Source organism: Heloderma suspectum, chromosome 12 (genome assembly GCF_057233095.1).
Source record: "Heloderma suspectum isolate Gila_16-S chromosome 12, 16-S_ref, whole genome shotgun sequence".
NCBI lineage: Eukaryota > Metazoa > Chordata > Lepidosauria > Squamata > Helodermatidae > Heloderma > Heloderma suspectum.
In genome coordinates this window covers 12,718,370-13,006,727 of record NC_139469.1, presented here as the reverse complement: position 1 = coordinate 13,006,727, position 288,358 = coordinate 12,718,370, and the positions used below count along the sequence as shown (strand labels likewise).

Sequence of the window (288,358 nt, the reverse complement as noted above, 5' to 3'; positions counted from 1 at the left end):
TAAATTGACGTTGCAATGGGTCTTGGGAAATGTACATTCTCCTTGGCCCTCTGGGGATGGGCCTTTTCATCCTGGTGAGCTACCAGTACATCAAGTGCTGGAAAAGAGGGAGAGTCTCTATTCTTCCCTCTCCCTGTAGCCAGATCAACACTCCACTGCTCCATCTGGGTGTTTAAAGTGAATGAGGGAGCATGTTTGATAGGGATGGAAGAACCAGCAATTTGCAAGCTCACCAAAATTCTCCAAAATGCAGTTTCACTTGCTCCTGATTTCATTTTTGATCTATTTGGGGGGCTCCTTCAATTTGGAAAAGTGTGCATCTAGAATGGGAAAATCCACATTTTTGTGTCTATTAAAGTGCACACTTGCCCCCACTGACTAAAACATGAAACCCATGACTGTCAACGCTGACTGGCAGCAGCTCTCCAGGGTGTCAGGCAGTTTTTCCAGCCCTACCTGGAGATGCCAGGGATTGAACCTGGGACCTTTTGCATGCAAAGCATGTGCTCTACCACTGAGCTATGGCTTCTCCCATCAGAGTGATGTTTGTACGAATTGCCCTCACTCTGACTTGACTTCATGATGTCATTGCATATCCAAACCTGATTGACCAGGTCTGTGGGTCCGTAGGCTTATACGCAAGATTCACGGCTCTATTTTGCGTATAAGTCTATGGGCACATCCTCCCAATCGCTTTTTTTTTTTTAAGACATGGCAATCGGCAGGAACAGGGAGGAGGCAAATGGCACTGGCTGGCAAGAAGCAGGCGAGTGCCATTCTGTCTCCAGTCCTCCGGGAGCGGAGAGGTAAGTGGTTCCAAAGAATCCGGTTCCAAAGAATCTGGCCTCATTTGAATCCGCAGCGGATTTCTCTGACATCCCTACACTTATCCCCCTTTTTTTTCTTAGCACAGCAGCACATAAGAGGAGGAAAATCCCATATCTAGTTCAGAAAGCACAGGGTTAAACTTGGACCTGAGATCAAATCCCAGCTCAGCCAAGGCATAATTCAGTAGCTGTGAGCAAATTACTGTCACTCAACTTCTTTCTTCTCTTGCCCTTAAAATGGAAATAGGACAAGCATTTACCCTTCTTCTGTACCTTAAGGATAAAGTGGGCTCTACATGAAAAGTGATAAGACTGCATAAAAAGGAAAGCCAGCGAATTGTCAGTGGGTTTGGAAGTGTGGGCTTTATTTGCAAACGGGTAAATCCACATTCTTTCTAGCTGTCTTGGAGACCCTGGGGAGTGCGATGCAGTAAAAAGATAACAATTGAAACTCCTTCAAAATGTGAGCCATTACAGGTGGCTGAGGATCACTAAAGAAGCCAAAAGCCCCACACAAAATTACACAAACATATTACCCATTTTAATTAGAGATCCACAGGTGAAGCTGCTCATTCGGTAATTCTACAAAGGTAATAAAACCCAGCAATTTTCTTTTCAATGATTTCCCGGGCTCTAAACTGTACAAGCAGCAAAGGAATGGGTATGACCTTAGATGGAACAGTAGCACCGATTATTGGAAGGAAATGACCCCGGAGAGCCGAAAGGAATTCTGAATGAATCCGACCTGCATAATTCACCAATTCCAGCAGGTCGTTGAACTGCGCTCCCTTCCACAGCATCTTTCTAGACTGTCAGCTCTCACTTATGCCACAGGGAGAATGCAATTTCCGATGATTGTCAGCACAAAAAGGTCAAGCCTGGCATTAAGGAACATGGCCATCTTCTTTATGGGGTGGTGAGTGCTGTATAAGTGGCATGTGGTTTTTGAAAATGCAAGTGGAAGCACTTACAAGGAGAGATGGCAGAGCCAGCAGGCCAGGCCAAGAGCGATGCTGAACACAGACTCTGGCTAAGGTTGCTGGACTTCAGCCCACGGGCCGGGTTTCCTGTTCACAACCCCAAAGGCGAACGCAAGCAGGAATGCAATTCTTGGGAACATTTTTCCATTCCCCGAACTTGCAATTGCAGCTGCGCAGTTAGGCAGGTACGCACTTCCCAAAATGAACACTTGTGCATGCGTGGACTTCTGCAAATGCCCCCCAAATCTGCATTTTCAGGCTTTAGCCTATGAGAGAAAATGTGCACTTTCAATTGTGAAAATTGTTACTTCTAAAAATGCATTTTTTCCCAGGTCAGGGGGGAGATGCTCGCATACAGGAATGTGAACAAGGTGCACTGAGCTTTTATGAGGCATTCCAAGAACCTAAGTGAGCTCAAGCATCACATGATCACCTATCCATAGTCAGGTTGCATCTACACATGATCCAAGCAGCCACCACCACCACATTTATTTTCATTTGGATATTGTTTGACTGAAAGTGAGAAAACAGAACAGGGGAGGAAGAGATGGAGACTTCACGGGGGGGGGGAATACATATATACATATGTGTGGTGTAGTGGCGAGAGTGTTGGACTGGGAGCTGGGAGATCCGGGTTCTAGTCCCCACTCAGCCATGGAAGCTCACTGGGTGACTTTGGGCCCGTCACAGACTCTCAGACCAGCCTACCTCACAGGGTTGTTGTTGTGAGGATAAAATGGAGAGGAGGAGGATTCTGTACGCCGCCTTGGGTTCCTTGGAGGAAAAAAGGCGGGATAAAAATGCAATCAATACATACATATCAGGGATGCAGAATCCAGCCTGCCTGGGGTTCCTCAAATGGCCACACCCCCTTCCCCTGGGCCCATCCCCTTTTTGTCAATCACCAATTGTCACTGCCCTAGCTTTTGTGAAGTTTGTTTCCCCAGTTCTAAATGGTTATCTCCTAGGGATGTTGGCAATCTGCAACAGAATCAAATGAGTTTGGGTTTCTATGAATCCGACCCATGTATTCCATAGCGGACCATCTATTCCCCAGTTGTGTGGATTCCAAGGACTTGTGGACCATTTTTCTACATTTCTGAAAAATTTAGCAAATTTGGTAATAGGAAAAATATGCATTTTAAAAAAAATGTCTGAAAATGTGCATTTTGCCATAGGCTAAAGTGTGAACATGCTCACTGGGGGGAGGGAATTCGTGCATTTGCGGGGGGGATTTGAGTACTTGTGCAAGTACAAATTTGTGCAAATTTGGAAACGCCAAATCCAATTCCTTGTCATGAATAAATCTGTGCATGTGGAGACGTCTGGCAACTCAGATTCAGACTCAGATTGGGAACAGCCAGAACAGGGGGAGGCACCCTCCCTAATGAGCTCAGATAAAGCAAGGCTGTCTTCCCAAGACCTTGACACACAGATAGCTCACCCCAAATGCCTCCACCTTTCCTCCACCATGGGTTCGGAAGAGGAGGAGGAGGAGGAGAGCAAGGGGCATGACTTGAGAGATTCTATGGTCTGTCACAGAGCAAAGTGGAAAAAGTTAGAGGAGGGGCCCAGATGCTCCACCAGGTTGGCCACACATGGAAGCCAACGTTGGAGGGAGCCACCCTAAGGGAGGGGCATCCCTGTGAAGCTAGGCTGGCTGAGAAGTTCTTGCCCAGAATGCTGGCAACTTCTCTAACTTCCACCTTGGCTCCTCTATCTATATTTGTAGATGTGTGGATTAGCTGTTTCATTGCAGTTTGAGAGTTTCCTAAAATCTGCATTTGCAAAGAAGCCAGTCGTTAACTAATAAAGTAGTGAGCCTGAAGCCTTGTTTCCTGGAGTGTGTCGATGGCTAAGGGGGAGGACGAAGGAATGTGACATCCCATTGATGAGCGGATGATCGAATAAAAGGTGCCTGATAATCTATGAAATGCAGACAGAACAGATTTTACACAATCTGGACATCCCTAGCCTATAAAATATGCTGTTGTGTTCGGTATTTTGTCCCTGCCCATTCTTGTTTCGCTCTACCCTCTTTTACAATCAGGCCCCACCCACCATTGGAATCTGGCCCCTGAAAGTGTCTCCAAAATGAAATTTGGCACTCAGGCTGAAAGGGGTTTTAACCCTTTATATATGGTTAAAAACATGAGAAGTGGATCCTATGTTTCACGCTGGGATTGAAGGTGTGTCCTGGGTCTGAAATGATGGAAGACCAACTGCCTTAGAAGTTGGGATGCTGGAGAATTCCTCTGCAGACTCAAAAGAGGATGGATTCCAAAGAATCCAACCTCCAGAGTCTGAGGTGGAGTGGCTGTATTTACCTCCAGGTCTGGAGGAGTTTCCGCCGGATGACTCTCCAGCCCCTATAAGACATGATACACTAATGGTAGCTGCCATTATTTTGTTTATTTATTACATTTATATCCTACCTCTTTTCCTGCTTAAGGAACTCAAGGCAGTGTATATAATCCTCCTCCTCTCCATTTTAGCCTCACAACAACAACCCTGTGAGGTAGGTTGGGCTGAGAGTCTGTGACTGGCCCAAAGTCACCCAGTGAGCTTCCATGGCCGAGTGGAGACTAGAACTCCCAGTCCAACACTCCAGCCACTATACCACAATGGCTGTCATTAGTTTATAACAGGGAAGTTACAGCTGTGAATGGTGTATCATATGCCATCAGCATCCGTAAAGCACTGACCTTGACCTAAATGCAGCCAGAAACAGCTGCAATTTAGGTCAAAGTCAGTTCTTTACAGCTGCAAATAGTGTACGATATGCCATTTATGGTTGTATTTCTCCCGTGATAAGCTAATGGTGGCTGTCATTAGCGTATCACGTCTTATAGGGAGCCGGAGAGCAGCTCCACCAACTCCAGTGGAGGTGGCTGGGCTCCAGAGGATTCCACAGGGCCCTGAGCAGCCTGAATTGCCCCTCCATGGGCTCCCCTACCGCACCGGACAGTGTGGGGGTTCTAAATCCCTACTTAGAACATGTCCCAGAATACTTTGCCATGTGTACTGGTTCTGGGGCAGAAATGCAAGGCTTCTTAAGCCAGGTCCTGATGGATAATATGCTCCACAGGATAAGGAAGTTAAAAATCCACTGCTCTAATCTAATGAGAGCCAAGCTATCCCTAGTACCGACCTGCGTATTATGATGCACCAATAAAATGTGTGCTTGAACTTAAATAGGTCTAGCTCTAGAGAGCTGAGGTCCCCAGGTATTTGTTAGGGCCCCAGCTAATGTCTCTGTGGCCTGACAGTACTGCCACAAACCCACCTCGAAGCACCGAAGAAGCTGCTCAATATGAAGGTTCTCTTTGATGGTTAGGTCTATAATTCCCTCTGTTTCCAATGCTCAGGATGTGAGTGTCATTAATGTAGCCAAAACAGCACAACCCATACTCATTGACTACTGTGTGGTGGTGGTGGTGGTGGGGACACACCAACAATTGGCTTTTGGAATGGGGAGGAGGAATTGGAAACCTGAACGGCAGCATTCCACACTGCAACATGTTGCTGCAGCCCCCCTCTGATCTACAGCTGGCAGGCACAGGAGTTAAATGGAACTTCAGTGTTCAGAGGCAGTGTGCCACCTAATACTAGTGGTGGGGGTGGGGGGGGGTGGGGGGGGGAGTACAAGAGCATGGCAAGGATTATTGATTGAGTTGATTTGATTTATATTCCGCTGTATCCCATGGGTCCAAAGCCGCTTACAGGATTTTTTATAGACGTTGGTAGTCCTGTCCTGTCCCTACAGCAGGGGTGTTGAACCTCAGGCCTATGTGCCAAATACGGCCCACCTGGGCTTCCCCAGAGAGCCTACAGTCTTTCCCTGGCCCCTCCCCTTTTCCCCTGACTGCCAATCCTTTGGTGGTTCCCCTGCTTTTCACTATTTTTGTTACCCCACCACCACCACCACCACCACCACCACTCTAAAATATTAGAATGCCTCTCCTAAGGCTTAGTTTCTGGCAGTAAGAGCTTCAAGCTAAAATATGGAGGTGTTTGGGGCATTTTGGTCCCACCCCTTTTACCATCCTTCCCATCCATTGCTGCAATGCAGCCCCCGAGAGCTTCTCTGAAATTGAATTCAGCCCTGGGCTGCAGAGAACACTGCCAGAAGCTCACGGTCTCAAGCAGCCTTCCCCAACCAGATCCTTTGAGATGTTTTGGACTACAACTCCCATCAGGCCCAGCCAGCATGGCTAACAATTGTGGATTATGGGGTTGTAGTCTAAAACCTCTGGAGAGTGCCAGTTTGCCTACCCCTCTTCTGGAATATTGCCGTCATGCCCTGACAGTGAGTTTCGGAGAAACAACTGAGTGTCCACTGACTCTGGAATAGATGATCCAGCAGGACCGATCCTCCTTATGGTCCTAAGGTCAGAAGCAGCATAAGAATTCTACTTGCCCATGCCTCAACTCTTCCAGCCAAGTCCAGGAGACTCAGAGGGGGATGCTACGCCTGACCCCATAGCAAGCACCAAGCCTAAAAGTAATAAAGTTAGGGGCGACTGAAGCTGTTGGAATGGTAACATTGGAACGGACTTATCCCCAGCACTGATTTCACTCTGATTAACCACTTGGCTGCATTTCGGAGGACTCTCTTTCTAATCACACGGCTTTGTTTTGCTCCACTAAACCTCTCTCCAGTTGGAATAGATGTTAGTTAGAGAAGAAATTGAAAAATGAGCTTGGTGACCTATCAGAGGTGGATGATTAATTGTTGGGAGATTGCAGTCATGATTACTGAGCTTTACGTCTCAGGTGACGCTAATTAGGTTTCTCACTCTTCTGCATGTCTACGTGATGCCGGAAGCAAGCATCCCCCCCCCCAACAGTTTCGGTTGGGCTGCAGAGAACACTGCCTGTGTTTATTATGAACACCTGAGTGGTGTTTAATTAGCCTCAGTCTTTAAAAGAAGAAGAAGAAAAAGCACCATCAGTAATCAAGCAACACAGAACCGTACATATCCAAACGGCAGTATTAGCTACGGTTCAGATTTGCAGTCAGGGAACCAGAGTGGGTGGATTCGAGGAGCTCTTTGCGTTGCTATGGAGATGTCATTCTACCTGTAACCCAGCCAAATCCAATTACTAATAGGGGTGTTTTTCGGGTCTGCCTGAATCAATACAGGACCGGGATCCTGTTAGGGATGCACAGATTTTGTTAAATCCATTCTGTCTGTGTTTTGCAAATTGTCGGGCATCTTTTGTTCCAATTCTGGTCATTGACGGAATTGGGGGTTTCTTTACAGATGTACAAGAGTTTCATCCCATGTGTGCTGATGCACATTAACGCTGATTCACACTTGTACTGATGTCCATTAGAGGAAGTGAACACTAGCACGAGTGCGAATCTGCGCAAATGTGCCCCCGAAATAAAAATCTGTTGCTACTCAGAAAAAGCCAGTTTACGGCAGAATTGGCAGGTCAGATTCATAGAAATCGGAACTCATTTGAATCTGACATGCCTAGATTCTGTGCATCTGTGATCCTGAGATCCTTTCTCACAGAAGTTTCTGGGAGGTGAACATCCATCCATCAAAGTAATGAGTCTAGAGAGAAGTTAGTAGGCACACAAGGCTGTTAAAGTCTTAAAGCTAAGCAGATTCTAGACTAGTTGGTTCCCTATATCAGGGGCATAGGTCCAACATTTCTGATGCTGGGAAATGTGAAATAAAATTATGATGATAATAATAATGATAACAGTACACCATAATATATAAGGTATTTTTAAATGCTAGCATGCTTAAATGAAGATCTACTCTCTATCGTTGGTTTAATTCTGTTTTAGATTTTATTTTAATGTTGGTGGGGGGGGTTATGTTATGGATTTCATTTTTTACTTGCATGTCTCCCAAATAACTTCTGTTTGGGGGTGATATGTTAATGCTATAAGTGTGTGTGTGTGTGTGTGTGTGTATGTGTGTGTGTGTGTGTTTAAAAGATGTCTTACAGCACAATCCTTTGCATGTTTAGACAGAAAAAAGTCCTACAACTCCCAGCATCCCCCAGCCATCCAAACTGGCTAAGGAATGCTGGGAGTTGTACGACTTTTTTTCTGTCTAAACATGCTTAGGATTGTGCCCTTAAATGATTTAAATTAAATTTCAATCTATGCAAAACCTGAAGGATTCTATGTAATATGGTACCAATTACTGAGGGACCATTCATTCCAGACCCAAGCATCTGTTCCCCCCACCCCCACTCCGCCATGCACCAGATCATTTTAAGAACCCCCTGCCCCTCCTGATTTTTATTTTATTTCTTAAGATATATTTTTAAAAGAAATGACATTTTAAAATTGCTAAGCTGGCTTGCTGCAAAGTGAAGTCTTGCCCTCCGGTGCCATATTTATTTGGGTTCAAAGGAGTCGGTTTGTGTCTGGAGCTCAGAGACCACCTCTGCCTTGTACTTCGGTTCTTCAGCAAGTTACTTTTCTTTTACTCTGACCAATTTGGCTCCTTGTGTTCTGTGACTGGCCATGCCCACCGTGGCAGCCATTTTATGCATGGGCAAGGTGCCCTGACACCAGGCATTTTGTGGCATTGCCCACCACACTCCAAATATGCCCACCAACTCAAAAGGGTTAGGGACCCATGTTGTACCCTATATATCCTAACTTGGTTGTGTTTCATAAACTTTTTTCTTTTCTTCTTTTTTCAGGGAAGTATATTTTGCCTGTTTCCACTGCATACTGAAAAATTCAATATAACAAGTAAAGTTATTAAAAGAATACAGCTGCAGTCCTACAGCCCATCGGACCTCTGGTAGACTGTAGAATGCTGACCTCCAATAGGATGTAGGATGTTGCAGAAATGGTACTGAGAAATACTGAGGATCCCCAAGTAGAAAGCTCTGCTGCCATAGATGTGCTGCCAGGGTTGCTGACAGTGTGTCAGGAGCACCCTAGCTGCCTCTTGTGGTCCCTTCCAATAACCAACTCAGGACACAGATGACGAGGATTCTTTCCAAGGCTTTATTCCTTTTATTACTTTATGACTCTTTCAGATGCTAATCACTAGTGACTAAGCAAGGAACAGCACTGGGGAAAGATAGCAGAGTAGCCTAAGCTCCAGGTAAGGCAGTTGGTCCCCGTTTGAAGGAGAGCCACGGGAAGACCCTGAACTTATGGGCTATGGAGAGATCCTCCCTCTTTCCTTTGGGTCCTCGGGACGCGACCATTGTTTGCATGCCAAATGAACAGAACACCTCCTTTCAGCACCCTCCATCTGTTGTCACTCCCTGCGTCTGCACCGAGCATCTAGCAAGCCCCCCTCCAGCTCTCTCTCACTGCCAGGTTCACTATCTCTCCCAGGAATGCTGGCAGGAGGAATCTCTTCCAGCTGCTGTGCTTGTGAGAGATGAGCGAGCTCCTCTCCCACGGATTGCTGTTCCTCCTCAGAATCAGAACTGCTCTGGGGCTCTATGGGCTCAGTTTCCACCCTGACACAGTGGGGTGGGCAGGGAGAAAGGGGCAGAGAAGGGAAGGCCTCACATACACAGGATCAAAAGACCCCGTGTTACCCTAAGATACCTCCCACAAAGGAAATAAAACAGGACAGCCTTGGAGCTGGTGTAACCTACTGGTATTTATTTATTTATTTATTTATTTATTAAATTTATTAATCGCCCATCTGACTGGTCACCCAGCCACTCTGGGCGATGTACAACCCCCAGAAAACAATTTAAAACAATAAAATTTTACCATAATTTTTTTTTAAAAAAATACCCTAACCCACCCCAAATGCCTGCCTGAACAACCACGTTTTTAATGCACGATGGAAGCTCATTAAAGAGGGGGCATGACGGAGTTCCCTAGGGAAGGAGTTCCACACAGTGGGGGCCACCACAGAGAAGGCCCTCTCCCTCGTCCCCACCAGTCTAGCTGTCCTGGCTGATGGGACAGAGAGAAGGCCATCCGAGGCTGATCTTGTTAAGCCGCCTGTCTGGTGTTGCTGGAGGCGCTCCTTAAGATAGGCTGGGCTGGAACCATATAGGGTTTTAAAGGTCAAAACCAACACCTTGAATTTGGCCCGGAAAACAACTGGTAACCAGTGCAACTCCTTCAGCACTGGAGTGATGTGATCTCGCCGGCGGCTGCCTTTAATCAGGCGAGCCGCCGCGTTCTGTACCAGCTGCAGCTTCCGAACCGTCTTCAAGGGTAACCCCACGTAGAGCGCATTACAGTAGTCTAAACGAGAGGAGACCAGTGCATGTACTACCGATGGGAGCAGATGGTCGGGAAGGAAGGGGCGCAGCCGCCGTATCAGATGGAGTTGATACAGCGCTGTCCGGCTCACAGCTGACACCTGAGCCTCCATGGACAGCTGGGAGTCCAAAATGACCCCCAGGCTGCGGACCTGGTCTTTCAAGGGTAGCCGTACCCCATTCAACACCAGGTCAACATCCCCCAGCCTCCTCTTGTCTCCCACCAAAAGTACCTCGGTCTTGTCAGGGTTGAGCTTCAGCTTATTCCTCCCCATCCAGCCACTCACCATCTCCAGACATTTGGAGACAGGGATTCTACGGCCAACCTTGGTGAAGATTTGAATGAGAGGTAGAGCTGTGTGTCATCCGCATATTGATGACACTGCACCCCAAACCTCCTGATGATAGCCCCCAGTGGCTTCACATAGATGTTAAATAGCATCGGGGAGAGGATGGAACCCTGTGGCACCCCACAAGTAAGTGGCCACGGGTCTGAAACCTCCTCTCCCAGTGCTACCCTCTGGTACCTGCCGGAGAGGTAGGACCGGAACCACCGCAATACAGTGTCTCCAATGCCCAACCCCTCCAGGCGGTCCAGGAGGATACCGTGGTCAACGGTATCAAAAGCCGCTGAGAGGTCGAGGAGAACAAGGAAGGAGCATTCACCTCTATCCAGAGCCCTCCTCATATCATCCACCAAGGCGACCAAGGCCGTTTCTGTCCCATGCCCAGGCCTGAAGCCCGACTGAAATGGGTCTAGATAATCAGTTTCTTCCATGTGTGACTTCAACTGCACCGCCACCACCCGCTCAATCACCTTGCCCAAAAATGGCAGATTTGAGACTGGGCGAAAGTTGTTCAGAACTTGAGGATCCAAGGAGGGCTTCTTTAAGAGCGGTCTTATCACTGCCTCCTTGAGGGCTGATGGCATCACTCCCTCCTCAAGGGAGGCGTTCACCACCACCCTGATCCCTTCACCCAGTCTCTCTCTGCAGCTCATAATGAGCCAAGATGGGCAAGGATCAAGTAAGCAGGTGGTCGACCTTACAGATGAAAGCACCTTGTCCACTTCATCAGGAGGAAGAAGCTGGAACCGATCCCACAAAACCGGTTTGCCACAGGCCGCCTCTTGCTCACTAACTGTATCCACAGTGTGCAGAGTAACACACCTAATCTGATCAATTTTATCTGCATAGTGCCTTGCCAAAGCCTCACAGGAGGCCTTAGAATGCTCCAGTGGTTCCGGAGCCACAGGACCGACCAGGCTCCGGACCACTTGGAACAGCCTCCTGGGGCAGCACTCTGCAGACGCGATGGAGGCAACATGGTATATTTTTCTTGAAGAATTCTGAGGGAATATTCCTGCACATGCTCAATAAAGGAGTGATATAGGGAGTGGCCACCATTTTAGGCAGTTACCAAAATGGCAGCGAAGAAGAAACATGTTTTCTTCTCCCTGTAAGACCTTGAACCTTTGAGACAGGTTGGTAGGGAGGTTTTCTTTTGAATTTTTTAAAAAGAGTTATGATTCTTTTTTCAAACACTATGAGTTCCTTGTTTGTTTATGTTCTTTTATATTGTATAAAGGGTTGTTTAACAAAGTTCCTGTGTTTCTGGATCCTGATCCATATTGAGAAGATTGCTGCAGAGCTGGAGGGAATTGAGTAGAGACTGTTTTCCTTCTTCAGCCAGGAGGAAAAATTAAGCTTCAGAGGGAAGTTTAATTATATTTTTGTCATGGACTCCAGCTGAAAAAAAATAACATTCGGAGGGCTGTGCTCTGTTTTATTGTTTTGATGGGTTATGCATGTAAAATTATGTGTGCATTATTATTGTTTTAATTAAGATATTAAAAATATATGTTAATTATCCCTGTACAAAGCCTTTGTTGTGAGTCCCTTTAGAGACCTTGAAGAAAAGTGTTACACTGGCATACTCAATTCCCCTCCCATTGGTCTCAATATGAACATATTAAAAAACAACAACAACACCTGGAAACAGAGGACGGGTAAAAGGGAGAATCAATCAACACCCAGTTTCTATCCCAGCAGTCATAGTTCAGAGAAATGGAAGCCAGGGCTAAGGTTTGCTTCATACTAAGCAATAAAGTGAAATTAAGGATTAAGGAAAACTGTCACCACCGGTAGCCATTCCTGTAGGCTGTACTGAGGGAGAGGGGAAGTGGAGCCATTCCTCCAGCCCTGCTCAAAGACTCCCCCCCTTCCCTCCTCATTCCTCACCCCCCCTTCTGTGTGGTGTCTTTTTAGACTGTAAACCTGTGTGCAGGGAATGTTTTGTTTTACAGATTATACGTAAACTGCTCTGGGAGGCTTTTTGGCTGGGGAGAAGGATAAAAATACTGGAAATAAATTAAATACATACATCCCAGGACCTTTATTGGTGGTAGGGCATGACTCATGGCTGGTAAACTGTATTCAGGGTGATAAACCACAATCTGAGTTTGAGTAGTCCTGAGTAGGGATGTACGGACTGTGTAAAATCCACTCTGTCTGTGCTTCATGGATTGTCAGGAGCCTTTTGTTCTGTCGTCCACTCACGGACAGACAGATATGATTTTTTTTTTCTGTTATGTGGAAAAATATGCAAGTAAGAGGGTTCACAACAATTTACATAGTTTACTTTAGCACATCACATCTAATGTATTGTCCCCCATTCTGTTCAACTTTTTCTCAGCAGAAATGTGTGCATTTTCCTACAAATAAATGTGTAAATTTCAAGAAAATAAAAAAAACAAAACATCTGAATGTCCACAGACTCTGCACGGCCTGAGGGGGTCGCTCCGCGGTGGATTACACAGGTCGGATTCTTAGAAATCCAAGCTCATTTTAGTCTGTCTCAAATTTCTCCAGCATCCCTAGTCCTGAACTGGGCCAAAATTGGCCTGCTTTGACTAACGTATGCTTAAATAGGGGGGGAAATTAGTCCTTTTTGTGAAAGGCCTCTCAGTTTACTTTCTGCTGGACTGTTTCTACTTAACTCAGGAGAAGGAGTTGGTAGCAGGGAGTGGTGGGAAGACTAAAAAGTTGGCTTCTCTTGCCAAGGAAGTTAAATATCAAGTCACAGTTAGAAAGCAGTACTCAAGACTGAATATCTAGAAAAATTCTGGCAGGCTTGACAAGACTGAAGCGATACAGGGAAATGTCACCAGACACTATCAAGTCTTGTTGGGCCTGATGCTTTTGTGGGGGAACTCTGCCAAAAAAAGTGTAGTAAACAGCTCCAGATTCATAAATGTCACCAAGGCAAGAAGGCTGTAAATGAGTTCTAAAGATGTAATGTAGAAATAGCTGAAAGCTGATTTGGAGACAGTAGGAGGCCCATCGCTACATCTTGTGGTAGTGAATTCCATAGTTTAACTATGCACTGTTAGAACATCATATGGCTTCTTAATTGTATTTTTCCCAGGATAAACATAACCCCAAGTCCTTCAATCTTTCCTCATAGGAATTGGTTTCTTGGCCTCTTGCTGTCTTCATTGCCCTCCTCTGGACATGTTCTGCAGTCTAGAAAAGAATCTTTATGTAGTCATAGTATGAGACCCTCAAGGCAGTTATGGAGGTTTGAGGCCTACAGAAGCAAAGGGGGAAAGGTCACGCTTAGAGGCCTGGAGTTTTCTGTTAGGAGGGGGTAACCTTGAGAGGAGTAGTTTAATTTAACCAGTTTAGTGTCAGAGTATATGAAGAGAGGGGGAGAGCCAGTAAGGTCAGAAAGACCAGGCTGCAGCCAGAACAAGAGCAAGAGTGAAATAGCCAGAGCCTAAAGTGAGGGCAGAGTCTGAAGAGTGAGCAGGAAGAAGCAGCCTAGAAAAGTCTAGAGACAGCTAGGGTAAACAGACTTGCGTTTTGGAAATTTTATTTTCTTTTAATGCCTTTGTATCACTCAGCTCTATTGTGTAAATACCTTTAGTTGTAACTGCTTTGCTTTGGATCTACTAGTAAACTGTTGTGGTTAAACCCTGTGTGTAGAGTATCAGCCACGCCACATCTACAGCCTAAACCCCATGTTACTGGGAAGGGGAAGTTTAAAAGAAGGAAGGTGGGACACATAAGGAGGCAAGAGATCCTTAAGGGGATCCCCGGGAGCTCCAGGTCATAAGTGGAACCTTGACAACAGTGTTTTATCAATTAGCACGGGCATATAAGTAACATAGCAGCAGGAAGCCACCAATGAACTGAAGACTATACATTCATTTATTTTCATTACCCAGCCACTCTGGGCAATGTACAAAGTATATCATAAAACAGTTTAAAACAATAAAATTCTACAGTAAAAATGCCGTATTTCTAAAAATACCCTAACCCACCCCAAATGCCTGCCTGAACAACCACGTTTTTAATGAGCGGCAGAAGCTCATTAAAGAGGGGGCATGGCGGAGTTCCCTAGGGAAGGAGTTCCACAGAGTGGGGGCTACTCTGAGAAGGCCCTCTCCCTCATCCTCATCAGCCTAGCTGTCCTGGCTGATGGGACAGAGAGAAGGCCATCCAAGGCTGATCTTGTTACACAGCCTGTCCGGTGTTGCTGGAGGTGCTCCTTAAGATAGGCTGGGCCGGAACCATATAGGGTTTTAAAGGTCAAAACCAACACCTTGAATTTGGCCCGGAAAACAACTGGTAACCAGTGCAGCTCCTTCAGCATTGGAGTGATGTGATCTCGCCGGTGGCTGCCTTTAATCAGGCGAGCCACCGCGTTCTGTACCAGCTGCAGCTTCTGAACCATATTCAAGGATAACCCCACATAGAGCGCATTACAGTAGTCTAAACAAGAGGAGACCAGGGCATGTGCTACCGATGGAAGCAGATGGTTGGGAAGGTAGGGGCGCAGCTCCCGTATCAGATGAAGCCGGTACAGCACTGTCCAGCTCACAGCTGACACCTGAGCCTCCATGGAGAGCTGGGAGTCCAAAATGACCCCCAGGCTGTGGACCTGGTCTTTCAAGGGTAGCCGTACCCCATTCAACACCAGGTCAACATCCCCCAACCTCCTTTCATCTCCCACCAAAGGTACCTTGGTCTTGTCAGGGTTCAGCTTCAGCTTATTCCTCCCCATCCAGCCACTCACCGTCTCCAGACATTTGGACAGGGATTCTACGGCCAACCTCGGTAAAGATTTGAATGAGAGGTAGAGCTGCATGTCATCCACATATTGATGACACTGCACCCCAAATGTCCTGATAGCCCCCAGTGGCTTCACATAGATGTTAAATAGCATCGGGGAGAGGATGGAACCCTGTGGCACCCCAAAAGTGAGTGGCCAATGGGTCCGAAACCTCCTCTCCCAGTGCTACCTTCCGGTACCTGCCAGAGAGGAAGGACCAGAACCACCGCAATACAGTGTCTCCAATCCCCAACCCCTCCAGGCGGTCCAAGAGGATGCCGTGGTCAATGCTTTCAAAAGCCGCTGAGAGGTCGAGGAGAATGAGGAAGGTGCATTCGCTCCTATCCAGAGCCCTCCTCATATCATTCACCAAGGCGACCAAGGCCGTTTCTGTCCCATGCCCAGGCCTGAAGCCCGACTGAAATGGGTCTAGATAATCGGTTTCTTCCAAGTGTGCCTTCAATCGCATCGCCACCACCCGCTCAATCACCTTGCCCAAAAATGGCAGATTCGAGACTGGGCGAAATTTGTTCAGAACTTGGGGATCCAAGGAGGGCTTCTTTAAGAGTGGTCTTACCACTGCCTCCTTGAAGGCTGATGGCATCACTCCCTTCTCAAGGGAGGTGTTCACCACTGCCTCTCACCTAGGGTTGGCGGAGAATTTCTCCCTGAAACTTCGGGGGGCCGAGCGCCAACGTGTTCGGCCCCCCGAACAAGTTTCAGGGAGAAATTCTCCGCACCCCCCCGACCCCCGCACCTCCCCCGGATGGGAATTACCTTTGGTGAATGTCCCTCCCGGCGGCAGGTCCGGCCAGCGGTTCGTCGGGTCTTCGTCAGGGGCGGGGTCAGCAGCCGATCTTTCGACCGGCTGCTGCCGCCGCCATTCCAATAAAAAGAAAAAAAAAGCCCCCGTGATAGGCTACGTAACAATTAACGTAGCCTATCACGGCTAGATTTGCAAAGTCAGCCGTGATAGGCTACGTAAATCGTCACGTAGCCTATCACGGGGGCGTTTTTTTTTTTTTTAACTGTTTAGTTCACGGCCAGGCGAGGCGCCTCCCCCCCGGCCTGCATTTCGGCCGGCAGAGGCGGGAAGCCTCCCCCCCTGGCCTGAACTTCACGGGGGGAGCAGCGAAGCGCCTCCCCCCCACCGCGAAAAGCTTCGAGGACAGGTAAGGGACTTTCGTGCACCCCTACCCTCACCCAGTCTCTCTCTGCAGCCCATAATGAGCCAAGATGGGCAAGGATCAAGTAAGCAGTTGGTCGGCCTTACAGATGAAAGCACCTTGTCCACTTCATCAGAAGGAAGAAGCTGGAATCGATCCCACAAAAATGGTTTGCCACAGGCCGCCTCTTGCTCACTAACTGTATCCACAGCGCACGGAATAACAGCGGCCTCAGCCAGCCAGGCCTCTGTAATACATGCCAGGTCTGCACCCTCATCCAGGATCATGTCATGGATAAGGGATGTTTTCTGGGTAACAGACCTGGCATTGCGGAGCAGCAAATGAAGGCCCGAAGATGGAGTCACGCCTCCCCCAGCCATCCTTTGCCTCTGGACAGGCCTGGAACAGGGGACAGATATTACACATCTCTCCCTTGTTCCCCTTACCTGGCATGGCCTGCCCCCAGCACTCCACCAGCTCCTGCCGCCCAGCCTTGGTATAGCATAGCCCCCAGCACTCCCCCATTGCCTCCTTCAGGTGGACACATGCCCCCTCACTTCCACCTATCAGGCAGGCTACCCACCCCTAAAAACACAACAGAATCCCCCCAAAATCCAAACAACAACAACAGCAGGGCCTGGCTCTGGCTCTCCCAGGCCTCCTCAGCCAGCCAGCTTATATAGCCCTGCCAGGAAGGGGCAGGTGGAGGCAGTCAGGAAGCTGGCTCAGTACCTGGGGGCCTGGTCCTGCAGGGACTGACGGTCTGCCGGGCAGAAGTCTGCAGGGAAGCACTGGTGTGGTGGCAGCAGCAGCCACAGCAGGCACAGCAGCAGCAGGCACTCCTCTTCCCAGGGTGGTGGCAGTTTCTCCTGCAGGCCCTGGCTCTCCTTTCTCTCTCTTTATGGGGAAACTACTCCTTCAGTAAGCAATCTCACCTATGGATTCCTTTCTCCCCAAGCAAATTGCTTGTATTTCAGGGCCTAAGGAGCTCCCCACCACTATCATCCAGAGTTCTACAAGGTGACCCTTTTCCATTGCCACCAATTCTTTCAGAATATTTCAAAACTTCCTAATAGCTTGGTATAACAGTCTTACTCATGTGACAGGCACTAATACGGTAGACAAGATGAACTATTAAACAAATGGTTTATTACTGTGATTTTTTGTCCATAAGGGAATACTACTATGATATTGGGGGGGGGGGTCCCAAAAGAATGCTTGCTTCTTAAGGACTCAAAAGTCACTTTTGAGCTTATACAAGCCCCTTAATGACTCCTTTTAGCTTCAGGCCAAATCCCCTAAACCTCCACCCCAGCCAAATTCACCGACAACCAGGTCCAGCTCTTGCGTTCTGTTCATCTAGTTTTTAATGCCTACTTGTATAACCTTCTGATAAGAACTTAGGGCTTGTATAGCACAGCCACCTGTTGCCTACACCAGATCTTCACCAGCCATGTAAGATTATAACACAAAGGAATAGCTTAACATTCAGGACTTAGCTATTCACTTTCTCCTCAGTTTTCTCCTAGTCCCTCTATCACACAGCCCACACCAACTGACTTTCTCCCTCGTTGACCACTGACTCTTCTCCTCCCAGATGGAACGGCCAGCCAACCAGAATCTGATGTTTCCCAGACCATTCAAAATTGAATTGACCTGATGCAGGCCTCATCTAGGAATCCTAAAACGAATCATCCCTTTTTTCCCCCCTCCCCTATTCAGAATATGTCATCAAGCAGTAGTCCTACATAGGCTTTTGACAGTAACAAAACTAGGCCTTAGGCCTACACAAATGCATTACAGCCCCACGGAGGCCACACAAAGCATTCAAAAATTCCACATAAACAGGCTGTATACATTGCATTTCTTCACAACATTCCACATGCAGAATTCTGGACCCAAGCTTAGACATTTTCCTAGTTGCACCAGGACGAGAATAGTGCAGGACAGAGCAAACTCATGGAACAATAAATGAATGGAACCAGGGGAATTCAGTTTCTCCCTCCATTTGAGAAGATGGAGCACAGGCCACAGTGACAGGCATGATGCTGCAGGCAATTAGTGTGGCTTAAGCCTGCCACCTCTGCCCTGTTCATGCCATTTGTTTGCCTGGCTGCCTCGGTTGGCCTTTGCAAAGCCAAAGAAAGGGCAAGCTAAGCTGGTGGGGATAATGGTAGCTATGTTTAGATTCCTTTCCTTTGTGCTGAGGAGATGACACTGGCTGTGAGATTTCTACTACCGCCGCCACCCCTCCAGCATCAGCTTGGTGCCTCACTTGGGGCGGGGTGGGGGCCACCACACTGTTTAGAAAAGTGAATCCTAGACTTGAGTCTTCAGCTGAGGCTTCAGTGTGTGCAGGGCCAGCATCAAGGACAGGCAGAGTTGGGCACCTAAGGGCCCACATCCCATCATGGGGCCGTTAACAAGACCCCCTCTGGACTTGCTTTCCCTCTTCACCCTTGCAACCCCTTGTCCACCTGCCTCTAGCTCTGACCCAGATGGCAGCAATGCTGAGAAGGAGGAGGAACAGATGCCATTCCCATCTTGCTCCCTCTCTCTGCCTGTCAAACAAGCAAGGGATGAGAAAAAGGAAGATCAATAGCGGATAGTGACAATGATGGTGAATAAGTAGATCCACTGAGAGCCCATTGAGAGTACCTTGTCCAAGGGAGCTCAAGAACCTGGTGCCGACACTGAGTCTGTGCACGACCACAACCAGCTTAGGGCAAAAGATAGTACCTTGCAGGAAGACCAGCCAAGGACACTTCCCTGCACCCAGTAGCTAAAATGGGCCAGGTGATACTCCCTGAGCCCTATAAAAGCTTCTGGGCCAGGCTGGTTAGGAGACTGGTTGGTAAGGTGGTCAGTTACGTCTCACCAAAAAGAGGGCAGAATGGGGGAGAGATTTGCATAGCATTGGCCTACGCTGGTTTATGGGACCAGCTGCGAATTTAGAAAGAATTGCTACAATTTAAATAGAAACACAGTCTGTCTCACTATGGTGGGGAAGACTCTGAACAGGGACCTGTGTGACTACTCAGCCTGCTGCCCAGATGCTAACTTAGCTGGGCAGCTTCAGGGACCCGTGCTCCCTTCTTCTGGTTCTTTAACTGGACAACCCTTCAAACACCCAGCTATGTTCACCTAACAGCTAGGGATGGTGGAGAATTTCTCCCTGAATCTTCGGGAGGCCGAATGCCAACGCATTCGGCCCCCCGAAATTGGTGGGGAAATTCTCCGCCGCCCCCCCCCCCCCGGGATGGGACTTACCATGGCCGAATGGCTCTCTCGGCGGCGGGTCCCGGCAGCGGTTCGGCGGCGGTTCGGCGGCGGTTCGTTGGGGGCGGGGGCGGCGGCCGCCACCATTGCAAAAAAAAAAAGTAAAGTAAAAGAACACACACACACCCGTGATAGGCTATGTGACGATTTACGTAGCCTATCACAGCTAGATTTCCAAAGTCAGCCGTGATAGGCTACGTAAATCGTAATGTAGCCTATCACGGGTGACTTTGGGGGGGGGAAAAAAAGCGCGTACGCAAATGGCGGCGGCCCATGGGCGCTGCCATTTGCGTTCCTTATTTTGGCACATCTAGTCTACGTAAACATTTACGTAGACTACGGCGAAAATAAGGGAATGCTACTTGCGTTGCCCTTATTTTCGCCGTAGTCTATGTAAATCTTTACGTAGACTAGACATGTCAAAATAAGGAACACAAATGGCGGTCCCCATGGGAGCCGCCATTTGCGTACATGCTTTTTTTTTTTTCAAAGTCACCCGTGATAGGCTACGTGACGATTTACATAGCCTATCACGGCTGACTTTGGAAATCTAGCCGTGATAGGCTACGTAAATCGTTATGTAGCCTATCATGGGTGTGTGTGTGTGTTTTTACTTTTTTTTCGCGGCCGAGTAGACGGGGCGCTTCTACCTGGCCTGAATTTCACCGGCGAGGGATGGGGCGCCTCCCTCCCCAGCCATAATTTCAGCCGGGCAAGGCAGGGCGCCTCCCCCCCTCGCCTGAACTTCGGGGGGAGAACCGAAGTGCCTCCCCCCCACCGCAAAGCAAGCTTCGAGAACAGGTAAGGGACTTTCGTCCATCCCTACTAACAGCTGTGTTAAAAGAACCGTAGACTACGGCAAAAATAAGGGGAACACAAATAGCGTAGACGCTACGCTATTTGCGTTCCCCTTATTTTTGCCATAGTCTACGTAAATGTTTATGTAGACTAAGATGTGCCAAAATAAGGGACGCAAATGCCTATTAGCTACTGCCTATTAGCTACTGAGCTGAGAACAGGGTTATGTTATTGTCATACAAAGCCCTACGCAACTTGGGACCAGAACACCCAGCAGACTGCCTTCCCTTATACATGCCCAGGTGACCTTTAGGATCTTCAGAGGAGGCCTTGCTGGCCATCCCGAAATTAACAGAATGCTGCCTTGCCATATCTCGACGGCGGGCCTCCTAGGTGGCAAGCGCCCACCCTTTGGAAAACCCTCCCTCGTGCATTTCGGGAGGCAGAAAATGTGACACCTTTCAAACGCCTCCTGAAAATGTACTTGTTCACCCAGGCTTTCCCTGGGCTATAATTAAATTAATCATGCTGCTCCATTTTACTGCATCTCATATTGCTTTTAGTGTAATCGGAATTGTTTTTAATGTTGTGTTTTTAATATTGTATTTTAAACGTGATTTGAATATTTATACGTGAGCCACTTAGGGATTTTATTATAGTTAGCGGTATATAAATATTACAAACAAACAAACAGAGGAGACCTTTAAAATAGAGGACTGCCCTTTGTAAAGCAGGCCACATGGACACCCTACCTGTTCATGCTTGCTCAAGCTCACCTTTGCAGGAACCAGGCCTGACACCCACCATCAGTTTCTGATCAACTTTGGAAACTTTTCAGTAACATTAATCTTCTGGCATTATCTTTTTCAAATGGTGATTTTATTTAGTGACTTTTTACTTTGGCTGTTTCAGAAAGAAAGAAAGAAAGAAAGATAGAAAGAAAGAAAGAAAGAAAGAAAGAAAGAAAGAAAGAAAGAAAGAAAGAAAGAAAGAGTTACATGTACTAATGGGTAATCCTGGTTTATTATGCACTGGTATTGCTACCAGGGCCATCTGCTAAAAAGCATCAATGCATTGCTACGCCATGTGATAAGAGAGTCATAATGGAAAACATTTTCTCATGGCAGAAGTGTATACGGTGCCGTGTGTGAGAGAGAGAGTGTGTGCATATTTCTGCAGCTACCTGATACTTCGATGGCAATGCATATTTCCTCCACAAAGTGTGGTTTGTACCGGGGGCAGCAAAAGCTTCAGGCAGCTGTTTTGTTGTCCGTAGCAACTGTGCAAATTCAGAGTTTAATTCAGAAGCCGTCTGAAATCAGTGGAAAATCCCCTGTGGGTCTCGGTCGGGCAAGTCCGTGTTCTGTAAGGTAGCTGCCGCACCTTCAGATATATTCAAATTAGGGATGTCAGAGAATTTTGCCACGAATCTCGGGGAGGCCGAATGCCAGTGCATTCGGCCCCCCGAAATTGGTGGCGAAACGGTCTGCCCCCCCCCCCAGGACAGGACTTACCTTGGGTGAATCCTCCTGGCGGCGGCGGCGGCTGCAGCGGCCGGCCTTCCAACCGGCTGCCGCAGCTGCCATTTCCAAGTTAAAAAAAAAAGAAAAACGTGATAGGCTACGTAAAGATTTACATAGCCTATCACGGCTAAATTTTAAAAAACACCGTGATAGGCTACGTAAATGTTTACGGCAAAAATAAGGGGAACACAAATAGCGTAGACGCTACGCTATTTGCGTTCCCCTTATTTTCGCCATAGTCTACGTAAATGTTTACGTAGACTAAGACGTGCCAAAATAAGGGACGCAAATGGCTGCGCCTATGGGCGCCACCATTTGTGTATGCGCTTTTTTTTTTTTTTACTCAGCCATGATAGGCTACGTAAACATTTACGTAGCCTATCATAGCTGACTGCAGGGACGCAAGCGGCGGCGGTACACTGCCTCGGCAGCGGTACACTGTCCTCGGCTTGTCAGAGGAGGACAGAATACAAATGTGATAGGATGGTTGGATGGATGGATGGATAGATGATAGATAGATAGATAGATAGATAGATAGATAGATAGATGAGGAGAATAATGTTCTAATCTGATACATATATATAACACCAAAAAGCTGACTTTTTGTTGCCTGTGAGTTTCTAGGTCATTGGGTGAGGCATTCTGATGCCATGGAATGTTCACAAACATTCAAATGGCTGGTAAGTAAGAGGTCCGCCCTAGAACTTTGGAAGTTTATGAGGGAAGACGAAGACCAATTCTAGTCTAGTTTAGTCTAGTCTCCTCAGCTTTGGGCTGAGCAACTGGGGTCTCTTAGGACCAATTTCGGGTTGGGTGAGCTCACCATAGTCTGGGTTGTGCATTGCTCACTGGACCCCCACTGGCTGCCTACCCCTACTTGCTGCATGCCATTGACGCCTGTCATTTTGCGTAAGTGGCCGCTTTACAGCCACCATTTGCACACATGTGCATTTACAAAAAAAAAATCAAGGTGCCATTTTTATGCAAAATGGCAGCTCAGTGAGGGATCGGTGATCCCTGCGCTTGCCTGAATCAGCACATGCTGAGCCAGGCAAGAATGGGGGTCCAGAGGCTGGAGTCTGGGGGGCTGAGCAAGGTGATGTTCACCAGACTCCACCCACTTCCCGGACTCCCGCAACTTCCCTAAATGACAATTAGACAATGTGTTTTTATTGGTAGAAAATATGACTCAGAAGCAAGAGAGTTGCTGGCAAGCCACAGCCCATTTAGAGGATACAGCTAGGAATGGGAAAACTGGGGATACTCAGGGTCACTGAAATTTTCCAGACTTCACATCAAAGCTCAGTTATTGTTGCTGTTGTTGCTGCTGTTGTTGTTAAACATATATATTAGTATTATTTATACATTATTATTTACATTACTGCATTTTTATTTCTCTACTGACCCCAGATTGAGCACTGTGTATCAATCCACTGTTTAATTTGTTTCAGTTACAGTTATGAGTTTGTTTTCCTTGTTACTGGTTCAGCTTTACCTGCTGAGCTAATAATGAGGTTGCCATTTTGAAACCAGATTAACAAGGCTGAGACTGTGACTGGCCCAAGGTCGCCCAGTGACGTTCACAGCTAAGTGGAGTTTGAACCCAGGTCTCCCCAGTCCTAGTTTGAGACTCTAAACTAGCCTTGCCCAACCGGTGCCATCCAGATATTTTAGACTACAACTCCCAGCATTCCTGACCATTAACCATGTTATCTCAGGCTGATAGGAGCTGATGTCCAACCCATCCGGAGCGTGCCAGGTTGGGGAAGACCTCTCTAACCACTATACCACACTGGCAAGAAAGTGGACCAAAAAGAGACATTAATGAACTAAGCACATAAAAACAATTGATGAGATCTGTGTTTGCTAGCAATGACATATCCGGTGTTTCACTCAAGCTGTATCACAAACGAGATAGATAAATTAAGAAAAGGAGAGTGCTGTTGTCTCCTCTATGTCCTGCTTATGGGTTTCCTGTGGGCAGCTCACTGGCCACTGTGTGAACAGAATGCCGGATTAGATGGACCTTTAGTCTGATCCAGTATGGCTCTTCTTCTTGCGTTCTGTTCCTAAAAAGGTGGCCATACCAAATTCATCTATGTGGTCTTACACATCCCTAGTTCCTTCCGATCGGGAGTGTGCAAGGTAGCATCCCACTGGATTTTCCTGTCCAATGCATCTGTGTTCACCGTTTCAGGGCTAGCCATACATTATCTTTATGACACTCTAGAGGTGATTAAAAGGATCATCCATAACAATCCCCCCCCCCTTGATGCCTCCAGAAAAATATAAATAATGCATTCATCACAGTTTCCATCACTCTCTCGAGGCATGACCGGCAGAACTACAAACACAAAAGTGGGAGCATGAAGCTTTTTGGAAATTAAGTTACACGATTATCTAATCTTATCACCACCACGAGTCATGATGATAAACTGAACGGTACACATTTCAGTAATTTAATACTAACAAAGTAACTGTGTTTCAAGGTCAGATTCAGAGGGCTTTCTCTTTCTCTTTCTCTCTCTCTCTCTCTCTCTCTCTCACACACACACACACACACACACACACACGGGGGTGGGGGGGGAATGAGAGAGAGAGAGAGAGCTTGGAAGAAATTAAACTCCCTTTATCTAGTAGAAATTGTAGGAAACTCTAATCCTGCTCATTGCTTAGAGGAGTTTTTTTTTTTTTTTTTTTTTTAAACCCTGCTATTCATTTTATGGAACTTCAATCTGGCACATAAAGGGACACATTTCCGTATGTGGGCAACAGTTGGCGTGCATAAATGGGCCTTTGTCTCCATAAAAGAAAGCTGTTGTGGAAGACCCAAGAGTGAGAGCAGCCTGGTTTTGTGGTTAAGGCACACAGCTAGTGATTGGGGCAGATTTGTGTGACGGGGGAATGAAATTTGGCTCTTCCTCCCAACTCTGATTTCCTTGGCGAAGATCTCTTGAGCAACCTTCTGTCGATGGAGGCTGGAAAAAATAATTCCTCTAACTTCCTTTCCACTTTAAACTGTAACTGGGCATGTGATGTTTAAAAAAAAAAAAGAAGTTCCTGAGTCATCGCAGTTTCCTGAAAACATCTGTGAAGTTTTGACATGGAGGTCAAAAATTAACAGCATGTTTAATGACTCACCATGTTCAGAGCAAAAAGAGGGCACAGGCCACCAAGGAAGTCGGTATTATATGTTCCTAGGCTTTCAGCAAATACCCACTAAAAACAGCCATTGGCTCACTACCTTCAAGTCCTCAGCTATGCTCCCTCCCTTCACCCTTTGAGTAGCACAAATTCTCCCAAGTACTATACCAAGAATGACTCCAAGGGGGAAATTACTCTTCCTCAAAATATTTCTCAGTATACCTCTTTCCTTCCCCAGTTTTCAGTCACAGTATACCTATATTTAGTATGTACAAGTTGGCCCTGCAACAAAATGTTGCAGCGTGGAGTGTCCTGTTCACAGCCAGCCATACCCTTTTCCAGGACACTCCATTCCACCTTCCCAAGTTACTGCTTCCCACAAAAAATGCTGCTCACTGGGCAGCATTGTTTGTTTCTTTGTTTGGCTTATATCCTGTTGTTGTTGTTGTTCAGTCGTTCAGTCGTGTCCTACTCTTCGTGACCCCATGGACCATAGCACGCCAGGCCTTCCTGTCCTGCGCTCTCTCCCGGAGCGTGCTCAAGTTCATATTCATTGCATCCGTGATGCTATCTAGCCATCTCATCCTCTGCCGTCCCCTTCTCCTTTGGCCTTCAGTCTTTCCCAGCATCAGGGTCTTTTCCAGGGAGTTTTCTCTTCGCATTAGGTGGCCAAAATATTGGAGCTTCAGCTTCAGTATCTGTCCTTCCAATGAGCACTCAGGGTTGATTTCCTTTAGAATGGACTGATTTGACCTCCTTGCAGTCCAGGGGACTCGTAAGAGTCTTCTCCAGCACCACAGTTCGAAAGCATCAATTCTTCGGCGCTCAGCCTTCCTTATAGTCCAGCTCTCACAGCCATACATTACTACTGGGAAAACCATAGCTTTGATTAGACGGACCTTTGTCGGCAAGGTGATGTCTCTGCTTCTTACTATGCTGTCTAGGTTGGCCATAGCTTTCCTCCCAAGGAGCAAGCGTCTTTTAATTTCATGGCTACAGTCACCGTCTGCGGTGATCTTGGAGCCCAAGAAAGTAAAATCTGTCACTGCTTCCATTTCTTCCCCTTCTATATGCCAGGAAGTGATAGGGCCAGATGCCATGATCTTCGTTTTTTGAATGTTGAGTTTCAAACCAGCTTTTGCACTCTCCTCTTTCACCCTCAACAAGAGGCTCTTGAGATCCTCTTCGCTTTCTGCCATTAGGGTGGTATCGTCTGCATATCGGAGGTTGTTGATAATTCTCCCGGCAATCTTAATTCCGACCTGTGATTCATCCAACCCGGCATTTCTCATGATGTACTCTGCATATAAGTTAAATAAGCAGGGTGACAATATGCAGCCTTGTCGTACTCCTTTCCCAATTTTGAACCAATCGGTTGTTCCATGTCTGGTTCTTACTGTTGCTTCTTGACCCTCGTACAGGTTTCTCAGGAGACGGGTAAGGTGGTCTGGTACTCCCATCACTTTCAGAATTTGCCACAGTTTGTTGTGATCCACACAATCAAAGGTTTTAGCGTAGTCAATGAAGCAGAAATAGACGTTTTTCTGGAATTCTCTTGCTTTCTCCATGATGCAGCGAATGTTGGCGATTTGATCTCTAGTTCCTCTGCCTCTTCTAAACCCAGCTTGTACTTCCGGTAGGTCTCCGTTCGCATACTGCTGAAGCCTAGCTTGTAGGATTTTGAGCATCACCTTGCTGGCATGTGAAATGAGCGCAATTGTGCGGTAGTTTGAACACTCTTTGGCGTTGCCCTTCTTTGGAATTGGAATGTAAACTGACCTTTTCCAGTCTTGTGGCCACTGTTGAGTGTTCCAGATTTGTTGGCATATTGAATGCAGCACTTTAACAGCATCATCTTTTAGGATTTTAATTAGCTCGGCTGGAATACTGTCATCTCCGCTAGCTTTGTTGTTACTAATGCTTCCTAAGGCCCACTTGACTTCACTCTCTAGGATGTCCGGCTCAAGTTCAGTGAGCACACTATCATGGCTATCAGGGACATTCAGATCTTTCCTGTATAGTTCTTCTGTGTATTCTTGCCACCTCTTCTTAATCTCATCTGCTTCTGTTAGGTCCCTGCCTTCTTTGTCCTTTATCATGCCCGTCTTTGCACAAAACGTTCCCTTGAGCTCTCCAATTTTCTCGAAGAGATCTCTAGTCTTTCCCATTCTGTTGTTTTCCTCAATTTCTTTGCATTGTTCATTTAAGAAGGCCTTCTTGTCTCTCCTTGCTATTCTCTGGAACTCTGCATTCAGTTGGGTATATCTTCCCCTTTCTCCCTTGCTTTTCGCTTCCCTTCTTTCGTGAGCTACTTGTAAAGCCTCATCAGACAGCCACTTGGCTTTCTTGCATTTCTTTTTCTTTGGGACGGATTTCGTTGCTGCCTCCTGAACAATGTTACGGACCTCCGTCCATAGTTCCTCAGGCACTCTGTCTATCAGGTCTAATCCCTGAAATCTATTCCTCACCTCCACTGTATATTCAGAAGGGATATGACTGAGGTCATACCTGAATGGTTTAGTGGTTTTCCCGACGTTCTTCAATTTCAGCCGAAATTTTGCAAGAAGCAGCTCATGATCTGAGCCACAGTCAGCTCCAGGTCTTGTTTTTACTGACTGTATGGAGCTTCTCCATCTTTGGCTGCAAAGGACATAATCAATCTGATTTCGATATTGACCATCTGGTGACGTCCATGTGTAGAGTCGCCTCTTGTGCTGTTGGAAAAGAGTGTTTGCTATGATCAGCATGTTCTCTTGGCAAAACTCTATTAGCTTTTGTCCTGCTTCATTTTGTACACCAAGGCCATGCCTGCCTGTTATCCCAGTGATTTCTCGACTTCCTACTTTAGCATTCCAATCCCCTATGATGAAGAGGACATCTTTTTTTGGTGTTAGTTCTAGAAGGTGTTGTAGGTCTTCATAGAACCGATCAACCTCAGCTTCTTCGGCCTCAGTGGTTGGGGCATAGACTTGAATTACTGTGATGTTGAATGGTTTGCCTTGGATTTGTACTGAGATCATTCTATCATTTTTAAGATTGTACCCCAGTACTGCTTTTCCCACCCTTTTGTTGACTATGAGTGCTACTCCATTTCTTCTAAGGGATTCTTGCCCACAATAGTAGATATGATGGTCACCTGAATTAAATTCGCCCATGCCTGTCCATTTTAGTTCGCTGATTCCCAAGATGTCGATGTTCAATCTTGCCATCTCATGTTTGACCACCTCCAGCTTACCTTGATTCATTGATCTGACATTCCAGGTTCCTAAACAATATTGTTCTTTACAGCATCGGATTTTCTTTTCACCGCCAGACACATCCACAGCTGAGTGTCCTTTCGGGTTTGGCCCAGCCGCTTCACTCTTTCTGGCGCTACTTGGAAATACCCTCTGCTCTTCCCCAGTAGCATATTGGACACCTTCCGACCTGAGGGGCTCATCTTCCGGCGTCATATCTTTTAGCCTTGTGATACGTTCCATGGGGTTTTCTTGGCAAGAATACTGGAGTGGGTTGCCATTTCCTTCTCCAGTGGACCACATTTTGTCAGAACCCTCTGTCATGACCTGTCCGTCTTGGGTGGCCCTGCACGTCATAGCTTATGGCTTCACTGAGTTACGCAAGCCCCTTCGCCACAGCAAGGCAGTGATCCATATCCTGCCGTGCCACTAAAAGTGATGCTCAAAGTACCCAGCAATAATAAAATGCAGAAAAGTGTATATAATTAAAACATAAACACATTAAAACTCATCAGTTAAAAGAAATAGCACTCACCTGTTAAAAAAAAACTAGTTCAGCCAAAAAGACAGCTTATTTATTGTTTATTTAATTAAAACATTTCTATCCCACCCTATATCATTAAGATCTCAGGGCAGCATACAGATAAAATCAGTTTAAACTGTATAAAACAATACATAATTTAAACACCTAAAAACATATTGAACTATTAAACAAGCTAATGCCAATTCAAATCTGAAACAATAAAACAATTAAAACTCTGTGCTACTTTAGGGAATGCATTTAGCCATCAAAGGCTTTAATAAAAAGCCATGTTTTTACTTGGTGCCGAAATGAGACCAGTGTCTGTGCCAATCGGGCCTCCAAGGGGAGGGCATTCCACAACTGGGGTGGTACAGCAGAGAAGGCCCTCTCCCATGTCCCACCATAGTGTATGTCTTGCACTGGTGGGACACAGAGGAGAGCCCCTCCAACAGATCTCATTTCTCAGGCAGGCATATATAGGGAGAGGCGCTCCCTCAAATATCGAGGTCCCAAGCTGCTTAGGGCTTTAAATGTCATTACCAAAACCTTGAATTCCAACCAGAAGCAAATTGGCAGCCAGTGCAATCCCTTTAAAATTGGTGTTTTGTGATTTTTATGAGGTATTCCGGTCAGCAGTCTAGCTGCTGCATTTTGCACTAGCTGCAACTTCTGAGTTGTCTTCAGGGGCAGCCCCACATAAAGTGCATTGCAGTAGTCTAATCAGGAAGTTACCTGCGTGTGCTCTACTGTGGCTAGGTTATCCCTGTCCAGGAAAGGCTGGTAGATCAGCCGAAGCTTGCCAACGAAAAGCCTGCTCGAGTTAATGTGCCTTTGCTTTGCCAGTTGAAGGACAATAAAGATTGACTCTCAGCCTAAGCTGCCTTACAGGGTTGTTGTGTGGAGGACCATGTAAGCCACCTTGGGTTCTTTGCAAAAGGAAAAAAGGTGGGATATAAATGTAATAATGCATAAATATTCTGAAAAGACACATTGGAATCTGCTTCATTTCCAAGACTGCTGTCTTTATTTGGTTTCCATCCCTGCTAGTGAATGAGGTAGTTTGGAACATCTCTTTTCTGTTCACTTCTGTGAACATCAGACCAAAGATTTTCCTGGTAATACTGGGCCCAGCTCCTGAGGGTATTCAAGTTTGCTTCTGCTGTGGTTACCTACAGGTCAGCACTGATAGCCCTGAAGAACCAGCTCCCAAAGTAGACCTAATGGTGTGCTTGGGGTTTCTGTTGGTGTAACAGTCAAGCGGAGTGACAAGAAGGCCAAGAGTTACCTAAAAGATTGTCTCCTCCCATATATGCCTATCTGGACCCTAAGATCATCTTCTGTGGGAGCCCCCACCAAAGGAAGGGATGTGGATGGCTACTAAGAAGAGGGCCTTTTCTGTTGTGGCACCCTGTTCGTTTCCAGAGCTTCCCAGAGAGATTCCCCTGGAACCTCTGTTCTGCTCTTTTAGATGCCAGGGGAAGACCTTCTTAATTTCCCAGGCATGTTAGTCTTTCAAGTATCTGTTGTTTTAAATCTGTTACTGTATTTTTAAATCTTTGCACTGCTGCTAGGTTTTATTTGGTTATTATTTTAATTTATATGGCAGTTTTACACTTTTATATTGTATTTTGGGAGCCGTGGTGGCTTAGTGGTTAAGACGCTGAACTGCAGACCAGAAGGTCAGCAGGACAGCAGTTCGAGACCTGAGTGCTGTGTGACAGAGCGAGCTCCCGTCTTCAGTCCCAGCCCCTGCCAACCTAGCAGTTCGAAAGCAAGAACTTGCAAGTAGATAAATAGGTACCACTTTGGCGGGAAAGGTAACAGTGTTCCGTGCACCTCGGTGTTCAGTCATGCCAGCCACATGACCACGAAAGCGTCTTCAGACAGCGCTGGCTCTTTGGCTTAGAAATGGAGATGAGCACCCCCCCCTAGAGTCGGACACGACTGGTTGGGGACACCTTTAACTTTACCTTTTTATTGTATTTTATCATGTTGCATTTTATGGTTTAAATTGTTGTGAACTGCCCAGACTGCTTCAGTTTGGGGGCCATACAGAAATGTAATTAATTAATAAGAAAGAAAGAAAGAAAGAAAGAAAGAAAGAAAGAAAGAAAGAACATGGCCTAAAAATCTTATTCAACTATGGCATCTGACCTGTTCTTATTTCTACTGTGAAAAGTCACAAAATAAGAAATGGGGAAGAAAGGAAGAAAGAAAGAAAGAAAGAAAGAAAGAAAGAAAGAAAGAAAGAAAGAAAGAGAGAGAATTAGGTCATATTTTTCATCTATAGGCCGAACCCAGCACACGCCTGCATTGCTCCCTTCAGGGCTTTTAAAGGACAGCCTAATTTTAGATGAGTGAACTAATGGGCATTGCTTCCACATTCTAAGAGGAATCGCTACTTGAAAACCCCAATGGCTTGAGTTTCCTTTTGCTTGCTCTCAAAACTCTCATTCCTTCCTCCACATCTCTTTCACCTACATAAAAGCCAGTCCCAGGGTTAGTTCTTCCCAGAGTGTTCTTTCTTTCTTGTACCCAAGTGCACTCTCTCTGTCCTCTGTCTCTCTTTCACCAGTGGTGCAGCTAGGGGATTCTAGACCTTGGACGTAACTGTCTTACTCAGGGTGGGGAGGCTTCTTTAGAGGGCCAGTTGTATTACTCCAGTTATGAAGCACACAACTGACCTTTTGCTTCCCCCCTGCAGCGCAACTGCCCATCCATGCTTTAAAACTGCTTCATCATTCCTCATATGTTAGAATGCTCACCAATGCAGGGTTGTTGTTTTGTTTTGTTAAGAAAGATATACTCTGAGCACATGCAGTTTTGCATTCTGGCTGAACTCCCTTGGATCATATCACCATCATGACTACAGGAATAAAATGGAGTTTGCTTCTGCTGCCCTGATGCCCTCATCACTTCTGGGTGCTCATTTGGGAGGCCCCTGGGCTGCAGGTAGAGATGTCAGAGGAATATGTTTTGAAGGTGGAGCTCGGAGGGTTTTTTGCCAGCTCGGCCCCCTGGACGCCAGCTCACAGATCCCTGAGCTGGCCCAGCTCAGTGTCTCTGAGTCAGGCAAGCTCATGATTCCTCCCCCCCTTTTTTTATTTGTGCAGATTGCGATTTTGCGCAAAAGCGCAAGTATACATATTTATGGAAATCACATTTTGCGCAAAATTGCGGCCGTAAATAGTGCAATTTGTGCAGAATTGTAGGTGCAAATGGTCTAATTAGACCATTTACGCCTGCAATGTCATGCAAATTGCTTTATTTACAGCTATGATTTTGCACAAAACACGTTTTTCATGTGATTTTGCACAAAATCACGGCTCGCGGATTTAAAAACTTGCAAGCTGTTGTCGGGTACCCACAAACCATCTGGCGGTTTGCCCTCCATGCATGCCAGGGTCAGGCAACTGGCAGGAGTCCAGAGCATGGATAGGATGTGAGTTTGCCTATCCTTAGCTGCAGGGCCTGGGATTTTGGCCCCAAGGCCCGACCCTAAATGAACTTCTCTCTCTCTCTCTCTCTCACTCACACACACACACACACACACACAGCATTAACTGCAAAAATTACACGCCTGCTTATGTGCATCTTTGTGGTTGCAAATGGGACATGTTTGCACGATTTGCAAGCAGGAACAAAATTCTCGTACATCCCTACAAACTGCCATGAAGTAATTGCTAAACAGGAGCTGTGAACATGCGTTTCATTTCATTTATTATATTTCTAGACTGCCCAATAGCCATTCCTTCCATCCCACCAAAAGAGAATCCCTTCTCCCTTTGCAGTCAATCCACCCCAATCCAGCCCCAACCAATTAAAAAATGGACTATTTTACAAGCCTATCAAATCCCCCAGACCATTCTCTATTCCTTTGGCTTTTGTTCAGAGGGTTGGAGTCATCTATTAAACATGCCTTAATCCATCCCCCACCCCCAATCACAGTACATCCCTCTTCCATTTGCTCAGTGGACACTGTTTGGTTTTTCCATATCCAGCCGCTTTTGCAGAGGGGTGGGAGAGATCTCCTCCATTTTGCATGAACTTCTTTCAATTATATTTTGCCCCTAATGCCTGTGCATTAGTTCCACTTATCTTTGGCTAATAGTTCAGCTCATAGTCAAATACCTATTAACATAAAATCAACACAGCAATTTTGACTGAGTCCTTGTGTCATTAACCCATTTAAAGGGGATCTGCATTCGCACTTCAAATACGCTTAATTATTGACTTAATAACAGCGGAGAGAGTCTGTGGTCTTTGATTCCTCTAGTAAATGAGGCAAGATTTGCTGTTCGTGTATTTCTTCTGGAGCTTTCTTCTTGAAAACCATCCTCTTTTATTCTAGATTAATGACTAGAGCTGTGTGCAAATGCCCTTTCAAAATTCTCCAGAGTATTTGTGGGCAGAGAAATTGAAGAGACAATTTCACCGAATTTATCCAAGGGGAGGAGAAATTCTCCAACAGTTTCTCACAGATTGGGTTCACTATTTGCAGGGGTTGTAGCACAGCTTCTTTCTCTTTTCCTAAGGGTTTCTGGGTTTTTTCTGCTGCCAGTATAAGTGCTGAGGCTTCCACTTTTCTGCATCATCATTCTCAGGGCATTTTATAATTTATTTTGGTGGTGTTTTTGAGCTTATCTAATCTCTGCGATGTGGTGAAAGCTGCTGCATGTGTGTGTTTTCTTTCTATTGCACATCTCCCAATTGCTCTGCACCCTCCCAGGCTGCCTGTGCTTCCTGATCTGAAAAAAAAAAGAAAAAAAGCCCTTTGGGAAGAATGATTTTATTATGTCTCCCCCTGGGCTTTCAGTGAAGTGTGGGAAGCTGAGGAGGCTACAGGCTGCCACAGAGATGATTGTGCAATGAAAGACAGGACACTTGTGCTCACTTCTCGGCCACTCCTAAACAAGGTAAACACAAGAACCCTGAACCCAACCCATGAGAATTTCTCCAAAAAATTTTCTCCCTTGAATTTCTTTTGAAAGTAATTTCTTTTCTATCAAATTGAAAGAGAATGGTGTGTGTGTGTGTATTCATATAGATGGGAAGAAAATTGGCACAGCACTATTAATTACCCTAGCTTTAAAAACAAATACATTAAACAAAAAATTTCTGCACATTTTTCATGTGCCAGCATCGCATGCACCATCTCATTTCAACCCTGAGAATGTTTTAATTGCAATACTTTGTCAGGGTTCCCAGTCATGTGGGGGCTTCTATGATTCAGACCTCAGTGTTTGACACAAGAAGGTTGTGGGGTATGGGGATGCTGGCTGAGGGGCTTTAGTGCATGCCCCTCCCCCTCCTCCTCCTCCTCCTCCTCACTTTTAGCCTTGGTGTGATCAGGCTGAATGCCAGCATAGGGCTTCTCTCTTGGTCCAATCTACACCATTGTCCAGAAGGACAGGTTGAGGTGTGGGAAAACTAGGGGTGTGTGAATCAGCAAAAGTCAAGCTCACTGAAATCCTCCAAATTCCACCTCGAAGCATGTTCTGATTAGTGTCCGTATCAGACTGTGAGTTTTGTGTTGTTTGTAGTTTGTTTTCGCATGGAAATGTATGCATCTTTCCAGGCATCTTGTATGCAATTGCGCGCATTTTTGAAATGTTCATTTTTTCTCTCATTGATGAAAGTGTGTTTGCGCTCATGTTTCAAAAGGATCCATTTTGTCGTGTGCATGTCTCAAATGCATTTTGTTGTTGTTGTTCTGTGAGTCGCATTATAATCTCAGAAATGTGTGAGACTTCACCACAGATTGTGTGCATGCCCGCATTTGGTTTCAGGGTCAAAAATGACAAGCCTATCGCGGGGGAAAATACAGACGTAAATAGCATATTGAACACCACTTGCGGCCGTAAAGCCCTAACTTTGACCTAATTGCAGCCCTTTATGGCTGTATTTCTGTTGAAATCAGTGCTTTACAGCTGCAAGTGATGTACAATATGCCATTTGTGTCTGTATTTTTCCCAGAGATAGGCTAATGACAGCTTGCATTAGCATATCACCGTGTGTAGGGAGCCAGAGAGCCACTCTGCAAACTGCCCCGGACATGGAGCAGCTCTGGAGGATTTCGAGGGGCCCTGAGTGGCACGGATGGCCCTTCTATGACCATTTATGACCCCCCAGACCAGAAAGTGGGGGGTTCGTACATCACTACCTAGAACCAGCCAAAACTCTAAAGGAGCTATCCATGGTTCTGAACCCTATCCCCCAAATGGGTTCAGCACCTTGAATAACTCCTTTAGAGTACTGACTGGTTCTGACTGAAACCCAGAATGGATTGGTAGTGCCACCAAAATCAGAGCCACCAGCCTGCACTTCTACCAACTCCCAATGCCAGGGCTGTTCGAGGAGCCCCCACTTTGGAGCTGGCCCCATGGTTTCCTTACTGGCATTTATGAGTGAGCTGCAAAGATGACTTTGTCCACCCGTCTTGAGAAAACAAACAAAACCAGCTCATTTAACATGTTACATGATGTCTTTCCCGCTCATGGTCTATTTCCACCCCTTTGCTAGCTTTGTCAGAGTATAGTTTTTAGCAAGAGCAGTCATTTCTTTTCTTACAGCTGCCTTTAAAATATTTTTTGCGCCTATCATAAAAATGCAGCAAGACTTCACGCCAGTCTCTCAACTTGATTGGTTATTGCACTTCGTCTAAATCTTATTTTCCCAGTCCTGATTCTGTTCTTGTTTAGTGCAGAGGAAAAACGTCCCCCTTCTTTTTCTCTTTTCTTTATTGGGTCTGTTGAAGAAGCTGCTTATTTTTTATACAGTGGCACTATAATTCTGGCTCTCTTAAAAAAAAGGAAGAAAAGGACTATGCGAAGGCAATAAAAATGACAGGGAAGGAACTTATGTAAGTGTCCTTGAAATTCCTGGAGATATTTCACTGATATTAGACAAAACTACCTCTCAAGCTGCCTGCCTGAATTTTCCACAGATTTTCTGCCACTATCGATTATTAGAAGTTATAAGTGCTGTACATGATCAAGTGGGTTTATTATTATCATTATTATTATTATAAGCATAATGCCAGATTCTGGGATTGGGAAGGAATTCAGAGTGAGAACATAGTTGCCACTCTCTCCGTAAACACTCTCTCTAACAGCAAACTCAGTGCCGCTGTGCCAACAGGACTGGAGCCAAAACAGGGCCACTGAGAAATGAGAATGAGATATCAGCATGCTTAGGCACCCCTGAAGTTTACAGAATTACCCCAAAACTTTTTTTAAAAAATCCTGAGCCACCCCATCCAACTAGGGATGTACGAAAGTCGCTTACCTTTTTGCGGATGTGATTCGCGCTGGGGGGGGAGGTGCTCCGTCCCTCCCCCCAGAATCCTCGACGGGGGGGAGGCAATCCGGTCCTCCCCCCTGGAATCCTGCCTGGCTGGCACCGCTCCACTGCGGCTCTGTGGAGCAGCCGGCCAGGGCCATCCGCAGCCAGAGTTCCGGCCGCAGACGGGCTGCTGCAGACACAAATGGTGGCCACTGTAGCACCCACCATTTGCATCCAGCCAGGCTGCTGTGATAGGCTACATAAGTATTTACATAGCCTATCACAGCAGCCCCCCCCCAAAAAAAACAGTGTATGCAAATGGCGGCACCTACGGCGGCCGCCACTTGCATTCCCTATTTCTCGCCATTTTATCTTACGTAAATATTTACGTAGGCTATTACGGTGAAAAAAAGGGGAATGCAAATAGCGTAGTGGGCGCTATTTGCATTCATTTTTTCCCCCACCGTAATAGCTTATGTAAATATTTACGTAGGCTAAAACGGGGGGGGGGGACAGAAATGATGCCCACTACGCTATTTGCGTTCCCCTTTTTTTTCACCGTAATAGCCTACGTAAATATTTACGTAGGCTAAAATGGCTAAAAATAGGGAACGCAAATGGCGGTGGCCGTAGCCGCCGCCATTTGCATTTGCTGTTTTTTTTGGGGGGGGGCTTGCTGTGATAGGCTACGTAAATACTTACATAGCCTATCACAGCTGCAAGGTCGCAAATGGCGGCTGCAGCAACCTGGCCGTGGCCGGCTAAGAGACCAGCTGTCACCACTGGAGCCGCCGCCGCCACCATATCCGCCACCGCATCCGCCTCAGGTAAGTTCCATCCTGGGGGGATTCCGCGGGGGGGGGGGCAGGAGGCCATTCCTCCACAGATTCCGGGGGATTCACTGGAATCAGTGGCGGAATTCTCTGCCATCCCTACATCCAACCCCAATAGCCCAATGAGGACCAAGCATCATGATGAAGATGATGATGTCGATGATGATTTGAATGTCTATACTGCCCCATAGCCAGAAGTTAAACCATTAAAATACAATATACAAAGTTTAGAAGCACGCAGACAATATACACAAACAACATACAATGAAAAACAACTTTGAACAGTCGTAACTAAAGACACATCCAGGACCAATGAAAACTCATCATGTGCTGCCAAATGCCTGGGAAAAGAGAGAGGTCGGAACCTGGCACCGAAAAGATAACAATGTTGGTGCCAGGTGGTCCTCTTTGGGGAGCTCGTTCCACAGATGGGGGGGGGGCACCATGGAGAAATGTTGACTCAGCCACAAAATGTTGAATGCCTGGGAGGAATGGGCTGGCTGGAAACCTGAAGAAGGGCACTCTTGTTAGGAGGGAGGTCCCGCTGCAACATTTTCTTTCAGATTCGACTTGCATTCTTGGAACAATGCTCAGGCCTGGGTGATATATTTGTCAGGCCAATGGGTTCCAATTTGTGTGGTGGAGAAGCAGGCTCACAGCCCGCCTTTTCCTCAGTTGCACAGTATAGCGTGTAGAGCCCTAACTTGCATGGTCTCCCCCATCCCGTTCTTATTGAAGGGTAAAAAATAATGCAGACCAAGTCCTTGTTTGTACAGGCCGCTGTGTGCAAAGTCCACATCAAATCATACATTTGTTTAGGGGTGAGCAGATCACGTACCCAGTTCCAGTCTGGGGCATTTGCTGGGGGGGGAGGCAATCCATCCCTCCCCCCCCCGGAATCCTCCCTGGCTTGCACCACTCCGCAGCAAAGCCACGGAGCCACCAGCCAAGGCCAACCTCAGCCAGACCTCCAGCCGCTGCTGCCGCGCTGTGGATGTAAATATTTACATAGCCTATCACAGCAAAGAGCAGGGGCGCAAATGGCGCCCATTATGCCATTTGCGCCCCTGCTCTTTGCCGTGATAGGCTACATAAAGATTTAAGTAGCCTATCATGGCCTAAGGCACCAACGCAAATGGCAGCCTCTACGATGACCGCCATTTGCAGCCGCAGCAGCCTGGCAGCGTCCGGAAAACGACCCAGAGCTACCACTGCCACCACCAGGTAGGTCTGTTCCAGTGGTGATTTCGGGGGGTGGCGGGGGGGGTAGTCCATTCCACCATGGACTCCCGGGGGCTGATTCTTTAGAAGAATCACTGGAGTCGGTGGTGAAATTCTCCAACATCCCTACATTTGTTTAGGTGCATGGTGGAAGAGAGACATGTGTGCTTGTTACCTGTGCTGTCGTCACAAGTAGGCACGATTAGGGATGTCAGAGAATTCCGCCACGGATCTTGGTGAGGCCGAATGCCAGTGCATTCGGCCCCCTGAAATCTGTGGCGGAACGGCCTACCCCCCCGCCCCCCCCCGCGGATCTCCCCCGGGATGAGACTTACCTGGGGCGGATCTTCTGGGCGGCGGCAGCTCTGGTGGCGGCTCCGGCGAAGGCGGCAGCAGCGGCTCGTCTTCCAACCGGCTGCCACAGCCGCCATTTCCAGGCTTCTGGGGAAAAAAAAAAAGACGTGATAGGCTACATAAATCTTTACATAGCCTATCATGGTTGGGGGTTGGTTTAAAAAAAAAACGCGTACGCAAATGGCGGCGGCTACGGCCGCCGCCTTTTGCATTCCTTCTTTTTGACCGTCTTAATCTACGTAAATATTTACGTAGACTATGACGGCGAAAATCAAGGGGAATGTAAATAGCGTAGTGGGCGCTATTTGCATCCCTTTTCGATTCACCATTTTAGCCTACATAAATCTTTACGTAGGCTAAAACGCGGAATCAAAAGGGGACACAAATGGCCCACTACGCTATTTGCGTTCTCCTTGATTTTCGCCTTCATAGTCTACGTAAATATTTACGTAGATTAAGATAGTAAAAAGAAGGAATGCAAATGGCGGCGGCGGCCGCCGCCGCCATTTGCATACACGTTGTTGTTGTTGTTGTTGTTTTTACCCAGAGCCCTCCGCGGCCGGAAATCCGGCTGCAGACGGCTCTGGCCTGGCCGGGCCGGGCCTGGCCGGCTGCTCCGTGGAGCTGCCGCAGAGCACAGCTGGCGGTTTGAGGATTCTGGGGGAAAGAACGGAGAGCCTCCCCCCCTGGCCAGGATTCCGGGGGGAGGGACAGAACGCTCCCCCCCCATCAACATAATCCGCGAAAGGTAAGTCACTTTCGTACATCCCTAGGCATGATTGAGCACCTTCTGAGGGCCAGCACCTCAGTGGGAGTACACTGAGAAGACTCCTCTGGAGTTAGTCCTCCTCTTCACCCTTGCAGTCAGCTTGTTCTCTTGCCTCTTGCTCTGGTCCAGGCAATGGTGGTGGTGAGAAAATGGGGCTGTAGATGCAGCGGCATATTTCCTCCCTGGCTCTCTGCCTCTCAAGCAAGCAAGTGGTCGCAAGGATGATGAAGAGGAGAAATAGCAGCTGATGAAAATGGTGGTGAGGATGTAGCAGCTGTACTTCTAATATTCTTTGTAAGATGTTATGAAAAGCCAAGCCCATCAAATGGACCCCCCCACACACACACACACAAACAATAGGGAAAGCCCAAACAATGGAGACACGGTCTTTCTTCACATAGAGCTTTTATCCTGTGGTTGAGATTGCTCCTTCACAGAAGTTTGCAGGGTCTTTCCATGATGCTGTTAACCTCCAAGGCATCTCCTGCACTAAATGGCCTTTGTTCCATTTTTAAATAGATTGCAGATAATGAGCTATCAAATCACCCCCTTGTGTTCTGCTTGAGTTCCCTCCATGACAACAGGAAAAGCGGCAAGAAGAGGAGATCAATGAAAGATCATGGAAGACTCAGATACGGGGAGAAGGGGGGGAAGGGGAGGGGGGGAAGGAAGCAGGTGAAAAGGGGAGTCATGATCCTGCATTTAAAACAGAAGCAGAAAGCCCCATTTTAAACACAGGATTTTAGGCTGATGTAGAGATGCCCTCAAACAAAAATTGTGCCATTTGCAATTGACACTTCCACCCCTTCCACAATAAATAAATAATACAATTAAAAGATATGTTTTAATCTTTGTGCTTTTTTTCTGAACGTAAATGGTACATTTGCAGAATTTTACCAGTCACATTCTGGAATCAGAATTTCTGATTGGAATTAAATGAAGACAGAACTAACTGGGTGTCCAAATCCTGGAACTGTTGTGAACCACCCCAGAGTAGGGATCTACGAATCCCTTACCTAGCTCTGTTGAGGGGCATCCGTGGTGGGGGGGCGGTGATCCGTCCCTCCCCCTGGAATCCTGCCCAGCTGGCTCCACTCCACGGTGAGTACACAGAGCTGCCGGCCAGGCCCATCCACAGCTGGACTGCCGTCCGCTGCCGGGCTGCTGCGACTGCAAATGGCAGCTGGCGTAGCAACCGCCATTTGAGTCCCTACGTTAGGCCATGATAGGCTATGTATATATTATCGTAGCCTATCACAGCAAAGAGCAGGGATGCAAATGGCATAGCAGCCACCATTTGTGTCCCTGCTCTTTGCCATCATAGGCTATGTAAATACTTACGTAGCCTATCGCAGCTAATGTAGCAAGGGAAATGGCATCCGCAGACCAGGGCTGCCATTCACACCTGCAGACCAGGGCAGCGGACGGCTGACACAAGGTAGGGTCCGTTCTGGGGAGGTTTCACAGGGTGGCTGGGGGGATTGCTCCATTCTGCCACAGACTCTGGGGGTCCAGATTCTAAAGAATCTGGCCTCACTGGAGTCCGTGGCAGAATTCTCTAACATCCCTACCCCAGATAGCTTAAGCAGAGATGAAATTTCTAGGGATGTATGAAAATCCCCTTACCTGGCTTCGCCGGGTTCCGCTGGGGGGGGAGGCACTCCGTCCCTCCCCCCGGAACCCTGGCCGGGGGGGGAGGTGCTCTGCGCCTTCCCCCCGGAATCCTGGCCGGCCGGCTCCGCTCCGCGGGGATTCCGCAGAGCCGCCGGCCGGCTCCGCCAGCAGCCAGATATCCGGCTGCTGCCTAGCAGGGACTCAAATGGTGGTGGCCGTAGCCACCGCCGTTTGCATCCCTGTAGTCAGCCATGATAGGCTACGTAAAGACTTACATAGCCTATCACGTCTGGCTTAAAAAAAAAAAACAACGCGCATATGGAAACGGCGGCGGCTACGGCCGCTGCCATTTGCATTCCTTATTTTGGGCCGTCTTAGTCTAGGTAAATATTTACGTAGACTCAGACGGCGAAAATAAGGGGAACGCAAATAGCGTCCGCTACTACGTAAATATTTACATAGACTAAGACGGCCCAAAATAAGGAACGCAAATGGCAGCGGCCGTAGCCACTGCCATTTGCGTATGCCTTTTTTTTTTTACCCAGTCGTTTTAGGCTACGTAAAAACTTATGTAGCCTATCACGTCTGGGTAAAAAAAAAAAAAATTGTATGCAAATGGCAGCAGCCGTAGCTGCCGCCATTTGCATACGCCTTCTTTTTTTACCCAGATGTTTTAGGCTATGTAAAAACTTATGTAGCCTATCACGTCTCTGTAAAAAAAAAAAACCAATTGCAAATGGCGGCGGCAGCAGCCGGTCGGAAGACCAGCCGCCAAAGCTGCCGCTGCTGAAGCCGCCGCCGGAGCCGCCGCCGCCTGGAAGATCCACCCCAGGTAAGTCTCATCCCGGGGGGGATCCACAGGAGGGTGGGGGGTGGCAGGCCGTTCCGCCACAGATTTTGGGGGGCCGAATGCGCTGGCATTCGGCCTCACCAAGATCCGTGGCAGAATTCTCTGCCATCCCTAGAAATTTCTCAGAAGTCTTTTTCCTGAGAATTCTTCCTGAGATTTATTTTCTTTTTTCTCACTGCCCCCTTACCCCTAGAAGTAGGTTACTTTGCAGAATTTCCTCTGGATATTCTCCACTGGATTTTATTTATTTTATTTTGTTTGGGTGGTGTTTGCTGTTTTCTCCCCCACAATGACAACAGTGCTAGGTGCCTTCCTGATGTTTTGGACTACAACTCATGTCAGCCCCAGGCAGTGTTGTCAATAGTCAGGGCTGAGAGGAGTTGTAGTCCAAAACGTCTGGAGGGTGCCAGGTTGGGGATGGCTGCTATAGCTATTTATCTGGGAGGAAGCTCCATTGAACACAGTGGGACATACATACATCCCAGTAAACACGCATAAGATTGTGCTGTAAAAAGAAATAAATGCATAAGGCACAAGAATGTTGTAGTACAAAGTATTTTGTCTTTTACAGATGACTCGTTTTGCCAGCACACAAACACACACAAATATTGCCTAGGCAATGGTTTTTCTATTATTGCATTTGTAGGAACAGCATAATCCTCATATTATCTACCCTGAAAGGAAGTGAAATAGCTGTTCATGTGAAGAAAAGAAAAAGAAAAAAAGCTTGAGCGAGGGGAAACCGTTTGGAGGCGGTGTATACCACCAGCAAAACCTGCTTTCCAAAGTGATGTTAAAAATACTGCTTCAACTCTAATGTGTAGTTTATTTATTTCTATATTGTAATTTGCAAATATGCTTCAGTCAGCATCAGTTTCGCCACCATGCTTCAGGCAGCTGCACAGACATATGAGCAGAAATGTGAATCCTGCCATGACTGCCTGGGACCAAAACTGGATGAAGTTCAGGGAAACCCTAGTGTGAGCCAGAGTTGAGGTGAAGACGTCTGTCCAGAAGGGTGTTATAGTTATATATCACCCCAGCTGTGGGATGAGCTCCCTAGAGAGGTTCGCCTGTCACCTACATTGTACTCCTTCCGGCACCAAGGAAGACCTTTTTTTATTCTCCCAGTATTTTAGCATTTTAGCTTCCTGATCTTTTAGCTCTGGTGTTTTAAATCTGTATTTTAAATCTCTGCATTGCTGCTAGGTTTTATTCTGGTTGTACTGTTATGTTGTGGTTTTAAGCTTTCATGTTTTACATTGTTTTATGGTGCACTTTGTGTTTTTAATTTTTGTGAACCGTCCAGAGAGCTTCGGCTATGGGGCGGTATAGAAATGAAATGAATGAATGAATGAATGAATGAGCAGCATGGGGAAAATCCAGGCAAAGAGATAGGGGAGCTAGCAAACTGGAATGGGAGCGGGTAGGGAGGAGAAAGGGGGAAATGCAAGAAGAGGCATACCTGTCCTTCCCTAAGGTTTTACAAATGAGAACAGGGCCAATCTTATTAAAGAACAGAGCCAAGATTCATTCCACTTATATAAATCTATGGTGCAACCACACTTCAGATACTGTGTACAGTTCTGGTCACCACACTTAAAAAAAATGATATTGTAGAGTTGGGAAAAGGGCAACTAAAATGATCAAAGGGCTGGAGTATCTCCCCTTTGAGGGAAGGTTACAACAGCTTGGATTGTTTAGCTTGGGGAAAAGGCAAGTAAGGGGAGACATGATAGAGGTGTACAAAATTATGCATGGTGCAGAGAAAGTGGATAGGAGACATTTCTCATCTCTCATCCTAGAACCCAATGGGGTCATCCCATGAAACTGATGGGTGGGAGATTCAGGACAGATAAAAGGAAGTACTTCTTCACACAGCACATAGTGGAGAGCCAGTGTGGCGTAGTGGCTAGAGTGTTGGACTGGGAGCCGGGAGATCCGGGTTCTAGTCCCCACTCGGCTGTGGAAGCTTGCTGGGTGACTTTGGGCCAGTCACAGAAACTCAGCCCAACCCACCTCACAGGGTTGTTGTTGTGAGGATAAACTGGAGGAGGAGGATTATGTACGCTGCCTTGGGTTCCTTAAGGAGGAAAAAAGGCAGAATACAAATGTAATAAATAAATAAATAAATAAATAAATAAAAACAAACGATAGTTAAACTGTGAAATTTGCTACCACAAGCCATAGTGGTGGCTACCAATTTGGATAGCTTTAAAGGGGGGTTAGACAAATTCCTGGCAGAGAAGGCTGTCAATGGCTACTAGTCCTGATGGCTACATGCTACCTCCAGGATCAGAGGCAGTCTGCCTATGTACACCATTTTCTGGGGAATTTGGGTGGGAGGGTTCTCTTGCATTCGTATCCCATTTGTAGGTTTCCAGTGGGCAGCTGGTTGGCCACTGTGTGAACTTTATGCTTGACTAGATGGAGCCTTGGTCTGAAACAGCATGGCTCTTCTTATGTTCTTATGTGTTGTGCCAAAAATTTCTCCCACGTTTTTTTCGACCATTCTCATTCAGTTTGATAGAAAAGAAATTGCTTTCGAAAAGAAATTCAGTGGTGAAGAAATATTAGACAATTCCTCATGGGTTGGGTTTGCATTTCTTGATCTTATCTCTCTTAGGAGGTGGCTAAAGTGTCCTGTCTTTCACTGTACAATCATATCTCTGGCAGCCGGTAGCCTCCTCTGCTTCCTACACATGAGTTAAAGCCCAGGGGAAGACATCATGAGGTAATTCCTCCCACGGGGCCTTTTCAGATCCAGAAGCACAGCCAGCCTGGGGGGCTAGCAGTGATTAGGCATGCTCAGAAACACCGCAACAATAAATTGCAAAACACCCTGAGGATGAGGTAGAACAATGGGGGGAGAAATCTCACAAGGAATTAGAGGGCAGATGTGGGCTCAGCACTACCTCCACCTCTTCCCTGGAGCTAGACACAACAGTGCCCCCCTCACACCTATATTGTGGTGAATGCAAAATTCTGACCTACCGACACAGTTGATGTTGTTTCAGCACAAATACAAAAACCAAAAACCCCTTATGGAAAAAGAAAGGAGCTGCGCTACAATCCCTGCCAATGGTGAACCCTACTTGTGAGGAAGTGTTGGAGAATTTCTCCTTCCCCTGGAGAAATGTGGTGAAATTGTTCACCCAGTTTGTCTGCCCACCAATGGGGTGAAGGACTTTGAGAAGCCACTTGTGCAGAGCTCTAGGTCTTCTACAGTGGCGGGTGGGCCCAGCAACCCAACAGGCCAATGATGGGCTCAACACAGTCTAGACTAGCACTGGGGGAACCCACAGCTCTGCCCCCTCAATTAGGGATTTGCAAACTCCCCTGTGTCCTCCTCACAAGCCGCTCACCGAACCCTGCTGGCATGTGATGATCTGTGGGTGCCTAGCAAGAGCTCGCAGTTTCACCCTTTTCCACAAGCTGCCATTTTGTGCAAGATCACGGGCAAGCTATTTATGGAAGTTGTGCTTTTGAGCAAAATGGCAGCTGTAAATAGTGTGATTTGTGCAAAATTGTGGGTGTAAATTAGACCATTTACACCTGCAATTCTGTGCAAAATCACAATTTCTGTAAATAGCTTACCCACAATTTTGTGCTAAATTGCAGCTTGTGGGAAACTGGGAAACCATGAGCTTGCATGACTTGGTGCGCATCGAGTCGGGCAAGCTCACAGATCTGCAAGCTGGGGTTCCGGTGGACCAAGCTGGCAAAAAGTCACTGGCCCCCAAACCAGATTCCTCCAGCATCCCTACCTTCAGTCCCGAGTATTTCCCCAAAGATGTCCCAAGGAGCGCCGAGCACTTTGAAAGCACAGATCTAGCTGGATCTGTGGTTTCAAAAAGTGTCCTCCCTGTGCAGGTGGGAAAGGGGTGTTCATGTTTCCTTCCCTGCCTGGACAGGGAGAGCAGAGCAATTTGAACATTTGGATCTGGCCAGACCTATGCTTTCAAAAGGCATCTGCTGGTCCAGCTGTCCATGTCCCTGTCTATTTCAGTCCAGCTATCCATGTCCCTGACAGTGTCTGCAAGAGAGAAAGAAAGAATGCATGAATGTGATGCATACAGTGTGTGAGGTATGTTTAGGGAGTGTGAGAGAGAGAGAGAGAGAGAGAGAGAGAGATGGTGACGATCTTAATTTAAGATCATTGCCAAACCAACCAACCAACCAACCTCATAAGTTCACCGCCACCCCACACTGTATCTCTGTCTGTCTTCAATTCTTGAGAGAGAGAGAGAGAGAGAGAGAGAGAAACAGTGTGGATTGGTGATGCCTTTGCTTTGAGAGGGACAGTGTGTGTGTGGGGGGTGGCAGCTGTGGCCCCACCCACCAAAGGTATGCAGGTACAGGTGGATGACCTCTGAGAAAATGCAGCTGTCAATGGAAAATGTTTTTCTCCACTCCCCATCAAATGCATCCCAAATAGTTGGGTAACTTAGATCAAAAGCCAAGGTTGTATTGGTCTTACCATGCTATGTTTTCTATTGTATGGCATGTTGGTTTCTTGTTGGTGCTTAGGGGCTCAATTCTGTGCATGTTTAGACAGGAAAAAGTCCTACCACTCCCAGCATTTTGTCTGTCTCAACAAGCATAGGATTGTGCCCTAAGAAATTTATTAGGCATAGGCACGCAGGAGGGGAGCGATCATGCTCATGTTGTAAGACTACTGAATTCAAAGTGAGCACTTTAAAATTCACAAACACACACACACACCAGTTTAAGAAAAGGGTCTCTTAAATGACTGTCAGGGTGGAAACTGAGCCGATAGAACCCAGAGCAGTTCTGACTCTGAGGAGGATCAGCAGGGAGAGGAGCCAGCTCATCCCTCATAGGCACAGCAGCTGGCAGAGATTCCTCCTGCCTGCATTCCTGAGATAGATAGTGACCCTGGCAGTGAGAGAGCACTGGAGGGGGGCTTGCTGGACACTCGGTGCAGACGCAGGGAGCGACGCATGATGGAGGGCATGGAAAGGAGGCGTAGCACCCATTTTGCATGCATGCAACAGCCGCCTCCCATGGACCCAAGGGAAAGAGGGAGGATCTCTCCCTAGCCCATAAGTTCAGGGTCTTCAACTTATTCTCCTTCAAATGGGGATCAACTGCCTACCCGGAGCATAAGTTACTCTGCTGTTCATTGCTTAGTCGCTGGTGATTAGCATCTGAAAGAGTCATTAAGCTGTAAAAGGATTAAAGCCTTGAAAAGAATCCTTTCGACTGTGTCTTGAGTTGACTATTGGAGTGTACTGAAAGAGGCCGCTAGGGCGCTCCTGACAATGACAAAACATTTGACAGCTTTCAAAAACTGAATTTCCCTTCTGAAATGTTGCCCAGTTGTGAATTGGAGAAATCTCAGTTCAGTTCAGATTATATCCTACACCATCTCCATGTAGGACAGCTGATGTGGCCATGATTTGGCTCACTTGAATTGGCCACTTAACAGCAGACTTCTGTACCAAAGACTAAAAAGAATGACTAAGGCTAAGTGTCACCCGGCCAGAAGAAAAGTTGGAGGAATTGGGAAATTCTCCTCCTCCATCCCAATTTATCTCCATGTTGATTGTTATTTTTGTATTTATTTATTTGATTTTTACCCCACCTCTCTACCACCAACAACACAAAGATGGTGCTCAAGGAGACTAACAATAATGAGGTGCTTGAACAGAAAGTATTTGCCTGCCAGTGGGAGGACAGCCAACAGGCAAAGATATCCATTGCTTGAGTTGCTCTTTGCAGAGCTGGCATCAAGGGTTGGCCTGGCTGGGCATCTGCTGGAGGCCCACACCCCAGCAGAGGCCCGTTGCAAGAGCATCCTGGAGACTGTTGCTCCTCCTCTTCACCATGGCAACCTGCTTGTTTACCTGCCTTTCACTCTGGCCCAGACAACAATGGTGGTGGTGAGAAGGGGAGCAGTAGACGCTGATGCCCACTTGCTCCCTGCCTCTCTGCCTCTCAAGTAAGCAAGTGGTAGCAATGATGCGAAAGAAGAGGAGGCACAATAGAAGCTGGTGACAATGGCAGTGAAGGGATAGATTTGTGAGGAAGGGGGCCCATATTGAGGGTGTCTTGTCCAAGGGCTCTCAAACACCTGGAGCTGACACCGGCTCTTTGCAGCCATGATACTCACAACTATTTTATTTTGACAGCACTGGAAGGAAGGCCCAGTGGCAGGGATTAGCACTACTGGCTAGTTGTCAATGGCCTGAGCCCTCAGGGGGACTCACTGCCTTCCTTGCCACTGACCCAAAATGCTGATTACAGCCACCCAGGCCCGGTGCTCCTGCCAGTGCTGGATCCTCCATGGCTATGGCTGGTGCCCGCCATTTTGCTTCCATCATAGTGGCTCTGGGGCCTGGACATAGCATTCTTCCAGAGCAACACTATGTCAGGGGCCCAGAGGCATTGTGGGGGATTAAAATGGCAGGCACCAGCAACAGCAGCCCTTGCTAGACCAAACATTTTTTGTTGCAGCTGTCTGTGCCCACCATTGCTAAGTTTAGAGGAAGTGGGGTACCACCACCCAAGTGCTCACCCTGGGGGAGATCACCACTGCCACTGAGGGGTCCACCCAGGGGAGGGTGACACTGCTGCTGAGAGGCCCACATGGACTTTTAGTTGCTTAAGAAGTTATTATGCACACAGGAGGGGGGTGTCACGACTGATTCTGAGGGCAGGGAGATAGCAGCTCAGATTCAGGAGAGGAACAACCAGAACCAGGGGATGCATTTTCCCAAGCCAGTTCAGATATGGGTAGGTGTGCTTCTCAGGTTACTAACCACCAGATGGCCAGGCCTGAAGCCCCCCCCTTGCCCCCCTCTGTGAGAAACCAGACAAGGAGGAGGAGGAGGAGGAGAGTGGGGTCTGTGACCTAAGAGATGCTAGACTACGGTGCAGAGCTAAGAGGGAAATGTCAGGGGCAGAGCTCAGACGGTGGCCCGGTTAGCAATGCGTGAGAGACGACGTAGGTTAGCATCACTGAAAGGGTGGGACATCGCTCCCTAAGTCAGTCTAGCCAGCAAGCCTCACTTCAAACTGCAGGCAACATCAATGTTCCCATTGGAATCCTCCGGAGGCATTCCTTTGTAGCCTGAGAGTCTGTGAGGATTTGTATCTGTAATGAACCTGTTGATAATGAATTAAAGGACTGAGACTGAAGCCTCTCTATTTGTGTGTGAGTGCATCAGGAAAGAGGGGGCCTAAGGGAAACATGACGGGGTGATCATGGCCAAAGACAAATTTGGCACTGGCCCTGAAGACGGGGAAGGGTCACCTCGCTGCTAGGCAATTGCCTTCTGGCTGTGTAAGGGGCCTGGAAATGTATCCCCAAGTTGCATAGGAAACTGGGCAACTCTTTCTATTCTTCTTTTCTGGCACTGCAGAAAAAAAATGGCTGTGATGATTGCCATGTTGAGCAGCTCCTAAAGAAAAAATAATTTGGAGAGAAAGACAGGGTGGAGGGGTTGGATGGGGCAAGCCCATTAGGCTAATGAAGTATTAACAAGATTGGGGTGCAACTTCACAGCCTTGAACAAGGAACTCTGTATATTTCGGCTCAGCTCTTCTAAAAAAGAAGCCAAACCCACATGACTTGGGCCTCTTTCAATGCTTACATTTCATCAAGCAGTAGCACTTTCTTGTTTGCCCAGTTTTTACCCATAAACCTCCTCTCTTTCTCTGTTGGCATGTAAAAATTTTTTTTTTTTCCCCGCTGCTGCTGCTGTTGCTAAAGCAGAGAGAACTGGAGAGTTGTCAAGGAGTCAAAATCCACTTCCAAATTACTCAAGAGTCCTAGTGAAATGGCTGTGGGATCCCTAGTTTGCAGACACAGATTCCAAAGCGAGTGGTATTTACGGAACGAGGTGAATCAAGAATAAACACGGCGTGTGCTGAGTTGGCTGGGGTAGGATCCCCAGCTGCTCGCAGGAAGGCAACCACATGTCGCCGAGTGGGTTACATCATCTGCGCCTTCATAAGCCGGAGCTCCACAGCGGCGATGCACCACCTGGTTTTTGTACAATGTGTGTCAGCTTTGCATGATGGTCTACGCCAGATTTGCTAACAGCCTGTCATCAGACATCCTCTAAGCCTCCGCAGTTCATATGCCTCTTTCATACTTTGCCAGCAAGGGGGAAAAATAAAATAAAAAAGGATGGAATTGCATTGTTTGGTTTGATTGTGGTTGCAGGGGGACAAGAGACAGACAGTAGGGGATGGAGGATGGGGGAGGAGGAGGAGGAGGAAAAGAAGAAGAACTGAGAGAAGCAAGAATGAGGTCCTATTTGCTAATTATTCACTGATTGCTTGTTCTTATAAATGTGACCTCATGCAGCAAGGATTATTTAGGACAGAACTAGACATTACAAGGTAATGGATGGGTTCCAAGCTCTATGTTTGTGTGGTTGGCTGGCTACTCCACCCATGACTGGGTCTGCTATATCCCACCTAGGGCCTCAGTTCAGAGGGGGAATGGGTTCACACACTCTTGACCCTTCTCCTCTCACCCTGTGCTTGCTCTCTCGCTCTCGCTCTCACCCTCCCCCCCCCTCACTCAACACCCTTGTCTCTCTCTGCTCTGGGAAAGCTACAGCATTGATCCTCCTAGGGCCAAGCGTAGCCAGTGATACAATAAATATGATTGTAACCCTCAGCCTGAGATGCAGAAGCTCAGGTCAAGGGTGCAAATCTGGTCCTCCAGGGTTCCCCATATGGATCCACGCTCTTCCTCTGGCCCCACCCCCTTTGTCCCAACCACTGATTGCTCCGTGGTTTCCTAGCTTTTGTGCAGTTTTTCCCCACATTCTAAAAGGATGAAATGCCTCTCTTAAGGGTTCGTTACTGGCAGTAAAGCTTTAAGCTAAAATCTGCTGGTAGTTTTGGCAATTTTGGCCCTGCCCCTTTTGCCTTTGGCCCCGCCCACCACTGAAATCCCCCCCCCCTCTGAAATGGGATTTGGCCCTGGTGATAAATGAGGTTCTGCATCCCTTCCACAGGATTTTGCAAACAGTACAGATCTAAAAAAAAGAAAGAAAAAAAGACCGACACAGAGACCTAGTACATGAGCATATAAGCTTCTCTATCTCTCATTTAACATACAAGACATCACTAAAATAAATCTATAATATGAATATCCAGAGATAACTCTCAACTAGGGATGTACGAATTGTGTACCTTCTGTGCCGCTTGACTTCCGCAGTTTACGGCCGGTGCTCCATTCTCCCATTCACAAGCCCCCGGAATTCTCTTCTTTTTTTTCCACTCCGAAAATTACGAAGATAAATCCGTACCGACAAACATAATTCCGGTGCCCAGCTGTCTCTGTGAGTCTGCATAACTTCCGTGAGAATCCGTATTCATCGTAAATAATTCACACACACCCCTCCAGGTGTGTCATTTTAAAAGGTCATTTTAAAAGGCTTTTTCTTTCTTTAAAACAGCGTTGCTTTAAACAAATAGTTTATCGCTCAGGCACACCTAAGGCTGCCTTCTTTTGGGAAGCCCCTAGGAGGAGGAAGTGTTTTGGCTGAAAGTAAACAGAGATGGAGGATTTCAATTTAAAAAGAACACCCACAAACAAGTAGGGATGTATGAAAGTAGGGATGGGGGAGAATTTCTCCCCGAAACTTCGGGGGGCCGAGTGCCAACGTGTTCGGGCCCCCGAAGTAGTTTCGGGGAGAAATTCTCCGCACCCCCCCCCGCACCCCGCCTCCCCCCCGGGACGGGACTTACCTTTCCCGAATGTCCCTCCCGGCGGCGGGTCCCAGCGGCAGTTCGTCACGTCTTTGACAGGGGCAGAGGCGGCAGCCGGTCTTTTGACCGGCTGCCGCCGCCGCCATTCCAATAAAAGTAAAAAAAAAAAACAAAAAACGCCCCCTTGATAGGCTACGTGACGATTAACGTAGCCTATCACGGCTAGATTTGCAAAGTCAGCCGTGATAGGCTACGTAAATCGTCACGTAGCCTATCACGGGTGACTTTAAAAAACAAAAAGCGCGTACGCAAATGGCGGCCCCCATAGGGAGCCGCCATTCACGTTCCTTATTTGGTCGCTGTAGTCTACGTAAAGATTACGTAGACTACAGCGAAAATAAGGGCAACGCTATTTGCGTTGCCCTTATTTTCGCCGTAGTCTACGTAAAGATTTACGTAGACTACAGCGACCAAATAATGAACGCGAATGGCGGCTCCCTATGGGGGCCGCCATTTGCGTACGCGCTTTTTTCTTTTTTTTAAGTCACCCGTGATAGGCTACGTGACGATTAACGTAGCCTATCACAGCTGACTCTGCAGATCTAGCCGTGATAGGCTACGTTAATCGTCACGTAGCCTATCACGGGGGCGGGTTTTTTTTTAACTTTTTATTTCGCGGCTGGGCGAGGCGAGGTGCCTCCCGCCCGGCCTGAATTTCGGCCGGGCGAGGTGGGAAGCCTCCCCCCCCCCGGCCTGAACTTCAGGGGGAGCAGCGAAGCGCCTCCCCCCCACCGTGAAGCAAGCTGCGAGACCAGGTAAGTGGCTTTCGTGCACTCCTATATGAAAGTCACTTACCTTTTCGAAGGGTGACATTCGCGGTGGGGAGGAGGCACTCCGTCCCTCCCCCTGAAATTCTCCCTGGCCAGCTCCACTCTGCAGTGACTCCACAGAGCCACTGGCTGGGGCTGCCCGCAGCCGGACATCTGGCCGCTGGGCTGCACAGGGACACAAATGGCGGCCGCCATAGCTGCCACCATTTGCGTCCCTGTATTTTGCCATGATAGGCTACATATATATTTACGTAGCCTATTACGGCAAAAAAAAAAAAAGGAACACAAATGGCAGCGGCTACGGCAGCCGCCATTTGTGTTCCTGGTTTTTGCTGTGATAGGCTACGTAAATATTTACGTAACCTATTACAACAAAAGACAGGGGCACAAATGGCGGCCACTACGCCATTTGTGCCCCTGTCTTTTGCCACGATAGGCTACGTAAATATTTACATGGCCTATCGTGGCAAAAAAGGGAACGCAAATGGCAGCGGCTATGGCGGCCGCCATTTGTGTTCCCTGTTTTTGCCATGATAGGCTATGTAAATATTTACGTAGCCTATCACAGCCTCCGCAGAGATGCAAAGGGCGTCTCTGCATTAGCCTTGATAGGCTACATAATTATTTATGTAGCCTATCACAGGTACAAAGAAGAAGCGAATGGCGACCGCAGATGCGGCCGCCATTCACAAAGCAGCACTAACAGCACCAGGTAAGTGTCCCATTTTGAGTGCCTTTCGCCGAGTGAGGGGGGCGGGGGGCTTCGTTCCACCATGGATTTCGGGGGGCCAAATGCACTGGCATTCAACCTCACTGAGATCCATGGCAGAATTCTCTGACATCCCTACAGACAAGGCAGTGAGCACAATTCATTTTTTTAAAAAAAAAATTATGCATTTATTATTGGAATATATTACACTGCATTTTTATTTACGAAAATTTCACAACTCTTTGTAGACTATGAAAAAAAAAGCCGCATGACTGCTGGCTCCACAGCTAGGGAGCAAGGATTCTGCAAGGATTCCGCAGAGCCAAGGGCCACCCCATTCCACCATCTGCATGCCCCAGATTCCTCCATTTTTTTCTGGCTCCCCAAACTTACGTAAATAATTCTGTAAGTACAGCCAACAAATCCTTTCTGCACGCCCACTGTCGGTCTCCGTAAGCCTCGGGTCATAGGGAAAATGCCTATTTATTTTCGTAAAAAGGATAAAGCCCTTTGTGGAGATTCCCCATGTAACTTCCGGTCACCTGACCTCACCGGAACTCACTGGACCTGTCCTGACTTCACCGGACCTGTTCTGACCTCACCTCACCAGACCTCACCAGACCGGACCTCACCTCCACAGACAATAAACAGAAAAGATGGAGGATTTCCATGGACTTCAAGACTGAGCCCCAGCGAAAGAAAGCCTCAGGTCACAGGGAAAATGCCTCATAAAAAGGGTAAAGCCATTCGCATTCTTCTTCCTCCATTTCCGATTTACGGATTTCTTTTCATAATTATTTTCATAAAATCCGCCATTCGGTGGACAAAAAAAAAGTCCATGTGAACTCCGGTCCGGGTCGACTGGGCTGCTCCTTTCCGAGGAGGATTCCGCAGACTGGATTTGTCAGAATTCGATCCCATTTAAAATTCATGCGGAATTCTCTGACATCCCTACGCAGGACCTCGTGTTGCCGTTCCGCACAGAATTCCGTGGCATGGACTGAAGGGAATTCGATCCCATTTCAGTCCGTGGAGGAATTCTCTGACATCCCTACTCTTGGCTTAGCTCGGTTAGGATCATGAAGGGCGGTCATTTACATTCACCAAAGAAGAGGGCAAAAGAGGCCACCATCAGATTTGCATGAACTCAGCATGGGCTGACTGAAATGTATAGATTGAAATGTAGACATAATCATTGTGATCTAAATAGAGATAAAACACACCTGACAATAGTGGGCAAGACTGTGACGAGGTGACCCATATGCCTGCTGAGGCTGCTGTTCAGGTGCTCTCTTCTGATGGTTCTCTACCTTTAAACCAGTTCCAGACTGGACAGCTGCCTGATTAGTTATGATTCCCTTGTTGTATCAGGTTCTTTTTGTCCTGAATATGGTGAACTTTGTGAATTTTGTCAAATTCTTATCAAAAATGAACTGAAACAAAATACCTAATCCTGTCATTCTCAGCCGGTATGACAAGTACCAGGTTGGGGAAGGTTGTTCTTAATATTTAACATCTCTCTGTCTGTCTCTCTGTCTGTTTATTTTAGGGATGGACAGACTCACCTCCATCCATGGTTGCTGGGTGCTGACTGAGTTCCACCACCGTCCGCTTGCTGCATGAGCCCCTGGACAGCTCAGCGAACACCCGGTGAGTGCCACTGGGCCACCCGTCCCCTTAGCGGGCTGCCATTTGGGTCAATTTATGCCTGTATTGTTGTGTAAATGGACATCTTTTATGGCTACCATTTATGCAACATTACCTTTACAGAGAAACCCAAGCTGTTATTTTTAAGCAAAATGGCAGCTTGCTAAGGGGACAGGTGGCCACCAGGTCTCACAGACCATGTGAGCACCCAGTGATCACGTCCAGTAAGTGGTGGTGGCTCAGTTAGCAGGTTCAGGGGAGGGGCTGAGCAGAGGGGAGTCTGCTGGACTTTACCCCCTTCTCAGACTCCCACGACATCCCAAAACTATCTGCTAGCCTTGTGTGTCTGCGTGTGTGGGGGGGTATATTTGGTCATGAACTCTAGTTTGGATATATAAACTCATTGTGACTCAGTACTATGAAATGCAATGCATACCTTGGGTTGTCTAGCTATTTTAAGGTTAGTTCTCATCTGCTGTCTGAGGCATACCAATGCTACTTGAAATTTCTTAGGCCTGGCCTGACCTCGATGGGATTATCTGCCCAAGCCACTTTGCCAATACTCTTACTTCTGCATTAAGGAAATCCGTGAGATCCCAGTTTGCTCAGTACTTTGTTTTCCTGAAGTTGACAACAGTCCACTCAAAAAACTCCACAGTCCATTTGCAGACAAATATGGAAGGCCTGACAGATATTAAATGACATTTTCAGATAATGGTTGCCTCTGAGAAATGGTAGAATTGTGTGTGGGGGGGATGTCCTTAATTTCCTTGAAATTCAAAACATTTCAGCCAGTAACATGCCCATTTTGATAATTTCTGCCAGAAGACAATCTGCTTAGAATTTGAGATGACTTCTGGGTAGGGATGGACAAATCTGTCAATTTCGGTTTCTCTCAGCTCCTCATTTTTTTCCCCCCCAGTCTTAGGTTCAGTTTGTCCTGTCCTGTTTCTGCATCAATATTAGATGATGATGATAATGACGACGACAACAACGACAATAGGAATTTGCATAAAAGTCCATTCACATTTTGGTGTGAATTTCTCCTAATATATGCAATTTTGCCTACATACACATTTTGCAAGCGAATTTCCCTTAATGTCATGCATATCTAATATTACTTTCCCCTGATCTACACATTTTAGGGCCCTTTCCCTAATATATGCAATTTTGCACACTTTTTTTTTTAATTGGGGACCTCCATCACAAAATTTGGAGAAGTATGGATTATGTAGGATAACTGAATTTTGATTTGTATTTAGGTCCCAAAGTGTGAAATATCCCTTGTCCCTACTTCTGGGAACCAGGGTTATGTGAAGCCCTCTGAGAAATGTATCTGAAAGCCACTGTGGAGAGAGCTTCGGCTGTTGGGTGGTATAGAAATGAAATGAAATAATGAAAGAAAGAAAGAAAGAAAGAGAAAGAAAGAAAGAAAGAAAGAAAGAAAGAAAGAAAGAAAGAAAGAATAGCGGATAGAGTGTTGGTCATGGTGGCACGTGAGGTGGAAACAAAAAGGAGGCAACATTTCCATTGGACTCCTCTTCCCTGACGATCTCTCTGTCTTCCTCCATCTGCGAATTCTTGGCCTCCTTGTCCAATGGTGGGATGGGAAATGCATCCATGATGGCTTCTGAAAATGTCAACTAGGGTAGCGCCATCTTGAATAAAACATCACAGTCCTAGGACTATCAAATCGCAGTGCTCTGCATACAGTGAATAACTCTGCTGCTGTTGGGAGACACTCCCCCTGCTGTTGAACGAGATTGGATCCAGGCCAGAGTACAATGTACACCACAGGGGAAATAGGGGTCTCAGAAGTCGTCACTCCCCTGTTATGGGAGAGAGCCCTGGAAGAGTAAGGGGTGAATTTTAACTTCTATTTGCTGATTATCAGGTCCTTGCGGCCACCTGATTGTCCCACCTCAAACGGTGAATCTGGGGTGGTATTTAGCAGGGGTGGAAAACTGGTGGCCTTCTAGATGCTTGGTGGACGACAACTCTCACCACTCTATGAATATAGGGAAGGCTGCCTGAGGCTGATGGGAATTGGAGTCCAATAACATCTGAAGAGCCACAGGTTCCCCACTCCTGCTTTAAAGCTACAGTACCAACAAGTATCCATCTCCTGCTGATGTATGAAAAGGAAGAAAAGGACTGCTCTGTGATTTAATACAAAACATCCAATTAAAGTGTGGTTTCATCTAGGCCGAGAGATATTTTTGGCTGGTTTGCTGGTTGAATTATTCACATTCTAATGTGGGCCAAATATTTCTAATAATAGGGGCTCTTTTCAATCCCGCTGAGCGGCCCACACCTGCAAAATGAACTTTCTTTTCCTTCCAAGAACCAAAACAGAAAGGAAAAATATATCAAGCCTGCCAGCCAGGTATCAAATTCTTCTCTTGCTGTTTCTTTGAGGCTCTCTTGTTTCTCACTGATTTCCCCATTTAATAAAAAACAACAGAAGCAGAAAGTGGAGCGGCTTCTCCAGAAGCCTGCCAAGTTTGAAATTGTATTTTGCATTATCCACATTCTGCCCATCTCACTCAGATATACTGGACATTGATTGTGAGAAGGAGAAAAGCCTAGTAGCCAAATTATTAGATTAGGAGGCCACAGAACTGGGGATAATTCTATTGACCTACATCCAGAGCATGGTAGAATTACATTTGTGCATGTGGCTACGAAAAGTCTGGAAGTTCATTGAATCTATGAAGTACACAGTCTTTCTTTTTCAACCCTACAAATCTCATACATAGACTCTAAATGTACCAGTTCAATAGATAATGCACCTTCTGTCTCACAATTAGGGAGGGCCAAATCTGTTAGTTTCACTTCCTTCCAAATTCAGTCTTTTTTCTTTCTTTTTTAATGTCAAGTTCTTTCTGTCCAGTTCATGCATAAATTTGTACATTTCAGTCAGTTCTTCTCCCAAATCGAACCAAAAAAACACAACTCGCCTTTCCGCACTGACCAAATTTCAATAGGTTTAGGGATGTACGAAAGTGACTTACTTTTTCACAGATTCTGTTCATGGGGGGGAGGCGTTCCATCCCTCCCCCCGGAATCCTCAACAGGGGGGAGGCGATCCGGTCCTCCCCCCCCCGGAATCCTTGACGGCCGGCTGTGCTCCGTGGAGGGTCCGCGGAGCAGCCGGCCAGGCCCAGGCCAGGGCCATCCGCAGCCAGATTTCCAGCTGTGGAGGGCTCTGGGTAACCAAAAAAAAAAAGCATACACAAATGGCGGCAGCTATGGCCGCCGCCATTTGTGTTCCTTATTTTTTGCCGTCTTAGTCTATGTCAATATTTACGTAGACTAAGACGAAGAAAAGAAAGGGGAATGCAAATAGCGTAGTGGGCGCTATTTGCATTCCCCTTTCTTGTCTTCGTCTTAGTCTAAGTAAATATTGATGTAGACTAAGATGGCAAAAATAAGGAACGCAAATGGCAGCAGCCGTAGCCGCCGCCATTTGTGTATGTGTTGTTGTTTTTTTAAACCCAGACGTGATAGGCTATGTAAGTCTTTACGTAGCCTATCATGTCTATGGGGGGGGGGAAGACACAGACTACAAATGGCAGCGGCAGCAGCCATTCGGAAGACCAGCCGCCGCCGCCGCCGAAGCCGCCGCTGGAGCCGCCACTGTCTGGAACATCCGCCCCAGGTAAGTCTCGTCCCGGGGGGGATCCACGGTGGGTGGGGGTGGCAGGCCATTCCGCGATGGATTTCGGGGGGCCAAATGCACTGGCATTCGGCCTCACCGAGATCCGTCGCGGAATTCTCTGACATCCCTAAATAGGTTCAGCTATTCCCAGTATGGAGAGGATGATATTATACCTGCCTTCCATGTAACTGTTAAAGATGAGGAGCCAGTCAGAAAAAAAGAGGTGGCCACCCTGATTCAGCACCACAAAGATGGTCAAATACACAGCAATTCCAACCCAGTCTTTGAAGACCTAGAAAGCACTCAAAAACCTCTGCTTGGAGGTTCACCCACTCCCACACTCAGCGCTTTGTTACAAAAACTCTCAAGTTCTTTCCAACCCATTTCTGAAGAAATTTGAGAATTTGGGACAGTTGCTAACTTGTTATCCAAAAAAATGAACCAAATGAAATTCTTACCAGTCCCTGCTCACAATTTGTGCAAGTTGCTGGTATGTTCCAGTGAACATCTGCAAGAGAATGCCTGCCAATTATAGATGCCAGATGCATGGTGGGGAGAAAGTGAATAGGGAGACATTTTTCTCCCTCTCTCATGATCAACCTGGACAGCAGACTGAATGGGGCACATAGTTGACCTGGTTACAAACTTCCCCCATGATGGGGAGATGTAATTCTCTTTTAATTATAATAATCATTTCTCAATGTTCATCTACACATACAAATTAGCACATGCAACTCTTGCAAAAATCAGTGTCCTCTTTTGTCCTTTTTTTTTCTTTTCTTTTTGGTGATGACGTTCCATGCTGGCTGGGGAACACTGGGAGTTGTAGGGCTTCTTTATGTCTAAACATGCATAGGATTGTGCCCTACACAATTTAATTAAAGTTGAGTAGGGATGTATGAGAATTTCTTTCAAGTTTGCAAATCATGAGAACATGTCCCGTTCACAATACCAAACATGAACATGAACAGGAGCATTTTTCTTTTCTTTTCTTTTTCTTTTCGAGAAATGTCCATAGAATTTACACTTGCATCAGAAACATGGGTATTTTTTAAGAAATGTGCACTTTGAAATGCATTTTTTAAAAAAAAAATGATGGATTTTCATGCTTTAGTCAAGAGTGGGGGAAGGTGTGCACTTTTGAAAAAATGCACACAGAAATGTGCACTTTTTCCATTAGAATGAATTGAAAAAAACAGTTTGAAAATGAAAATGGGAGTGAGTCAAAACAAGCTTTGAAGTGATTTTTGGAGAATTTAGGTACGCTTGAAAATTCTGATTCTCCCATTCCTAAAATGCATAGACTCCCATCTCCCCCTCATCGCCTCATCTTCTCATAAAATATTTTGGTGTGAGTGGTTTACGCGCTTTTTTTTTTAAAGCCAGCCATGATAGGCTACGTAAAGATTTACATAGCCTATCATGGTGTGTTTTTTAAAAACCTAGCCATGATAGGCTATGTAAATCTTTACGTAGCCTATCACGTTTTTTGGGGTTTTTTAACTGGAAATGGCGGCGGCGGCAGCCGGTCAGAAGACCAGCCGCCGCAGCCGCCGCCACTGAACCGCCGCCGCCGCTGCCGCCGCAGCCACCGCCGCCAGGAAGATCCGCCCAAGGTAAGTCTCATCCTGGGGGGGCGGGGGGGCAGGCCGTTCCACCACCAATTTCGTGGGGCCGGATGCACTGGCATTCGGCCTCCCCGAGATCCGTGGCGGAACTTTCGTACATCCCTAGGTTTAACACTCCAGATGTTCTCTGGATGCCTGGAAATTTAAGCCAGACTACAAACTGTGACCAGAGCAAGACCATTTCATTACACACACACACACACACACACACACTATTTTAATTGAAGGAAGCCACCCTACTTTTTCAAAGATGGGCTAGGAAAAAGTGTTCCAAATAAATAAATAAGTGCCTTCCAGCTTGCATCATCCCAGAAACTGCTCTATCGTGGTGGTTTGTGTCCCCTGGAGAGGGTTGAAGGCTGAACAGAGGGATTTATTTATCAGGCCAAGCTAAGATGAGCACACTGTGTGTTCAGAGGTTCTCTGGCAGAGAGCATAGAAAAACCACTACGGAGCTGGCATGTGCATAAAGCTAAACTAAACAGTGTGTCTCCCTGTGTGTTCCTCATTTCTTCTTTTGTAGCTGCATGTGGTGATCCAGGAAAAGACTTCGATATGATATCAGTCTCCAATTTCCGTGGGCTTCGAGCACCTTGGCAGGTCTTAAAACAACCATGGTCTCTTTCGGAGACCACAGCAGTGAGTGCTTTCCTGTCAGGATGCGTAATCAGAAGCATTTGCTCCAGGGAAGGTTTGGTCCCTGTCCATGACTGGAGGTTACTGGCATCAGAGGCGGGGGGCAGGGGGAGGCCTCACACTGGAACAGAGGGAAAGGAACACACCCACCAGAATGCTTCCCTTGTGCCACCTTCCCACCTTCCATGGGAAAGAACTGAGGAAATGGGGAAAAAAAATATTATTCGTAAAGCTGTCATTGGTTTTATCAGAAGACTAACCAACTTATCCAGTTCAGGGGTTTGTGAGTGTGTGTATTCGTGCGTGCGTGCGTGCGTGCGAGAGAGACTAAAAACAGAGTATTTTAATATATATATTTTGCGCTAATCGTTTTGGCTTCTGCTCTTGTCTGCTGTGCTGTTAAAACTACTGACAAAGGTGGAAGCCGAAATGTTTAGCTCAAAATATATATTTTTAAAATACTGTATTGTTAGTCTTTCTATCTTTCTTATATATTTTACCTTCAGACTGATGGCATCCATAGTAGATCCAGAGTCTCCTTGTTGCTTTGCTGTTGTGATGCTTTATCCCTTCCGCCCTCTCTCTTTCCATATATATATATATATATATATATAGTGCCAAAAATTTCAACTCTTCCATTTTTTGGCATGCGGGGAGGGGGAGAGGAGAAACTATAATATAAACTCCGGAGAAAGAGGCTGGGATGGGTGAGAATTTTGGAGAATTTTCTCTTGGGGAGGGGGACAGGGTTTCCATATACATTTTTAAATGTAGGCAAATCTTGAGAGGATCTTCTTTCCATTTTTTATTTTAAAAACAAAACAAAACCCTGCGCTTGCAGGAGCCCAGGCCTAGGGATGGCGGAGAATTTCTCCACGAATCTCTGGGAGGCCGAATGTCAACGCATTTGGCCCCCCGAAATTGGTGGGGAAATTCTCCACCCCCCCACCCCTGCTGGGATGGGACTTACCTCTGTCGAATGTCCCTCTCGGCGGCGGGTCCCGGCAGCGTTTGGGTGGCGTTTTGGCGGGGGTGGGGGCGGCAGCCGGTCTTCCGACCGTCTGCCGCCACCGCCATTTCCCAGTAAAATAAAATAATAATAAAAAAAATGTGATAGGCTACATAACGATTTAAGTAGCCTATCACGGCTAGATTTTCAAAGTCAGCCGTGATAGGCTACGTAAATCTTTACGTAGCCTATCACGGGTGACTTTGGAAAAAAAAAAAAGCACGTATGCAAATGGCAGCACCCATGGGCACCGCCATTTGCGTTCCTTATTTGGGCACGGGAGGTCTACGTAAAAATTTACGTAGACCACGGCAAAAATAAGGGCAACGCAAATCAGGGCAACGCCTCAGCTCCTGGAAGTGCAGGGCGTGTTTTTTAAAAAAAAATAAAAAAAAGAAAGAAGACCCCTCAAGAATTGCATACATTTTTTAAAAAAATAGGCATCTGCAAAAGAGGCAGAAAAAACAATGCCTCTTTCACAGGGAGAGAAAAAGCTCCTGAAAATAGGGGCAGAGTTCAGCACAGCACTAATATCTATCTATCTATTATCTGTCTATCTATCATCTATCTATCATCATCATCGTCTATCTATCTAGCATCTATCTATCTATCATAATCTACCTATCATCCATCTATCTACCCATCATCTATCTATCTATCTATCTATCTATCTATCCATCCATCCATCCATCCATCCATCCATCATCTATCCATCTATCATCCATCTATCTATCTATCTATCTATCTATCTATCCATCCATCTATCATCTATCTATCATCTATCTATCTATCTATCTATCTATCTATCTATCAATCTATCATCTATCCACACACATATACTTTAACAAAATGTGCTTCCTACTTTAGGAAATTCTTCCCTCCATGCCAAAAAGGCATTGTTCTTTCACTAGAAGAAGGAGAATTTTGAAGAAATAAAGAGTGGGGGGACCCAGGTTTCAGTTACCTTATTAAGAGTACAAGGTGGCTCAGTGGTCTTTTTCTTATTTTTTTACTTTACTCCTCCCCACCCCCCACCCCCCACCCCCCATGTGCTTGAAGCATTGTGGGCCTCTTCTCAGACAGGCTTTCAGCCCAGCAGGAATTCCTTGAATGCCCATCATGTGGTCACACAGGCATTCGAGGAAGTGCTGCCAGGCTGAGAGCTGGTGTGCAAACAGGGAGACACGAAACTTTTATAAAGTTTTAACTGCATTTGTGTATTGGTTCAGGAAGTGCAGATGATGCATAGATTATGCCATGGACCAGGCCCCCAAAGCTTCATCCTCAGAGGATTCCAACCCCTTGACCTCTGAAAAACAGGCTTCAGAGTTAATGCTTCAGGGAGTGGATCAGGCTATCAAAAGGTGTCACAAGGCTTCCGCCTCCCAGGATCCAGCTGCCCAGAAAGACCCCAAGGGCTGGCTTCCCTGGAGGTCACATTTCTGCCCTCAGACTCTGAGGACTCAGGCCATTAGGAACAACCATGCCACAGCCATTTGCATGTTGTCACTGCCTGAGATTGCTAAAACAGGCCAGGTCTCTTTCATAGTCTCAGTCAGTATGCAGATGTGGCCAACCAGCCTAAATATAGTCAAACTCTTATTGAAGACTCAGTCTTGCTCTGCTCCTTGTTGGAGCAACATGCAGACAACCCTATCTGGCTTCCAGCACCAGCACTACTCAGAGTTAGGGATGAGCAAACTTACATTGGTCCGGGTCACATGCCACTCTCCAACCGGACCCCCACCAACTGGCTACCCCTGCTCACTGGGCGTGGCAAGTCAACGGGGAGTCTGCAAGCAAGTAGTGTGCAGCAGCCCAATCCCACACCACTCATTTTTAGGGATGCCAGAGAATTCCGCCACGGATCTCGGTGAGGCCGAATGCCAGTGCATTCAGCCCACCGAACTCCTTGGCAGAACGGCCTGCCACCCCCCCGCCCCCCCACGGATCCCCCCCGGGATGAGACTTACCTGGGGCGGATGTTCCAGGTGGTGGCGGCTCCAGCAGTGGCTGGTCTTCCGACAGGCTGCTGCCACCGCCGCCATTTGCAGTCTGTTTTGTGTTTTTTTCCCCCCCATTCGTGATAGGCTACATAAAGACTTATGTAGCCTATCACGTCTGAGTTAAAAAAAACAACACGCATATGCAAATGGCGGCGGCTACGGCCGCCGCCATTTGCGTTCCTTATTTTTGGCCATCTTAGTCTACATAAATATTTACGTAGACTAAGACGGCGAAAATAAGGGGGAATGCAAATAGTGTAGCGGACACTATTTGCGTTCCCCCTTATTTTCGCCGTCTTGGTCTATGTAGATATTTACATAGAGTAAGACAGTGAAAATAAAGGGGAATGCAAATAGCATCCGCTACGCTATTTGCGTTCCCCTTTCTTGTCTTCATCTTAGTCTACGTAAATATTTACGTAGACTAAGACAGCCAAAAATAAGGAACGCAAATGGCGGCGGCCGTAGCCGACGCCATTTGCATACACATTTTGTGTTTTTTTAACCCAGACATGATAGGCTACGTAAGTCTTTACGTAGCCTATCACGGCTGAATTCAGGGATGCAAACGGCAGCGGATACAGCCGCCGCCGTTTGTGTCCCTGCTAGCCAGCGGCCGGATGTCCGGCTGCTGGCGGAGCTGGCCGGTAGCTCTGCGGAATCCCCGCGGAGCGGAGCCGGCCGGCCAGGATTCCGGGGGGTGGGACGGAGTGCCTCCCCCCCCCAGCGGAACCCGGTGGAGCCATGTAAGGGGTGTTTCGTACATCCCTACTCGTTTTGCATAAAAATAGTGGCTCGACCTTTTTCATAAAGGCTTGTTGTTGTTGTTGTTCAGTCGTTCAGTCGTGTCCGACTCTTCGTGACCCCATGGACCATAGCACGCCAGGCCTTCCTGTCCTGTGCTGTCTCCCGGAGCATGCTCAAGTTCATATTCATTGCATCCATGATGCTATCTAGCCATCTCATCCTCTGCCGTCCCCTTCTCCTTTTGCCTTCAGTCTTTCCCAGCATCAGGGTCTTTTCCAGAGAGTTTTCTCTTCGCATTAGGTGGCCAAAATATTTCAGCTTCAGCTTCAGTATCTGTCCTTCCAATGAGCACTCAGGGTTGATTTCCTTTAGGATTGACTGATTGGACCTCCTTGCAGTCCAGGGGACTTGTAAGAGTCTTCTCCAGCACCACAGTTCGAAAGCATCAATTCTTCGGCGCTCAGTCTTCCTTATAGTCCAGCTCTCACAGCCATACATTACTACTGGGAAAACCATAGCTTTGATTAGACGGACCTTTGTCGGCAAGGTGATGTCTCTGCTTCTTACTATGCTGTCTAGGTTGGCCATAGCTTTCCTCCCAAGGAGCAAGCGTCTTTTAATTTCATGGCTACAGTCACCGTCTGCGGTGATCTTGGAGCCCAAGAAAGTAAAATCTGTCACTGCTTCCATTTCTTCCCCTTCTATATGCCAGGAAGTGATAGGGCCAGATGCCATGATCTTCGTTTTTTGAATGTTGAGTTTCAAACCAGCTTTTGCACTCTCCTCTTTCACCCTCAACAAGAGGCTCTTGAGATCCTCTTCGCTTTCTGCCATTAGGGTGGTATCGTCTGCATATCGGAGGTTGTTGATAATTCTCCCAGCAGTCTTAATTCCGACCTCTGATTCATCCAACCTGGCATTTCTCATGATGTACTCTGCATATAAGTTAAATAAGCAGGGTGACAATATGCAGCCTTGTCGTACTCCTTTCCCAATTTTGAACCACTGGGTTGTTCCATGTCTGGTTCTTACTGTTGCTTCTTGACCCTCGTACATGTTTCTCAGGAGACAGGTAAGGTGGTCTGGTACTCCCATCACTTTATGAATTTGCCACAGTTTGTTGTGATCCACACCATCAAAGGCTTTAGCATCGTCAATGAAGCAGAAATAGACGTTTTCCTGGAATTCTCTTGCTTTCTCCATGATGCAGCGAATGTTGGCGATTTGATCTCTAGTTCCTCTGCCTCTTCAAAACCCAGCTTGTACTTCCGGTAGTTCTCGGTTCGCATACTGCTGAAGCCTAGCTTGTAGGATTTTGAGCATCACCTCGCTGGCATGTGAAATGAGCGCAATTGTGCGGTAGTTTGAACACTCTTTGGCATTGCCCTTCTTTGGAATTGGAATGTAAACTGACCTTTTCCAGTCTTGTGGCCACTGCTGAGTGTTCCAAATTTGTTGGCATATTGAGTACAGCACTTTAACAGCATCATCTTTTAGGATTTTAAATAGCTCAGCTGGAATACTGTCATCTTCGCTAGCTTTGGTGTTACTAATGCTTCCTAAGGCCCACTTGACTTCATTCTCGAGGATGTCCGGCTCAAGTTCAGTGACCGCACTATCATGGCTATCAAGGACATTACTATCATGGCTATCAAGGACATTAAGATCTTTCCTGTATAGTTCTTCTGTGTATTCTTTCCACCTCTTCTTAATCTCATCTGCTTCTGTGAGGTCCCTGCCTTCTTTGTCCTTTATCATGCCCGTCTTTGCACAAAACGTTCCCTTGAGATCTCCAATTTTCTTGAAGAGATCTCTAGTCTTTCCCATTCTGTTGTTTTCCTCGATTTCCTTGCATTGTTCATTTAAGAAGGCCTTCTTGTCTCTCCTTGCTATTCGCTGGAACTCTGCATTCAGTTGGATATATCTTCCCCTTTCTCCCTTGCTTTTCGCTTCCCTTCTTTCCTCAGCTACTTGTAAAGCCTCATCAGACAGCCACTTGGCTTTCTTGCATTTCTTTTTCTTTGGGATGGATTTCGTTGCTGCCTCCTGAACAATGTTACGGACCTCCGTCCATAGTTCCTCAGGCACTCTGTCTATCAGGTCTAATCCCTGAAATCTATTCCTCACCTCCACTGTATATTCATAAGGGATATGATTTAGGTCATACCTGAATGGTTTAGTGGTTTTCCCTATGTTCTTCAATTTCAGCCGAAATCTTGCAAGAAGCAGCTCATGATCTGAGCCACAGTCAGCTCCAGGTCTTGTTTTTACTGAGTGTATGGAGCTTCTCCATCTTTGGCTGCAAAGGACATAATCAATCTGATTTCAATATTGACCATCTGGTGATGTCCATGTGTAGAGTCGTCTCTTGTGCTGTTGGAAAAGAGTGTTTGCTATGATCAGCGTGTTCTCTTGGGAAAACTCTATTAGCTTTTGTCCTGCTTCATTTTGTACACCAAGGCCATGCCTGCCTGTTATCCCGGTGATTTCTTGACTTCCTACTTTAGCATTCCAATCCCCTATGATGAAGAGGACATCTTTTTTTGGTGTTAGTTCTAGAAGATGTTGGAGGTCTTCATAGAACCGATCAACCTCAGCTTCTTCGGCATCAGTGTTTGGGGCATAGACTTGAATTACTGTGATGTTGAATGGTTTGCCTTGGATTCGTACTGAGATCATTCTATCATTTTTAAGATTGTACCCCAATACTGCTTTTCCCACCCTTTTGTTGACTATGAGTGCTACTCCATTTCTTCTAAGGGATTCTTGCCCACAATAGTAGATATGATGGTCACCTGAATTAAATTCGCCCATGCCTGTCCATTTTAGTTCGCTGATTCCCAAGATGTCGATGTTCAATCTTGCCATCTCATGTTTGACCACCTCCAGCTTACCTTGATTCATTGATCTGACATTCCAGGTTCCTAAACAATATTGTTCTTTACAGCATCGGATTTTCTTTTCACCACCAGACACATCCACAGCTGAGTGTCCTTTCGGCTTTGGCCCAGCTGCTTCACTCTTTCTGGCGCTACTTGGAAATACCCTCTGCTCTTCCCCAGTAGTATATTGGACACCTTCCGACCTGAGGGGCTCATCTTCCGGTGTCATATCTTTTAGCCTTGTGATACATTCCATGGGGTTTTCTTGGCAAGAATATTGGAGTGGGTTGCCATTTCCTTCTCCAGTGGACCACATTTTGTCAGAACTCTCTGCCATGACCTGTCCGTCTTGGGTGGCCCTGCACGGCATAGCTTATGGCTTCACTGAGTTACGCAAGCCCCTTCGCCACAACAAGGCAGTGATCCATGAAGGGGTCATAAAGGCTGCTTTTATGCAAATGCTGGCTATAAAGCGCCCATTTATACAAGATTAGAGGTGTGAATGGCTATTTTATGCCTGCAATGTTGTGCAAATGGCCACTTTACAGCCACCATTCATGTAACATTGACCTTTACCAAAAAAAAAAAAGGCTGAGATGCCATTTTGCAGCTCGGTGAAGGATCGGGGAACCCTGCACTTGCCCGACTTGGCGCATGCTGGGTTGGGCAAGTGTGGGGATCTATGGACTGGATCTGGGGGAGGGGGGAGTCTACAAACCAGTAGCTTGAACTGGTCTCAGAGACATGCAGGCAGGCAGTGCAAGTGGGCCAGAATCAGTGTTATATGTCTGGACCTTCTTGGCCCTGTTCTCAACCTGGACACTGCATTTTGCACAGGCTGCCTGCAGCTCACTCACATTGATTCATCTTGGAATACTGAAACCTACAAGGGATGCTGTGAGAATGCAAGCAGGGGTTGCCCTTCTAATCAATGTCCTGCTAGCTGAGACTTGATTCTGTGTCCACCTTGATTCCACTCACTCCTTTCCCTTTTCCGAGGCTGTGGACCTAACCTTGAGGAAGGAGAATGGAGAGAGCTCGTGGATCCCGGTCTGGCCTTCTGGAGTTCCCCATACAATGACACCCCCTTCCCTTGGCTCCACCTCCTTTCCCTGTCAGCTGATCATTTGGTGGTTTCTCGGCTTTGGTACAATATTTTCTGTTCTCATTCTAAAAGTTCGAAATGCCTCTCTCAAGGCGTAGTTGCAGGCAATAAGAGCTTTAAGATGAATTATGCTGACATTTGGGGTGTTTGGGCTCCATCCCTTTGGCCCTGCCCCATTTTGCCTTTGGCTCCACCCACCACTGGAATGTGGCCCCCAAGAGCTTCTCCAAAACAGAATTGGGCCCTTGGGCTAAAAGACATTCAACACCCCTGCTATAGGTGTATGGTATGGAGCATCCTTTACTTCTGAGTCTTGTCCCTAGCAGAAAAGGATATGCAAAGTGTCAATTTCCTCATGGAGAGTCTCAGATTTGTAATCCAGTCTCACTTCCCTGCAGGAAAAGATGTTCCACATGTCTGAAGATGGTTACAATCACAGAGTTAGAAGGGACCTCAAAGGTTCCCAATCCATCTCCCTGCCGACACATTAAATCCACTGCTGCAACATCCCTGACAGGTCTCCATACAACCTCTGATTAAACATCTCTATGAAGGAGAGACCACCATCTCCCATAAGAACATGAAAAGAGCAATGCTGGATCTGACCAAAGGCCCATCTAGTCCAGCATTCTGTTCACACAGTGGCCAACCAGCTGCCCATGGAAACCCACAAGCAGGACATGAGTGCAGCAGCACCCTCCCACCCATGTTCCCCAGCAACTGGTGTACATAGGCATACTGTCTCTGGTACTGGAGGAAGCATGTAGCCATCATAGCCTTGATCACCTTCTCCTCCAAGAATTTGTCTAACCCCCTTTTAAAGCCATCCAAATTGGTGGCCATCACTACATTTTGTGGTGGCAAATTCCATAGTCTGAGTATGTGCTGTGTGAAGAAGTCCTTCTTTTATCTGTCCTGAATCTCCCACCAATCAGCTTCATGGGATGACTCCACTGGGTTCTTGTATTATGGGAGAGGGAGAAAAATAGATCCCTATCTACTTTCTTCACACCATGCATAATTTTTTGTACACCTCTGTCATATCTCCACTTACGTGCCTTTTTTCTAAGCTAAACCCATGGCAGTCTGTTCCACTGTTGGACACCTTGCACCATCAGGAAGTTCCTAGCACTTGGTTGAAATCCCTCTTGTCATCTGATCCCACTGGGGATCAAACTTGGTACTCTAACCTGTCATGCCTTAAGCAGCTCTCCAGCCATATTTGAAAGGAAGCAGAAATTAAGAGAAAGGAAAAGATTAAGACTGCTGAAGTCTCTGGTTTGCTCAGCATAACAGTTTAAAACAACAACAACACCATGTGACTCACAAGGGTGTATTTCTGTGGCTTGACCAACCAAGGCTCTGGCACCAACCCTAGACAAGATGCAACATTGGAGTTTTCAGCCTGATCTGTCACTGTGTGGGTTGTCTTCCCAAGGCCTTAAAAACATCTGCCCCTACATGAAAACAAACTAAATTGTGACGTGTGAGTGATTTCTTGAACCGCAGGAACCCACTGAGGGTGAGGGAAAGAAAAAACAAAATTAGAGTATATTGCTACCGTGACTCTTCTCAGAGCAGTCATTTGTGTATATATTGTTAGGACCTTTATACACTGAAGCATAGGAGAAGTCTGGCAGCTGGAACAGCAAGGCTGGGGTGGCTGTGGGGGAGGAAGGGAAGGGGAGTTGTGGCAGGCAATTTTGTAAAATTCTGCATCAACAGCATTTGAGGTTATAGCTGAGCTGAAAGTTCTTTTCAGAACTTGTTCAGCTCAAAACTGTCAGCATCTTCATTGTATACAGTTAGACATCAGGCTAAGACCTTTCTCTCCAAGCAAGCACCTAATCTTTAATCTGTTGCTCTGATTATTACATTTTACTGCTGGCTAGGGATGTATGAGAAATCTGTTTCAGTTCATTTTTTATCAGGATTTACCCAGTTCACACCTTTTGGACCAAAAGTGGACCCGGATGCCAACTACAGTCCAAGTCCGTACACATTTCTGAGCTTCTAATGTGATTTGCGGACCAAAAAAAGTGTTCAATAGCATGAGTACATTTGAAAAATGCACATGAAAAGAAATGGATCCTTTTGAAAAATGCACATACACTTTTATGGAAGGGAGGAGAACGATCACATTTCAAAGATGCACACAGTTGATATGTGCATTTAGGAAAATACATGTGAAAATATCCATGGATTTTCATACTTAAAAAAAAGAGAGCTCACAATCTGATACAGTTTTGAGTCAGAATGAGCTTTGGGGGGGAATTTGGAGAATTTCAGCAAGCTCCAGTTTTGCTGATTTGCAAATCCCTACTGCTGGCTCCTTAATGGTTTTACTATCCCTACTGTTTTTAATATCCCTACTTTTTTCATTGAACTGTGATGTTGGAGGAAAATTCTGAGAGCATCTTTTGACTGCCTTCCCATTGACTGATTCTCATGAAGCACACTGAATTGGAAATCTCTTGACACACAGATTCAACAAATATGTTTTCACTGTAATTCAAAGATGGGAGTTAATTTATGTCCATAAAGCTTTTTTTTAATAGTTAGGGTATCTTCTATAACAATGTACTCTAAAGTTTTATTTTTAATATAAAAAAAAAGATTAGGTGTGTTACTCTGCACGCTGTGGATACAGTTAGTGAGCAAGAGGCGGCCTGTGGCAAACCAGTTTTGTGGGATTGGTTCCAGCTTCTTCCTCCTGATGAAGTGGACAAGGTGCTTTCATCTGTACAGCTGACCACCTGCTTACTTGATCCTTGCCCATCTTGGCTCATTATGGGCTGCAGAGAGAGACTGGGTGAGGGGATCAGGGCGGTGGTGAATGCCTCCCTTGAGGAGGGAGTGATGCCATCAGCCCTCAAGGAGGCAGTGATAAGACCGCTCTTAAAGAAGCCCTCCTTGGATCCTCAAGTTCTGAACAACTTTCGCCCAGTCTCAAATCTGCCATTTTGGGGCAAGGTGATTGAGCGGGTGGTGGCGGTGCAGTTGAAGGCACACTTGGAAGAAACTGATTATCTAGACCCATTTCAGTTGGGCTTCAGGCTTGGGCGTGGGACAGAAACGGCCTTGGTCGCCTTGGTAGATGATATGAGGAGGGCTCTGGATAGGGGTGAATGCTCCTTCCTTGTTCTCCTTGACCTCTCAGCGGCTTTTGATACCGTTGACCATGGTATCCTCCTGGACCGCCTGGAGGGGTTGGGGATTGGAGACACCATATTGCGGTGGTTCCGGTCCTTCCTTTCTGGCAGGTACCAGAGGGTAGCACTGGGAGAGGAGGTTTTGGACCCATGGCTGGTCACTTGTGGGGTGCCACAGGGTTCCATCCTCTCCCCGATGCTATTTAACATCTATGTGAAGCTGCTGGGGGCTGTCATCAGGAGGTTTGGGGTGCAGTGTCATCAATATGTGGATGACACGCAGCTGTACCTCTCATTCAAATCTTCACCAAGGTTGGCCATAGAATCCCTGTCCAAATGTCTGGAGATGGTGAGTGGCTGGATGGGGAGGAATAAGCTGAACCCTGACAAGACTGAGGTACTTTTGGTGGGAGACAAGAGGAGGCTAAGGGATGCTGACCTGGTGTTGAATAGGGTACGGCTACCCTTGAAAGAACAGGTCCGCAGCCTGGGGGTCATTTTGGACTCCCAGCTCTCCATGGAGGCTCAGGTGTCAGCTGTGAGCCGGACAGCGCTGTATCAACTCCATCTGATATGGCAGCTGCGCCCCTTCCTTCCCGACCATCTCTCCCATCAGTAGTACATGCCCTGGTCTCCTCTCGTTTAGACTACTGTAATGCGCTCTACGTGGGGTTACCCTTGAAGACGGTTCGGAAACTGCAGCTGATACAGAACGCAGCGGCTCACCTGATTAAAGGCAGCCGCCGGCGAGATCACATCACTCCAGTGCTGAAGGAGTTGCACTGGTTACCAGTTGTTTTCCGGGCCAAATTCAAGGTGTTGGTTTTGACCTTTAAAACCCTATATGGTTCCGGCCCAGCCTATCTTAAGGAGTGCCTCCAGCAGCACCAGACAGGCCGCTTAACAAGATCAACCTCGGATGGCCTTCTCTCTGTCCCATCAGCCAGGACAGCTAGACTGGTGGGGACGAGGGAAAGGGCCTTTTCTATGGTGGCCCCCACTCTGTGGAACTCCCTCCCTAGGAACTCCGCCATGCCCCCTCTTTAATGAGCTTCCGTCGTGCATTAAAAACGTGGTTGTTCAGGCAGGCATTTGGGATGGGTTAGGGTATTTTAGAAAATGTTTTTATTGTAGAATTTTATTGTTTTAAACTGTTTTATTGTATGTTGTACATTGCCCAGAGTGGCTGGGTGACCAGCCAGATGGGCGATTAATAAATTTAATAATAAATAAATACATAAATAAATAAGTCAAGTAGAATTAAACAAACATAATTAATTGAAATTGGAGCAAAATGAAATGTGAACATATACAAAAGTCTCTATACACCTTTACAAACACAGGTGCAGGCCAAAGTACAATTATATGCCAGTAATATATGGCCTGTAAACAAATCATGAAGGGATTAAGAGACACCTACTGTTAAAAGTAACCCAGTCAAAGTTTAGCTACTGCTCAGAAAGAAAGTCTCTAGCTGTTAAATTTACCAAAATAACATTTTAAAGTCTCTGTACAACTTTATAAACAGAGGTGCAGGCCAAAGTACAGCGATATGCCAGTAACATACGGCCTGTAAACAAATCATGAAGGGAACTACATTGCCATGAGTCGTATGTGCTCATTGGCAAACCTCAAGATTCAAGTTGTTGATGGACCAGAACAAGGACGTTACAAGTAGCCATCCTAGAGTTTACACCAAAAACACTGTATTTAAGGACATTTTGTAAAGATAAAAGATGTAACACTTTGAATGTTTAAATAAACACAGTTAGTTAAAACTTTTGTTAGATTTGATTTTTCTCCTCAAACTATGTTTGTGGGTAACAAACTGGTTGTTGTATATTGGGGGGGGGAGGTATGTTGTTGTTTTGCAAAACCCCCTTCACTCCACCTCACCTTTCTCGTTGGCATATGCTTCATGTTTCAGACAAAAGGAAGGACTTCTTCACAGCCCCTAAACTGTGGAATTCACTACCACAAGATATGGAGATGGTCACCAGCTTAGGACATGGGTAGCTTTAAAAGGATATTGGACAAATTCATGGAGGATAAAGCTATCAAACTAGTCAAGATGGCTAGATGCTACCTCCGAGATCAGAAGCAGCATGCCACTGAAGAGCAATTGCTGGGGAACAACAACAGGGGATGGCCATCGCCCTCATGAACTCCTTGCAAGGCTTCTTGGAAGTACTTGGTTAGCCACTGTGAGAAACAGGATGCAGGACTAATTGGCCTTTGATCTGAGCCAGTAGCACTGCTCTTATCTCCTTATGGCAGGAAGTGTTGCATTAATTTATTAAAGAAATTTAAAAAGAAAGAAGGAAAAGAAACTGCAGGGTGCTGTACACCCCAGGACAGTAAACTAGGGAAGGTCAACCTCTCTCTCTTCTGTTACTGAATGTGGTCCGCTTAGATAAATGTGATAACCTGCCCATGGACACACATTATCACATTCCCATTCTACACTGGCAATAGTCTGTGGCAAAGGAGGGAGCATAAACAGTTCCAAACACGTAACACAAGCTTCAGAAAACCAACTGGTGTATTTAGTGATTACAAGCACAAATTTAAAACGCACGCATTGAGTTGGGGGAAAATAGCTTGGTCGCCCAACTGCAATACACGAGTAATGAACAAGAAGAATGAACCCGCAGCCTGTGTAACCCGTAACCCAAGAGTGGGGAACCTTTTTCTGGCTGGAGTCTGCACTGCATTGATGGAAACCTCTCGGAGTTCACATTCCAGCAGAGGGTATGGCCAGACTCAGAAGTGGGCAGAGTTATGCATGTGTCTGTTACCTGTGTTCAGTGCACAGTGGGGCAGAACGAACATATCTGAGTCTCCTTCTCCTTCCCCAGTTTGGGCAAGGTTCCCTCTATCAGTTTTGTAGTTGGGGGAGGGGGCAGAGCACAATGAAATAAATAATGTCAATAGCCCAAAAAGGACATAGATCTGAGGCAAGGATCACACACACACACACACACACACACACACACAGAGAGAGAGAGAGAGAGAGAGAGAGGATGTTTTTAACATGTCTCTTCAGATTCCCCGGGCTTTGCTCCTTCTTTCCTTGTGCCCTATTTTCTTCTCCTTGGCCTTCAACGTGGCAGGTGACAACACACGAGGGAACACATGGCTTCAGGCATCACCTGCATGATGCTGAGATTCCATTCCTTTGCTCTCAATCCTTGCTGTTATGAATGGGGTGTGTGTGCATCTACATGAGTCAAGCACCGATGTTGCTACAGAGAAACATGATCTCAAACGATTTGAGGGAAGAGATGCTACCTGGTCCATTAAAACTACATATGGGCAAACTCAGTGCTGGTCACCCCATGTGTCACTTGCCAGACCCCTGCTGGCTGCCCAACCCTATTTGCTGTGTGTGGCGAGCCACCGGGCAGTCCACAGGCATGGGGTGAGCGGTGCAAAGTCTCCTGCTACTCCAGCAGCTGCCATTTAGACCATTTACATCTGTAATTTTGCATAAATGGCCCTATTTACAGCCACCATTCATGCAAAATGGGAGGAAAAGCCCAGCCAGCCACCATTTTGCTCAAAATGGCAACAGCCAGAGTTCCCGTTGCTGACCACTAACCTGTCTCTCTCTCCTCCTTGCAAGGAGAGAATGGGGTTGGCCAATGGCATGGGACAGATGTGTACATTTGGGAGAAATATGCAGAAAAATACACAAGAATTTTCATGCAAAAAGTGGGGGGGGGATCACAGTCTGATATGGACATCAGATGGAAAGAACTTTGAAGTAGAACTTGGAGAACTTTGATGAACTTCAGTTTTATTCGTATACACTTTCCTACTGGGAACTGGATGCTCACAATGCCTAGCTGATCAGTTTAGTTGATCACAACTTACATATATAGCCTACATCCAAGGGCCAAATGGGAAGAGAACAGCCAGTCCATCGGTTCTGGTGAGAGATCATCTCCTTCAGCCTCCTCTTCTGAACAGTTTCCATCCCAGCTGGACATTGTAAGAGCTACTATGTAACTTTGACGAACTAGTGCCTGAGCTTGCTTGTTTTCCTCTTCCCTCCTCAGCACTTTATCCTTTCATGTCATGTCTTTTAGATTGTAAGCCTGTGGGCTGGGATGGTCATGTTTTTATTTATTTAAAATATGTAATATTGACCTGACGTAAGCAGCTCTGGGTGCCTTTTTTGGCTGAAGAGCAGGATAGAAATGCTTTAAATAACTAATGCCTCCTGACATTTACAACTGACTGGCAGGGTGGGCGGGGTTAATACCACCATTAACAGTCATGCCCCTCCCCCAGAAATCTTTTGCAGACAGCATCTCTTCTGCTTGTAGAGAGATACGGATCTGTATAACAGGCAACATTTTTCCAGTAACTTACTAGCAGGATTTGTTTGTGGCTCAAAAAGATTCATAGGCAGCAAAACAAAGTTAGTAGGGTGGAAGAGAAACATTAAAATGGCAAGCATCAAAGGAAGAACAAAGCGCAGCAAATCAAAGAGAATAACAATGAAGTTAAGAGAACAAGGCGTTTGATAAGACCATCCTGAAATTGTGTGTGTGTGTACATATATATATGTATGTATGTATGTATGTATGTATGTATAATCTCCTTAATGAAATAATGAGACAAGAGAAGAATTACTTTGACTGTCATTTGCATAAGTACAAATGGGCCAGAACAAATGTTTGCTTTTCGCTTATTGGCTGTTCAGTGAAGACGGCTTCTAAGGTTCCTTTCCTCCAACTCATGTTTTTGAAACCGTATATAGAGCAAGCGGCCAAAAGGGAGTTTTAATGTTAATGTGAGAATATTCAGGCAGGAGTGTTATTGGGCCATTCCTGTACCTATTTATAATTGCTCGCTGGGCTGGCTCACAAGTGAACCAGAACCAGGGTGGCCCTTGTGTCCTCTTTTACAAAGGGCAGTCCTCAGTTCGAACGGTTGCCAAATACTGTCCTGTATTTTGAAGGTATCCCCTGTTTGAAGTCCAAGTCCGGTTTAAAGATAAAGAACCATCAGAAGGAAAAGCAAAAGGGCCTTGGCGTTACCCATCAAGAGTCAACACCTCGACAGCCGGCTAAGCAAGGTACACGGGTCACCTGGTGACAGTCTTCCCCACTATGGTGAGATGGACTGTATTTCTATTTAAATTATAAGCATGTCTACATTTGCATCTATACACGCTGAGTAGCTTAGGCAAATATTATGCAAATAGGTATCCTCTTTTGTCCTCTTTTGGGGTGATGCATGTCCTGTTTTGTGACAATTCTCAAGTGGCCACCCTAACCAGAACAGCTTGACACAGTTGCTCTAGTCCACTGTGTAGGGGCCATGCATGCCTATCTGAAATCAAGCATTGCATGCTCAGTTCCGGATCACAGGGGGCGGTCGGGGGGGATTTATATCCTGCTTTTAGGGATGCGCAGATCAGCAACATGCGACCTCACCAAAGTCCTCTGAATTCCTTCTGAAAGCTCATTCCTACTTGATTCTGTAACAAACTGTGAGCTTTGTTGTTGTTGTTTTTCCTTTCAACATGAAAATCAGCGCATATTGTTGTCCATATTTTTCCAAATGTATGCAACAATTGTGCTCATTTTTAAGTGTGCGCATTCTTCTCCCGTTGATTAAAGCGTGTTTATGCACATTTTGCGAAAGTACGCATTTTTTCGTGTACATTTTTCAAATGCACACATGCTGTCAAGTGCCTGTTCTGGGGTCCGTGAATCACATTGCAAGCTCAGAAAGGTACGGACTTCAGCTGTAGATTGCGTCTGAGTCTGTGTTCAGTCCAGAAGGTGAAAACTAAGTCAAACCTGAGTCAAATAAAACCGAACTGAAACAAATGTCTCATACATCCCTGCCTGCTTCCTCCCAAGATCTCTGTCTGGGTGGTTTTTGCGCAGTTACTTCATCCTGTCCTCACCACAAAGCAGATACGAGGAGAGTTGGCTGAGGGCATCTCTACACCAGCCTTAAATCCTGCATTTTAAACGGGGCTTTCTGCTTCTGTTTTCAATGCAGGATCACAACAACTCCCTTTTTCACATGCTTCCCTTTCCCCCACCCCCTTCTGCCTCCTTCTCCCCATATCTGAGTCTTCCATTCTCTGTCATTGATCCCCCTCCTCTTCTTGCCGCAAAACTGTTTTTGCAGAGGAATCTGAAGCGGAACACAAGGGGGTAATTTGAAAGCTCATTATCAGCGATCTATTTAAAAACGGCACAAAGGGCATTTAGTGCGGGAGACACCTTGAATGATCACAGCGTCATGTAAAGAGCCCACAAACTTCCATGAAGGAGCAATCCCAATGACAGGATAAAAGCCCCATGTGAAGGACCCCTAAGAGATTTCTGATGCTTACCAAAAGATTCCTGCAGACAGACAGACAGACAGACAGACATGGTTTAATAAGATGTAGCCATGAGAGGCTATGAATCAATTTGGTGCAGCACTGGAAGGGTGGGGTGAGTGCTTAATCCTTTCTTCCTGTGTGAGGGAGAAGTGGGAATGCTTCCCATGTGCAATTTTTATAAGTGCTTACATTGAAAAGTATATATCTACTAGTGGGACCTGCAACAGTCAGTCAACAATGTCTGTTTCCAGTATACTCTGTTCCATCTCTCCAACCCCTCCCCCCCAGTCAGCCAATATTCTGTGGCTATAAAGCATGCTCAAGTCTCATTACTTTTATTATCTCCCTTTCCCCCTCCCACACCATCTGCTGATATCTACGTCTTGCACATGGATAATGCCATGTTGGTTACATAAAGATCCACACTCACCTGTGAAAAAGAAGGAATGATATCTATATAGACTGAAATATAGATCTGCTGCCCAATTAATCAAGGCCACATTTTTAGCTGTTGTGGTGTTGTTGCTGCTGTTTATTTATTAATGCAGCATGTGCTTTCCGTGTGGGCTTTAAAAGTGTGAGAAGAAATAGCTTCCAGACTCAAGAAAAATTAATCTTGGAAGGAACAGAGGAAAAATGAAAATATTTAAGGTAATTCAATTCCCCTTAGGAGAAAGCAACATATAATTCTGTGGGCTGGCACCTGACATGGAGAGAACATGACATCTGCCATCCTAGATTTCACTGTCATCACCCTCAACATGTTGCCAGGAAGTAGAATGGAAGTGGGAGGGTTGTGGGAGGAAGCAAAGCAGGGTGAGGTGGTCAAGAATTTCTTCACCTCACTACGCTCCAGAAGCTTTGTTCATCCTTCCTGCCTTGTGCCCATGACTCAGGAAGTTTGGTTTGTACAGCCGGTGAATCACTGCTTCAGTTAAGATATTGTTTGAGGAGGAGAAAATATATATACCAAAATGTTAACGCAAAACTAAATGTAAAAAAAAAAGTTTAGGGAAAAGGTCACTGAACAGTTCTGTTGACACAGCAACTTGCATTGCACTTCAACAAGCCGGGACAAAGAATCCAAGTCCACTGCTAGCTCCTTCCATGTGATAACTTCCATCGTAACCTTACCAAAATTGGCCAAGCAATGGCTAAAGGAGGATTTGAGTGGAAGGGAGGTGAGAGAAAGTATACATTTGACATTGCTTATATTGCACACATTTGGAGAGAGAGAGAGAGAGAGAGAGAGAGAATCAATACACCCCTGATTACCATTTTACATGGCGGAATGCTTTTTTCCCTCATGGACCTTAACTATACCCTCCATGACTGTGGCAGCTATAAGAGAGAGGGGGGAGAGAGGGGGAGGGAGAAAGAGAAATTAGTGTAAAGCGGCACAACAATTTTCCAGTGCTTCCTAATACTAGCAAGATTAGGAACTCCATCTTTAAAAACATATATATATATATATTTGTTGTTGTTGTTCAGTCGTTCAGTCATGTCCGACTCTTCGTGACCCCATGGACCATAGCACGCCAGGCCTTCCTGTCCTGCGCTCTCTCCCGGAGCGTGCTCAAGTCCATATATATATATATATATATATATATATATATATATATGATAGTAAATCTTAAGAAATGTAAAAACAGAAGATTTAGAAGATTTCAACACAGTAAGACTACGCACCAAAAGTACTCCCCAAACTTCACAAATTCAAAGAAGACTCTTATAGTGGATGTAACAGGTGGTAGAATTTCCCTTATAAAAATTGAACTGCTGTCTAAAGTAGGGATGGTGCGGGCACCGAATTCTGTCCAGGAATTCGGCGGAACTGCCCCTGCCTGTACCCCCAAGCCCCTGTCCCTACTCATGCTTGGCGAACAGCCTGCGCTCACCTCAATGGCCTCACTGAAAGTCACGGTTGCTATTTCTTTGAGAAATAAAATGGCAATCACAAAATGCACATATCTGCATATGCGCAAAAATGCACGTTTGGGGGAATGGGCATATTCATGTATGCAAAAATGCACATTTTGTGCATGCGCAAATCTCTGCATTTTGCGATCACCAATTTATTTCTCAAAAAAATAGCAGCGCTTGATGAGGCCACTGGGGTGAGTGCCGGGTGCTTGCCGAGCATGGGAGGGCCTCAAGCACAGTCCGGGGACCAGCAAGTGGGGGTAGGGGCTGGGCGAGCATCTGGAGAACTCGGACAGGGGTGGATTCGCACATCCCTGGTATAAAGGCCTTAACTTCTGCCCTCCAGGTAGAGAGAATGACCTGGCCCAAATAAATGTTGAATGTAAGGCACTCGAGAGCAGATGCAGATTAAAAGAATATTTCCATAATGATAACAAAACTTACAATTTGAACCTATACCATAATTCTCTCTCACAGTTTCTGCACAAAAAAACCTGGACTCCAAGCCAAAATAGAAATAAAGTATTATTTAGAAAACTTCCTTATATCAGTTAAAAATAATAATTGAGGAACACAAACCTGCATGTGCCTTTTACAATCTAACAAGAGAAGAGAGGCCCTCAACCAACTTTGAATGAGAAAAGACATATTCCTAAAACCAGCTGAGAAAGGAGGAGCTGTTACTGTGATGAAGACCAAGGATTATATTTCTGAAGGTCTGAGACAGCTAAATGAAAGCAATATATGCCATTTCCTCTATCATGTTATTACAGCTGACCGAAACAAAATTTAAAAATGGCAACATAAACCATAAATTCCTGCATGAAAACTTACCAGATAGAGAAATTGCTGGTCTTTTAATTAACCCCACCCCTACAGCAGGAAGATTTTACATGCTACCAAAGATCCATAAAAACAGCGACCCAGGATGACCTCTTGTTTCATGCAACAATACTGTCACTGAAAGAATTTCACTACATATGGACTCCATAATTCAACCACTAGTCCATAAACTTCCTTCATATCTTAGGGACACTACAGATTTCCTTATGAAGATCGAAAGACTAAATCAGGAATGTCCATTTAGCAGTTGTCACAGACTTATATTGCAAACCTACAGATTCCCACCTGTACCTCAACTTCAAGTCATGTCATCCAAACCATCTAAAGAAGAAGATTATATATACTTTGGCTCTTGTTATTACACATTTGTAATAACAAAGAAAACTTCTCAAGAAGCTGTAAAGAACTTTAAGAACATCTCCAAGAATGTGGATACTCTAGTCACATTATTGACTACAACATTGAGTATCAGTAATATTCAGGGATACCCACCTTTATGAAGCAACAGCTAACTCTCTGAAAGAAAATCTTGTTCCATTTGCTGTGGACTATCATCCTGCTTCCAATAATTACCACAATATAATTAAAAATAGTTACCCTATTATATCCTATTGTGCTTGTTTAACAGAAGCCATTAATTCTCCATCATGCATCGCATTCAGAAAACCACCCAATCTGTGTAAATGGTTAGTTAAAGCTTCATTTAAACAAGATATTTGCAAACCAAGATACTTGTGTGTGTGTGCATGTGTGTGTCTTTTTATTATTATTTTATTATTAATATTTATTTCATTTATATCCCACCTTTCTTCCATCGTGGAACTCAAGGTGGATACATGCGGTTCCCAGGTGGTTTCCCCTCCAAGCACTGACCAGACCCAAGCCTGCTTAGCTTCAGCAAGATGGCTGTCTCATGTGCCTTCAGACAATGCCTGGGACCTGTGTCTATGTGTGTCTGTATGTGTTAGAGATGTACGAAACCACTTACCTGCTTCATAAGTGGCATCTGCGGTGGGGGGAGGAGCTCCGTCCCTCCTGCCAGAATCCTCCCCAGCCAGCTCCGCTCTGTGGCAACTCCGCGGAACCGCCAGCCAGGTGCATCCACAGCTGGACATCCAGCTGCGGCAGGTCTGCGGACACAAATGGCGGCCAGCGTAGCGGCCACCATTTGTGTCCCTTCGCTGAGTTGTGATAGGCTACATAAATATTTACTTAGCCTATCACAGCAAAGAACGGGGATGCAAATGGCGCCCGCTGCGCCATTTGCGTCCCCGCTTTTGCCATGATAGGCTACGTAAATATTTACATAGCCTATCATGGCTCATCGAAGGGACGCAAATGGCAGCTGGTGTAGTGGCCGCAATTTGCGGCCACAGCCCAGCAGTGGCCAGAGCCGCCACCGGAACCGCCGGCGGAGCCGCAGCCAGGTAAGCTCCATTCTGGGGGGCTTCCGCGGGGTGGTGGGGCAGGTTGCTCCGTTCCACCACAGATTCCGGGGGGGTGAATTCACTGGAATTTGGCCTCCCTGGGATCCATGGCAGAATTCTCTGACATCCCTAGTATGTGTGTGTCTGTGTGTGCATGTGCATAATACAGTATAGTAACAGACAAAGCAACTAAGCAGCAATGTAATCAGGCAGACACTGGATCCCAAAGGGATGCAACCAACCACAAGAACAATCTATATTGCTATTAAAACAATTGGAAAAACAGGAATTAATGCACATTATTTCTTTTTTATCAAATGTTTCAGCTTCTGCCTTCATCAGTGATAGTCAAGAGTTGAAAGAACACACCACCACCACCACAACAAACTGGGTGACAGAGAAAGTTACTGTGGATGGAATTCCCAGGTTGCAAGGGAAGTGTGGGAGATGGTCTTATCCTCCATGTTCAGGCCATCTGGAGTTAATGTGTCCAATCTATAAATCCAAATGTTTTCTCTTATTTCAAGGGTTACTACATTAGATGGATTACTAATCTAGTAATCCTGCTCTATATTTATGAGAGCAGGCTTCCATAAATGTTGACTTTCTTTGGGATTCACCCCTCATTTGTGACCCCTCTCTCAAGTCTTCTGGTGTGTCCAGTGGACTTGAAGGATGGGCAAAGGGGAGCTGGATGACCCTTGGAAGTGGTGAGACATTAGTTCTTTCCAGTTTTGATCGGGGTAGAATAAATGTACATGACAGGGCTGGTGTCAAGGGTAGGCATGGTTGGGCACCTGCCAAGGGCTGACACTCCAGTAGGGACCAACTGACAAGAGCCTACACCCCAGGGCCCCATAGACCAGAGGCTTTTTTCTGGCAGGTTCCTCATTTTTAACAGGTAGATAGCAGGCAGGTACAACATAAGCGGTTGTCATGTACAACATGAGTACAACATGCTCAGGGACAGAGCACCTGCTTTAAATGCAGAAGGTTTGATCCCCAGCCTCTCCAGCTAGGGCAGGAAAATCTCCTGCCTGAAACCCTGGAGAGCCGCTACCAGTCAGTGTCAACAATACTGGGCTAGGTGGACCAAACGTCGTAAAGCAGCTTCCTCCATTCCTGTGTTCCTAACATGGTTCACTCCATGTACCTATTGAATCTGGCCAGTGCAGATTGGTAAGAATTGTCTTTTGGTACAATTGTTTTATAAGCCAGGGGTGAGGACTCTCAAACCCAGGGGCCAAATTTGGCCTTCTGGGTTCCCGACCTGGTCACACCCCTCACCCATCACCTGTCTGCTGACTGATATTTTTCACTGGAAATGCCAGGATTTGAACCTGGGCCCTTAGGCATGCCAAACAGGTGCTCTGCTGCTGAGCTGTAGTGCCCCCCTCCCAAGTGTGAAATGGGGGGGTTCAGGAGTGTTCCCTGATTGGAGACTTGGGATGTTACATGTATCCCAATTATCACTGCTCGGATAACCTCCTGTTTAGACTATTGCTGAGGTCTTCAGTGTGGTGCCTTCCAATACCACCTTTGTTTGGCTTCAACAGACTAAAACGTTTTGTGGTTTGGAGTTCAGTCCCCACCACTGGGGATGTCCGGGTTGTGCAACATCTGTTCCATCTGCATTTCGTGGATTGTCAGGCGCCTTTTGTTCTATTGCCCGCTCATTGACAAAATCGGACGTTTTTCAAGTTCCTGAATTTGCTCAAATGTGCACTTGCACAAATTTGCATCTGTGAAAATGTGCAAATACCCCCCAAATGCACATTTTTAAGGCTTTAGCCTATGGGGGAAATTTTCGTCTGGTGGGGGGGTTTTGTAAATGTATTTCTCTAATACTAAATTTGCATAAAATTCAGGAAAGGGGGGGGAAAAAGAAAAGCCATTCTGCTGTGGAATCTGTGGGTCAGGTTCATAGAAATTTGAACTCCTTTGATGTCATTGGGGATTTCTCCAAGATCTCTACCCACCACTGTCTTGCACTTAGGTTCTTGGGCAAATGATTTTTCTTATAGTGCCAGTTGGCCTTCTGGGAAAGGAGTGTTTTGGAACTGGGCAGTTCCCAGTGCGGCAGCCATTTTATGAATAAGCAAGTCCCCCCACTTTCAGGGCACCCATTTTGTCAGAGTGCCCACAACACTCTCTCAAAATGTCAAATGTGCCCACCAACCCAACACAGGCTGGACATTTTCAATCCATTTTATGGACAGCTGCTTTTAAAACTCCAGAAGATGCGGTTGGTCCAAAATAGGGCTTCAAAAGATTACTAATTGGGACTGGGCAAGTTGATCATATTGTTACTGAGCTTTGTCAGCTGCTGGTTTTAATTTAAAGTGCTGGTTTTAATTTAAAGTGCTGGTTTTAATCGTCAAAAATCCTAAATGGCTTAGGATCAGGGTACATAAAAGATCATCTTGTCTCATATATGTACTTTGTTTTCTATTGCTGTATTTATTTTGTTTTTGATGGTCTTCTGTTTTATTTTGTAGTTACACTCTGTTTATCTTGTGTGATCTTTTAATTTTTTTTATCTATTTGTTTTTTTATGATTGCTTTAACTAAGTTTATTTTAATCTTGGTTTTTTTATTACTGCTAGCCACTTCAAGCACCATTTTGTTTGGTGGACAGGCAGAGTATAAATCCATCAATCAGTCAAACAAACAAACAAATAAATGTCTGTTAATTGTAAGCCACCCAGAGAACTTTATGTTGATGGGCATCATAAGATCTCAATGCTGGCATGTTTTAGTTGTTTATGGAAATTGCATCTGTTTATTTTGGCTTTTCCCAACCCATACATTAACTTTGTACCAACTTCATGATGTGTGTGGGTCGTTTGTCAGTTTGTTTTTAATTCATTTGTAAAATGCTTCATGATTTGTTTCAAATGAGAAGTAGTAAATAAATATTGCCAATAATTAATAAACAAACACAGAGATGGACAGACACAGTCAGGACCAGAAATATTGGAACAAGGATAACTGTTTTGGCAGTTGGCCTCTGCACACTACCACATTGAGGTTGAAAGGAAACACACCCAGATGGGAGTGAAGTCAGGACTTTCTGTAATTCAAGGGGGTGGACAAAAGTGGGGCACTAGCCATTCAGGAAGGACAGCCAGTGGCATACACACACACACCCATCGTTGGTGGCTCATAAGTAATGGAACAAACCAACATCATTTCAAACTTAAGGATCGCCTTTAATACCTGAATGAAAATCCTTTGCAGTCAATGACTGCCTGAAGTCTGGAACCCATGGACATGACCAAATGGTGAGTTTCCTCCCTTGAGATGCTTTGCCAGGCCTTCACTGCAGCTGCCTTCAGATGCTGCTTGTTTGTGGGTCTTTCTGCCTTCTGTCTTGTCTTCAGTAAGTGAAAAGCATGCTCTATTGGGTTGAGATCAGGTGACTGACTTGGCCATTGAAGAACATCCCACTTCTTTGCCTTGAAAAACTCTGGGGTAGCTTTTGCTGTATGTTTTGGGTCATTATCCATCTGCAATATGAAGCGGCGTCCTATCAGTTTGACAGCATTCGGCTGAATCTGAGCAGAAAGTATAGCCCTATACAACTCAGAATTTGTCCTGCTGCCCCTGGACTGCAAGGAGGTCAAATCAGTCAGTCCTAAAGGAAATCAACCCTGAGTGCTCATTGGAAGGACAGATACTGAAGCTGAAGCTCAAATATTTTGGCCACCTAATGCTAAGAGAAAACTCCCTGGAAAAGACCCTGATGCTGGGAAAGATTGAAGGCAAAAGGAGAAGGGGATGGCAGAGGATGAGATGGCTAGATAGCATCACCGATGCAATGCATATGAATTTGAGCACACTCCGGGAGAGAGTGGAGGACAGGAAGGCCTGGCGTGCTCTGGTCCATGGGGTCACGGAGAGTCGGACATGACTTAACGACTGAACAACAACAACAAAATCTTGGTTTCATCAGCCCAAAGAATCTTATTCCAGAACTGGGCAGGCTTTTTTAGGTGTTTGCTGGCAAAGGCTAATCTGGCCTTTCTGTTCTTGAGCGTCACCAGTGGTTTGCACCTTGTTGTGAAGCCTCTGTATTTACCTTCATAAAGCTGTCTTTTGACTGTAGATGTTGACAGTGACATGCCTACCTCCTCAACAGCGTTCTTGACCTGGCTAGATGTTGTGAAAGGGTTCTTCTTCACCATGAGCAGAATTCTGCGGTTATCCACTTTACTTGTCTTCCATGGTCTTCCAGGCCTTTTGCTGTTGCTGAGCTTGCCAGTTAATTCCTTCTTTTTCAGGATGCTCCAAACTGTTGTATTGGCCACCCCCACTGTTTTTGCTATCTCTCTGATGGGTTTATGTTGTTTCCTCAGCCTAATGAAGGCCTCCTTCACTCGCATGGACACCTCTTTGGACCTCATGTTGGGAGTTCCAGTGAACAGCTATCAAATGCAAATATAACACTCAGAACCACCTCCAGGCCTTTTATCTGCTTGATTGGTCATGGGGTACCCAGGAAACAGGCCACACCTGGCCATGTAGCTGCTTGTCAGCCATTCTTTCCATTACTTATGGGCCACCAACGATGGGGGTGTGTGTATGCCACTGGCTGTACTTCCTGAATGGTTGGTGTCCCCACTTTTGTCAAACCTCTTGAATTACAGGTGAAAGTCCTGATTTCGCTCCCATCTGGGTGTGTTTCCTTTCAACTTCAATGTGGTGGTGTACGGAGGCCAACTGCCAAAACAGTTATCCTTGTTCCAATATTTCTGGCCCTGACTGTACATCTCAATTTCATCTCTGATACATTGGGTGGGCATGTCTGGGTCATGAGGTATGGTTCTAAGGTATGGCTCTTGAATCTCTTACTTCTCCTTTTAGAAGATGAGCACTTGTTGTTGTTGTTGTTGTTGTTCAGTCGTTCAGTTGTGTCCGACTCTTCGTGACCCCATGGACCATAGCACGCCAGGCCTTCCTGTCCTGCGCTCTCTCCCGGAGCGTGCTCAAGTTCATATTCATTGCATCTGTGATGCTATCTAGCCATCTCATCCTCTGCCGTCCCCTTCTCCTTTTGCCTTCAGTCTTTCCCAGCATCAGGGTCTTTTCCAGGGAGTTTTCTCTTCGCATTAGGTGGCCAAAATATTGGAGCTTCAGCTTCATTATCTGTCCTTCCAATGAGCACTCAGGGTTGATTTCCTTTAGGATGGACTGATTTGACCTCCTTGCAGTCCAGGGGACTCGTAAGAGTCTTCTCCAGCACCACAGTTCGAAAGCATCAATTCTTCAGCGCTCAGCCTTCCTTATAGTCCAGCTCTCACAGCCATACATTACTACTGGGAAAACCATAGCTTTGATTAGACGGACCTTTGTCGGCAAGGTGATGTCTCTGCTTCTTACTATGCTGTCTAGGTTGGCCATAGCTTTCCTCCCAAGCAGCAAGCGTCTTTTAATTTCATGGCTACAGTCACCGTCTGCGGTGATCTTGGAGCCCAAGAAAGTAAAATCTGTCACTGCTTCCATTTCTTCCCCTTCCATATGCCAGGAAGTGATGGGGCCAGATGCCATGACCTTCGTTTTTTGAATGTTGAGTTTCAAACCAGCTTTTGCACTCTCCTCTTTCACCCTTAACAAGAGGCTCTTGAGATCCTCTTCGCTTTCTGCCATTAGGGTGGTATCGTCTGCATATCGGAGGTTGTTGATAATTCTCCCAGCAATCTTAATTCCGACCTCTGATTCATCCAACCCGGCATTTCTCATGATGTACTCTGCATATAAGTTAAATAAGCAGGGTGACAATATGCAGCCTTGTCGTACTCCTTTCCCAATTTTGAACCAATCGGTTGTTCCATGTCTGGTTCTGACTGTTGCTTCTTGACCCTCGTACAGGTTTCTCAGGAGACAGGTAAGGTGGTCTGGTACTCCCATCTCTTTAAGAATTTGCCACAGTTTGTTGTGATCCACACAATCAAAGGCTTTAGCATCGTCAATGAAGCAGAAATAGACGTTCTTCTGGAATTCTCTTGCTTTCTCCATGATCCAGCGAAAGTTGGCGATTTGATCTCTAGTTCCTCTGCCTCTTCGAAACCCAGCTTGTACTTCCGGTAGTTCTCGGTTCGCATACTGCTGAAGCCTAGCTTGTAGGATTTTGAGCATCACCTTGCTGGCATGTGAAATGAGCGCAATTGTGTGGTAGTTTGAACACTCTTTGGCGTTGCCCTTCTTTGGAATTGGAATGTAAACTGACCTTTTCCAGTCTTGTGGCCACTGTTGAGTGTTCCAGATTTGTTGGCATATTGAATGCAGCACTTTAACAGCATCATCTTTTAGGATTTTAAATAGCTCGGCTGGAATACTGTCATCTCCGCTAGCTTTGTTGTTACTAATGCTTCCTAAGGCCCACTTGACTTCACTCTCTAGGATGTCCGGCTCAAGTTCAGTGACCGCACTATTATGGCTATCAGGGACATTCAGATCTTTCCTGTATAGTTCTTCTGTGTATTCTTGCCACCTCTTCTTAATCTCATCTGCTTCTGTTAGGTCCCTGCCTTCTTTGTCCTTTATCATGCCCGTCTTTGCACAAAACGTTCCCTTGAGATCTCCAATTTTCTTGAAGAGATCTCTAGTCTTTCCCATTCTGTTGTTTTCCTCGATTTCTTTGCATTGTTCATTGAAGAAGGCCTTCTTGTCTCTCCTTGCTATTCTCTGGAACTCTGCATTCAGTTGGGTATATCTTCCCCTTTCTCCCTTGCTTTTCGCTTCCCTTCTTTCCTCAGCTACTTGTAAAGCCTCATCAGACAGCCACTTGGCTTTCTTGCATTTCTTTTTCTTTGGGATGGATTTCGTTGCTGCCTCCTGAACAATGTTACGGACCTCCGTCCATAGTTCCTCAGGCACTCTGTCTATCAGGTCTAATCCCTGAAATCTATTCCTCACCTCCACTGTATATTCATCAGGGATATGATTTAGGTCATACCTGAACGGTTTAGTGGTTTTCCCGACGTTCTTCAATTTAAGCCGAAATTTTGCAAGAAGCAGCTCATGATCTGAGCCACAGTCAGCTCCAGGTCTTGTTTTTACTGAGTGTATGGAGCTTCTCCATCTTTGGCTGCAAAGGACATAATCAATCTGATTTCGATATTGACCATCTGGTGACGTCCATGTGTAGAGTCGTCTCTTGTGCTGTTGGAAAAGAGTGTTTGCTATGATCAGCGTGTTCTCTTGGCAAAACTCTATTAGCTTTTGTCCTGCTTCATTTTGTACACCAAGGCCATGCCTGCCTGTTATCCCGGTGATTTCTTGACTTCCGACTTTAGCATTCCAATCCCCTATGATGAAGAGGACATCTTTTTTTGGTGTTAGTTCTAGAAGGTGTTGTAGGTCTTCATAGAACCGATCAACCTCAGCTTCTTCGGCCTCAGTGGTTGGGGCATAGACTTGAATTACTGTGATGTTGAATGGTTTGCCTTGGATTCGTACTGAGATCATTCTATCATTTTTAAGATTGTACCCCAGTACTGCTTTTCCCACCCTTTTGTTGACTATGAGTGCTACTCCATTTCTTCTAAGGGATTCTTGCCCACAATAGTAGATATGATGGTCACCTGAATTAAATTCGCCCATGCCTGTCCATTTGAGTTCGCTGATTCCCAAGATGTCGATGTTCAATCTTGCCATCTCATGTTTGACCACCTCCAGCTTACCTTGATTCATTGATCTGACATTCCAGGTTCCTAAACAATATTGTTCTTTACAGCATCGGATTTTCTTTTCACCACCAGACACATCCACAGCTGAGTGTCCTTTCGGGTTTGGCCCAGCCGCTTCACTCTTTCTGGCGCTACTTGGAAATACCCTCTGCTCTTCCCCAGTAGCATATTGGACACCTTCCGACCTGAGGGGCTCATCTTCCGGCGTCATATCTTTTAGCCTTGTGATACGTTCCATGGGGTTTTCTTGGCAAGAATACTGGAGTGGGTTGCCATTTCCTTCTCCAGTGGACCACATTTTGTCAGAACTCTCTGCCATGACCTGTCCGTCTTGGGTGGCCCTGCACGGCATAGCTTATGGCTTCACTGAGTTACGCAAGCCCCTTCGCCACAACAAGGCAGTGATCCATGAGCACACTAGTCCTCAAAGTGACCAGCCCACAAAAGTACAGTGAATGGCGCGGGCACAAAAATGAATGAGCTTTCAAATGCAGAGCAAGGAGATTGGACTTCTGGAGAAGCTGATCCACTGAAATGAGAGGCAGTGATATGTTTACCTAGCCAGCTAAGCATACCACACACAATAGCCTGCTTTTTGAAGCCTTATCTTCCCACCCACACCCACCCTGCTCCCACCCCAAGAGTGGAATCCTATCTTGTGCCGCTGCTTTTATTTTCATTATCTAGCTGGAGCTTACAAGCTCAATGCCGCTCCAATCAACCTTAGCAAAATGATGTGGGGAAAGGGATGACTAACCGGACAAGTATAGATGCTTTTTTGGGGGGGAGGGGGTGGCAGGTGGGAGGTGATGTGAACAGGATGGCAACCCCAGGAAATATGCTCCTATTCTACAAGGGAAGGATAGCAAAGATCAACAACTGAATTGGGTTGTGTGTGTATTCATATTAACTCAGCCAAACAATCGCAAAATGTTTAAGAATGAACAGTTCTTCCTTCCTTCCTTCCTTCCTTCCTTCCTTCCTTTTTCTCTTTCTTTGTCTTTGTCTTTCTCTTTCTCTTTCTTCTTCTTCCTATCTTTATTTCATGTATTGCTCTATTTTCATTTGTTTCCTCTTTCTTTCTTTCCTTTTTCTTTCTCTCCTTTCTCTTTTCTTCTTTGTTTTCTCTCTTTCTTCTGTCTGTCTGTCTGTCTGCCCTTCCTTCCTTCCTTCCTTCCTTCCTTCCTTCCTTCCTTTCTTTCCTCCCTCTTCCTTTTTGTTCTTTCTAAAGGGGGTGGGGAGACATGGACACAAAAGGGAGGTGCAGTGCATGCATGCATATACACACAGCCTCAGACTTGCTCACAAAATGTGTGTGTGTGTATGTGCGTGTGTGTTTTAATTTAAATGCAAAATCTTACACAGGCTTATTCCACTGTCCGAGAGTTGCAATTTGCTTACAGCTATGTTGCTTACTGGCTTAGTACACATCATGATAAAAAATTATATATAACATGTATATAACACTGTGGGCCATGTATATAACACTGATAGCTCGACCCGCTCCCAGATGTCATTGGACCACAACTTCCATCAATCCTGACCATTGGCAATGGTCATCCTAGCCAGGGCTGATGGGAGTTGAAGTCCAAAAACATCTGGAGGGCTGGGAGCTATATAAAGAATATCAGTTGTGATTCATAGTTAAAAGTAATTCTCCAGCTGGATCTATTCTGTTTGTGCAGACATGCATGTGGTCCAGAAGCCAGATGAAAACAAATTCCAGTTGTTTAATAAGTGCACTCAGGAGGAACTCAACTCATTTAATTTAAACCAATCACACAGATGTTAACCATTGCCAATGTGTTGGCAAGGCAATTACATAGATCAGGGGAAGCTGGCAAAGCTTTCCTGCATTCCTATGCAGCCAAATTATGGGCGCATAATCATAACAACTGAGTACCAAGTGATGGCCACATGGCAACCCACGGCAGGGTGTGTGATGCAAGCATGTGGCCATCTTCCAAGAGGGGTAAGCAAGGTGGTGCCTGTGGGTAGAGGTGTGTTCACATTCTTCTCCTGTGGATTAAAGCACAGTTGTGCACATTTCTCAGAAGTAAGTATTTTTCACGCCTTTTTCAAGTCTACACATCCTGCATCCAAATTATGGATGCATAGTCATGACAACTGAGTACCAAGTGATGGCCGCATGGCAACCCAGGGCAGGGTGCATGATGCAACCATGTGTTCATCTTTCAGCAGGGGTGAGCAAGGCGGTGCCTGTGGGTAGGGGTGTGTTCACACTCTTCTCCCATGGATTAAAGCATGGCTGTGCACATTTCTCAAAAGCAAATATTTTTCATGACTTTTACAAGTCTATGCATTCTGTCAGATGCATTTTTTTTTCTCCGTGACTCACACTGGAAGCTCAGAAATGTAAAGACTTTGACTGCGCATTGTGTCTGAGTCTGTGCACAGTCCAAAAGGTGCAAACTGGGCAAATGCATGGTGTGGAGAATATGGACAGGGAGACATTTTTCTCTCTCCCTCATAATACTAGAACCCTACAGGGTCATCCCATGAAGCTGATCGGAAGGAGATTCCGCCAGCCTCTGTGAGCAAGTCTCTTGTTCTCCTTGCCGGGGCCTGGCAGGGAGAACAAGAGACTTGCGCATAGGGATGTCAGAGAAATCCGCAACAGAACCAAATGAGTTCGGATTTTTGTGAATCCGAGCCACAGATTCCTCAGTGGACCGGCTTTCCCACTATCACGTAGATTCCTCAGACTTGCAGACCATCTTTCTAACCTTCAGGAATTTTGTGCAAATTTTGTCAAAGAAAAATATGCAAAAACAAAACCCGGCCAAGGATGCACATTTCCCCCATTGGCTAAAGCATGAAAATGCACATGATGGAGATTTGAGCACGGGGGGGGGGGGTGTGTGAGCATTTTTGCATGTGCAAATTTGCACAAATTCATAAACTAAAAAAATCCAGTTCTGTTGATGAGTGGACAATGGAACGAAAGGCACCTAAAAATCCATGAAACATAGACATAATGGATTTTACACAATCCATGCATCCCTTCTGGTGCATAGCCACCCTGCTGCCATTGCCCACCAGCCGCTGCATGCAAGTCTCTCGTTCTCCCTTCCAGGACCCAGCTGGGAGAATGAAAGACTTGCACATAGTAGCAGCAGCAGCAGGAAGGGGGGCATGGTGACTCCTTCCCTCCCTGCCTGCACGGCACTCTGCACTGCTCTCTCGATCTCCATGTTGGGGCCCATCAGGGAGAGTGAGAGAGTTGTGCAGGGGGGCCATCAATGACGATGGCAGCAGGGGAAGGTGATGTCGGGCCAGCTCGTGGACAAGCGAGCCAGAGTCTGGCGGGCTGAGCTGCTGAAAGCTCAGTGGACTTGACCTCCCAGATGGATTCCTCTTACATCCCTATGTCCACTGTGAGACAAGCTTCAAGATGGTGTTTGAAGAATCTTGACATCCACAAACATCTCTTAATCACCCATTCATGAAGTTGCAGAACAGTGGCACCCACGCCACTCCCGTCATGTCCTGTTATGCTCTCCCCACCTTCCTGAATGGCCTAAAGCTTCTGGGGAAAAATGCTACAGCTGGGATGAGGAACCTCTGGGCTTTGGGCCAATTACAGCCTGCAAGGGTTCCCATCCAGTCCAGCAGTTTCTTCCCAAGTCCAACCCACCCCTTTCCCAGCAGGGAAAAGCTCTCATCATCTCCAATCAGCAGCTGATCAGAGTGAAGAGTAGGGATGTCACAGGGGTCCAAGAGGGGGATGGAGTCCAGCAGACTACCCCCGCTCGTCCTCCCAGACCCTGCTCATGGAGCCATTGCGTGCTTACCAGCCTGTTCACCAAGCACTGCATGGTCCACAGCCCCTCCCTTAGCAAGCTGCCATTTTGCATGAAAATGGTGGCTCATGGTTTTCCAGAAATGTAACATTGCATCAATGGTGGCTGTAAAGGGCACTTGCAAGATGGTGGCTTGCTAAAGGGACAGGCAGCTGTCAGGTACTCACAGGATGCTCGCTGGGCTGGGCCATCCAGTGGCTTGTGAAGCACAGCCCGACAAGTGGGGCCAGGCAGGGGTTTGGCCAACACTGAGTGAGGAAAGATGGAGGTCAGTCCGTCCATCCCTAAATAAGAACTTTTTCCTTGCTGGGGAGAAGAGGCAACAGCTAAGGAGGAAGCTGCAGAGTGATTCAGTCCTGCTTAGTTTGTGGCCTGCTTACTTGTGACCAGACATGCTGCTCATGCTTACTTTTGAGTAGACGTGCAGAGCCTAGTCCTGCGTATATCTGGGTAGGCTTAAAATGGGTAAGGATCTCCTTTTGGGACCACCCACCCTGCCTTTGTCAATGCCCACTTCACTTTCAGCCACACCTACAGATGGAATATTGACCCCAAGACCTTTCCCAGATTGAAATTGAACCTTTGAATGAAAAAGGGTCCCCCACGTCTATACTACAGGGGTTTCTTTCCCTTGGACAAGAGAACCTATAATCTCTTTGAAATATTGGCTTTATTTACACATGTACCAGCAGAGCATAGTGGTAGGAAACAGACACTCCTACCACAGACATTGGGGGGGGGGGAGTTGCACATTTCAGGCCAGATTTGCACATTATCAGCGGAATGACAAACTCCTACCACAGGCATCGGGGTGGGGGGAGCTGCACATTTTAGGGCAAATTTGCACATTTTCAGGGGATTTGCACATTTTTGCATGTGTGAATTTGCACAAATGTGAGTTTGTGGCACATGCGAATTTGTACAGATTCGGGAAATTGGGAAAAATCTGATTCTATCAATAAGCAGACGATGGAATGAAAGGCACCTAACAATCTGTGAAACACAGACAGAATGGATTTTACAAAATCCATACATCCCTCTTAAAAATGAAAGAATTATATGTCCAGAAAGGCTATAGCCAAGAAAGACTGCTGGATGTTTTCTAGTGGCATCCTCCTATTCCAGTACTGAATGAGTGATCTCCATTGTCTCAGCAAGGTTTCATTTAATTTAATTTTTCCACCCCAGAGATGTTTGAAATATATCATCTTAAAAGCTAATCCGGTGTCCCAATTATCCTTTATATCCCAATACTTGGCCATCGGTCTTGTTTCTAGTGTTAAGCCATTAAAATCCTACCTGTGGATAATTAGTTGCACTGAGGTGGCTATGTTCAATTTCACGTAAGGTTTCAAATATCCTAATAAGACAGTTACCAGCATCAATGGGATCGTGTGTCCTATCATTTCCACGAAATTGCTCTCGCAAGGTGCCTTCAGCTGGTTGTTGCCCATTCCCCCCATCACTGCAGTCTCTCCCTGCACTGCTGTGCTTCATCCCATGTCATTTTGCTGACTCACTTGACTCTCAGGGGTGCCTCCCAGGAGTGCTGGGTGGAAGAAGGGATAAAAAGAAGAAAACCCTCATTGTATGAATGAACTTTCACTCATATGCCATTAACATCCTTTCGACTAGTCCCTGGTCACACAACGATAGTGATCAAACTGGCCAAACTCACAACACAACCGTATAAAACAGGACAGGCATTGTTGCATGCAGTCCATGGTGGATTTGAGGTCACCAATATTTACCTTTTGGCCAGCAGTAGGGACCAGGGTAAGAAACAATGTGATCTTATACTCAGAAGTAGACTTCAATGGGACTTACTCCCAGGTAAGTGTGTACAGTAGCCTTCCCCAACCTGGTGCTCATTGGGTGTTTTGGACTCCAGATTCCTGGATTCCTGGCCACTTGCCATGCTGGCTGAGGCTGATGGGAGTTGAAGACCAAAACACCCAGAGGGCACGAAGTCAGGTGGCACTGGTGTATGGGATTGTAGCCTAAAGCTTGGGCAGGACCTGGGGCATCAGGGGTGGAGTCAACAGCAAATGAGGAATCAATGTGGAGTGAAATCAGTGTGGAGCAGAGTGAAGCCAAGGTCAAGTCCCAAGGGTGAGAGGAGGAACTCGAACAATATGTTGTGGGTCAAAAGGGGGCAGAGCTAGGATGGACCTTTGAAGAGTTATAGGCAGAGCTGGCCAGAATTTGGCTACTGGAGAGATCGATGATATAGATATAGATATAGATATAGATATAGATACAGATACAGATATAGACAGTGGAGACTGGTGGCTCTGATTTCAGTGGGGCTGTGAATCCATTCTGGATTCACAGAACTCTAAGGATATCCAAGGTGCTGAAACTATTCTGGGGGTGGGTTCAGCACCTTGCATAGCTCCTTTAAAGTTCTGGCTCCTCCTCAATAAAACCCAGAATGGATTTATAGCCCCACTGAAATTGGAGCCACCAGCCTCCACTGGATATAGATAGATGACATAGATATAGATTGGTTCCTTTGTGTGCATGTGTGTATGTGGGGGGGGGGGCTCTGGCTTGGGGGCCAGATCTGGGCCTCTTGGGGTCCTCCAGTCCTCCCCAGATGGTAATGCCCCCTTTGCCTGTCCCACCCCCTTTCCCACAGACCACTGATGATGACGTTGATAATGATATTGCATTTATATCACACTCTTTTTTTTCCTCTTTCACTCCATTGCAAGGAACCCAAGGCAGCTTACATGGTTGCCCTCTTCTCCATTTTATCCTCACAACAACCCTGTGAGGTAGGCTAGGCTGAGAGTCAGTGACTGGCCCAAAGGCATCCAGAGAGCTCCATAGCCGAGTGGGAACTAGATCTCCCGAGTCCCAGTGCAACATCCCTGCTTTTGTGCAGTTTCCCACCCACCCACCCCATTCTTTAAGGGTGAAATGCATCTCCCAAGGCTCAGTTACTGGCATGAAGAACTCTAAGCTACAATAGGCGGGGGGGGGGGTTGTATTTTGCCCCCAACCCCTTTTCCTTTGGCTCCACCCACATATGGAATGTGGCCCCCAAGAGCTTCTCTGAAATGGGATTCAGCCCTCGGGCTGAAAGAGATTCCCCACGTCTGATAGATATATATGAATGCTGAATCAGAACAGTAAAATGAGACTGATGGTCAGTGCTACAAGCAGCCACCAGTCGCAAATGGTCATCTGCATCATATTTATATAAATATATTTGTTATTCAGTCACAACACCAGGACAAGGGGTGTACGAAACCCCGCTTACCTGGCTCCGCCGGGTGCCGCAGGTTGGGGAGGCGATCCGTTCCTCCCCCTGGAATCCTCAGTGGGGGGGAGGCGATCCGTTCCTCCTCCCCCCCCGGAATCCTGCCCGGATGGCTCCGCTCCGCAGCCAGGCCACAGAGCCGCTGGCTGGGCCAACCCACAGCGGGGCCTCCAGCCGCTGCCGGGCTGGTGTGGACGCAAATGGCATACTGAGCAGGGGATGCCATTTGCATACCTATGGTAGCCCGTGATAAATATTTACATAGCCTATCACAGGCTACCATAGGGACACAAATGGCATCCCCTACTCAGGACGCCATTTGCGTCCGCAGCCGCCCGGCAGCAGCCGCAGCCGCCGCCACTGCCGGAGCCGAAGCCGGAGCCGCAGCTAGGTAGGCTCCGTTTCGCGGGGCTTTCGTGGGATGGAGGGGCGGGGGGCTTCATTCCGCCACGGATTCCGGGGGGCTGAATTCACTGGAATTCAGCCCCCCTGGGGTCTGTGGCAGAATTCTCTAACATCCCTTGACAAGCCCTGCAGATGGGATGTGTGCACGCGTTGCATGCATGCACACATACACAAAGAAAGAGAGAGGGAGATTTTGCAGTGAGTGGAGGAACAAAATGAGTCTCAAAGATTCCACACTATGGGGAAGACTTCATTTTAATAAATTTGTCAGCTAGCAAAACAAAAAACAAAACAGAACCGCACACCATATTAATGGCAGGCAATTGCATTAAGAGCTCATTATTTCCTTGTGTTTATAATAGGAGAAGCACTTTCAAGGGTATTCATCTGACACAGCAGAAACTGAGAGCCTGAAACGGTCTGGCAAAGTCACTGGAGAAGACTTTGAACTTCAGCTCTAATAAGAAATATTTGCATTTCTCTGCTTTTACTGATCTCTGCTCCTCAAAACCCATCAAGCCATCATCATTATGGTGGGAGGCTCTCTAAATATCACATATATTATTTCAGTAATCCTCAGAACAAACCCAACTAGGCCATTTATATATTAACCCCACATTGCACATGGAGAGACATCCAGTGAGTTCAGAACTAAGACCACAGTCTTATACTCACATCTGTGGGAGTGAGCCCCACTGAAGTCAATGGGACATGCTTCCTAGTACGTTCACCGGGCACTTGCTGTTGCCCACACCGGCTCACCACACTGTGCGTGCTCTTGGAGGGCTCAGTGAGCGCTCTGCAAATTGCACGAGGCTGCCTGTCCCCTTAGTGACCTGCCATTTTGGTGTAAAAATGGTGGGTCGGGTTTCTCCATAAAAGTAATGTTGCATAAATGGCGGCCGTAAAAGGGCCATTTACACAACATTACAGGCAAACGCGCCTGCCTGGCAAATGGTTCTGGTAAGTGGCAGTGGCTCGGCAAGCAGGGGCCCGGGGGGTCAAGTGGGGGGGGGAAGTCCGCCAGACTCCATCCCCCTCTCAGACTCCTGCGACATCCCTACTTCCTGGTCAATGTGTGAAGAATTGTGCTGTAAACCAGATGTCATGCCCCCTCTGGAGGACTCCTCTTTGGACGATGACCGGGAATCCCCTGAGCCGAACATTGTGGAGCCTGGGCTGAGAGAACTTGAGACAAATCAGGGGGATCCTGGGTCCTTGTACCTTCCCTTCCGGAAATACTCAGGCCTGTCTTAGGTTTGGAGGCAGATGTGGACACCTAGGACCACGGAGTGCAGGCACAGAAAGATCATGCCAGCCCGGCTGCCAGACGCAGAAGTGCCCACCTGAGGAATAGGGAATCCCCATAAGTAAAGGTATACTTGTGAGCAGGGTTCTACTTATGAGTAAACCATTCATCAGGTGGCTCTGATGGCCTGCAACTGTACCCTGGGTGGGCCTCTGAAGTTCTAGGCCCACAGCAGTCAATGGTGTAGTGGTGTTAGGGCTCACAGGGGAGTACAGATATGTATGGATTATTGAAAATGTGGGCCTGTCTGTGTTTTGTGAATCATCAGGTGGTTTCCCCTCCATCCTCTGCCCATCCACAGAATCGGTGTTTTATTTATTTCCGCATTTGTGCATAATGCGCATCTGCGGAAATTCGCGCATGCAGAAATGCACAGATTCCCCCCAAATGCATATTTTCATATGGGTGGGGGGAATGTGCATTTTTGGCCAGGTCTTTTTTTAAAAAAAAATTGCCTATTTTTCTAAGACGAAATTTGCACAAAATTCAGGAAAGTTAGAAGAACAGTCTGCAAGTCTGCAGAATCCCCCAGACAAGGGGGAAAGCCAGTCCACTGCAGAATCCATGGATCAGATCCATTTGGTTCCATTGCAGATTTCTCTGACATCCCTATGTAGCACCAATGAATGCTCTGAACCTAGCTGCAATCCTCACAGTAGCTGGGGGAAATGAGTTTTCTCAACAGCATTATATCGTTCCCTCCTGCCATGCAGAGTATTTTGGGGTGACTTGATCTTGAACGGGCAATTGAGACTCATTAGCTTTACAAAAGGCCTGTTCCTAGCAGATGATAACTCCTAGAACTAGTTTGCTGATACAGATCAACACAACTGCCTGCCATTTTAGACTTCCCTTGGTGATATGACTATGGGGACTCTCATGTTGAGCACCTGCACTTCAAAGTTTACTCCTCCACCACTGGCCACAATGCTGGAACAGCATCTGTGTACCAGGTCCCAGACTCATGTCTTGTTCTTAAGACAATCGGAAGCGCCCTGCTGGATCAGACCAAGGGTCCATCTAGTCCATCATTCTGTTCACACAGTGGCCAACCAGCTCTCGACCAGGAACCCACAAGCAGGAGATGAGTGCAACAGGTCCTTCCTACCCATGTTCCAAAGCAACTGGTGTGCACAGGCATCTCCCCCTGCCAACCTTACTTTTCTCTGCACCTCCCTGTCTGGGATTTGGGTTGCCTACTGATCTTGCTTTTCCTTTTCTCTGGACCTCTGTGTATTGCCTTTAGAACTGACCCTGGCTGGAGCTCTGCCCCTGTGCCACTGTAAGCAGGACACCAAGATTTCAACCAGCATCTCTGGAGAGAATATTTCAAAAGCTGGGGCACCATCACTGAAAAACACCCCCTCCTTGGAAATCTTGGAAAGACTAGGAAGTCATGATTTCTATAACCCAAAAGATAACAGTTTTGGCAGTCGAAATGAGCTCACATATAAATCCCTTTGAAATAAATGGGGCATTAGGCTCTGGATAGGGGTGAATGCTCCTTCCTTGTTCGCCTCAACTTCTCAGCAGCTTTTGATACCGTTGACCATGGTATCCTCCTGGACCTTCTGGAGGGGCTGGGCATTGGAAACACCGTATTGCAGTGGTTCCGGTCCTTCCTCTCCGGCAGGTACCAGAGGGTAGCACTGGGGCAGGAGGTTTCGGACCCATGGCTGCACACTTGTGGGGTGCCACAGGGTTCCATCCTCTCCCCGATGCTATTTAACATCTATGAGAAGCCACTGGGGGCTATAATCAGGAGGTTTGGGGTGCGGTGTCATCAATATGTGGATGACACGCAGCTCTACGTCTCATTCAAATCTTTACCAAGATTGGCCATAGAATCCCTGTCCAAATGTCTGGAGATAGTGAGTGGCTGGATGGGGAGGAATAAGCTGAAGCTGAACCCTGACAAGACTGAGGTACTTTTGATGGGAGACAAGAGGAGGTTGGAGGATGTTGACCTGGTGTTGAATGGGATATGGCTATGTCAGGGTGGAAACTGAGCCAACAGAACCCCAGGGCAGTTCTGATTCTGAGGAGGAACAGCAATCTGTGGGAGAGGAGCTCGCTCATCTCTCACAAGCACAGCAGCAGGCAGAGATTCCTCCTGCCAGCATTCCTGGGAGAGATAGCGACCTTGGCAGTGAGAGAGCACTGGAGGGGGGCTTGCTAGACGCTTGATGCAGAAGCAGGGAGCGACGATAGATGGAGGGCGCCGAAAGGAGGTGTTCCGCTCATTTGGCGCTCAAACAACGGTTGCGTCCTGAGGACCCAAGGGAAAGAGGGAGGATCTCTCCCTAGCCCCTAAGTTCAGGGCCTTCCCGTGGTTCTCCTTCAAACGGGGACCAACTGCCTTACCTGGAGTTTAGGCTATATTGCTATCTTTCCCAGTGCTGTTCCTTGCTTTGTCGCTAGTGATTAGTATCTGAAAGAGTCATAAAGGAATAAAGTCTTGGAAAGAATCCTCGTTGTCTGTGTCCTGAGTTGGCTATTGGTGGGGACTGCAAGAGGCAGCTAGGGCGCTACTGACAGGCTCCCCTTGAAAGACCAGGACCGCAGCCAGATGTCCATGGAGGCTCAGGTGTCAGCTGTGAGCCATACAGCGCTGTACCAACTCAATCTGATACGGCGGCTGCGCACCTACCTTCCCAACCATCTGCTCCCATCAGTAGCACATGCCCTGGTCTCCTCTCATTTAGACTATTGTAATGTGCTCTACGTGGGGTTACCCTTGAAGACGGTTCAGAAACTGCAGCTGATACAGAACGCGGCAGCTTGCCTGATTGAAGGCAGCCATCGGCGAGATCACATCACTCCAGTGCTGAAGGAGCTGCACTGGTTACCAGTTGTTTTCTGGGCCAAATTCAAGGTGTTGGTTTTGACCTTTAAAACCCTATATGGTTCCAGCCCAGCCTATCTTAAGGAGCGCCTCCAGCAGCACCAGACAGGCCGCATAACAAGATCAGCCTCGGATGGCCTTCTCTCCATCCCATCAGCCAGGACAGCTAGACTGGTGGGGACGAGGGAGAGAGCCTTCTCTGTGGTGGCCCCCACTCTGAGGAACTCCCTCCCTAGGGAACTCCGCCACATCCCCTCTTTAATGAGCTTCTACTGTGCATTAAAAACGTGGTTGTTCAGGCAGGCATTGGGGGTGAGTTAGGGTATTTTTAGAAAAATGATGTTTTACTGTGGAATTTTATTGTTTTAAACTGTTTTATTATATATTCTGTACATCACCCAGAGTGGCTGGGTGACCAGCCAGATGGGCGATTAATAAATTGAATAAATAAATAAATAAATAAATTCCACACATGCCACATTAGCCCTCTTCTGCTTCTAGTGTGCATGTTTGAAAGTTTTAAATGTGTTTGATATCTATCTGTCTGTCTGTCTGTCTGTCTGTCTGTCTGTCAATCATCTATCTAACTATGGTGGCTGTACAGGAAGGTAGATTTTCAATCCCACTTCTACTTTCCTGTACATTTTGTGTCACTTCAGAAGAGATGTGTCCTATCTAAATTGCCTTTATTTTTTTAGTGTACTATCTATTAAGTTTTCCATAAATATGGATAGGGATGTATGGATTTTGTTAAATCAGTTCCATCTGTGTTTCAGAGATTGTTAGGCATCTTCCATTCCATCATCAGCTCATGGGCATAATCCGATTTTTTTTAGTGATGCATGAGAATTTCATTCCACTTGTGCAAGTGTGCATTAGTGCTACTGCACACTTGCATAAACACACATTAGCGTTAATGTGCATTAGCGCAAATGTGAATTTGTGCAAATCCCCCCTCCCTACAAGTTAAAGGGTGGGAAAGAAACAGTCCCCAAATCCAAAGAATTTGCATGACTGGGAAAAAAGCTAATCTACTGCGGAATCAACAGGTTGGACTCCTAGAAATCCAAACTCATGTAAATCTGTTGCAGATTTCTCTGACATCTCTAGAGTTGGAATGCTTTTTTTTCTCTCTTCTCTTCTCTTCTCTTCTCTTTCTTCTGCATTTTAGACTGCAGTCATAGACATACTTATCTGTGAGTAAGCCTTACTGAAGTCACTGAGGCTTACCTCTGAGTGGACATGTATAAGATTGCATTGTTAAAATCTCCCTCCCCCATGTAAGTGGATTAGTAACCTTGCCAGCTTGACCAATATAGATGTCCTTCCCCCACGCCACTTCTCCGCTCTCTGGTAAAACTGATACTCTCAGGAGAAAGCTTTGTCTGTTTCACCTATGTAGTTTTTCTTTGGCTCTCCCTTCTCTGTGCTCTGGTGAAACTGACAGTGTCTTCTCACAACCTTGTCAGTATCACTAGACACCAGAGATGGGGTCAGTGAAGGAAATGAACACCGGAGGCTGCCTTATACTGAGTCAGATTATAGGTTCTTTTACTGGGTATTGTTGAGAGACTGCCGAAAAAGGGCAGTGGAGCAAGCAAGCTAGAACAGGGATGCAGAACAGTAGGCCCAGGGTCCCAATCCGGCCTTTTTAACTTTCCTGAAATGTACAGAAATTTATTCATAAGAAAATACGCATGTTTCTGCTGAGATGTATGCCATTCTGGAAAATATACATAGGGGAAAGCTGAATAGAATGGAGGACCATACACTAAATGTTACTTAGGGCACAATCCTGTGGCGATAGACAGCCGCCTCCAAGCCTGGAGGCGGCTGCCTATCCAATGTAGGGCAGGAGAAGCACGGAGGGCATCATTCCCTCCGCACTTCTCCTGCCCTGCATTTGTGGCTAGACAGCCGATTTTGGCTGTCTAGCTGCGGGAAGATGGAGTGGGGGAAGAGGCTGCCGTACAACACATAGGATGTGTCGTACCGGCATTTCTGCCTTCTCTGCCCCAGAATGCCCTATTTTGGCTGCTCTGCACTCCTCTTCTGATCATGGAGTGCGGGGCCATTCCATGCTGCCTGCCAGGCAGCACGGAAGTGGGGGAAGGTCAGTTCCCAGAAACCCACATATCCTATGTCTGTCTAGCCGCTGTCTAGTGGCCATAGGATTGCTCCCTCCATAACATAAATTACGTAAATTATTGCAAACCCTTTTACAGAATTATTTACCTATGTTTTCACATACCAGAAAAAAACAAAAAAAATCAAATTCATCTGTGAACGGATGCTGGACTGAATGACACAGCACAACCCTTGAAACACAAATGGGATGGATTTCACAAAATCCAGATATTCCTAGTCACAACTAATGGAAGTCCTATTTCAGACAACTTACTAGCTCTCATCATTCCTTCTGTTTCTGAGGTTCAGGCTGGGACGGGAGTGCTGTTGCTTACAAAGGCCCCAACTGCATCACCCACGCGCAAGAGGGTAATCCCAAGGTTTGCAAAAATGCAACAACCGAAAATAAGAAGGAAAACCCAAACCGCCAAAACAGTCACAAAGTACTGAGCATGTTTAATGGCTGTGGAATGTTGACTGGGGTGGAGAGTAGGGATGGAAAATGTGGAAGGGATGGAAGGTAGTGGCTCTAATCCTGAACTTAGTCCAGACTTTTGCAGCCAAAATGGCACCATCCATGCACAAGAGAGATTTATCAGTAGGTTTACGAGAATCGGTCTGGAACGGACAAAGCAATCCCATGAAAGAAAACCCTAACCACAGAAACAGCTCAATGAGTGTGTGTGTGTCTTTGGGGGCAGGGGGATGGACAGGGATGAACTGGAGCATCCGGAATCCTGAACAAGGAATATTCCACACTGCAACATTTTGTTGTAGGCCTCACTTATATACATAGAAAGGCTATGGGACAGATGTAGTGGGGTTGCACGCCAAAGGCAAGCTTCTTTTGCTTTTAAAGAAGCATGCTATATTCATTATGGAAATAAGAACTGCAGCAAGCAGTCTTTAAGCATATTGAGGTTGGGTGTTTTGTTTTGTTTTTTTAAAAACTCATCTAATATATCTTTGAATCTGTCTGAGAATCATGGCTTGAGCCTTGATAAAGTCTCTGTGCCCCACTTTGCTAAATCTGAAAGGGCGCCTCTCTGCCACCCGACCTCAAAATGTGAGGATGACCGTCAGTCACTGGGAAACAGAACAGAGAAAATGGGAAGGAAGCTTCAGATCCGATTGCTTGGGTAGTTGCCCCAGAATGTGCTTTGGGAGGTTGTTGGATGGCTTGATTTTGATTTTTTTTTTTTATTGCAATAATTAAATCAGTCTGGGACAAAGTTGCCTTTTTGCCCACTGCTCCCCTAGATGCCTGATTGGGTTGATCAAGGGCCAGTTGTATTTATTTATTTAGTCGATTGGCTTGTTCTTTCTTTGCATATCTTTAAAAAAAAAAAAAAAACCACGCTAGATCCACATCTCCAGGGGGAAAGGGGGGGGGGGAACACCCCACAATCATTATTAAAAAATGATTATGAAAAGGGTGGAGGAGTTCAGATCATAAATGTAGTTTTTCATTATTATTTTTCAGCACTCTGTAATCTAGGCAATGACGGAGCAGAATTCTGCTTCCTGAGCTCAGGCAGCAGCCAGACTGTAATACTTTGCAATGCTATTATCATAGATTTTTTTTTTCCCCCTCTCTCTCTCTCTCCCTCCCTTTTCCCCTCCACCCTCCTCCAACCTCTGAGAAGCAGACGCCCTCTTTTTGCCCCAACTGGATCTGCAGTAGAATGAACCAAGAGAGAGAGAGAGAGAGAGAGAGAGAAAGAGGAGAAATGCAGGGGCGGGGCTGGGGGGGGGTGGATGAACCACAGCTTTTGAGTTGAGGTTTTCCTGTTACTATCACTGTAGCATTTATTTAGCCAATCTCTTAACTGTGACGTCTGGCTGGATGGCTTGCTCATAATATTTAACACACCCACCGAAGGATGGAGCTGCCTCCCCTCTCGTCCAACCAATATACCGCATTCAGTGTGGCTGAGAAGGGGAGGGGGGGATTCACGCTGCACCTGCCAAAGGAACCTTCCTTCTCTCTCTCTCTCTCCTTTTTCTCTCCCCCTTTCCTCTCTGCCTCCTGTTTTCTTTCCCCTGTTTCCCCCTTCTTCCCCGCAAAAACAAACCCGCACAGCCCGGCCGGGGGGGGGGGGGGGAGTTGCTTATAAGACGAACCGCTATTGATTATATTGGGTGGCGTTGCCCCCCCCTCTTTAATCCCCCCCCCTCCTACCTAAAAATCCTCTCTCTTTCTCTCTCTCTCGCTTAAAATTGAGTTTGGGTCTCTACCGAAGGTTAATTTTGGGTCCCTTAGCAAAAGGACCTTTCTTTCTACAGCGCTACAGGGAGTGCGGCTTGTTTATGAACCTCACGGCTGGTTTGTTTTTTAATACGGTGATGATTTTTTAATCTCTCCCCCACCTCGCCCCTCTCTCCTCCTCCCCTCTCCTCCGATTCCTGGATGAACCCGCCGCTCTCGCCCAAGCTTTGGAAGAAGGCTCCGGAAACATGCTAAAGAAAAGCAGCGTCCAGCCAATGTTTTGAAACAGTCGCGCTGAGCAGGGGAGCAACTCACGCCAAGAGGCCGGGGCCGGGAGGAGGAGTGGACTCGTCCGCCGGCCCGCCTGCTCGCAGCCGCCTCGGCCGTTCCGCGTGCAAAGAACCGGAGGGAAGGGAGCGCATCTTCCGAGTGGGCCAAAATACTCTGGATGGGGTTTGCTCCCCACACTTCTGATTTTTTTGGGGGGGGGGTCCTCCTCGCGCTTTTGAAACCTCCCAGCCCCCTCCCTAGACCATTGGCGTCTGATTTTTATTGATTGACTCTCTTGGCTCCTAAACACCTCCCATTATTTATTAATTATTATTATTATTATTATTTTTATTGGGAGAAGGCAGTGGTGGGTGTTTCGGGAGGTCACGTCCAACATCTGGCTCTCTCGCTCGCTCGCTGGGAGGAAGGCAGGGGTGCGCAGCTGCCTCGATTCCCGCCCTCCCCCCCCCCTTTTCTGAATTAATAGCCGTCCCAAACCGGGGCGCTCCGAGGACTTTTCTTATCGATCGCGTCGCTGCCGCCTCCGGCTTATCGATTTTAAAGACTTGATCCCGCGCTGCTACCGCCGATTGCTGTTTCTGGCTTTCTCTCTCCCCCCCTCCCCCCTCCTTTTTTTTTTTTTAATGAAATGAGGACTTCTTTCTCAAGACCAGCAAGATCCGTGTTTCTGTCTCTCTCGACGTGGACCATCGGACTGGATCGCTGGCTGGATTGCGAGTACAACCAACGCGTTCGGGGGTGGGGGCGGCTCCCCGCTCCCCTTCCCCTGTGAAGAAGCGCCTTCTCCGGCCGTCACACTCAGCCGCCTCGGAGACAGCTCGCAGCCCAGCTCTCCCTGGCTCGGCCGTCCTGATCCACCAGCACCCCGCCCCCGAAACCGTGCTTTGGTGTTTTGTTTTTTTTTAATTCATGATTCCCCTCCAAGAGCCGTTCCCATTTTAAGCGCTCCCACGACGCGCGAGCCATGAAAATGATTCTGGTGCGCAGATTCCGGGTCCTCATTTTAATGATCTTCTTGATCGCCTGCACCATGCACATCATGATCGATCTGCTGCCCAAGCTGGAGAAGCGGGCGGCGGCGGCGGCGGCGGGCGGCGGAGGCGGCGGCGCGGGAGGCGCCCCGGGCTGCTCCTGCTCGCACGCCGCCCGCGAGCCGGCAGAAGAGGCGCGGGGCTGGCCGAAGGCGCAGCAGGCGCCGCCGGAGCCGGCGCCGCGGCCCAACGCCGGCGCCTCGGAGGCGGCGGCGGCGGCGGGCTGGCCTAGCAAGCACACGCTGCGGATCTTGCAGGACTTCAGCAGCGAGCCCAGCTCCAACCTCACGTCGCACTCCCTGGAGAAGGGCCCGCCGAGCGCCGCGCCGGATCTGAGCCGGAACGCGCTCCTCCAAGATGGGGGCGAGGCGAAGCCGCCGCCGCCGCCATCGGGAGAGGACAGCCGCCGCCGCCGCCAGCCGCCGCCGCCGGGCTACGAGGAGGCGGCGGCGGCGGCGGCCGCGGGCGGCGCTCCGTCCAAGCTTTCGGCTCTCTTCGAGCACCCGCTTTACCGGCTCGCCGTCCCGCAGCCGGGAGACCAGGACGTCCTCTTCAATGTCAACAGCGACATCCGATTCAACCCCAAAGCCGCGGAGAATCCGGAATGGTGAGTGGGGTGGGGGCAATGGAGGGGAGGGGAGGGGAGGGGGGACGGGGAGCGCAGGCCTGTGTGGCTTATGTGGGGTAGGACTTCGGGGCAGAGGTCCAGCCCCCCCCCGCCCTCGGGCGTTGGAACGGGCCCCCCCCCCGCCTGGCTCGCCACATCTCGAGATTCGCGTCTGAACGCGCGCGCGCACCCGTAAAGCCGCCCAGCCCAGAGTCTAGAATTGCCGAGCTGCACCCCGGGCGAGGAAGAAGTGGCTGGTATTGGGTCGCAACACGCCTCTCTCTCTCTCCCCCCCCCTCCGCCGCCCGTGTGCAATAATATAGAAAGGGGGGGGGGGATTCTCTAAGGGCGCATTGGCTGATGCTGGACCGTTTCTGTCCGTCCATACGAAAAATTGGTAAGAGGCTTGCAATGGACCGATTTCCGCTCCCCCACCCCCCGGGGAGGGGGGGGGGAGGAAGTGGGTCTTTCGGAAGAGAATGTGGGTTGATGGCACCCTACCTGAATGTTCCTCTCTACTCCAAGGGTTATATTCTTTCTCCACCCCTGACAAAAATGGACGAGTTCCGCCTCCCCAATATACCCTACAAAGGGGGGGGGGGAGAGAAAGCAGTGGCTGATGTTACCCTTGCTGATCCTCCCTCCATCCCTAAGGGACTTGCATGGACTGGGTCTCCGGCCTGCTCCCCACCCCACAAAATAGGCCTTTTACTAGAAAGTATGCATTGATGTTGCCCCTTCTGCTCCCCTCCTCCCTCCAACTCTAGAAAACGTGGTTAAGAATCCTGCATTTGTTCCCGACCCCCATAAGAGTCTTTCAGTGGCTGACACCCTCCCCCAAATAAAATGGGGACCTTCCAGACATAGGTAAGGCTGCCCACCCCCACCCCCACCCCCGATTCTCTCCCCCTGGTCTTGTATTGATCGACACCCCTGGCAAAAATAGATAAGAATATCTTACTGATTAGTGCATGCATGTACGCACGCACGCACGCACACACAAGAGAGAGTGGCTTTCAAGATAGTAGTGTTTGACTGATGTGTCCTTCTAATTGGCTTTCTTCCTTGGTTCTTTCTCTAGTCCAGTTCTAGCAAAAATAGATAAGCATCGTGCATTCAATGACCTGACCTCTCACCCCCCCCACCCGCCCCGCACCATCACACACACACACACACACACACATACACCCTTCTAAGGCAACCTTGTCTGATGTTATCCTCTTCCTCTGATTTTTTCCCCTTCCCCAGTAAAATATATAAGGGTCTTAAGTGTTTTGGCTGATACCCTCCTGAAAAATAAATGGATAAGCATCTTGCATTCAATGACCAGACCTCTTCTTCCCCACCCCCCACAATCACCCTGCACCACCACTACACACACACCCTTTCTAAGGCAACCTTGACTGATGTTACTTTCTTCCTCTGATTTTTTTCCCCTCCCCAATAAAATATATAAGGATCTTAAATGCTTTGGCTGATACCCTCCTGAAAAATAAATGTGGGGTGGGGTGGGGACATCTTTCTGAGAATACAGTGGCAGGTGTGTTTTTTCTCCTCTTCCGGAGAAAAAAAAGGGGGGTCTCCCTAAGGTAAAATTGCCTTATGCCTCCCCCTCTGATCACTACCCACCCCAATAAAATTGGACAGTAAATCTTTCAGAAATAGTGGCTGTCTTTAAAGATTTCGGTTTGAAAGTCCAGATTGTACATCGGCAGAGAGGAGTAGAAAAACCCTCCCATACTCCCCTTCTCACCAGAATTTATCTCCCCCCCCCCACCCTGCAGACACACACACACACACACACACACACGCGAGAAAGAGGAGTGAGATACAATATTTTTGGGGATACTGTAGATACAGTATTTAATTTTATTTTAAAGGGAGCTTGAGTGAATCCACGAAAAAGACAAAAGAACTAGGAATGAAAAAGAGGAGAGGGCCAATTCATGTGCCTCCCACCCTGCCTCACAGATCCCCTAATTTTCCCCCTCCAAAGGGCAGACCTAATGTAGGTAGGGAAAGTAAAATCGTCAGAATTGTATTTTAAGGGAGTTTGCTGATTTAATTCACCCAAGGAAGAGAAGCAGCAGGACAGATAAATAGAGGTGATCTCTGTTCCCCTCAGGGACGTCTTCCTAAAACCTGTTGTTAGGGTTGTTAGAATGGAACCTGCTAATTTAACCTACCAAAGAAGCAGTAATGATACGGGATGATGAAGTCAGGATCACGTCTTTCTCCATTTAGTTCCTCCATTGCCCTCGTGATGATTGGGTAATCTCAGGCCCTCACCTGCAACTTTTTGGAGTTGCAGGGTCTATTTATTTTAATTATATAGGGGCTCCCTGACTTAACCTTCCAAAGATACAGGGATGTTAAGAAGAAGGTACATCTTTATTCCTATGCCCCTGAGCAACAACAGTTTTTCTCCCCTGCCCTCCAAATTATGACAGTGGTCAAGACCTCAGATATATAATCTGAGGATTTGGTTCCTTAAAAATAATCTCAGGAGAGCTTGCTGGTTTAAACTCACCCCCCCCCCCCCATCACACACACATGGCCTCCATTCAAGTCTCCCATGCCAAGTTGCAGATAAATTGAAATAACCCCCAAACTTCCCCAGCTCTGTCACCACAAATGATCAGATCCGGCTGGCTAAATTGTTAGATACCTTTCACTGTCCCATGAGCATTAGCTGATGTGAGCTGTCTTTACCTGGGAGTAAGTCCCATTGAACACAGTGGGATTTACTTCTGCGTAGGCATGCATAGGATTGTACTGTTAGCCTCCAAAACTGAAAAAGAAAAAAAGAAAATAAGAGTGGTATAAGCACACTGCTTCTGACTGCATCCCCCCCTCCAATTTCTAGATGGTATTGCAGAGGTCCTTTAAAAAAGAAAGAAAGAAAGAAGGCTCATCAGCAAATTCCCTTGACATTAATTTCTAGCTCCACACTCCAAGTATTGCCCCTTAAAATGGTTAGGGAGCCTTACCAGAGGTGACAGATACATTTTATTTTGATGTAGTTTGCTTATTCCCCCCCCCACTCACACACACACCGTGATGAGCTGCCCCTTCTGTGTATTTGCAGATATCTTGTGTTTAAAAGGAACCCCAAAAGATGAAAAACAAACAAACCATGGTACCGTCTTCCTTTTAGGCCTCACTCAAGTTGTCCCATTCCCTGTGGTTGTATTATTATTATTATTTTACAGAGATGAAAGCTTCTATTTATATTGCTAGGGGTGATTTAAGGGAATGTTCTTATTTAACAGGGAACCAGGAAAGTCAAATGAGTAAGAGAGGTACTTTTTTTCTCCCTCTTGGCCTCTCCCCATAAAAATGGGCACAAGATCCAGGTCCTTCCTAAATATTTAGGCTAGGTCATCAGAAGCATTTCTTTTTAAGGCAACTTTATTAGTCAACTCCCTACTCTGCTAGTATTTCTCCTTAAAATGGTGAGGGAGCCTTACTGGATCTCAGAAGCTAAGCAGGGTCAGCCCTGGTGAGTACTTGGATGGGAGACCGCCTGGGAATCAGGCTTCCTGCATTGAGCAGGGGGTTGGCCTCGATGGTCTTGTAGGCCCCTTCCAACCCTATGATTCTATGAGATCCTATTGCCACAGCTGACTGAGGTCTTATCTACAGCCTTGCCCAACCTTGGGGTCCGCAGATGGTGCCGGACTGCAACACCCATAATCTACAGCCCTCTGACCGGTGATCGGGAATGATGGGGGTTGTAGTCTAACAACAGCGAGGGACCCCAAGGATGAACTGATGTTTCAAAAGGAACCTCCTATGTAGCGACCATGGTGCTGCAGAGAACTCGGAACATCTGCGGGCGGGGAAGTACATCTTTTTTAGGGCTGAGGGAAGTCCTGTAAGAAGATGCAGATGGGAGAATCTTGATAGGTAGGGAAATTGAAACAGCCCCGTGAGGACCAAGCATGTTCAGTGGCCATGGAATGCCAACTGAGTTTTGGAGGTGGGGACAGAAACCTGGAGGGTGGGAAGATGGAATGGAGTATCATGACAAGGGCATGGCTGGTGGGGTCCCTAGACAGGAACACCCCACATTGCAGCATTTTCTTTCTGGTCCCACTTGTGCTTTTTTATTGCCAAGGTGATATCTGTTAACATCAGGGACCTCCTTCTTCTGTAGTAGGACATACTCCATGTCTCTTGTTCGTTTTATCACATTTTCCCACCTCCATGGCACTCCAGTGAAGCAAACAACTCCAGCAATACAATCCTGTGCATGTTTACTCAGAAGTAAATCCCCCTTTGTTCAGTGGGGCTTACTCCCTGGTAAGTGTGCATAGGATTGCAGCCCAAACTGTCTTCCTTCCTGTAATCTGAGGATCCCTATTCCACCGTTGTGTTCTTAGCATCTGCAAGGGAAGTTTATACTGGAACAATAAAACAGGACCATTAAAAAACAGCAAACTAATGCAAGTGTGTCCCAATTTTGAACACTTTCTTTGGGAATCTACATTTTATGGCACTGCTTCATTTCCTTAGGCAATGAGAAAGGGCTTGCTGGTATGTGTTCATTGTGGCAGTACGGGAAGGGACCCTGAAAAACAGGAATACCAAAAAAAAAAATGTATGTCAATAAGATACTAATCTGAATGGAGAGTTGCATTTATGTATGTATACTCATGGTCACATGCAAACAGCTTCTCCTGGTTTATTTTTTATTTTTTATTTTTTAAAAAACTAGGAAATTACTTTGATTCTTCGTGCCTGTATTGGGTATTTAAGGCTGCACTCCGTATATGCCCTTACCTGGGGAAAAGCCAGTGGGACTTACCTCTGAGTAGACATGCACAGGCTTGCGTGTTGCCTGCCTGTAGATTTGCAAAGTACCGATGCCTGAAGATAAAGGGCTCAGTCTGCTGGAGAGTTCTGCTTTATATGTGATCCTTGTTGAAATAAATGGGAGCTGCTGGAAATTAGGTGAGAAATTCCCTCTGGCTTGTGCCTAAAATATCCGTCTGTCTCAGCCTTGCAGCAAGGAAAAGAATTAAATAAAGTAACATATTATTGCCCCCGAAAATCTTTTAACCAGATAGCCCGTCTCTCTGCATGGATATGTCAATAATATGTGCATCGCACAGGATGGTTTGATGAGCAATTGTGGGAACACACAGAAGGCAGCAAACCAATGAAACCAGTGCGTTTCTGGAGCACATTTGCTGTGTTAACCTTTTTATACATCCACACAAAATAGCACCCTGTTTGTTGTTGTTGTTTTAAGGAAAGCAGGGCCAGCGCCGAAGGTAGGCATGGCTGGGCACCTGCCGAGGGCCCACTGATTAGAGCTCTCTGGAGTTGCTTCTCCTGCTCTTCACCACTGTAACCTGTCTGTTCACCTGCCTCTTGCTCTGACCCAGGCAACGGTGGTGATGAGAAGGAGAGGCAATAGATGCCTGCTTGCTCACTGGCTCTCTGCTTACCAAGCAAGTGGGCTGGATGTGCCCGATCTCGTCTGATTTTGGAAGCTACGCAGGGTCAGTCCTGGTTCATACTTGGATGGGGAACCGCCTGGGAATCAGGCTTCCTACATTGGGGGGGGGGGGGCTCCCAACCCTATGATTCTATGATACCCCTCCAGTAATGCTGCTTGTCTGATCTCGGAAGCTAAGCAGGATCAGCCCTGGTTCGTACTTGGATGGGAGACCACCTGGGAATCATGCTTCCTGCACTGAGCAGGGAGTTGGGCTCAATTGTCTTGTAGGTAGAGATGGCGGAGAATTTCTCCCCGAATCTTCGGGAGGCTGAGCACCGAGGCATTCAGCCCCCCGAAAGTGTTGGGGAAATTCTCCGCCGCCACCCCCCCCCCCCCGGGATGGGACTTACCTTCAGCGAACGTCCCTCTCGGCGGCGGGTCCCAGCGGCAGTTCGGCGACGTTTCGTGGGGGGCGGGGGCGGCGGCCGGTTTCACGACTGGCTGCCGCCGCCGCCATTACAAAATTAAAAAGTAAGTAAAAAAAACACCACACACACCCGTGATAGGCTACGTGACGATTTACGTAGCCTATCATGGCTAGATTTCCAAAGTCAGCCGTGATAGGCTACGTAAATCGTCACGTAGCCTATCACGGGTGACTTTGGGAGAAAAAAAAAGCGCGTACGCAAATGGCGGCGGCCGATGGGCACCGCCATTTGCGTTCCTTATTTTGGCACGTCTAGTCTATGTAAAGATTTACGTAGACTACGGCGAAAATAAGGGAACGCTACTTGTAGGCCCCTTCCAACCCTGTGATTCTATGACTCTATGAAGTGGTACCAGTGATGAGAAAGAGGATGAGGAGCAATAGAAGATGGTGGTAATGGTGGTGAGAAGATAGATTTACTGAAGGAGGGGGGCCCATTAAGGGTGTCTTTCCCAAGAACCTGGAGCCGGCACAGAAGCAAACCGATCTGTCCATTTGGTATGGTAATGGTTGCCTGGTACATAGAACCATTTGGTAGTGCATGTCCATGGCCCCTTGGAGTGCAGAAGTGGAGGTGTTGGCCAGAAATACAGAAGGATTGTCCTACATCAGGGTTGTTGAACCTCCTTCATCTCGAAGGCCACATGCCATTTCAGAGACGTTCTTGGGGGGTGCATTTCAGTGGCGAGTGTGGCCAAAGACAAAAGAGGGTGGAGTCAAAACACCAGCATGTTTTAGCTTAAGGGCCTTACTGCCAGTAAGTAAGCCTTGGGAATGATGTTTCGACCTTTTAGAAAAGGGCAAAGCTACACAAAAGCCAGGAAACTGCCAAATCATCAGTGGCATGGCCGGGGGAATAGGAACGGGGCTGGGAAGGGCTGGTATGGTCATCTGGGAAACACCAGAGGTCCACATTAGGACACCAGAAGGGTTGGATTTGATCCCCGGGTCTGAGGTTCTTCACCCCTGTCATATATGATCTGAACATTGATGGGATGGTGGAAAAGCCCTGGCACCTTTGCCAAATAGCTCCCCAGCCTTACATCCCTATCTGCCACAATTGTGAAATGAAGCCTCCATGTTCAGAGGCAGTGTACCTCTGAATTCTGCATGCTGTGGACAAGAGAGGGCGGTGGTCTTCAAACCCTGGCTGCAGGGTCAGCCCAAGATAATTTTGCTACCTGAGGCAAAGGACAGGATGGAGCCCCCTCATTGTTCCATGTATGGAAGCTGACTGTACTGGCAGCTGAATCTTAGTCCAACACTTCTAATGGGACAGCATCCTCTACTGTACCTGAGGCAGCAGGCCAATTTACAAGGCTCAGGATGGGCTGTGTGGCATACACAGCCCTGTCCTCAACAGGGGGTAATGGGCCAGGGGCTTGGGAGGAGCAGCCAGGAGGATGGCACTGATGCCCCACCCACCCTCAGCATCTGCTCCCTGAAGCATCTTCTCACTCTGCCTACTGGTAGGGCTGGCCCTGCCTGGTTGTGTGAGCTTCCTGGATCTATCTGTTGTGAACGGAATGCTGGACAGGATGGGTCTTTGGTGTAAGCCAGCTGGGCTGTTCTTCTGCCTGACCCTCCATCCGTCCTACTGCAAGCTTCCAACTCTCATGGACCAAGCTGTGTGAGAGGCACCACAGTTCTGTAACAGTGCAGAGTTAAAGCCCCATAAATCATAGATCTCACCTGAGTGCCAAGATTAGATGTGACAACAAGCAGCTGCTGCCTACCGGCTGTGCTGTGTTTGTTTTAGCATTCCAATTTATATATCCTTTTAGAGGCACACTGGCTGTTTGCTGACATCTGAGAAGGAAAGGACGGTGTGCAGAATTGGCCATGTTACTAGAAAAAGGGGTTATTTTAAATGGAGTTAGAACCTTTGATCTGGAAGCAGTGGTGAATACCCCTCAGTGCAAACAAAATGCTGAACCCTGGCTAGCACTAAGCGTGGATTGTTGCCTTAACCCTGGTTAGGATCCCAGACTTGCAGCGAAGACCTGGTTTAGCTTTGTAAAGGACTGTATAGGGAGAGACCTGCTTGTCAGCTTGGAAGCAGAGGGAATGGAACCAGCTTGGAATCGTTGTTACGACTGCCAAATTAGGATCAGAGAGACACAGGTTCAGTTGCCCTCTCAGCTATGGAATTCACTGGATGACCTTGGGCCAATCAATCTCCCTCAGCCTAACCTAACTCATTGGATTGTTATGAGGATCATATGGGGAAAAGGCAAACCCAGTACACTGCCTTGAGCTCTTTAGAGAAAGAAGGGGATAACCAGGTAAAAATAAGAAGTGGGAAAACTGACTTAAGCATGGTGTGGATGTAACACTTGAGCATGAATGACACAAACCAGGGCTAGTGTCAAGGGTAGGCATGGTTGGGCACCTGCCGAGGGCCCACACCCCAGCAGGGGCTCACTGATCAGAGCTCCCTGGAGTTGCTCCTCTTCACCCTTTCAGCCCCTTTGTTCACCTGCTTCTCACTCTGGCCAGCCCAGGCAATGGTGGTGATGAGAAGGAGGAGCTGAAGACGTCACTGCCTCCTTGCTCACTAGCTGTCAAGCAAGCAAGGGGTGGCAATGATGAGAAAGAGGATGAGGAAAAAGAGCAGCTGGTGACCATGGTGGTGAAAGGTAAACTCACTGAGAGAGGGAGCTCATTGAGGGTGTCTTTCCCTTAAAACCCTGGAGCTGGACACAAACCATTGTTCTGAAGCCCATCTCAAGGCATGTTTCACATCGTGGTTTGTGGCCAACCTTGAACCATGGTTTAGATTTCCAGATGTAATGCTGATCTGTCATTAGGGAAGTAAACAATGCTTAAGTGTTGTGTGAACAATATGGATAAAACAGAATGAGGAGTACAACCCCTAGAAATTACTGCAGAAGATTTTCCCCACCTGCAGATGTGTGGAACTGGTTATTGTTGCACAACAGTTGCCTTTATTAAGTCTTTGCATGTTCCCAGATCTAAATCCTGGTATCAGGGCTATAGCCACTTGGAGGCCTGATGGGATGAGGGGCTCAGGGATATTTCAGGTTCCTGCCCTGTTTATTCAACCTCCATTTTTCAAAAAGATCATGTCACTGGCCCACTAACTCTTGGAGATATCAGGAAAAACATGCAACCCACCTTCTACTCAATGACTTGAGTGCAAAGTAAACCTGTTTCCACCTTCCATTGTTCTAGCCAAGGAATGCGAAGATACCAGAATAACTGAGAAGTACTCGTCCCTTCTTAAAATTTTATAAAATTAAATGAGATTTTCCTGATCTCTTAATACAGTTCGACAACTTTAAACATATTGGGCTGCCACTGGGACATTAAAAAGGGTGAATGCCATGGGGGTCACCATTGTTTCCTCAGAATGCCCTTTGGGAATGACTCTAGCATCACTCTGGGGCATTCTGAGGAAAAACAAAATGGTGTCGACCAGCCAGGCAGAGCGCCAGTGAGTTCCTTCCCCAAGCCCCTGAAAATAGGTAAAATGGCACTCCTTTCACAGCCTCCGAATGGAGACTTGGAATTGTGGGGGAAGGATTTTGGTCCAGTACCAGCTGATCTATACTTAGGTTCTGACTCTTGGCATAGATTTCCCCTCTTACCCAGATGTACCCTTAGGCCTGCTCACCACAAACAGGACAGCCTGGTGTAGAAAATGGGTGAAGTTTTGGTTAAAACAAAGTCCTGGTCCATAGCAGTCCTGGTTTTTTTGGGGGGGGGGGCATTGGTAATGCATCAAAGTAGGGAGCTTAGCAAGTCAGTTACACCAATTTAATACAGATTGATCAGAAGGTACCCATTAAGAGATAGGATGGCCATGTGTCCTACTTGATGGCAACCAGCCTTCTATTGAAGGTGTCCTCTGTTTCAGGGGCTATCCAGACCAAGGGCTCCTTGACACTGAGCTTTTATCCTGCGATTTGGATTGCTCCTGCACGGAAGTTTGCGGGCTCTTTACATGACGCCGTGATCATTCAAGGTGTCTCCTGCACTAAATGCCCTTTGTTCCATTTTTAAATAGATCGCAGATAACGAGCTATCAAATTACCCTGTTGTGTCCTGCTTGAGTTCCCTCTGTGAATAGAGAAAAAGTGGCAAGAAGAGGAGTGAGATCAATGAAAGACAATGGAAGACTCAGATATGAGGAGAAGGAGGGGGAAAAGGGAGGCAGAAAAGAAAGCGGGTGAAAAGGGCAGTTGCTGTGATCCTGCATTTAAAATGGAATCAGAAAGTCCCGTTTTAAATGCGGGATTTTAGGCTGGTGTAGAGATGCCCCAAGTCTGGATTTCCAGGCATGGCAGGCCACTCTGATTAGGTTGGCCATGTGTCCCACTTTAGAAGACAGTCCTCTATTTGAAAGCATCCCTTTTTTGAAGGGCTGCCCAGTGTACGTCCGGTTTAAAGTTTAAGAGCCTTACGAGGGAGAGCAGAGCAGAAGCCTTGACATTTCTCCATCCACAGTTAGCACCTGGACAGCAGACTGAGCAGGGCACCTGGTCACAGGTATCTCCATTATGGTGAGATGTATTGTCTTTCTATCTAAATTATAGTGAACATTTCTAAATTTGAATATATACTGTGTTGGGCCACTTGAAGACCTCCAGATGTTTTGGCCTACAACTTCCATGATCCCTCACCATTGGCTGTGCTGGCTAGGGCTGATGGGAAGTGTAGGCCGAAACATCTGGAGGGCCACAAGTGCCCCCCCCCCGATCTATATGTATAAGAGAGCATATGGGAATTTTATGGAAATCTGTGCCCTCTCTTGACCTCCTTTTTTGGTGATGCATATGTCGTTGCCCTGTTAACTGAGTGCTGTGCAAGGCAATACAGGTTTTCAAATCAAACCCATTAGAAGGCTTCTGTAACTGCAATGATAGGAAGCAGCAAGAGTAATTTACATGATCTACATGTTGTAAAGACAAGGGCATGGCAGTTGTGGTGTAGTGGTTAGAGTGTTGGACTGGGACTCAGGAGAACCGGGTTCTAGTCCCCACTCAGCCGTGAAGCTCACTGGGTGACTTTGAGCCAGGCACTGGCTTTCAGCCTAACCTACCTCACAGGGCTGTTGGACTGGAGAAGGACCATGTAAGCCCCCTTGGGTTCTTTGCAAGAGGACAAAAGGTGGGATAGAAATGTAATACAAATAAAATATATACACTCCCAAATCCATTGTGAGCTTCCAAAGATGTTGCTAAGAATGCCTTTGCCTTTTCAAGGGAGGCAAATAGCTCTAAAAAGCAGGGCCTTCTTGGTGGTTGCCCTCTCCTTGTGGAACTCATTCCTCAGATAGGCCTTCCAGGCTTCCTTGCTGTTTTTTTTAGAAAATCCAGGGGATGGGGGGGATGCTTTTTTAGGACCGGCATTTCCTCACTTCATTATTTATCTAGCACCTTCAATGTGCCTTGCACTTTACAAATTTAGAGAGGATAAGCCCTGAACCCAAGGTGCTAGCAATGTAGCATAGGACACGGAGACAGCAGAGGAAGGGGAGGGAAATGGAGGGGGTGGTGACGGGGGACAAATGTGCAGTTACGTTGGTGATTTGGTGTAGCTCTGCTGCCAAGATACTGCATTGTGTTTTTATCTGCTGTTCTACTGTTGGTTTCTTTCATAGTTTTTATGGCACGTTTTGTCAGGTAGCTGTTCTGTGCATTACATTCCTAAACCGTCTCGAGAGCTTTTGGACTCAAACTCCGGGCAGGAGCTTTTCAAAGAAATAAAATAAGATGTCAAAGCTACATCTCATCCTATCCCCTCACAAAAGTTAACAAATTTAAACATAGAGAGAGACACACACACACAGAGGGAAGGATGTAAGACAGAATGGTAAAATATTAACTTCTCTTGCAAACAAGAAAATCAGCATCAAAGGTCACCTCCCAACCAAAATCCAAGTATTGATTGCTTAAATGGGGACTTAAAAAATAAAAAAACCCTCACAAGCTACCAAGTTGCTGGGAGTCATAGTGCAAAACATCTGGAGGTTGGGCAAAGCCGAACTAGATTGCCGTTTGATGCTCTGCAGCCGTGAACTCCTGCTTTGATATTTATTTATTTTAAAAAGGCATCTGGATTCCTCTGTCTGTGGCACGCTTTCCAAAGGCGAATGGCTGACTCCCAGCACAACAGCACCCTCTCTCCGACATACGGGCAGAGTCCTGTTTAAACAGCTGCATTACCGCATGCAATCATGCCTTCCCTGGCCAACTGTGAAGCAGCCAAGATGGGAGATGTATTTATCACCCCATCGTTTATGCATTTAGAAGATTTATATCCTGCCTCCAAGTGCGTGTCCTAAGAAACATGTGCACGTATGCTCACACAGCCTAGCACCCCTCAGTCCCCTGGCTGATGAATGGGTCCAGAGCATGCCTGCTACAGTGGCCACTTATGAATGCTGCCCCCTCAAAAAGATGCATCACCAAAAAGGAGGACACCAGTTTGCATAAAATGTGCATATGCTGATTTATATGATGATATGTGAATTTAGAAATTATGGATAAAATCCGACCTAAGTCCTACTTAGAGTAGCCCCATTGAAACAACTGGAACTAAAGTTAGTCATGACTCACTAAAGTCCCATTCATTTCAATGGCTCTAAGTAGGACTTAGGTTGGATTCTACCCAATGATTATAACTTAAATTGAAATACAGTCCCGTTCACCAAACCGTGGGAAACTGTGACCAGGTAATTGGTTTGCCTTGCTGAGTCCGCTGTCCAAGTGCTATTGATGAACAATGATAAAGTTCAGCTCTTCCATTATCCTCAAACTGGCCTTGGACAGGTCAGCCATTCCAATAGACCAGGGTGGGCAGAAGGTAGATCTGGATCAACTGGTAGATCTCTAGGTGATCTGCCTCTGCAGTGGCTCACCAAGGATTTCTTACTCCCAATTGCTCTACCCCACATTAAGTTATATTTCTGAAATTAAGAAAGCTTGGGGTATCCAGGTGTGGCTTTTTGTGTGGAAGGACTGTGAGCGCCATTCAGTTCTGATCCTCAGAACAAATTCCTGGGCTCAGAATCCTTTAATTCTGTAGCCTTATTCAGGCATTCAAAAAAGGGTTAAAATCCGCCCTCCCCCTCTCCGTCTTTGTGTTTTCTCCAGTGGATGCTGGTGGCTCTGATGTCAGTGGGACTGTGAGTCTGCTCTGGGTTTCAGTCAGAACTCTAAGAGAGCTATCCAAGTGGTTCTGGACCATACCACTTCAGGCTGCAGGTGGGGAGTGCTGCATTATTCAATCGAACATAGAAAAATAGCCGGTCAAGGAGAAGGTTAGGCTGAACCCTTCTCCCTGACATGCTAGTTGTTGACATACAGGGAGTTCTTTTCATGGGGAAAAATCTGCAACTCCCTCTCATACAGACCAGACTGGTACAGTCCAGGCAAAAGGCAATTCCTTCATGGTGACCTTAATATAAGCAACTATGGTGGTCCATGATGACCGAGCTGTCTGTCTGTCTGTCTGTCTGTCTATCACATTCATGTCCCACCTTTCATCCAAGGAGCTAAGGTGGAGTACATTATCTTCCTTCTCTCCATTTTGATCATCACTGCAACGCTGTGAGCTAGCTTAGGCTGAGAGGCAATGACTGGCCCGAAGTCACCCAGTGAGCTTCATGGCCAAGTGGGGACTAGAACCTTGGCCTCTCAAGGCCTTGTCCAATACCTTGTCCAATAAGCACTACAGCAGGGGTGGAGAGAAAGTAGATCTCCAGATGTTTTGGATTTCAACCCTCAGAATTCCTGACCATTGGCCATGCTGGCAGGGGCTTCTGGGAGTTGAATTCCAAAACTTCTGGAGATCTACCTTCTGCCCACCCTTGCACTACAGCACCCTGGCTCTCAGTTAGAACATTGGCTTGCAGTACAACGAAGTCTAAGAATTGCTGTCTTGGCTTCTCTAGTGCTTTTCTTGGCACTTCTCTGGACTTGGAATTAGTCCCGCTTTTACCCCCTCCCTCTCTCCCACCCACCCACCTCAGCAGTGTGTTGCGAAGTGCGTTGCTGGCAATTTAACGAAACCTAATCTTCTGTGCCATCTCTTTGTTTGTTTTTCCTTTGGTAGGCAAAATGAAGGCAATGAAGATGAAGAGTTTTTACCCACTGGAGAGACGTCGATTGATTCCTATCCAAACTGGCTAAAATTCCACATTGGCATTAATCGATATGAATTGTACTCCAGACACAACCCGGCGATCGGAGCTTTGCTTCACGACCTTGCCTCCCAGAAAATAACGAGTGTCGGTAGGTTGGCGAATGATCGGATCCTGGTGGGGAGACTGTGGCTTGCTCTCCTTGAGGATGCTTGTGGATTAAGGGATATCTTGCATGGTTTACATCTGGCACTCCTAAAAGATGATTCCTAAAAGCTTTCCTTTTGGAGCTGAGAGGATTTGAATTAGAACCTGCTGCTCACTCTGCATTGCCTTTGAAGGCCATTCCTGAGAATGGGATTCCTGAACACAGGTGGTCCCAGGTTCAGTCCTTGACATCTTCAGTTAAGGCTAGGAAAGAATCCTGCCTGAACCTCTGGAGAGCCATAGTTGACAATCAGTGCCTTATCCTGAGTTGGGCCATTGGTCCATCTAGCCCAGTATCATTGACAATGATCAGCAGAGACTCTCCAGGGTTTCAGGCCAATTTTTTTTTCCCCTAGCCTTACCTGGCAATACCGGGGATCAAACCTGGGACCTTCTCCATGCAAAGCAGTTGCTCCACCACTGAGCTATGGCCCTCTCCCCCAGAGGGAGCCAAGTGGAATGACTGCTGATGGAGGCAGTTCTGGGAGGGGAGGGGCCAAATGACAGTTGATCCCAGCTGAGCCAGTGGGGGAGGGCCTTGCTGTCTCTCCCCTCTTTCTCAGGTGTATTTTTGTTGGGTTTTGAGAGTTCCATTAGAAACATTTGACTCATTTGGGTATTGTGTCATGGATCAACTTGCCCCCTTTTTCATGTTTTGAAAACTGTGCTTCTTAAGCATCCATGATTCCATTAGGTTGGTGAGATTTGTGAGACTTGACATTGAAGGAAGGGGCAGATGCAACAGCAGACAAGTCTCTTGGTCTCATCAATGGCTGTGTACTATTTTAGCAAATGCAACATTTCTCACCCTCATAGGGCAAGCAGAAGCTGTCAAATTTCTTTCTTTTATGCAAAAGCTCAGGATCCCTGCCCTTGTTTCTATTGGGTCACCCTTCTTGCTTCTGTCCCAGGCAGTCCTTTGGGAAGCAGAGGCACTGTGGATTTATGGAGAAAATCCTGTAAAGGTGGTTTCTTGGCAGAAAATAGGGGGAGGGTCAGTGAGCATCCAACCCCCAGTTTGAGGTTGCTCAATCAAAGTACTGGAATGTTGAAACTCATCCCAGACTGTAGTCTGAAGGCTCAGGATGCAGTCATGGTGCTGAAGCTAAGCAGGCTTGGGTCTGGACCATGTCTGGATGGGAGACCACTCTGGGAATCTGTCTGGATGATCCATCATGGAAGAAAGGCAGGGTATAAAGAAACTAGACAATATTAATAATAGCATTTGGTTATATTGTAGAGTTGGAAAATTGTCCAACCTACCCCATCGGCCAACACTTGTACCTGTTGTTAAGGTTGGGTGAGAATTTCATTTGGTTTGATTTTTGCTAAGAACTTCCCAAACTTCACAAATCCCTTCATGAATGGGATGGAAAGACCTTGAGATTTTAAATATTCAAATGTGGGAGAAAGCAACATTCATCCATCCAGGCCTAGGACTTCGAATGCTTAGCTCTTAAAAGTCTGAGTTTGTATCTCTCTGTATTCAACCAAGCTTGTGAGGCTGAATTAGGCTTGCCACCTCATTTTTCCTCCCTGAGTGGCTCCCATGTCCCATCTTTAACAACTACATGGCAGCAACATGGTGTTCTCCATGCTGGGAATAGCTGTACCTCTTGAATGTGGCTGGTGCAGATGAGTGAGAATTTCATCCATTTCATGTTCTGTATGACCCTACCAAGATTTGCACATTTCTTCATAAATGGGATGGGAAGAACTTGAGATTTTAGATAGACAACGTGGGAGAAAGCAAAACTGACAATTTGGTCCATCCCTAGTGTCAGTATCCAAATCTGGCCAACATGTTTCCTTGTGATTAGGGATGTACGAAAGTCACTTACCTTTTCGATGAGGCGATTTGTGGTGGGAGGGAGGCGCTCCGCACCTCCCCCCGAAATCCTTCTCCGGCCGGCTCCGCTCCACGGAGATTCCACAGAGCCACTGGCCAGGGCCGCCCGCAGCTATCCGGCCACTGGGCAACTTTCTTCCGGAAGAAAAACAAACAAACCGCGTACGCAAATGGCAGCAGCTACGGCAGCCGCCATTTGCGTTCCCTATTTTTCGCCAATTTATCTTACGTAAATATTTACGTAAGATAAAATGGCAAAAGAAAGGGGAACGCAAATAGCGTAGTGGGCGCTATTTGCGTTCCTTTATTTTTCGCCGTTCTAGCCTACGTAAATATTTACGTAGGCTAGAACGGTGAAAAATAAAGGAACGCAAATAGCGCCCACTACGCTATTTGCGTTCCCCTTTTTTTCGCCGTTTTATCTTACGTAAATATTTACATAAATATTTACACAAGATAAATTGGCGAAAAATAGGGAACGCAAATGGCGGCTGCCGTAGCCGCCGCCATTTGCATATGCGGGTTTTTTGTGTTTGTTTTTTATTGGCTTGCCGTGATAGGCTACATAAATACTTACGTAGCCTATCTTGGCAAAGACCAGGACGACAATGGCGGCCGTGGCAGCCAGTCGAAAGACCAGCCACCACTGCCGCTGCCGGACCCGCTGCTGGAGCCGCCGCCATCTGGAACATCTGCCCCAGGTAAGCCTCGTCCCGGGGGGAATCCGCGGGGGGCGGGCCGTTCCGCCACGGACTTCGGGGGGCCGAATGCCAGTGCATTCGTCCTCACTGAAATCCGTGGAGGAATTCTCCGCCATCCCTACTTGTGATAGTGGGGACATGTGATAAAACATGGCAGTGGAAGCTGGGCTCCTGGTAGACATTCCAAGGTGCAATACAAGAGAAATAGGTGGAGGAGAGGTGAGTAGGAAAGAGGAAGAGATTTGATGGACCCAGCTAGACATAGGGATGGGCAAACAAGTGATTGAGGCCTTTCTTTTCCCACCCTGATACTTGTTTTGCCTCGTTCTTGCTCGTGTGTGTGTGTGTGTGTGTGTGTGTTTGAACAGGAAAAATGCAGGCTCCCCCCCCACCTCCCCCACACATTGATTAAAGTGTAAAAATGCATCCTTTTTGAAAAAATGTGCATTTTAAAGTGTGCCTTAAAAAAAGGATGCATTTTGCCAATGCAATCCCTGCCTCAAGAATGTCCAAGCATTTTGTGAAAATTGCCATCATGCTTGTGTTCGTGGCTGCATTTTATTTATTTTTTTAATCATACAAGTATCAACAAAATTCTGGTGCATCCCTAATAAGACAGTTTCGCATGTGCCTGGCATGTTTTGTAGATGCTGAGGAAGGAAATTCTTAGAAACTCCTGATTTTGTAAAATCCTCTCCATCTGTGTTTCACAGATTATCAGGTGCCTTTTATTCCATTGTCCACTCATTGATGGAATGGGATTTTTTCCCAATGTCCTGAATTTTCACAAATTCACATTTGTGCAAAGTCACACTTGCAAAAAATGTACAAATCCCCTCTGAAATTCACAAATCCCCCCCAAATGTGTATTTTTATGCTTTAGCTCATAGGAGAAACGTGCAGTTTCAGCTGACGTTTTTTTTAAAAACTTACATATTTTTCTATGACTCAATTTGCATAAAATTCTGGAAAGTATTAAAAAAAAACCCAGTATGCAACCCCACAGGATCTGTGGAACTCAGAAAAAGCTGGTCTGCTGCTAAATAAATCTGTGGGTTGGATTTAGGGATGTCTGAGAAATCTGCCACAGACCCCAATGAGTCTGGATTCAATAGAATCTGGCCTCTGGAGTCCGTGGCGGAAAGGATCGCTTACCTCCACCTCCCTGTGGAATCCTCCCCGGCTGGATCCTCCCCGCTGGTGGCTCCGGAGCACCAGCGATACGGCCGTCATTGCCGTGCCGTATCACTGGCTGAGACTGACTCTGGACGCAAATGGAGTACGGACTACGCCATTTGCGTCCATAAAACTCTTAGATTACACTAAATGCAGCCGTAAATGGCTGCATTTAGCTTAAACTAAGGGCTTTACGGCCGCAAATAGAGTCTGCTACTCCATTTGTGTCTGTGGTTTTTCATGTGATAGGCTAGCCTATCCAAGCCAAGGGCTGGATGTGCCTGATCTCATCTGATCTTGGAAGCTAAGCAGGATCAGCCCTGGCGTGAACTTGGATGGGAGACTGCCTGGGAATCAGGCTTCCTACATTGAGCAGAGGGTTGGACTTGATGTAGGCCCTTTCCAACCCTATGATGCTATAATCCCTATGATCTGTGATCCCTGAGGGCCAAATTCAATTTCAGAGAAGCTCTCGGGGGCTGCATTCCAGTAGTTGGTGTGGCCCAAGGGAAAATAGGGTGTGGCCAAACTGCAAAAAAGTACCAGTACAATGTAGCATCAAGCACATATTGCCAGTACCTCATTGGTGGGCCAGAGTGGAATTCCAGGAGGGTCAGATTTGGCCCTGGGCCTGAGGTTCCGCACCTCTATTTTAAATAGGGATGTGTGAAGCAACCCCCGTCTCCAAGTGCCCACCCAGCCCCTGCCCCTGCCTGCTGGTCCTCAGACCTCACTTGACCCCCCGTGCTCGGTGAGCAGCCCCACTCACCCTGGTGGCCTCATCAAGCTCCGCAGTCACTATTTTTAAATATATATATATATATATATATATATATATATATAATGGTGATCGCAAAAATGTTCATATTTATGTATGCATGCAAATGCACATGTTTGCAAATGCACATAGTTCCGTATGCACAGAAATGCACACTTTCGCAAAAATGCACAGCGGCACACATAATGTGCATTTTCGCAATCACCGTTTTATTTTTCAGAAAATGGCGGCCATGGAGCACGACGAGGCCACCGGGGTGAGTGTGGGCCCCTCGCCAATTGCGGGCAGGGGGTGAGTGGGGGCAGGGGCCTGGCGAGCAGTGCTCAGGAGTGTGGGCAGGGGGCTTCCGCTGGATTCCCGGACAGAATCGGGTGCACGGGCCATCCCTACTTACAAAGCAAGAATAGAATTTGCACTTGACACCTCTGAAAGCTCCCCCAGAGCAGGCAAAGGTGAATGGGCAGCAATTAATTAGGCAGGCTGAAGTGCAAGGTGGGGGAGGGAGTCTTGTTGCCTGGATGATAGATGAAAGAAATCCACATCACCACTTAGGCTGGGTGTTTTGGTGGAAGGGAGATTACTGGACCTTTCACGAAGGATAGAACGGAAGCCGATAAGGGCGGGCAGGCGAGCATGCATCGGACTCACCCCACCCACTTCCTCAGTAAGCACAAAACCAAACAAGGGATTGATACATTAAACTATGTCACACGAGTCTTTCAAGGGTATAAGCGGTATGATATCTTGCTGTGTAATTATTTGCAACGCAGATGAACAACGGGAAGAGCTTTACGCTCAAAGTAACATCGCTCCGTCGTGTTGTTTCACTGTATGTACAAATGCAGCAGCGGGAGGGCTCACACATAATTGCTAGACCGTAGTTTAACGTTACAAGGGTGGGCTGCAGTGAGCCTTGAATTAGTGCTGTGCCGAAAATTTCTCCCACTTTTTTTTTTTTACCATTCTCATTCAATTTCATACAGAGAAAATTGTGCTCGAAAAGAAATGCACAGGAGAAGGAAGTGTGGAGAAATCCTCATGGGTTGGGGTTGGGGATTCTTATGCTTTCTTTACTTATGACAACATGGCTATGGAGTATACAGAGATTCATCGTACAATATCTCTGTGGCAGCCTGTAGCCTCCGCAGCTTCCCACGCTTTAGTTAAAGCCATCGTGAGGAAGATGTCATGAGGCAATGCCTCCTATGGGCCTTTTTCAGTTTGGGAAGTGCAGGTGGCCTGGGAGGCTGCAGACCAATGGAAAGATGTGTAATCAAGAGAGAAGACACACACAGCACCCTTGGCCACATCACAGGGATTGGGTAAGCTCAAAAATACCACCAAAAGAAATGCAAAATTGTGCCTCAGAAAAGTGGAAGCCTCAACACAGTTGATGCTGTTGCCACTTGCAGGAGTACTGCAATAAACTGAAAACCTTTACAAAATAAAGGAAGAAGCTGTGCTACAACCCTTGCCAATAGTGAGCCCTATCTGTGAGAAATGGTTGGAGAATCCCCCCCCCACACACCAGGAGAAATTCGGTGAAATTGTTCCCCCACCACAAATAGCTGGAGAATTTTGAGAGGCCATTTGCGCACAGCTCTACCTTGAATTCACACATTCCTCTTGCCTCATTTACTGCACTCATTTGCAGTCTTTTTTCATGCTGTTCAAACAGGAAACATGCATATTCCAAATGGGAAAAAATGCACATCATTTGAAAAGCACACTGAAATGTGCACATCCCCCACCCCCCATAGAGTAAGGGATGAAAATGCACATTTAAAAAAAAATGCACACTTTTAAAAGTGCAAATCTTTCAAACAGAACACAAGCCCAGGAATTCACAGACATGCTCTCCTGCCCACATTCAGGGTTGCAAACAGGGCATGTTGACGTGATTTGCAGGTTCTCATACATCCCTACTCCGGAGAAAAACGCACAGGTAGGGATGTCGGAGAATTTCTCCACGAATCTCTGGGAGGCCGAATGCCAACGCATTCGGCCCCCCGAAATTGGTGGAGAAATGGTCCGCCACCCCCTCGGGATGGGACTTACCTTTGTCGAATGTCCCTGGTGGCGGCAGCTCCCGGCGGTGGTTCAGCGGCGGCAGCAGCGGCGGCGGCCAGTCTTCCAACCGGCTGCCACCGCCGCCATTTCCAAGTAAAAAAAAAAAACAAACGTGATAGGCTACGTAAAGATTTACGTAGCCTATCACGGCTAGATTTTCAAAAAACATGGTGATAGGCTATGTAAATGTTTACGTAGTCTATCACGGCTGACTGCAGGGACACAAACGGCAGCGGTTACGGCCGCCGCCATTTGCATCCCAGCAGGAGACGAGATTCGCGGCTGGAGGGACGGGGCGCCTCCCCCCCGGCCAGAATTTCGGCTAGGTGGATGCAAACTATCTGCCTACAAGTCTTAGAGGGGGTGAGGTGTGCCTTGACAGGCAGCTAGGATGCTGAGCGACTTGGTTTTGATTGACTGTGGGGGGACCTGACAAAGTATCTTTCAAAATCCATTTGAGCTTGCGGATGGGGGATGGACCGTTTTTACTACTGTAGTGCTGACGTTGCCCAGCTTTCTATGTTGTGTGTGTGTGTATATACACACACACACACACACACACACACACATACATATATATATATATATATATATATATATATATATATATATATAATCTCTCTCTCCCTTTGCTTGAGATACAGAATGTTCATCAGTGGCTTATGCAGGCAGGGGGAGGAAATCACACTGTGCCGAGAGAACTTGGATTGTACCTAGGTCTTCTGAACTAAATAACGGAGTTCAGTGCTGGATGGATGGTGAGGACAGTATCAACTAGTGCAGGGGTGTGGAACCCCTTTCAGCTCAAGATCTGAATTCAATTTCAGAGAAGGTCTGCGGGGCGGGGCGGGGGGGGCGTTCCAGTGGTGGTGGCCGGGACCAAAGTCAGAAGGGTGGGGCAAAAATACTTCAAATATCAGCACATTTTAGCTCAAAGCTGTCACTGAAAGGAACTAAACCTTAGGAGAGGGATTTCAACCTTTTAGGATGGAGGGAAGAAAAAACAACTGTGCAGAAGCCGGGAAACCAGGTCTGACGCTGCAGCAGGGTGGGGCTAGGGATGTAGGGGCGGGGGGGGGGGCTAAGGACATTGAGGCGGGGGCTAGCATGTCTGGCTCCACTCCTCCCTCATGCATTGAAAGAACACATGGAAACCAATGCCTGAATGGGGCCTAGGCCTCTCTACCGCCACAGAAATAGTCGCTGTCCTTATTTCATTCAAAACGGCATGAAGGAAGGCTGCAAGTAAACCCAATTAAACTCAGCGGCGGGATTGCTTCTGAGCAAATGTGCGCAGGATCAGCTTGCAGATCTGCGGAGTCTCGGATTCCCAGCCAGCAAAAGTACCATGCAACAGTCCAATCGCAGGGCCTTTTCAGCTGCGAGAAGTGTTTATATTCTCGAAAGAAAGTTGTCATAGCAGTGCGAGGTAATGTTTATTACATGTAATGCTTTTCATTTAACTCAGCTACATATGTTACAGTATTCAAGCAATTCCTGAGTGCCAGAGCTCGTGTGTGTGTGTGTGTGTGTGTAGACAGAGACAGAGAGAGAGAGAGGAAAAGAAAAAAGAAAAGAAAAGAAAAAAGGCCAGATGCTTCTGGAGAAGACAAACCATGACTGGTTCGTTGCTAAATATGAGGTATCCTAGTGCTTGAAAATGAATATGAGACTCTGATGATAGGTCAGAAACTTAACCCAGTTGAGCTGTTGTAGCTTCCCTCCCACCCAAGGATCCCTGTGAATCATAGTTTTGTGAGGGTACTGAGAACTCCTGTCACAGAATAGCCATTCCTGGGGTTCCTACAGAGGGAAAAGGGAGCCATGAATGTAGTATATAAGAACATAAGACGAGCTATGCTGGATCAGACCAAGGGTCCATCTAGTCCAGGATTCTGTTCACACAGTGGCCAACTAGCTGCCTATGGGAAACCCACAAGCAGGACATGAGTGCGAGAGCACCCTCATTAAATACAAGACAATAAAATACAATATAAAAGTTTTAAAGTTTAAAATTAAGTTTAAAAACAAAAACTTATATTCAAAGAGAAGCTAGATTTGAAATACAATACCAGATTTAAAACAGAAACTAAAAAACTAAAATGCCTGGGAAAATAAGGGGTTCACCTGGCACCAAGAAGAGCACAGTGTAGACCCCAGATGAACCTCTCTAGGGAAGCTCATTCCACAGCCAGGGTGCCACAGCAGAAAAGGCCCTCCTCCTGGTAGCCACTCACCTCACTTCCTTTGGCAGGAGCTCCCCGAGAAGGACTGCTGAGGATGTTCTTAGGGTCTGGGCAGGTGTGTATGGGGGGAGACGATCTTTCAAGTAACCTGGCTGCAAACCATTTAAGGCTTTGATTGTTAATACTTTGAATCTGACTCAGACATGGACTAGCAGCCATTGCAGATGAAACAGTACTGGCAAAATATGATCATGTTGACCAGTCCTCGCTAATAATCTTGCTGTCCTGTTTTAGACTGGCTGATGTTTTCGGACCATTTTTAAAGGCAACCCCACGTTTAACAGATTGCAGTAATCTAGAACATGGAAAACTGTAGCTAGGCTATCTCTGTCCAAATAAGGCATATCAGGCTATGCTGATAAAAGGTGCTCTGTGCCACTGGGTTCACCTGTGCCTCTAGTGACAGTTCTGGATCCAAGAGCACTGCCAAACTACGAACCTGATCTTTTAGTGGGAGTGCAGCCCGCTCCAGAACAGGTTGAACATCACTTAGCCAAGCAGATGAACCATCCATTCACACCACCTCCATCTTGTCTGGGTTGAGTCTCAGTTTTACTGCATTTATGTACTGGGTTTGCATCCTGTTTTTCAGACAATTGTTATCTCTGAAAGTGGCTCATAAAATAAGGGGGGGAGAGAGAGGAAGAGACTCACATAAAATAAGGGGTGGGGGAGAGAGAGAGAGAGAGAGAGGCCCTGCTATCAGGCTTTAAAAAAAAAATCCTATAAAGAAAAGGTACACAAGGAAAGGGAGTGGAGAGGAAAGGAAAGGAAGAGATCAATTTTTCAAGGCCAGAACAAGGCAGTGAGCTAGAAGCCAGCATTTACATGCACTTCAGGCCAGGATGATCTTCCATTGCCAGTGGAGGTGGGTGGCTCCGATTTCAGTGGGTCGGTGAATCATTCTGGGTTTTAGTCAGAACCAACCAGAACTCTACAGGAGCTATCCAAGATGATGAGCCCTATTCCCCAAATGGGCTCAACACCTTGCAAAGCTCCTTTAGAGTTCTGGCTGGTTCTGAGTGAAACCCAGCATGGGAGCACAGCCCCACTGAAACTGGAGCCACCAGCCTCCGCTGCATCTTGCCGGCATTGCTGCTGTGCGAGTAGCTGCCGGCTTGTGCTCCGCTGGCCAGTGGATGAGGCCGGAGTGTTCTTTCCCCTAACAACTGCAGGGTGTTTCCCCAGGGTGACGGTAGCTGGAGCTGAGTGTTGCTGGCTGCTGATTTGGGGGGGCAGGGAGAGGGAAGCAAGCTCCTAGGGTGGCTGCTCCTGCATTGCTAAAAACGAGGACGTGCATCACCCTCCCACACAAAGCAAAAGAGGGAGAAAAGGCTGCCAATATGTGTACAGCTTGCATGTTCTAATTGATATGTGTAGATAGAAACTGAGAGATAATAATTATCTTTAATAATTAGTGGTGAGATGCATTGTATTTCTATTTAAATGATATAAGAGTGATATAATTGACATAGAAATACAGTACATCTCACCACTGTGGGAAGACTGTGACCCAGTGACCTGCTGAGTGCCTGCTCAGTCTCCTGTCCAGGTGCTCCTTGCTGAGGGTCTGTTTCAAGGCCCCTGCTGCTCTCCCTTCTTCTGGTTCTTTGTCTTTAAACCACACTTGAACGGGACAGCCTTTCAAATAGAGGACGCCTTCAAATAGAGGCCTGTCCTCTGAGAACACCTCAAAAAGAGGAGTGTCCTCTATAAAATAGGACACATGGCCACCCTGTGACCTCCCTTCTACTGGTAGAATAGGATGCATGGCCATCCTATGAGTTCCCTTCTAGTGGTCCTTCTAGAATAGGACACATGGCCACCCTATGAGCTCCCTTCTACTGGTAGAATAGGATGCATGGCCATCCTATGAGTTCCCTTCTAGTGGTCCTTCTAGAATAGGACACATGGCCACCCTATGAGCTCCCTTCTACTGGTAGAATAGGACATATGGCCACCCTATGAGCTCCCTTCTACTGGTTCTTCTAGAATGGCCGGTCAATGGGTCAGTGGGTCGGGCTGGCCGGTCAATGGGTCAGGCTGGTCTATAACTTGTCTTGATAGAATAGGACACATGGCCACCTTATGAGCTCCCTTCTACTGGTAGAATAGGATGCATGGCCATCCTATGAGTTCCCTTCTAGTGGTCCTTCTAGAATAGGACACATGGCCACCCTATGAGCTCCCTTCTACTGGTTCTTCTAGAATGGCTGGTCAATGGGTCAGTGGGTCGGGCTGGCCGGTCAATGGGTCAGACTGGTCTATAACTTGTCTTGATAGAATAGGACACATGGCCACCTTATCAGCTCCCTTCTGCTGGTCCTTCTAGACTAGGACACATGGCCACCCTATGACCTCCCTTCTACTGGTCCTTCTCTGGCCGGTCAATGGGTCAGGCTGGTCTATCACATGTCTTGATGTTTTTCCTGAGAAACGGGGTGCCACCTCGTGAGAAGCGCGGGGTGCTGCTCCAGGTCCCCTGGCTGTTGTCAGAAGCCAACATCTGCTTCCCTTCAGCTCCCCAGTCCCAGGGAAACTATCCTTTGGAGCTGAGGGGTCTTACATTTTCTATCTGACCTAAAGGGCTTGATCGTCTTTTCATTTTCATTCCATTCTATACTAAGCCCTTCAGGGATAGTGACATCCTAAATATTATTTTGGACTGAACGTTGGCAATGTGTGTGTGTTTTCTGCTTGCAGGGAAAGGCGACCCTACAAAACTCACAGGCAACGCCGCATTGTGCAAGTGTAATTACCTGAATTAAGACACAGAAATGACCATAATTAGCCATTTCTTTGTGCAATTTAAAATTTGCATCTATAATAATGCCACCTGCGTGAGCCAAAGAGTTGTTTAATTAGAAACGCCGCATGGCATATCACGGGTAGATGCGACTTGTTAATAAATGCTGGATATGGTTCTTCCCCAAGTAAAATTAACAAGAGGCTTTGCCCTTCATTTCCGAGGGAGGAGAGGAGGCCTCAAGGTTTTATTTTATTTCCCTGCCTGAAGAAATGAGTGCATAACCTGAGTCAGTTCATTTCTAAAATCTACCCTGTGTTTCACTTGGGTGGGCGATGTAATTAAAGAGGTGGCGCCTGCAGTTATGGAAGTAATTAGCGGTGGGTGTGGATAAAATGATCCAGGCACTGATAAAATGCGGGGAGAGTGAAAGAAAATGGGTCCAGAGAAAATCACACCACTAAACATTGTGTCATGCAAGCCTACCCAGAAGTAAGTCTTCGGGTGGCCGAGTGTCCTGTTTTACAGCGGACAGTCCTCTATTTGCAGGGCTGGCAAAGGACTATCCTCTCTTTTGAAGGGGTCCTCTATTTGAAGCACAAGTCTGGTATAAAGACAGAGAAGGAAGAGCTGGGCCTTGAAGTCACCCATCAACAGTGCCTGGATAGCAGACGGAGATGGCACACTGGTCACTTGGTTACAGTCTTTCCCCAATATGGTGGGGACATCGGAGGAATCCACTTGGGGGGTGGGTTTTCATCAGCTGGGCCCCCCGGACTTTACTTCATTTTTCTGCTAGCTGGTCTTCAGTGAGCCAGGCCATTTAGCTTAACTGAACATGCAATTCAGCCTTCCCCAACCTGCTCTCCAGGTGTGTTGGATTACAACTCCCAGCATCCTCCACCTAGTATGGCTAGCTGGGGGATGCTGGGAATTGTCATCCAGTGCATCTGAAGATCACCAGATTGGGGAGGGCAGATGTAGTTTGATACTAAGTGTCTTTGAGAAACTTTATGTGAACCATTTTTTAAAAATATTATTTGAGAACTGCATCTCAAAAGTTCTGGAAAGTGTGCATATTGTCGTATCACTGCATTCTGGTTCATGCATAAGCCCTGGAAGTATGCATTTGGTAAATTCACATTAAAAAAAGGCAAACCCAATGAATTTCTCAGCCATCCCCAGTCCTTTCACACAAAAGTCTGCCATTGGTTACCCTTCATTTCAGCAGCCTAACTTAGGTGGAAAAAATCATGTAGTTGTAGGGATGTCAGAGAATTCCGCCACGGAACTCGGTGAGGCCGAATGCCAGTGCATTCGGCCCCCCGAACTCTGTGGTGGAACAGCCTGCCCCCCCCGCCCCCCCCCCGCGGATCCCCCCCAGGACGAGACTTACCTGTGGCGGATCTTCCGGGCGGCGGCGGCAGCTGGTCTTCCGACTGGCTGCCGCCACCGCCATTTCCAGGTTTGTAAAAAAAAAAAAAAAGATGTGATAGGCTACGTAAAGATTTACGTAGCCTATCATGGCTAGGTTAAAAACACACACACACGATGTGATAGGCTACGTAAATCTTTACGTAGCCTATCATGGTTGGGTGGGTTTAAAACAAACAAACAAACCGCATACGCAAATGGCGGCAGCTACGTCCGCCGCCATTTCCGTTCCTTATTTTTGCCATCTTAATCTACGTAAATATTTACGTAGACTATGACGGCGAAAATAAAGGGGAACGCAAATAGCGTAGTGGGCACTATTTGCGTCCCTTTTTGATTCGATGTTTTAGCCTACGTAAATATTTACATAGGCTAAAACGGTGAATCAAAAAGGGACGCAAATAGCGCCCGCTACGCTATTTGCATTCCCCTTTATTTTCGCCGTCATAGTCTACGTAAATATTTACGTAGATTAAGATGGCAAAAATAAGGAACGCAAATGGCAGCAGCCATAGCCGCCGCCATTTGCGTACACGGTTGTTTTTGTTTTTGTTTTTTTACCCAGAGCCCTCCGCGGCCGGAAATCCGGCTGCGGATGGCTCTGGCCTGGCTGGGTCTGGCTGGCTGCTCCGCGGAGCTGCCGTGGAGCACAGCCGGCCGCGGAGGATTCCAGGGGGAGGAACGGAGCGCCTCCCCCCCTGGCGAGGATTCCGGGGGTAGGGACGGAACGTCTCCCCCCCACCATCAACATAATCCATGAAAGGTAAGTGACTTTTGTACATCCCTATTAGTTGTTGCTATTATTAAACCATTTGTGGAATAATCCTATGGATGTTTAGACAGAAAAAAATTGTACAACTCCCAGCATGCCCCTGCCAGCCATGCTGGCTGGGGCATGCTGGGAGCTGTAGGACCTTTTTCTGCCTAAATATGCATAGGATTGTGACCTATGGATCCTCCTGTTTACACGGAGGCAGCAGGCTAACTTAGGGAAGGCTCAGAGTCATAAGCCCTTAAGAACATAAGAAGAGCCCTGCTGGATCAGGCCAAGGGTCCATCTAGTCCAACATTCTGTTCACACAGTGGCCAACCAGCTGCCCATGGGAAACCCCCAAGCAGGACATGAGTGCAACAGCACGTTCCCACCCATGTTCCCCAGCAACCGGTGTATATAGGCTCACTGCCTCTGGTACTGGAGGTAGCACATAGCCATCAGGACTAGTAACCATTGATAGCTTTTTTCTCCAGGAGTTTGTCCAGTTCTCTTTTAAAGCCATCCAAACTGGTGACCTTGCTGTAGGAATGTTAGAGAATTCTGCCACGGATTCCAATGAGACCGGATTCTTTACAATCCGCCCCCACGGAGTCCGTGGCAGAACAGAGCAGTCCCCCCTGCCACCCCATGAAATTTTCTCAGGACGGACCCTACCTGGTTTCAGCCAGTCTGGTCTGTCCGCTGCCCCGGTCTGCGGCTGCGAATGGCTGCCCCGGTCTGCGGCTGCCATTTGCCTCCCTGCGTTAGCCATGATAGGCTACATAAGTTTTTACGTAGCCTATTACAAAAAGAGCAGGGACGCAAATGGCGTAGTGGGTGCCATTTGCGACCCTGCTCTTTGCCGTGATAGGCTATGTAAATACTTACGTAGCCTATGACAGCTAATGCAGGGAGGCAAATGGCGGCCGCAGACCGGGGCAGCCATTCGCGGCCACAGACCAGGGCAGCGGCCGGACGTCCAGCCGCGGGCGGGCCCAGCTGGTGGATCCGTGGACTCGCCACAGAGTGGAGCCAGCCAGGGAGGATTCCGGGGGGAGGGACGGATCGCCTATCCCCCCCCCGGCGGACGCCCCTACCCGGAATGGGGTAAGTAATCCTCCCATCCCTACCTTTCTGATCACTTGCTGATCTACAAACCATCCAGAGATCTACCTGTGGATCCTGAGCTACCTTCTCCTGAGTAGTATACTCGATACTACCTGGTATAGGCAAGTTTGAGCTAGCTGGGCCAGTAGCCAGACTCAGTATAAGGCAGCTTCGCACATTCTTAAGCTGGGTTTCCCCAGCCCTGCTCTAACCACTACCACTCAGTGGGCCTCCAGTGGAGAGAATTCTTGTGAAATAATTGTTCTAGTCTAGCTCTTTCCTTGGCACGCTAATTTTCTGTGTGCAGTAGGCAGGGCTGGCCAAAGCCATTTTGCTGCCTGAGGCAAAGGACAAGATGGCACCACCTCCTATTCCTGCACAGTAGGGTTGTACAAAAGTGATTTACCTTTTGCGGATTATGTTGATGGTGGGGGGGAGGCATTCTGTCCCTCCCCCTGGAATCCTGGCCTGGAGGGAGGTGCTCCGTTCCTCCCCCCGGAATCCTCGAACGGCCGGCTGTGCTCCGCAGCAGCTCTGCGGAGCAGTCGGCTAGGCCCGGCCCGGCCAGGCCAGAGCTGTCCGCACCCGGATTTCCGGCCGCGGAGGGCTCTGGGTAAAACAACAACAACCACATACGCAAATGGCGGCAGCTCCGGCCACCGCCATTTGCGTTCCTTCTTTTTGGCTGTCTTAATCTACGTAAATCTTTACGTAGGCTAAAACGGCGAATCAAAAGGGGACACAAATAGCGCCCACTATGCTATTTGCGTTCCCCTTGATTTTCGCTGTCATAGTCTACGTAAATATTTACGTAGATTAAGATGGTAAAAAGAAGGAACGCAAATGGCAGCGGCCGTAGCCGCCGCCATTTGCATACGCGGTTTTTTTTTTAAAACCCACCCCCAACTATGATAGGCTACGTAAAGATTTATGTAGCCTATCATGTCTTTTTTTTTCTTTTTTTTTAAACCTAGCCATGATAGGCTATGTAAATCTTTACGTAGCCTATCACGTCTTTTTTTTTTCTTTCACAAGCCTGGAAATGGCAGTGGCGGCAGCCGGTCGGAAGACCGCCCGCCGCCACAGCTGCCGCTGGAGCCGCTGCCGGAGCCACCGCCACCCGGAAGATCCGCCCCAGGTAAGTCTCGTCCCGGGGGGGATCCGCAGGGGGGCGGGGGGGCAGGCTGTTCCGCCACAGATTTTGGGGGGCCGGATGCACTGGCATTTGGCCTCACCGAGATTCGTGGCGGAATTCTCTGACATCCCTACTGCACAGTAGCCCTCTGGACTGGTAGAAGAATCTGTGTTCAACACTGATGATGGGACAGGATCGTCCCCTTTACATGGAGGCAGCAGGCTAACTTAGGGAAGGCTGCATGGTACATCGGTCTCTCCTCCAGCACCTTGCGACCATCTCCTAGCATTTGCCACCTGAAGCGATAGTGTCACTCTGCCTAATGGTTGAGCCGGCCCTGGCAGTATGAGGGATTTGTTTCCATTCATTTTTGGTCGGGATTTATCCCACTCGCACCTTCCAGACTGAACACGGACATGAATGCAATCTGTGGTCTAAGTCTGTGCATTTCCAAGTTTGCAATGTAAGTTGCAGACCCCTCCCCCCCAACATGTTTGACAGCACGCTTTAATCAGTGGGAGCAGAATGTGCATGTTTCAAAGATGCGTACAATTGATGTGTGCACTTGGAACAACACACAAGAAAATACACATGAATCTTCATGCAAACGGAAAAGCACACACGCAGACACACAAAGATCACAATTGTGATTGGGATATGAGATGAGACAAGTAAGGATGGCGTGGGTGCTTGTTTTGGTCTGGGAGTCAGGCAGGCTGCCTGCTCTTGTACCCCCACCAAACCCCTGCCCCCACTCAACCCCCCCATGCTCGCCGTGCCACCTGCACTCACCAGGGTTGCGTCCCCCTGCGCCATGATCACCATGTTGCAAAAACCCATGGTGATTGCAAAAATGCGCACGTAGACTTGTGAGCAAAATGGCACCATGAATCGCCCATATTGCAGGCATAAATAGCCCATTTACTGTGAGTGCAGGCACCTTGGCAAGTTAGCGTAGGACTCGAGCTTGGGTCCAGGGGCAGGCAGAGAACCCAGATGATGGGGGGGCACCCATCCCCAGAGATGAGCTTCAGGGTGGAATTTAGGCAACTACAGGGAACTTGAGTTCAAGGAACTTCAAGGAACGTTTGCTCATACACACATCCCTAGCCTGCAGGGAGTATTTTTCAGAGGGGAGCATTGAAATGTGATTTGTATTCTGCTTTGTTTAATAGAAAAAGTGGGGGAAAGCACATGATTTGCTCTTCAGTGAACCAGTTCTATTTTTATCTATGGCGGACTAAATTGGTCATTGGCCTGAAAATGGAAACACACTTACAGGTTTCCCACTGATTGAGCATCAGTTGATAAAAAAGGCATGTGATGGTTTGGTGATGGAAAAAAAAACCAACCCCCCCCCACCTGACATACCAAGTCAAATGACATGACTAAGCCCTGCCTGCCAACTTCCTCATTATTTGGTTGCCTTTCTTGGAATTTCCAGAGTTCTAATTCACAGTGTCTTACTCAAGCACTGCATAGACGTGAGCTCTGTGTGTGTGTGTCTAAAGACCTGTATTGTTGCCTTTGATGGGTTGGTGGCTCTTTAGGTTCTTGAGTAGGGTTGTTCCTGGGCTCCTTTTAATATGCTGAGGATAGAACTTAGGACTCTAATTGGAAAGGCAGTTGCTCTGCCCACTGAGCTAAGCCACCCACCCACCCATCAGGAAATGCCCTTCCCTCCCCAGGAACATGGTGTTGTCTGGGAACTGAACTGGAATTCAATCGCTTATCTGCAAATTGAATCAATCCTGAAGAGGAAAGGCAGTCTGGAATGGATTCGACCGTGTGATTTTGGCTGAATGCAGAGATCAAGTTGAGGGATCCTATTATCTTTCGAGGGCTTGCATTCCCCAGGGACAATCTGTCAGGGCCCACATGCCAGACTGTAGGGCAGTAAATGTAGGAAACTCAGGTGCTTTGAACCCATGATGGAGAAGAGCTGTTTCTAAATTGCTTTCTGGGGGATACAGCAGCCAGTTAGGTATCACTAAAAAAAAAGAGGAGAAAAGAGGGCACTGATTTGCATAGCATGTGCACATGCTATTTTATATGTATAGATGCACATTTATTTTAATTTCAGTAGAAATACATTACATCCCATCAGAGTGGGGAAGACTGTGAACAGATGCCTAGTGTGCCCTGCTCCTCAGTCTGTTCTCCGGGTGCTAACTGTGGATGGGCAACTTCAAGGCTCCTGAGCTCTCCCTTCTTATGGTCCTTTATCTTTAAATTGAAATTGGGCAGGACCACCTTTCCAATAAAGGGCACCTTCAAATAGAGGACTCTTCTCTGTGAAGTAGGACACATGGTCACCCTACTGGGAAAACCTGGTTTTTATGGAGGATTCTTCTATTAGAACGGGGGTGAGCAACTTGCGGCCCTCCAGTCATTTTGGCCTTCAGCTCCCATGATCCTTCTCCATTGGCTAATGTCAGCTAGGGCTGATGGGAGTTGTAGGCCAAAGCTTCTGGAAAGCCACCATTTGCTCACCTTTGGATGAGAAGATCAGTATTGGTGGACAAAAGTCCCTGAAACATTGATTGATTGATTGATTGCTTTCAGTTCTATACCACCCAATAGCTGAAGCTCTCTGGACGGTTCTCAAAAATCAAAACCACAAAGTGCAACATAAAACAATATAAAATATGAAAGCTTAAAACCACTATACATCTTGTCCACAACTGCTCATGATCCCTAGCAATGCACTGCTATCAAGTGTATTATCGGGTGCAGTGTCAGTTCAGAGAGGGTGGCAGTGTGGCCCAATAGGCTAAGCTCGGACCACATGAGAACTTTATAACACGTATCTTAGAACATTCCCCAGAATTCTTTGCATTGTTCAGTCACTCCTCAGCAAACGAGTTGATGTGGGAAGCACAGAGTAGCTTTACTCAAAGGAAAAAAAATGCTGTGAAAAGGTCAGGGTGGGAGAACATAATTAAAGGTTTGACTCAAAGCCAATCAGAGTCATGGAAAACACCCTTGAGTGCAGTGCTGAAACACTTCCAAAACCTTTTACCTGAAAGCAAAAGTTAAAACTAAGCTGAAATTCTAACTCTTTTTAAATCAACCATGACTTTCTCCAGCAACTTTGATGGGGTCAAGGTATTTGCTCGCTTCAGTTTTGTTTTTGGTTAATCTTTATATAAGATTACTTACTCTTTGCTTTCCATTCTTTGGTGCTTTTTTGAGATACCTAAAGATTAAATGTAACATTTGCATTTGAATGCACTTTCAACACTGTGTAAACGTTTTGGATAATCTTTGCCAGAGTTAACTATATACGTTGGGGAATTGCAAAGCCTGTAAGAAAAAATTGAAATCTTTGCCTCGAGCATTAATACATACACCAGGTATCAAGTATTTTTAAAATGGAGAGAAAATGTGTTTAGAAATGCATACTCTGAGAGAAAGTACATTTCAAAATATGTATTTAAATGCAAATATTCCCGCAGATTTTTTATATTTAAACAAACGAAAATGTTTTAACAGGCTGGAACACACACAGAAGTGACACACACAAGAAATGTACCGATTTGCTGATCCCGAATGCTAAGAAAAACTCCTGGGTCCAGGGTGGCCAGATGCAAACGAAGGCAGGGCTCCTGTGGTGTTCATGGTTGTGCAAAAGAAGGAATTTTTACAGGTGTAGCTTGTTGATGCCAGGTGTACTTTGGGCTCTATACCACCTTCGCTTTCCCCGCCCTCTGCAGTGGCCTGACAGTCCATTGTGTCAAAACTAGGGATGGGGAAACGAGAGATGTTTGAAATTGCCAGGATTCTCCAAACTTCATCCCATGACTCGTGTCACTCCCGATTCCTGTTCGGGTTTGCGATAACTGCTTGCTCTTTGCAAATGGGAAACTCATGCAAATCAAGCAGTCGAATGGGATTTTTGCACAAGTTTCCCCAGATTTGTGGAAATTCTATAATTGGCACAACTTTACTCCATAGAGTTAGGCGGGACTGCCTCTGGAGGAAATGTGCGCAAATTAGGAAATCGAACTGGGTCAGGAATGAGACGAATGCAAACGCGTGTTCGACAAGTTACAAATGTTTTCGGCGGAGACATGCGCACACTTGCACCTGCATTCAGAGCTTCGAAGGGGGCGGGCTCACAAGTTTCGTAAACAAAATGGAAATTCTCAGACTTCCCTAGTTGAAAAGTATGTCATCATGAGGTTTCACAGCTAGGATGGTGAGATGCAGAAGAGCGCAGGGCTCTTGCACCTTTCATGGTTGTGCAGAAGAGGGAATTATAGGAGGTGTGGCTTATCTATGCCAGGTGGACTTTGGAGTTTATACAAGGTTCCCCTTTTCCCTCCCTCTGCATTGACCTGGCAGTGCCTTGCATTGAAAGGTATGTGATCATGGAGTTTCACAACTGAGGTGGTGAGATGCAAAAAGGGACAAGGCTCTTGCACCTATCTATATCAACCAGGATTTTTAGGAACATAGGAAGCTGCCTTAAACTGGGCCAGATGTCTAACATAAGGAGGCACCATGGGTTGGCATCATCAGGCACCTGCCAAGGCTACCCTTACTCGGGTCCCTTGCAAGGCAGAAAGCAAATGTAAACAAAAATATGACCGTGTTTATATTGGCAAAGCCGGAGATTAATTTTAGATGGCGCACTGGATAAAAGGTTGATAGAAGCCAAATTGGCCTTGAATGTTGAGGCCTTGTTAGCACGCTGTTCCAGGACATTACTGGCAGTAATGACTTACTGTCATTATGTGGCTTCCTTGGTAACTGTTGACATAATCCTTCTATGCCATAAATCCTTATGACAATTTTATTTGGGGTGAAACTGGAGTCTCAAGTGGCCATCTCCAAATGTGCAAACAAGAATCTTAGAAACATGAGCAGCTTCTTATTTTTGAGGCAATTGTAAAATAAAATAAAATCTAAAAACAAAAGTAATTCCTTGGTTGATCTGACTCATGAGTGGAAAGTGGATTTTTTTGTGTTATTCATGAAGTACAATTAAGAACTGGCCCAGAATGTGGTTGGGATGTGTAGGCTGAGGACATATCTGCATTTATTTAAAGCAAATGTGGGCAGATGTCAGGCTGGCAGGATCTCATTTGTTTTTTACTAGGACCCTGAGATCCACCAGCTGGAGCCTGGTGCAAAAGACATATGCTTGGAATGAAAAAAAAATCCCAGGTCAGGAATTTGTTTTGAGGAACAGAACTAGGGATGTATCTTGCTGTGGAATCTGGCCCTTGTGGGGCCTTAATGGAGTCCTGGCAAGCACCCAACTCAGCTTGTATTTGTGGGCTGTGCCACAGGGCTTTTCCTGAAATCCAGGAACTTCTTCCATTAAAAAAAAAAAAGTAAATAGAAATGTGGGCAAATTGTGGGGATGCAATTAATTAATTTATTTATTGCATTTGTATCCCACGTTTTTCCACTTGCAAGGAACCTAAGGCAGCTTACATTATCCTCCTCCTCCTCTCCATTTTATCCTCACAACAACAACCCTGTGAGGTAGGTTGGGTTGAGGTTCAGTGACTGACCCAAAGTCATCCAGTGAGCTTCCATGGCCGAGTGGGGACTGGAACCCAGATCTTCCAGCTCCCAATCCAACAGTCCACTACACCACGCTGGCTCTCATTTGCATGATATACACAAATTCCGGCCACACATTAAGTAATTTACACAAATTGCAACTGCATGTTGTGCAAATTACAGCCACAATGTGTGTAAATCATGCAAATTACACCCTGCAATTTGCGCACATTTCTGTTTATTTAAATGGAAATAATACCTGGAAAAATCCACGAGCTGGCCTGACTCGATGCAGATTGAGTCGGGCCAGCTCATGGGGAAATCAGCTGAAGTTTGGGGGGGGCTGAGCTGAAGAAAGCTCAGTGAGTTCCAGCCCCTGGAGAGATTCTTCCAACAACGATAACGAGAACGGAATAGAGGTCATATTCCTTCCACACAAAAATCCACTCCTGGTTTTAACCCCAGCTTTCTTCATTTCAGTTGTATAGAGTAGGGGTGTTGAACCTCTTTCAGCCTGAGGGCTGAATCTCTCAGGGACCGCATTCCAGTGGTGGGCAGGGCTCAAGGCAAAAAGGGCGGGGCCCAAACCAGTATATTTTAGCTTAAAGCTCTGCCGGTAACCTTCCCTCCTGCCCCACTCCTTAACTAGAGTGTTGGGGGTGAGGAAGGTAAGACACTGGAGACTGATTAGCTGTCGGAAGTTCTGGTTTGAGACTGCTAGAGGCCCTGTTGGTTAGAACAGTTACAAGCCAAGGCCTGACACATTGCTCAGACTGAGAAGCCATACCTGGGGAAACAGGTTTATAAGGCCTCATATTAGCTGCCCAGATCACCTGGTCTATTTGAACCAATGAACTGCAGTACCTCTCTCCGGACAGTATTTGGGTGGTGTTGTAACACTGCAAAGATCAAGCCAAGAACTGTCTGGTAGCTGTCCCACTGATACAGAGAATAAGGCACCTGGGTCCTGCTTCCAGATTCTGTGGTTTGATTTCTCCTGGTGCCTTCGAGCCTCCCCCTATTTCCTACCACATCATACAGCAAAATATTCCCCGAAGGCATGACCTCTAACTGTACCAGTGTAATAGATAGAGAACCTATTATCAGGTGCTTATGCATATCAGCTTTCTGCCTAATTCTTGGGCGCACTGTGCAATTGTGTCGGCTTTGCCAGTAAAATGACGGCTTAGATGCTTTGCTATTGAGTGTAGCTCCCTTGCTAGCATAATACTGAGTTGTGAAATTTTGAAAATTATAGTATTCGGAAACGAGATTTGCAGGACATGCTGAAAGTGAGTGTGCATGTGAAATACTGTCCTTTAAGAGGCAGGGACATGCAGATGTGAATGTTAAGATTTTTCAATCCCTTTGTCAAATATCAAAGGCTATAATTCAAGGAATTGATTAACAAAAGGATAAATGCCAGGTACAAGTTTGCTCATGCTATTTGTCTACTTCCTTAGTAGGAAGATGATGCTTTTTTTCTGTAATATGAAATAATCATACCTGTTTTTCAGTGGGCTATACAGAAGGCTCCTTGGATTTTCCTTCTGTTATTGACCCATGTTCACCTGTCCTGCTTTGTCAGTGTGCTAGGTCTCTGCTATATATTTGGATTAAAAGTCTGGGGATTTATTTGCATTTGGGTTTCAGGTTTTGCTTTTGTTCTTTTTTAAAAAAATCCCCCAGGAATTTCCCCAAGTTGATGCTAAGCTCCTGGTTAGATGATCGCTAAAGCTTTCAGTTGTCCTTGCCAGAGAGATTCAACAGTCCATTCAGTAGGATGCTGGGTAAATGATTCTCCATGTTCTTTGTTTTGCAAGGACTAGTGAAGAGCCCGCCACTTTATTGATGAAAACCAAAGCACTTAACGTAATAAAACAATTGTGCAGTCAAGTCCGGGGTATGAGAGCGGCCCTGGCAAAGAACCATCTGGAGGCCCCTATGGGTGTGCCCTCTACCCCATGGGCGTAGCAGGAGTGATGTCCATGGCTGGTGTCAAGACTCCATGGCTGGTGTCAAGGCTCCATGGCTCGTGCCATGGCTGGTGCCGGAGAGATTCAACAATCCATTCAGTAGGATGCTGGGTGAATGATTCTCCATGTTCTTTGCACTTTGTTTTGGAAGGACTAGTGAAGAGCCCGCCACCTTATTGACGGAAACCAAATCACTTAACGGAATAAAACAGTCGCGCAGTCATGTCCGGCTTGAAGCATGAGAGCGGCCTTGGCAAAGGGCCATCTGAGGGCCTCCACGGGTGTGCCCTCCACCCCATGGGCTTAGCACGGGTGATGTCCAGGGCTGGTGTCAAGGGTAGGCATGGTCGGACACCCGCTGAGGGCCCACACCCCAGCAGGGCCCACTGACAAGAGTCCGCTGGACTTGCTCATCTCCTTCATCTTTGTATAACCTGCTTGTTCATCTGCCTCTTGCCCTGGACCAGACATCAGTGGTGGTGAGAAGGAGGAGCAGGAGATGCCACGGCCTTCTTGCTCACTGGCTCTCTGCCTGTCAAGCAAGGAAGTGGTAGCAATAATGAGAGAGAGGACAAGGAGCAATAGCAGGTGGTGAGAATGGTTTTGAGAAGGTAGACTCACTGAGGGAGGGGGCCCATTGAGGGTGTCTTGCCCAAGGGCCCTCAAAATTCTTTAAAAATAACAGTCTCCCTGCCTTCTGTCCCCTCCGCTGCAGTGGCTGCATTATATTGCATTGTCTAATGTTGAAACTATTTTTTGTGTAAGTCTCAGAATTGAGTGTTGTTGCTTAGAGAGGGTTTGGATAATGTTGAACGGTCTCAGGGTATATGTATGTGTGTGTGTGTGTGTGTGTGTTACACAATCCTAGAGCTTGCTTGACCAAACACTGGGAAACTCCCCAAATCTTATGGGGAACCCAGGGCTGACTTCCATGCCGCTCGCAGGCCCCTGTACAATCCACCCCTAATTAGCCTCCTTTCTCCCCGCTGCCCAGCTGACTGGAACACAGTAGCGTGCCTCCCATCATGCACCTCTTCTCACTCTCCAGCTGATTGGCACTGGGAGTGAGTGAGGAGAAGCCCTGCTTGCTGCCAGTCCAGGCACTCTGGCATGCTGCTCCCAATCTGCCTACGGGGGGAAAGATTTTTCCACCTCTGCCCTATCGCTTCTGGCAAGACCTTTAAAGCATTCTCTGTTGGTTATCTTCCTGTCCGGCACACTGTCACCATGGGCCCCCATTCCTCATTCACCTGAGGTGTGGGGGGTTACACATTGAAAGGGGATCGTGGGCTGTGTGGGCTAGCCTCACCCCCAGTGCCGATGCTCTGGCCACCAGCTCACCTGGTCGCCCTGCCCTACCATCATGTGTGGAATGCATTGGAAAGGGCTGCATGTTCTGCCGTCCCATGTAGAGCTCCTCCGCACTGGGCATGGGGTGGTGGCACTGCTGGTTAGGCTAGGGCACTTCTTCACCTGGGGAAGCTCTACCCACACACATAGGGTGTACATGGCCCGTAAAGGGACCATTTACACCTGTAACATTGCATAAATGGCCCCTTTACAGCCACCATTTATGTAACATCACATTTATGGGAAAACCCCAGGTTGAGGCCAAGCTCCTGGGTGGGTGGTGACTGAAGCTATCAGTTGTCCTTGCTGGAGAGATTCAACAATCCGTTCAGTAGGATGCTGGGTGAATGTTTCTCCATGTTCTTTGCACTTAACATACTAAAACAGTAGTGCAGTCAAGTCCGGCTCGAGGTATGAGAGCGGCCCTGCCAAAGGACCATATGGGGGCCACCACGGGCGTGCCCTCCACCCCATGGGCTTACCAGGAGTGATGTCCATGGCTGGTGTTAAGGCTCCATGGCTGGTGCCGGAGAGATTCAACAATCCATTCAGTAGGATGTTGGGTGAATGATTCTCCATGTTCTTTGCACTTTGTTTTGCAAGGACTAGTGAAGAGCCCACCACTTTATTGGTGAAAACCAAAGCACTTAACATAATCAAACAGTTGTGCAGTCAATCTGGCTTGACGTTTGAGAGCGGCCCTGGCAAGTACCATCTGAGGGCCACCATGGATGCGCGCTCCACCCCATGGGCTTGGCAGAAGTGATGTCCAGGGCTAGTGTCATGATTTTCAAGCGGTCTGCTGTCTAGGTATTAACGGATGATGTGCAACGGTTCTTTACCTTTAAATTGGCATTGGACAGAATAGCACTTCAAACAGAGGACAGCTTCCAAGAGAGGCTGGCCCTCTTGCAGTCCTTGCAATAATGGACTGTCCTCTGTAAAAGGACACCTGGCTACCCCAAATTATAGGGCTGGATTGGATATTGGTAGAAAGAGCCTTAGGTATGTAACGCAACTGCTTCTAGGACTGGAAATAAGTTGTGTGTGTTCTGAGGGGGGGGGGGGTTCCCCCCAGCTGCAGTATGCTTGTTTACCCTGAAATGCACTAAAAAATTTGGCATACTCAGCATCACTGACTTAATCTAATATGTGAAATCCAGACATTGCTGCTCTGCCTATTCAGTGCAAATTGCTTAATGCTCTTTAATTTCTAATTATTTATTTGTTCCTGTGGGATGAGTTGGTAATGCAACAGAAGGCTAGGGTCAGAAAAACAGCACGGCTGGGGGGGCTGTTTTGCTGTGGCAGAAGAGTAATTAAACTGACCAGATTTGCATAGCATTTTATTGCACAAGAGAGAGAGAGAGAGAGAGAGAGAAAGAAAGAAAGAAAGAAAGAAAGAAAGAAAGAAAGAAAGAAAGAAAGATTGCAAGCTTATAACTGGAGGAATACACAAAAGGATGGGTAGCTAACAGAACTGGTTAACAAAGAGAAAACATACAAGGCCAAAGAGGTTAAACATGTGATCTGAAGCTTATAACCGGAGGATTATAAAGATTGAAGCTTATAACCAGAGGAATAATCTTATTATTAATAAATTATTGCAAGTTTATAGAGATTGCAAGCTTATAACCGGAGGAATAATAAAAAAGATGGGTAGCTAACAGAACTGGTTAACAAAAGAGGAAGCATACAAAGCCAAAGAGCTTAAACATGTGATCTGAAGCAAAATATCTGAGCAAGATAACTTGGCATTTTCAATACTTCCTTTCTTTTGTACTTAATCTGGACCTTTGGTTGGCTTTCTAACAACGTGAGTTATTTGACCTTTCAATGGTAGGATTTTTTTCTTTTTCTTTAGAAAGAACAAAATCACACACACTAAGCTGACTAACACGAGCAGCTTCTAAGGATGTCAAGGCATGGTTTCCACAGGGCCGCTCTGGCAGCAAAAATAACAGCGAGCCTTGTGGCATTTTAAAGACTAGCCAATCTGTCCTGGCGATGGTCCACAGAAACGCATGCCAGAATAAATATGTTTGCCTTTAACGTGCCACAAGACTCTGTTGTTTTTAAGATGTGGTTTGTTGCAGGCAGTGTCTGGTGGTGATCCGATGGTGTTAATGTCTGTGTGCTGAGAAAAAGGGTGAAATCTGAAATGGCCTAATACCCCGCCCCCACTCCCAGACTGAATGCATTTTCCTCAATCTGGTGGCTGCGATGTTCACAAGATGACTCCAATTCATGTACTTTACTCTGTGAAAAGAACGGCAAATGCTTCATTTGCTTTGATGCTGAGATGTGTGTTCAGGATGAAGATAACTTCACAAGAGAACTTTTGATTCAATTTCTTGGGGGGGTTGTTTGGAATTCTAGTTTTGTGTGCAGGGCCTCTCTTGGGTAGAGAATAGCTATGTGAAGCAAGCAAACAAAAAGTCAAGTCCGGTTCGAGGTATGAGAGTGGCCCTGGCAAACTACCATCTGGGGCCCCCCACAGGTGTGCCCTCCACCCCATGGGCTTAGCAGGAGTGATGTCCAGGGCTGGTGTCAAGGCTCCATGGCTGGTGCCGGAGAGATTCAACAATCCATTCAATAGGATGCTGGGTGAACCATTCTCCATGTTCTTTGCACTTTGTTTTGCAAGGACTAGTGAAGAGCCCACCACCTTATTGGCGAAAACCAAAGCACTTAACATAATCAAACAGTTGCGCAGTCAATCTGACTCGAGGCATGAGAGCAGCCCTGGCAAAGGACCATCTGAGGGCCTCCACGGGTGTGCCCTCCACCGCATAGGCTTAGCAGGAGTGATGTCCAGGGCTGGTGTCAAGGGCAGGCATGGTCGGGCACCTGTCAAGGGCCCACACCCCAGTAGGGGCCCACTGAAAAGAGCCCCTGGACTTGCTCCTCCTCTTCGCCATGGCAACCTGGTTCTTCACCTGCCTCTCGCTCTGGTGGTGGTGAGAAGGAGGAAGAATAGATCCTGTTGCTCATCGACTCTCTGCCTGTCAAGCAAGCAAGGGGCACCAGTGATGAAAAGAGGAGGAACAAGAGCATCTGGTGACAATGGTGGCGAGAAAGCCGACTCCCTGATGGAGAGGGCCCATGGAGGGTGTCCTGTCCAAGAACCCTCAAAACGCTGGAGCCAACCCTGTCTTATGGTCTATTGGCTAGCATACAGACTCATTTGCAAAACATTCCCAGGGGAGAGATAGGGATGTCAGAGAATTCCGCCACGGATCTCGGTGAGGCCGAATGCCAGTGCATTCGGCCCCCCGAAATCCATGGCGGAATGGCCTGCCACCCCCCTGCCCCCCGCGGATCCCCCTCAGGACGAGACTTACCTGGGGTGGATATTCCGGATGGCGGCGGCTCCAGTTGCGGCGGTGGCGGCGGCTGGTCTTCCAACCGGCTGCCACCGCCGCTATTTGCAGTCTGGTCGCTTCTGGTTTTTTTTTTACATAGATGTGATAGGCTACGTAAAGACTTACGTAGCCTATCACGTCTAAGTTTAAAAAAAAAAAACGCATATGCAAATGGCTACGGCCGCCGCCATTAGTGTTCCTTATTTTTGGCCGTCTTAGTCTACATCAATATTTACATAGACTAAGACGGTGAAAATAAAGGGGAACGCAAATAGCGCCCGCTACGCTATTTGCGTTCCCCCTTATTTTCGCCATCTTAGTCTATGTAAATATTTACGTAGACTAAGACGGCCAAAAATAAGGAATGCAAATGGCGGTGGCTGTAGCCGCCGCCATTTGCGTACACATTTTTTTTTTTTAAACCCAGATGTGATAGGCTACGTAATTCTTTACGTAGCCTATCACGGCTGAATACAGGGACGCAAACGGCGGCGGCTGTGGCAGCCGCCATTTGCGTCCCTGCTAGCCAGCGGCCAGATGTCCGGCTGCTGGTGGAGCTGGCCAGCAGCTCTGCGGAATCCCCGCAGAGCGGAGCTGGCCGTCGAGGATTCCTGGGGGGAGGGACGGAGCGCCTCCCCCCCATCGAGGATTCCAGGGGGAGGGACGGAGTGCCTCCCTGCCCTTCGTGAAAGATTCCGCGAAACGGTAAGTGACTTTCGTACATCCCTAGGGAGAGAGAGTGTGCACGAATTCCATGTCCGTTCAGTCCTCTTATCTACAGACTGGAAGGTCTCCGTGTTGACCCCTCTGAGAGTATGGCTCATGACGGAATCACAAGACTTATTTTAATGACTAGAACTGGCCTGTTTGGGAGGAAAAAAAGAGGAAGAAAGCAATACACATTTATTTATTTGTTAAATTTCTTAATCACCCATCTGACTGGTCACCCGGCCAGTCTGGGCGATGTACAACAGTGCAATTTAAAACACATTAAAACATCATGTTCTAAAAATGCCCTAATCACCCCAGTCACCCCAAATGCCTTCCTGAACAACCAAGTTTCAATCTGTGGCGGATGCTCACTAAAGAAGGGGCATGGCGAAGTTCCCCAGGGAGGGAGTTCCACAGAGTGGGGGCCACCACAGAGAAGGCCCTCTCCCTTGTCCTCACCAGCCTAGCTGTCCTGGCTGATGGGACAGAGAGAAGGCCATCCGAGGCTGATCTTGTTGGGGGGCCTGTCTGGTGTTGCTGGAGGCACTCTTTGAGATAGGCTGGGCCGGAACCGTATAGGGTTTTAATGGTCAAAACCAACACCCTGAATTTGGCCCAGAAAACGACTGGTAGCCAGTGCAGCTCCTTCAGCACCGGAGCGATGTGATCATGCCAGCAGCTGCCTTTAATCAGGTTGACCACATAAGGACACAGGATCCATGGCAGATGAAAGCGAAGGCCTGTCTGGGCCAGCATTTTGTTCCCACGGTGGCCATCCAGAAGCCTATGAGAAGCCCCAAAGCAGGACACATGGGCAATAGCACCTTTCCGTTCATGGTCCTCACCAACTGGTATTCAGAGGCACACTGCCTCCTCTACCAGACATAGCCATTGTGGCCAGTAGCCATGGATAGCCTTCTCCTCCGTGCAGTGCCAACCCAACACATTTTGCTGCCTTAGGCAAAGAACAAGATGGTGCCCTTTCCATTCCATGCTACTAACACTGATTGGACTGACAGTTGATTCTTTCTTTAATACTGGTAATGGGTCAACATCTTTCACCACACCTGACTTGAGCAGGTTATCTTTGGGGGCACAAGGCTGGCGGTGTGGCACAGAGCTCTCTCCTCCAATACCTTGCTGCCACCTCCCAGCATCTGCCGCCTGAAGTGACTGCCTCACTTTGCCTACTGATAGGGCCGGCCCTGTCTCCACTAATTTGTCTAATCCCCTTTTAAAGGCAGCCAAAGGGGTAGCCATCACCACATCTTGTGGTAGAAAATGCCACAGTTCAACTGTGCACTGTGTGAAGAAGTCTTTTATTCTGTCTGTCCTCAATCTCTCACCATTCAGCTTCATCACGTAGCCCCCGTGTTCTAGTAAAAACAGCACTGCTGTGTCTTTTATGCTGACTGCTTTCTAAAGAGCCTCACTTTCTCTAAAGATATATGGCTGTGGCATTTTAGTACTGAAGCTGCTAGGTGTTGATCGAACCAGATGGTGTAGTTCAACCATTTTTCTTAATTTTGTTTCCTCTGCTTGCTCCTACAGCGATGAAGTCGGGAGGGACCCAGCTTAAACTGATCATGACATTCCAGAACTACGGGCAAGCCTTGTTTAAGCCCATGAAGTAAGTGAGGAATCTGTGTCTTTAATTTTCCAAAGCAAGTTTAGACAAGCATGTGCTGATATGTTCCTTCTGATGCCAGTAAACTCATCACCAATAGGCAATCTAGCCCATAACCAAGCTAAGGGCGAAAAGAGGCATGATGTTATTCACGCAATGAGCAATTGCACGATAGTTTGTGGTTTTTTGTTGTTGTTAAATTAAAGAACAGCTGTCAGGACTGGAGGCAATCTGGAGAGACCACACCATGGAGGAGGGGCTAACCCTTTGCCCCACCTTGGTCCCATCCAGATTGATCCATATACACATGGCTGCTATTTGCATTGGGGTGGGTTGGGAAGCAAACTAGTACTTTATATTGGAGTAGGCAACCAGCTGCCCTCCAGATGTTTTGGCCTACATCTCCCGTAACTCCAAACCAGCATGGCCAGTGGTCAAGGCATTATGGGAGTTGTAGTCCAAAACATCTGAAGGGCACCAGCTTGCTTACCTCTGTTGTTTACACCAAGGAACATTTTGGACTGAGAATGTGTTCACAAATGAAGGCTTAAAGTCCTCCTAATTTCAGGCAGATATGTAAGTTGAAGGTGAACCTTGTGTTGGCCAGAATGCTCATTCGCATTACAAATGCCTCACCTCCTTGGCTTTGTCTTTTGTATGAACAAGCTTCCAGATGTTCAGTTGAACAAGAGAGGTTCAAAAATGGGTTAAGCCTCATGTGTTCAGCCTGGGTTTGGATGCCAGGTTTGCTTTGGTTTGGGCCCCTCATTGGGAGGAGGGTTTGGTCAAGTGACTCAGCTTCCCATTTGTCAAGTGGGAGCAGGACCAATTCATAACAGTGGTAATTCTAATTGGTGGGTGTATGTTTCCTTGGGAACAGTTTCAGCATGGGATTACCTCATAGGGTGTTGGAGGACAGAGCTGTATGGGTACCACCCCACCTGCCCTGCACCCTGTAAGCTACCCTACTACTCTCAGGGACAGTGGGGGCAGCAAGTTCTGAAGTAAGATGTAAATGCAAGTCTGGTTGCCTTCTCTATATGGCATGGGTACAGGGGACCATCCTGTGCTTTGCCTTGTGCAGCAAAGCAGCTTGGGTCGGCCCTAGGCTTTATTAGTGCAGGAGTGTAGAACCTCTTTCAGCCCGAGGGCCAAATTCCATTTTGGAGAAGCTCTTGGGAGCCACATTCCAGGGGTGGGCGGAGCCAAAAGCAAAAGGGGTGGAGCCAAGAATGCCAGCCTATTTTAGCTTAAAGCTCTTAGCGCCAGTAGTGAGGTCTTAAGCGAGGGATTTCAACCTTTCAGAATTGGGTAGTGGGGAGACCTACGAAAGCTGGGAAGCCGGCAAATGATCAGTGGTCAGGGGAAAGGGAGTTTGGCCAGGAAAGGGGACTTGGCCATCTGAGGAACCAGGGCAGGGGGGAATTGGAACCTAAGGAAAGCTAGATATGGCCTGAGGATTCTCACCCCTGTATTAGAGTTTTTTGTTGGAGGTGAACTTGGAGATGTGCACAAAATGGTCTCTCAAAATTCTCCAGCCTCTGGGTGGCAGAGAAATTGGGGGGACAATTTTGCCGAATTTCTCCTAGGGGAGGATAAATTCTCCAACATTTTCTCACAGACAGGGCTCATTATTGGCAGGGGTTGTAGCACAGCTTCTTTCCTTTTTCCTCAGGGTTTTTGGTTTATCGCACTGCTTCTGTAGGCGTCAACGGCATCGACTGTGTTGAGGCTTCCACTTTTCTGAGGCAGAATTTTGAATTTCTTTTGGTTTTTGAGCTTACCCAATCCCTGTGAGGTGGCTGAGGGTGCTGTATCTGTTTTCTCTCTCTATTATGCATCTTTCCATGGCTCTGCAGTCTCCCAGGCCACCTGCACTTCCCTAACTGAAAAAGCCCCTGGGAGGAATTGCCTCACAGTGTCTTCCTCATGATGGCTTTAGCTGAAGTGCGGGAAGCCGAGAAGGCTACAGACTGTCACAGAGATGACTGTACAGTGACAGACAGGACACTGATGCACACTCCATGGCCCCCTCACAAGTAAGGTAAGCACATGAACCCCAAACCCAACCCATGATAATTTCTCCAATGTTTCTCCTCCGTTGAATTTCTTTTTGAAAACAATTTCTTTTCTATCAAATTGAATGAGAATGGTTGAAAAAATGTGGGAGAAAATTCAGCACAGCACTAGGTGAACTATGCAGTTGCAATTTTGAAGCTTTTGCAATGTACCCCATCAGGATGTATCTTTTTTGTATGAAGAGGTCACTCCTGGAAACCAACAAAAGCAAATAGAAAGTAAAAGAGCAGGCATGGTGATCAATACCGTGGGCTTGATTTTCTTCTGACTGCTACCTGGATGCGATTGGCCTTGAAAATGCGTGGAGTAGGATGGAAATAAAAGAGTGCAAAGGAGAGTTGAATCGAAAGAGGGCCATTTGAGGAGACCCGGCTGTGAAGGCAAAACAAACATCATGTGGTTTATTGTGCTGGGTCTGGCAAAGTCACTTGAGGCTTCAGAAGGTTTAAAGAAGCCGTTTGCTATTTTTGTCGGGGCGTCACCTCATTCCCATGCTTTGTTTCTCCTGCGTGGAAGTTCAGTGATTAGTTCCCTTTAAGTGGGTCCATAAAGCAAATGAGTGGGGGAAGGATAAGTGGTTTCGAGTATCCATTTAGCATTCCTCATCTCCGTGCCAAAAAATAGTCTGCGTGGATGAAGCTTCCAGAATGCTGCAGTGCTGTGTTTGTCAGATCTGGTGGGTGGTAGACAAGGAGGAGGGTCTTCTCAGTGGTGGCACCACACCTGTGTCCACAGCCAAAAAAACTTTCTATATCTTCCCAGGCCTGTTAAATGACATTTAACCCTGAATTGACTGGTTGGTTGCAGCTTTTATTCTGTTATTTCAAATTTGGTTGCTTTGTACTTTTGTTGCGTTTTATAACATGGATGGTTTATTGATGTGATTGAGCATAAGGAGTGTTGCCTCTGCTCTGGGAGGGGGCTCTTGGCTCAACTCTGTGTACAGTCCAGTAGATTACTGCCTCTCTGTGGGCAGGATCCCGACTTAATTCTCCATGTGCCCATCAATAGGTTGGTGTAAAGTTGTTTGTGTAAACTAGCAAGCTTAGTATAGCATAGGCCAGGGGCTGAGTTTGTCTGCAGATCCAGGAGTCCTGGGTTCAAATCTTGCCCCTGCTGTGGATTCAGAAGGTAGCCTTTGGACCATCTACGCCCATCATGTTGCATAAATGGCCTCTTTATGGCTGCCATTTGTGTAAATGACCCGTTACGAAAAAGACCAAGCTGCCATTTTTACGCAAAATGGCGGCTCGGCGAGGGAGCAGCTGGCTGTGCTCTTGCTTGGCTCAGCATGTGCCAAGTTGGGCAAGTGCAGGGATCCATGGACCGGTGTCTGGGGGGGCTGCGCTGGCAAGAAATTGCCAAGCTTCAAGACCCAACTGGATGCCTGTGTCACCTGTACTTCCAGATAAGATCCCTTCCAATAGTTGGACAAGAGGGACTATTGGAAGGGATCCAGTCCAACTATTAAAATAAACAACAGACTCTTGTATGTCTCAGCGGACAAGGAAGAGGACCTTATTCAAGCATTTGTGTGTGTGTGTGTGTGTGTGTGTGTGTGTCTTCATCCAGACTTTGAAAGTCCCTGCCCAGGGAAGCCTACCTCCCCCCTTCCCTGATGGTCTTGCACTGTAGTATGAAAACTCTCCTTTTTAAGGATGCCTTTTGCTCTGTAGCTTCACCCAAGCCTGTTTAGTTGTTTTTAACTGCTGCTGTTAATCGTTTTTGATCTGCCAGTTTTCTCCTGCTTGTTTCTCTTTTGGCAAATGCAATGGTACTTTCAGTGCCTTATTGTATTTCTGTTCTTTTCTCTCTCTCTCTCTCTCTCTCTTTTTTTTTTTACTTCATTTGTATATCTCCTTCTTTTGTTAACCATCTTGGCCTTTTTAGGAGAGGCAAAGTAGAAATATTTAAACAAGAAAGCAAATGAAGTGTGATTATAAACATAAAAACAAAACAAAATAGCCTGTTATAATAATAATAATATATAAGAACATAAGAATCAGACCAAGACTGGATCAGACCAAGGGTCCATCTAGTCCAGCGTTCTGTTCACACAGTGGCCAACCAGCTGCCTACAGGAAACCTCCAAGCAGGACAGGAGGGCAACAGCACCCTCACATCCATGTTCCCCAGCAACTGGTGTACATACGCTCACTGCCTTTAGTACTGGAGGTAGCACATAGCCATCAGGACTAGTAGCCATTGATAGCCTTCTCCAGGAATTTGTGTAACCCCCTTTTAAAGCCATCCAAATGGGTGGCCATCACTATGTTTTGTGGTATCAAATTTCATACTTTAGATATGCACTGTGTGAAGAAGTCCTTCCTTTTATCTGTCCTGAATCTCCCACCTATCAGCTACATGGGAGAACCCCACTAGATTCTTGTATTATGGAAGATGGAGAAAATTGTCTCCCTATCCACTTTTTCCACACCATGCATAATTCTGTACACCTCCATCATGTGTCTCCTTACCCTTCTTTTCTCCAAGCTAAACAATCCCAGCTGTTGTAACCTCCCCTCATAGGGGAGTTGCTCCAGCCCCTTCATCATTTTAGTTGCACTTTTCTGCACCTTTTCCAGCTCTACAATATCTTTTTTTAGGAGAATACACAAGTGGGACCTGCAAAAAACATTGCAGTGTTGAGTACACCTATTCAGGGTTCCAGACAGCTAGTCAGACATGCCCTTTTTCCAAGACACTCCATTTCATTTCCAGCTCCTACCCAGTTTTTCGTTCTGTTCCCAACTCCCCCATTCAGCATTTCATGTACCCTGAGAATGCTCAGTCCTCACTGGCTCATGCCTCATTAGCTGAGCTGCTGTGATTAGGGATTCTTGAGGAATCCAGTTTTTGTGAATTCCAATCCAAACTAACCTGATCCATACCTTGCAGAATAATATGCAGACTGGAATCTAGTTATCCTTTAGATTTCACACTTCTTCAACTTTTATGATGGAGTTCTTCTCTGGAAAAAAGTAGGGATGTTGGAGAATTCCACCACGGGCTCCAGTGAGGCCGGATTCTTTAGAATCTGGCCCCCGGAGTCCATGGCAGAATGGAGCAATCCCCACCACTACCCCGCAAAACTTCCCTGGGACGTATCCTACCTGTTGTAGGCCTTCCGCTGCCCTAGTCTGTGGCCACGAATGGTGGCCCTGGTCTGCGGCCGCCATTTCCCTCGCTACTTTAGCCATGATAGGCTATGTAAGTATTTACGTAGCCTATCACGGCAAAGAGCAAGGACACAAATAGTGTCCGCTACGCCATTTGCGTCCCTGCTCTTTTCGTAATAGGCTACGTAAATATATACGTAGCCTATCACGGCTAACGCAGGGACGCAAATGGCGTATATATTTACATAGCCTTTCATGGCAAAGAGCAGGGACGCAAATGGCGGCCGCTACACCATTTGCGTCCCTGCGTTAGCCGTGATAGGCTACGTATATATATACGTAGCCTATCACGAAAAGAGCAGGGACACAAATGGCGTAGCAGCCGCCATTTGTGTCCCTACTCTTTGCCATGAAAGGCTATGTAAATATATACATAGCCTATCATGGCTAATGCAGGGACGCAAATGGAGGCCACTACGGCAGCCGCCATTTGCGGCCGCAGCCCGGCAGTGGATGGAGGTCCAGCTGCAGCGGCTCCACAGACCCGCCGCAGAGCGGAACCGGCCAGGGAGGATTCCGGGGGGAGGGACAGATCACCTCCCCCCCACCGCGGAAGCCCCGCAACGGAACAAGGTAAGGGATTCGTACATCCCTAGAAAAAAGAAAGTATTGAAATGCATTTTAAAATTCATATTTTGAGATGAGTTGGGAAATGTGTATCTTGAGAGTAAATACCTTCAGAACTACATACTGAGCATCTCTACACCAGCCTAAAACCCTGCATTTAAAACGGAGCTTTCTGCTTCTGTTTTAAATGCAGGATCACAACCACTCCCCTTTTAACATGCTTCCTTTCCCCCTTCCCCTCTCCCCCTCCTTCTCCCCCGTATCTGAGTCTTCCATTATCTTTCATTGTTCTTGCTCCTCTTCTTACTGCTTTTACTCTTTTCATGGAGGAAACTGAAGCGGAACACAACGGGTAATTCGGTAGCTCATTATCTGCGATCTATTTAAAAACAGAACAAAGGGCATTTAGTGCAGGAGACGCCTTGGAGGTTCACGACATCATGTAAAGAGTCGACAAACTTCCTTGAAGGAGCAATCTGAATCACAGGATAAAAGCTCAGTGTGAAGGAGCACAATGAAATGTGATTTATTTATTTATTTTGTGCATATTTTAAATACACACACACCACAAATTAATGTGGGAGTGGAACAGAACAGACTTATGAATGAGCACATGCAAAAGTGATATGGGCCAAAAATAGCTTGCTCCATCCATCCTTAGCTATGATGGCTTGGAATACCCATAAATGTCCCAAGTGCTCAAGGAACAAAACTATCTGAATGTTTGTAGTTCAGTTCATGTGAGGGGGAAAGGAAATGGTAAGTTTGGTTGGGATGAAAAAAGAACTTGAAAGAATTCCTGTGTGGTAGGGAAGCTCAGAGAGGCAGAGAGCTCAGAGGCTGAGGAAAAATATATAGGGTAGGTAAGAGGCTGAGAAACGGTAAATGCAGGAGAAGGAAGCTTGAGGAACCAGGGACTGAAATAAGATTGACCTAACTAGAAAGGAGGAGAGGGCAGATGTACTTATTGATTTGAGCCAATCAACCAGTTCTTGGGCTACAGGCTTCTAATTGTTCTGTTCTTTGACATCTTAATCAAACTGAAGGCAGGAAAGAAAGACCAAAAGAATGCCCTTGCAGCAAGCAAAGCCAAATGCACCACAATTATTTCATTTTATTCGAAGATCACCGTCCTCCATCCTGAAATAATTGCCTATAAAAGGTTGCAGGGTTAGCCAGCTCTATTTACAAATCCCATTGCCCAATGTAAATTCCATTGCTAATTCTGCATGAATCAACCCAAACGAGAACGCTTCCAGTAAACTCCAAGGGAGTTTTTTTAACGTCTCCGAAATGTATCTAGCAAACAATTAGCGTGGAGCTTTGCTAAATATACTGCAATATTACCCACGCATTGAGATTTCTCATGCCAAGCTTTTTTCGGTGATCTGATACACCTGGCAGGAGGCTGGCCAAAGCCAACTTAACCAATTGCCGGATTGTGTGGTTGATAAGGCCATGCTGGACTTCTGTTCTCTTGATTCCAAAGTCCATTTGTAGCTACTGGAGGTTCAGTGTCTGATGTGTAAAACGTTGGACTTTCGAGACCTGGATTCAGATCCAAACCCCACCATGGAAGCCCATTGGGGGATCTGGGTATACTTTGGATGCCAGTCTATAAAGTACTAATAAGTAGTGCAGTGACCTAATTCAGGAATAAATAATGCAGACGAACTGCCCGTGAGACTAGAGCACCTGCCCTATTATTGGGGCTTTTAAATCTAGAAAAAAGGTGGTGGTGGGCAGGGGGACATGAGGTTTCTAAACTGGCCATGAGACTGGAGCACCTGCCCTATTACTGGGGCTTTTAAATCTAGAAAAAAGTCATGGTGGGCAGGGGGACACAAACTTTCTAAACTGGCCATGAGACTGGAGCACCTGCCCTATTATTAGGGCTTTTAAATCTAGAAAAAAAGTCATGGTGGGCAGGGGGACATGAGGTTTCTAAACTGGCCATGAGACTGGAGCACCTGCCGTATGACTGGTGCTTTTAAACTGGCCATGGGAAAATGTGAAACTACAATTGACAGATTTGTCCATCCGTAATCCAATGGAGCTGGCAGGAGATTTAGGACAGACAAAGGGACAGCCATCTTTGGACACTGCCAAATTAATTTATGGAATTCACTGCCGCATGGTGTGGAGGTGGTCACTGATTTAGATAACTTTAAAGGAGGTTTACATATTATTCCCTATATGAGTTGACGGAGGATAGGTCTATGAACCCCTTCATGGATCACTGCCTTGTTGTGGCGAAGGGGCTTGCATAACTCAGTGAAGCCATAAGCTATGCCGTGCAGGGCCACCCAAGACGGACAGGTCATGGCAGAGAGTTCTGACAAAATGTGGTCCACTGGAGAAGGAAATGGCAACCCACTCCAGTATTCCTGCCAAGAAAACCCCATGGAACGTATCACAAGGCTAAAAGAGATGACGCCGGAAGATGAGCCCCTCAGGTCGGAAGGTGTCCAATATGCTACTGGGGAAGAGCAGAGGCTATTTCCAAGTAGCACCAGAAAGAGTGAAGCGGCTGGGCCAAAGCCGAAAGGACACTCAGCTGTGGATGTGTCTGGTGGTGAAAAGAAAATCCGATGATGTAAAGAACAATATTGTTTAGGAACCTGGAATGTCAGATCAATGAATCAAGGTAAGCTGGAGGTGGTCAAACATGAGATGGCAAGACTGAACATCAACATCTTGGGAATCAGCTAACTAAAATGGACAGGCATGGGCGAATTTAATTCAGGTGACCATCATATCTACTACTGTGGGCAAGAATCCCTTAGAAGAAATGGAGTAGCACTCATAGTCAACAAAAGGGTGGGAAAAGCAGTACTGGGGTACAATCTTAAAAACGATAGAATGATCTCAGTACGAATCCAAGGCAAACCATTCAACATCACAGTAATTCAAGTCTATGCCCCAACCACTGAGGCCGAAGAAGCTGAGGTTGATCGGTTCTATGAAGACCTACAACACCTTCTAGAACTAACACCAAAAAAAGATGTCCTCTTCATCATAGGGGATTGGAATGCTAAAGTAGGAAGTCAAGAAATCACCGGGATAACAGGCAAGCATGACCTTGGTGTACAAAATGAAGCAGGACAAAAGCTAATAGAGTTTTGCCAAGAGAACACGTTGATCATAGCAAACACTCTTTTCCAACAGCACAAGAGACGACTCTACACATGGACATCACCAGATGGTCAATATCGAAATCAGATTGATTATGTCCTTCGCAGCCAAAGATGGAGAAGCTCTATACAGTCAGTCAAAACAAGACCTGGAGCTGACTGTGGCTCAGATCATGAGCTTCTTGTTGCAAAATTTCGGCTTAAATTGAAGAACGTCAGGAAAACCACTAAACCATTCAGGTATGACCTAAATCATATCCCTGATGAATATACAGTGGAGGTGAGGAATAGATTTCAGGGATTAGACCTGATAGACAGAGTGCCTGAGGAACTATGGACGGAGGTCCGTAACATTGTTCAGGAGGCAGCAACGAAATCCATCCCAAAGAAAAAGAAATGCAAGAAAGCCAAGTGGCTGTCTGATGAGGCTTTACAAGTAGCTGAGGAAAGAAGGGAAGCGAAAAGCAAGGGAGAAAGGGGAAGATATATCCAACTGAATGCAGAGTTCCAGAGAATAGCAAGGAGAGACAAGAAGGCCTTCTTAAATGAACAATGCAAAGAAATCGAGGAAAACAACAGAATGGGAAAGACTAGAGATCTCTTCAAGAAAATCGGAGATCTCAAGGGAACGTTTTGTGCAAAGATGGGCATGATAAAGGACAAAGAAGGCAGGGACCTCACAGAAGCAGATGAGATTAAGAAGAGGTGGAAAGAATACACAGATACAGGAAAGATCTTAATGTTCCTGATAGCCATGATAATGCGGTCACTGAACTTGAGCCGGACATCCTCAAGTGGGCCTTAGGCAGCATTACTAACAACAAAGCTAGCGGAGATGACGGTATTCCAGCTGAGCTATTTAAAATCCTAAAAGATGATGCTGTTAAAGTGCTGCATTCAATATGTCAACAAATTTGGAACACTCAACAGTGGCCACAAGACTGGAAAAGGTCAGTTTACATTCCAATTCCAAAGAAGGGCAACGCCAAAGAGTGTTCAAACTACCGCACAATTGCGCTCATTTCACATGCCAGCAAGGTGATGCTCAAAATCCTACAAGCTAGGCTTCAGCAGTATGCGAACCGAGAACTACCGGAAGTACAAGCTGGGTTTTGAAGAGGCAGAGGAACTAGAGATCAAATCGCCAACATTCGCTGCATCATGGAGAAAGCAAGAGAATTCCAGAAAAACCTCTATTTCTGCTTCATTGACTACGCAAAAGCCTTTGATTGTGTTGTTGTTGTTGTTGTTCAGTCGTTCAGTCGTGTCCGACTCTTCGTGACCCCATGGACCATAGCACGCCAGGCCTTCCTGTCCTGCGCTCTCTCCCGGAGTGTGCTCAAGTTCATATTCATTGCATCCGTGATGCTATCTAGCCATCTCATCCTCTGCCGTCCCCTTCTCCTTTTGCCTTCAGTCTTTCCCAGCATCAGGGTCTTTTCCAGGGAGTTTTCTCTTCGCATTAGGTGGCCAAAATATTGGAGCTTCAGCTTCATTATCTGTCCTTCCAATGAGCGGTCAGGGTTGATTTCCTTTAGGATGGACTGATTTGACCTCCTTGCAGTCCAGGGGACTCGTAAGAGTCTTCTCCAGCACCACAGTTCGAAAGCATCCATTCTTCGGCGCTCAGCCTTCCTTATAGTCCAGCTCTCACAGCCATACATTACTACTGGGAAAACCATAGCTTTGATTAGACGGACCTTTGTCGGCAAGGTGATGTCTCTGCTTCTTACTATGCTGTCTAGGTTTGCCAACAAACTGTGGCAAATTCTTAAAGTGATGGGAGTACCAGACCACCTTAGCTGTCTCCTGAGAAACCTGTATGAGGGTCAAGAAGCAACTGTAAGAACCAGACATGGAACAACCGAGTGGTTCAAAATTGGGAAAGGAGTACGACAAGGCTGCATATTGTCGCCCTGCTTATTTAACTCCTATGCAGAGTACATCATGAGAAATGCCGGGTTGGATGAATCAGAGAACGGAATTAAGATTGCTGGGAGAATTATCAACAACCTCCGATATGCAGACGATACCACCCTAATGGCAGAAAGCGAAGAGGATCTCAAGAGCCGCTTGTTGAGGGTGAAAGAGGAGAGTGCAAAAGCTGGTTTGAAACTCAACATTCAAAAAACGAAGATCATGGCATCTGGCCCCATCACTTCCTGGCACATAGAAGGGGAAGAAATGGAAGCAGGGACAGATTTTACTTTCTTGGGCTCCAAGATCACCGCAGACGGTGACTGTAGCCATGAAATTAAAAGACGCTTGTTCCTTGGGAGGAAAGCTATGGCCAACCTAGACAGCATAGTAAGAAGCAGAGACATCACCTTGCCGACAAAGGTCTGTCTAATCAAAGCTATGGTTTTCCCAGTAGTAATGTATGGCTATGAGAGCTGGACTATAAGGAAGGCTGAGCGCCGAAGAATTGATGCTTTCGAACTGTGGTGCTGGAGAAGACTCTTACGAGTTCCCTGGACTGCAAGGAGGTCAAATCAGTCAATCCTAAAGGAAATCAACCCTGAGTGCTCATTGGAAGGACAGATACCGAAGCTGAAGCTCCAATATTTTGGCCACCTAATGCGAAGAGAAAACTCTCTGGAAAAGACCCTGATGCTGGGAAAGACTGAAGGCAAAAGGAGAAGGGGATGGCAGAGGATGAGATGGCTAGGTAGCATCACTGATGCAATGAATATGAACTTGAGCACACCCTGGGAGAGAGCGCAGGACAGGAAGGCCTGGCGTGCTATGGTCCATGGGGTCACGAAGAGTCGGACACAACTGAACGACTGAACAACAACAACAAGGCTGCCTGCACTTCCTGACCAGAAAAATAGCCCTATGGGAGGAGTTAACTCATGATGTCTTCCCCTGGGCTTTAAGTGTGGGAAGCCAAGGAGGTCATATACTGCCGGAGAAATGATTGCACAGTGAAAGACAGGACACTCATACACATTCGTCTGAACGACTGAACAACAACAACAACAGGTCTATGAAAGACTTCTAGTCATGGTTGCCATATGTGCAACCTCCAGGTTTCAGAGGCAGAATGCTGTTGGACAGCAGCTGCTGCTGGCAAACCACAGGGCGGGCAATTGCTGCCATGATTTTAAATTGTGTAAACCACCAGAGGACTAACTTTTTTTAATATATTTTTATTTATTTTATCGTTATAAACACTACCAGAATTACCAGCAACCTACTCAGTACTTCAGTTCTCATCCATACAATATTTTAGTTAGGACACCATAATAACAGAAAGAGAATAAAGAAAGGAAAAAAGAAAAATAAACTCCAACATCTCCCAACCTCCAATGGTATTCTATTTTAAAAAAACTATATCTATTATACAATCTTACAATTTAGCACCAGAGGTCTAACTTAAGTAGGTGTTGAATATATGTATGTATGTATATGTATACGTGTGTGTGTGTGTGTGTGTGTGTGTGTGTGTCTATATATATATATATATATATATATAGTCCCTTTCCTCAGCCTTTGCCATATTGATATTCACATGACAATCAGTAAACACTGCACACAGAAGACAATCTTTTGATAGTTTGTAGGATTGCGTCTGAGATCCTGTTTGTGTGCTGTTCTCCTGATGCGCAGGAGCACGTCTGCGCATAAGTACCATGCTCAAAAAGTTTCTTGATGTGGACCTACATGTGACCGCACCGAGACAGCTCCTTTTTTTTTCTTTGTTCTTTTTTGTGGTGTTTTATCCTACAGTCCGATACACAGCTGAGAGTATAAGAGCTGTCCATCACTGGCCACTAGATTGTATCCATGTTCACATGGATGTTCTATGAGTGTTCTGTGGGGCTTAGGTTGCAATCCTATACACTCTCACCTGTCAGTAAGTCCCACTGAGCTCGATGGGGGCTTATCTATGGGAGCAGACATATATTGGACTGCACTATAAAAGTCCTATAGAAAATAATAGATAGGGACATAACCACCAAATAGTGGGGAAGTGGGCTCAGGCTTTAGGGGAGTGGGTTGTAGCTCAGTGGCAGAGCGCACACTTTGTATGCAGAAGGTCCCGGTTTCGATGCCTGGCATCTCCAGATAGGGTTGGAAAAACTACCTGAACCCTGGAGAGCCATTGCTGCCAGTCGGTGTCAAAAATACTGGGCTAGATAGACCAAGGGGCTGACTCAGTATAAGGCAGCTTCCTATATTCCTATGTAGTGCCTAGATGTGGCTGTAAAGATGGGTGGTTGCAAAATGGACAGGGGAGTGCCAGCCCTGTTTCTCTTCCTAGATGGCTTTGCTGAACCGTTCTTCCTCTTCTTTCCTTCCTCTCTCAGATCCTTGCCTCTCTCCGAGCTTCCTCAACTCCTGGTCACACACACTATTGCAGTTCCAGACAGTAGTGTTGATTCTTGACATCCAGACCTGTTAAGCTTGGCGGTCTTGACCCCTTTCCTAGATGTGAGGGGCATGTTGTTGCTAAATATGCAAATAGGTCTGAGAAGAGGGTGGGGATTGGATTAACGGGTGCTAAGGTCAGACAGATGCTGCTGCTTCCCTAAAGCAGGGGAAAGCAGTTGTTCCATTACGTAGTTCCTACGTGGACAAGGCATTTGGAGGCCTCTCCCAGGTTCTCCAAACATAGCCTGTTATTTCCCCCTCCTTTGCAGTTTTCAGATGGTATCTCTCCCACTTGTGCCAGGAAAAGGCAAATAAAATGTCTCGCAGATGTGTGAGACATTCCTGTCTTTTACTGCAGCAAAGGAGTGGCTATCTTCATAGCACACTCTTATTTATATGTTGCCTTTCTCCCTGTTACGCTCGAGGCAAGAAATGCATGATAAAAACCATAGAAACAACAGCTCCGTGATTTATTGGCTTCTCCTGCTTTGAATGGGTCAGCAATCGACTTCCAGTTGCCGTGAGTGAAAACAGGTAGGCAAGTTGTGACTGAATGAGACGCAAACGAACAGTGTTTTTTTTATGAGTTGCATCCAAGCACCTTGAACTGAACCTTTTGGCAACAAAGCAATTGTGGATTCCATGGAGAGTACTTGAATACTTGAACTCTTGAGTGCATCTTCCATGCGTGAATGCCAACAGCTCATGCTTTTCATGCATTGTTCGGAAACAATCACATTGGTGACCTTTGCAAATCTTGATGGGGGGAAATACCGTCCCACCTGGGATGGGGGCAACATTTTCTTAGTTTGCATTTTAATATGAAACAACCTAATTCACACTTCTGAAGCTGATACCTGAATACAATTCTCCTCCATCTTTTGCACTTCTCCAAATTTTGTGATGCTGTCCTCTAATCCAAAAAAGCACAAAAAATGAGCACATTAGAGATGATTGCATACAAAAAGGCATACTTTAGGGGGAAGTAGCATACAAAATGGCATATACAGTACTAGGAGCACTTGCAAAAATGCTCACATTAGGCGAATATGCATACAAAATTGCATGTGAATGTTCATGTGCACGGAAATGCATATGCATTTCTGTACAGACTTTTGGCAATTGCAAACTGATGTGGAAAGGGAATGAACTTGTGCTTGAGAAAATGTGAACATTATAGAAAGTAAAACAGACACATTGTCCCTATGTCCCGTAAATAGCTTATGAAGCAATAACCTTAATTGGTTAAGGGGCTTAACTGTTTGGACCCTTCATGGGAGACTTTATGAGAGTCACTGTGGTGTCATGGTGAGAGTGTTGGACTGGGACTCAGGAGAACCAGGTTCTAGTCCCCACTCAGCCATGAAGCTCACTGGGTGATTTCCAGCCAGTCACTGACTCTCAGCCTAACCTACCTCACAGGGTTGTTGTGAGGATAAAACAGGGAGGAGGACCATTGGGTTCCTTGCAAGAGGGAAAAAAGGCAGGATATAAACATAACAATAAATAAATAAGCCTCCTTGAGTGCTATTTTCTTGGTAGAAAGGCAGGGTACAAAGCAAGCAAATAATAATTTAGAGCCACTGTGCTGTAGTGGTTAGAGTGTTCGACTGAGACTCTGGAGATCCGGGTTCTAGTCCCTATTTGGCCATCAAGCTCAGTGGGTGTCTTGGGCCAGTCACTGACTCTCAGTCTAGCCTACCTCAGAGGGCTGTTGTGAGGATTAAAAATGGAAGGGTGGAGGGCCAGGTAAGCTACTTTGGGTTCCTTGCAAGGGGGAGGGGGGAAGCAGGATATAAATATGAATGAATGAATGAATGAATGAATGAATGAATTACAGACTCCAGAACAGGGATGTGGGATGTGTGGCTCTTCAGATATGGTTAGACTACAAGTCCCATCAGCCCTAACCAGCCTAGCCAATGGTGAGGGATGGTGGATGTTGCAGTCCAACGAGCTCTAGAGGGCCACACATTCCCCATCTGTGCTCTAAAGGTGGATCCTGTACAATACAGAACAGCGGTAAGGGAATGGCACAAATTGAGGGGGGTGGGGAAGTGGTGGAGTGCTTCAGGGTGTAACTCTATGCATGTGTCGATGGAGAGAAAGTCCTACAACTCCCAGCATTCCCTAGGGTTGCGCCCCAATCCTCCCACCTCCCGTTGCTTTTCCCGTACTCTCCCCCTTCCCCAGCTGCTCTTCCAAGACACGTGTTTGCTGTGCCTGGGAGAAGCAGGCTGAGAAACTGTCAGAAGCTCTTAGGGTTAGAACCAGGAACCTTAGATTCTCTGTGCCGCTCTGTCATGAGCTTTCAGAACTGCGGCTTGGACCATTTTCCCCACACCGAAGACTTCTGCCTACTCAGGTTAGCTGTATGGCCCCCCTCAGCAGGGAAGGCTATAACAGGCTTTTTGTTTGGGCTGGGACCTTGGCTGAGCAACAATGGGACACCTACCTCTACTGTGTCTCTCTGCCTACCAGCTTGCCTGGTTTGGTTCCTGACTCCCTAGCTCAGTTTTTGCCTCCTCCTGGTTCCTGACCCCTGGCTCACCACTTAGAAATAGTTTGCCCTTGGCAGGAAGCGAAAGGCAAAGGATGATCAAGAAGAGATCCTGGCTTGCCCCTCTCTTGAAAAGTTGTCACAGAGAGGAAGGCCAGGATCTCTTCTCGATCATCCCAGACTGCAGGACACAGAATAATGGGCCCAAGTGACAGGAAGCCAGATTCCAGCTGAACATCAGGAAAAACGTCCCGACTGTTAGAGAAATACGACAATGGAACCCATTATCTGGAGAGGTGGTGGGCTCTCCCACACTGGAGGCATTCAAGACGAGGCTGGACAGCCATCTGTCAGGGCTGCTCTGACTTGGATTCCTGCATTGAGCAGGGGGTTGGACTTGATGGCCTTGTAGGCCCCTTCCAACCCTACTATTCTATGATTCTATGTGGGCACCACTCCCGTGCCTACTGATTCTCCCCTCCAAATTGTGCCACTTAGTCTGGTCAAATTTTGGATGTTTAGCAGAGGCCTCGATTCCCAGATCCAGGAATCAAACACCTTGGCTGGAGTTGCAGCGGCAGCCATCTTAGATGTAGCCTAGGAACAAGCTGTAAACATCAAAACCCTTCAAAACATGATGAATTTGGAACAACAACAACATTGCATGGATTTCTGGCTTCAGGTGGAGCTGGGGGTCCATTCTGCGTAGTTGGCTTCCAGCATTAACATACCACTCGAAAATGAATACAGTGATTAAGTCAAATTGCAGTATTTCTCCACCCGAATCCCAGTAGCTTCCTAAATGCGAGATGCATTTAGAGACCGTGATTCCAAAAGACTAGAAGGAATCACTCTATGACAAGCTAGATTCACGACTGGGGGAGCGACAGTGGATGCACAACCGAGGCCACTCGGGTCGGCGAAACAGCTTAAAGCAATTTCCTGTGAAGACGTTGCTGCCACGATCTCACTCTGCCTGCCATGCTGCTATTCCAGATCGCCGTGTGACAAGCTGATCTGAAGGACAGAAGCTGAGGATCTGAACGTTTTGAGACTGGTGTGCATGTTTATTGCTGAGAAGCGCCATGTCTCCCGGGGCTAGAGGCAGGAAATACTTCTCTTTCTCTCGCTTGCGCTTTGCACCGGCGAGCCTCAGATTTTGGCGTGGTGAGATGCGAAGCGTGCCGGCAACCTGGCAGAGCGATCCAGCTGCTGCTTGAAACGAAGGCAGGGGCAATCTGATCGCATGGCTTGGAAAAGGCACGCAGTCCCTAGTGCGGAGCACTGGGATCCCCTAATCATCCCCTAGCACTCCTGTGTGCAAATGCACACTGGGCCTTTGTCCCTGCACATAGAGTTGAAAGGCATGGGCAGCAGATGTAAAAGGCGGAGAAAGACAGAAAATTGCATTTGGGTAGACCAGGGGTAGAGAGAACCATTTTCTCTCTTAAGAGTCACATTCCTTTGGAAGGGGGATGTTTGGAGCTGGCAGCGGGTGAAGCCAAAGCCAAAAGTAGGCTTTGCAACATAGCAGGACTGTATTGTTCTCGCGCGCGCTCTGTGCCACCCTATCCAACTCTCTCTGTGCTGCTCTGTCTCACTCTCTGTGTGATCCTACCCCATCTCTGTGTGCTTATGTGTGTGTATGTGTGTGTGTGTGATCCCATCCCTCTCTCTCTCTCTCTGTCTGATCCCATCTCTCTAGCTCTCTCTCTCTCTCCCCCCCCCCGTATGCCACTCCAGCTCTTTTTCTGTCTCTGTGTGCTTTTACACTGTGTGTGTGTGTATGTGTATGTGTCACCCCATCTCCTTGTTTCTCATCCCCCCCGTCTCTCTCTTTCCCTTTCTCTTTCTCTACCACCCCATCTCTCTCTCTCTCTTTCTCTTACTCTAGAAGTGTGCCACCCCAACTCTTTTTCTGTCTCTGTGTTTTTACCCTGTGTGTGTCACCCCATCACTTTGTTTCTCATTGCCCTCCCCCTCTCTCTCACACACACAGTGCCACCCCAGCTCTTTTTCTGTTTGTCTCTGTTTTTCACACCATTTGTGTGTGGCCCCATCTTTCCCTCCCTCCCTCCCTCCCTCTAGGCCACCCTTCCCTGCCATCTCTGCAGGCCATACCACATTATAGCTGCATGAACCTAGGCTGAGGGCTGATGGTTTCTCACCCTTGGCCCTTGGCCCAGACTCTACACACACCAAGATGCTTCTGAAATTCTCCCCATCCAATTTTTCTACTCTGGGGTTTGGATTTCCAGATTGCCTGATCTTGTTTCCCCAAGTGTAACTGTGCATTTGGAAACCCCATTGTTCCTCACTTTATTCCTATGGATGTGCAGTTTTTCAAAGCCATCAAATCCTTCAGTTCACTGCACTGTGGGCATTGACAAAACACTACAAACAAGGCATTCTTGATATAATTGTGTATGTGCGATCCTATATACAAATAGCAAACTCAATTCTCAGTCCCTATGTTGCCAAAATGGCACCATCCCTTCACAACAAGGGAGCTGGGTATTATTACTTGGGGCTCTGTGTGTGTGCGTGCGCGTGTGCACATGTCTGTGCATGCATGTCTGTGCACGCATGTGTGTTTTGCTCTTGATGCAGCCTTTAGGCAGGTAGTCTTTTAATGGCCACCTTCTGTTTCATTAGCTGGTTTTAATTAATCCTTTTTGGAAGGGAAAAGCAGAATATAAATTTTTGCATATACCAATAAAATCAGGCTATTCTTACTGTAAAAACGTTTATTTTATTTGTTTTATTTCACTTCTTTGTACCCTGCCTTATAGGATTAAAACCCTACCAAGATGGCTTACAAGTAAAACAACATATTAATAAAAACAGTATTAAAACAATATTAAAAATAACTGCTAAGGATACTTAGGGCAGTTTATGGGAGAAAGCCCTGAGGGAAAAGGGAGGAATAGTCCAGCTGAAACGGGGCTGAGGTGATTTTCACCTTCCTCGCTTGTTTTTCTGTTTATATTGTCCATAATGTAATATTTACATTATATCTTAAACTATTTTCTATTCATATTTTCCCACCAACTCAAGCTGTTGCTTCCTATCCTATGGGTGTTTCATCCTTCCTCTCTTCAGGCCTGCACACCTCAAAAACAAAAGCACCTTCCCGCTGTTCCAAATTTGCCTTTACTTTGTACTTCTGGTCCATGTCCGGCCCATGCTGGGTCAAGGCTAGGTCACGATCCCGCTCAGAAGTTGCGGAGGTGGACTCTTTGGCTCTGCGAGCCAGTGTTTACTTTCAGCCCACACTTCCCCCTCTATAGCCTCCGATGGGATCTTCATTTCCCTCGGCTTATTTAGTAACCCTCAGCATCCTGCCTGTGGACTAAAAGGCGAAGGGAAACATATCGACAGCAGGTCTCTATTATGAGAATGGCAGAGCTAACAGAGAGGTTTCCGGAGACCTGGGTTCAAGCCTGCCAAAAGTTGCCATCCTTGAAGCGGCCACCCAGTCCAGACAAACCACGTTCACATCTTTGGCTAGCAGAGGACTGTTGAGGATGGAGATGCTAGAGTGTTTACTTGAGTTCACTTGCAGCATACAACTCACCCTGCAATTGTGGCTGAGCTCTGCCGAGGGAGGAGCTAGGGCATAAATTACAGGGTGTCCTAGACTGAGGGTAGAGGATGGTGTGGCAATGGCTTGGTCCCAAGGAGCGCTTCCGCTGAGTTTAGCAAAGCCACGCTGCTGGTGCAGTGTCCTAATGCAACGGAAGCTAAATGTGCTAACCCTTAGGAAATGGCCTTTCCAGGGGAAAAGTAGTGAGGCTTCTAACATTCTCCACATCTGAATTTCTCCCTGGATTTTAGATTTCTGAACTACTTTTTTTCTTGTTTCCAGAGTGCAGTCATCACATTATGAATCCTCCATTGTTAGATTCTTTTGTTTTTTTTCTTTTTTCTTTTTTAAGGAAAAGAAAAAACCCAGCCACATTTTGTACTGAGCACTGTGCATGTGTCGTGTGTGGCAGCTTTCAGTGCCTTCAGTACAGTGGTGGAGAACATTTTCGTGTTGAAGGACACATTCCCCCAGAGGTAATCTCATGGGGGATGCTGGCAGTGGGCAGGATCAGAGCTGGCAGTGGCAAAGCCAGAGCCAAAAGTGGTCAGGATTTGTGACATAGCAAGATTAGATAGCATGCTTTCTTGCTCTACCTGTGCCACCCCATCTCTCTCTCTCTCTTTCTGGCACTCCATCTCTCTCTCTCTCCCCCCCCTCTCTCTGCCACCCCATCTCTCTCTCTCTCTCTCTCTGGCACTCCATCTCTCTCTCTTCCTCTCTTCCATCCCATCTCTCTCTCTTCCTCTTTCTCTCTCTTGCATGCTCTCTTTCTCTCTCTCTCCCCCCCTCTCTGGCACTCCATCTCTCTCTCCCTCTCTTCCATCCCATCTCTCTCTCTTCCTCTTCCTCTCTGTCATGCTCTCTCTCTCTCTCTCTCTCTCCTCCCACCCCATTGTGCTGTGTGTGTGTGTGTGTGATCTCATCTCCCTCTGTGTGTCATCCCATTTCTCATTTTTATTTCCTGATGAGTGATTACACCCCTACTGCTGAACTGACATCTACAAAAGGTGGCATCAAAAAGTGCCTATGCCACATAGCCCTCCCTGTCAGCACTTCTCCCTCACTCCCTAGTGGTCCTGTAATGATACAGTTAAAAAAAAAATCCGTAAAATATTTTATGTATTAAGCTAAACAAATGTAATGGGTTGTAATGTAATGTAGGGATGGTTGGATCAGTCTATTCCTGTTCCATGTCAATTTCACATGTGCTTATCCAAAACTCTGTCCCATTTCATTTCTGCATCAATCTATTAAAAAAAAATCATATTATTTCAACACATTTTTCTACAAAATATATATTTTGTCCTTTTTTTTCTATGCATTTTATCCCAAAATATGCATTTGTATGCATTTTACCAAAATGTTCATCTTTGTATGCATTTTAACCTAAAATATGCAATTTTATATACAGTTCAGTACATTTTTTGAGATGACAACTGTATCTCAAAATTCTGAGAAGTCCGAAAACTGAAGGACACCTGTGTCCTGATCCAGATATTAGTCCAGGAGATGCAAACAAAATCCTTGCCCATCCCTGCTGACACAGCCTTCGCTCTCTGTGCCGTAGCTGCTCAGAAATAGAGATGCTTGGCTCTTATTAAGACAGCAGACGTTGGATAGCCAGCACACCAGAGTGAGCCAGAAGAGGAAGTGGCTCAGTGCTGTCCAAGAGGAAAGGGAATCTATGCAGAAGAGAAAGCTCTTGCAACGTGGCCAAGCCGCCCGCTCGAATCCCTGCTCTTTTGGCACGCGGGACATTGTCTGACAACTTGTGAGCAGGCACGGTGCCATCCAGCCAGATGGATACCAATCCTCTGGCAACCACGGTTCCTCTTTTGTGGGTGAAGAGGGCAGAAATGCCTGGCCGCGTTGCAAACAGCCCAATGAAGGTATTCCCCCGTCCCCTTTTTCTCGAGGTTATTATACGCTTATGAGGAATTGAAGTGGAATGACTTTAAGGTCAGTTGTAGAAGAATGCCATCATGGGCTCAGTGGGCCATGCCTGAACCCACCATCTGTCTTGGGGTGACTTTTTATCACTTTGTTATTATGAACGATAAGTGGGACTTTGAGGAAAGATTCCTTGATGTCACTTAGAAGTATAATACATTGGAATAAAAGTCTGTAATGGCAAGACATCTGCCAACCCCCCCCCCCCACACACACACACATTTCTCCGTGGGTGTCAGGGTTCCCTTTATGACCTGGACCATCTGAGCAACTCTGTAAGCATCTCTTGCCTCCTTAAGAGTCCCACCTTCCTTCTTTTACTTTCCCTTTTCCAGTAACATGGGATTTAGGCTGTAGACTCGGGGTGACTGACACTCTAGACCCAGGGTTTAGCCACAACAGTTTACTGGTAAATTAAAGCAAGCAAATCACAACTGAAGGTATTTACACAACAGAGCTGAGTGATACAAAAGGCATTAAGAGAAAATAAAAGTTGCAAAAATGCAAGTTCCTCTACCCCAGCTGCATTTAGACTTCTCCAGGCTGCTTCTTCCTGCTCCCTCTTTGGGTTCTGGTCTGATTCTGCTGTTACTGCTCTTTCACTCTCTTTATATACCTCCTCCCTCAAAACTGAAAGTATTGTTTCAAACCTAAAGAAACAAAACTTAACTGGGGAAATGAAACTGAAACTTAACCAGGGAAATTAATCTTGGGGATTCCCCCCTCCCAACAAAAACTCCAGGCTGCTAAGCCTGACCTTTTTTCCCTTTGCCTCTGTAGTCCTCAAACCTTCACAGAGGGAAAGTGCTTCTGCTCACATCCACATTCAGGATTGTGAAGAGGGGAAGTTTGCATGATTTGGGAACAGAAATGAAATTCTCGTACACCCGTACTTATGTCTCAGCCTAGTACTCTATTCGCTGGTCCACACTGGCTCTTAGGTTTCTGAGTTTAAGGGTAAGGATTCATATTAAAGTTGTGCACAAACAACCTCTGAAAATCCCCACCCTATTTGTGGGCAAAGAAACTGGGTGAACAATCTCACTGAATTTCTCCAGGGGGAAAAGACATTCTTGAAGTTTCTCACAGGTAGGTCTCACAATTGGCAGGGATTGTAGCACAGCTTCTTTTCTTTTTTCAAAAGGGTTTGGGGGTATTTTGTCCTGCCACTGCGAGTGGCAACATCATCAGTTGTGTTGGCAGGCTGGCCCCCATTTTGCATCTCCCACAAGGCATGTGTGAAGGGGAAAGAGTTGTGTCCAGCTCCAGGAAAGAGGTAGAGCTAGTGCAGTGCCAAAATCTGTCCCTCAGTTTCTGGAAGGATTTCTTCCCTCTAAAGAGTTTTCCATTTTTCTGCCTCATTCTCAGGGCATTTTATAGCGTTTTTTAACTTGTTTTGGTTGCGTTTCTGAGCTGAATCACCGTGAGATGGGTGAGGGTGCTGTGTGTTTGTTTTCTTTCTGCTACACATCTCCATTGTTTTGCAGCCCCCCAGGCTGCATCACCAAAAAAAGATGTCCTCTTCATCATAGGGGATTGGAATGCTAAAGTAGGAAGTCAAGAAATCACCGGGATAACAGGCAGGCATGGCCTTGGTGTGCAAAATGAAGCAGGACAAAAGCTAATAGAGTTTTGCCAAGAGAACACGTTGATCATAGCAAACACTCTTTTCCAACAGCACAAGAGACGACTCTACACATGGACATCACCAGATGGTCAATATCGAAATCAGATTGATTATGTCCTTTGCAGCCAGAGATGGAGAAGCTCTATACAGTCAGTCAAAACAAGACCTGGAGCTGACTGTGGCTCAGATCATGAGCTTCTTGTTGCAAAATTTCAGCTTAAATTGAAGAACATAGGGAAAACCACTAAACCATTCAGGTATGACCTAAATCATATCCCTGATGAATATACAGTGGAGGTGAGGAATAGATTTCAGGGATTAGACCTGATAGACAGAGTGCCTGAGGAACTATGGACGGAGGTCCGTAACATTGTTCAGGAGGCAGCAACGAAATCCATCCCAAAGAAAAAGAAGTGCAAGAAAGCCAAGTGGCTGTCTGATGAGGCTTTATAAGTAGCTGAGGAAAGAAGGGAAGCGAAAAGCAAGGGAGAAAGGGGAAGATATATCCAACTGAATGCAGAGTTCCAGAGAATAGCAAGGAGAGACAAGAAGGCCTTCTTAAATGAACAATGCAAAGAAATCGAGGAAAACAACAGAATGGGAAAGACTAGAGATCTCTTCAAGAAAATCGGAGATCTCAAGGGAACGTTTTTTGCAAAGACGGGCATGATAAAGGACAAAGAAGGCAGGGACCTAACAGAAGCAGATGAGATTAAGAAGAGGTGGAAAGAATACACAGAAGAAGTATACAGGAAAGATCTTAATGTCCCTGATAGCGATGATAATGCGGTCACTGAACTTGAGCCGGACATCCTCGAGAGTGAAGTCAAGTGGGCCTTAGGAAGCATTAGTAACAACAAAGCTAGCAGAGATGACAGTATTCCAGCTGAGCTATTTAAAATCCTAAAAGATGATGCTGTTAAAGTGCTGCATTCAATATGTCAACAAATTTGGAACACTCAACAATGGCCGCAAGACTGGAAAAGGTCAGTTCACATTCCAATTCCAAAGAAGGGCAACGCCAAAGAGTGTTCAAACTACCACACAATTGCGCTCATTTCACATGCCAGCAAGGTGATACTCAAAATCTTACAAGCTAGGCTTCAGCAGTATGCGAACTGAGAACTACCGGAAGTACAAGCGGGGTTTCGAAGAGGCAGAGGAACTAGAGATCAAATCGCCAACTTTCGCTGGATCATGGAGAAAGCAAGAGAATTCCAGAAAAATGTCTATTTCTGCTTCATTGACTACGCAAAAGCCTTTGATTGTGTGGATCACAACAAACTGTGGCAAATTCTTAAAGTGATGGGAGTACCAGACCACCTTACCTGTCTCCTGAGAAACCTGTACGAGGGTCAAGAAGCAACAGTAAGAACCAGACATGGAACAACCGAGTGGTTCAAAATTGGGAAAGGAGTACGACAAGGCTGCATATTGTCACCCTGCTTATTTAACTTATATGCAGAGTACATCATGAGAAACGCCGGGTTGGATGAATCGCAGGTCGGAATTAAGATTGCCGGGAGAATTATCAACAACCTCCGATATGCAGACAATACCACCCTAATGGCAGAAAGCGAAGAGGATCTCAAGAGCCTCTTGTTGAGGGTGAAAGAGGAGAGTGCAAAAGCTGGTTTGAAACTCAACATTCAAAAAATGAAGATCATGGCATCTGGCCCCATCACTTCCTGGCATATAGAAGGGGAAGAAATGGAAGCAGTGACAGATTTTACTTTCTTGGGCTCCAAGATCACCGCAGACGGTGACTGTAGCCATGAAATTAAAAGACGCTTGCTCCTTGGGAGGAAAGCTATGGCAAACCTAGACAGCATAGTAAGAAGCAGAGACATCACCTTGCCGACAAAGGTCCGTCTAATCAAAGCTATGGTTTTCCCAGTAGTAATGTATGGCTGTGAGAGCTGGACTATAAGGAAGGCTGAGCGCCGAAGAATTGATGCTTTCGAATTGTGGTGCTGGAGAAGACTGTTACGAGTTCCCTGGACTGCAAGGAGGTCAAATCAGTCAATCCTAAAGGAAATCAACCCTGAGTGCTCATTGGAAGGACAGATACCGAAGCTGAAGATCAAATATTTTGGCCACCTAATGCGAAGAGAAAACTCTCTGGAAAAGACCCTGATGCTGGGAAAGACTGAAGGCAAAAGGAGAAGGGGATGGCAGAGGATGAGATGGCTAGGTAGCATCACTGATGCAATGAATATGAACTTGAGCACACTCTGGGAGAGAGCGCAGGACAGGAAGGCCTGGCGTGCTATGGTCCATGGGGTCACGAAGAGTCGGACACAACTGAACGACTGAACAACAACAACAAGGCTGCCTGCACTTCCTGACCAGAAAAATAGCCCTATGGGAGGAGTTAACTCATGATGTCTTCCCCTGGGCTTTAAGTGTGGGAAGCCAAGGAGGTCATATACTGCCGGAGAAATGATTGCACAGTGAAAGACAGGACACTCATACACATTCGTCTGCCAAATCATAAGAAAAGTAAGAATAAGAAACCTGGACACAAATCCACGAGAATTTCTCTGATGTTTTCTTCTCCTTTGAATTTAGTTTCGAAAGCAATTTTGTTTCTGTGAAATGGGCGGGGGGGGGGGAAAGGTAGGAGAAATTTTCACCACAGCACTAATTCACGCCCAGGCCTCCTGTGTGGCAGTAAGCCAAAATCCTACCACCAAACTTCCAAAGCTGAGAGCATAGAAGAGTTTTCAGTTCTCTGCTCAGCTGTGAAGTTCTCTGGGTGACTTTAGGCCTGCTCATGATATCTTGGCCCTAACCTACCTCACAGGATTATATGTGAAGATAAAACAAGAAAGGAAGAACCAGGCATGCTAATCTGAGCTCCTTGGAGGAAAGGGTGGGAATAATAATAATAATAATAACAATAATATCGTAATAATAATAATATCACAGAAAGGATATGGGTTCCTACAGCTGCATTAATTTTGCTCTTGTATGCATTCACACACAGACTTATTTAGGGTTGAAGGTTGCACAGCACTGATCCTTAATTAAATGGCAGATTCATTAAGTCACAATTAAGGGATGTTGTGACTGCCAAAACGTTTAAGCATGTAGTAAGGTTTGTTCCTCCCCCTACCTGTTGTTTCTTTTTTGTGTGTGGATCTAAGCAGTACTTTTTGCTGCGGACATCAGTTTTCAAAGACTAACATCATTGTCTGAGGAGATGAAGCCATCAGTTGGTGCTGGAATGTAATCAACTTGCTGCTGAAAAGATCCATTGGAGAAATATAACATTTCCTTCTTTAGGAGAGTGGAGTGGTAGCTCTCCAGTGATTAAAGCACACTGTTGGGTGAAGGTCACTACACATATGTATGTGTTGCGAAGTGGCATGCTGCTGTCCAATGCGCCTGCCAGCCATGCCCACTTTTGGAGACTCCATTCCATTCCCTGGGCAGGTGGTGGTTGTCTTGGTATAAATTCAGGACCATATCACATCTTTAGAAAACCTTCAGCGAATACAATCCAGTTTTATAATGTTGACATTCTGAGTACTTAGACTGCATGGTGACATTCCTATAGCACCATGCCCAAATGTATGAGCGGGTGTTTTTAATTAATTCTAAATACAATAAATGTCGGCTTGTATCTTTTGCTTCTAGCTGTCCCTGAATTTGTAGTACAGTCATTTTCCTATGGGGGAATACCATACACACACACACACACACACACACACACACTGTAACGGTTCCCTTGAATTATTTTAAGAGATACAGTTCCTATCATCTCCAGCTAAAATGTTCAGGTATCAAGTGATGAGAAAGTCCTCCGTCTGAGACCCTGTAGAACTGTCAACAGTCAGACTAGACCATCGTGGGGAACCTCAGGCCTGGGGGCCATATCCACCCTCCTGGCATCCCAATCAGGCTCTACAGAGTTCATAAGAACATAAGAAGAGCCCACCTGGATCAGACCAAGGGTCCATCTAGTCCAACATTCTGCTCACATAGTGGCCAACCAGCTACCCGTGGTAAACCCACCAGCAGGACACGAGCGCAACAGCACCCTCCCGCCCATGTTCCTCAGCAACTGGTGTGTATAGGCATCCTGCCTTTGATACTGGAGGTAGCATAGAGCCATCAAAACAAGTGGCCTTTGATAGCCTTCTTCTCCAGGAATTTGTCTAACGCCAGAGGGCCATGCCTCCTTCTCCTGGCCTCATAAGAACATCAGAAGAGCCATGCTGGATCAGACCAAGGGACCATCTAGTCTAGCTTTTAGGAGAGATAAAAGGAGGGACTTCTTCACACAGTGCATAGTCAAACTATGGAATTTACTACCACAAAATATAGCGATGGCCACCAATTTGGATGGCTTAAAAGGGGCTTGGACAAATTCCTGGAGGAGAAGACTATCAATGGCTACTAGTCTTGATGGCTATGTGCTACCTCCAGTACCAGAGGCAGTGGGCCTGTGTACACCAGTTGCTGGGGAACATGGGTGGGTGCTGTTGCACTCATGTCCTGCTTGTGGGTTTCCTGTGCGCAGCTGGTTGGCCACTTTGTGAAGAGAAGGCTGGACTAGATGGAACCTTGGTCTGATCTAGGACGGCTCTTCTGATGTTCTTATGTTCTTACAGTGGTCAACCAGCTGTTGACCAGGAACCCACAAGCAGTACACAGGTGCAACAGCCTCACCCCCGTTCTCTTCAACCACCTATCATTTGATGGTTTCCCAGCTTTAGTACCCCACTATACCCATCCTAGAAGGCTGAAATGCCTTTCCTGAGGCTTAGTCACTAGCAGTGAGACTTTAAACTACAAGATGTTGGCATTTGGGGGGGAGGTTGGCCCCACCCCCTTTGCCATTGGCTCCACCCACCACTGGAATGCAGCCCCCAAGAGCTTCTCCAAAATGGAATTCAGCCCTCGGGCTAAAAGGAGTCTCCCATCCCTGGACTAAACACTACTGATCTAGACGAGCAAACGGTCTGACCAGGTATAGGGGAAGGGCCATGGCTCAGTGGACAGAGCACATGGTTTGCATGGAGAAGGTCCCAGGTTCAGTCCCTGGCACCTCCAGGTAGCGCTAAGAAAGCCCTTTACTTGGGGGCTGCTGCCAATCACTGCTGAGTTAAATGGCCCAGTGGTCTGTCTTCGTATGAAGCAGCTTCCAATGCTCCTAGCTTAGCACTCTACAATAGCCATGATTCACCAAATTTTGAAATGGTATCTAAATAGAAGATTTGTCAATTTGGTGAAGTCATACTATGTGGGGTTACCCAGGCCCAGCATCAAGGGTAGGCCGGGTTGATACAGAACACCTTGACTAGGAATTCATATGTTTCCTTGTATGTGTGTGTATCCTCAGCTCATCCCCCCGCCCCCACCCATGGATTTTTTAATTTCCAAATTACCTGGTCTTGTTTCTGAAGCTGAATGGATTCTTTTCTCTCCACGCCAAGACTACATTACCTAAAATGTGTGCAGAGGCCCAGAGACATGAGGTAGCAGAGTGAGGCAAGGGCTGAGGGTTCAGCTTCCTTGCCATTGGCCTCGGGCCAGCATTTTAGGACCAGCAAGCAAGTGGTAGCAAGAATGAGAAAGAGGAGGAGGAGTATTGGCAGCTGGTCGCAATGGTGGTGAGAAGGTAGACTCGCTGAAGAAGGGGTCCCATAGAAGGTGTCTTGCCCAAGGGCCAGGGCTGGCGTCAAGGGTAGGCATGGTCGGACATCTGCCAAGGGCCCACACCCCAGCAGGGGCCCACTGACCAGCGCCCCCTGGACTTGCTCCTCCTCTTCACCATTGCAACCTGCTCGTTCATCTCCCTCTTGCTTTGGCCCCTGCAGTGGTGGTGATGCGATGGGGGAGCAGCAGATGTGACGGCCTAGGTAGCAATGAGGAGGAGGAGGAGGAGCAAGTCCCCACCCGCTGCTGAAACATACCCCTCCCTTTCTATATTACAATCTCAGGAGGAGCCGTAGCTCAGTGGCAGAGCACCTGCTTTGCAGGCCGAAGGTCCCAGGTTCGATCCCCAGCCTCTCCAAGTAGTGCTAGGAAAGAATCTTGCCTGAAACCCTGCAGAACCGCTGCCAGTCAATGTTGACAATACTGGATGAGACGGACCAATCGCCTGACTCCGCTTCAGGCAGCTTCCTATGTCCCTAAGGCAGCTTGCTATGTTCTATTGGGGGTGAGTGAGAAATGTGTTGCGTTTCAACGCCAACTTACCAAATCTGTACTTCCTAAACCTAAACATGAGCCGGAATGCTTCCCCCTCCCCCCCCCCCGGCAAAATATATACACTTTCAATTCAGTTTGGGGGGAAAAAGTGCACAAAAATTTATACATTTGAAACAGTGCTCTCTAATAATGCATATATTTCAACGAATGCACAGACATTCATATATTGGGGGGGGGTGCTCACAAAATGGTTTTATTCAATGGACAAAATGGTAAAAATGTGCATCTTTGAAAAAGTGCATATGTTTGAAAAAATATATACACACAACGTGTATTTTTTTTTTAATAATGCACACAAAAATACATACAAATGTTCATGCGGATGTCACAATCTGATGTAGAATGATGACAGAACAAACTTAACACTGGGAAAATGAAAACCTGAGTGAAAGGTTTTCCCATCCTTGGTTTCGATGCAATTTCTTTCAGAGTGTATAAAAATTGCTTGCAACTGTAGCCTACCAGATAACTTTGCAATATATTATTCTTTTCTTACACAGCTACGTTTAGAAATACATTTTTAATAATACAGGCAAATCGATTTGTTTTCAAATTTGTCCTTTTCAAATGGACAACTGAGTCGAAAACATCTCTGTGGACTTCATTTTCCACCTAGATGAAGACATTAGCCCTTCCCTTCCCTCTTCTGCCTCAAAGCAGTGTTAGAGATGGTTACCTAGATACCTTGCTCATAAAGGATGTGCATGCTGTAGCCATTTAAATAGCTTGATTTGTCATCTAAATGCAGACATCAGTAGGAGAGTGCTCTTTGGTAGCAATGCTGTCAGCTCAAGAGCGTTGATTCTGCTTGGCACGGCAGAGAGAGATCTACTTTCTCAGTTGATAGCCAAATCACATTCTCCTTAGCTGAATTGTAATCCTGAAGAGAGAGGTCCAACCCAAGAGCACGTGCTTTGATTCACCCCCTGCACAACACACGCTCCCAGTCCATGCATTACTGTTCAGTAGGAACGCATGCACATTTCATTTTTGCTCACAAAACATGTGAGCATGCCCCGTCCGGAGCTCCAAATGCAGACGCCAGCATGTGCCTACTGGCAATATTCACACATTGTCAAATATGCTCACCCTCTTCTCATTCCCGATTCCCATTTCAGTTTGTTCACATTTCTTAATTTGTGCACATTTCTTCAGTAGACTGTATCAGCACCCCTTTAGTTGATGGAGGAAATTTGCAGAGATTTGGGGAGATTTGTGCAAACCTCCCATCCAATTTAGTTTCCCGTTCATGAAAAGTGAGCAGTGATAGTGAACGGGAATCAGGCATGAGACAGGCAGTGAGACAATGTTCGGAGCAGCTGAACTATCTTGAGCATTACTTGTTCACCCATTGCTACGATTCAGACATTGGAGAGGTGTACAAAATTATTTCAAAGTTCATGGTGGTGGGGTGAACTATGGTGGTGCCAGTGGTAGACGTATGTGCGTGTGTGGTAGACATGTGTGTGTGTGTGGGGGGTAGACTTGTGTGTATGTGGTAGATGTGTGTGTGTGTGGTGGACGTGTGTGTGTGTTTTATTGTTTACCACTTTGGAATCTGTTAAGATATGGAGTGGTATATAAATGCTGTAAAATAAATAAAGAGAGAGAGAAATTGGGGGGAATTTCCCCCTGGATCCCCCCTGGGGCCGCCATACCACCAATTTGCCACTGAACTTCAGCACCACAGGAACAAAAAGGCCCGCTCTTCTTTTTAAAACCAGCTCTTTTTGCCACTGCATCACCACACTGCCAAATCTTGGCGGCAAACCACGACTCATATTTTAAAACAAGGGGAAATTGTCCCCGTTCCCGTTGCTGCTGCTCTGCAAAATTTGGCAGTGGTGGTGGGTAATAAGGGCCACAAACAAAGACTGTTGGTGGTGGGGGGGACAGTTGCAGAGTACGTTTTGTCAGACCACACTTCAGACAGAAACAATGGCAAGCTGTAAACAAGACGTTTACTTAATATTTACAGGTATCTCCATGTTTCAGCTGAAGCAGGCAACGATGCAAATAGGCAAAAGTTAAACCAAAACCAACTTCCAAAAGTTAAACCAAAACCAGCCTTGCATCTCCCTGTTCCTGCCTGCATTAACCATTTCATGCCACTTGAACCAGTTATTTCCCCCATCACACAATGGTTGTTAACTCATGGCTGTTGCTTCTTCCATGAGGGAGCACGTGCAGCCAATGTGTTGCCCGTCCCTGATGGATAGGTATACTTTTTTGAGTTCTTCTGTTATGTCACAGCTCTTCTTAGAAACTGCCAGCTAGTGGCCAGCATCCCACCCCCGGTTTCCATGGGACTCTGTGTGCATGTCAAGAGCCCCATGGAAAGGTGGGATTGCAGCCAGTGCCGACACCAGCTTTTGGAGGGCCCTTGAGCAAGACACCTGTCTAGTTCCCTTGGCCCCCTCCTTCCCCATGCACACACGCAAGAAGAGGGGCTTCAGTCTCAGGCGTTTAATTCATTATCAACAGGTTCATTACAGATGTAAATCCTCGAAGACTCAGGCTACAAAGGAATAACAACAGGGGATCCAAATGGGAACACCGACATTGCCTGCAGTTTGAAGTGAGGTGTGCTGGCTAGGCTCACTCAGGGAGGGATGTCCTGTCCTTCCAGTGATGCTTCCCTACGTCGCCTCTCGCGCATTGCTAACCGGGTCGACCGCCTGAGCTCCGCCCCTGACGTTTCTGCCTTGGCCTTCACTCTCCTCCTCCTCCTCCCAGCTTCTCACAGAGGGGGCAAGAGACTCATGCCTACCCATATCTGAACTGGCTTGGGGAAATGCATCCCCCGGTTCTGGCTGTTCCTCTTCTGAATCTGAGCTGCTAACTATCTCCCTGCTCTCAGAATCACTCCTGACAACACCCTCAATGGCCCCCTCCTTCAGTGTGAGCCCACCTTCTTCTCACTGCCATTGTTACCTGCTGCTCTGCCTCACCCTTGTTGTCTGTGTGCTTGCCAGTTGGAGAGAGCTGGTGGTCGAGAGGGAGGCTGACACCATCTCCTCTTCCTTGTCTTTGTCACTGGCTGAGTTTAAGCCAGAAGAAAAGGGCAGGCGAGTGAGTGAGTGGGAATGGTGAGGAAGAGCAGCATCGGAATGACCCGGGGCGTTTTTGGCAGTGGGACCCCTGCAGAGTCGTGGGCCTCGGCACATGCTCAATCATGCCAACCTCTGATGCCAGCCCTGATTGCAGCCATCATCCCCCCTCTACCAAGCATCCTCTCTTGCTGCATCTGTTTAGTTACGGAAGCCTGTGCTTCCATGCACTGCCATATTATTCTGCTGATCTATAGCAAGTCCTCCTTTCCCCCTTTTAGTTTTTAATTGCTGCTCCATAGTGTTCTATGTGGCTGGTCTTTAATGTTCATCGTTAGCCAGGCCTGTAATTGAACTGATGCCGTAAAAAATAATAATGCTGGCAATTTTCTTCCCATTAGCTACATCCGCCACTGCCTATACAGACAGATCAGTCAATATAGGTGTTTTTCGTTGTTGTCGTTTGTAATATGAGATGCAATGGGATTGTTTTATAAGTTGAATATATTGGAGGAAGCATCTCATCATAACCTCTTTTTTCGTAAATCCGGTAGCCTGCATATATCTTCCATGTGGTGATTTAATTCCTGCAGTGGCACGCAGTGTTTTCTTCTGAATGTCTTCCACATAATGAATATATTTATCATACTGGAAGCTCACAATATTTTCTGGCTATTGTGCTGGTAGCACTCCACATATAAATAATGCAAAGCCTTTTGTGAGTGGCTCCCCCCACACCAGCTTTTCCTGGGCTATTATTCCATAGATAGATAGATAGATATAGATATAGATATAGATATAAAATAAAATAAAATAAAATCTCCCAGGCTTATTTCAGCTGTGGACACATGGCAGAGAGAGAGAGAGAGAGATTGTTCTGGATGATCAGCAGTGCTAGAAGCATGAAAAGTTGATGCCTATATCTGCAAATGCCAATAATTCAGGCAGTTCACAATTGCTGGTATTAATTACCACGCTGAATCATAGTGGCAAAAGTTGAAAGTCTAAACACAGCAAGGTTCTTGGGAATCAATGAAATTTAAGGCCCCTTCACACATCTGCCATGTGAATGAGAATCAGGTAAGAACATGGAGAGCCTTGGACTGCGCTCCTAAAGTTGGGGTTGATGGCCCCACTGACCAGGCCCTACTACATGGATGTTGGGAGCAGGGAGTGGCCCCACACGGCCATGAAGGTGGGCCAGGTTCCCAGGCTTGTAGCCCTGTTTTATGACCAATTCCCCTAAACACCATCCACATGTGAAGGGGACTTGAACCTCAAGCCAATGAGTGAAGACCAGGGCAATCCTTGAAATATGGGGACAGATGTGGAAGGGAGGGATGCACGGATATTCTTAAATCCATTGTATCTGGGTTCCGCAGATTGTCAGGCCTCTTTCATCCCATTGTCTGCCCATCGATGGAACTGGGCTTTTTGTATGAAAATTTGGTTTGTTTGCAAATGTGCATTCGCGCAAGTGCACATTAGTGGATGTGCGTTAGTCCTAATGCGCACTTGCACAAATGCACACTTGCAATTTTTTTAAAAAAAAATCGCAAATCCCCTGTGAAAGTAAAAAATCTGGCCTGCAAATACTTGGAATCCATGCAACTCAGAGAAAGTCAGTCCGCTGCAGAATCCACAAGTGAGATTCATAGAAATCCAAATTCATTTGAATGCGCTGAGGATTTCTCCTACATCCCTATTAGGGCACCTTACTAAATCCGAAAGCCCCACCCCCACCAGGGTTAGCTAAATCATGCCCCTTCTAAAACAGCTAAGGGGGCATAAAGAAAGCTAACGGGGTGGGACCATCTGTTTCCCCTGGGAATTAAAGCACAGGATTGGTACCACAATAACAAAAACATTGGGGCTGTTTTTGCTATGTGACTGTGTCGCTGTCTTTGGTGCATGAACATTCCAAGTAGCAGGTAGCAATGGAGGGGAAATCTGTTCAGGTCACATTTTAATGTCAAGTTACCTCACTTTGCACTTTCAGTCCACTATGTGAACTGAAACTCAGCTATCCTTTGAAATGCACACTGCTTTTCATGATGATGATGATAGTGTACAAAATGTGAGTATTAGGGAAAACAATATTAAAATGGATAATATTAGGAAACCTGTTCACACAAAAATATGTAGGTTAGGCAAAAATGCATACACAAATGCATAATTAGGAAAAATACGCACAGGAATCCTTTTCGTATGAATTTTTTTGGTGGGGATGGGGGGAATTCTCGGAGTTCGAGCTGTACCGAACTTAATATTGGAAAAATGAGAAACTGAGGGAACCCAAAATGTAACAGATCTGTCCATTCCTAGCAGCAGGTCGGCAGAGTGAGGAGAAGCAGCAGGTCTCTAGTATGAGTGCAAGGAGCAAAAGACTGGGTTGGTCCTTGGTCACTGGCAATAGCTGGAGGTGTTTTCCACATTGGCAATGTGCCGAATCATAAGTGGCTTTTGAGCTGAGGGCCAGAAGTGGAATGCTTGAGAAGTCTAGATTAGACTGTGGGTGTTGGAAGCTTCTGAAGGATCACGAGCTGGGCAGTGCTCAGCAGGCCTGTGCCAACGTACCAAGGGATGTCACTGCCGCTTGTGCCAATCTGGGCTCATGCTCAAGTACTGATTGGATGTTTTAATTGAAGGCGTCCTTCTTGGTGGCAAAATTAGAGCCTTTATTTAGTGCCCTACACTTCTAGCAAAGCAGGACTGCCATGGTGCATTGTTTGCTTATGCACATAGAGGTTCAAATCTTTTGCTAAACTGTTGCTAAACTGTTGCACCAAACTGGATTAAGGATGTTGGAGGAATCCGTTTGGGGTGGGTGGGTGGATCTCGACGAGCTTTCATTGGTTTGGCCTTCTGGACTTCGGTCCGTTTTGTGCTGCGGAACCCGACTTGAACTGCAGTGAGTTGGGCCAGTTAGTGGATTTTCTATGTGTGTGCAGTTGGTTTTTGTTGTTTGTTTGTTTTCAGTGTGCAAATGATGGCTGAATTTTGCACAAATTTGCACAAGTTACGGCTGCAGATTGTGGGAATTATGCAAATTTCAGCTGCAATTTGTGCAAATCTCTATTTGCGGAAATCACGGCTCGACCCCCCAAAAATTGGAGAACAGGAGCTCAAGGAAAACCTCTGGCTTGGCCCACAAATGCAAACCGAGTCAGGCACGCCACAGAACTCAATTGAGCTCAAAAAAGAGCAGATTTCCCAGTGATGGACATCCCTAAACTGGATCAAAGCTGATCCCTCAGTGGAATTGAATGCAAACGGACATATATATATATATATATATATATATATATAGTATGTATATATTACCACATAAATTGTGAGTATCTTTTAAATGGGTCGATCAGTTTTGAACTGACTCATCCAACCAATTAATGAGTTCATGACTCATCCAACACAAAAAGAGTTGTCAGTCAATGTTACAAGTGGGGTCAGCAACAAATGTTGCTATGTAGAGTGCTCCGGTTCAGAGTTCTAGCCAGCCATACCCTTCTCAGGATACTCCATTTCATGCCCCCCTCCCCAACATTTTCCACCCCCTGCACTCCAACAGTAAGCCAGGAGTGTGTAGGTAGCAATAGTCACTCTCAGAACATCTTAATAAATATAATACCAATAGGGATGTCAGAGAAATCCGCTGTGGATTCTTTGGAATCCGGCTTCAGGAATCCGCAGCGGATCAGGACCACTTATCTCTGCTCCAGGAGGACTGGAGGCGGAATGGCACTCGGCTGCTTCCTCCATCCAGAGCTGTTCGCCTCCTCCCTGTCCCTGCTGATTGCCTTTACAAAAAATGTCTTAAAAAAAAAAAAGCAATCGGGGGGGGGGGGATGTGCCCATAGACTTATATGCAAATAGAGTCATGAATCTTGCATCTAAGTCTATGTGTCCATAGGCTTATACACAAGATTCACCGCTGTATTTTACATATAAGTCTATGGGCACATGTGATCAGCAGGATGTGCCCATAGACTTATATGTAAAATAGAGCAGTGAATCTTGCATATAAGCCTATGGACACATAGACTTATACGCAAGATTCATGACTCTATTTGTGTATGTCTATGGGCACCCCCGATGGCCTTTTTTTTTTTAAGGCCTTTTTTTGTAAAGGCAATCGGTAGGGATGTACGAAATTGCCCCTACCTGTCTCCGCCGGGTTCCGCTGGGGGGGGGAAGCGCTCCGTCCCTCCCCCCGGAATCCTGGCTGGCCGGCTCCGCTCCGCGGGGATTCCTCAGAGCCGCCAGCTGGCTCCGCCAGCAGCCGGACATCCGGCCACTGGCTAGCAGGGACAGAAATGGCAGTGGCTGTAGCCACCGCCGTTTGCGTCCCTATAGTCAGCCGTGATAGGCTACGTAAATCTTTACGTAGCCTATCACGTCTGACTTAAAAAAAAAAAAAACACGCATATGCAGATGGCGGCGGCTATGGCCCTATGGCCGTAGCAGATGCTATTTGCCTTCCCCCTTATTTTCGCCGTCTTAGTCTACGTAAATATTTATGTAGACTAAGACGGGCCAAAATAAGGAACGCAAATGGCAGTGGCCGTAACTGCCGTCATTTGCGTATGCACGTGTGTTTTTTTTAAAGTCATATGTGATAGGCTACGTAAAGATTTACGTAGCCTATCACATTGTTGTTGTTTTAACCTAGCCATGATAGGCTACGTAAATCGTTACGTAGCCTATCACATCTTTTTTTTTTTTTAACACTGGAAATGGCAGCAGCGGCATTTCCCCCACTGGAGCTGCCGCCGCCCGGAAGATCCGCCCCAGATAAGTCTCGTCCTGGGGGGGATCCGCGGGGGGGTGGCAGGCCGTTCCGACATGGAGTTCGGGGGGCCGAATGCACTGGCATTCGGCCTCACCAAGATCCGTGGCGGAATTCTCTGCCATCCCTAGCAATCGGCAGGGACAGGGAGGAGGCGAACAGCTCTGGCTGTCAGGTGGGAAGGTAAGTGCCCCCAAGCCAGTCCCCCCCCCCAGAATCCGAGCGGAGTGGAACCACTCTGGAGGATTCCGGGGGGGAGGAACAGATCACCCCCCCACACGGATTCCCCGCCGGAATAGACGGTGGGGAATCCATACACCACTACCAACCAAAAGGTGGAGCATATCCAAGGGGCTTTGGGGTGGGGCAGTGTGCTGCCTGCTGGGATATGGGACTTCACAGCTGCCCAGTAATGCTGATTCTTAGCATGTGATGTTGGCTTGCAAGTATGGGAGCTCTAGTCTAACACTTCTGGCTGCCACCAGGTCGGGGAAGGCTGTCATAGGAGGATATATGGAGCGTGGAGTGGCACAAGTTATAGGGGAAATGTTCTAACATATTGTTGTATCATTTTGGGTTACTTTATGAAATCCAAAGGGTTAAAATTGAAAGGTAGAAGCTAATTGTATGGAATTATGCAAAATCAACTGCATCTCATACAAATGGGTAAAAAAAAATATTGCTAAAAACAGTGGTGTGTCCCTTTCCTCTGCATCACATGTTCCCTTAAAAAAAAAGCCTATTTTTATTAGCTGCACGATTAGCCTTAAAATACTTTGCCACAATTCAGACCTCTAACAGTTGCTCATGCAAATTTTAGCACTCATTAACACCTGCTACACCTCTGACATTCTTAGTTCTACTCAAGTGGGTCAGTGCAGTGCAAGCATTTCTTTTCCGCTCGCCTGCCTTCCTGCCTTCCCCCACTCCCCAGACCTTTGTTGGAGGCTGTAGTTGGGTAGACATTTTGTGATCCATGGAGCATGAATATTGTGCAATGTGCATTGGGAATATCTCACCAACCATGCCCCTCACTTGATGGCAGATGTTTTCTGTATAAAGATAGGTGTTCTCCTGATGGTTGAAAGAACAACAGAAGGAAGGAAATGGGAGCCCATTTGGCTGGACGTACAGAATGCTCTTCAGCCTTCCAAATACATGGCTGTCATGAATCAGAACCCTGTATGCTCATCTTCAGAGGACCCCAAGCTCTTGTCCTCAAAAAAAGAGGCTGCGGAGTTAAGGAGTTGGGGAGAAGATTTGGTCACAGAAAGGTCTCAGAAAGATTTCACCAGAAAGATCCCAAGGGTCAGCTCCCCTGCATTCAGAGGAGGTTGCATTGCCATCCTCAGACTCTGGGGATCCTGACCATGAGAACACTAGCATGCCACAGCCATATTGTTGCAGCTTGAGGCTGGTAAAATAGACCAGGCCCTTTTAAGAGACAAAGCCTCAGTCAGCGTGGAGGAGGGGCCAATGAGTTTAAATGCTGTCAAACTCTTATTTAAGGCTCAGGCTCAGTCTTGCTCGGCTCCTTGCTGGAGCAACATACAGACAACCCTGTCTGGCTTCTAGCGCCAGCATCACTTGGAGCTTTCCCTGATGCTGACTTATTGCCATCTGGCTTCCCTGTGAAACCTGACCCATCCAGACCCCTGCTCAAAAACTAATCCATAGTACCACCCTGCAACCCAAGCTATAGCAATGCCCTACAATGTGAAACCCTCCCTATCATAGGGCTTTGACAGAATCCTTGCCCTGAAATGGTACAAGGGGTTGCAAGTAGAGGGCAGGATGGTTGAGCAAATGGTGGAGCTGGAGGCCACCAGAAGACACACTGAGACAAGTGTGTTGTCAACTTTACTTCACATGGGATGCTTGTGAAGGCCAGTGGCGGTCTTCTCACACTACCGTCATCCTCCCCCTGTATCTAAGCCTCTCAGAGGCATCTGGTTGGTCATGGTTGGAAGGAGGATGCTGGACTAGATGGACCCTGGGTCTAAACTAGCAAGGCTGTTCTTATGTGCTTGTGCATCTGGGTATGAGACGTTTCCTTTACCTCAAAGTGGAGAGAGGAAAAGCCTGAGTTGATGTCCACTTCCTCATTGTATGCTTCTCGGGTAAGATGTGATGAGCGCATATATGCATCTTTCTTTATGGGAGCAATGTGGGAATTCTGTTATTACACCTGAAGCACAAACCAGCAATGACGTCCAAAGGCATTGCAATGCTCTCCTGGATTCCTCAAATTCACTGCATGCACCTTTTCATGTAAACGGAGACGTGCATCCCTGGCCACTCGCTTTTGGAGTCATGACTGAAACCAGATTGAGACCTAGGACACTTGTGTCTGCATCATAAGAACCCAAAAAGAGCTGCCCTGGATCAGACCAAAGGCCTAACTAGTCCAGCATTCTGTTCACACAGTGACAAACCAGCTGCCCACAGGAAACCCACAAGCAGGACATGAGTGCAACAGCACCCTCCTGCTGATGTTCCCCAGCACTGAGTATACAGAGGCATAGTTCTTCTCATACATCTAGGGATGTTGTGGGAGTCCGAGAAGGGGGTAGAGTCTGGTAGACTCCGCTCCACTCAGCCTCTCGGACCCCGTGTGCTGAGCCGCTGCATGGTTACCAGACCCATTTGCTGAGCGGCTCACAGTCTGTGAGTGCCCAGCAGCTGCCTGGCAGCCACCCGACCCCTTAGCAAGCTGCTATTTTGCATAAAAATGGCGGTTCGGGGTTTTCTATAAATGTAATGTCACGTAAATGGTGGCCGTAAAGGGGCCATTTACACAACATTACATTTACGGAAAACCCCGAGCCTCCATTTTTATGCAAAATGGCAAATCTCTAAGGGGAGAGGCGGCCCCCCAGCACTTGCTGGGCCATGCAGGGGCATGCAGGGGGCAGGGGCAGTTCAGTGAGCACCAGGCGAGTGTGGATGAAGGTGAGTCCATCCATCCCTATAGCCATCATGACTAGTTGCTGTTGTGTGAAGGTGAACTCAATAGGGCTTATGTCTGAGTAGATGTGAATAGGATGGGACTGTATGGTTGCAATCTTATACACATTTACCTTTGAGTAAGTCTCATTGGATTTGATGGGATTTAACTTCTGAGTCAGCATGCCCAGGCTTGAGCTGTATGCTTTGATCTTTCAGGAGGTGTAAACGTAAACATTTACGTAGACTAAGACGGTGAAAATAAGGGGAACGCAAATAGCGTAGGGGAAAATAAGATGAACACAAATAGCCTATCACGGCTGACTGCAGGGACGCAAATGGCGGTGGCTACGGCCGCCGCCATTTGTGTCCCTGCTAGCCAGTGGCCAGATGTCCAGCTGCTGGCGGAGCCGGCCAGCGGCTCCGCAGAATCGTTGCGGAGCACAGCCGGCCGGCCAGGATTCTGGGGGGGGGAGGAACGGAGCACCTCCCCCCTGGCAAGGATTCCGGGGGGAGGGACGGAACGCCTCCCCCCGCACCATCAGCATAATCCCCAAAAGATAAGTGATTTTCGTACATCCCTATACCTGGGGCAGAAGGCTAGTTTAGTGGGCCCTGAACACACCACGTGGCCTATGCAGCTCTGCCTTCCAACAGACAGGAATGGCGGGGGGGGGGGCTCAGGAGGAACAGCCATGAATTGCCACTGCTGCCCCCCAGCATCTCCCCACTGAGGCAGTTGCATCACTCTGCCTAATGATAAGGCTTGCCCTGGCCCTCAACTTAATTCCGTGCAGCCTTTGGACTAATTTAAAAAGCACTCTGTGAGCAGTCACTTCAGACCGCTGGCAAGAGAAACCAGCAACCCACTGGGATGGGGAGGAAGATGGAGAAGGAGAAGGGAGAGAGAGAGAGAGAGAGAGAGGTGTCAGGGACAGAAAGAGAAGGGGATGTCCGAAAGAGGGGGGTCAGAAAGAAATAAAGAGAAAGAGAGAGGGTGCCCTAACCCACTTTTGGATCTGGTCCCACCTATCACCAACATGTGGCAGATTCCCTCCAGATTACACTGGAGGGAATGTGACTCTTGACAGGAAAAAGAGGTCCCTTTCCCCTGCTTTACAGAGCCTGGCCCAGCCTAGATCTACTTGATCCCTTCTCCAGCATGTACCATTCTGTGTTCTTTTTTGCCTTTCAGCAGAGGACCTGGAATAAAAAGAAAGTCGTGCAACTAGCATAATGAAGTATAATACAGAAAATCTTGTTTCTTCACTATCACTCTCTTCCTCTTCTTCTTCTTCTTCTTCTTCTTCTTCTTCTTCTTCTTCTTCTTTTCTCCCTCCCTCCCTCCCTCCCTCCACTCTCTCCTTGGCTGCAAAGCAGTGCCTGAAACAATTAAACATCCCCCCGACCAGCTCTGAGAAGCACCTCAACCTTTGCTACACATTAAAGAATGTTAATAGCAGCAATAAAGCAAGTTCAAGGGTTTTGTGTTCTTTATTAGGAAATGGCACCTCTGAGGAATCAGACACATTTAGCCCTGCAGTGTGATTATATCGCCAGAACCACATGCTTACTACCATGGTTGGAATGATCACTGAACGTCTTCTGGATTTTTAGCACAGGCAATCTGGAAGGGGACGATATACCAGTACCGGCCTTTCTGGAGGAAACTGACACATCCAGGGTTTTTGTGAGGAATAACATGTGTGTATTGGGAGGTGGGGGTGGAAAATCCATGAATGTCGTCTTGGGCTCCTCAGAAAAAAAGTGAGATATGAATTTAATTGGTAATATTAACAGCCTCTTTGCCCACTCTCCTCCCCTCACTGTTGTGCTATGCAAGACTTTCCCTTTGCCCCACAAAAAGAGAGGTAGTCTAGGGATGTGTGTAGAAGCAAAATCTGCGTGTATTGAAGTTCTCCAATTCTACCTCAAAGCTTGTTCCCTATCATCTCCGTATCAGATTGCAAGCTTTTTTCTTTTCTTTTCACATAAAGTTTCATGCTTACTTTCATGAGCACTTTTCTAAATGTATGCATCCATTGTGCACATATTTGAAATGTACGCATTCCTCTCTCATTGATTAAAGCAAATGTGCACACATTTTTTTTCAAAAGGATGCGTTTCTCATGGGCAGTTTTCAAATGTAAGGATGGACGAAAGTCCTTTACCTGGTCCTGCAGCTTGCTTCGCGGTGGGGGGGAGGCGCTTCGGTTCTCCACCCAAAGTTCTTTGCCGGAGGGGAGTCGCCCCGCCCCTCTCGGCCGAAATTCAGGCCGGGGGGGAGGCGCCCCATCCCTCGCCACCGAAATTCAGGCCGGGGGGGAGCACTCCGTCTCCCTGGCCGCGAAATAAAAAAAGTAAAGTAAAAAAAAAACGTGATAGGCTACGTAACGATTTACGTAGCCTATCACGGCTAGACTTCCAAAGTCAGCTGTGATAGGCTACGTAAATCTTTATGTAGCCTATCACGGCTGACTTTGAAAAAAAAAAAAAGCGCGTACACAATGGTGGCGCCCATGGGCGCCGCCATTTGCGTTCCCTGTTTTGGCAGGGGTAGTCTACGTAAAGATTTATATAGACTACGGCGAAAATAAGGGCAACGCAAATAGCGTTGCCCTTATTTTCGTTGTAGTCTACATAAATCTTTACGTAGACTACCCCTGCCCAAATAAGGAACGCAAATGGCGGCGCCCATGGGCGCCGCCATTTGCATACACGTTTTTTATTTTTATTTTTTCAAAGTCACCCGTGATAGGCTACATAACGATTTACGTAGCCTATCATGGCTGACTTTGAAAATCTAGCCGTGATAGGCTACGTAAATTGTTACATAACCTATCACATGTTTTGTTTTTGTTTTTTACTTTACTTTGTAATGGCGGCGGCCGGTCAGAAGACCGGCCTCCGCCCCCGCCGAAACGCCACCAGGACCCGCCGCCGAGAGCGACATTCGAAGGAGGTAAGTCCAATCCCGGGGGGGGCGGGGGCGGAGAATTTCACCACCAATTTCGGGGGGCCGAATGCGTTGGCATTCGGCCTCCCAGAGATTCATGGAGAAATTCTCTGCCATCCTTGTAAATGTGTGCATGTTGTTGAATGAAACTTGGGGAGGTGCGAATCACATTGCAAGCTTGTAAATGTACAACCTTCGACTGCAGGTAGTGGCCGCGTTCGTGTTCGGTCTGGGATGTGAGAACTGTGTTAATCCTGATCAAAACTGAACTGAAATGTCTACTTCCTACATCCTTAAGGATGTTAGGCAACAGAGATGGTGGAAGAAAAACACCATTTCAGGGATGTCCATCACTGGGAAATCCATTTTCTTTTTGGCTCAATGGAGTTCTCTAGTGTGTGCAGCTCACTTTATATGTGCAAACTGGGCTGCGGGCTGTTCCTTGAACTCCGGGAAATTTTTTGTGCAGTTTTTTTTGTCTTTGAAGGTTCTGCAATTTGCACAAATTCAGATACAATTTATGCAAATTTGGCCATAATTTATGCAAATTTGGCCGTAATTTACACAAATTCTGCCATAATTTGTGCAAATTTCTCAGAATTGTGCGTAAATTGCAAATTGCTCCTCAAATTGGGCACAATTCCTGGAAAATCCATGAACTGGCCTAACTCTCTGCAGATCAAGTGGGGCACCACACTGGGTACCAAAATGAAGTCTGGGGGTGGGGTGGGGGGAACCTCTCTAGGAAAACCTGTCAAACCCAACCACCAAACAGATAGGGATGTACGAACCCCACTCACCCAAGTCTGCTGGGGGGTCCGTGGGAGGGGAGGCAATCCATTCCTCCCCCCTGAATCCTCCCTGGCCGGCTCCGCTCTGCAGCAAGTCCGCAGAGCCACTGGCCAGGTCCGTCTGCTGCCAGTCTGCGGACGCAAATGACATCTGGTGTAGCAGACGCCATTTGCGTCCCTGCTCTTTGCCATGATAGGCTACATAAATCTTTACATAGCCTATCACGGCAAAGAGCGGGGACGCAAATGGCATCTGCTACGCCAGACGCCATTTGCATCTGCAGACCAGCAGCGGATGGCGGCAGAGTGAGCAGACGGACCCGGACCGGCCGGCAGCAGTAGAATCTAGCTGGCGCGAACTTCGCGGAGTGGCGGAGGTGAGTGGTCCATTCCACCGTGGACTTCAGGGGGCTGGATTCTTTAGAATCATTGGAGTCCATGGCGGAATTCTCTGCCATCCCTACAAACAGATTTCTCTGACATCCCTATACCAGTTGCGGGAGAACAACACTCCCCACACCAATCTTTCCTAAAAAATAACTCCTACAGCATTTGTCATCCTTCTGCAAGAAGTTGTAAAAGCTCTTGTGCAAGCTCTTCTATAAGTGGAGGTATATCACTGGATTAATTTTTAGGGAGAAGCTATAGCTCAGTGGCAGAGTCCGTGCTTTGCATGCAGACGGTCTGAGGCTCAATCCCCAGCATCTCCAGGTAGGGCTAGGAAAGAATCCATCTTGAAACCCTGGAGAGCTGTTGCCAGTCAGTGTCGACAATATTGGGCTAGATGGTCCAAGGGTCTGACTAAGTATATGCCAGGTTGCTGTGTTTTACTTAGAAATGCAAGCTGGTTCCCAAACTTCAGGAACTATCTTCTGCTACACAGCTCCTTATTTATTTCAGTGGGCCTTAGGGAAAAGAACCGCTTGGTGCATGGTGTCTGTTGTCATCAATATGGCTATCCGGATATTTGGTTTGTCTTGCTTTAATTACTTCTGTGGCTTCTGTCATCTTTCTTTTCATTTTGAACATCACTTATCTCAGCCAGAATAAAAGCTGTGATTTTTAAATATATATTCGTCTGTCAATACATTTTCTTCCAAGTTAATTCCCATATTGTGGTTGCTCCCTGGAAACATATTTGAGTGATGGCAGCGTCAGCAGAATTTCAGTGTTATATTGGGGAGAAAAAGCAGTGCACATTGGAAATTGCTCACTGGGGAACGATGCATAGGATGGCTGTCAGTCGATTAAAGATTATTTAGTTGATTCATCATCTGGCTTTCAATAAATCAGAGCAATTTAAAGAAATGTTTGTATAGCCCTAACCCGAATTGGTGCTCCCTTTTGGGGTGATGGGGATACTGAAGGCAAATGCATTAATATCTAAAATATGATATATGTTACAATTCAATAAGGTTTTATTACTATTACGGTGCAGTCCTATTGGATTGATGCATGATCGGAGCCCTCCATCCTTTCTAAATCCTGCCAGTAAGAGCCAGGAAGAACGACAGAGCCTTTTTCACCTCCCATTCCTCCAAAATTCATTTAACATTATTCATTTAACGTCATTTAACATTAAGCAAGACTCCAAATGTTCGCCAGGGGCGGGAGCTGAGAAGCCTGTGGCTCAGGAAGATCCAGGGCCTCCCTTCTCCCTGCCCCACCCATTGGCATACCCCTCCCACTGGCTTTCCACGGTGTCTGGGAGAGACGTGGTTGGGAAATCCCCATGCAGGTTTCACCCTTTTAGGTCGTAGGTTTGCTTATGGCTAGGGATGAATAAGAATTTCCATTTTGCTCACAAAACATGCAAGCACGACCTGTTTGAAGTTCCAAGCAGGAGTGCACGTCCACCCAAAATATCCACGGATTGTCAAATTCGTGCTCGCGTTCATCTCATTCCTGATTCCCAGTTTGATTTGCCAAAATGCCCAAATTTGCACACATTTCCTCAGTCAACTGAATCACCCTGCTCGAGTCTGTGGAGGGAATTTGTGCAAAGATGGGGGGTGAAAGATGGGGGAATGAAGTCCCATTCAATTGCTGCTCAGTTTGTGAGCTTCCTGTTTGCACAGGGTGAGCAGCGATCGCAAACGGGCATCGGGACAAGTGGCGAGAAGATGCTGGGAGAATCCCGGTGATGTTGAACAATGCTCATTTGCCCATCCCTACCTCTGGCCTTGTGGGTGATTCCCACCCTCCTATGGCTCCCCCAATATGATCTAGGGTCCATAGGATTGCGCTCTAAATGTTATTTGACTATCATTTTGTTTCTGTGAGAGATCATTGTGGGGGTGGAGACTCGACTGGGCTGATTACAGCGTTGCGGAATTGGGTGGAGGAGAGAATGCCAGGAACATGTGGTGAGTCTGAGCCACAGATGCTGCTATATAAATGATGTTTCAGAGATAGACAGGAGAGATGCAGGGAAGAGCAAGAGCTGGAACTCCAAGTGGTGGAGACTGGCAGGGACCAAGCCAAACTTTTTTTGTTTTTTGTTTTTCTTTTCCTGGGGATTGGTGGAGGTCGCAGTGCTAGGAGACAGATTTCTTGAGCTGGGGAGGAGGTATAATAAAAGCCAGTCAGACCTCTGTGCTGACTTAGCCCTCCCTAGGCCAAGGTTGAGTCTGGAAGACAGTTAGCTCATCCAAAGATCACAGAGATGCTAAATGGGCTCTCTCAAGGGGTCTTATCAATAAGGGAGTTTTTCACAATGTTATTAATATTTTATAGTAATATTATGTTATATTAGTATTCTCTTATGACAATTATTCATCTACATTCTTTATTTGAAATATTTATCGCCCGCCTTTCCACCCAGGAGCCTCCAACACACAGCTTAACAACACTATAGGAACAATGCAGTGCAATAAAAATGGCAGTATCGTAAAAACCAATAGCGGTAAATGGCCCAGCGAGAGCCAAATAGGGCATACTTGGAGTGATTTATTATTTCCAAAGCCCTGTGAAAGAGCATGGTTAGCCTGCTTTTGAAACCACCACTAATGGTGGATCCTGGCAAATCTCCTTTTGAAGGGAGTGCCCCAATTTAGGTCCCACAGCCCCTTTCCAGTTGTCAACAGCCTACCTTTGAGTTCCTACGGACAACAGTCCATAAGCAGGGCCAGTGTCAAAGGTAAGAATGGTTGGGCATATGCTGAGGTCCCACACCCCAGCAAGGTACTGCTGACAAAGGGCCCCTGGAGTAGGGATGGCGGAGAATTTCTCCCCAAAACTTCAGGGGGCCGAGCGCCAATGTGTTCGGCCCCCCGAACAAGTTTCGGGGAGAAATCCTCCGCACCCCCCCCCGCACCCCCCCCCCGGGACGGGACTTACCTTCGCCGAATGTCCCTCCCGGCGGTGGGTCCAGCCAGCGGTTTGGCGGGTGTTCGTGCGGGGCGGGAGTGGCAGCCGGTCTTTCGACCGGCTGTCGCCGCCGCCATTGCAATAAAAGAAAAAAAAAAACGCCCCCGTGATAGGCTACGTGACGATTAACGTAGCCTATCACGGCTAGATTTGCAAAGTCAGCCGTGATAGGCTACGTAAATCGTCACGTAGCCTATCACGGGTGACTTTAAAAAAAAAAAAAGCACGTACGGATAATGGCGGCCCCCATAGGGAGCCGCCATTCCCGTTCCTTATTTGGTCGCTGTAGTCTACGTAAAGATGGTAGAGCAATGGTAGAGCACAAGCTTTACATAGAGAAGGTCCCAGGTTCAATCCCCAGCATCTCCAGGTAGGGCTGAAACCCTGGAGACCCATTGCTGCCAGGCCGTGTCAACAATGCCAGGCTGGATGGACCAATGGTCTGACTTAATATAAGGCAGCTTCCTTTGCCTAGTGACTTTAGGAGGGTTCAGACAACCTCATTCACACCTTCAAAGGACAGACGACCGGGTTACAGGGCCTCACGAGCTAGCTCTCTGCCCATCTTGTACATGTTTGGCCTATATGGGAAGGGACTCTTCGTGTGTAGGGATGTACAAACATGTTTATTCATTTCTGTATTTATTTCCAACATTTATATGCAAGCATATGTACAAGCATGTACAAGGATGTACAAGCATAGAGCTCCGTCATGCAAGGGGTACTCGGACTGGGTCAGGATTGCCCCTCACATTAGAGAAGCTCTACACAGATATGTTTGTAGCCATAGCACCCTTTCTCACACATACACTCACACTCACACACACACCCCATACACATGGATGGAGGGCGGGAGGGGGGGCTGCCATGTGGGGATGTCAGAGAAATCCACAGTAGAACAGTTGAGCTAGGATTTTGATGAATCTGACCGGCGGATCCCACAGCGGACCAGCTTTTCCCCCTGTCAGGTGTAGGGATGGCAGAGAATTCCGCCACGGATCATGGTGAGGCCGAATGCCAGTGCATTTGGCCCCCCGAACTCCGTGGTGGAACGGCCCGCCACCCCCCGCCACCCCCGCGGATCCCCCCCGGGACGAGACTCACCTGGGTCAAATCTTCCAGGCGGCAGCAGCTGCAGCGGCAGTGGCCGGTCTTCAGACCAGCTGCCGCTGCCGCCATTTCCACTCTGGTAAAAAAAGAAAAGAAAGAAAAAGAAAGACGTGATAGGCTACGTAAAGATTTACGTAGCCTATCATGACTAGGTTAAAAAAAAAACACGATGTGATAGGCTATGTAAATCTTTATGTAGCCTATCATGGCTGGATGGGTTAAAAAAACAAAAACGCGTACGCAAATGGCGGCAGCTACGGCCGCCGCCATTTGCATTCCTTATTTTTGCCCTCTTAATCTACGTAAATATTTACGTAGACTATGACGGCGAAAATCAAGGGGAACGCAAATAGCATAGCGGGCGCTATTTGCGTCCCTTTTTGATTCCCCGTTTTAGCCTACGTAAATATTTACGTAGATTAAGTGGGAAAAAATAAGGAACGCAAATGGCGGCGGCCGTAGCCGCCGCCATTTGCATACGCGGGTTGTTGTTTTTTTACCCAGAGCCCTCCGCGGCCAGAAATCCGGCTGCGGACGGCTCTGGCCTGGCCAGGCCTGGCCAGCTGCTCTGCAGAGCTGCCGCGGAGCACAGCCGGCCATGGAGGATTCCGGGGGGGGAGGAACGGAGCGCCTCCACCCCCGGTGAGGATTCCGGGGGGAGGGACGGAACGCCCCCCCCCATCAACATAATCCGCAAATAGGTAAGTGACTTTCGTACATCCCTCGCAGGTGAAGTCCGCCAATTTGCGGACCATTCTTCTAACTTTCCTGACTTTGCACAAATTTCATCATCCAAAAATACACTTTAAAAAAAAAACAGCCAAAATGTGCATTTTCCCATAGGCTAAAGCATGAAAATGCACATTTGGGGGGATTTTGTGCATTCAGGGGGAATTTGTGTATTTTTTGCACAGGGCCATTTGTGCAAATTTGGGAACTAAAAAAAATCCGATTGCATGGATGGGCGGTAGGGATGTATGAAAATCACTTAACTTTCGGGGATTATGCTGATGGTGGGGGGGAGGCGCTCCGTCCCTCCCCCCAGAATCCTGGATGGGGGGGAGGCACTCCATTCCTCCCCCCCCCTGGAATCCTGGCCGGCCGGCTGTGCTCCGCAGCAATTATGCGGAGCTGCCTGCCGGCTCCGCCAGCAGCCAGACATCCAGCCGCTGGCTAGCAGGGACACAAATGGTGGCGGCCGTAGCCGCTGCCGTTTGCGTCCCTGCAGTCAGCCGTGATAGGCTACGTAAATGTTTACGGAGCCTATCACGGCTGATTTTTTAAAAAAAACACGCGCGGACGGAAATGGCGGCGGCCATGGCCCCCGCCATTTGCGCTCCTTATTTTGGCACGTCTTACTCTATACGTAGACTAAGACGGCGTTCCCCTTATTTTCGCCGTTTTAGTCTACGTAAATGTTTACGTAGACCAAGATGTGCCAAAATAAGGAACACAAATGGCGGTGGCCACGGCCACCGCCATTTGTGTACGCGCGGTTTTTTGTTTTGTTTTTTAAGTCAGCCGTGATAGGCTATGTAAACATTTACGTAGCATATCACGGTGTTTTTTTAAAAATCTAGCTGTAATAGGCTACGTAAATCTTTACGTAGCCTATCACGTTTTTGTGTGTGTGGGGGGTTTAACCTGGAAATGGCGGCGGCGGCGGCAACCGGTCGGAAGACCGGCAGCCGCCGCTGCTGAACCGCCGCCGGAGCCGCCGCTGCCGCCAGGAAGATCCGGCCAAGGTAAGTCCTGTCCCGGGGGGGCAGGGGGGCGGGCCGTTCCACCACCGATTTCGGGGGGCCGAATGCGCTGGCATTCTGCCTCCCCGAGATCCGTGGTGGAACTTTCGTACATCCCTAATGGGCGGTCTGTGGAATGAAAGGCGCCTGACAATCCACAAGATACAGACGGAACAGATTTTACATAATCCATACATCCCTACTGCCGGGTAAATATCCAACAGGCTATCATGCACATATGATGCTGCTGCTGCTAATTAATTTCAATTAGTAGGAGTAGGAGTAATAATAGTAGTATCATCATTATTATATTATTATTACCACTATTATTAATTTTAAATATTATTTTTATTATTTCATTATTATTTATGCTATTTTATTATTTTGTTTCTATGATGTTTATGATATTATTATTATTATTATTATTATTATTATTATTATTAAAATAACCTATCGTCATCATCAGGCTGCAGAAGATGGAGAGGAGGTTCTACAGGGCCTCTCCACCGGCTCTGCTGAGAGACCAGCTCCGTGAGGCTCCTACTCTCCCTCAACTGTTTCCATTAAAGCTGGCTGTTATAAGAACTTCATGACTTTAAGAACTGGTGCATTTGCTTCCCCCCCCCCACCTCCCCACCTCTTCCCTCACCATCCCTTTTCCCTTTTGTGTCATGTCTTTTAGATTATAAGCATACAGGTAGGGACTGTGTTCTTTGTCATTGATCTCAAGTAAGCTGCTCTGAGAACATTTTCAGCTCAGGTGGGGTCCAAATGCATTGAACAAAAAAGTCAATGATCATAATTCTCGATCATTTTTTTCTTCTTCAAATGTATCTGAAATACAGAAATGGCAGATTCATTTGACACCTCGTACACCTGGCCGTGTCAATAAACTGTGGAGCATCGCAAGTGGTTGCTTTTTTTTCTTTCTTTCCTTTTTTCTTTTCTGAAATGGAGAAATGGTTGGTGGATCTCAGTTTTACAAAGGAACTGACATGTCATATGCTGATGCCTTAGAGTTTCCAAAGTCGAAAGAGGAATGTGATGGCTTCGGGAAATGTTATAATTGTGCTTAATAGTGATTCAGTAAAGTGACAATCTCTTCTGCTGCTGTTAATGAGGTGTTTAGAAGGATGAAATAGATCTTGTTAAACTGAGTGTATGTGATAAGAAGAGACAGATTCATGGAAACAACTTTCTTTCCCTCACACACACACACACACACACACATACACACACACACACACACACACACACACAGCTTGGACACTAGAGTTTTCTATTAAGGATGGTTTACACAGTTGTGAGCATGAAAATATTGTATGTACAATGCCCTTGCCACTGCGCATATGACTAGGGATGAACAAATATGTTTTGCTTCCAGGAACGATTGCATTTTTCCAAGCATAATTCTTTCCATCCTGTTTCTGCATCTGTTTGCAAGTTTTTTAAAAGTCTGCATGCAAATTTGTATGTGTTTTAGTACACATGAAAATTTGTATGCATTTTTTGTTTGTAGTATTCTCTAAATATGCACATTTTTTCCTAAACAATTTCCCTAATATGTGACTTCCTGTGTGCAATTTTCCCTAATGTAAATATCTTTGTACACAATGTTCCCTAATGTGCCCAGTTCTGTATGCCTTTTTGGATCAGAGTACTGCATTGCAAAATTTGGAAAGTGCAAAAACCAAAGGATACTGTTTTGCATATTAGTTTAGGAAGTATGAATTAGGTTGTTTCTTATTCTTATTCTTGTTAACCAAATGAATGTATCCTCCATTCCTCTCAATGACACAGTTTATGATGCAAGCAAGCCGCTGATTTCTCCATCAGCAATAAGGGCCATTATACTGTTGTTGTTGTTCAGTCATTCAGTCGTGTCCGACTCTTCGTGACCCCATGGACCATAGCACGCCAGGCCTTCCTGTCCTGCACTCTCTCTCGGAGTGTGCTCAAGTTCATATTCATTGCATCAGTGATGCTATCTAGCCATCTCATCCTCTGCCATCCCCTTCTCCTTTTGCCTTCAGTCTTTCCCATCATCAGGGTCTTTTCCAGAGAGTTTTCTCTTCACATTAGGTGGCCAAAATATTTCAGCTTCAGCTTCAGTATCTGTCCTTCCAATGAGCACTCAGGGTTGATTTCCTTTAGGATGGGCTGATTTGACCTCCTTGCAGTCCAGGGGACTCGTAAGAGTCTTCTCCAGCACCACAGTTCGAAAGCATCCATTCTTCGGCGCTCAGCCTTCCTTGTAGTCCAGCTCTCACAGCCATACATTACTACTGGGAAAACCATAACTTTGATTAGATGGACCTTTGTTGGCAAGGCGATGTCTCTGCTTCTTACTATGCTGTCTAGGTTTGCCATAGCTTTCCTCCCAAGGAGCAAGCGTCTTTTAATTTCATGGCTACAGTCACCGTCTGCAGTGATCTTGGAGCCCAAGAAAGTAAAATCTGTCACTGCTTCCATTTCTTCCCCTTCTATATGCCAGGAAGTGATGGGGCCAGATGCCATTATACTACTAACCTATTTTACAGGGTCAGTGTAAGGCAGACTTCCTCAACCTGGTGCTCTCCAGATGTTTTGAAACCATCATCCCTGACCATTGCCCTTGCTGATTGGTGCTGATGGGAATTGTAGTCCAAAAGGTCTACAGACCACCAGGTTTGAGACAGCTGATGTAAGGTTCCAGGAAATTGTGTGTACAAAGCAGGTTTGTACATATAAAAGGCCCCAGATACACGCTAAAGGGATTCTTATCAGGGAACATGCCGAAGGAATAATTAAACCTTCATTACTTTTTTGTCAAGTGTGCATGATCTCCTCTCTTCCCTTCTGCAGACAAACAAGAGAACAGGAAACTCCTCCGGACTTCTTTTATTTCTCGGACTATGAAAGGCATAATGCTGAAATTGCAGCATTTCATCTGGACAGGTAAGGAACATGAGACAAGAATTTAAAAATAAATGCATAAATGGATGAACCAAGATGTTTTTCCATCCTTTTTCAGTAACAGCTCTCTCTGGTCTCATACAGGGAAGTTTTTCTCAGCCCTTCTGAAAAAGATCCTATTATCTTCATGAATGTGTCCATATCTACATATCCACTCCATGTAGGCCTTCAGAAAAAGAAAAAGGAAAAGTGCATATTAGGAGTGAATTAATTGGACCCATAGTTTCATGGGATCTGGTCTAATCAATTTCACACACACCCAAATTGTGTGAGTCTAGGAGAAGTGTTTGCATTCAAGAACTGGGAAAATGGAGTGATCCCCCCCACCTTGGAAGCAAGGCTTGCCTTTCTATTACACCCATGTGGTCATAAAGTATTGTTGCTGGTTCAGAGGCGTAGCAATCAACCTGTGACTGGGCTGTACAATTTCAAACTGCTGATGAGTGTTCAAAGGATGGAATGCTCCCCCATGAAAAAACAATATTCATACACACAGAAAACTATTGTGCCAGGGAGATGTCTAAGCAAGAGTCCATCTCCCTGACATGTTAGTTTTCTGTGTGCAGGGATTTAATGGTGATGATGATGACAACGTCAGCAACAACAGCAATAACAACAACAACAACAACATGGAAGGAAGGTCATTCAATCATGCCAGCCTCCATCTGAAGTGGTGCAGTTCAAACTGAAGTCCTACAGCCCAAACACAGGTTGAGTAGTTCAATAGGATCTAGAGCTTAGATAGCATATCCCTTGAATGTAGACAGTCTCAGTTCTGTCCCTGGCCTATCTAGTTAAAAGGATGTCTGAGGAGGGCATGTTCCTGGTGGTTCCACATGGACCTATGGCCCGATTGGAGTCCACCAGGAGAAGAGCCTTCAGTGTGGTGGCCCCCTTGGGAACTCCCTGCCCCTGGAGGTCAGGCAGACAACAACACTGTGTTGTTTCTGGCGCCTCCTGAAAACAGCACTGTTCCAGGAGGCCTTCCTTAACTGACCAGCCACGGCTTTTATTGGTATTCTGTTTTTAAAAAAAACAGTTTTAAAATGGCGTTATAATTCTTTTTATCTTGTTATTGTTTTACCTTTTATGTTCACCACTCCAGAATCTGTTTTAGATGTGGAGCAGTATACATCCGGTGCAAATGCATAAATAAAATAAATAAATCTCAAATAATAGGACTTTTGCTCGAGAGCCAGGAAAACCAATGCCAACCAAGACAGATAACAGTAAGCTAGATGGAGCCATAGTCTAATGGTATAAGGGGGGGTTGACATATTTAGGGGTGGCGGAGAAATTTGAGGCAGACTAAAATGAGCCCGAATTTCTAAGAATCCGACCTGTGGAATCTGCTGCAAAGCAACCCCCTCAGTCTACGGACGTCGGGGTCTTCTTTTTTGTTCTTTCCCAAAATGTACGCATGTTTATTCATATGAAAATACAGGTTTCTGCCAAGACTGGTAAATATACATGGGGAAAAGTTGAATGGAACGGGGGACAATAGGCTAAATGTTATGGTGAGAGTGACAGACCGGGAGCCGGGAGATCATTGTTCTAGTCCCCACTTGGCCATGGAAGCTCACTGGGTGACTTTGGGCCAGTCACAGACTCCTAGGCTGGCCTACCTCACAGGGTTGTTGTTGTGAGGATAAAATGGAGAGAAGGAGGATAATGTAAGCCACCTTGGGTTCCTTGCAAGAGGAAAAAAGGCGGGATATAAATGCAATAAATAAATAAATAAATGTACTTCGGTATATCATGTAAATTATTTATTTATTTATTTGATTTATTAGCTGTCCATTTGGCCAGCTACCCAGCCTCTCTAGGCAATGTACAGTACTAATAATGACATGAAATACAATTAATGTGCATAACCAACTGAACAAAACAACATAACAAAACGACAGGGCTAGGGATGTACGAAAGGTACTTACCTTTCCGTGGATTATGCTGATGCTGGGGGGGAGGCGTTCCGTCCCTCCCCCCGGAATCCTGGCCGGGGGGGGGAAGCACACCGTTCCTCCCCCCCCAGAATCCTGGCCGGCCGGCTCCGCTCCGCAGGGATTCTGCAGAGCTGCCAGCCGGCTCCGCCAGCAGCTGGACATCCAGCTGCTGGCTAGCAGGGACACAAATGGCGGCGGCCGTAGCTATTTGCATTCCCCTTATTTTCGCCATCTTAGTCTACGTAAATGTTTACGTAGACTAAGACGTGCCGAAATAAGGAACGCAAATGCGTACACGCATTTTTGGGGGGTTTTTTAATCAGCCGTGATAGGCTATGTAAACATTTACGTAGCCTATCATGGTGTTTTTTTAAAATCTAGCCGTGATAGGCTACGTAAATCTTTACGTAGCCTATCACATTTTGTTGGTTTGTTTGTTTAACCTGGAAATGGTGGCGGTGGCAGCAGCCGGTCAGAAGACCGGCCGCCACAGCTGCCGCCGCCGCCGCCGCCACCAGGAAGATCCGCCTAAGATAAGTCCTGTCCCGGGGGGGGGGCAGGGGGCTGTTCCGCCACCGATTTCGGGGGTCGAATGCGCTGGCATTCAGCCTCCCTGAGATCCGTGGCGGAACTTTCGGACATCCCTAGACAGGGCTCTGAAAAACCCTAACCCTCCTCAAATGCCCACCTGAACAGCCAGGTTTTTAAAGCCTGGTGGAAGCTCATCGAAGTTGCGAACCCTCTTACGGAATTATTTGAATATTTTTCCACATAACGAAAAAAGAAAAAAATCGAATATGTCTATGAACAAACAATGGAACAAAAGGCGCCGGACAATCCATGAAACACAGGCGGAGTGGATTTTACACAATCATACATCCCTTGATACATTCATATGTGATTAAGCCAAAAACCATGTTTATCTGTATCAAGCATCTCTCTGATCCCTCCCCACACCCTCCCGTCTCCCACCCTGGAGATGGATAGCAGGGGCAGGAAGAACCCAGGTACAGATTCAGCAGGATAGGATGTCACTTTCTTCCCAGGGTCAAGGTTGTAGGAAAAGAGTAGGGGCAAGGAAGGTCCATGAAGCATAGAACTCCAGGGACTCACTCCCTATCACAGCTAGGGATGTATCAGAAAAAAAAAAATCTTTTTTTTAATCAGGATTTACCCAGTTTGCTCCTTCTGGACCAAAGATGGTGTCAGACACAATCTGTGGTTGAAATCCATACATTTCTGAGCTTCCAGCTAGGGATGTACGAAAGTCACTTATCTTTCTGCGGATTCTGTTCATGGTGGGGGGGGAGGCATTCCGTCCCTCTCCCCGGAATCCTCGACGGGGGGGAGGCAATCCAGTCCTCTCCCCCAGAATCCTTGACGGCCGGTAGGGATGTACGAAAGTGACTTACCTTTCCGCAGATTATGTTGATGCTGGGGGGGGAGGTGTTCCATCCCTCCCCCCGGAATCCTGGCCAGGGGGGAAGGCGCTCCGTTCCTCCCCCCCGGAATCCTGGCCGGCCGGCTGTGCTCCACAGCGATTCTGCGGAGCCGCCGGCCGGCTCCGCCAGCTGCCGGATATCCGGCCGCTGGCTAGCAGGGACGCAAATGGCGGCGGCCGTAGCCGCCACCGTTTGCGTCCCTGCAGTCAGCCGTGATAGGCTACGTAAATGTTTACGTAGCCTATCACGGCTAGGGATGTACGAAAGTTCCGCCACGGATCTCGGGGAGCCCGAATGCCAGCCATTCAGCCCCCCGAAATCGGTGGCGGAACGGCCCACCCCCCTGCCTCCCTGGGACGGGACTTACCTGGGGCGGATCTTCCTGGCGGCAGCGGCTCCGGCGGCGGCTGTGGCGGCCGGTCTTCCGACCGGCTGCCACCGCCGCCATTTCCAAGTTTAAAAAAAACAAAAAAACATGATAGGCTACGTAAAGGTTTACGTAGCCTATCACGGCTAAATTTAAAAAAACTTTGATAGGCTACGTAAATCTTTACGTAGCCTATCACGGCTGACTGCAGGGACGCAAACAACGGTGGCTATGGCCACTGCCATTTGCGTCCCTGCTAGGCAGTGGCCGGATGTCCGGCCGCTGGCGGAGCCGGCCGGTGGCTCCGCAGAATCCCTGCGGAGCGGAGCCGGCTGGCCAGGATTTGGGGGGGGGGAGGGACGGAGCGCCTCCCCCCCAGCATCAGCATAATCAACGAACAGGTAAGTGACTTTCGTACATCCCTAATCACAGCTGATTTAAAAAAAAGAACGCGCATACGCAAATGGCGGCGGCCATGGCCGCTGCCATTTGCGTTCTTTATTTTGGCACATCTTAGTCTACGTAAACATTTACGTAGAGTAAGTCGGCGAAAATAAGGGGAACACAAATAGCGTAGTGTCTACACTATTTGTGTTCCCCTTATTTTCGCTGTCTTAGTCTACGTAAATGTTTACGTAGACTAAGACGAAGAAAAGAAAGGGGAACGCAAATAGCGTAGTGGGAGCTATTTGTGTTCCCCTTTTCTTCATCTTAGTCTACATAAATATTGACCTAGACTAAGACAAAGAAAAATAAGGAACGCAAATGGCGGCGGCCGTAGCCGCTATCATTTGCGTATGCGTTTTTTGTGTTTTTTTACCTAGACGTGATAGGTTACGTAAGTCTTTACGTAGCCTATCATGTCTATGGGTGGGGGGAAACACAGACTGCAAATGATGGCAGCGGCAGCTGGTCGGAAGACCAGCCGCCGCTGAAGCCACCGCCAGCCGGAACATCCACCCCAGGTAAGTCTCGTCCAGGGGGGATCCGCGGGGGGCGGGGGGGTGGCAGGCCATTCCGCGATGGATTTCGGGGGGCCAAATGCACTGGCATTCGGCCTCAACAAGATCCGTTGTGGAATTCTCTGACATCCGTACTTCCAGCATGATTTGTGGACCAAGACAAATGTGGTTGACAGCATGCGTGCATTAGAAAGAGGCGCATGAAAAAAATGCATCCTTTTGAAAAATGTGCATAACACGCTTTAATTGATGGGAAAAGAATGTATATGTTTCAAAGATGTACACAATGGATGTGTGCATGGGGAAAATACGCTCGGATTTTCATGTGAAAAGGAAAGAACAAAGCTCGCGATCTCATACGGATTCGAGCTGGAATGAGCTTCGAGGTGGAATTTGGAGCTCAACTTTGGTGAGCTCCAGTTTTGCTGATTCACATCCCTGATCACATAGTTCCAAAACATGATGTCTTACCAACCAAGGCCTTAGTCTTGAGTAATCCCCCCTTCCCCCCCATAACCATAAGGTCTAGAAACTTAGTTTTAAAGTAAACAGAACACACACACACACATAATTTAATAGATTTATATACCACTTACCATATTTAGAAAAATATCTCTAAGCAGGGTTTGAACCACTCCCAAGTAAAACCTGTGTAAGGGTGCAATTCTATGCAGGTTTAGACTAAAAAGTAGGACTGGGGAATGCTGGGAGTCATATTACTTTTTTCTGTCTAAACATGCATAGGATTGCACCCTAAGAGTAAGTTTTCTGAGGTTCTCAGCGTCTAAGTGGCTATCTAACAAGAAATAAAAGTGCATCGCTCGTCTCTGTAGTACATTCATGTATATGTATACTTATTAATTAATGTATACTGTTTATAGGCCACTCTCTAACCTAAGTTCTCTGGGGTGATTACAAGATTTAAAAAGTCCCATATCTTGGCGTTTTGTTCCAGAATCCTGGATTTCCGTCGTGTACCACCAGTTGCAGGTAGATTGGTTAACATGACCAGAGAAATAAGGGACGTTACTCGTGACAAGAAGCTGTGGAGGACGTTTTTCATCTCACCGGGTAAGAACTACTGTTCTGAATTGGACTTACTATTTCCAGATTTCCATTCATGAAAACAGATTCCAGGTGACTTTCACCAGTGCAGCAATTAAAATACAGACCACAACATCACTGCAGCAGATACCCCCGCCCCCAATCCTTAAAAAGTCTGGGGAAAATAAACAGGCTATCTCCTGGCATCTAAAAGGCAGCAAGGCTGACAGCAGGTGAGCCTGTACGGGCCTTATTTTAGCATAGCACAAGTCAGATTGGTGCTTCCCACCATGTGCAGTATCTTTTAGAAAGCCCGGCACAACCTATTTTAATTGATCCTGCCTTTGTTCCATTTTGGAGGGAGTGGGTGCTATCCCACCCCACCCCCACACAATGCCCTAGGATGCTACTAGATAAGAACATGGGTAGCTGCCCTCTATGGAGTCAGACCCTGGGTCCATCTAGCCCAGTATTGTCGACACTGACTGGCAGCAGGGTTTCAGGCAGGGTTTTTCCCAGCCCTACCTGGAGATGCCAGGAATCGAACCTGGGACCTTCTGCAAGCAAAGCAGATGCTCTGCCACTGAGCCACCAGCCCTTCCCTAAGGTCTGGGGCATTGTGGAGATTGCAAAATAGCGTCCAGGCTGCAAACAGAATTGCTGCTATTGATGTTTTCAGCAGTAGCAGGCAGGGTGGGTGGTGAGGACTTTCCCCACAAAATACACGTTTAGGGACACATTTTGAACCAAAATAGACATTTTGGTATGAAATGTGCCATTGGTTATGTGCCTGGAGGGGAAAACTGTATCGCAGAATTGGGAGATGCAGAACGTCCAATGGATAATGGCGTTCCAACCTGTGCATTTGTCTGGAAGTGCGAATCGGGTCTGTTCAGGTGAGGATGAGGCCCAAACAAAATCCTCCAGGTTCCCTTCTGTGTACATCATGGGTTCAGAACCTCCGCCCCTCAGTCCAAATATGGCCAGCTGGGGTTCCAACCCAGCCCTTTGGGGATCCCCAGATAGCCACGTTCCCTCCCCTGGCCCCACCCCTTTCCTTTGACCACTGATGGTTGGGTGATCACCTGGCTTTTGCGCAGTTTTCCCCCATTCTAAAAGGTTGAAGTGACTCTCTTAAGGCTTAGCTATTGTCAGGAAGAGCTCTAAGCTAAAATATGCTGTTAGTTTCCAGGGTTAGGGTATTGTCCCCTTTGCCTTTGGCCATGCCCCATTTCCCCTTCAGCCCCACCCACCACTGTAATATGGCCCCAGAGAGCTTCTCCAAAATGGAATTTGGTCTTCAGGCTGAAAGAGGCTCAACACTCCTGGTCTATATTGTAGATGAGGAGTTCCACCCAGAGTTGGTTAATCTTCCATATGTCTTGATCAAGATGGACTTTGTGGGCCCTCTGTGGCTAGATGTACTTCATGGCTAGATCCTTTTCCTGCAGGATCTGGCCCTTCATGCTCAATAATTCCAGGCTCAGTATCGTTTCCCAGCATCATCCTTAATTGCTGCTTGGTGAAGCCATTGTTCCATACTCTGCTTATGCTAAGGAGACTTAATGAACTTGGGTATTCTTACAGTGGACCTCTGATGACGTTCGTTAATAACTGCTGATAGACTAAAGGGGCGGGGGGGGGGCCTCGGGAAGGTAGATCATGCCCATGTAAACATTTCAAGCAAACCCCATTTTACAGCTATTCAGAATTCTTAATTGGATTCCTCTGGCTAACAAAAGGAGATACACAGAGAGGCAGAACTGCTCTGTGCATTCTAGAATTATATAAGGATCTGAAGAAGATGGTTATCTTAACTGGCAGCCTGAACAGTGAATTCCTTGGCTTCTGCTCTTTTAAATCCCCAAGTTGCTTCTGCAGTTCTGATTTTAGAAATGATTCAGGTTGTACCTTAGACCTCTGCATCAAACTAGGGTTGTCATCCTTTTCTTCCTCCCTTCCCACGTTTTTTTCTTTTATGTGGCACACCATTCTGTTTGCACAGTGCAGTGGCCAACCAGCTACCTGTGGGAAATCCCCAAGTAGTACAGGAGTGCAATAGCTTCCTCCTGCCCATGTTCCCCAGCATCTGGTGTTCATAGGCATACTGCCTCTGACACTGGAGTAGCATATAGCCATCATGGCTAGCAGCCATTGATAGCTTTATCCTCCATGACTACGTCTAACTGCTTTTCAAACCATCCAAATTGGTGGCCGTCACTGCATCTTGCACTAGCAAATTCCATATTTTAAATATGTGCTGTGTGAAGAAGTCCTTTCTTGTATCTATCCCGAATTTCCCCACCAATCCTCTTCATGGGATGACCCTAGGTTCTAGTATTATGAGAACTCTAGCGATGAACCAGGAATCGGGGGAATCTCTCTCTCTCTCTCTCTCTCTCTCTCTCTCTCTATATATATATATATATATATATATAATATATTCTTCATTCTTTCTTGAGACTCTTCCTTGGGGTGCTTTGCCAGAGTAGCGTAGTTCAAGAATTACTTTCTGTAGAATGGATTGGTCCTTTGTTCAGAGAAATGTGCCAGAAAGCAGGCAGAAACAGGGTCAGTCAATATGCAATGCTGCATTCAGGGGTGGGGGGGAGGAGGAGAGATGACAAGAGCACTTTAGACAAAACGTGAAGAATGGAAATGGGTCAGTAATTATTTAAATGCCTTTTTACATCATTTTGCAGCCAGGCAGACCACTGCATCTCCAGGCCTCTAACGAATGAGTGGTGTAATTTACTTGCAAAAAGAGACATATTAACAATGTCGGCCACAGTTTTCAGAGTAATTGAAGCGGCAGTTCACCGAAATCAATGTTACATAGTTAGTAAGTGCTGGGACTTTTGTTCATGTGAACCAATCGCGGAGGATTATGGATTTCCACTCCTGTCGTTCCCCCTCCCTCGGGTAAACAAAGAATAGCATCTTTGCTCCAGTTCTCCAGCAAAGATAGATTAAGATCTTTTCAGGCCTCCTTTGAATGTGTTTGAGATGCTTATCGCTCTCCAGGTTTTGAAATGGCAAAAGAACGGCTGACTATGCAAACAGTATCAGTAATCTGTCTGCCGTGAAGAGACACGCATTACCCTGCAACAGGTTCAGACTTTCCTCTGAACATCTTACTCAAGAGGGAACTGCAGTAAACCCCAGCTGGCTGACAAGTATGCCCATAAGTGGGGGAGCAGAACATTACCCTGCTCAGCTTGCAGGCTCGCCAGGGGCCACTCAGGTGCTTCGCAAGCGCCCTCAGACTAGGGATGTCCGTTGCTGTGAAATCCGGCCCTTTGGGGGCACGACGGACTCCCACTGAGCACCGGACTCAGCTCACATTTGCACGCCGAGCCACACAGCTTTTCCCAAAATCCAGGAACTTGTCCATGTGTTGTTGTTGTTGTTAGCATTTTATCCCACCTTTTAGCCAAAACAGCTCCCAAGGCAGCTTAAGGGCTTTAAGCTACAGTATGCTGGTAGTTTTCATATTTTAACTCCACCCCTTTTGCCTCTGGCCCCACCTACCACTGGAATGCAGCCCCCGAGGCCATCTCCGAAATGGAATTTGGCCCTCGGGCTAAAAGAGCTTGAACCAGTGGAGGCTGCTGGTCCCAATGTCAGTGGGGCGGTGAACCCACTCCAGGTTTCAGTCAGAACCAGTCAGAAGCACCTTGGATAGCTCCTTTAGAGTTCTGACTGGTTCTGACTGAAACCCCAAATGGATTTACCGCCCCACTGAAATTGGAGCCACCAGCCCCCACTGGGTTCAGCACCCCTGGCTTAGGAGATGGACGAAGTCTGGGCTGGGATGCCTGTCAAGAAGAGCCTTTGCCCATCTTAATTGGACTCATGCTTTGAAAAGCAGAGGTGTTTGTCTCATCAAGCACCTCTGCTCGAATGCTGACTGTGCTCCTACCCATATTATGTTCATATTTTCATGTGTTCTATTCACGCTTTTCACATTTCAGAGCCTACATACCTCTCTACCTACCTACATGACATCAGATGTGTCACTGCCAATCGTGTCAGGGTTTTTTCTTTATTTAATAAACAAAACGGGGGGAGACATTTTATGCAGGACTGTGCAGGGAGACATTTTATCCAGACTGCAGCACATGGGGCAGGGACAAGTTTACTCTTCACTATCCAGCCATGATCTCTGAGAACCCACACACACACACACACACACACAATTAGTACACATTTTTGTTCCTATTGTTCATAGCTGTCTGAGGGTGGGGATTGCAGAGATCGCAGCTGGGAGTAAATCCTCCCCCCTCCATGTGCTGCAGTCCTGATAAAAATGGGGTGGGTGGTTAATAGTAGCCACTGATAACAACACCCTATGTGCCCTTATTAACACCTATTTATTATGTAAAGGGAACATTAGTGTTAAATAACACCTATTTATTAAACCACTAATAAGAACACCCTATTTTGTTCCTATTGTTAATAGCTGTCTGAGGGTGGGGATTGCAGAGATCGCAGCTGGGGAGGGAAAGGTAAATCCTTCCCCCTCCATGTGGTGTTAAAAATGGGGTGGGTGGTTGCTTACGGTTAAATAAACCAAAAAAAAAAAAAACCCTGATGTGATTGGCAGCAACACATTTTTCATCATGTGTAAAGAGGCCCTAAGTGTACCTTTAAAAAAAGATAAGATTTACATCTAAAACAAGTATAATAGCCCTCTTACTCATATCGCTTCTATTTGTGTGTGTGGGGGGGGAGGGTGTTAGTGAGTGATGATGTGCCTTCGTTCCCCACACGTGTGGAACAACTGTTCTCCCTCCAACAACATTGAACGTCCAGCTGTGGGTGTAATGTTGGAAAAGAGAAATGTACATACAATCCAAGGCCCAGATTGTGCAGTCAACATCCCACACGACCTGAGCCCGTGTGCACTGAATTTGATGCACACGCACCTTTTCAAATGTTATGCACATGCACGGTCATGCTGTGGCATCAGAGTGGGTGGTTACAGTTGTTTTGCCGAGTGGAATGATGGTATCTGTTAGTTGACGAGATCTCTGGATTGTATCCTGTTTCATTGCTTGGTGAAAACTTTGTCAACACCAAATTGTAAAGGAAATATCCAAGGCAGGTTAGGTTGAACAGTCAGAAATTTATTGAAGTACATCACGGTCGTGGGAGAAACAGACGAAACTGTGTCTCTCCGCACAAAAGAAAACAGGTTGCATTTCTACAGACTGAAAGTTGAAGAACAAAGGAAAACACACTGCGCATGCTCCGAAACCAATTAGTACTCAGCAACAGTCTTATCAGCGCAGTGGTCTTCTTATCTTTAGGGACGAGATAATTTGGTGGATAGGAATTTTTTGCTTATGAGCAAGTTACAATTACCTTCTCATGGTCAGACACACACATGCACACACAATTCCATCAGGCACCTTGCTTGAACCAAACTACTTACAAGGCCTAGTCAGGCCTACTTTCACAAAATTGAAACCAAAACATTCCTCTGTTGAAACAGCATTTCTGTTTCTCATTCATTGAGAGCAGCTGAAATTAGTCTCTGTTCTCTGATATACTTCTTCCAAACCACTCATTATCCAATAGGATTCTTCTAAAATCTTTACCTAAAGAATTTCCCAAGGGCTTCTGTTTTTACTATCCTGAAAAAGCATCAGTATAGAAGACAAAACAACCTAGGAATCTCAAAGATGAATGATGGGTCTAGACATACACCATGTGTAGGGAAATCAACGTATTGTCACCCTTCCCAGAACGTGTAGAAATTCTCAAGACCTTTCACCAAACAAATAGTAGATGCTTCCACAGCTGTCGTAAATCAGGAAGACAAAACAACCTAGGAACTCTAGACACAGATTTCCATGAAATCAGCATATGGTCCCATCCAGTCCAATGTTCGAAGTAGCACTACGTGCTTGATACATCATTGTGTCTCATGAAGGATGCTGCAGTCTGCTGGGATGTGATACAGTTAGGGCGGTGGAGGCTGGTGTCTCCAATGTCAGTGGGGTGGTGAATCTGCTCTGGGTTTCAGTCAGAACCAGTCAGAACTCTATGTAGTTATCTTTCGAGTTATCTTTTAACTGGGTTAAAGTCGGTTCTCACATGGATGTGTCAATCACAAATGAATCACTGCAGGCAGAACTTTCACACCATCTGGCGCCAACTCAAACTTTTCAGTGGAATCAGGGCACACATTACTCTATTACTCATCAAACACTGAGTAAGCTGACAAAAAAATAAAACAAAAATCAAGCGATCTACTTGCAGGAGTGAACCAACGCTTTGTGCAATGGAGGCAGGTGGCTCCGATGTCTCTGGGGCTGTGAATCCATTCCGGGTTTCAGTCAGAGCTATCCAAGGTGCCAAACGTATTTTAGGGGTAGGGTTCAGCACATTGGAAAGCTCCTTTAGAGTTTGAGCTGGCTCTGGCTGAAACCCAGAATGGATTCACAGCCCCACCGAAATTGGATCCGCCAGCCTCCACTGCCTTAGTGAGTAGCAAAACCAGCTCTTTGGTTGATGCAGAATAATAATCCAAGACTTGGTGGGGCCAGAAAGGGCAGGTAAGCAAGCACTGGCTACTCATAGGTACATAGAGAGCTTCCTTATACTGAGCCAGACCATCCATCTAGCCAGGAATTGAACCTGGAACCTTCTACATGCAAAGCATCTGTTCTGCCACTGAGCTATGATCCCTCCCTGTTTGTTCCTAGCTGTAGATTGTTCCCCATACATGAGTGAGCAAGAAAGAGACTGACAGCAGCAGAAGGAGCCATCACCTACCTGTCAAGGGCTCCTTGGAGGCCTCTCTCAGTCTAATCCAGTAGCCAAGTCCAGACACAGACAAAGGGATTCCTTTCAAAGCTTTATTCTTCTTTTACAACTTAACAACTATACCGATTCTAACTAGATCTGAGCAGCACAGTACCTATGCCCTAAGTTGGAACAGTTGGTCCCCGTTTGAAAGGGAATTACTGGCAGAACCCTGAACTTAAGGTCTAGGGAGAGTCCCTCCCCGTTTCCCTTGGATCCTCTGGGCGCAGCCGTTGTTTGCGCGCCAACCAGGCACTACGCCTCCTTTCCGCGCGCTCCATCTGGCGCCGCTCTCTGCGTCGGCGTCGCGCGTCCATCAAATCTGCTTCCCGCGCTCTGTCACTCCCTGGACTGCTATCTAAGCTAGGAATGCTGGTGGGAGGAATCTCTGTCAGCTGTTGGCCCTGGGAAAGAGGAGCGCGCTCCTCTCCCAGGAGCGACTGCTCTTCCTCAGAATCAGAACTACTCTGGGACTCGGTGGGCTCAGTGTCCACCCTGACATCACCCACAGGAAGTGTCAAGATATAGGGCTGTGTACATCAGGCTGGATCAGACAATGCCTTGACTTCCCTGGGAGGACAATACATTGATTTCCTAGGGAAGGGCCATAGTTCAGTGGCAGAGCCCCCGCTTTGCATGTAGAAGGTCCCAGGTTCGATCCCCAGAATCTCCAGGTAGGGATGTCAGAGAATTCCACACGAATTTTAAATGGGATCAAATTCTGACAAATCCGGTCTGCGGAATCCTCCTCGGAACAGAGCACCCCAGTCGACCCGGACCAGAGCTCACGCGGACCCTTTTTTTTTTCTCTCCACCAAACGGCGGATTTTATGAAAATAATTATGAAAAGAAATCCGTAAATCAGAAATGGAGGAAGAAGAACGCATACGGCTTTACCATTTTTACAAGGCATTTTCCCTGTGACCGGAGGCTTTCTTTCGCTGGGGCTGAGTCTTGAAGTCCACAGAAATCCTCCATCTTTTCTGTTTATTGTCTGTGGAGGTCAGGTCAGGTCAGGTCCAGTGAGGTCAGGTGAGGTGAGGTCAGGACAGGTCTGGTGAGGTCAGGTCAGGACAGGACTGGTCCAGTGAGGTCAGGTGAGGTGAGGTCAGGACAGGTCAGGTGAGGTCAGGTAAGGTGAGGTCAGGACAGGTCTGGTGAGGTCAGGTCATGACAGGACAGGTCCAGTGAGGTCAAGCGACCGGAAGTTACATGAGGAATCCCTGCGAAGGGCTTTACACTTTTTACAAAAATAAATAGGCATTTTCCCTATGACCCGAGGCTTACGGAGACCGATGGCAGGCGTGCGGAAAGGATTTTTCAGCAGTACTTACGGAATTATTTATGTAAGTTTGGAGAGCCGAAAAAAATGGGGGAATCTGGGACATGTGGATGGCGGAACAGGGTGGCCTCGGCTCTGTGTAATCCTCGTGGAGCGGAACCGCTCCGTGCGGATTCCAGGGGGGAGGAACAGATTGCCTCCCCCCCCCCCGCAGATTCCCCACTGGAATGGACGGTGGGGAATCTGTACATCCCTATCTCCAGGTAGAACTGGGAAAGAGTCCTGCCTGAAACCCTGGAGAGTCACTGCCAGCCAAGAGGCAACGTTTCCTCCCTGGACCATTGGGAATTGGGTATAGAAGAATCCAAGAAACCCTGCCTCATTCTGGCACCCTTCTGGGTTTGGTGTCAGGTTCCTTCATCCTCTGCCTTTGCAATCAACACACTACAGGAAACAAGGCTTCAGACTAACACTACTTTATTAGTTAACAGCTAGCTTCTTTACAAATGCAGATTCTAGGAAACTCTCAGACTGCATTGAACCAGCTAATCCACACATCTGCGAAAATCAAATAGAGGAGACTAAGTGGAAGTTAGAGAAGTTGCCAGCAGTCTGGGCATGAAGTTCTTGGCCAGACTAGCTTTGCAGGGATGCTGCTCCCTTCGGGTGGCTCCCTCCTGCATTGGCTTCCATGAGTGGCCAACCTGGCAGAGCGTCTGCGCCCTGCCCCTAACTTTTCTGGCTTCGCTCTGCGACAGACCCTAGCATCCCTCAAGTCATGCCCCTCGCTCTCCTCCTTCCCCTCCTCCGAAACCTGGGTTCTCATGGTGGAGGAATGCAGGAGCCATTCAGGCCAGGCCATCTGTGTATCAAGGTCCTGGGAAGAAAGTCTCGCCGTATCCGGGCTCACTGGGGAGGGTGCCTCCCTCTGTTCTGGCTGTTCCCATTCTGATTCCGAATCTGAGCTGCCAGACATCTCCACACGCTCAAATTCATTCCAGACACTTGGTGCCAAATATGGTATTTATAGCTAGACATGTACATGTTTGTTGTGTCTGATGCAAAGTGAATGAGTGACCCTGCCACTTATCTGCGGAGCAGGATTCTTCTTTTGCTTACATTGGGCATTGGGCTGGTCACCTCCCCAGCAGTGAGAAAGTTAGCCTCTGATCAGCTGCTCATCAGACATGAGAGCTTTTTCCTCCATGGCAAAGAGAGTGGGGACAGAGGAAGAAGCTGCTGGGATGGAAGGAGACACACACCCCACTTCCCCGGTCCTTATCAGGCTGTCAAAGGGCATGGGATATCAGGCATTGTGCCTGTAGTGGATTGCACCCAATCAATTTGGACTTATTTTTAGGGTTTCAGAATACCTCATGTTTTTTATGGCTTTAGTGTATGTGTATATTTTGTAGTCATGAATGTTAGAAGTTTTGTTTTTTTAATGGAGGCTGAGATACTCAGAATAAACCTTTTAAATAAACCTTCTGGTTCTGATGAGCTGTGCTATGCACTTTCCATCTCTCTGCCCAGTAGCTGGAGAGGGAGATGGGGCAGCCAACACTTTGGGATTGGCCTTGGGGCAGGTGTGGCCCCTGTGAGCTTCTCCACAAAGGCTGTGCCTGGCCTAGCACTGCCTGATCAGTAGGCCTGCAGAAGAGCGGTGCAGGATGAGTCACAACCGCAGGTCTCGCCACAACCAGCATCCACTAGCAATGCGCCCCCCGCCCTGATAGCCTCAAAGGGTTGGAGGTGTGAGGCCTGAGAAAATGCTTTCCAAATAGCAGCCATCTATCCGGAATCCTGTGGAGCACAGGGACAGCAGAAGCTGCCTTATACTGAGTCAGACCTTCGGTCCATCTAGCCCAGTATTGTCAACACTGACTGGCAGCAGTGGCTCTCCAGGGTTTCAGGTAGGGGTGTACGGATTCCCCACCGTCTGTTCCCGTGGGGAGTCCGTGGGCAGGGGAGGCGATCCGTTCCTCCCCCCCGGAATCCTCCAGAGCGGTTCCGCTCCACTCGGATTTCGGCGGGGCGAAACTGGCTTGGGGTCGCTTATCTTCCCTCCTGCCAGCCAGAGCCATTCGCCTCCTCCCTGTCCCTACCGCTTGCCATGTCTTTAGAAATAAAAAGATGGCGATCGGGAGGATGTGCCCATAGACTTATGTGCAAATAGAGCCATGAATCTTGCGTCTATGTGTCCATAGGCTTATACACAAGATTCACGGCTCTATTTTGCGTATAAGTCTATGGGCACACCCTCCCGATCACCATTTTTTTTTAAGAGTCATGGCAGTCGGCAGGGACAGGGAGGAGGCGAACGGCTCTGGCTGGAAGAAGCAGCCGAGTGCCATTCCGCCTCCAGTCCTCCTGGAGCGGAGGCAAGTGGTACCGATCCGCTGCAGATTCCTGAGGCCGGATTCCAAAGAATCCGGCCTCATTTGAATCCACAGCAGATTTCTCTGACATCCCTAGTTTCAGGCAGGAATTTTCCCCAGCCATACTTGGAAACGTTGGGGATGGAAGCTAGGACCTTTTGCTTGCTCCACCACTGAGCCACAGCCCCAGGTGTCAGAAGGAGAGCCCGGATAAGCATGAGAGCTTTGATTTTTTTAGGGATGTCAAAGAATTCCACCACGGATCTCAGCGAAACTGAATGCCAGCTCATTCAGCCCCCTCGAAATCTGTGGTGGAACGAAGCCCCCCGCCCCACCACCCCGCGAAAGGTGCGCAAAATGGAGCACCTACCTGGTGCCGTTCGCGCTGCTTTGCGAATGGCGGCTGCATCAGTGGCCACCATTTGCTTCCCTATTTAGGCCGTGATAGGCTACGTAAATACTGATGTAGCCTATCACGGCTAACGCAGGGACACCATTTGCGTCCCTGCGGAGGCCGTGATAGGCTACGTCAGTATTTACATAGCCTATCACGGCAAAAAAAGGGGAACGAAATGGCAGCCTCCGTAGCTGCCGCCATTTCCATTCCTGTTTTTTTGCCGTGATAGGCTACGTAAATATTTACGTAGCCTATCACGGTAAAGCAACAGGGGCGCAAATGGCATAGCAGCCGCCATTTGTGCCCCTGTCTTTCGCCGTGATAGGCTACGTAAATACTTAGGCAAATGGCGTCCCTGCGTTAGCCATGATAGGCTACATAAGTATTTGCGTAGCCGCCGCCATTTGCGTCCGCAGGCTTCAGACGCCTGCGAATGCACCCGGCCGGCGGCTCCGCAGAGTTGCCGTGGAGCGGAGCTGGTCAGGTTAGGATTTTGGGGGGAGGTGCGGGGTGCCTCCCCCCCACTGCAAATCACCCCTGCGAAAAGGTAAGTGACTTTCATACATCCCTAGATTTTTTTCCCCTCCCTATTTATATTTTACACAAACTTTAAATGCATCCAGGGTGAAAATAGCAATGCCAAGAGTACTACCCTGTTTTGCTTCTTGACAATCTGGTGTTGCTCAATAGCTCGCCCTTCGCACAGGAGTGGGATTATTGCTTGTAAAACAGCATGGTACTGCTGTTGCCAGATAGATGAGGCTAGCTGCTGGGGGCTTTTTGAGAAGTATTGCAGTCAGTGATAAGACACTACTGCAGGGCTGATTTTTCATTTGTGTGAGTGTCTATAGTGGAAAAAGTCAATGTATGAACAGGGATGCTGGAGAAATTCGAGACAGATTAAAATGAGCTCGGATTTCCAAGAATCTGACCCGCGGAATCTACTGCGGAGCGACCCCCTCAGGCTGTGCGGAGTCCATGGACTTCCAAATGATTTTTTTACTTTCTTGAAATTTACGCATACAAATCTGTAGAAAAATACGTAAGTTTCTGCTGAGGAAATGCTGAATGGAATGGGGGATAATACACTAAGTTACGTACTGAGGTAAATTATGTAAATACTTACATAAATACTTACGTAATTATTTGCGTATTTTTCCGCATGACGGGGAAAAAATTGCATCCATCTGTGAGTGGGCGACAGAACGAAAGACACCTGATAATCTGTGATACACAGATGGAGAGGATTTTACACACTCCGTACATCCATATGTATGAACACTGGATTTGTATTTGAGAAATATACAAATGAATCTATAAAAAACAGAGCTCTCTCTTATGAAACAATGGATGGATGGAGATTGATGGATGGATATACGTATAATTTACATTTTTATCCCACCCTTCCTCGAAGGAACTCCAGTTAGCAAACCAGTGTTCCCCTTCCTTTTTGCCCTTACAGCAACCTAGTGAGGTGGGTTACTAGCCCAACACTAAGTACTACACAACCCTAGCTCTCATTTACTCACCCACTCATATGTGTGTGTATACATACACATATGTGGGTCTCTCTCTGTCTCTCTCTGTCTGTCTCTCTCTGCATACACACACGCACACACACACCAGGAGTAGGCAACTTTTGGGGGCCATGGGCACATTTGGCAATTTGAGAAACTGACCTGGGCACCCCCACAAAATGGTTGCCATGAGAGGTGTAGCAAAGGACGAGGAACCTGTCCAAAAGACTGAGTGGAAGACAGAGGTGGGATCTGAGCCCCAACACACTAAACAACTTATTTGAACCCAGTTTCCAGCATCAACAGAAACCTCTTTTGCAGCAATCCCAGCTGCCAGTAAGAAAATGCATTATTATTGCACTGGCTACCAGTTGTTTCCCAGGCCCAATTCAAGGTGTTGGCTTTGACCTTTAAAACCCTATACGATTCCAGCCCAGACTATCTCAAGGAGCGCCTCCAGCAATACCAGATAGGCCGTTCAACAAGATCAGCCTCGGGTGGCCTTCTCTCTGTCTCATCAGCCAGGACAGCTAGGCTGGCGAGGATGAGGGAGAGGGCCTTCTCTGTGGTGGCCTCCACTCTGTGGAACTCCCTCCCTAGAGAACTCTAGGCCCTCTCTTTAGTGAGGGTAATGTAATGCCCTCTCTTTAGTGAGCTTCGGCCACGCATTGAAAACTTGGTTGTTCAGGCAGGCATTTGGGGTGGGTTAGGGCATTTTTAGAACATTATGTTTTAATGCTTAATTTTACTGTTTTTGATTGTTATATTGTTCTACATTGCCCAGAGTGGCCAGGTGACAGGCCAGATGGGCGATTAAGAAATTTAATTAAATAAATAAATACATTATTATTATTATTATTAATCTTTATTACAGTCACTGACCAGACTTTGAACATACACATATACAAAGAGTCTCCAAACACATTCGGGAAATATACAGTAGAATCAGTTCTGAAGAGATCTTATTCTCATAGCATTCAAAAAGAATTTAGCAAAAGCCTCGATTGTATCCCTATCCTCTGTTGTCCTAAAACAGTAGAGAAGTACATTTGTATCTGATCTAGTATCAGACTGTAATTTCTCTCTAATCTCTATATAAAAGGAGCAGCAAAGTAAAACCTGAATAACTGATTCGATTTCATTCCTTCCACGTGGGCATATACAATCTAAAAGGCTAGTTTTCTGAAGCCTCCCTTGTAACAAAGCAGAGGGTAAGACATTGCATCTTGCTAAAGTAAGTTGTTGTTGTTGTTCAGTCGTTCAGTCGTGTCCGACTCTTCGTGACCCCATGGACCATAGCACGCCAGGTCTTCCTGTCCTGCGCTCTCTCCCGGAGCATGCTCAAGTTCATATTCATTGCATTGGTGATGCTATCTAGCCATCTCATCCTCTGCCGTCCCGTTCTCCTTTTGCCTTCAGTCTTTCCCAGCATCAGGGTCTTTTCTAGAGAGTTTTCTCTTTGCATTAGGTGGCCAAAATATTTGAGCTTCAGCTTCAGTATCTGTCCTTCCAATGAGCATTCAGGGTTGATTTCAAAGTAAGTACTAAAGTAAAGTACATGCTAAAGTAAGTACATGCCGATATTTGGGAATGTTAAGGATTGAGAGATATTTTGCTTCTACCAGCCCGTTATTGTTATTGTAATTGTAATTGTTATTATTACTATTAAGTGGGAAGGGAAGGGCACCGTGGTATTGCCAAGCCATACATTTCTTCCCCTCTTCCTGCAGCCAACAACATCTGTTTCTATGGCGAGTGTTCGTACTACTGTTCAACTGAGCATGCTCTGTGTGGGAAACCAGACCAAATCGAAGGCTCCCTTGCTGCTTTTCTGCCAGACCTGTCTTTAGCCAAAAGGAAAACCTGGAGGAATCCGTGGAGACGCTCCTACCACAAACGCAAGAAAGCAGAGTGAGTAGCGGTGCCATTATGAGGGCTTTCTAGCACCACACTGGCTGTTTCTCTGGGCTGTGAACAAGCAGCAGACCATTAATTTCCCATTGTTCTGTAGCCAGACTGTAATTCAAACCCTGCTGAGAACAATCAGGCGTAGTTCCATTGAATTCAGCTGAATGTGAAGGAGGACCAGCCGTGTTGACCGCTCTGGCTGGCGCACAGAATTCATGGAGCTCCAAGTTATTTTGTTCTGATCGCATGTGGCCTTCCTGTGGGAGGCCTATTCATTATTATTTCATGAATTTAAATTTTAAATATTTTAAATATTAACCCAAAGTGGGGTACGATGCTAACAAAACACATTATACAGTCATAGTCCCCAGAAAACAACAACAGTAAAACAGGGGAGAACATAAACAGAGTTACGATCACAAAAATCAGATAACACCAGTTTTAAAGGCATTTCACTGGCTGCCAATACACTTTCAGCCCAAACTCAAGGTTCTGGTGATGACATTTAAAGCCCTAAGTGGCTTGGGACCTCGATATTTGAAGGAGTTCCTCTCCCTGTGTATGCCTGCCCAAGGGCCCTCCTCTGCGTCACACCGGTGCAAGACATACACAATGACAGGACATGGGAGAGGGCCTTCTCTGCTGTGGCACCCTGGTTATGGAATGCCCTCCCTTTGGGCGCAGGCTGGATGGGCACAGACTTTGGTTTAATTTCAGCTCCATGTAAAAACATGGCTTTCCACCAAAGCCTTTGAGGGCCAAATGAGTTCCCTAAAGTAGCACACTGTTTTAACTGTTTTATTGTTTTAGATTTTAATTGGTATTAGCTTGTTTAAGCTAATAAACTTTTTGTTTATTGTTTTTAGCTGTTTAAATTATGTACTGTTTTATACGGTTTAAATGGATTTCATCTGTACACTGCCCTGAGATCTTAAAGATATAGGGTGGGATACAAATGTTTTAAATAAATAATGAAATAAAAATAAATGTTTTATCACAGGTTACTTGGAAAGCCTCACAATGAAAAGTCAGCTACTTCTATACTCTAGTGCAGCTGTACCCAAATATGCATTCACTAGAGGCAAATCAGAATCCAACTCCTTCTGCACTGTGATTCAGCTGTACTGAACAGAGATGTGGAGGCCTGGGAGAAAAATAGTTTTCCCCAAGTTCCTCCCCCCTCCCCAAAAATGGAAAAAGTTCCATTTTTGCAGTACATATGCACTGGAATATGGAAATACATAGCTGGGTTTTCCTTTTGAATCCTTGAATATTTCCCCAGGTATCTTGGATCCAAGGACAAAGCTCCCACTGACTTTAATACTGAAAACATAACATTGGTGAACTTTTCAATCTAAACCTCCAGAACCATATTTTTTTGTCCTCCAGGTGGGAAGTTGACCCAGACTATTGTGAAGAGGTGAAACAAACACCGCCCTATGACCGGGGGACCCGAGTTTTGGATGTAATGGATATGACCATTTTTGACTTTCTCATGGGTATGTTTCCCATCTCTTGAAATGAAATGGCACTCCTTGAGTTTGAACAACCCGGACTGTACCACTTCAGACTGCAGGGTGGGGGCTTGCCTGATGAAAGCATCCTCCATGCAAAAGGAATCCCTGCATTTAGAAAACTAGCTGGTCATTATGAGAACTTTGTGACTTTGAGAATCGGTGCCTCGCTTTGCTTGTTTTCCTCTTTCTTCCTCCTCATTTTTCTTTCTGTGTGGTTAGATTGCAAGCCTACAGGCAGGGACATTTGGGGGAAGAAATGGCTGTCATACTGGGGTGCTGCAGGGAGCCAGTTTTGTCCCCTTACAACACCTCTTGAAGGGCTCTATGCTCACTGCAGCGGCAGAATGCCTTTACTTATTTTGTGTGTTTTGGAATTGCCACTGTGCTCCTGAGTGCTCAATAAAACCATAAAATAAGAGCATGCAAAAGCTGCAACGGCTACAAGGCCAAAGCTTTTAAAACAAAGCCAAGAATGGGGGGGAAGTTGCCTTTGCTGTCGTCAATGTGAAGCATGTCTCCTCTTGCCCCGCAAAAGTTGAATTGATTTTCACCCATCCCTGAAAATGTCAGAAAGTGCTCCCCTGCTTTTGGAGCAAGAGAATGGGGCTGCAAAGGTGGTAAGGCCCTTTCGGCCATGCCCTAACTGGAATGGCAAAGAGCTTTTCCAAAGGCTCTCTTGGTATCCAACAGCAAAGAGCCCTTTGCCTGTGCCTCTGCTTGGGAGGAAGTCAACATTCCAGTGGAGGTGGGGCTGTGACTTCATTCTAGCTTTCAGTTAGAACCAGCCAGAACTCTAAAGGATCTATCTAAGGTAGGGATGGCGGAGAATTCCACCACGGACTCCAATGAGGCTGGATTCTAAAGAATCTGCCCCCCCCCCCGGAGTCCGTGGCGGAAGGGAAGATTTACCCCTGCCTCCGCGTGGAATCCTCTTTGGTCGGATCTTCCGGCTTTGGATTGCCAGCGATACGACCACCATGCCGTACCGCTGGCTGAAGGGGACTGACTGCAGACGCAAATGGCATCCGGGATGCCATTTGCATCCACAGTCAAGTCCTCTTCAGCCAGTAATACAGCACGGTGGCCGTATCATTGGCACTTTGGAGCCGGCCAGTGGCTCCGCGGAATCACCATGGAGCAGAGCTGGCTGGCAAGGGTTCCGGGGGGAGGAACGGATCACCTCCCACCCCACAACCCCCCCCCCCGGACTGGCAAATAGGGGATTCATACATCCCTAATCTAACGTGGTGAACCCTATCCCCCAAATGGGTTCAACACATTGGATAGCTCCTTTAGTTCAGTTTATTGGTTATTAACTAATCAGGCCATACGCATACAAACACATAATAATATACCCCTCCTATACAGAAAGTGAAGGGGCCGCGGTGGCTTAGTGGTTAAGACACTGAATTGCAGACCGGAAGGTCAGCAGGACAGCAGTTCGAGACCCGAGTGCTGCGTGATGGAGCGAGCTCCCATCTTCGGTCCCAGCTTCTGCCAACCTAGCAGTTCGAAAGCAAGAAATTGCAAGTAGATAAATAGGTACCGCCTCGGCGGGAAAGGTAACAGCGTTCCTTGCACCTCGGTGTTCAGTCATGCTGGCCACATGACCACGGAAGCGTCTTCGGACAGCGCTGGCTCTTTGGCTTAGAAATGGAGATGAGCACCACACCCTAGAGTCGGACACGACTGGTTGGGGACACCTTTACCTTTATACAGAAAGTGACACCCGAACAAGAAATATTAAGGGTATAACTACAAAAAAGCTAATTAAAACATTTCCTAGGGGCTATTAAAACATTTTGCAAAGGCTGGACAATATTTACTGACTTATTTAAAACATGTTAGCAGACTTAATCTTCTATGCCAGTCAATAATTTTCATTTCTCCCAAGCCCGTTGGACAAGCTCGGCAGACCTATAGGATCTATAGTAATCTGTCTCAGCCAGCAGTAATAAGGTTGTACTTAGAGAAGACTTGTGACTGAACCCAGCTGTAAAGGGCACAAGGTATCGCTTCCTCAGCTCCGCATACAGAGGACGTTCCATTAGGAAGTGTACCGTGTCCTGTATTTTGGGACAGCCAGCTAGGCAGTATCCATGGTGAACCCTATAGCACACTTTCGTCTCCATCAGCTGCAGAGATGGCTCCTTTAGAGTTCTGTCTGGCTCTGACTAAAACCCAGAATGGAACCACCGAAATGAGAGCCACCTGCCTCCACCAGTCTCAAGGTCACATCTCTTCACATTGCTCAAACAATCCAGGGGAAGGTCCCTTAAGGATAAGGTGATCAGGTGCTAGGAGGATCTATCTGCGCCCAATGCCAGCTCCAGGCTTTTGAGGGTCCTTGGGCAAGACACCCTCAATGGCCCCCTTCCCTCAGCAAGCCACAGGATCGTGGAATAATCAGGTTGAAAGGGGCCTACAGGACCCTCGAGCCCAACCCCCTGCTCATTCCAGGAAGCCTGATTCTCATAGGGATGTCAGAGAATTTCTCCACGAATCTCTGGGAGGCCGAATGCCAACGCATTCGGCCCCCCGAAATTGGTGGGGAAATTCTCCAACACCCCCCCGCCCACCCCCCGGGATGGGACTTACCATGGCCGAATGTCCGTCACGGCGGCGGGTCAAGGCGGTGGTTCGGCGGCGGTTCAGCCGCCGCCTCCATTTCCAAGTAAAGTGTAAAAAAACAACAACGCTGCGTTGCCCTTATTTTCGCCATACTCTACGTAAATCTTTACGTAGACTACCCGTGCCCAAATAAGGAACGCAAATGGCGGCACCCATGGGCGCCGCCATTTGCATAGGGGCTTTTTTTTTTTTCAAAGTCAGCCGTGATAGGCTACGTAAAGATTTACGTAGCCTATCATGGCTGACTTCGAAAATCTAGCCATGATAGGCTACGTAAATCTTTACGTAGCCTATCACGTTTTTTGTTTTTTACACTTTACTTTTTTCTTTCGCGGCCGGGGAGACGGGGCGCTCCCCCCCGGCCAGAACTTCGGCGGGGAGGGATGGGGCGCCTCCCCCCTGGCCAGAATTTCAGCGGGGAGGGGCGGAACGCCTCCCCACCCGCCATGAATTTCAGGGGGAGAGACGGAGCGCCTCCCCCCCCACCGAAAACAGCTGCGGGACCAGGTAAGGGACTTTCGTCCATCCCTAGATTCTCAGGAGGTCTCCCATCCAAGTACCAACCAAGGCTGACCCTGCTTAGCTTCCGAGATCAGACAAGACTGGGCTCATCCAGCCCTTTGCTCCCTTCTCTCCGCCATTGTCTCCAAAGCCAGCTGCTCGTGCTCCTCTGACACTTTGTCTTCATGTTCCCACTTGCTTGCTTGCCAGGCAGAGAGCCACGGGCAAGGCGGCACAGGCATCTTCTGCTCCTCCTTCTCACCACCAGCAATGGTGGTGAGGGGGAGCAGGAAGTGGAATCTGGTGGCTCTGATTTCAGCAGGGCTGTGAATCCATTCCAGATTTCAGTCAGAACCAGCCAGAACTCTAAAGGAGCTATCCCCAAAATAGGTTCAGCACCTTGGATCGCTCCTTTATTTATTTTATCCATTTATTCATTTCATTTCTATGCTGCCCAATAGCCGAAGCTCTCTGGGCGGTTCACAAAAATGAAAACCAAAGAGCGCACAATAAAACAATACAAAATATATAAAGCATTAAAACCACAGTCTAACAATACAACCAGAATGAAACCAGAATGAAACCTAGCAGCAGTGCAGGGATTTAAAATACAGATTTAAAACAGCAAAGCTAGAAGTCTAAAGAGCTAAAATGCTAAAACGCCTGGGAAAATAAAAAGGTATTCACCTGGTGCCGGAAAGAATACAATGTAGGTGCCAGGCAAACCTCGCTAGGGAGCTCATTCCACAGCAGGGGTGCCACAGCAGAAAAGGCCCTCCTCCTAGTAGCCACCCGCCTCACTTCCTTTGGCAGGGGCTCATGGAGAAGGGCCATTGAGGATGATCTTAAGTTCCAGGCAGGCACATATGCCTTTAGAGTTCTGGGTGGTTCTGACTAAAACCCACAATGGAATCACACCCCCACCAAATTCAAAGCCACCAGTCCCCACTAGTCCATGCTACTGCATATCCACGTCCCTTGAATCAGGCTATGATCTCTGTGGAGGCTGGATTTTGTCTCTAGCCCTTCCACTGATGATTTTAAAGTCGCCAGCCACTGCCGTCCAGTGAAGTGTTGTAGGACTGTGTTCTGTCTAAACAAGCATGGGATTGCACCATTAATCAGTATCTGCCAAGTGCGTATTTTTCCTATTTCTTTTCCATGTAGGCAATGTGGATATGGCAATATGTGGTTATGTGGATATGGCAATATATGCTTATTCCTCCCATTTCTTTTCTGTGTAGGCAACATGGATCGACATCACTACGAAACCTTTGAGAAGTTTGGGAATGAAACATTTATTATCCACTTAGATAATGGAAGAGGGTAATTGTCCCAAGGGATTCTGATGACCTGTAATGTTTTGGTCTTGTTTTATTGAGATTGTATTAATGCATTTTGGTTTTTATTTTGCATTTGATTAATGCATTTTGATTAACGCATTTTGATTTTGCATTTTGATTTTGATTTTACTTGTAACACTCCTAGAAGGTTTACAGCATTCTACAAAGCACAATATAGACCAGGGGTGCAAACCCCAAAAAACCCGGCCCATGCACCAAATCCTGCTCTCCAGGGCTCCCTCTGGGGGACTCCAAATGGCCATGCTTTTGATCAGTGATCATTGGTGGTTTCCTGGCTTTTGCATGTTTCTTCCCCATTCTGAAAGGTTGAAATGCCTTTCCTAAAGCTCAGTTACTGGCACTGAGAGCTTTAAGATAGAACATGCTGGTATTTTTATTATTATTATTTTATTTTTTATTATTATTTTTATTATTATTATTATTTATTTTATTATTTTATTTGTTTATACCATGCTGGTATTTTTTGCCCCGCCCCCTTTGCTTTCATCCCTGCCCACCACGGGCATGTGGCCCCCGAGAGCTTCTCCAAGACTGAATTCGGCCCGTGGGCTGAAAGTGGTTCCACACCCCAATTCAGACAATCATAAGAAACAAAGAAGCCCCACATCCAGTCATGTTTTGATTTCCACAGGCTGGTGCATAGGGTGACCATACCCAGGACCTGAGAAGGTCCTTGTCACTTTACAAATCACACAGAGGAAAGGGCATAAATGAATAAATGATGGGTGAACCCCCCCAACGTCCAGTCTGGGGTGGGGGTCTTCCATGGGGAAATCCAGGCTGCTTGGAACTTACCAGATTTCCCTGGAGCCCTGGTGCATCTGTTGGATTTTGCTGCATGTCTTTCCAGCTTTAAACAAGGCAAGGTACACTGATGACAGCTGCCATTAGCCTGTCTCAGGAAAACTGCAGCCATAAGTGCAGGTAAGGGGGAGCCAGTCTGCTGGGGACTCTGCAGGTCAGATTCTTGGGAATCCGGCCTCATTGGAGTCCACAGCAGATTTCTCCAGCAACCCTAGGCATAAATGCATTTAATCCCTGCGCTGCTCCTGTGGCAAAAACTCATCTCCCTTCTCTGCTGCTCCTCAAAGTGCTGGAGCCTTAGATTCATAGACAGAATCACAGAATTTTAGAGTTGGAATGGACCTTGGAGATCATCTAGTCCAGCCCCCTGCTCAGTGCCAGGTACAGCTACAGCATCCCTGATGGAAGGCCATCCAGCCTCTGCTTAAATAAGTTCAGTGAAGGAGCACTCACTACCTCCCAAAGCAATTGGTAAACTTTCACAGTCAAACACCTCCTAGGGATGTACGAAAGTCACTTACCTGTAACGAAATTTGATTCGTGGGGGGGGGGAGGCGCTCCGCCCCTCCCCCCGAAATTCTGGCCGGGGGGGGAGGCGCTCCGTCCCTCCACCCCCGAATCCTGGTCAGCCGGGCCGCAAATGGCGGCGGCCATAGCCGCCGCTGTTTGCGTCCCTGCAGTCAGCCGTGATAGGCTATGTAAATGTTTACATAGCCTATCACGGCTGAGTAAAAAAACAAAACAAAAAACCGCACATACGCAAATGGCAGCGCCCATGGGCGCCGCCATTTGCGTTCCTTATTTTGTCACATCTAGTCTACGTAAACATTTACGTAGACTACAGCAAGAATAAGGGGAACACAAATAGCGTAGACGCTACGCTATTTGCATTCCCTTATTTTCGCCGTAGTCTACGTAAATGTTTACGTAGACTAGATGTGCCAAAATAAGGCCCATGGGTGCCGCCATTTGCGTACGCGCAGTTTGTTTGTTTGTTTTTTACTCAGCCGTGATAGGCTACGTAAACATTTATGTAGCCTATCACGGTATTTTTTTTAAAATCTAGCCATGGTAGGCTACATAAATCTTTACGTAGCCTATCACTTTTTTTGCTGTTGTTTTTTTTTTACTGGAAATGGTGGCGGCGGCACCGGTCGGAAGACCGGCAGCCGCCGCCGAACCACCACCAGAGGCGCCGCCGCCAGGAGGATTCGCCCAAGGTAAGTCCTGTCCCGGGGGGGGGCGGGGGGGCAGACCGTCTCGCCACCAATTTCGGGGGGCCGAATGCGCTGGCAGTCGGCCTCCCCGAGATTCGTGGCGAAATTCTCTGACATCCCTACTCTTACCATTGGGAAGGTTCTGTTAATGTATAGCCAAAATCTGCTCCACTGGAATTTCCACCCATTAGCTCTAGTCCTGCCCTCCAGAGCAACAGCAAACATGTCTGCTCCATCTTCCGCATGGCAGCCCTTTGGATGTTTGATGATCACTATCACATTTCCCTTTAACTCCAGGCAAAACTTAGCCAGCTTTTTCAACAGGCCCACATAGGATTTCTATCATGTACACCCACACCAGTGAGCCATCTTTCACCTGACATTTTCATTTAACTAAAAAAAGCCCCAAATAGTTTAGCTTTCAACCCATTCCTTCTCAGGAGCTTGACCTAAAATACTCCTTATGACTCGAACACCAGTGCTCTTCTTAGCTGCCACCACTCTGTGGTGCCTGCAGACGGGGCAGGAGGGTGACGATAACGCTACCGCCAGGAAGCGCGCAATGATGTAGCCGAGCCAGGCTCCCAGGGACACATCGCTGGCACTTTTGATGGCCGGGGACGTCGATGTCATCTGCCACCCACACCCTCCCTCACAGTATCTGGGGAAGGGGGCTAACGAATTTTCCCTACAGAATATATTGTTCTCTGTTGTAATGCCAAGTATTGCAGGGTGGCTTGGTCTTGAATGGGCAATTGGGATTAGGGTAGGGATGTACGAATCCCCTTTCCTGCCGTCTGCAGGGGTCCGCCGGGGCGGAATCCTCGATGGGGGGGAGGCAATCTGTTCCTCCCCCCCAGAATCCATCCAGGCCGGCTCCGCTTTGACCCTGCGGAGCCGGCCTCCAGCTCCACAGGGCTGGAGAAAGTCAATACGGCCAGCAGCCATTGCCGTGCCGTATCTCTATGTAAGTCAGTCCCCCGGATGCAAGTGGCATAGTGGGCGCCATTTGCGGCCATAAAGCTGGTTGATTAGCCTAAATGCAGCCGTAAACAGCTGCATTTTGGCTAATCGACCAGCTTTACGGCCGCAACTGGTGCCCACTATGCCATTTGCGTCCCTGTTTTTGGCCGTGGTAGGCTACACAAATATTTGCATAGCCTATTGCGTGAACAGGTACGCAAATGGCGTCCAGTACGGGGGATTGACTTACAGAGATACGGCACAGCAATGGCTGCCGGCCGTATCGACTTTCTCCAGCCCTGTGGAGCTGGCGGCCGGCTCTGCAGGATCGACATGGGCAGGGATCCGACCCAGACGGATCCTGCAGGGAGGCGGAGGTGAGTGATCCATTCCACCACGGACTCCAGGGGGCCAGATTCTTTAGAATCCAGCCTCATTGGAGTCTGTGGCGGAATTCTCCACTATCCCTAGATTAGGGACATATGAGACATTTGTTTCAGTTCATTTTTTATCAGGATTTACCCAATTCAAACCTTTGGACGGAACACGGACTTGAACGCAATCTGTGGTCAAAGTTCATACATTTCCGAGCTCGCAGTGTGATTTGTGGGCCCAAAAAAGCGCAGTCGACAGCATGCGTACATTTGAAAAATGTGCATTAAAAATGTGTGTTCTTGAAAAATGCACACAAATACTCTTTGATCAATGGGGAAAGAATCCCTACATTTCAAAGATGCGCACAATTGATGTGTACATTTCAAAAAATACGCATGAAAATACGCATGGATTTTCATGAGAAAAGAAAAAACCCAAAGCTTGCAATCTGATACAAAATTGAGTTGGAACGAGCTTGAAGATGGAGTTTGAATAATTTTGAATAATTTTTGAGATTGAGTTTTGCTGATTCACACATCCCTAATTAAGACCCATTAGCTTTACAAAAGACCTGCTCCTGGAGGAGGTGCTAAAACTAGTTTGTTGATATGGATCAACACCACTTCTTGTATTTTGGGGCTCTCCTTGGGGGCGTTGTTATCAAGACTGTCATGATGTGTGCCTGCACTTCAAAATTCACCACTACACCACTGGAAGTACATGTCCACGGTAGTACATGTCTGTAGTAGCTGGAGGGTGGACATCTGGCAACAGCAAAATTCCACACAGATTAACTCACATCGTTTTAGTCAATGGAAATAAAGCAATTTGCAAAGCTGAAACCGATCTGTCAAGGTACATCTCTGGTGATCTTTTCTTTTCTCTTTTGCATCTTCGCGATAGGTTCGGAAAATATTCCCATGATGAACTTTCCATCTTGGTGCCTTTAAACCAGTGTTGCAGGTATGCCTCTCCTCTCTATTGTGATGTGGGGTGGTACAGTGGAGAATGATCTGGGAGCATGAGAAACTGGGATGGATAAGAATTTCATACGGTTCTCATTTTTGATGCCAACAAACTGATACTGCACTTCCCGAAGCAAAAGTGCAAATTGGAATGCAGCGGCACTCCTCCGTCTGCATGCTACCGAATGCGGAGCTCAAGTTTGTCAAGTTTTAAAATGCACGCAAAGCATGCATACATCAAGGAAATATGTGTACAGATTCTTCATACTAGGGGAAAATGTGCACAGATCCGCTTTAGTCTATGGGGAGAAATGTGCACTTTTTTTTTTTTTAGAGGACCTGCATTCAAAATGCACACATTTGGAAAACTGTGTACAGAAAAAATGGCTATGTTGGAAGAAATGCGCACAAAAACAGGCACAAAGCAATCTTGACAGATTCACACATCGCTAAGAGAAATATTGTGAGTTCTTTGAGGACTGGGCCAGGGAGGGAGGAGAAAAGATCTTTACGGGCACAATCCTATGCATGTTTAGACAGAGGAAAGTCCTACAACTCCCAGCATTTCCCTGCCAGCATGGGAATGCTGGGAATTGCAGGATTTTTCTCTGTCTTAACATGCATAAGATTGCATCCTAAGGGACTTCCGGAAAACAACTGTGCCTTATTAACCAGCTGGGAGCAGTAGCTATATAACTGAGCCAGGAGCTCAAAAACAATTTGATGTCCACCAGGGAAGAAATGGAAGGGGAAAAGTGGGAGATGATATGGGTGCATTTATGGTAGCATTTAGGATCAGCGTGTCCTCCCTCTCAAAAGAAGGGCTCCTCTTCAGGGGTCCAGCTAGCGATTTCTCCAAGCTGGACATTCCACTTTTCTGCCTGTGTGTTCCTTGTCTTTTCACACTGTTGCTACTGAGGATGCTCAATCTCTGTTGAGCTATTTCTTGGTGAACTGTTACTCCCATAGATTTTTTAAACCATTTTTTTTTGTACTTTTGAAAACCTTGGGTTTCCACTCACCCATCAGGGCACTGATACTTCCCTTTTGTTTCCCTGCCTGAATTTGCTATTAGAAGGAGTGACTGGTCATTTAAAACAGAACTGTGAGTTAAGGTGTGGCTTTGACTAGCTGGAGAGAGAGAAAGATCAAAGGACAGAGTCATTCAGTGGTCCAGCATGTCCTGAAGCCTGAGCTAGCATCCACGTACCATTAGTGTAGTCGCTCCATGTATTTATTTATTTACTATATTTTTATCTTGCTTTTCAGACACTTATTGTCTCTCAAAGTGGTTCACATCAATCAAAAAAGAGAGGAGGGTAGGCGTTGCCATCAGGCTTACAATTAACAGCACAAGACGCACAAGGGAAGGGGAGTGGAGGGGAAAGGAAGTCGAGGGAGATCAGTATTTCAAGGATAGAGCGAGGTGGTGAGCTAGAAGCGGGCATTGAAATGCAGTACAGGCTAGGCTGATTTCCCTTTGCTGGTGTTCTTGCTTGCAGTTGGTAGAGATGGGACCAGAGCACTCTTTCCCCAGGGCAACAGGTAGTTGGATGAGCTGAGTGTTCTTTCTGGCAGGGAGGGGGAAGCAAGCTTCCTGCAACTGCTCTTTCTCTGGCTGAGGGATGGGCCAGGTTGGTCTCCCCTTTGGCTTGATGTTCTGGCTGAGGGATGGGCCAGGTTGGTCTCCCCTTTGGCTTGATGTTCTTCCAAGGAAGCAGGGGATGCAGCATCCTGGTGCCTCTTGGCCCCCTGGCTGACGGCAGATCCCAGAGTGTCCATCCCTCCTTCTCTCTAGTCCCAGGCCAACTAGAGGATGAGTTTAGTAGCCTCAAGTCACCACTAGAAATCTGGGCTCCATCAGCAATTCACAGGGCCACCCATTATCTCAGCTTCAGCTGCTACCTAATGCCCCAATCTGTATTATGAGACTGATAAAACTGCACTTAGAGCAACCAGAGAGAAATGTGAAAGTGGGGCATTTGCAAATCACTCAATCGAAACTAGGGATGGGGGAGAATTTCTCCCCGAAACTTTGGGGGGCCAAGCGCCAATGCATTCAGTCCTCCGAAGGTTGTTCGGGGAGAACTTCTCCGCCCCCCCGCCCCCCCCCCCAGATGGGACTTACCTTTCACGAATGTCCCTCCCGGCAGCGGGTCCCGGCGGTGGTTCGTCGGGTCTTCGTCAGGGGCGGGGGCGGCAGCCAGTCTTTCGACCGGCTACCGCCGCCGCCATTACAAGCAAAGTAAAAAAAAACAAAACGCCCCTGTGATAGGCTACGTAACGATTAACGTAGCCTATCACGGCTAGATCTGCAAAGTCAGCCGTGATAGGCTACATTAATCGTCACGTAGCCTATCACGGGTGACTTAAAAAAAAAAAAAAAAAGCGCGTACGGCTAATGGCAGCCCCCATAGGGAGCCGCCATTCGTGTTCCTTATTTGGTCCCTGTAGTCTACGTAAAGATTTACGTAGACTACGGTGAAAATAAGGTCAACGCAAATAGCGTTGCCTTTATTTTCACCGTAGTCTACGTAAATCTTTACGTAGACTACAGGGACCAAATAAGGAACGCGAATGGCGGCTCCCTATGGGGGCCGCCATTTGCGTACACGCTTTTTTTTTTTTTTTCCGAAGTCACCCGTGATAGGCTACATGACGATTAACGTAGCCTATCATGGCTGACTTTGCAGATCTAGCCATGATAGGCTACGTTAATCGTTACGTAGCCTATCACAGGGGCGTTTTGTTTTTTTTTTCTTTTGAAGTTCACGGCCGGGGAGACGGGGCGCTTCTCCCCGGCCTGAATTTCGGCCGGGCAAGGCAGGAAGCCTCCCCCCCGGCCTGAATTTCGGCCAGGCGAGGAGGGAAGCCTCCCCACCCCGGCCTGAACTTCGGGGGGAGCAGCGAAGCGCTTCCCCCCCACCGCGAAGCAAGCTGCGAGACCAGGTAAGTGACTTTCGTGCACCCCTAATCGAAACAGGGGAATCAGTGTGTTCAGGGGTGTTTTTTTTTAATGATTAAGGAACATCCACACGCTGCAGCAAAGTGAAACTTGTTATAGGCAAATAGCCCAGGATACCCAATTGGGTGGGTAGGGGAAAGCACATTTGTAAATCTCCCTTAAAGTAGGGGACATGAACATCAGAATATATGGATAGCCCCATGCCGGATCCCTTTAGATCAGCATCCCATTCCCCATAGTAGGCAACTAGAAGCCGTAAGTAGGGCATGAAGGTGACAGCCCTCTCCTGCTGTTTGGTATCCAGTGGGTGCAAGGTATATCCCTGACACATTGGAGGTATTCCAGATCCGAACCAAGTTTGTCCTTTATTCTCTCCCTCGCTATCCTTGCAGCGTTCCCCACTTCGCCTTGTGTGTCCCGTTCTTCTGTATGTGCCTATTAGGCACCAAGGCGATGCCTATGAAACAACCTTTTGATAACTCAAGTTACCTGATCCTTCCTGGGTGCACAAAATGTACCTTTAATTTGGAATGTTCCACTTCTCGGAATAAACAGAGGACTCGCATTTAAGCCTTAAATAAAACCAGCATTTGCAGGATAGAGCAAAGAGCAAACAGGGGGTGTAAGATGAGAATATAAGAAGAGCCTTGTTGGATCAGATCGAAGGACTGACTAATCCCGCGTTCTGTTTCTACAGTGGCTAACCAGATGCCTCCAGGAGATCCAAAAGCCGGGCTTGAAGGCAATAGGTCTTCTCTTGCAGCTGATATTCAGTGGCATACGGCTTGGAACATGAAGTTTCTATGTCCCAGATTAAGTTTCATCTTCAGGGCCAACCAGGGCTGGCCCAAGACATTTTGCTCCCACCCGCCCCATGTACGAAAGCCAACTGGATAGGCAGCTGAATTTTTCTTCAACACCGATAGGGATGGTGGAGAATTTCTCCACGAATCTCCGGGAGGCTGAATGCCAATGCATTCGACCCCCCGAAATTGGTGGAGAAACGGTCCGCCACCCCCCTGGAATGGGACTTACCTCTGTCGAATGTCCCTGGCGCTGGCGGCTCCCAGCGGCGGTTCGGCAGCGGTTCGGCGGTGGCAGCAACCAGCTGCCGCTACCACCATTTCCCAGTAAACAAACAAACAAACAAACGTGATAGGCTACGTAAAGATTTATGTAGTCTATCACGGCTAGATTTTCAAAAAACACCATGATAGGCTACGTAAATCCTTATGGCAATGAGACAGTATTCTCCACAACACCCGAAAGCAGCAGGCTAGCTTTGGGGTCACACAGCAGGCTTTGCGGCAGACAGTTCTCTCCTCCAACACCTTGCTGCCGCCTCCTCACATTTGCCGCCTGAAGCAACCGCCTCACTTTACCTAATGATAGGGCTGGCTCAGGACCCAAGCATAGGGTGGGGGAGGGTACAACTAGGGAGGGGTGTGGGTATGAGGCTAAGTTATAGTTCAGGGATGGGCAACTTGTGCCCCTCCAGATTTTTTGGCCTACCAACTCACTTCAGGGCTAATAACATGACATGAGATGGGCTTGCAAGAAGCAAAGAGCTGGATGTGCCTGGTCTCGTCTGATCTTGGAAGTTAAGCTGGGTCTGCCCTGGTTAGTACTTGGATGGGAGACTGCCTGGGAATCAGACAGGGGGTTGGACTCGATGGTCTTGTAGGCCCCTTCCAACCCTATGATTCTGAAGCACTAACTATAAGCTCCACCCATAGTGTATAATCCCATGCCATCATGGGCAATACTCCCTCGTATTGGCTACATGCTGGCTAGGGCTGGTGGAATATATAGGCCAAAATGTCTGGAGGGTGACCAATGGCCCATCCCTGCCATATGTATTGTGGTTTCCAAACTGTGTTCTGAGAAGCGTCTGGGGCTGTGCTGGTCCAGAACAGTGGAGGCTGTTGGCTGCAATTTCAGTGGGGCTGTGCTTCCATCCTGGGTTTTAGTCAGAACCAGCCAGAATTCTAAAGGAGCTATCCAGGGTGCTAAACCCTCCCCCCTCAAAATGGGTTCATCACTTTAAGAGTGCTCCTTTAGAGTTTTGGCTTTCTGCGTAAAACCCAAAATGGAATCACAGCCCCACCAAAATCAGAGCCACAAGCCTCCAATTGTCCCTGGTTGCTGCTCCATGCATAAGACAGACTAGGGATGTTGCAGGCACCCACCTGGGACCGGGAGTCCATCAGGGCCCCAACCCCGCCTGCGACTCCCAGACTGTGCCCATCGAGATGCTGTCCTCGCTTGCCCCCCGCTCCCATCCTCCAGGACTCACCACGATCCCATCCAATGAGTGCCCACCATTTTCCTGCCTTTGTTTTGTGCGCAAAAGGAAGTTTAAAAAATGTGCATATTTAAATATGTGCAGCTTGGGGCTGGGAAAGCGCAATGTGCACAATACTAGAGGTATAATACCTCTAATATTGCACATATTAAGCTTTCCTGGCCCCCAAACTGCACATATTTAAATATGCGCATTTTTTAACTTCCTTTTTGCGCACACAGCAAAGGCGGGAAAATGGTGGGCACTCATTGGATGGGATTGCTGTAAGTCTGGGCAACTCACCGAGCTCATGGGCTGTCCAGGGGGGGGATGGGGGGGCTGCGCTTTTGCGGGTGCCCAGAGAACCTAAGCTGGGATGGGGTCTCACATCCGTAAGACAGACAGACAGGAAGGAAGGAAGATAGATAGATAGATTACTGCACATAACATCTGGAAGGAACTATTTGAACGGAAAAGCATTCATCCATGTGATCCTCCCTTATTGGCAGCCTGAATTGGTTCAGCCCAGACACAGGTTTATGGATTCAGTGAGCTCTTAGAGCTTTTTAACCGTACTTGCTATTTGAACCTTGCTTCAACTTCAAATGTCCTCTCCCTCTCTCTTGCTGTCTTCCTTCCTAGAATACGGAAGTCCACCTATCTGCGATTACAGCTTCTAGCCAAGGAGGAGTACAAACTTAGTCATCTGATGGAAGAGTCTTTGCTGAAAGACAAAATCACGCCCATCTTGTACAAGTTGCACCTCGAAGCGATGGACCGAAGGCTCCGGATAGTCCTCAAGGCCGTCAGTGACTGTATAGAAAAAGATGGCTACAGTAACGTGGTCGACAATGACTTTGTCTCCGACATGAACACTGTTACCACCAAGAGGTAGTGAAATCACAGGACCACCTTTTTATTAGCTCCGTCGAAGAAGAAAGAGAGGAAACAAAACACGAGAGCAGTCTTGCAAGGGACTGTGTATGCCACTTCGTGAATTCAGTGAATTCAGACATTGCAATTATAATTGTTCTCAAAGTAGCTAAGGCGTAGACTCTGAAAAGGATTTAGGCTGAGGCTGTGCAGCTCAGGACCTCTTGCCGGGCTCACGTAACCAGCTGAACCAATTTGGGTGGCTCTTGGGGGATCCCTATGTTTCCAGTGGATGTGGCCTCACAGTTGCTGCGGTCTTCATACAGCCCTGCTTCCCTTAGGCCCTAAATTATTTCTTCCCATTACCCATGAAAGCAGGGGATTACACATTGCGGGCGGCGCTTCTGGCAAGCACTGCCTCATGTGGTGTTATCGTTGTTCTGCAGCGAGTGAGTTTATAGACAAGCCCTTCCCCTCCTAACGCCTCTGCACGCATGAGCACACATGCGCGCGCGCACACACACACACACACACACACATGGCACATGGGTGGGGCTTACCAGTAACACTGGGAAGGACTTTCAGGAAATTAAAAGTAGATGACTGTGTGGTTGTCCCTCTTTGGATTACGTAACTGGAAAAAAATGCACTTACTGCCACACTTTAAAAAATTAATTCCCCAAACAAGATTTGGAACACCTTTGGGATCGCTCCTGAATGACATTTGCCTCCTAGCAAAATGGTTCGTTTCCTCCCTATCCATCACACACATTTTCTTTTTATTTGTACAGAAAGCAAATCTTTATTTAATGTTCTTTATTTATAAAGGAAATAGTTATGTTTTTAAGGAATGCAAAGCTACCTACCCGTGTGTGTGTATTTTCCCCCCAAAAGAAAGAGACCAGGTTATGTTAACAGCTCACAAAGTGTCCTAGAGGGAAGTCCATTCAGTTCTAGTCTACACTGTTACATCATTTCTAGGACGGTCCAAATCCAGGTTTGGGGAGGGGAATGAAATATTTCCATGCTCCCCCAGTTCAAAACGACAGAGAAGACTAATACATCAAGGGGAAGGCTAGCCTATCAATATGCACCCTGATAATGGAAGCTTTTCACTGGCAAGGAGTTTGTGACATGAAAGGAAGCTTTCCCCACCTGCATCTTGGAATGGTACAGTCATGGAGAGGGCTGTACCACCTGCTTTTTCCTCAATGTGCACAGCAACCTTTCATTTCTTCTGTTAACCTTCAAGGGACGTTGAATGTCAGGCTTAGCTAAGGGCAGTAAGTCCTTTAAGTTAAAATAGGCCTTCCCCTTTTGCCTTTGGCCCCACCCATCCCTGGAATGCGGCCACTCTGGAATGGAATTTGGCCCTCTGAGTGAAAGAGGTTCAACACCCCTGCTTCACTGTACCTTATTTAAATTACTTCCCCCCCCAAAAAAAAAATCCCGTGCGCACTGACTCAGCATTTCAAGGAAGAAGAGCTCTCAAACTATTTTCAAAACCAACCCCCCGCCCCCCCCGCAAATAATAACCCATCTAGACACACACACACAAAGCTACAGCAACGTAGTCAGAAGAGGATTTTGATAATTTGTGCGTTGACAGGAATACTTGAATGTGATTTTACAAAGTGATGTAAAAAAGAAAAAAAAAAAGACAAATCGTAGTATTTATCCATACGAAAGTAGCAGCTCTTATCTTTCTAGGCTGTCGTAGCGGGGCTGCTGCTTTCCCAACTTTGCTTTTGATAGTTTTCATGTAAATATACATATACAAGTTTAAAAACATGGAGGATTAAAAAAAAAACCTAATCAAAAAGCTGTTTTCGGCAGCGATAGACTTAATTTTGCAGCATTTTTTTTTTTTTTTGTGGATTTGTTTGCGATGTGGTCCCAGTGCAATAAAGATATGGCAAATGTGTAGCCAGAAAGTCTATGTGATTTTCTTTTTTTGTTTTACCCATAACAGAGGCTGCATTGGGTAAAGCAGGGGTGCAGAAACACATGTGGCCTCCCTGGGTTCACTACATGGACTTGCCCCTTTTCCGGACACACCCCCTCTCCCTGGCCCCACCCCTTTCCCTGGCTCCACCCCTTTTCCCCAACCACCTCTTATTTGGTGTTTTCGTGGCTTTTGTGAATTTTCCCCCTATTCTAAAAGGTTGAAATGCCTCCACTAAGGCTTACTGACTGGCAGGAAGATCTTGAACTAAAATAGGATGGTATTCTTGGCTCCTCCCCTTTTGCCCTTGGCTCTGCTTATCCCTGGAATATGGCCTCCCAAAGCTTTTCCAAAATGGCCCTCCGGTTGAAAGATGTCCTGCTCCAATGACCTAGGGAGGTAGTGGGCTCTCCCACGCTGGAGGCATTCAAGATGAGGCTGGACAGGGATGCTTTGACTTAGATTCCTGCACTGAGCAGGGGGTTGGACCCAATGGTCTTATAGGCCCCTTCCAACCCTACTATTCTATAATTCTATGCTCCCCTGGGCTAAAGGCACTGGTTTATTGGCCTTAGGGATGTCAGAGAATTCCGTGACAGATCTCGGTGAGGCCGAATGCCAGTGCATTCAGCCCCCCAAAAACCATCACAGAACGAAGCCCCTGCCCCCCCAACCCACGAAAGGCGTGCGGGACGAAGTGCCCGCCACCCCCACCCCACAAAAGGCGCACGAAACGGAGCACTTACCTGCTCCCATCTGCGCTGCTGTGCGAATGGCAGCTGTCCTGCGGCCGCCATTCGCTTCCTCCTTCAGCCATGACAGCTACATAAATACTTATGTAGCCTATCACAGCTAATGCAGGGATGCCATTTGCATCCCTGCGGAGGCCGTGATAGGCTACGTAAATACTTACGTAGCCTATCACGGCGGGGGGGGGGAACCCCAGTGTATGAAAATGGTGGTGGCTACCGCCATTTGTGTATGCAGGGTTTTTTTCCCCCTGCCATGATAGGCTGCGTAAATATTTACGTAGCCTATCACGGCAAGGGGGGGGGGAAACAGCCTACGCAAATGGCGGCAGCTACCGCCATTTGCGTACGCTGGGGTTTTCCCCCTGCCGTGATAGGCTACATAAATATTTACGTAGCCTATCACGGCTCACTACAGGGATGCAAATGACGGCGGCTACAACAGCCGCCATTTGAGTCCCTGCAGGGCTGCCCAGCGGCTTGATGTCCAGCTGCGGGCAGCCGGAGCCAGCCGGCGGCTCCGCAGCTTGGCCGCGAAGCGGAGCCAGCCGGCCAGGATTTCGGGGGGAGGCACAGAGCACCTCCCCCCCAGCAAGGATTCCGGGGGGAGGGACGGAGCGCCTCCCCCCACCTGCGGAGCTAGGTAAGCGGGGTTTCGTACACCCCTAATTGGCCTTTCTTTGCAGCCCTAATATAATAAATCCATCTTCTCCTGCATGAGCCTGCCCCAAAACTAAGATCTATGTCAAGAGATCCTGCTCCTGGTATAGGGATGTGCAAACCCATCCCCATCTGGGTTCTCCAGGCACCCACCCAGCCCCTGCCCCCTGCTCGAACCCCTCCCACGCTCTGCGAGCATCCCGCACTCACTCAGCAGCCTCATCGAGCTCCGTGGTCTCCATTGCTTGACAAATAAAATGGTGATCACAAAAATACGTATCTTTGCAACGCACCTTTGTGTATGCACAAAATGCACATTTTTGCAAAAATGTGCATTTTGGTGCATATGAAAATGCGCATTTTTGCAATTGTCCTTTTATTTATTTTTAAAAGGGCAACCGCAGAACTTGGCAAGGCTGCTGGGGTGAGTGTGAGCCACTCTCCAAGCACGGGAGGGGCTCGAGCGCAGTCTGGGGACTGCAAGTTGGGGGGGGGGTTTCCACCGGATTCCCAGATGGAATTGGGTGACCACACCATCCCTACTTCTCTCTTACCAGACTGCCTGCTCACTGAGGTCATCAGTGGAGGCACTTAGGCATCTTGTAAGCTGCCTTATACTAAGTCTATTGGTCCTTCTAGGTGTGCATCATCTACACTGATGGGCAGTGGCTCTCCGGGGTTTCAGATGTTGGGGAGGTCTTCCCAGGTCTACCAGGAGATGCTAGAGACAACCTGGAACCTTGCATGCCAAACATGTGCTCTGCCACTGAGCTATGGCCCTTCCCCAGTTAATATTCATTGCACCCTGGCATTGCCAGTTGGCACAAACCCCTAGCGCCAGGAGCTGCTGGGATGAGAACATACACACACACACACACACACACACACACACATATATATATATATATATATATAGAGAGAGAGAGAGAGAGAGAGAGAGCAGGGCCATTGCACCAGCCCTGATGGAATACTTATTTTTTTTCCCCTCTTCCTTCCCCATTCCATTTTTCTTGTGTGTCATGTCTTGTAAGCTAGGGAAGCTGGAAAAATCCACTGTGGACTCAAATAAAGCTGGATTCCCAAGAATCCGTCCTGCAAGGTTTGCAGTGGACTGGCTCCCCTTACCTCTATGCTTGCCAGACTCCGCATGGGATGGCTTCCAGATATTAAAAAGACAAGGTCCATCAATGGTGGCTGCTATTCATGGACCTTGGGAAAATCACAGCCGTAGATTGCTTATTCTTTTATGCCATTTGTGGCCATAAATCACTTAAATTTCTGTAAATCACAGCTGTAAAAGTGCTTTTATCACTGCAATCTATGGAGATGTAAGTGCTTTAAGGTCGCAAATGGTGTAAAATATGCAATTTATGCCCATAATTTCCCCAAGCTTTGCAAATGGCAGCTGCCATTTGCCAGCCTTTCCTTTTTAAAACTGGAGAGGCACCCTGTGAAAACTGGCAAGTACACACAGGGCTCTGGAGAAATCCAGTGAGCCCAAGCGGCCTGGATTTCCCTGTGGTGGACCCCTCCCCACCAAGACTGGACTTCGGGGGGTTCACCCATCCCTATTGTTCACCCATCCCTGCAGGCAGGAACTATCTTGTTTTACGACTTGTACATAAGCCACTCCAGAATCCTTTTGGGCTGAGAAGCAGCATAAATATTCATCAAAGAAACAAACAAACAAAGTGAACCCACCATTTAAGAAAGATATTGACAAACTAGAATGTGTCCAGAGAAGGGTGACAGAGAATGAGGAGGGAGGGCTGAAGATCAAATCTGATCAGAAAAAGTTGAAAGGGTTGGGTATGTTTAGCTTGGAGAATAGATAGAGGCAAAGCGATCTTCAAGTATTTTAAGGGCTGTCACACAGATGATGTTGCTTCTATCCTCTGGAGCAACCAGGTTCAAATTACAAGAAAAAGGATTTTGTATAAATTTTAACAAGAATTGCTTGATGGAATGAGCTGTTCGACAGTGGAACAGACTGCCTCAGAAGGTTGTGGAGTCTCCTTCATTAGACTTTTTTAAAGCACAGGCTGGATGGATGCCTATCAGGAGAAACCAGGGATACCTGGAGATCAAGTCCTATGAGTAAAGGTTAAAAAACGTGGGTATGTTTACCCTAGGGAAGGGTCAATTAAGTGATGATATGATAACCATCTTCAAACATTTGAAGGCAAATCACCTATCCAATGGAGCAAACCTGTCTTCTCTTCTCCAGAGGGCAGGACTAGAATGGGTGGAAGTAGATTTTGGCTAAATTTTTGTAGAAACTTCTTAATAGTAAGAGCTGTGTAAAAGTGAAACAGAGTGCCTCAGGAAGTGGTGGGCACTCCTTCATTGGAGATATTTATGCAGAGGCTAGGTGCTGCCCTAGAAGACCAACTGGATCAAGAAGGTTCACCTGACCTTAGAAAGCCTCAGACTGTTACGTGTCGAGAGGGCAAGTGGTGTAGCGGAACTAAGGCACACAGGGACACAGCACCACCATCATCGTCATCGTCATCGTCATCGTCATCGTTATTATTAGCAGGGACACTGATGCCATATCTCCCCCCCCCCCCGAATTCCCTGTTCCCTCTGAGCTTATCTGCAATTCTCACAGTAGCGGGGACGGGGGGACGAATATTCCTGACAATAATATATGGTTCCCTGTTATAATGCAAAGTATTTTGGGGTGGCTTGGGAAAGTAATGCTCCATTAGATCTGCTTTTGGTGGAAATAAAAGTGCTGGACCTGGTTAGTTGATATGAATCAATGCAGTTGCCTGCATTTTTGGAATGTTCTTGGGGGCATGGCTATGGGCACTGTCGCGATGAACATCTGCAATTCAAAAACATGCCACTACACTATTGTCAGAGGGTGCTGATGAAGATGGTGAGGGGCCTGGAGACCGGGTCTTCTGAAAAAAGTCAAAAGAGTTTGGTATGCTTAGCCTGGAGAAGAAACAGTTAAGAGGCAATAGGATAGCTATCTTCAAGTATTTGGGGGGCCGTCATGTAGATGATGGAGCAAACTTGTTCTCAGCTGCTCCAGCGAGTTGGACCAAAAGCAGGTTCCAATGAGGATGGGTAGAAGCAAAGCAGTTAGGATGGCTGGAAGCAAAGCAGTTCCCATTACCAAGACTGATCTTGGAGTTGCGGTGGGCAGCTCAATGAAGATGTCAACCCAGTGTGCAGCCGCTGTAAAAAAAGGCAAACTCCATGTTAGGCATAATTAGAAAAGGAATTGAGAATAGAACTGCCAATATCATACTGCCCCTATATAAATCTATGGTGCAGCCACACTTGGAACACTGTGTCCAGTTCTGGTCACCACACCCAAAAAAGATATTGTAAAGCTGGAAAAAATGAAAACGTGCAGAAAAGGGTAACTAAAATGATCAAGGAACTGGAGCATCTCCCCTATGAGAGAAGGTTACAACAGTTGGGATTGTTTAGCTTGGAAACAAGAAGGGTAAGGGGAGACATGATAGAGGTGTACAAAATTATGCCTGGTGTGGAGAACGTGGATGGGGTAGGGATGTTGGAGAATTCTGCCATGGACTCCAGTGAGGCTGGATTCTTTAGAATCCGGCCCCCTGGAGTCCATGGCAGAACGGACTATCCCCGCCAGAATGGACCTACCTGGTGGCGGCAGCGGATGTGGCGGCAGCGGCAATGGCTCCGGGTCGTCTTCCAGCCGCTACCGGGCTGCTGCGGCCGCAAACGGCAGCCATTTGTGTCAGTGCCTTAGGCCATTATAGGCTACATAAATACTTACGTAGCCTATCACGGCAAAGAGCAGGGGAACAAATGGCATAATGGGTGCCATTTGCCCCCCTGCTCTTTGCCGTGATAGGCTACGTAAATTCTTATGTAGCCTATCACAGCCTAAGCACAGATGCAAATGGCGGCCGTTGTAGCGGCCGCCATTTGCGTCGGCAGCATGGCAGCAGCGGCTGGAAGTCCGGCTGCAGCCAGGGAGGATTCCAGGGGGGAGGGACAGATCACCTCCCCCCCGCCAGCGGATGCCCCAGACCGGAATGGGGTAAGTGATCCGCTCACCCCTAGGATAGGGAGACATTTTTCTCTATCTCTTAAAATACTAGAACCCGGGGTCATCCTATGAACCTGATTGGTGGGAGAATTAGGACAGATCAAAAGGACTTCCTCACACAGTGCATAGTTAAACTACAGAATGCGCTACCACAGGATATAGTGATGGCCACCAATTTGGGTGGCTTTAAAATGGGGTTGGACAAATTCCTGGAGGAAAAAGCTATCAATGGCTACTAGTCCTGATGGCTATGTGCTACCTTTGGTAGCAGAGGCAGTGAGCCTATGTACACCAGTTACTGGGGAACATGGGTGAGAGGGTGCTGTGGCGCTCATGCCCTGCTTGTGGGTTCCTGGTCAACAGCTGGTTGGCCACTGTGTGACAAGAAAGCTGGACTAGAAGGACTCATCGTCTGATCCAGCATGGCTCTTCTTATGTTATGTTCTTAAAGGTCAAAATTCAAACAATAACTAGTGAGAGGTTCTGTGTCAAAGACAACACTGCTAAGCCTACAAACCTAGGCCTCTTTCAGTCCCAGCCTTCTTCTGCCACTTAGGCTGCAGTCTTATCCATAGTTACCTGGGAGTAAGCCCTATTTAATAGAGTGGGACTGAACCTCCCAGGCCACCTGCATAGGATAGTGCTCTCAGAGAACCGACACATTGTTGTTGTTGTTACTTTTAGATCTCATCATTCTTCCATCATGGGACTCAAGGAGGCTACATGTGGTTCCCAGGTGGTCTCCCCTCCAAGCACTGAACAGACCCAGGCCTGTTCAGCAAGGTGCTTCAGCAAGGTGGCTGCCACACGTGCCTTTGGACCATGCACTAGGAATTAGCTCACAGCATGGGAAGAAATGCCATGGTGGACCAAACTGGGAACTAGAAAATGCCAAAATAGCCAATGTTCTAGTGGTCCAACCAGTCAAACTGTGTTCTGTTTAGGGATGTACGAAAGTGACTTACCTTTCACGGATTATGTTGATGGAGGGGGAGGCGTTCCATCCCTCCCCCCCGGAATCCTGGCTGGGGGGGAGGTGCTCCGTTCCTCCCCCTGGAATCCTCGAACGGCCGGCTGTGCTCCGCGGCAACTCCGCAGAGCAGCCGGCCAGGCCCGGCCAGCCCAGAGCCATCCGCAGCTGGATTTCCGGCCGCAGAGGGCTCTGGGTAAAAAACAACAACAACTGCGTATGCAAATGGTGGCGGCTACAGCCGCCGCCATTTGCATTCCTTCTTTTTGGCCATCTTAATCTATGTAAATATTTACGTAGACGATGACAGCAAAAATTGAGGGGAACGCAAATAGTGTAGCAGGAGCTATTTGCGTCCCTTTTTCATTCCCCGTTTTAGCCTACGTAAATCTTTACGTAGGCTAAAACGGCGAATCAAAAGGGGACGCAAATAGCGCCCGCTATGCTATTTGCATTCCCCTTGAATTTCGCCATCATAGTCTACGTAAATATTTACGTAGATAAAGATGGTAAAAAAAAGGTATGCAAATGGCGGCGGCCGTAGCCGCCGTCATTTGCGTATGCATTTTTTAAAAAAAAAAAACCCACCCAACCATGATAGGCTACATAAAGATTTATGTAGCCTATCACGTCTTTTTTTTCTTTCTTTTTTTTCACAAGCCTGGAAATGGCAGCGGCGGCAGCAGGTCGGAAGACCGCCCACCACTGCTGCCACCGCTGAAGCTGCCGCCGGAGCCGCCGCCAGAGCCGCCGCCAGAGCCACCGCCGCCAGGAACATCTGCCCCAGGTAAGTCTCATCCCGGGGGGGATCCGTGGGGGGGCGGGGGGGCAGGCCGTTCCAAGACGGAGTTCGGGGGGCTGAACGCACGGGCATTCGGCCTTCCCGAGATCCGTGGCGGAATTCTCTGCCATCCCTAGTTCTGTTAAGTCACCAGTGCTGGGGCCTAAAGCCAGGGGACTCTAAATTCTGCCAGATTCTATCCAAGCTAACCTTGTTTGGCTACATCCCTGATCATATAGATTCTTCCGTATTTGCCAGATGCCGATAGGCCCCACCTCTGACTCATCAGGGGCTCCTTTGGTCTAGGGGTGTTGGAGAAATCTGCAATGGAGTCAAATGAGTTTGGATTTCTATGAATCCAACTTGCATATTCCACAGAATATGGTTTCTGAGTTGCGTGGATTCCATGGACTTGCAGACTGACTTTTGGGAAGGAATTAGCATTAGTGCACACTAACACAAATGCACATTTTTTCACTGGTGCACATTAGTGCAAATGCACACGTGCACTAGTGTGCATTACCACTGATGTGCATGCATCTCGTACATCTGGCCACTCCAAATCCAATTCCTTCCGTGAGTGGACAGCAGAACAAAAGACACCTGACAATCAATGAAACACAGGTAGAACAGATTTAACAAAATCCACACCTCCCTTCTCTGGTCCCACCCCTGACTTTTCCAGGTTCTGCTCAGATCAACACTTAGAACCATTCAAGAGGCTAGTATTATCAGAAGTTAGCAATCCTATTCGTCTTTTATGGGCTGGCCCCAAGAACTGAAAACTCTCTCCGTAGCGTCTACATAAATAGAGCTTAACACTTCCCAAGTTAGCTAAGAGGCACTTAAAACCTTCTCCACACACCCAAAGTCTGCTAGTGTGAGCTTTTGATAAATAAATAAGCTAAACATCTCTTTCAATGTCTCAGGCATAATTCCCACTATAAATAGCCCATTCTGTTGATGTTTTAAATAATCCTTCTTAATCAGTTTAGTCAGTAGCAGTTTTATAAAAAGCTGGATTACTTCCATTATTATTTTTTTACTCTGTATTCATTCCTGAATGGTTTTACTGATTCCCTTGTCTCCTTACTTAATGCTGTTCAAGAATTTATTGTGATAGACCATGATGTTTGTCTCACTCCATTTATTTATTTATTTATTTAATGTTCCATTGCATGGGAATGCTGGGTTTCTGAGATGTTTCTTTACAAGCCTCTCTAGATCAGAGGTTCTCAAAGTGACTTTTGCAGAAGGTGTTTTTGCATGGTGTGGAGGAAGTGGATAAGGAGACATTTTTCTCCCTCTCCCATAATACTAGAACCCAGTGGGGTCATCTCATGAAGCTGATTGGTGGGGGATTCAGAAGCGAGAAAACGAAGGACTTCTTTGCACAGCACATAGTTAAACTATGGAATTGGCCACCACAAAATGTAGTGATGGCCACCCAATTGGGTGGCTTTAAAAGGGAGTTAGCTTTCTCCTCCAAGAATTTGACCATCAGTGGCATCCTGATGGCTATGTGCTACCTCCAGTATCAGAGGCACTATTCCTATGTACACCAGTTGCTGGGGAACATGGGTGGGAGGGTGATGTTGCACTCCTATCCTGCCTGTGGGTTTCCCATGGGCAGCTGGCTGGTTACTGTGTGAGCAGAATGCTGGACTAGATGGACCCTTGGTCTGATCCAACATGGCTGTTCTTATGTTTCTAAACTGCATTCTAGGTTCTTTAGTCTGAGGGCACATGATGCAATCACCTTCCTGAAGCTAAGCAAGACTGGATCTGGCTAATGCTTGGATGGGGACCACCTGGGAACACCATAGATGCCACCTTGAATTCCATGATGGAAGAAAGGTGGGATATCAGTGCACTAAATAAACAAATAATCAACATTTCATGAGAAAACAAGTAAGTAACCAACTATGGCATTCACCACCACATAATGTAGTGCCTCTCTGTAGGATCTGAGCAGCTCAATGACAGACAGATTCTTCTCCCTGCAATTCAGCCAGTCTCTGCCAGAGGCTTCATCACCACTAAATCCCTTTTCACAAATTCAATATAGATGGTTCCCAGGTGCTAATGAGGAAACTCTCTAAAAGCTCAAGGCATCCTCACATGTGAGATCTAGAGTTGCCACTTAATTCAACTTGAAGCAATGTTTGCAGTGAATTTGCAGTTCACTAATCAGATAAAACATCTGAGGAATTTAGAGGAAAGTTTCTTAGGGCAGTTTTATATACCATTACTTATAATGAGGCAGTGGGGGGGCGGGGGAGGGAGAGGGAGAGAATGGACCCTTTGCATTACCAAATCAAGTGGGTACAAGACTGGAAAAGGTCAGTTTACATTCCAATTCCAAAGAAGGGCAATGCCAAAGAGTGTTCAAACTACCGCACAATTGCGCTCATTTCACATGCCAGCAAGGTGATGCTCAAAATCCTACAAGCTAGGCTTCAGCAGTATGCGAACCGAGAACTACCGGAAGTACAAGCTGGGTTTCGAAGAGGCAGAGGAACTAGAGATCAAATCGCCAACATTCGCTGCATCATGGAGAAAGCAAGAGAATTCCAGAAAACCGTCTATTTCTGCTTCATTGACTACGCTAAAGCCTTTGATTGTGTGGATCACAACAAACTGTGGCAAATTCTGAAAGTGATGGGAGTACCAGACCACCTTATCTGTCTCCTGAGAAACCTGTACGAGGGTCAAGAAGCAACAGTCAGAACCAGACATGGAACAACCGATTGGTTAAAAATTGGGAAAGGAGTACGACAGGCTGTATATTGTCGCCCTGCTTATTTAACTTCTATGCAGAGTACATCATGAGGAATGCCAGGTTGGATGAATCACAGGTCAGAATTAAGATTGCTGGGAGAATTATCAACAACCTCAGATACTCAGACGATAGCACCCTAATGGCAGAAAGCGAAGAGGATCGAAAGAGCCTCTTGTTGAGGGTGAAAGTGGAGAGTGCAAAAGCTGGTTTGAAACTCAACATTAAAAAAAACTAAGATCATGGCATCTGGCCCCATCACTTCCTGGCATATAGAAGGGGAAGAAATGGAAGCAGGGACAGATTTTATTTTCTTGGGCTCCAAGATCACCGCAGACGGTGACTGTAGCCATGAAATCAAAAGACGCTTGCTCCTTGGGAGGAAAGCTATGGCAAACCTAGACAGCATAGTAAGAAGCAGAGACATCACCTTGCCGACAAAGGTCCGTCTAATCAAAGCTATGGTTTTCCCAGTAGCAACGTATGGCTGTGAAAGCTGGACTATAAGGAAGGCTGAGCGCAGAAGAATTGATGCTTTCGAACTGTGGTGCTGGAGAAGACTCTTACAAGTCCCCTGGACTGCAAGGAGGTCAAATCAGTCAATCCTAAAGGAAATCAACCCTGACTGCTCATTGGAAGGACAGATACTGAAGCTCCAATATTTTGGCCACCTAATGCGAAGAGAAAACTCCCTGGAAAAGACCCTGATGCTGGGAAAGATTGAAGACAAAAGGAGAAGGGGACGGCAGAGGATGAGATGGCTAGATATCATCACCGATGCAATGAATATGAATTTGAATGCACTCCGGGAGAGAGCGGAGGACGGGAAGGCCTGGTGTGCTATGGTCCATGGGGTCACGAAGAGTCGGACATGACTTAATGACTGAACAACAACAACAAATCACCAAAAGCTTGTTCAGAATGTGAAAGCTCCTCATTTTGGCAATTTTTTGGCAAATGTTGCAAAAGCTGTTGAGAAACTGTTTGATTCTTAGAGTGATCCCTGATTGTCTAGATCTCCCATGTAACAAGTACAGGAAAAATGCCCTCACTCTAATAGGTTTAATTTGCCCTTAGTGATATCAGCACATAAATCTGGCTGTGTAACATTGGAATACCACCATGTCCATTATGTGATCCCCAATTGGCTAGAGTCACACAAGGATGAATGAAAAGAAAGAAATGGCTGGAGCTGGGCATGGAAAAAGTGGCTGTAGACAGCCACAAAAATATAGAGCTATGGACTTTTTCCAGAGGGGTGTCCACCTCCATCACTACTTTGCAGGTGAAAATACAAGCTGGTTGGCAAACCAGTCAGCTGGTTCACCAACTACGTCCTCTCCTGGACAGGGATAGCTTGGCCACAGCAGAACCAGTGCTAGTAACCTCAAGACTGGATTACGGCAATGCGATCTATGTGGGGCTGCCCTTAAGACTGCTCTGGAAGCTGGAGCTAGTGCAGAACGGGAGCTGACCCTTTCCAGCATGCAACTCCTTTGCTGAGGGAACTGCACTGGCTGCCTATTCACTACCAGGCCAGGTTTAAGGTTTTAGTATGCATGTACAAAGCCCTAAACAATTCAGGACCAGGATACCTGAGAGAGCGCCTTCTCCCTTACCAACCTGCCTGGTCACTGAGGTCATCAGAGGGCTTGCTCCTGGTGGTTCCACATGGACCTATGGCCCGACTGGAGTCCACCAGGAGAAGAGCCTTCAGAGTGGTGGCCCCCTTCCTTTGGAATTCCCTGTCCCTGGAGGTCAGCCAGGAACAGAATTCTTCCAGGAGGCATTCCTTAATTGACCAGTCACGGTTCTTTTTGGCATAGTGTTTTTAAACAAGTGTAATTTCAATGTGACATTTTAATCTTTTTTATGCTTTTACTGTTTTATCCTTTGTGTTCACCTCTCTGGAATAAGGAGCAGTGTATAAATATTGTAAATGAATGAATGAACGAATGAATGAATGAATGAAACCTGGGAAACATTTAGCTCTACAAGGTTGGTGCATCCTCCCCCTGTGTGTGGGATGGAGATGGCTCCATGTGTTGTCAGGTTCTGTCATTAATTGTGCTTTTATCAACTCGGGAAAACCCACGCTATGCACTTAACGTTAGCTGCATTCTCTCTAGTTTGCCAGGAATTGGCTTTATGCTGGCCTTTGGTCATCATTCTGTCTTTCAGACACTATTGCCTTTCAAAGTGTCCCTAGATCGTGGAAACTCCCAAAATGTATTCTGTTATTCATGTGAGGGGCTGTGTATCATCTCCCTCTGAGGTTGTGAGGGCTGAGATAACCAACTGGCACCAGCCGGGCAAAGTGAGGAAGTTCTACAGCAGGGGAGAGCAACCTCCAGCCCTCAAATCAATGTGGCCAAAGGAGGTTGCCCTTCCAGGATTCCTCCACTTAGGGGTGGGTGGCTTGCCCACATGGCCCCTTCTCCATTGGGGAAGCTGCCAGTTAGGTGAAGCATCGGGGACTTATTAACAGCTATATGGCAGATGAGTACAACATGGCTGGGAATAGCTGTACCTATTGAATTTGGCCAGAGCTGATGGGTGGGAATTTTGTCCATTTGGTTTTACCAAAATTCACACATTGACATTCCTTCATATTCAGGAGAGAAAGAATTTGAGATTTTAAAAATCCAAAGGAGGGAGAAAGTGAAACTGAAAGTGAAATGTCATCCATCCCTAGGCCCAACTATAGCAGGAAGCCTTTTCATACTCCTTCCTGTCTAGAAGGAACCAATGGCCAGTCTGGGTGGGTAGGTGGAGTCAATCGAGGGTCTAAGGGTACATCACTGCCAGGGTAGATGCTGCGACCTGCGGTTTGGTCAGTGGAGGCTGGTGGCTCTGATGTCAGTGGGGCAGTGGATCTGCTCCAAGTTTCAGGCAGAACCAGTCAGAATTCTAAAGCTGCTGTCCAAGGTGCACCTTGGATAGCTCCTTTAGAATTCTGACTGGTTCTGGCTGAAACCCGGAGTGGATTCACTGCCCCACTGACATCGGAGCCACCAGCCTCCATTGAGTTTCTTGGCTCACCCCAGGGGGCAGGTGCACACCAATCTGGTGCTTTTTGACGGGGGACCCCAGGAAGAGCATCTTGGTCAAGCTTCTCCCAAAACTTGGAAGTGGCACTGCCCTTTCATAATGTCATAAGGTAAGCTATTCATCCAATTCATTAGGCAATCCACCATTGTTGCATGCAACATCACGGCCCTTTGGAGATTATTCCATGAGTTCCTCTTCCATGAATAGCTTTATTTTAATGTCTGCACTCTTTGCCTCTGCATTCTGCCATGTATCACGTTCAAGTAAGATGCAGGAGAAAGTTACTGTCTGTCACTGACAATGGTTTCCATCACTGGAGCTGCTCAAAATTGCAGCCGGAGTCCTCCTGCCCCATTACCTTCCCCAGGCGAAGATCCACTTGATTTATTGAGAACTGCAATATATATCACCCTGTACAGGGCTCAAAGCATGCTGCAATCATTATGAATGCAGCTCCAATGAATGATGAATAATCCTCTTCACTGCATAATCCCAGGCCTGCCAGACGTCTGCTTGGAGTTGGAGGCACTCGCTGGCCGGGACGTCAAAGTTATATTTGAGTGCAGGCAATTATGTATGAACAGAATTCTGGGAAGGAAGGGTCTGCATATTGCAAAGGCTTTGCAGTGGGAGAGCATGTGGATGTGTGCAGGGCCAATGTCAAGGGTAGGCATGGTTGGGCACTTGCCGAGGACCCACACCCCAGCAGGGGCCCACTGAGAACAAGCCGCTGGAGTTGTTCCTCTTCATCACCTGTTTGAGGGGGCTGATTACTGATAAAACTGTATGAAATCTCCCCTCCCTGAATGAGAGCCCCCAATAATAATCAGGCAACACCCCCACCCACCAATGAAAGAGAGAGAGAGAATGAGAGAATGAGAGACAGGGAAGACCAAGCTGCTAGCTATGTTGTTAAAGCAGGGTGTCTACTTACACTTTGCCAAAAAAGAAGAAGGAATGCATTACCCCAAAAGAGGGAAGCTCTGCATAAAATTTGCATATGCACTTTAAGAAATAAATGCTATAATTTAAATAGAAATATACGATACGTTTCGACATAGTGGGAAGACTCTGACTAGATGACTCGTATGTGTCTCCTTGGTCTAGGGATGTCAGAGAATTCCGCCACAGATCTCAGTGAGGCCGAATGCCAGTGCATTCGGCCCCCTGAAATCCGTGGTGGAACGAAGCCCCCCGCCCCCCCCACCCTGAGAAAGGCACACAAAACGGAGCACTTACCTGCTACCGTCCGTGCTGACTTGCGAATGGCGGCTTCATCTGCGGCCGCCATTCACTTCTTCATTATAGCCGAGATAGGCTATGTAAATAATTACGTAGCCAATGACGGCTAACGCAGGGACACCATTTGCGTTCCTGCGGAGGCTGTGATAGGCTACGTAAGTATTTACATAGCGTACCACGGCAAAAAAAAAAACAGGGGACGCAAATGCGTTCCCTTATTTTTCGCCATAATAGCCTACGTAAATATTTACGTAGGCTATTACGGCGGAAAAACAGGGAACGCATTTGCGTCCCCTGTTTTTTCTTTTTGCTTTGCCGTGATACGCTACATAAATAGTTATGTAGGCTAAAACGGCAAAAAAAGGGACGCAAATGGCGGCCGCCGTAGCCGCCGCCATTTGCGTCCGCTGTTTGTTTGTTTTTTGCCGTGATAGGCTACATAAATATTTACGTAGCCTAATATGGCAAAATACAGGGATGCAAATGGCGGCGGCTATGGCAGCCACTGTTTGCGTCCCTGTATGCTGCCCAGCGACTGGATGTCTGGCTGCGGGTGGCCCTGGCCAGTGGCTCCGCGGAATGTCCGCAGAGCGGAGCCGGCCAGAGAGAATTTCAGGGGGAGGGATGGAGTGCCTCCCCCCCACCACAAATGTCACCCTTCAAAAAGGTAAGTGACTTTCGTACATCCCTACCTTGGTCAGCTGCCCAGGTGTTAACTGTTGATGGGCAACTTCAAGGCCCCTGGACTCTCCCTTCTCATGGTTCTTCTTCACCTTCAAACTGGACTTGCCCTGGAACACCCTTCCAGGAACTACGTTTGGAGAGGGGACTGGTCCTGCTGAAGCCTACACACGAGCACACACACACACACACACACACACACACAGTGCTACAGGGCTTAAAAAGAAGTCCTTATGGGAGTCAATGGGGGCTTTTTTTTCTATGTCCCATAGCTGCTCAAGGAGTTGATTACTGGTAAAATTACAGCTAGGGGTGAGTGAAAACTCCCAATAATAATCAGACCCCCACCAACTAGTAGGGATGTGCGAAACCCCCTTACCTTGAGTCTACGGGGGTTCTGCGGGGGGGAGGCGATCTGTCCCTCCCCCCCAGAATCCATGTGGGCGAGTTCCGCTCCGTAGCAATCCTGTGGCGGACGCCATTTGCATCCCTCTTCACGTGATAGGCTTTGCAAATATTTGCGTAGCCTATCATGGGGAAAAACAGGGATGCAAATAGCATAGTGGATGCCATTTGCAGCTGTAAAGCTGGTAGATTAGCCTAATGCAGCCGTAAATGGCTGCATTTAGGCTAATATATCAGCTTTACGGCCACAAATGGTGCCCACTACGCCATCTGCGTAGGGATGTCAGAGAATTTATCCACGAATCTCCAGGAGGCCGAATGCCAATGCTTTCGGCCCCCCGAAATTGGTGGGGAAATTCTCCGACACCCCCCCGCCCCCCCAGGATGGGACTTACCTCGTGCGAATGTCCCTCGGGTCCCGGCGGCGGTTCGGCGGTGTTGTGGCGGCAGTTTGACGGCGTTGCGGCGGCGGCCGGTCTTCCGACCGGCTATCGCCACCGCCATTTCCAAGTAAAGTGTAAAAAAAAAAAAAAGTGATAGGCTACGTAAAGATTTACGTAGCCTATAACGGCTAGATTTTTTAAAAATACCGTGATAGGCTACGTAAATCTTTACATAGCCTATCATGGCTGACTTTGAAAAAAAAAAAAAAAGCGCGTACGCAAATGGCGGCGCCCATGGGCGCCGCCATTTGCGTACGTGCTTTTTTTTTTTTCCAGTCAGCCGTGATAGGCTACGTAAAGATTTACATAGCCTATCACAGCTGACTTTGAAAATCTAGCCGTGATAGGCTATGTAAATCTTTACGTAGCCTATCACTTTTTTTTTTTTTACAGTTTACTTATTTCTTTCGCGGCCAGGGAGATGGGGCGCTCCCCCCCAGCCAGAATTTCGGTGGGGAGGGATGGGGCGCCTCCCCCCCGGCCAGAATTTTGGCCAGGAGGGGCGGGGCGCCTCCCCACCCGCCAAGAATTTTGGGGGGAGAACCGGAGCACCTCCCCCCCCGAAAAAAGCTGCGGGACCAGGTAAGGGACTTTCATCCATCCCTACATTTGCGTCTAGAGACTCACTTACCCTACCCCAGTGATACAGCACGGCAATGGCAGCTGGCCATAACGCCAGCGGAGCGGAGCCGGCTCTGTGGGATCAACACACAGAGGGAGCCGACCCACACAGATTTCAAAGGGGCATGGAGGTGAGTGTTTCATTCCACCACGGGCCCCAATGGGGCCAGATTCTTGGAATTCTGCCAGATTCGTGGCAGAATTCTCCCCCATCCCTACCAACTAGAAAGGAAGAACAAAGAAGAGCTAGCTGCTAGCTATGTCTGTAATGTAGGGTGGCCACTTAAACAGTGCCAGAAAAGAAGAAATGCATCTCCCCAAAATGGGCAGCTTTGCATGAAAATTGCATATGCACTTTTAGAAATAATTAGTATAATTTAAATAGAAATACAATATGTTTCGACATAGTGAGGAGACTCTGGCCAGATGAGCTGCTTATGTCTCCTTGGTCAGCTTCCACGGTGTTAACTGTTGATGGGCAACTTCAAGGCCCCTGAGCTCTCCCTTCTTATGGCTCTTCACCTTCAAACTGGACTTGGCCTGGACAGTCCTTCAAACAGAGGAGGATGCTAAGCCAGTGTCAAGGGTAGACATAGTTGGGCCAAGGGACCACACCCCAACAGTGGTGAACTAACAAGAGCCCCGTGGACTTGGTCCTCCTCTTCACCATTGCAACCTGCCTGCTCACCTGCCTCTTGCTCCGGCCCAGACAATGGTGGTGGTGAGAACAAGGAGCAGCAGATGCCACGGCCTACCTACTCCCTGGCTCCCTGCCTGTCAAGCAAGCAAGTGGGGGCAATGATGAGAAAGAGGAGGAGGAGTAAGAGCGGCTGGTGACAATGGTCTTGAGAGGATAGATTCAATGAGGGAGGGGGCCCATTGAGGCTGTCTTGCCCAAGGGCCCTCCAAAACCTGGAGCCAGAACTGTGTGTGTGTGTGTGTTCACCCACAACATCTCTGTTCACAGAACATCACAGGCCACACTTCCCACTGCTAGGGGTGAATACCCTCATTGCTAGGCTGTCTCCCAAATATACTGCTTTATTTTCCTCCCACCACAGAAAGGTAGCTATTCATCTATATGGGAGAAAGGAAATACCAAAGGGTAAGGGGCTAGATCGGGCCCCATGCCTGCTCAGGCTGGTATTCAGGAGGAAAGATAAGCAGTGTCCTCTTTCAACTGTGTGCCCATTGACTTTGTCCCACAGAACTCAAAAAGGAGCGAAAGGGAAGCAAGGCAGTCCCTATGTACATGCCCCACCCTCCATCAGGTAGCTCCAGGTTTTTGAGGGCCATTGGGAAAGATGAGAAGGTGAGTCAAGCAAGGTAGGCCTCTCAGTAGGCAGGAGACTGGGCAGCTCCCAGTGTGTCCTGCTAGCTGTGCTCTAGAGAGATGCTTCCCAGACAGAGAGCTGAAGGCACCTGGAGCCTTATGTAGGCTGGCAAGACCTGTACTCAGCTTGGCCCTGCCTCCTTGTCAGAGCTGGCTGTACTGTCTTCAAGGGCCTGTGTCTGTTTCTGCAAACACCAGCTTCTATGGTGCAGAAGGGATGAGAATATTATTGAGAGCTCATCTTCTGAGTCTGAAGAAGGTGGAAGGGCCACCTCCCCTGGCTGGGAGGGCCCAGGAGGAGGTGCTGATGGTCCCCTCTCCTAAGTAGGACAGCCTATATTTTCTCCTCCTCCATATGTTCTTGGGATAGCATGAGGGGCTGAGTTAATGACATGGAGCTCTATGAGCACTGGCAAGATATGCCCCCATCGCCTGGTCCTTTCTAGCAGCTGGGCATATATCTTCTGTTTTAGCCAGCAAGCCCTATCACAGTGAGTGTCCACTATAGATCTCGTTCACACTGAGGTCTCAGAGTAAGTGAAGTTCCATTGGATTTGGATCAAGCAGGAGCCAGGTTTTGGAGAGGGGCAGGAACAGAGCAGCACCATGGTGAGAGCTCTGAGTAATGCTGGAGCTGGAAGCTAGACATGCTTGTGTGTATGGTGCTCCAACAAGCAGTAAATTGGGCACGAGCCCTAAGTATGGCTTTGGTTTCTTTTAGGCTGGTTAGCTTCACCTTCAAACTGGTGAACCATTCAACCATATTGACTGAGGCATAGATGGGCCTGGTCTGATTGAGCAGTTTCAGGCTGTAATGAGATGGAAGTGGCTGTAGTGTGGTGGTATCCTCATGGATGGCGTCCTCAGAATCTGATGTTGCCCATATGACCTCATTCAGAAAAATGAGGACTGGTTACTGGGGCCTTCCTGTGGAACTAGGTACTAAGGAGGTGGAAACGTCATGATGTCCTTCAGTTGCCAAGCCCTCTCCCCATTCTGGAGAAGGAAATGGCAACCCACTCCAGTATCCTTGCCAAGAAAACCCCATGGAACGTATCACAAGGCTAAAAGATATGATGCTGGAAGATGAGCCCCTCAGGTCGGAAGGTGTCCAATATACTACTGGGGAAGAGCAGAGGGAATTTCCAAGTAGCGCCAGAAAGAGTGAAGCGGCTGGGCCAAAGCCGAAAGGACACTCAGCTGTGGATGTGTCTGGTGGTGAAAAGAAACTCCGATGCTATAAAGAACAATATTGTTTAGGAACCTGGAATGTCAGATCAATGAATCAAGGTAAGCTGGAGGTGGTCAAACATGAGATGGCAAGATTGAATATCGACATCTTGGGCATCAACGAACTAAAATGGACAAGCATGGGCAAATTTAGTTCAGGTGACCATTATATCTACTACTGTGAGCAAGAATCCCTTAGAAGAAATGGAGTAGCACTCATAGTCAATAAAAGGGTGGGAAAAGCAGTCCTGGGGTACAATCCCAAAAACGACAGAATGATCTCAGTACGAATCCAAGGCAAACCATTCAACATCACAGCAATTCAAGTCTATGCCCCAACCACTGAGGCCGAAGAAGCTGAGGGTGATCGCTTCTATGAAGACCTACAACACCTTCTAGAACTAACACCAAAAAAAGATGTTCTCTTCATCATAGGGGATTGGAATGCCAAAGTAGGAAGTCAAGAAATCACTAGGGATGGCGGAGAATTTCTCCCTGAATCTTCGGGGGGCTGAGCGCCAACGCATTCGGCCCCCCGAAATCGGCGGTGAAATTCTCCGCCACCCCCCCCCAGGATGGGACTTACCTTTGGCGAATGTCCCCCCCGGCGGCGGGTCCCGGCAGCAGTTCGTTGGCCTTTCGTCGGGGGCTGGGGCGACAGCCGGTCTTCCGACCGGCTGCCGCCACTGCCATTACAAAGTAAAGTGTAAAAAAAAAAAAAAACCCGTGATACACTACGTAACGATTAACGTAGCCTATCACGGCTAGATTTCCAAAGTCAGCCGTGATAGGCTACGTAAATCGTTATGTAGCCTATCACGGGTGACTTTGGGGGGAAAAAAAAGTGTGTACGCAAATGGCGGCGCCCATGGGCACCGCCATTTGCGTTCCTTATTTGGTCCCGGTAGTCTACGGGGGATGATGCTCAAAATCCTACAAGCTAGGCTTCAGCAGTATGTGAACCGAGAACTACCGGAAGTACAAGCTGGGTTTCGACGAGGCAAAGGAACTAGAGATCAAATCGCCAACATTCGCTGCATCATGGAGAAAGCAAGAGAATTCCAGAAAAACGTCTATTTCTCCTTCATTGACTACGCTAAAGCCTTTGATTGTGTGGATCACAACAAACTGTGGCAAATTCTTAAAGTGATGGGAATACCAGACCACCTTACCTGTCTCCTGAGAAACCTGTACGAGGGTCAAGAAGCAACAGTAAGAACCAGACATGGAACAACCGATTGGTTCAAAATTGGGAAAGGAGTACAACAAGGCTGCATATTGTCACCCTGCTTATTTAACGTCTATGCAGAGTACATCATGAGAAATGCCGGGTTGGATGAATCAGAGGTCGGAATTAAGATTGCTGGGAGAATTATCAGCAACCTCAGATACGCAGACGATACCACCCTAATGGCAGAAAGTGAAGAGGATCTAAAGAGCCTCTTGTTGAGGGTGAAAGTGGAGAGTGCAAAAGCTGGTTTGAAACTCAACATTCAAAAAACTAAGATCATGGCATCTGGCCCCATCACTTCCTGGCATATAGAAGGGGAAGAAATGGAAGTAGTGACAGATTTTACTTTCTTAGGCTCCAAGATCACCACAGATGGTGACTGTAGCCATGCAATTAAAAGACGCTTGCTCCTTGGGAGGAAAGCTATGGCAAACCTAGACAGCATAGTAAGAAGCAGAGACATCACCTTGCCAACAAAGGTCCGCATAATCAAAGCTATGGTTTTCCCAGTAGTAGCGTATGGCTGTGAGAGCTGGACTATAAGGAAGGCTGAGTGCAGAAGGATTGATGCTTTCGAACTGGAGAAGTTCATGGTGCTGGAGAAGACTCTTACGAGTCCGCTGGATTGCAAGGAGGTCAAATAAGTCCATCCTAAATGAAATCAACCTTGACTGCTCATTGGAAGGACAGATAGTGAAGCTGAAGCTGAAGCTCAAATATTTTGGCCACCAAATGCGAAGAGAAAAGTCACTGGAAAAGTCACTGATGCTGGGAAAGATTGAAGGCAAAAGGAGAAGGGGACGGCAGAGGATGAGATGGCTAGATAGCATCACCAATGCAATGAATATGAACTTGAGCACGCTCCAGGAGAGAGCGGAGGACAGGAAGGCCTGGCGTGCTATGGTTCATGGGGTCACGAAGAGTCAGACACAACTTAATGACTGAACAACAACAACTTCCCATTCTGTTAACTCAGGGGCCTCATCCCCTGCTCATGAGGGGTCAGGATCCTAAATAATGACACTATCTCTGTCTGGAAAGAGTCATGTCTGGTGCTGCACCAGGGTTTAGATTAGAAGGCCTCTGTGGAGCCATCCCACTGTAGGATCTCCCTAGGATAATGCACAAACCACGGATTCTTTAATCACTCTGGGTCTGGATCTGTGTGGATTAGTTTGCTTTTCCAATCAAAGGAAAAATCCCAGGCTTCTGGTCCAAGCAACTGAGGTGGTCACATATTCAAATAAGTTCACACCATGAAGGGGAAAGATAAATTAGTCGCACCCTGTCCTGATGGTGCAATTGTCCTCCAAGAGAAGAGGTGTGATTTCCAATCTTTTTCTTATGAATTGCTGTTTCTGCTCTGCTGTTTTCATATAATGAATACATTCCCAGGACGTAAAGAATTAGCTTTGTTGCTTCTGTCCAAGAAATTTGCAAAATGATGCATGCCGCTGCTTATTTATTCCTTCATTATTTCTGATTTGTCACCTATGATGATATGTACCTATAGATATTGCTCTCATGGAAATCCCCAGGGAGGGAAGCATGGGATTCTACACTCTTATTACAGACACATCTTCTCCCATAAATTAGAGGGAACCTTTTGAAAGCAAAGCAAAAAAAACATGTCCTCATTTTTCTTACGTTGTTCAAGAAAAGAAGGCATGCATAGGGGAGAGGTAATTTCTTAAAAAGACACCAGCATTTTTAAGTACAAATGGATTTAGTAAAGGCTCTTTTTCTTAAATAAGTTTTGTTTTGTTTTATTTAGTTAGTTCTTTACTATTCCATTTATATCCCACATTTTTGTCTTTTTGCAAGGTGGCTTACATGGTCCGCCTCCTCTCCATTTTATCCTCACAACCCTGTGAGCTAGGTTAGGCTGAAAGTCAGTGGCTTAATACCCAGTGAGATTCATGGCTGAGTGGGGACTAGAGCCTGTATCTCCAAAGTCCCAGTCCAACACTCTAAAGGCTACACCACACTGGCTCTCTGGTTTTGAAACATAGAAAGCTGTCCTGTACTGAGTCAAATCAGTGGTCCCTCTATCTCGGTATTCTCTACACTAGCCTCCCCAAACATTGTGTCCCTACTGATGGTTTGGACTACTACTCCCATCAGTCCTCACCAGCATGATCAGTGGTCAGGTATGGACCAGCTATGGTCAGTGGTCAGGTATGACCAGCTATGGGCAGCTATGGACCAACTATACTCAGGTATGACCAGCTAGCGTTTGTCTATACTAGCCTTCCCAAAACATCATGCCCCTACAGATGGTTTGGACTACTACTTCCATCAGTCCCCACCAGCATGACTAGTGGTCAGGTATGATGGGAGCTTCAGTCTAAAACATCTGGAAGACACCATGTTAGGGGAGGTTGGTCTATACTGAAGAACAGCAGCTTTCGGACAGGAATCTTTTTTTCAGACCTACCGGGAGATGCCAAGTATTGGATCTTCTGCCTCTTTCTGCATGCAAAGCATTACACTGAGGTGCTCTTGAAGGCTGTTCAAAAACACTGTAGCTTGTAATGCAAGGAAATCTTTAATACAACAGTCACCTGAGTTGCAGTGATGGTAGAGATATATGAATAAATGGTTTCAGTTCATTTTTGATCAGGATTTACGCAGTTCTCACCTTCTGGCCCAAACGTGGACTCAGACACAATCTGCGAACAAAGTCTGTACATTTCCAAGCTTGCAGTGTGATTTGTGGACCCCCCAAAATGTTAGACAGCATGCATACATTAGAAAAATGTGCATGAAAAAGTGTTCTTTTGAAAAATGCACACATAAACGCTTTAATCAATAGTAGAAGAATGTGTACAGTGCAAAGATGTGCACAATTGATGCGTACATTTGGAAAAATATGCACAAACATACACACCGATTTTCATGCAAAAACAAAAAAAGCTCACAGTTTAATATGGACTCGAGCTGGCATAAGCTTAGAGAAGAGGGCAACTAAAATGGTCAAGGGACTGGAATATCTCCCCTAGGAGGGAAGGTTACAACAGCTAGGGATGGACGAAAGGGACTTACCTTGTCCCGCAGCTTGCTTCGCGGTGGGGGGGAGGCGCTTCGCTTCTCCCCCCGAAGTTCAGGCGAGGGAGGGGAGGTGCCCCTCCTTGCCCGGCCGAAATTCAGGCCGGGGGGGAGGCGCCCCATCCCTCGCCGCCGAAATTCAGGCCAGGGAGGAGCGCCCCGTCTACCCAGCACAAAAAAAAAAAAGTAAAGTAAAAAAAACACACATACACACCCGTGATAGGCTATGTAACGATTTACGTAGCCTATCACGGCTGACTTTGGAAATCTAGCCGTGATAGGCTACGTAAATCGTTACGTAGCCTATCACGGGTGTGTTTTTGTTTTTTTTACTTTACTTCTTTATTTTGCAATGGCGGCGGCGGCAGCCGGTCAGAAGACCGGCCGCCGCCACCGCCCCCACCGAAACGCCGCCGAAACGCCACCGGGACCCGCCGCCGAGAGGGACATTCGCACGAGGTAAGTCTCATCCCAGGGGGGGCGGGGGGCCGGTGGAGAATTTCACCACCAATTTCAGGGGGCCGAATGCGTTGGCATTCGGCCTCCCGGAGATTCATGGAGAAATTCTCCGCCATCCCTAAATTTCAACAGCTGGGATTGTTTAGCTTGGAGAAGAGGGGAGTAAGACATGATAGAGGCATACAAAATTATGCATGGTGGGGAGAAAGGTGATAGAAAGACATTTTTCTTCCTCTCTCATAATACTAGAACCCAGGGTCATCCCATGAAGCTGATGGGTGGGAGATTCAGGACAGATAAAAGGAAGGACTTCTTCACACAGCACAAATTTAGACTATGGAATTTGCTACCACAGGACGTAGTGATGGCCCCCAATTTGGATGTCTTTAAAAAGGGATTAAGGGCCGCGGTGGCTTAGTGGTTAAGACGCTGAACTGCAGACCGGAAGGTCAGCAGGACAGCAGTTCGAGACCCGAGTGCCGCGTGACGGAGTGAGCTCCCGTCTTCAGTCCCAGCTCCTGCCAACCTAGCAGTTCGAAAGCAAGAAATTGCAAGTAGATAAATAGGTGCCACTTCGGCGGGAAAGGTAACAGCGTTCCATGCACCTCGGTGTTCAGTCATGCCGGCCACATGACCACGGAAGCGTCTTCGGACAGCGCTGGCTCTTCGGCTTAGAAACGGGGATGAGCACCGCACCCTAGAGTTGGACACGACTGGATGGGGACACCTTTACCTTTACCTTTTTAAAAAGGGATTGGACAAATTCCTGGAGGAGAAGGCTGTCAGTGGCTACTAGTCCTGATGGCTACATGCTACCTCCAGGATCAGAGGCAGTCTGCCTTTGTATACCAGTTGCTGGGGAAGTGCCCTAACCCCGATGCCAGCTTGTCTGGCCAAAAGGGGGGGCCATTGCGGGCGGGTGGGGTGACAAGACATAGGGGCCTCTGATTGGTGCTCCCCAGTGGCACCACCATGCAAGGAGGGGCAGGCTGAGCTGCCTTAAACTCAGCCCCCCTCCCACTCTCAGCTCTCCAGCTCGACACAGCTAGAGAGAGCTAAGGATCCGCCTGGAAACGACGAGGGACACCTGCCTGCTGGAGTCCGGCTTTGTCGTCGTTCCAGCAAGCTGGATTCAGCGTGCTTCAGCGCGCCCAAAAGCTCCGCTTCCACGCCGGCGCTGGCCGCGGCTCCTGGGTTGCTGGCACTCACGGCAGGTCGCGCGTACTTCAGCACGGCTCCCTCGGGGCCGAAGCCTGCCGGCCGGCAGGAATGCCAGCGTTGGTGGCGCCGCATGGTTAGGAGTGCTCGAAAGTCACTTACCTGGTCTCGCAGCTTGCTTCGCGGTGGGGGGGAGGCGCTTCGCTGCTCCCCCCGAAGTTCAGGCCGGGGGGGGAGGCTTCCCGCCTCACCCGGCTGAAATTCAGGCCGGGGAGAAGCGCCCCGTCTCCCCGGCCGCGAACTTCAAAAGAAAAAAAAAACACCCCTGTGATAGGCTACGTAACGATTAACGTAGCCTATCATGGCTAGATCTGCAAAGTCAGACGTGATAGGCTACGTTAATCGTCATGTAGCCTATCACGGGTGACTTTGAAAAAAAAAAAGCGCGTATGCAAATGGCGGCCCCCATAGGGAGCCGCCATTCGCATTCCTTATTTGGTCCCTGTAGTCTACGTAAAGATTTACGTAGACTACGGCGAAAATAAGGGCAACACTATTTGCGTTGCCCTTATTTTCACCTTAGTGTACGTAAATCTTTACGTAGACTACAGAGACCAAATAAGGAACGCGAATGGCGGCTCCCTATGGGGGCCGCCATTAGCCGTACGCGCTTTTTTTTTTTTAAAGTCACCCGTGATAGGCTACGTGACGATTAATGTAGCCTATCACGGCTGACTTTGCAAATCTAGCCATGATAGGCTACGTTAATCGTTACGTAGCCTATCACAGGGGCGTTTGGTTTTTTTTTACTTTCCTTGTAATGGCGGCGGCGGCAGCCAGTCGAAAGACCGGCTGCCGCCCCCGCCCCTGATGAAGACCTGCCGAACCGCTGCCGGAACCTGCCGCCGGGAGGGACATTCGTGAAAGGTAAGTCCCATCCCAGGGGCGGGCGGGGGGGCGGAGAATTTCTCCCCGAACAACCTTCGGAGGACTGAATGCGTTGGCACTCGGCCCCCCGAAGTTTCGGGGAGAAATTCTCCCCCATCCCTACGCACGGTAGAACACGGTGCCTGTCGCCGCTGGCGCTCACTGCCCCCTGGGGGCTCTGGCGCTCACGGCGGCAGCATGCTCGCCCTCCCTGCTCCTTCCTTCTAGTCGCTCACTCGGCGCACCTCCCGCGACTCCAGATTTGCCAGCACTAGCGGCAGCAGCACACGTGCGCAGGCACTGCCCCTCAGCCGGCACTTGCTGCCTCGGCGAGGGCACTGGCGGCGGTGCTGGCTGCACGGGCCCGGGTGCGGCGCTCGTTGCCTCCTCCCCTGCAGGGTGCAGGTGCTGGCGGTGCCCTCCTGCTTGCTTGCTCGCCCTCCCGCCTGCCTGCCTGCCCACCCGCCTGCCTCCCGTGGCCGCCGCGGTCCCCTTATGCCGTCGCGGCCCCGCTGTTCGCCTGTGCTGGCAGGGGTGCTGGCGTTCGTGGCGGCAGCGTGCGTTTGTGCACGGCACCGGTGATTGCCAGCGCTGACTGGCCCTTTTGGGCGCCGGTGCTCACGGCAGCGGCATGCCCGCCCCCCCGCTCCTTCCTCAACAGCAGTGCATATCTGCGGCAGCGCTCGCCGCCTCCCGGGGGTGCAGGGCGCTCATGGCGGCAGCACGTTCCCCCCCAAACAAACAAACAAAATTAATTAATTAATTAATTAATTAAATTAAATCGAGGGGCAGCAGCGGATCCCTGTTGGGTGCCTGCCTCGGCTCCCAGGCTGTGGGCGCTCTCGGCTGGAGGCGCCCGCGCTCAGGCGCGGCTCCGTGGCCACGGGCCCTTGCCGTGCCTCTTGAGCATGATCTTCGCAGCGGGCGGCAACCACCCTCACTTCCTGTTCTTAGCATAATGTAGGCTGTGCATCAGTCTCATAAACCGAGGGTCCCAAGTTCAATCCTCAGAGAGAGAAGTGCCTTTCCTCTCTATCCGCTGCCATCTGCAGGGGGCGCCCCTCCCGTCTAAACAGTAGTGGCAGCGCTCCCCTCTTCCTATCCCCAGGCCTCCCTGCCCCGGCTTTGAACTCGGGTCCACAGATCTCGAGGCCTGGGGGGTGCCGCCTGTTGCCCGGGCAGCCCAATGAGTCACCCATTGGAACCTCCTGCTGTGGGCTCTGACCCCTGCCGCATTTACCCCTTGGGGTGGTGGTTGGAGTGTTTGACTGGGTCCTGGGACCCAGGCCCTTGCTTCTTTCTTGCCAATATTGTGCCGAGCTTAACTCATTTTCTGCATCATGCCCCCCAAGAAGGGCCAGGGTGGAAAGAAAGGGAAGGGTAGGGCCACTCCTCCCATCCCCAAAAGACTGCTGCCAAGGCCTGATTCTGAGTCTGATGAGGAAGCAGACCCGGTACTGACATCAATTCTTGCTCGTCTGGAAGCTGATGAGCGTTCCTCGGGGATCCCTCCCCCTCCCTCAGCCAGGCCAAAAAAAAAGGGAAAAAAAAGGCCTCGACGGTCCAGCCCAAGCGAACGCGACACCAGACCCAACGCTCGCTGCTTCTTTCTATTTCAGCTCGCCTGGACGCTGTTGAAGCATCCACCTCCTCTTCCTCGGCTCCCTCTTCCTCAGCTCTTCTGGAGGGCTCACCGCCTACGGTGGAGCTCGTCCCTTCTTCGGCCTCCTCTCCCCCTAGTGCACAAGCAATCCGTTTTCCAGTCGGGGATCAGAGCACGGCCACACTGGGTTCAGTGCACCTGGACGCCATTGAGGCCTCCACCTCGCCTTCGCAGGCTCACCATGGCAGCACACCACCACTGCAGGCAGTCCACCCTCTTGCGGCATCTCCATCAGCAGTTATCCAAGCAACATCCTCCTCCCTGTGGTTTTGCCCAGGCGGCACTCCACAGCTGGAGGCGGTCCGCCCTCCTGGGGCATCTCCGACAGGAGCACTGCAAGCGGCATCGTCTCCCTTGCTCCCGGGGACCTGGATGCGGCCGCCCCGGATTTGGGTGAGATGAATGCACCTCACCTCATTTGTCCAGACGGGCGACCTTCAGGGCGTTGGGGTTGCCGCCTTAGCTTACCTCCTTGGGGCGGCTGTTCCTCCCAATGGCATCTCCCTATACGACGCCCAGGCCACCTTCAACTCCATCAGACACTCCCCACAGTAGCCCCAGCCGCTTAACTCAGTGTCTTACATGGTTCTGCTGGATTAATTCAGGATCCCTCGCCCTGCCCCTGCCTGCTCGTGCATCCATGTAAGCGGCATATCAGATCCCTACGCTAATCTGGCAAGTTGCAAGGCCACCGGGGCTACTCCTTCTCGTAATGGCTTTCACCTGAGGAGGTGTTTGGCTTGCTTATGCTGAGGCCTTCCACAGGAGGGCCGCCATTGACCCTTCTCTGCACAGGGACCTGATGGACCAGGACCTTTCGCTCCAATTTTGTCTCCTTCCCGGCCGTGTTTCGGCGACAGATCTGGCAGTGGCCACATTTCGCAAGCTGTCTCCCGCACTGGCCCTCGGCCTATGGCGGGTCCACTGCTTCAGCACCACTGTTTGTACTGGGAATACAGTCCCAAGGGCACATACTCCCAGACCCCGTGCCTTTCTGTCGTGAGTGTTGCCTTGTAGCAGTCAGCACTCGTGCACCTCTTGTCCAATGCCTGGGGACGGTAGGGTCCCCCTTGGAAAGGATGAGGCAGTGGGAAGCCCGGGGGCAGGCTACAGCTCCCTCCGGTGGGCCCAGGCCCGGTTAGGTTGGCGCCACTACTCTGGCTTTAAGATGCTACCCCAACATGGGGAATGCGTTTTAACTTGGAACACGATTTCATGCTAGGTTCTAGGACCCCTCCCCCCTTTTTTCTAGGTCAACATAGGCCATCCTTACTTCGTAAGCAACATTTCTCCTCGCCAGGCGTCGACAGATTTGTGAGAGGTTTAACAAGGCAGTACTGGCAGAAGGGTTATAGCCCCCCCCTTTTCCACACCCCGATATCTACTCTAGGGATTTCCCTTCTCGAAACGGTGCCCAGGAAATCCTTTAGGAGGTTTATCCTGATTCATAACCTATCTTCTCTGAGGGCCAGTCTGTTAATCACGAGAGCCCTGATCATCTATGCTCAGTGCGATACACCTCGTCGATGTGGCAGTTGTCTTGGTTTGGGATCCCGGCCACAGGTCCCTGTTGGGCACAAGCTACATGGAGTCCAAAGATGGTGGTCAATGTTCTGACCTAATGCAGGTATTGCTTCCCTTTCCTTTTTACCTCGCTGTCCCTTAGCTCACAAAAGGCTGAGGGCCTGTCTCCCACATCAACATTCAGTGAAGCCAATATTATACCCTTAGGCATTATTCTCGACTCCCTCAGGACAACTTTCAGGTACTTTGGGCACAGCTCCAAGCAGTTATACATCTTCCTAGGGTTTCCCTTGGGGGGCCATGAAAGATATTGTTGGGCATCTCCTTTTCACAGTTAGGGTAGCGGCCCCTGGCCGTGCCTTCTCGCGCTAGCTCAGTTTGGGCAGTGCTGGGACTGCAGCTGTGGCACCATCGACCCAGGGTCACTTCTGCGGTGCACACGTATCCATGGGCATGTCTTCAACTTAGTAGGGCTTTAATGGCACCTCCTTCTGGAGGTGTGAGCCGCTCCTCAAAGCCGGACTGTGGATTCACATGGTTCCGCCGCTACGCCGGGGGGAGTTTCAAACTCATAGGGCAGGTCCGATCGTGCTGTGGGTATTGGCCTGTAGAGTGTAGGCTGCCGCCGCCAAGCACATTTTGGATGACCTCATAGCCAAGTCAGTACCCCCCCCCTTCGGTATGACAACGTGATGACGTTATTCATTCCCCATCCTCCTCAAATCAGAGGGTCATGTCATGTGTAAGTGTGTTCGCTCTCCAGTGTCGGTGTTACAACATCTGGTTCTGGGTCCACCATGTGCTGGGTTAGGCAAACCCAATTGTTGATGCTTTGTCACGAAATTAGGTCAACGACTTCCGGGCCTTAGCCCCGCTGGTGCGTCCATTCCCAGATCCCATCCTTGCAGTACTATGGGAGACTGGGAGACTGAAGCCAGGCTTGCCATCCTGCATTCCATAGCTCTCAGTACAGAAGCCGCCTGTGACAGAGCAGGTAGGGTGTGGGGCGCAATAGGCAAAGCTTCAGCGATGGGAATCATGGCCCTTACCTATAGACCATTGGCCACAATTTCATGCCTCCTTAAGGAACAGACTATCTGGGACCGTAAGTCGCAAGCTGGCCATTTAGCCTTCCGGCCCACAATGCTGGGATTCACTGAGTCCATGTCAGATTTTAGGGTTCGGCGTGCAATATAGGGTTGGGCACAGATGTCGCCTACTTTAGTAAATTTAGCCACCCTCTCTCCCCGGATACCCCCTTTGGGCTCCGGGGGTAATGGCCCTCCATTTGCGCTTTTCAGTAAGGCGTTTCCCTGTTCCACACAGCAGCATTAACGGCCTTCTGCAAGCCCCCCCCCCTTAGGAATTTAGGGTTGGTCTGGGCTTCCAAGTCCGACTTGTTCCGGAGGGCCTTGATATATTTCAAGGTAAAGGTCTGGCCCAATGTAACCCACTTACATATTTGGTGATCAAACTGATCGGTATGGCAAGGGCACGGCAGGGGCCCATGGCCAAACGGAAGTCAATGGATTATGCCCCGTCGGGACCTTATGGGTTTTATGGAATGCCATGGGTCTGAGGAGGGGCCTCCGTTTTATCACTTCAATGGCTTACTGTCGACATATGGGCAATTTGGGCAGTTTCTACATTAGCTCTACCCCACTAGGCCTAGGTAATTTGCAGCTCTGAACCCACTGTTGTTACATTGAAGCGGTCTCCATGGTAGCCACTGGAGGTTTCTCTCACAGACACATTATGGCAGTTTGAAAATGGGGCTTCACAGCGTTCCGGCCTGCGTTCGCGGGTTGTCTCCTCCTTCCTGACACAATTCTTGCTTTGCTTGCCCTAATGTGCTTACTCCTTAGACCAGCAGACTTGTCGTACGCTGGAACGGGTGCTCTTACATGGGCACGTTATGATGTCTTGAGCTGCACGATGGGCTTGTGTGTCATCTTCAGACTTCAGCTTCTGTCACCCTGTCACATTAAGATCCAGTGGCTTCACAGACGAGGCATACGGTGGGAGTCCCCTCCTCACTCTGTTCCACCAAGGTTTGTCAGTCTTCCTCCACAGGTCCAGGTGCTGCACATTGAGAGGAATGACTTCGGCTGTAAGCCAGGCAAGGACCTGATCGAACAGGCCTTGGTTGAGATGCAGGTGGTCCGGCATACCTGGCTGGAAGTAGCCTATTGCAGTCCTCACCGCTCCCATGGATCAATGGGAAGGCATGGAATGACGTTGCCACTGGCAGGGCACATCGGAAAGCACACAGAGAAATGGCTTAGGGCCTATGCGAATGAGGCGATGGATGCACCATCTGCCAGGAAATTCTGTGGACATGGAGGGAGCGTTACAGGTAGGATGGTGTCCGCCTGTCTCATGTAGTGAATAGCATATTTCTGTCTCATCTGCAAAGGGGCCTGCGGGAAGTTCTTCTGCACAAGTGGGGGGAGTTTCACAAGCTCTAGGCTTGTGTCTCCTGTGGTGGCTAGGACGGGCAAAACAGGAAAGTAGGGATGGTGTGCATGCAGAGGCACCTTATGGTGACAGGTGACGCCTGAGGCCCCCCGAACAGGTTGTGCGGCTCAGCAGGGGGATAAGGGTTGCCTGGGAGACCAACCCTCCTCACTCACCCAGGTGTTGTGCGGCACCGGGTCGGGGGTGACACCAGAAGGTCTACCTCCCCCAGAAGGGGCAGTCCGGAGGGATGGCGAGATCACCGCCACCCCTCAGGCTGGGTGTGTTTTCACCCAAGAAGTGCCAGCTAGGCGCTGTCATAGTTAGATGCCCATCCTAGTTACCCCTTTGCGAGTATTTCAATAAATGTGGCCCAATTTTCGACCCAAGCTTGTTGTCTGCGTCTTCTTTAACCCATCTCTGCTCGCAACATGGGCAGGAGGGTGCTGTTGCACTCGTGTCCTGCTTGTGGGTTTCTGGTTGACAGCTGGTTGGCCACTGTGTGAACAGAATGTTGGACTGGATGGTCTCATGTTGGTCTCATTCAGCATGGCTCTTCTTAAGTTCTTAAGTTCTTATATGGGATTTGGAGAGGTCAGGTTTCACTGGTTCCCACATCCCTAAGCTGGTGACATGAGCATATATATCAAGGGCACCCACACATTCTTTCACATACAAATGCATACACCCATACTTATATCATATTCATACTACCAGGAAGGGCCATAGCTCAGTGTGACAGAGCACGAGCTTTGCACGCGGAAGGTCCCATGTGCAATCCCCAGCTTCTCTAGGTAGGGCAAGGAAAGAATCCTGCCTGAAATCCTGGAGAGCCGCTGCTGCCAGTCAGTGTCGACAATACTGGGCTAGATGGACCCAGGGTCTGACTCGGTATAAGGCAGCTTGCTGTGTTCCTGTGTAACTTGCCCATGTGTTAAGGCTGGAGTTCTATTCCTGAGACACTCTTGGGGGCCACATTCCAGCAGGACCAAAGATACCAGCATATTTTAGCTTAGAATTCTTCCTGCCAGTATCTAAGCCTTAGAAGAGGTGTTTGAGACATTTGGGGCACAAACTATTCCTTCTGCCCTTGATGATAGTAAGCCTTTGAACTTGGAGGCTTACGATCATCCAAATGCAGAGCGGGAGGAACAGTGGAGACAATCATTGCCTTCTTCTGCAAAGTCATTGCAAAGTCCTTCTACTTTGCATTTTAGCAAGATGGGCTTTTTTAGCCATCCAGCTGGGGCACATCAGAGTGGGAGGGAAGGAGGCTGGAGAGGCTTGGAACACCCCCTCTACCCCATCTCCAAGGTCGCTTTTCCATCCTCAGAGAGGCAGCTGGTGCTGTTCTTTCCATGCCATCTGTGTGAGGGAGGAGAGCATGGATCCCTGGCTCTGAGATCGCAGCGCTCTCTCCGACTTCGGATCCAGGAATCCCAAGTATCCTTCCAAGGTTTCTCGGAAGAAAATGAAGCAGCCACAGAAACGTCCCTCTGAGTTTTATGGGACTAATAACCAAATAAATAAATAAATACCCCCAATTATATATTTAAAGATGAGGATGGGGGAAGGGGGTAGCAGCATCAGGGAGCCAAGCTGATCTGAATTCATTGCTAATTCCAGCAGCTTGTCTGATTAATGGCTGCGCCTCTCACTGTTTCTGTTTGATAGGTGCAGGGGGCATGAGGGGAAAGCATGCTCTTCGTAATTGCCTTGGAGCCTGAATCAATGAGGCTTTCTCTTCCAGAGTAAACAATTTTCCTCCCCGCCGCCCCCCCCCCACCGCCTCTCTCCCTTCCCTTCCACCAAAATCACATTTGTAAATGAGAGTATTGAAATCAGAGCTGGCTAAATTGGCGTGGAAGATGTTAGGAGTTTGGAAGCTGAGCCCAGGGTTTCTATGCAGCTATTTGTCCCAGGGCATGTTCTGAAGGCGCATGAGGCAGCCACCTTGCTGAAGCTAAGCAGGTCTGGGTCTGGTCAGTACTGGGTCTGGTCAGTACAGGGGAGACCATCTGGGAGCTGCATGTAGCCACCTTGAGTTCTACTGTGGAAGAAAGGTGGGATATAAATGCCACAAATAATAATTTTAAAAAATGGGCTGTGTGTGCTTTGGGAAGGGTGATGGGGCATGTGTGCAACATGCATTCCTAGCCTTTATTTATTTATACATTTTATCAGGAATGTAGGAAGCTGCATAATATATAGGTTTGTTCAGATTTTGTTAAATCCACTCCGTCTGCGTTTTGCAGATTGTCAGGCACCTTTTGTTCCATCGTCCGCTCACAGACAGATGCGAATATTTTTTTTCAGTGTGCAGAAAAATACACAAAAAATTATGTCAGTGGTCTCGTAGCAATTTACATAATTTACCTTAGTACATAACATTTTGCATATTGTCCCCCATTCCATTCCACTTTTTCTCAGCAGAAACCTGTGCATTTTCCTACGAATAAATGTGCATTAATTTTGGGAAAGTGAAGAAGAAGAAGAAGAAGAAGAAGAAGAAGAAGAAGAAGAAGAAGAAGAAGAAGAAGAAGAAAGTCCACAGACTCCATTAAGGGGTCACTCTGTAGCGGATTCTGCAGGTCGGATTCTTAGACATCTGAGGTCATTTTAGTTCATCTCAAATTTCTCCAGCAATCCTACATCTTTCATTCTGTTGTCCGCTCGTTGATGGAATCTGATTTTTTTTAGGCACGTATGAGAATTTCATTCCACTTGTGCAAATGCACACTTGCAGTAATTTGTACTTGTGCTAATGCACATTGTGCGAGTGCAAATTTGCACACACATCCCCCCCCCCAGTAAAAAAACACTCCACGACTCTGGGATCCATGCAACTTAAGAAACCCCGGTCCGCAGCAGAATCTGCCAGTTGGATTTATAGAAATCTGAACTCATTTGAAATCATCCTAGATTTCTCTGGCCTCCTGGCTTCCTACCAGGTCAAACTCAGAATGTCTGAGAAATTTGTTTGGTTCTCATTTTGAATCTGGCTTGCCATCAATGTCCATACATTTCCAAAGCTTGCAATGCATTTTGCAAAAAAGGGTACAAAAATGTGTACACTTGAAAAGGTGCACACAAAAATGCATACATTTGAGGAGAAATGTGTGGGTTTTTCAAAGATGTGCATTAAACTACAAAAACCTTTTTGTTCAGGCAAAAAAAAGTGCAGTGCAATGTGGAATCAGGGCAGAATGAATTTAGCACTGGAAAAATGAGAAGGTGAGCAAATTTGAGCTTGACTACAGCCGACTATTGCAGACCAGTATACCAAGCGATTGCTCTCCTCTGATCTATAGCTCTTCCGCAAAGCGCCCAGGGCCTTGTGCTTGTTTTCTTCAGGCCTCTTCACCTTGTTAACTGTTCTTGGTTTTGGCACAGAAAACCCAATGCAGAATGTGATTGCAGAATTTGGTTGCAGAATTTGGTAAGAGTGATCTGATCCTCCACTGGCAATGAAGAGAGAAAAAGGGTGTCAGCATGGGGGTTCCCCACCACTAGACAGAACATAGTCTATAGAAAACTGAATATTTCCTGTTTTCAGATGATATGTGATCAGGGTACAAAGCTTTAAAAGGTGTTGGTTTTAAGGTTTAAAGCCCTAAATCATTGGAGGAGGCCTTTCTGATTGTACCACGACCTGCACATTGCCATCTTACAGCTACCAGAAGCGGGCCTTCTCCGTGTTGGCGCCCACCTTGTAGAATGATCTCCCAGCTGGTAGTCAGGATGCACCACCTGTAGCATGCTTTATTTATTTATTTATTCATGTATTTATTTATTAAATTTCTTAATTGCCCATCTGGCCGGTCACCCGGCCACTCTGGGCGACGTACAATGGTATAATTTAAAACAGTAAAATTTAGTCACCAAGTAAGGCCCGTCTCTTCACTCAGGCCTTCCCTCAATGAGTCTGAAGCCCAGGTTGTTTGTTAACTATGGTGTTGTGAGTATTGGTTTTAATGTTCCTATAATGTAGGAAGGCTCGGAAGGTGGCAAAAAGGGAGAGGGCCTTTTCAGTGGTGGTCCCCCAATTTTGGAATGATCTCCCACCTGGTGCCAAGACTGTCATATTTTTGGCACCAGGGTAAGACTGTCCTCTACTCCCAGACATTTAATGACATACGATGGGGCTTTTATGCCAGCTGATTCAACAGGCCTAGTATTTTACTGATATTGTTTTTAGCTGTTTAATTTTTTTAATGTATATTCACATTTTTATGTGGAATTTTAGCTAGTGAATTGTTGTGAACTGCCCGGAGAGCTTTGGCTATTGGATGGTATAGAAATGAAATGAAATGAATGAATAAATGTAATTTTTATGTAAATGTTTTAGCAATTATTATGTATGTTAATGTATATCATATTGGGCAGAATCCAACAGAAACCCCATTGATTCCCTTCTGCCCCTCCAATTCCCTTCCGCAAATGTTGGGTCCTGCCAATTGCATTGCACAACTGGGACCCACCACTTACGCAAGGGAGATTTAGTGCTTCCTAGAGGAAACCCCGAAATGAGCAGAAACACCCATTTGTGGAAGGAAGCAGGTCAGCAGAGCTCCCTTATGTGAGCTCCACTGACCTGCCTCCTTCCAGAAGGAGTTTCTGACCCGCCTCCTTCCAGTGTTTCTGCTCATTTCAGGTTGACCCAGAAGGGCTAAATCTTCATTGCGCAAGCAGTGGAGGCCGCTTGCACAATGGAATGGTATATATATTATAACAACAATAACAGCAGCTTAGGAGCTGGTTATTGTTATGAACCTGCCCAGCAGTTATTAAGATCTTCAGGAGAGGCCCACTTGAGGACACCATAATCTGCAGAGGCCCATTCGTCGGGCACACGTGAACAGGCTTTCTCTTTTTTTGCTCCCAAACTGTGGACTGCTTCTCTCTCAAGAACTATGATCAGCCCCACTCTCTTGGCTTTTAGAAAGGGTTTGAAGACATATCTTTTTAATTTAGCCTTTTAAATTATGTAGTTTTAATGTTTTACCGTTTTTAATGTTCTTGTTCTTATTGTGTTCTTACATTCGATTGTCTTAAACTGCTGTACACCGCCTTGATGGACGTTTGGCAAATAAGGTGGCGTAGACATGTCAATAACAAATAAAACAATCACTTGAAAAGAAAGGAATCTACATCCACAGCACAGTTCTAATCTTATGTGTTTCTTGAGTTCTGCCAGATACATTTTTCAGCCCTAGCCCTCAGCAACTCCATCCATGAGCTTCATTTCTGTACTCAACGGCTTTCAAAAAAAATAATGTACGTAGGGGAGGGCTTTTCCTTTGATACCAGCTCAGTGATAAGTTCTTGATTCACTACAAGTTGTGATAATGGGCATCAATAGGACTTGACTGATAGGGCACACATTTCAGCCAGGAGGAACAGATAACATGTTCCCAGAGAGTCTAACTGATAAAAGCAAGCATTTGCATTTGAACAATGAAACGTAGGCATATAGATTGCTCAGGGGGTTCCAATAATGGAAGATATTTACAGTTTCCAGGTATAAAGATACCACATTTTAATGTGCGTGGTAGGGATATATGAGAAATTTGTTTCAGTTAATTTTTGATCAGGATTTACCCAGTGTACACCTTCTGGGCTGAACATGGACACGGATGTGTTCTGTGCTCAAAGTCCATACATTTCCAAGCTTGCAATATGATTTGTGGACCAAAGCATTTGTGCTCAGCAACATGCATCCTTTTGAAAAATGCACATAAAAACATTTTAATCTATGTGAGAAGAATGAGTATCAGACGTGCACAACTGATGCGCACATTTGAAAAATACACACAAAAATATGGATGGATTTTCATGAGAAAGAAAGAAAACAAACATAGTCTCAATCTAATACAGCTCCCAACTCAGGATGTGTGTAGAAGCAAAACTCAAGTTCATCAAAGTCCTCCAAAATCCAGTTCAAAGCTCATTCTATCTCACATCTGTATCAGATTGCAATTTTTGGTTATTAATTTTTGCATGAAAATTCATGTATTTTTTTCTGTGAATGTTTCCAAATGTATGCATCCATTGTGCGCATCTTTGAAATGTATACATTCTTCTCCCATTGATTAAGCATGCTTTTGCACATTTTCAAAAGTGCACATTTTTCATGCACATTTTTCAGATGTACTCATGCTGCTGCTCTACACTTTCTTTTCATTTCTTTTTGTACGTGAATCACATTGCAAGCTTGGAAATGTATGGACTTGGACCACAGATTGTGTTCAAGTCTGTGTTCAGTCTGGAAGGTGCAAACTGGGTAAAACCTGATCAAAAATGAACTGAAAATTTTTCTCATACATCCCCACTCCTTACAGGCCCAGCTCTTCTTTCCTTGGAGAATAGTCTTGGTTGGGAATCGATCCCAGAACCTCTCACACTCTATATCAATAAATCACGTTTTACCTACTCTGACCAACCATGGGTGCCCAGCACCACTGCTATATCAGTTCCTTTCTACAGGATCAGGATCTGAACCCAGGACTTTGTGAATGAAAAGCATTTGCTTGGTCATGCAATCCTAAGCACACTTACTGCAGAGTAAACCATGATGAACTCTGTTAGACTTACTTCTGAGTAAAGGGGGGGGTTGTTTTCTTTTTAAACCAGGCTGGAGAAGGCATTACCTTGCCAGTCCTTGACTTCTTTGTCAGTCAAGCCTCATTGCTAAGCTTGAGCTGCTAAATAGCTCAGATCTAAGGGCTTGCAAGAAGCTACTGCATAGTTTTAAAGCTAAACAAATCTAGTTCTTCAATTTAAACATTACTCCTACCTGGCCCCTTAATTAGCTCATTTGCCAGCAAGCTAAGCATAAAATCCTTCAATGACCATGACAAAGAGGGTAGAATAATCATCCATTTAATCTTAGCCAAAACACATCTGGAGCACTCAGAGACAGATGTTTGAAAGCATCCTTCATCTATCCCTAGTTCTAAAAGAATCCTCAGTCCTTTGGACTTGGAGGATTTCCTCCCTTCCCATCCACCTCCATTGTGCTCTCCAAGCACATATTCTTCTCTTGGCTTGGTTCACTTGAGATCATCACATATTCATGGAGAACTAAAAGAATGGCTTTAAAATGCATTTACCTTGTACAAAAATATATATATATATATCCGATCAACTTTCAAAATGAGCACTCGTGAATTATGAATGAAGACAAGCAGAGCTGAAAGCCTCTGCTTATACATTTTTAAAAGTCGCCTCTCATTTTGGATAATGCTGTTTTAAGCCCACTGGACTGCAGCCTGCATTCTACCGCAAACATTTTACAAAATTGGCTGCTGCTTCTGAGGATGCTCCCAGGTGCTCCTGCAAAAACTGCTTATCTTGCAGCCTCTGCTGCTTCCAGGTTGGGGACCAGACCACATGCAGATTTGGCCTGAGATGGGGAGACACAGCTGCTTAGATCTGCATACAATAACATGGGGCTGTGTGTGTGTGTGTGTGTGTGTGTGTTCTGGGGCTCCACAGAAGTGCAGAGAAAGTGCAACGTGAATCTTCCTGAGCATGTTTGCTTACATTAAAGAAAAGCTTCTATATGCCACAAATTCTATACTAGAGAAGGGCAAGCTGGGGTTGTCCAAATGTGGCCAGGGATGGTGGGGGGGGAATAAATTGTACAGTTGCACTTTCAAACCACTGTCTGAACCAAAACTCAGGGTGGAATCCTATCAGGACTGGCAGCAGCCTCCGAACTTGGAGACGACTGCCTGTCCAATGCAGGGCAGGAGCAGCGCAGAGGGGATCTTCCCCTCCATGCTTCAGCCGTCCAGCATTCTCAGCTAGACAGTCGATTTCAGCTACCTAGCTGCAGGAAGTCAGAGCGGGGAGGGGGGCAGATGCCGGATGATGCATCGGGAGCGTCAGAAAGGCACATCTGCCCAGCCCAGCCCAGCCCTGGGAACGCCCCGTTTTCGCTGCTCCACGCTCCTTACAAGCGTGGAGTGCGGGGCCGATCCGCACTGCCTACGAGGCAGCATGGGAGGGGGTGGAGGTCGGTTCTCTGACTAGTGACCGTAGGATTGTGCCCTCAGTTATCCTGCGAAATTCACACTTCTCCAGATTTTGCAATACAGTTCTCCCATTAAAGTGTGCATGAAAATTTGTCTATTGGGGAAAACAATGTGAAGAATGCATTATATTAGGAAAGCTGCTTGCAAAACTGTCTACATTGGACACTTTGCTTTGTAGGATGCCAACCTCCTCGTTAAAAAAAATAATTCAAAAAATCTTGAGAAATAAAACAAAAAGCTAGAGGGGCAGGGAGCCTAGCAGACATCAAGATAAATGTCCATGGGCACCACCATGTTGGGGACCCCAGCCTGAAATATAGGATGGGGGAGATCCATTTTTAAAAAATAACAGTAAGGGATGAATTACAGGTCATTGCTTCCTATTTGGTGGAAGGCTGTCTCATAGCAATCTACCACTCACTGCTGGCTAGAGAAGAGAGTGTGACAAAACCACATTCCTGAGCATTCTCAAACTGAAAGGTCACAATGTTTAATGTTTCATTTCCCCCAGTGTCCTGCTCCATCAAGTTTGGTTCTAGCTCCTTCTAGTGGTTAACATAGAGCTTTTGCTTTTTAAGAGATGTGTGCAAGTGCCCTATCAAAATTTTCCACCCTGTCTATGATTAGGGTGGAAAATGTATGAGAAATTTGTTTCAGTTCATTTTTCATCAGGATTTACCCAGTTTGTACTAGGGATGTCAGAGAAATCTGCAACGGAACCAAATGTGTTCAGGTTTTGATGACTCTCACAAGAGGATTCCACAATGGACCAGCTCCCACCACTCATCCCCAGTCAGGTGGATTCTGTGGGCTCATGGACCATTTTTCTAACTTTCCTGGATTTTGTGCAAATTTTCTTGTAGCAAAATATGCAAAAAAATGTAAAAGATGGCCAAAATACACATTTCCCCCAGAGGCTAAAGCATGAATGTGTGCATTTGGGGGGAATGTGTGCAAAAGTCGTACAAGTGGAAATTTGCACAAAAGCTAATTTGCACAAATTCAGAAACAAGAAAAACTGATTCAGTCAATGCATGGATGATGGAATGCAAGGCGCTTGAGAATCCATATATATATATATATATATATACATACATACATATATACAGTCCATATATTTCTGAGCTTGCAGTGTGATTTGTGGTCCCCCAGAAATGTGTTTGACAGCAGGCATACATTTGAAAAAATGTCTATGTAAAAATGTGACCTTTTGAAAAATTTGCACAAATGTGCTTTAATCAATGGGAGAACAATGTGTAAAGTTCAAAGATGTGCACAATTGCTGCATTCATTGGGAAAGACGTGCATGAAAACACACATGGATTTTCATGCAAACAGGAAAAAAACCAAAGCTCACAATCTTATATGGACTCGAATTGGATTGAGCTTGGAGATGGAATTTAGAGAACGTTGGTAAGCTCAAGTACTGGGTGATTTGCACATCCCTAGGTGTGATAAGTGTGGCCCCCCAGGGATGGGTGAACAAGTGATTTCACCAAGATTCTCTGAACTAGGGCTGTGCACTGCTTTGGCCCAAGGCCGGAAGCCTGAGTTGAAGCAGGCTGCTTCAGGCCCCTTCAGGCCCCTTCCGAGGCAAAGCGGAGGGGGCATGAAGCGACCCCAAGCTGGTTGGGGGTTCTCTGAAGTGCTTCAGCATGCTTCAGAGCTTCAGCAGCCCTGGCCCAGCCGCACAGGAACCTCCAGGTCCTTACTTGAGCTGCCCATCGCTAGGGATGTCAGGAGCATCCATTTGGGGGCTTGAGCTTGGTGGGTTCCCCCCAGTTAAGCCCTCCGAATGCCAATCCGCAAGCCCCTGCTCTTGCCCGACTCAGCGCATGCTGAGTCAGGCAAGCACGCGGCCCCCACTCCTTGCCCGTGTGTTGCTCTCGGTGGCAGTGGTGGCAGGATGGAAGCCAAGATCCGTCTCACTTCCCATTCTGCCATCACCACCACTGCTGAGAGCAACTGCTCCCCTTTCTGACGGTGTTCAGCAGAGAGGAACACTGTTGCTCTCAGCGGCGGCAGGATGGGAAGTAAGAGGGAAGCAACTCTTCCCTCTTGCTTCCCATCCTGCCATTGCCACCTTCGATAATTACAAAATTTTCTCCCAAAAGATGTTCTTACTCACATGCACACCTGGGATTACAAAGGAGAGATGTTTGCATGATTTGCAAACATAAACACAATTCTCAGATATCCCTAAGCAGTCCTGCTGCCATTTTAAAAAAGCAACTCAACATCTAATCCTGATCCCCCAGGAACAAGTGGCTGGAACTGATGTGTACAACTGGAATGCATAGAATGAGTAGAATCTCTCAATGGTACAGGAAATGCAGAGGAGAAGTGTGTGGCTACAGTAACATGATTCATGGGACCAGTGGTGTTGTCAGGGTAGGGCTTTGGGGCAAATGTCCAGGGTCCAACTCACCAGAATGATTGGGAAGGTGCCCAAATGCAGCAGGGCTAGTTCACCACACTTGGAAGTAAGTGATGTAACCCACCACTGAATGGAACTGAGCTTAAGGTGAGGAGGTTCCCTGGAGGGGAAACTGTCTCTAAGTGCACAGCTCCCATCCCCACTCTTTCCAGAGCTCTCAAGTCAATGAAGGTTGTGTTATAGGTAGGGATGTATGAAAGTGACTTACACATTCACGGATTATGTTTATGGGGGGGAGACATTCCGTCCCCCCCCCGGAATCCTCGACGGGGGGGAGGCGCTCCGTTCCTCCCCCCAGAATCCTCGAATGACCGGCTGTGGTCCGCGGCAGCTCCGCGGAGCAGCCGGCCAGGCCCAGCCAGGCCAGAGCCATCCGCAGCCGGATTTCCGGCCGCAGAGGGCTCTGGGTAAACAAAAAACAAAAAACGCGTACACAAATGGCGGCGGCTATGGCCACTGCCATTTGTGTTCCTTTTTTTTTGGCCATCTTAGTCTACATAAATATTTACGTAGACTATGATGGCGAAAATAAAGGGGAACGCAAATAGCGTAGCGGGCGCTATTTGCATCCCCTTTTGATTCACTGTTTTAGCCTACGTAAATATTTACATAGGCTAAAACGGCAAATCAAAAGGGGATGCAAATAGCGCCCGCTACGCTATTTGCGTTCCCCTTTATTTTCGCCGTCATAGTCTACGTAAATATTTACGTAGACTAAGACGGCCAAAAAGAAGGAACGCAAATGGCGGCAGCAATAGCCACCATTTGCATGTGCGGGTTTGTTTGTTTTTTAAACCCAGCCAGCCATGATAGGCTACGTAAAGATTTACGTAGCCTATCACATCTTTTCTTTTCTTTTTAACCAAGACTGGGAATGGCGGTGGCGGCAGCCGGTCGGAAGACCAGCCACCACAACCGCCGCCACCACCGCTGCCGGAGCCGCCGCCGCCCGGAACATCCGCCCCAGGTAAGTCTCGTCCCGGGGGGGATCCACAGGTGGGCAGGGGGGTGGCAGGCCATTCCACCACGGAGCTCAGGGGGCTGAATGCGCTGGCATTCAGCCTCAATGAGATCCATGGCGGAATTCTCTGACATCCCTAGTTATAGGTAGGAACGCTGAAGAAAACTGCAGCAGATGAAAGTGAGATTGGATTTCTGTGAGTCCAACCTGCAGATCCTGCATGGACCGAATTATTCTGAGCTTCATACATTCTATGGACTTGTGGATCTTAAAAAAAAAAAAAACCTTTGGGGGTGATTTGTTCAGATGTGCACTGGTACAAGTGTGCATTAGCAAAAGTGCGCATTAGCAGAGGAATGAAACCCTCAGAGAAAAAATCCAATTCCATCAATGACCAGAAGGTGGAATGAGAGATGTCTGATAATCCACAAGACACAGAAGGAACCAATTTTACAAAACACGTACATTGCTAGTTCCATGCCCAACTTTTTGTTGAATTTCTCCCCCTTGACAACTTAAACACCACTGTTGTTGTTGTTCAATCATTAAGTCGTGTCCGACTCTTCGTGACCCCATGGACCATAGCACGCCAGGCCTTCCTGTCCTCTGCTCTCTCCCATAGTGTGCTCAAGTTCATATTCATTGCATCGGTGATGATATCTAGCCATCTCATCCTCTGCTGTCCCCTTCTCCTTTTTCCTTCAGTCTTTCCCAGTATCAGGGTCTTTTCCAGGGAGTTTTCTCTTCGCATTAGGTGGCCAAAATATTTCAGCTTCAGCTTCAGCTTCAGTATCTGTCCTTCCAATGAGCACTCAGGGTTGATTTCCTTTAGGATTGACTGATTTGACCTCCTTGCAGTCCAGGGGACTCGTAAGAGTCTTCTCCTGCACCACAGTTCGAAAGCATCAATTCTTCTGCGCTCAGCCTTCCTTATAGTCCAGCTCTCACAGCCATACGTTGCTACTGGGAAAACCATAGCTTTGATTATACGAATCTTTGTCGGCAAGGGGATGTCTCTGTTTCTTACTATGCTGTCTAGGTTTGCCATAGCTTTCCTCCCAAGGAGCAAACGTCTTTTAATTTCATGGCTACAGTCACCGTCTGCGGTGATCTTGGAGCCCAAGAAAGTAAAATCTATCACTGCTTCCATTTCTTCCCCTTCTATATGCCAGGAAGTGATGGGGCCAGATGCCATGATCTTAGTTTTTTGAATGCTGAGTTTCAAACCAGCTTTTGCACTCTCCACTTTCACCCTCAACAAGAGGCTCTTTAGATCCTCTTCGCTTTCTGCCATTAGGGTGCTATCGTCTGCATATCTGAGGTTCTTGATAATTCTCCCAGCAATCTTAATTCCGACCTGTGATTCATCCAACCTGGCGTTCTCACGATGTACTCTGTGTATAAATTAAATAAGCAGGGTGACAATATACAGCCTTGTCGTACTCCTTTTCCAATTTTGAACCAAGCGGTTGTTCCATGTCCGGTTCTTACTGTTGCTTCTTGACCCTCACACAGGTTTCTCAGGAGACAGGTAAGGTGGTCTGGTACTCCCATCTCTTTAAGAATTTGCCACAGTTTGTTGTGATCCACACAATCAAAGGCTTTAGCGTAGTCAATGAAGCAGAAGAAATAGATGTTTTTCTGGAATTCTCTTGCTTTCTCCATGATCCAGCAAATGTTG

The 288,358-nt window shown here is 47.2% G+C and overlaps 1 protein-coding gene across 1 annotated transcript; it reads left to right on the top strand.

The window, feature by feature from the left end:
- Positions 1–106,928: 106,928 nt before the first annotated feature.
- On the top strand, positions 106,929–243,769 carry FAM20C (FAM20C golgi associated secretory pathway kinase). The gene is made up of 10 exons (XM_084818375.1): positions 106,929–107,602; positions 121,621–121,799; positions 152,322–152,400; positions 205,216–205,308; positions 210,996–211,111; positions 225,202–225,382; positions 226,769–226,878; positions 231,273–231,354; positions 235,655–235,714; positions 241,608–243,769. The coding sequence occupies exons 1-10, from the start codon at positions 106,929–106,931 to the stop codon at positions 241,858–241,860; spliced, it is 1,827 nt and encodes a 608-aa protein (XP_084674501.1). The 3' UTR covers positions 241,861–243,769.
- Positions 243,770–288,358: the final 44,589 nt, after the last annotated feature.

Excerpts from the sequence above, each read along its gene's own strand:
- FAM20C (XM_084818375.1), top strand. The coding sequence starts at position 106,929 with ATGAAAATGATTCTGGTGCGCAGATTCCGGGTCCTCATTTTAATGATC. Across the intron at positions 205,309-210,995 it reads GCAGCATTTCATCTGGACAG|AATCCTGGATTTCCGTCGTG; the intron begins GTAAGGAACATG and ends GTTTTGTTCCAG. Across the intron at positions 225,383-226,768 it reads CACAAACGCAAGAAAGCAGA|GTGGGAAGTTGACCCAGACT; the intron begins GTGAGTAGCGGT and ends TTTGTCCTCCAG.